The sequence below is a fragment of the Pinus tabuliformis genome, chromosome 1_2 (assembly GCF_031772625.1).
Source record: "Pinus tabuliformis cultivar Carrire ecotype Pingquan chromosome 1_2, CPIR1, whole genome shotgun sequence".
NCBI classification, from domain to species: domain Eukaryota; kingdom Viridiplantae; phylum Streptophyta; class Pinopsida; order Pinales; family Pinaceae; genus Pinus; species Pinus tabuliformis.
The window spans coordinates 139,387,458-139,675,815 of NC_142298.1; positions in this window are offsets into that span (position 1 = coordinate 139,387,458).

Consider the following 288,358-nt stretch of genomic DNA (forward strand, 5'->3'; position numbering starts at 1 on the left):
GTGTTCAGATTGTGTTCGTTAACTGCATATCTATCCCTAGATCTTGAAAACATGTCCTCATAAATGCAACTTTCTGTGTGTTTTAACGGTAATTTTTGCTTTTAATGGTCATATTTTTCTGGAAAACTTTGACGGATCCCATATTGTTGTGAATAACCCTTCTTAGATCGCAACTCCTATGTACCTCGAAATAATCTCAATTATAGCAAAGTAACTCCCTATGCTGAGGCTCTTTGTAGCATAGTTTATAGTCTAGTTCCCACTTTTAATTGCATATGGCACTAAGACTCTTCTCCTTTCTTCCTTAGAGTGAGGCTGTAGGGACATGGCTGTCCATGTACAACTTCAACCTACTTCCATTTAATCTTCCCTCAATCAATTCTCCATTTAACTTTGCTAATTGAATTATGTCTCCTTGCGTAATCTGCTTTATAATATAAGGGCCCAACCAATGCATCTTGAATTTTCCTGGATATTTTACAAACTTACTATCATAGAGGAGAAAAAGTTATCCTATTTGGAACTTCTTTTGCTTAATATGTCTATCATGCCTAGCCTTTTCTCTTGCTTTCTATACGTGCTGATGAAATCATGCTTTAAAGATGTCTTCCTCCAAAGAAATCAACTGTGACATTCTTTCCTTCATTATGTCTGGGTCTACCATATCTGTAAAAGTTACAATCCTCAAGCTAGGGACGATTTACTCCATGGGCATCACAACTTCTTTCCCATAAACTAATATGGAGGGTGTCTGACATGTCAACTTTTTTGCATGTGGTCCTATAAGCCCATAAAATTGTTGGAATTCTAAGGTACCAATCATCTTTATTCACATTGCATACCTAAGTAAGTGAATTTTCAAAAATATTATTAAATGCTTCTATTGATCCATTTCCCAAAGGATGATAAGGGGTACTTTTCTGATGATAAACTTGGAACTCCTCAGTCAATGCTTCAATATTCTTATTTAGGAAGTGTGAACCTTGGTCACTCATCAAAATATTTGGACATCCAAATCTAGACAATATATACTCAAAAATAAACTTTGCAATTGTTTCTGCGCTGCATTCCCTTACTAATTGTGCTTCGACCCACCTTTTCAAGTAATCAATTGTTGTAATTATGTACCTCGCACCGGTCCTCTTTCTAGGTGGTTTGATGGGTCCAATGAAATCAATAGCCCACTTATCAAAGGCCTGCAATGTAACTTTTGGTACCAATGGCATCTCATCTCTTCTTGAAGGTTTTCCTATTCTTTGACACATATCACATGCTCTGCAGTACTCCTTCACATCTTTATACTTTTCAGTACTCCTTCACATCTTTATGTAGCGTAGGCCAGCATAATCATGCTCTCAAAATCTTCTGCACAGTAGCTTTTCTTACATTGTGTCCACCAGCCTCGCCACCATGATCTTTTGCTCGAATCATCTGTCTTTCATGTTCAGGAACATATATGCACAATATTTCATCTGGTCCCATCTTATATAACTATCCTGCTATTAATGAAAATCTAGTTGCCTTAACCACTAATTCTTTCTTTTGTTGCGTAGTATACTTTGAAGGAGCCATCCCTGTGGTCAAAAACTGAATGATATCTGCAAAATGGTCATCTTCAATTCTAATTGCAAATAGTTGCGCATCAAGGAGATTATCCTCTATGCTGGTTGGTTCTTCCCCTGTTTCCAATCTTGATAGATGATCAGGTCTTGCATTCAATCTTCTTGGTTTAACAATGATTTCAAAGTCATATTCCTAGAATAATAGTAACCATCTGCAAATATTTCCTCCTAAGATAGGTTTATTAACCAAATACTTTAGTGCAGAATGATCTATAAACATTTTAAAGTGTGATCCCAAAAAATAGTGTCTAAACTTCTGCAAAGCATACACCATGGCCAATCCTTCCCTTTTTGTAGTGGTGTAATTCTTCTCTGCTTTATATAAATTTCTACTTGCAAAATTTATAGGATGATCAATTTCACCTGCACCAAGTTGTGCCAATACTACTCCCAAAGATATACAAGATGCATCCACATGGACATGGAATTCTTTATTCCAATCAGGGAACACTAATATAGGCATAGCTACCATTTTTTCTTTCAATATGTCGAGGTTCTTGTGACATTCTTCATTCCACTGAAAATTTACATCCTTCTTTATCAATTTCTCCATAGGCGCAGTGATCCACATATACCCCTTGATGAATTTCATGTAATACCCAGTATGTCCCAATGTAGTGTGAAGTTGTCTTACTATCTTAGGTGGAGGTAAATTCACAATGATGGCAATCTTATCAGGGTCCACCATTAGTGCTTGCTTGCAAACAATATGTCCCAACAATATGCTAACGAGTACACAAAATATGCACTTCTTTAGGTTCAAAGAGATCTGATACTGTCTACATGTGTCGAGCATAAGTCTTAAACTTCCAATATGTTTTCTCAACGATCCAAATATTGTCCATTCATCAAAGTATACTTATAAAAACTTATGGATGTATTCCTTAAAAGTTGCAACCACCACTTAGAAAATATAGCAGAGGCATTCTTTAATCCAAAAAGAATTATTGTGTATTGATATGAGCCCCATTCTATAGAAAATGTGGTCTTATGCCAATCTTCAGGTGCAATCCTAATATGATGATAACCTAAAAATCCATCTATAAATGAGTAAGCTTCCTGACCTCCTACATTGTCTATCACTTCATCTGTGAAAGGGGTAGGGAAGGGATCATGTAAATATGCATCATTAAACTTCCTTAGATCAACAGAGATCCTAATTTCTCCTCGAGTCTTCTTCTCTTACACCACCATAGGACTCACCCATTCTGATTCTTCTACTCGTTCAATAATTCCTGTTGCTATCATCTTATCAAGCTTTATCTTTAAATTCTCCTTATACTTCGGGTTCAGCCTGTAAGGTCTTTGTTTGAATGGATTTGCATCAGGCTTAAGGGGAATCTTCATGACTCCTAGATCTCCTACTATACCCTTCATCTATGAAAACTTGGTGGGAAATAGTTCTTGGTATTCATGAAGCAACTTCGTAACTTTACTGACTATTTCGTCATCCCAATAGTCTCCTATTGTTGCAAACTTAGGTTCCTTCTCTGATCCTATGTTCACATTCTTGGTCTTTAGTGGCTTCATTATATCTGGTATTTCTAGCTCAAGTCTAGTTACTTCACAGTATCCTTATGATTCTTCTATGTCAATGTTGCGAGTATCTTCTTCTTCATCTGTAGTAAGGTTATAGCATTATAGTGCATTTTCTATCTACACATCCTAATCATGTTGTCGTCATGTCAGTGGGGTTACATTCTCAAATATCTTCTTCTTAACTGTCTGAAGGGCCAAATCTATGTATGGGAAATCATCCTCAAATATAAATGTTAATATGAAGTCATCAACGATGTATTCCCAGTTTACCATGCCATGTTGAAGTTCTATTTCTAGGTACTAGTTCTTAGGGATTGTCTCTAATGTATGAATGAATCCATGTACCCATTCTTGTTGTGGAATCTCCTTCCATGTTGTAGTGCATAGATGGATATGCTTCCTAGGATTAGTTTCACCATCATATTTTATCTCTATCTCTGTATCTATCTATCCAAACCTTATCCACGTCAATCTTTGAAATTCCTTCTAGACTTCTATATTCTTCTTGTGTGCATTCCACCATCTAGCAGGGGTAGATTTCAGGGCTATATCCAAGGCTGACAACCTTTGATTTTATGGAGCTTCTTCATCTTCATCAAGAAAAGCATTTACATCACCTAAACCATGATAAGAATGTAGGTTACATACCTCAAATATCATGCATCGAGCTGATTTAGTGATTCTTGCACATCACCTTGTGGATCCTTCATGCAACCTATTCTGTCAATTTTCCAAATCTTCTTCTAAGTCTGAGCTAAAAGAACTATCATTCTCCCAAATCAAATTTCCCTCTACAGTAGGGTTAAGAAAATCATGTTCCTTTTTTGTCATTTGATAGATATTGTTTATGTCAATTGCACAGTATTCTTCTTTGATAGGTTCTGTGTATCTTTGTCCTTTTGAGGGATCCAATGGAACAATTAATCTTACATTGTTTCCTTCAAATATCATCTATCTCTTATTTATATTAATGATGGCCATATTATCAAATTCCCAGTCAATACTAAGCAATGCGGGATAAGGGTTACTGTCACCAACAATCTCTATTACTTCAAAATCAACAATAGTGCAAACTTCTTCAATATCTATTGTGACACTTGGTAGTCTTCCTAGAGGGAAGATATTTTGTTGATTTGTCATCCTTAACTAAATAGGTGACCATTATAACCTTAGCTTACCCATTAACTCCCATGTCTACTTCGTTGAGACATTAGCATCAGATCCCAGATCTAGGATAACTTAATCCATCTCATATACTCCTATTTGCGCACAAAGCTTCATCTCTCTTACGATTCTTTTTTGTCGATGCAAATTATTGACTTCGAACATCTCACTTCACAATGTTTCTTTAGATGCACAAGAATCTATCAACTCCTAAAGCCCTTTTATAGCCTTTTGATCTCTTAATAATTTCATACAAGTCTACATAAGAGACTTTAAAATACCTACTTGATTTGTTGAATCCTGGTCTTGTGTCGGAGCTCAATCATGTGCTGGAGCTCAGTCCTATGTCGAAGTTGAGGACATGTCACAGTTACTTTTATGATCGGGCTTTGGGTGTGCACTAGACGTCGAAGCTCCAACATCCTTAAAAATTCGATTTGCTTCCATAAATACCTCTTTTTCTTTCTGAATATAAAAAATGGCAACTTTCTTATCAATTTTTCTAACCCTTGTACTTTCATATTCTTTATCTCATCTTTTTTATCACATCCGATCATAGCTCCACCTCTTGTGACAATACTAATTCTAGGTTCGTGATTCCTCCTTTCAGTACTCATCATTTGACTATTTTGTGTCATCCGTTGATTTCTTTTTTCTTGCATATTTTCCATAAGTACAGGGCATTCTTCAATTACATGATCAATGGATTTACAGTACTTACATGTCATTGTAGGGCTTTGACAATCTCTCACAAAATAACCTACCTGGCCATAGTTATAGAAAATGATATGTCCACATCCTCCACCAGCTCTGGCACCTCGACCTCTTCCTTGGTAGCCTCCTTGACCACCACGTTGTCCATTTCCTTCATGTCCCTATTCTTTTGCTTTCATTCTATAAGTGTCAGCACCATGCTCCATCATTAATTCATAAGCTCAACAATTATTCTCATCATGTCCTACTAATTTACAGAATTAACAATATTGGTTCCTTGGAGTCTGCACATATTTCTATAACAGGTAACAGTCTTCTGAGCGATGTTGGCCTCTAGTCTTACATATCTCGCACCATAGGCTGGATCCTACATTTAAGGGCTTCACTACCCCACTAGCCATGTAATCCCTGAAGATAGGACACTATTCTTTAGAATGGCCCTATGATATGCACTTCGTACACCATACTTCTTCTCTAACTTCTTTTATTTTTTTGATATCTTGTATCTACAGGGTTAGGTTTTCTAGTTGACTCTAAATCTGTTTCATACCTACATTAGTATCTCCTATAGGCGAAGCTTCCAACTTCATTGCAATCTATAGAGCTTCAGCTTGACTTGTTATCTTTTGTTGTGTTAATGGTAATCTAATATGAGGTAATAGTGTGGCTATAATGCATTCTTGATGTTTCTGTAGAGCTATGTCAAATATAACTTGATCCAACAATACGTTAAATCTCAAATCAAATTCCCAAATAGATTCAGTAGGTTTTTGTTTAATTTCTTTCAACTCAGTGATGCACTGTGACTTAGATTTCGTCTTCTTAAATTCTCTTATCAGCTTTGCTTTAATATTTGCAAATGTTCTGATGTGATTATTTGAATACTAAATATACCATGTTAATGCTCTATCTCAGAATGTCGTAATGAGCTGCACTTTCTTTATATTTTCATCATTGATATGCATCGTGGTTCATACAGCTTCACATAAAAACCAAAATTGTTATGGATCCTCCAATCCAGTTCCTTTGAAAATAGGCAACTTAATATCATCAACCATATTTATTCTTAGAGGGGGAGGGGGATGAGTAAGGGGAGGGGGATGAGGGGTAGGGGGAGTAGGGGGGGAAGGGGGAGAGCCAAAAACACCTTGTCTATTACTAGATTCTAGCTTCTATGAATTCTTAGGCTAGGAAGGTGAATACTGTGAAGTTACCTAGGGTTTATCAGGGTGGCTATATTCTCTTTCACTTTCAGATTCACTCAAAAGAGGACTATACTCAGTTTCTACAAAGGTCTTCAGGTCTTGTCCATGAGCTCTCTTTCTGGTACCTACTCTATATCTCTTTCCACTTTGCATTAATACCATCTCTGGCTTAGATTTATTTTCTTTTCTTCCAAACATAAGTAAACTAGCAATCTGACTACATTCATAAAACTCTCTTTTCACATAGAAGCATCTTAATCCAAAGTTTCAAAGAGTTCAAATACTTACCTCACAGTCCTTTGAAGAATCTTTGTTCTACTTTGTTGTAGGACACAGTGAATTCTACTATGAACTTAGTAATGAATCCTCCCAAGATGCTATCAATATAGAAATCGACAGCCCTTGAAATCCTATTGGCGATGTTCTTGAGTCAATGTAGTAGTTTAGGAGTCCACACTGTAGATTCTCCACCTTTAAAACAATTCTTTATTTTGGTTAATATTGATATCCATTCGTACAACTCAATAGGAAATGATGCGAAGAAAATCGCGTATTGATCCGTAAAATTATACTTTTGTAACCAAGCTTTAGATGTCAGACGATGGTTTATGTTCTCTTGATCTGCAAACTCTCACTCTTTTATTTCTAGCTAGTGGTGAGCTCCAGTATTGCAGCAATAATGCTACAACTCCTGGGACTCCCTTCTTTACTTTTATCAACCCAGTAGTTCGTAAAAAACTTGGAAGCGATGGTGTTGTATGCACAAGTACTAGCTCTTGCCGTAGTTGTCACTTGGTCAGCTGGCACAAGTCCGCTAGGGGCTTAAGTCAACTTCTTTGAGCTCTGAGAAGAAGCTTTTTAACTGATGGACGAAAGCTAACTTAAAGAAGGTTGATCTATTTGCAGAAAGAAACTGGAAATCTAAGAGGAAACATAAACCCTAGCAAGCCCTAATTCTACCAGCTAACCCTACCGATGCAAGAAAGAGGATGTAAGCTACTGAAGGAGATTCTATTGATTTCTAGAAAGGTAAATACATGCATCTAAGCTACTTCTATAGTAACATCTGGAAAAAACATCTTTTTGTATTTTTGAATAAGTCGCCAGAGTTATTATGCATATGATTTAACTGTTTTTTGGTTGTGCAGAGGTGGATGGGCGAGAAGAAATGCTTGGAGGAGGTCAAGAAGGTTCAGAGAGGGCCTAAGGGGGTCCCTAACACCCTTCCATAGAGTTTCACCAAGTTTGGCTATCAAGAAACCTCATTCGTGAGCCTCTACAGGGAGTCTGCAAGGGTTCTATAGGATGTCTACGATTTTCTACAGGATGTCTGTAATTTTCTCCAGGATGTTCAGAAATGCGGTTTTTGGTGGATGAATGGAAAGGGAAAGGTGAAGGAGTGAGTGTGGAGGTAGGGTGAGGGTTGGAGATTGTCTAGGACTCGGTGGATGGAGTTGTGGACAAGTGTAGATGGTTGGATTTGGTTCAAAGAAGACTGAAGCAATGTTACACACAAAACTAGGGTTATGGGAGCAAATGGCGAACGAGAGGCAAGGATGCTAAGTAGAGGGTGGAGTGGATGGTGCTGATGGAGAATAAACAGATGAAGGCGTGGTATAGGTGCTCTGCAAGGCGTTTTTCCAATTGATCCAATGAAGACTTGTAAATTCAAAAACCTAATTACGTTGAACTAATATGCTAGCTGCCAGTAAAGAGAATGAACAGACATGTGACCTGCAATGAAACCATGTATTTTAACTCATGCAACTAAGCAAGCAAAAGTCTGAACTTGTAACCAACTTCTACACATGAAAATCAAACACTAGTGATTGCATGGCAAAGCAAAATCAATGTTTTTGTGGGTAGCAAGGTTATCCTGATCACAGCTCCTGATCCCACTGAGGGAGAGGTGAAACCAGAGATGGTTGATGGCCCTTTTTTGAAGCTTTTCCCTGTAAACAACCTATCAACTAAATCTGAGCATCAAAAGTCTTTCTAACCATTAACAGTGACCTAGTTAATCAGCGAACTTCAATCTACCTAACAGAAATGTTTTTGCAAATGCGAAAAGAACAACTAACAATACATAAAGGAGGCCTTAGCACTCGGGTTGGGCCCAACCCCAAGAGCTGCAGGCTCCTATAAAGAACTCAGATCTGATGCCAAGTAAATTTGCTTCTCATTATTCAAAAATAGTCATCATATGAAAGTTGTACAACAGTAGCTACAATAAAATAGGCTGAGCAAAATGACAACACTATAGTGCAAAAATAAAAATAGTTCCAAAAGTAAACTACGAAGGCTGAGGCTTTCCTATTTGTACAATACGAGGGGACTAGCAACCCTCCTAGATTCAAGGGACTCGGCTGTCCCAACTGCTAGTAAACAGTCACTCTTCCCAAAACTGCTTGGTAGCCTTTAAAACTCGTTTTGTTGGCATGTGGATCTCGGAGTTGAGGGTGGAGATTTTGAGGAAGGCCATTTAATGCATGAGACAACCTCCCTACAAATCCTCCCCTCAAGCTTGGCTGTCAGTTGACCCATAATTGCTTGTCTTTGCTCCAAAATTTGTCCAAAAATCCTGAAATGACCACGTATTAGCCTCCTAGGTATAGTGACCACCCTTATTCGTTCAAATAACACAAACATACTAAAAAACATGCATAATCTATGAGAAATGGAGGATTAAACAAGGATGATTAGGTAAAATGAGCCCAATAGGTTACCCAATTTGGGGGCTCATCATCACCCCCCTGCTGAATGGGTTGCTCATCCTCTGAGAAACTAGTCCAGCTCATCATCCTTTATGGAATTGATCGCCTCCCTCACGTCCCAAGCCTCTGATGTGATATCCTCTTCCCAGTCGTGGAATCCTGCCTTCCTTTCCACTTCCTCCCATTGTCTACCTTCTTCCTCTTCCTTCACTCCTTCTAGCAATCCCAAAAGTAAAGGAGGACTAAATTTCAAGCCAATCCAATTGGCTTGCAAATTTTTCATCAACTTTTTGTAGACGGGTAACCTTGCCAAGGCTTCCCTCATCGTGGTGGGAGAGTGGTATTCTCTTATCTTCAAGTTGTGAGGCAGTGTGTTCCACCACCTTATGCAGGCATGCATACAGTTTTCTCCCAACAGTCTCTCCATATCCTCAAAGTGGGCAATGGCTTGAGCCTGTCACTCAATGTACTCCGGTAGCTCCTAAGGACTATTGGCCAAGTGCTGGTGGGTGCTTATCACTGCTGATGGGTCATCCAGCTCTGCTCTGATCATGAGAGGCTCACTGAGCTCTTTGCCTATGATACTGCTGACCTCTGCTGCTCTCTGCTCCTCATGGCTCATCCAAGAGGCCATGGCCATAAGCTGGACATCCCCTATCACCATGTTGGGATCCCATGCGTTCATGTCCGGAAGGGCGAAGTTGTGCAAGTAGAACTCTGATAATTTGGCCCTATCCTCAGATGAACCACTGCCACATAGAGCTGCAAACTGATGATAATTTTGAAAAGGGATGATGCCCCTTTGAGCCAAGGTATTGATTTGAAACTGTAACCATTGGTCCTTGAGGTATAGGGCACAAGATTTGGTAGGCTACCTGCACTGCAGAGCTTCTATTGCACAGCTGGCCATGAAGGCCAGTTGGGCCTCCTTTTCTTGCACCTGCTGTTTCAGAGAATGTATCTGCAATTCTTGTTCCTGAAGCTGTTGGTTTAGTATCTCAACTTCAGACTGCACCCCTTCCTTTCTTTGTTGTTCATCAGGTGTATCTCTGGCTATTGTGGGCTCCTCCTGTTGCTGTTGTTCCCCCAAGATATGAGGCCCATCTTCCTTCCTCTGTCCCTGTAATTATAGCTGCTGTCTAAGCAGCTCATTTTCTTCCTGTAGCCTGACCCGCTAGCTGCTCTCCACATGCCGTACTAGAGCCAATTCCCTCCTTGCCTCTTTGAGCTGTTCCTCCAAAGGACCTATATCCACCACACCCTTAGACTTAGTGATTTTCATCCAAGTGTGGGTCCTCACTCTCTCTTCCTCTAGTGCAAGGAAAAGTGGCACTGTGAATTTCTGAGGAATGATCTTTCTAGCCTCCAAGAAGTTATAATAGGAGCCCAAGCTGGGCTGGGGGCTAGGTTCCATAATTCTTTCTACCTTTTCTTCCCTCTGAGGTGATTTAGCTGCCTCACCCTCCATTGCTTCGGTCTCCTTCAGTCTAGCCAGTGTTTCCTGTAGAATAGCCTCAGCATCCTGTAGAGAAACCTTGGTGTCCAACATTTTCACTCTCTCCCTCCAGGTGGATGTCTTCGGGCTTCCCCGTTCATAAGTGATGGATGCCTTGGAGGGGGACCTCTCCTTTTGGGTGGTAGGGATGTCTACAATTGTGATTGGTTCTTTTGACGGAGGCCGGGGTCTACCAGTCTTAATCCTTACACTCGTTATTGCCTTAAAATATAGGGGAGGCTCCCTCTTTCGCTTTTCCTTCTGCTTGGGGGATGTGCTTAGGGTGGCCAGCACAGCTACTGCCTCCCTAGCTAAAATCTCGGGCAATTTCTCCTTCTGCTGCCCTTTCCCTAGACTTCCTGTAGAAAGTCCTGTAGTGGCCATTTTCTGGCTTCCTGTAGAAGCAGTTTTCTGGCTTCCTGTAGAAACAGTCTGCTGGCTTCTTGTAGAACCAGTTTTCCCTAATTTGACTTGCTTGACTGGGGGTGCCTTCTCTTTGACTTGTGCTGTGGTTGCCTTGGGTGTGCCTTTACTTGTTTGGACTTTTTCAGTCCTCTCTTCTCGGGTTTGCAACCGCTTCTCCCTTGGCGTTTGTGTTTTTACTCCACTCACAACTTTGGCCTCAGCAGCTTGTCCTTTTTCTTGATTTTCGTCTTGCCTTTCCTGCGGCTTTTCCTGTTATGGCCTGCCATAGGTTTTCTTACCCTTAGCTTCCTTACCCTTAGTTTTCTTCTCTGCCTCAACATGCTCCTTCTCCTCACTGCTGGATGAAGTGAGTTCTTCGGCCAGAGTCTGGATATCATCATCCTTGGACATATTGCGGAAAATCTCCCAGGAGATAGGGGCAGTATAAATATGGAGGGAATCTTCTATGAGGAGCTTGATGAGCCCATGATGAGCCAGCTGGTCTAGTGTCCCCTCCTTCAGTTTTGTGCCACACTCAATCAATGACTGTAGGAGGAAGTATGGGATGCTCAATTTTTGTTCTGAGGGCAAATCCATCTTATGCCTGAGCTCAATTAACAAGCGGAAGTGATAACCATACACAATACTAAATCACCCCTCACAGGTAATATATTTCATAATTTGAAGGCTGACCTCGCTCCAAAATGGCTGAAGGCTGGCTCTTCGGACCCCATTCTTATCCTCTGAAAACTGTTCTTCTAGTAGGAAGAATTCCTTTTTGGCCTTCTCGCCCAATTTCCTTTCCTCTTTATCCCACGGTATCCCCAATGGAAACTCCGTGACCCGACTAATGAGTTGTGGAGTGAGTTTTAAGGTCAAACCTCTGAACTTTACAGTGGCCAGAGTTTTTGATTTGGGCTGCAGGGACCTTAGGAACTCCTCGGTTATCTCATCATAGTGACCTTGAATTTTATCACAGAAGGTCATCCAAGTTGCGCGGGTAAATAGGTCTACCACCTCAGTAGTTTCTTGCAACTTCTTGGAATCCGAGGGTTCTTTTCTGATAAACCCTCCTAGCATGGTGAGCTCTGGTTAGAATGGAAATTTTGATATGGTTTCCCTCCTTGACTCTCAGGACAGGGTTTCTCCACTGTTTGTATCTCCCCTTTCACCAATTCTCTGGTTATAATACTGTTGCCGCCCAAAACTCGACTTGCCAAAAGGAATTAAGCTCTCACAGATAGAGTGCAAAGCTAATTTTCACACCAACCATATAGCAGTCACAAAAATTTTATATGTGCACAGGTGAGCCTTACAATGGTTTATCGTTATAATGGGGAGAGTTTGTTAACAGGAACCATGGAGGTGAATATGACGCAGCACCATTTGAAAGAAATTATGTGTATCATATAAGCAAACCACCATTCTTGACCCACAGGCAGATTGGTTTTAATTTTCCCCACTTCAAACAAGCTAGTTCACCACCTTTCGAAAATTAAGCATGGGGATGGCGTGTTCGAGCCTACCTCTCTTCGAAATTTCCAATTCCGACGCAACAGACATGGGTTTCTCTGCTCTGGGAGCTTTCGCTGTGCTTCCTATAGAGCTCCTTCCTGTAGAGAGCTTTTGCTACTTCTAGAGGACGTCACGGTGCTGCTGAGAAAGTTGGGGATGTGGGAAGAGTTTGAACCGGGCCGAGAAACTTGGGCTAACAAACTGCAGAGGAGGAGGACGCTCACGTTGCTGAAAAACCGGTTGTAGGCGTAAATGACAGTGGTTAATGTGAGTTCTCTGGCTGAATGATTTTGAAATACGACACAATTCATGGCGTGGGGGTGAGGTGTCCAGTCCGAGCCGTTAAACAACGTCACGGTCATCATTCCTCGGCATGTCTCTGACCGCTAATATCTATCTCCGCCATTACCAGCCGTCATCCCTGTCAGTCCACCGATTTCACTGCAAATCTGTTGATTTTCCCCGACTGGACACTTCCCACGTGTCGGCTCCACGTCCTTCTGGCGGAATTGAGCGTAACCATGCTCATTCGGATCCCACGAGGCAATTATACTGGCTGTGGGTGGCCAATTGACTGGCCATTGCATTCGTTCAATCCGCCCCATTCACAGATATGCAATGTTCATAGTATAGCTTATGCAATTTGACGAAATAGGGTTAGGCACTTACCTGTGTGGCCGTGGACGTGTTTCGCAGGTTTTTGGACATGAAACAATGGATTTGCTCACTACTGCTTCGTGCACAGGCACTTGAATTCCCTCATTCATTGGTTGATGCTGGATGCAAGGCTTCAGGACCCGGTCCTTTGGTGGTGAACGTTACATGCACAGCTCTGTCTTCTCTTAGCTGTCAAGGAGGTGTTCATATTTACGCGGAGCTGGTTGCATGTCTCCTGTGTTGATTTCAACTGCTCTTGACTCCATAGTGTGTATTACAGGCGGATCAGCTGCTACAGGATTCATGTAGGACATCCTGTAGCTGCTTCTCCTCCTGGGCTGCATGCTGAAATGGGCACAGCTATGGTCACGGATGAAGGGTCCTATTGAAGCTTTTGACAAGTAGAGTGTGTGAGATTTTGAACACTTGATTTGTCCCTTAGAAAAAAAAAATTCACTCTGAGGAAAACAAGACTTTTTTCATGACTGTGCAGGAATACAGGACCAAATTGTGGTAATGGTGGTGGAAAGAGATGACACAGGTGATGGATGGGAGAGAGAGGTGGCTGCAGGCCTTATCACCAAACCTCAAGCTTTAAATCCCGTTCCAAAATCAATTTTTTCCTGCCCAAGGGTTCTACAGGATGTTTCCTATAGAAATGCATAACTTCCTGTAGAAAGCCCTGAAACTTCCTGTAGGAGGTTTAATCTTGACCCGAATGTCTCCAAACCCTGGAAAAAGTGTGTGGCCATGGAGGGAGTGTCGGTGAGGATGCCTGGTAGCTTGGGATGGACCCCTGTCCTTGATTTGCACGAACCTCTTTAACTACATTATATCCCTGCAACCTGCAATAATTTCAAAGATCAGACCTATTTTTTCTTCTTTTTCTTCTTTTCCTTTTCCTTTTTTCCTTTTTTTTGAAAGACAGCAAGGGCGCCTTTATGAGGTTTTCACCCCCACTATCTGTGTTGGGCGCCTCAGAGAGGTTTTCACCCAAGGATCTTTTTATTCAAATTCTTTATTTTCTGAGAGACAACAGGGGCGCCTCCCTGAGGTTTTCACCCTCACTACCTGCCCTGGCCGCCTCAGAGAGGTTTTTGTCCAGGGATCTTTTTATTCCTCTTTTTTTTTTTTGATGATCAAGGTGTGGCCGGAGTAGAGGCAGAACCCTGCTCTATTACCAGCACTGATTTTTCCACAGTTTCAATGAACTCCTGCCTTGAAAGGGGTTTCTTGTAGATTTTCAGTCGATGCCCATTGACAAGCATGGGGATGGCCTCTTCATCAATGGTCCTGATAAGGACTGAACCATTGTCGTTACATTTCTCCACTGTATATGGTCCTAACCATCTTGTCCTCAGCTTCCCTTTGAAATCCTTGTATCTTGAGTCATACAGCAGTGCCCAATCTCCCAGCTGGAATTGCTTTTCATTAAGGTGCCGGTCATGCCATATCTTCCTCTGGAGTCGAACTACTTCTGAGTGGAGGATGGCCTACATTATTTGTTCATCTAATCCATTCAGCTGCAATAATCTTTCACGTTGAGCATGGCTGAGATCTAGGTCCAGCTGAGCTGCCACCCTTAATGTATTGTATTCGAACTCTATGGACATCAAAGCTTTCTTCCCGTAGACCAGCTCATAAGGTGTGAAACCGGTTGTGGTCTTCCAAGTGGTGTTGTATGCCCAGGTGGCCTCAACCAGGCGATCTGCCCAATCCTTTCTGCTGCTGCTCACAACCTCAGTCAAAATCCCTTCCAATGCTCTATTAGTGACTTCCACCTGCCCATTTGCTTGAGGATGATAGGGGGTGGAAGTCTTGTGCTTGATCTTGTGATGAGCGAGCAAATCTTCAATCAGGTTGGAGGTGAACTGGCTTCCTTGATCTGTGACTAACTCTCTTGGGTAGCCATACTTGTAGAAGATATTTCACTTCAGAAACTCAGCCACCTTTTCTTCTGTTGCTACTTTGACTACCTTCGTTTCTGCCCACTTGGTCGGATAGTCGGTGCACACAATGATGTAAGACCATTGCTTTGAAGGAGGGTTGATAGGACCCACAAAATCCATGCCCCACTTCTCAAATGGCTCAAAGGTCACTTGAGGTTGGAGAGGCATTTCATCCCTTGGAGTCAGTTTCCCCATCCTCTGACATCGGTCACACTGGCTGATGTATCTTCTGAAATCTTGATGAAGAGTAGGCCAATAGTAGCCTGCCTGTCGAATTTTGAAGGCGGTCCTTTTTGCTGCAAAGTGGCCTCCACAAGGTCCATCATGACAGGTTAGGAGGATGTCAAAGACTTCCTCCTCCCTAACACAACGTCTCAAGATCTGATCTGGGCCAAGCTTAAATAGGTTGCCCCTGATCCAAGTGAACGGGACGCTCTTCCTTACGATTCTTCTCTTCTCTTTTGAGGACATATGTGGAGGGAACTGTGCTGAGACCAAGTAATTTTCTATATCAGCAAACCATGGAGAGAGTACTAAGATAGCAAATAGATGTTCATCTGGCATCTGGTCATCCATTGTTCCTTCTTCACCTGCAGGCAAGTCCAATCTAGACAAGAAGTCAGCAACAACATTTTCCTTACCTGGCTTGTCAACAATCGTCAAATCATATTGCTGTAACAAAAGTAACCATCTAATAATACGAGCATTGACATCAGGCTTATTCATTAAGTATCTAATCGCAGCATGATCAGTGTGTACAAATGTTTGATAACCAGTGATGTAGTGTCTGAACTTGTTTAGGGAATGGACTATGGCCATAAACTCTTTCTCAGTTACAATATAGTTCATTTCTGCCTTGGACAGGTTTTTGCTGACGAAGTATATGGCATATGGGAGTTTCTCCTCAACTTGTCCTAAGGCTGCCCCTATGGCTTTGTTCGAGGCATCAGTGTGGATGTGGAAAGGTAGGGCCTAGTTTGGACCTCTCAAGATTGGGGCGGACACCAGCTTATCTTTCAATTCATCCAGTGCCCCTTGATAGTTGTCAGTCCATTTAAACTCAACATCTTTCCCTAATATTCCAAACAAAGGCGAGGCTAGCTTACTGAAGTCTTCAATGAATCTTTGATAATATCCTACTAAGCCTAAGAAACTTCGGACATCCCTTACCTTCTGAGGAGGTGGAACCTTTTGGATGATAGCAATTTTGTTAGGATCCACCTGTAATCCTTGCCAAGAAATGGTATGACCTAGCACGGTCTCTTCGGTCATCAGGAATTCACATTTTTCAGGACTGAGGAACAGGTTCATCTCAATGCACTTGGTTAGAACTTTTCCCAGATTGGTCAATGCTTCTTGGAAGTTGGACCCATAAGGAGTGAAGTCATCCATATAGATTTCTACCGAATCATGGACCAACTCAGAAAAGATGCTCAATACTGCTCTCTGGAAAGTGGCAGGAGCATTGCATAGCCCAAAGGGAAGGACTCGATAGGCAAAGGTACCCCAAGGACAGGTGAAGGTGGTTTTATCTTGGTCTTCCGGGATTATTTGGATCTGGTTATACCCGTTGAACCCATCTAGGAAAGAGAAGAACTTCTTCCCTGCCAGTCTATCCAAGACTTGATCTATGAAAGGCAAAGGGAAATGGTCTTTCTTGGTGGCTTTATTAAGTTCTTGGTAATCTACATAGATTCTCCACTTCCCATTCTTCTTGGGCACAAGCACTAGAGGCGAAACCCACTCACTATCGGAGATAGGGTAGATGAACCCTGCATCCAATAACTTTTGCAATTCCTCTTTGACAATGTCTTTAAGGGCTGGATTCATTCTCCTCTGAGGCTTCCTGACTGGTTTACAATCTTCTTTAATGTAGATGTGATGGGTACAGACCAAAGGATGGACTCCTTTCATCTCCTTATAGCTCCAGGCGAAAGCATCTAAATGATTGTTCAGTAAGCTACACAGCTCCTTCTCCTAGGAAGGAGATAGGGAGGAGCTGATCTTTAAAGTTCTTATGGGACCAAACTCCACATTCTTAACTCTGGGAGAGGCTGGATTAGTCACACAGAGGTACAATGAGGTGCCGGCTTGGGTATCCTCCACCAATTCCTCTAAGAACAGTGCACTAGGAGGTGGATTTTGAATCAAGGTCTCAATCAAATCATCCTTGGTTTGAGGACCTCCGCTAGTGGTTTCTATTGTGCACAAGGGTGCAGAGTAGACCTCATCCTCATCTCCTTCTTCCAACCAGAGTGGTAAGTCATGTTCTAACAGAGGTTGGGTAGGAGGGTATAGGACTAGCTGCTTGGACATAGGACCATTCTTGATGGTCATGTTTCCAGCTCGGTAACTGATGTAAGCATCCGTAGTGGCTAAACAAGGCCTTCCCAAAATGAGGGGGTATCCAGTAAGATTTTCCTTTGGTTGAAGGACCAAGAAGTCTGCAGGATACTCCCAAGAGTCAACAGAGACCAAGACATCCTCCACAATCCCTTCGGGAGTCACGGTGGAGCGTTCTGCCAACTGCAGGACTGTCGAGGTCTTCCTTAAGGAACTCTGAAGGTTGAGTTTAAGCATGGTGTCCCTGGTAGTCACATTAATGGTAGCCCCTAAATCAATCAAGGTATGGGGGATAATGGTGCCATTGATGTGGACATCAACTATAGGACTCCCAGGGTCCAAATACTTTGGACATATTACATGCCCCAACATTAGATCAGATAGTTGTCCTATGACATTGATAGTCGAGGCATCTCTCTTTCTCCTACCTGGGTGCCTGAAACACTTCTCCTTAATCAATTTTCTGTATATCGGTACATCTTTGATGGCTTGGAGAAGGGGTATTTTCACAAACAACTGTTTCAGTTCCCCTAGAAGTTCAGTCTCCTCCGGGTTTGGTTGTGTGGTTACTGTTAGTCGCTCAGGAAAGGGTGGAATGGCTTTGGGTTCACTTTCCTATTTGTCTTCCTCGCCCTCTAGGGGAGGAGGTTGGCGATCTGGAAGGGTCTTTCCGGATTGCAGGTTGATCTCCTAGATCTCCATAGCATATATAGGACATGTTGTCTCCCCAGTGTATACCTGCTGGGCCTGTCGGTTGTTGGGGTTCGGGTTCCGTTGGGCAGGCATATGGGGTTGTCTTGGAGGAGCAGGAGGTAATGGTTGTGGTTGAGCCGGTGATTGAGGCAGAATGGCGGGAGGAGAGTTGTATTGGGGCCTCCACCCCGGTTGAGGTGCATTCCACTGAGGCTGTGGCTGGACATGTGAGTGAAACGAATGAGCAGTGGGTTGAGTATGGTATTGAGGTGGATAAGACCACGAAGGAGGTGCAGACCAGGAAGGATGAGCAGGGGGACCCCAAGAAGGCATGTGAGCAGATTGGTTGGGGCTATAATAAGTTTGGGATGTCCCTTGCATCCCCTGCTGGTAAGGTCTGGGTCCATGCGGTCTCTTTTGGTTGAGGAAGTAGAGAGGTTCATTGGGTGCCTCAGTCCCTTGGTACATGGCTTTGAATCCGGGCAAGGTTGGGCATTGGTTTGTGGGGTGGTCCTCCTCACAAATGAAACATACCTCTACTGAGTGCAATGGACACTCGTTCTTAGGGTGCTTCCTCGTACATCTGGGACAGAAAATGGCCAAAGCCCTCTCAGCTTCCCCTTTCTTTTGTTGGATTTGGAAAGTATCAAGTTGCATGGCAATGGTCTGTCTCATCTCACTTTTGAGGTCTTCCATTTGATTAGCAAACTCATTCTTGGAGAAGGTAGTATTAGCTGAAAGTGGATTCCCCCTACCTCTTTTCCAGGCTGCCCTAGTGTGGTTTCTAAACATAGTCTTTATGTCCTCATAAGGTAGTTGGTAAATGTCTCCTCCAGCTAGCATGTGAAGGGTATCTAGAAGGTCTTCAGGGACTCCTCAAAGCAGAACCAGCTTTAGAGATTCAGGGTCAAGTGTGCACCTGGCCTGTTTATAGCTGAGTTGGAACCTTTCCTCGTAGTCCTCTAAAGACTCATCATTTCCCATGGTCATCCGAAAGATTTCTCCCTTGGTTTCCTTTGACCTACAGTAATCTCGGTATTTGTTGTTAAAGGCTTGCTGCATCTGAGCCCAAGTAGTGATATTGTTTCCAGGCAACCCCATGAACCAGCGTAATGCTGCATCCTTGAGGGTAGAGGGAAAGAGTTTCAACTTTTGCTCATCTTCTGTATAGTCATAAGTTCGACAAAGGACAAAAAACTCAAACAGGAAGGTATCATGGTCTTCAGTGGTCAATCCATGGAAATGAGGTAAGGCCGAGGGACTTATGTTATTCATTTTCATGTCCCCATTCGTCTCTTGGATAGGGAAGGTACCTTCTATTCTCTCGTCATCGTCTCTACCATTTCTGTTGTCAGCCATGGTCTCAAAAGGATTGTTTTCTTGCTCTTCTTCTATTATAGGATCTTCGTATATCTCAGGAGGTTCACCTATAGGTTCTTCTAGATCACTACCACCAAAGAAGAGATAAGGGTGACTCAGTGAAGTGGTGGGGGTATTGGGTAGGAATTTTCCAGTATTATCTCTGTTCCTATGAGGCATGAAAGGATTTTGATTGTTTTTGCTTTTTTTTTTGTCTCTACTTGTACCTGCAAAACTGAAACAGATGGAATTGCAACTAACTAAAATCTATATTGCAGAAATGAAAATGTGGAATTGAAATGAAAGCAGGAAAAGACTAATCTATTTTGCTGAAATCAAATTGCAAGAAGGAAATACTAGACTACGCTTGCAAAATTGAAATTCTATTTTACACTTGCAGAATTGAAATTCTATTTTACGCTTGCAGAATTGAAAGGTTAATCTACGAAAGCAGGAAATGTCTAATTTACTTTTGCAGAAATGAAATTTCATAATGGAAATGAAATAAACTACTTAGCAGAAGGTTAGAGTAGGAAAATAGAAGAAAAGCATCAATCACAAATACTCTGACGCTTCCCCGGCAACGGCGCCAAAAAGAGTGGTGGGATCTAGTATTGCAGCAATAATGCTACAACTCCTGGGACTCCCTTCTTTACTTTTATCAACCCGGTATTTCGTAACAAACTTGGAACCGACGGTGTTGTATGCACAAGTACTAGCTCTTGTCGCAGCTATCACTTGGTCAGCTGGCACAAGTCCGCTAGGGGCTTAAGCCAACTTCTATGAGCTCTGAGAAGAATCTTTTTAACTAATGGACGAAAGCTAACTTAAAGAAGGCTGATCTATTTGCAGAAAGAAACTGGAAAGCTAAGAGGAAATGTAAACCCTAGCAAACCCTAATTCTACCAGCTAACCCTACCGATGCAAGAAAGAGGATGTAAGCTACTGAAGGAGATGCCATTGATTTCTAGAAAGGTAAATACATGCATCTAAGCTACTTCTACAGTAACATCTGGAAAAAACATCTTTTTGTATTTTTGAATAAGTTGCCAAAGTTATTATGCATATGATTTGACTGTTTTTGGATTGTGCAGAGGTGGCTGGGCGAGAAGAAATGCTTGGACGAGGTCAAGAAGGTTTAGAGAGGGCCTAAGGGGGTCCCAAACACCATTCCATAGAGTTTCACCGAGTTTGGCTATCAAGAAACCTCATTCGTGAGCCTCTACAGGAAGTCTGCAGGGGTTCTACAGGATGTCTGCGAATTTCTACAGGATGTCTGTAATTTTCTACAGGATGTTCAGAAATGCGGTTCTTAGTGGATGAATGGAGAGGGAAAGGTGAAGGAGTGAGTGTGGAGGTAGGGTGAGGGTTGGAGATGGTCTAGGACTCGGTGGATGGAGTTGTGGACAGGTGTAGATCGCTGGATTTGGTTCAAAGAAGATTGAAGCAATGTTACACACAAAACTAGGGTTATGGGAGCAAATGGCGAACGGTTGCCAGTAAAGAGAATGAACAGACATGTGACCTGCAATGAAACCATGTATTTTAACTCATGCAACTAAGCAAGCAAAAGTCTGAACTTGTGACCAACTTCTACACATGAAAATCAAACACTAGTGATTGCATGGCAAAGCAAAATCAGTGTTTTTGTGGGCAGCAAGGTTATCCTGATCAAAGCTCCTGATCCCACTGAGGGAGAGGTGAAACCAGAGATGGTTGATGGCCCTTTTTTGAATCTTTTCCCTGTAAACAACCTATCAACTAAATCTGAGCATCAAAAGTCTTTCTAACCATTAACAGTGACCTAGTTAATCAACAAACTTCAATCTACCTAACAGAAATGTTTTTGCAAATGTGAAAAGAACAACTAACAATACATAAAGGAGGCCTTAGCACTCGGGTTGGGCCCAACCCCAAGAGCTGTAGGCTCCTATAAAGAACTCAGATCTGATGCCAAGTAAATTTTCTTCTCATTATTAAAAAATAGTCATCATATGAAAGTTGTACAACAGTAGCTACAATAAAACAGGCTGAGAAAAATGACAGTACTATAGTACAAAAATAAAAATAGTTCCAAAAGTAAACTACGAAGGCTAAGGCCTTCCTATTTGTACAATACGAGGGGGCTAGCAGCCCTCCTAGATTCAAGGGACTCGGCTGTCCCAACTGCTAGTAAACAATCACTCTTCTCAAAACTGCTTGGCTGCCTTTAAAACATGTTTTGGTGGCCTGTGGAGCTCGGAGTTGAGGGTGGAGATTTTGAGGATGGCCATTTAATGCAAGAGACAACCTCCCTATGAATCCTCCCCTCAAGCTTGGCTATCAGCTGACCCATGATTGCTTGGCTTTGCTCCAAAATTTGTCCAAAAATCCTGAAATAACCACGTATTAGCCTCCTAGGTATAGTGACCACCCTTATTCGTTCAAATAACACAAACATACTAAAAAACATGCATAATCTATGAAAAATCGAGGATTGAACAAGGACAATTAGGCAAAATGAGCCCAATAGGTTACCCAATTTGGGGGCTCATTAGCTAGCCTTGAATATCTTTCTTTCATGGGTGCCACATACACATATCCCTCAAATAGATCCCAATCCCACAACGGAACCATTTTTTGGTTATGCTTTGAGCTGAGCCATGTTTTATCTATACTGCGCACCAACAAAACCCTTAATCACTGGTCCTTTCGACAACAACCTGCAAGCAGATTGTAGTCTCACCCGAAGTGACTATGGGAGGATGCACAACCAGGTTTCTGTAGCCTTGAGGGACATGGAGATGTGGTATTTTCATGCTTTCTTTATTCTTAACATTCATAAGTCACTTCATCACATTATATTAACCACTTAAACATATCATATAAAGCCATAAATCATCATTGTGTTGAAATAAAGTGCAATTGTAATAAATTGTTGTGCTACAACAGATAGTAAGCAAATATACACATGAAGACACAAAATTACCATGGTTCACCCCAATGTGTGGCTACGTCCATAAGAACTATTGCTAATATAATGATTCTTTGTACAACAAACATTTCTTGACCTGCGCACTAAGCTGTAGGTCGTCTGCGCACTCAGCTACAGACTCAAACCTCTGTGCACTCAGTTTCAAAGACTCACCACCCTCTTGGCTTGGTTCTTCATATTCGGATGATCCTTTGAATGAGACTTTCCTTATCGAAAAAATTATCATTGAAGTCATGTCCCTTGAAGAAACCCCTTCGAATGGTAATAATCTTCATTCCTCGTTTCTTCCTAGACTTTGTGTGATTCCTACGCTAGATCCTTTAGTTTCTCCTACAACAACTGCTCCTTTTTGGACACCCATCTTAGATCACAAAGTGTTTTCTGAAGGAAATGTGGGAAATATCACAACAACCATGCCCATCGATGTCTCTATGAAACCAGAGATAGTAAAAAAATTCACATTTTATGATGAAAATCATCCTTAATCTTGTGTAAATAGTTTGTGCATTATTGTGTGTTTCATTAGTGTGTAGTCTTTTGGTGTGATTGTTTGTGTTTTCCCCTGCTTAATTTGTAGTCTTTTGGTGTGATTGTTTGCGTGTTCCACTTGGTTTGAAGATATCGACGAACCCTCTTCCTTATGTCAATTTCGCTGACAGTGCTTGTTGTAGTACAAGAAATTTGTCTTCCGCTGCATGGGAACTCTTTTCTCCTAATTATGAGTTAGTGATTTTGTAGGGTATGTTTAGGTCATACAACTAATAACATAGCTAAATATAGTGCAATCACCAAACTATTGTCACAAGCTATTGCTCTTGGTATTAGAGTGTTAGTTGTTAAACTTGATTCACAACTCATTGTTCTACAATTAAACAGACATTATTTTATCTGAAACCTTAACATTTTAAGGATCTATTTGTGTGTTCATCTCTTGGAAAGAAATTTTGATTACATCACATATCAACACATGTCAAGACATCTAAATATTGACATATGCATTATCTAACTTTTGTTTAGATCGACATTTGCAGCATATGTAAAAATGGAAACTATTGCATAATAGGAACATCAGGTACATAGGGTAAAACATGTATATATATATATATATATATATATATATATATATATATCTATACATACATACATACATACATACATACATACATATATATATATATATATATGGGGTTTGAAAAATGTTTATTACATAAAAAATCAAAATCTTTGTTCTGAGACACATGGCTTCTCGAGCCTACATAAGTACAGAAAATAAAACTGGAGACATGGCTATTCACCCACATGGTTCTCATGATAGCATGAAACAACTCTAAGAACTCGACCCAATAGTTAATGTAGTCTAGCTGATACTCCTACAATATGCCTCTAATACCAAAGTGGCACCTCATCAATCATAGTATACGATGGAATGCCTCTCGTCAAGGTCTCTAGGTTGTGTTCCACCTCTACCATGGGATCAACTCCCTCCTCATAGGGTGCATCCTCAATATGTCATGCAACCCTCCTCACTATTGGCGAGGCCTTTGGAGGTCTCTCTGGTCCCACATCTACAAAATATCATAAGTTTCAATCTCAACATACATAATGATAAAACATCAAAAAAATTGAAAAACTTAAAAAATAGTTCATTACCTGAGTCAATCCATTCTACTCCAGGTGGTAGTGGGAGATTGTGATCTCCCTGGAAATTTGTATTTGCATAGGCCCAATCATCTACCATAATTAGTTGTTTCCATAGCCATCCAAAGAAATTTGGGGGAAAATACATATGTTGACCACCTCCATGACAAGGCATCAACTCACCCCACCTCAATAGACATGGATCCCTGGGTCCAGGAGCTTCCACCTCTACCCACTGATACCTGAACAATGGAACATGCTCTAGGAAGAACATCACCAAAATCAACATGTAGCCAAATTGTTTAAGTTTCTTTGTCTTGCATTTGGTGAGTTGGTCTTTCACGTTGACCAGTAATCCTTCGCACTAGTTGAACACTGTAGGACTACGACAATCTACTTCATATTGGATGTTGAAAGGTGTAACTAGGTTCAATCTTCATAATGACATGTAATTATGATTTTATGTAAAGATATGTAAATAAGAAAAATAAAAATTAGTATATTGACTTGATTCATGGGTTTCATGAGCAAGAATTTTGTTTTTGCAAGACTCTCATTGAGAGTCTTTAGGATTTATTTTTCATCTAGTCATAAAATATAAGAGTCATTTTCATGCCTACAAACATTAAAGGAGTTTCCAGAACAAGTTGGCCTACATATAGCTGTCAAGTAAGCCTAAAGACCTAAAGAAGAGGGGTATAAGTAGGGGAAATTGGTCTCCATTCTAAGCATCAAGTTTGAACTAAATTCCAGTAAAAAAGTGCAAAAAGACGTGCGAAAAAGAGGCAGTAAGAAAAGGTTTTATTTAAGGTAAAAAGGACACTCTTCTAGGGTATCGAAGGAATAATCTTCTGGGTAAATCAAAGCAGAATCTTCTGGAGAAGCAAAGTAGATTCTTCTAGGACAACAAATTAGATTCTTCTAGGGAAGCATAATCTTCTAGGGCAGCAGTATCTTCTGGGGCAGCGAAGAAGGAATCTTATGGGAGGTAGTGAATAGGTTTCTTTTGGGATAGTAAAGAAGAATCCTCTAGAATAGAAAATTAGAGACTGAGCCTCTCTAGAAGATCTAGAGGTCAAGATTCTCCAGGGAAATAGTGAAGGTGAGGCATAACAAGTAAAGACTGAGTTTCTCTAGAAGAAGAAAAGGAAGGAAGGACAAGAAAAGACAAGGTTGGTGACAAGGTTCTTGAAGAGGATACTAGAGTCAAGGGTCAATGTCATGGTTTTGGTACTTATCAATTGAAGATCTAGAAGAAGAATTTTATCAGGTTTTCCTCTCTAGAGGTGAGAAGTTTTGGCCTTGGTTGGAGAAGCATATACTTTGTGTCACTTGTATTTATTTACTTTGATAATTTTCGTTATGAAAATAACACACTAATAAGCCAACAAAGTGAAAATATCACAAGAAAAGAACAACAAGCATATCACACAAAATTATCAAGTAGAGAAATTATTAACATTGAATGCCCTAGATTTCTTAACACTAGAAGTGAGACTTTGTCTCTTTGTGCAGAGCCTGAGCCCGCACTACTTAGACAATAGTAGGTAGAATTCTTTTCAATGGAAGGTTTGTGATATTTTGATATTAATCTTCCTACTCTTTGTCTTGCAGGAACCTAGGCAATATCTAGCTATCGACGTGTCACTACTCTCTCCTCCAGTACGAGAACCAGAAAACTGAACTCGTGTCCCCTCCTAGACAAGCATTTGATGAAATAGATGTTTGCAATTTCTATTTCAAGCTCTTGGTCTCCTATGATGAACATATGGTGGTCTACGTCCCACCATCCTACCAAGTGTTGTAGTAATTCCATTTGGGTTCTGATCCTAGGGATACGAAAGAATTTGAACAATCCACATGTCCGAAGATCGCTTATGCAATTTATATCTTGTTCTTCTTGATAGTATTCCACTTCATGACCTCTTTTCTTTTACTCAATAACCATTTTATTCAACAAATAACCTATGAAGCATCCATGAACAGAGTTTTAATTAGCTACTATGGAAGAAAATTTGTAAAATAGTCAGTAATTTCAGAGATCTATTCAAAAAAATTGATTCTCAACGCCAGTGCATCTATTTATAATTTTTTTCGTGCTTCCAGCACGATGGCACCATTGAGCTAAGGGAGAGTAGCATGGGTCTGATGGGTAAAACCTACGTTGATTGTCCTTAACACAAAAAATTTCAAGCCCTCCTAACTACCTATCCCACGGTTGAAAACACTTGAAATTACAATCAAATTGTAGATGAAGGAAAGATCTCTTACTTGCAACAAATGGTTCATTGAATGATGCCCTAGATCGATCACACTCCTCACCTGAAGATCGAGGGGATTTGGGGTAAATTGTGCTCTCCAAATTAGAAATGGTAAATGGTAAATTTGTTTTTACTTTTTGAGTTTATATAAACTTTTAAAGTAATTTTTGCTATTTAGCACATATTTTTACCTATATTTTAATATTTTTATTGAAATAAGTAACGTTTGTTCACATGAGTAGTGACATTTTATGGCTTATTGGCGATGATAAATGATTTTGACTGAACTATCAAGTTTCTTTTTATCTTTTTTTCGAAGTCATGAAAAATAAATGAAAAAGGAACCCCCTGGAGTCATCTTTCAGCTCTTTTCTAACTCTCGAAATATGAAAATATTGTCGAGTACATGTCATTTCAAAATCATTAAAGTAAATTAAATGACGTCTATTAAGTATCAGTTTAACCCTTTTCTAGACTGAGAATCGAGATAGACTAATGTATGAAGAGGGAATATCTTAGTCACACGTGGTTAAGAGGTTCTCTTGAATATTGTTGTTTACCTTTTCAGATTCGAGAGACTATCTATGAAAAGGGACCTTTGGAGTTTCCTTTTTGCCTCATTTTCACACTCTCTAAACATGAAAAAGATGTCAAGTTACCTCTCCACCTGACTCGTCAAACTGAAACACCAAAGGACTTTTCACCATGATGAGACTGAGCTACTCCTTCCTAGCACTCATTAAAAACAATAGGATGGATTCATCCGAAGGATGAACTTATACGATAAGCATATTTTATCCTCTTCAAGCTTTAGATTAAAAAAATAATGAGGTACTCACTAGAAATAGTGGGGGAAAATGGAAGTAAACATGTCCTTTATTTTGTATAAAGGAAGCATGTCACTCTTGAACATGACACTTGTTTGTATCTCATGTTGGGTTTGGGTTATCCTCACTTCATCACTTTCCTCACTGGGTTTTGGGAATCCATTTTCCTCTCATCTAATCATATCTGATTGCCCTCATGACCTTTGTTCCTTTGTTGAGTCAAATGCTACCAAAGTCTAGAGTCGTGTCACCAATATGTTCAAGAGAAGTCCCATCTACAATTCAAACTACTTGTACCATGTTTGACCTTTCTACAACAACCTTGAATCACTCTTACCAACTCTGCTAAATCCTTTGTTTCATGTCGATGATGTGGGAAACATTATTTCCCTCCTTCGACGGATCAATTCTTGTCGAATCCAACTCATTATCCAAGAAGATGATATAGAAAATCCTTTTCAGTACCTTGGAGCTTGCATGCCTCAATGGTAGGTTATTCGCATTTGACGATAAGTTCACATCGTTGGCCTTTGATCAAATGATTTTGTGAGTGTTCAACTTCAGCTTCCTTGTTCACACTTGTGTATTGTGTTCTTGTACATTGAGATACATTGCCATTATTGGTGGTTTCTCTCATGAATATTAATGGTTCACATCATTAACCGATAATCAGGTGGTCTTCTACCATGTTCGACTCCGACACGTCTATTCACATGGTGGGATTCGTAATTTGGTTGGGTCAAGACAGAGATGAAGACCCTAGGTATCAAGACCCTGGGTTTTGTTTAATAAATCCAGGTTGCATGGAGTTATTAGCTATTCATGATTATACACGTGATTCCTTCTATACAGATGGTTACGTCCATGCCATCAGTCAAAACACATTATCCTTTCTATTTGGATCGCTACGTCCATGTCATGGATCTATAAACATGATCCCTTCTATTCGGATGGATGCATCCATGTCATGGATTCATGTATTTTTAGATGCCTATTCAAAGATGTATTATTAGTAATAATTACATTAGGGATTTTTTAGGTCTAAAATGGGCCTCCTAAGGAAATTATAAAATAATAGTGGAAATAATAAAATATTATTAGATTACATCATCTAATTTTAGAGGGAAAAAAGACAAAACTACTTTTTCCACTCATATTTTCAACTTATCTCTGTATGGGTTTACTCAAATTTCGAGCGGAAACACTCGCTGGATGCAGAATTTAATTCCTCATCCAAGAAGTACCCATGTTATATATTTTTGATGGACCATGGTACATGAAAAATGAGAAATACATGAAAAACGTGATTTCAATCACATTTTTTCATGTATTTCTCATTTTCCGTGTAGTAGAGTCCATACAAAATATGCAACATGAGTACTTCTTGGATGAGGAATTAAGTTTGCATCCAACGAGTACTCCCACTCGAAATTTGAGTAAAAACTTAGGGAGATAAGTTCAAAATACGAGTTGAGAAAGTATTATTATTTTATTATTTTTTAATATTTGTACCTTTTTACTCCAAAAATGGTGAATGATCCCCCATGGTTGACATCATCATCTTGAATCCTATTGGTTCTTATAAATTTTATTTGGTTGTACATTTTTCTTAGGAGGCCCATTTTAGACCTCAAAAATCCCCTAATGCATCAGAGATGTCAGATGTATGATATCATGCTTTATTTGCGGGTCTCCTGACAGTGTTTATCCGAGTCCTTGCCTTGACTTATAAAGCATTTCACCTATCACTTCTCGTTTTTCCTTCATGCTTTAGGGGCCATATGTTACACAATATTTTTTCAAACTTCCTGACTCATATCATGAAGCGTAAAAATTAATAAAGTTTTTAATGTATCCACCATGAAACATATACAGAAGCATCCCTCAAGAAAAGAAGAAAAATTGGCGTAAGTGATTTTCTAAGAAAACTTGTCAAAAACCTAGTTTTTAGGATCAATGTGTTTTCCACCACTGGTGACCCATGCTGGTAACTTGTTGCACTATGCTGACCTAGTGCTACAAGCGCAGATTTTATAAGGAAAACCCACATTGAACCTCTTCAAGTAGTATTTCCTAAAGTAGAGGAGAAGCTTCTCTTACTAGAAGTCTCGAGAACGACGAGTTGGTTATAGGTGAATAAGGATTAGGGCGAGATCTCCAATTCTTGGTCCTTGATCATACTTTCATGGATCTTTACCTTGAGTTGTGGAACCTCTCCCTCCTTTTATTGATCCTTAACTCCCTCTCCTTCCCTATAAATGAGATCCCTACTATCCACGATTGGCTGGCTATTGGTTGTTTTCCTTCCTATGCTGAAACTATTCCTGAATGTTCTCATTTATGCTAAGGAGAAAGTAGTGCTTGAATGCCTTGGCTAGGACTTCAAAACTCATCAATAAAAGGTTACCAACATTGTTGGGCATGGAATACCCCCCAAGGCATGTTTTGGGGCTTAAATCCCAAGTTTTGACCCAATCTTGTTGTAAAGCTCCGCGAATTGCGGACGCAAAGCGCGAAAAGTATGATAGAGTCATAGGGTTGTCTGCCCTAGTTTTGTAATGTAATGTCGGCTGGATAGACCTACCCATGGTCCACAGAGCATTGGATTGTATAAATAGAGTGAGGCTCTAAGTGTAAAAGGGGGAAATTAGAGAGATAGGAAAAAATACTAAGTGAAGTGTGTCTTTGGGTCATAGAGTAGGAGAAGGCTCTGCAGTTGAGTGCGCAGAGTCCTAGTAGTCCAAAACTGAGTGCACGGACCCCTACAACTGAGAGTGCAGGGCAGAGTCAAGTCTGTAACCGAGGAAGGAATTGATAAAGATAAGTTTGTTATCATTTTGTGTATTTGTTCTTGGGTTAATGAATGATTAATATAATTTGCAAATATACTGTTTATTTACTGTGCGCACCTGTATGAGTGGTTTATGTTGTTAAGTATAACTTAAATCATGCAAGTAGGCTAAAATAATCGACTAACAATGGGATACCAGTAAGATCTTAGGGAATAACACAAAGCGCAATGCTCAACCCTGGGTAGGGCTATGTGAGGCAGTATATCGGGTTGCGAAGTGTGGGAAAGTGCACAAAGCAGCCTACACGCAGGGTTAAACCGTGGACCATGTGAACTCATCAAACATCTCTAGGGTGTGGAAACCTCGTTCTAACACCCTCCCATACTACTTTGGGTGAGAACTCAGTCTGCGCTCTGTGAACTGTTGCTGAAAGGACCAGTAGTACCAGGATTTGTTTGGCTAACTTAACTTTGAACCTGGGTTAGGCCCCAATAAGCCAACAAATGATCTCGTTGCCGAGACTAGGATCTACATAAGAGATATCTGATGTCGTATCACTGGAATCCGACAAAGAAAGGAATTGAAGAGTGGTTGGACAGAAATATTCACGAGTTCGCTGCGCAAGAAAACAAGAATCTATGGTTATCAAAGGAAGAGTGGTTAGATTGCTACTTATATACAAAAATCCACGAAGTTTTCTTTGCATCCTTCCTCTCTGAGTTGTACGAGTGGATCACGAAGCTAGTAGGCAGTCAAAGGAGGTGTAGACTCGACAAACCTATTGTGTGGACTCTAGAGTTGGTGCGCAGACTGGAAGCATCAAAAGATAAGATCACGCACGTCGTGGACCATTGGCTTGATCAAATTATAGGAGGGTTTATCACTGAGTTCATGGTAGATACTTCAGTCAGCTATAGCAAGGTAGAATGACGCTTCCTCAAAGGACCACGAGGTAAGTACGTTAAATCTTTGAACACTTGGATTAAAATGCTACTATGTGAAAAGTGGGTTATGCGAATAAATTGATGTTTAGGACTACACAGAGTGGGAGGATCTATAGAAATGAAGTTAGCATGGAACTATAGTCTAGCCCCTTGATTTCACCTCCGCAGGAATGCAAGGAAGAGCTCGTGAAAGTTTCACCAAGAAGTGTGATCAGTCTGATAAAGTAGCGAATTCTGCGCATACCACCCCCACCTACACCACCACTAGTTTCACCATCTTCACCCCCGTCTTCACCCACACCACCTCCACCACCACCACAATTCAATATGGAAAGCATGATAAAGTTGTCGGTGTTCAAAGGAGTAGGGAACGAAGATCCAGACCAGTTTTGGTTTGTGGTAAAGGTTGTATGGGAAGCGCAGGGAGTCACGAATGAAAATATAAAGAAAGCAATGCTGGTTAGCGCTTTGCAGGATTGCGCACTGACGTGGTACATTAAGCATTCCAATGACAACCCAAATGCAGGGATCACGGATATCCAAGCTGTGCTAAACAGGGAATTTAGCAGGCCAAAATCAAAGACACAATCGATTATTGGATTTAAGGAAATCACGATGCTTCCAGGCGAGACCCCCTGGGAGCTAGATCAGAGACTGAAGTGTATGATTCGTGAAGCCAACATGACCTTGATGGATGGACAACATTGCACATGGTTTGTAGCATTGCTAATGCCACATCTAAGGAACGCGCTATCATAGTAGAAGCTATCCACTCACGTTGAGGCCTTGGAAATCACAATGAGACTACATGAGACCCTGATACAAGATCCTAACCTGGGAGTCCAATAGATCGACACGCAGTTGAAAAACTTGTACCTTAAGATACAGAGTTTGAAACAAGACAGGACGACTCGCCCAAAAGCGCGCGAGGAGATATGGTGCGTAAAGTGCAAAGGTCAGGGACATGACAAAAACCATTGTCTAGTATTTGCGAACTACCTGGTAGCAAGAGGACCAATGCCATTGAGACCAAAGGTGCAAGTAGGACCGAGCACAGTGCCTACATTATGGTGAGTGATTTGTCAGATAGGAGGAAAGCATGCTACAGATAACTGCCATTTATTACATAAGTATACGCAGAGTTCCCAACACTTGTTTTGTAACTTCTACAGGTCAGTAGGCCACGATGAGCGCATTTGTAGAAGTTATGAAATGATGATGGATCAGACTCCTACCTACATAGTTTAGACTGAAACACGGGCCCTCCATCAAAATGCAAGGATGGTGCACACTGGATTTCAGGGGTGCGGATGCGGTTGAGGTGGAATGGGACCAGGAAGGGGTCATAGACAACTGATCTATTACAATTGTGGAGGGCCAGGGCATTATGCCCGTGATTGTACAAATCCGATGAGACCACCATGCTTATATTGTACCCATTTTGATCATGAGATGGAGGACTATCCCACGCTAATAGCGAGGTTGCACGATAAAGGAGCACTCTAACCTTCCCTGACTCAGAACCTACAAATGATGAGGTCTGAGCCGTGCGAGGAAGACCCGAATGTAAATATTGTGCTCCGTAGTGGTATTACAACAAGTGATGACAAAGGAAAGTATCCTGAAGAAAGTGCTTGGATTCGGAAGGCTCCAACAAAGGAACCAGAATTTGATTTGGAGCACGCTAAGGAGACATTCATGGAAGCTAAGAAGAGCTTCGTAGAGGCCTCCACTTTGGGTAGTAAAGACAAAATGGAACTAGAAATGGACCCATCAATGCTCACTACCTCTTTGGAGACATGCATGAAGCTACTGCATGACAGCAAAGATGTGAAGGGACTGCAAGAACTCATCACTAGATGTGCTGGGACCGCGCCAGGAGAACCGCGTGTAGTCTAGAAGCTCGAGAAGCACACAACACGAATAAGAAGGGATATGAGATTGACTGCATAGATTGGGGAATATGAAATGGATCAAGTGATCTTGGATCTAGGATTGGATGTGAACATCCTACCAAAGTAGACATGGGAACGCATGGGCAGGCCTATGTTGCAATGGTCTCCTATTCAATTGCGAACAGGGAAAATTTTAAGAACCCCCCCTAAATTTATAAATATAATAAATGGGCGAATCTCCATGGTATATAGGAAAAATGGAAGGTGATTTTATCAATAATATAATATGTATATATAATTTTTTGGCGAATATCTCACCAGGCATGGCGAATATTTTACTCAATTATAAAATCTTGTAAGATCTTGGCGAGCCTTTCACTAAATACTAAAACTTTTTAAAGTCCTAGTGAATCTTAGCATAGGCTACATGCTCGTTTAATTCCCCCATTTAAATAGGCTACATTCCAGGTGAATACCATGGGTCAATACCATGTGCCATTTTTGTGAATACCATGGTCAATACCATGTGTCATTTTTATTTTTATTAATTCTAATATTAGGGTTAATAATGGTTTTTTGCATGGTATTAATAACAATCTAGTCCATGGTATTTGTCCCATAGTATTTTGGCCATAGGTTTCACCTAAATATAACCCATTTTTTGAGTGTTCGTAAATATAAGGTGACTTATGGAGTAAATATAAAAAATTGTTTTATTTGTTTACCATACCTCTCGTTTATTTATATTTTTATTAATTTACCATACCTCTTTTACAAATATAGTATTTGGCCCATAGGATTCACTTAAATAAAACCTCTTTCTTGAGCCTTCATAAATAGAACGAGGGTTATGGACTAAATATAAAAAGAGGTTTTGATTCACTTAAATAAAACCTCTTTCTTGAGCCTTCATAAATAGAACGAGGGTTATGGACTAAATATAAAAAGAGGTTTTATTTATTTACGATACGTCTAGTTTATTTATATTTTTATTTATTTACCATACCTTTTGAGTAAGTATAAAAAGACGTTTTATTTATTTACCATACCTCCACTTTACTTATATTTTTATTTGTTTACACCCTTACATGTATATAAGGTGACTTATGGAGTAAATATAAAAAATGTTTTATTTATTTACCATACCTCTCATTTATTTATATTTTTATTAATTTACCATACCTCTTTTATAAATATGGTATTTGGCCCATAGGATTCACTTAAATAAAACCTATTCTTGAAAATGGGCGAATGGATTCACTTAAATAAAACCTATTCTTGAAAATGGGCGAATGGAAGGTTGTAAGTCCTAATTTCAAGGGCTAAATTTACCTTTTTTACCCTCTCCCTTAAAATAAGGTGGGCTATTTGAGGTGATTTGTAAAAATGTACTATGATACAAAATATTCGCCCACTAAAAATTTAAAACCCCTTAATTTCGCCAAAGGACGAACATTCGCCCCTAAAATTATCCTTGATTGCGAATGGCAAACCAGCAAAAGATCTTACCTATGGGAATATTGCAGGGAATAATAGTGGATATCAAAGGTGCGAACACGCTTGTAGATTTTGTAGTGATAGAGATTGTTGATGACGACAATCCCTATCCTGCACTACTATGAATAGATTGGGCCACTGACATGAATGGAGTGATAAATCTAAAGAAGCGCAAGATGATTTTTGAGAAAAAGTCACTGTGCGTAGTGGTACCTTTAAACCCTACAGAAGGATCGCACTACACAGAGCCAGTGCACAACTACGAGAGCGATGACGATCTAGAATATATCTACAATATAACCGCACAGGAGTAGGACTGGGTGAATCCAATAGTGGATGGCATGATTTTGTGGAAGTGCGAAAGCTCTTGCACCTTATATTCTGATGAAGAGATAGAACGATGGCAGAACCGGTTACACGAGGTAACCACGCTCAATTGCAACATGATGACAAGGTCGCTACACTGCGTGGCAACAGAGGTAAGAGATCTGCCTATGTATGATGGGTTGACCGAGGTGGATGATTTCCTGAACAAATTTGAAATAGATGTGTTGGAACAACAGCATTTCGACGCTCTAAAATGGGCACTGCATGCTACACTGGCAAGATGGTAGGGTACGCACCAAAGAAGTTTTGAGTACTGGTGCAAATGGAGAAGGATGATTCTCATATGGTTTGGAAAGCCTTAGATACAGATGAAAGACAGGTATGATGGATGAAACAGCCTGCATGCCCACCTATCCAGATGGGTACAGGCGTATGGTGCGCAACCTACACAAACGCACACCATCCTCATGATAGGAAACATGACCAACAAGCAGGAGTGGGCAAGATGATGGCACGAATGACGAAGTATGATAAGACCAAGTACGCTGAAGATTATCCATGTGGAAGCCTTTGAAAAAGTATGTGAAGTACTGAACGCGGTCCACCATGTGAAACACACTGAATGGGACCTGTGCGTACCACCAGTCCTATGGGCTTATAGGACCATGTGTAAAAACCTGACCACACGGGCACTTCCAAAGATGAAGTATGAAGAAGATGCTACAATCCCTATGGAGCATGCAAAGCCTAGACCGCACACAGTAGCACCTATAGATACGATGCTTCGTGAAGCCCGAAAAGGAGGGATCACAAAGCCACAAGAAACAGAATGCATGGGACTTGAGGAAGAAATCCAACTGGGAAACCTTAGACTCCATGAAATTGAAGAAGAAAGGGTACGGTTAAGGAAGAAAGGCACTTTGATGGACGCATAGGTGAAGAAGATGGAGGATGAAACAACGAAAGATTTTTTTGGCAAAAAGACCAGGCTGGTAAGACAGGGTGTGTGCGATCTCGATGACAGGGTTAAGACCTATTTTCATGAATTGATCAGTTTGACGCCTTGGCTTGGACTAAATATTGCTAAGCATAGTGACCAAGGTAGCGCATTACAAATGGTGAAGTGTGCGATGCTGACCGTAACAAAACAAGATGGGGATTCTCTAGGAACCATGACAAAGGACAGGATGGAACTCAACACGGGTGGTGCAGCCACCTGACTAACCAAGGGAAGGACAACCTTAGCACTCCAGGTAGTTGGAAGGGAGCGTGGGACTATAAACTATTCTGCCCGAGAGCTGTGCGATATTGGCGATGCGCGTAGAAGCAAAGAGTCACAAGGTCCACGACCGCACACGGGGGGCTACACTGCCACGCGGGTTGGCCAAAAAGTGACCATTGAAGTCACTATTCACGATGGATGCTAAACTTGAGGCCAAATGGAGTGGGCGACAGGCATTTAAGACATGATTTATGGGCAATATTTGGGAAAATCTGCCACCAAGAAAGCATTAATGAACCAGAATTAGGGGAATGGTCGAATTCAAATTCAAAAACCGGTATAAAATACAAAGGACTGCCCAACAAACAACACTTGGTCATTTGTGAATTGAGGGATTGAGAAAAGCCCTGAGTATTGTGAGCCGAGCATTGATTAAGCCCCCGAATTCGCAATGATAGATTGTTGCACAACTACAATGACAACAACTAAGGATGGTATGGGAATAGAAGAGGTGACCACCAGTGAGGCCGCGCAGGTCCTAATAGTGGAGGATGTTCCAGAAGGTGCTAGGATTGTGGCAGAAATCTCGAAATCACTACACACGCCAAGACCCAAGAAGGATAAACAACCAATGGCTCCCATACGCATGTCCCTATGGAACCCGCTGTGCAGCAAACTATTGATGGAAGAGAAAGGGAAAGTTATCACTATAGAAACAAACGACGAAGAAGAAGATCTGCAGGTCCTTATCATCACAAAGGAAGAAGATGAAGGCATGGAGGTGGATACTCAACCTACACTCTCTGTGACAAAACTACCCGCCTATGTCCCCCCCGCAAAAAGGGAAAGCCAAGGTGCCCAAGGACCTGGACGAGACCAAGAGTTCGCTCCAGACCCCACTCCTCCTAGATGGCATTATGTTTGAAGGCACGCACCTGGGCTGTGTGTCGACCATGAAATTTGAAGATTGGGACCTTGCTGAGCATGAGAAGTTCCCTCACTATGAGATTGGAAACCTCATGAATTAGAACATCACAGGGGTGGTGACAACATTAGAGCTGTGGAAGTGGTTGCGTGGTGTGGAAAAGGTTGGGGGTGTTGCATTTCCAACGCACCCCAATAACTATTTTCATCATCAGGCAGCTGCTCTTCCTGGTGCGTGATGGGTATTTATGGCTGGAGAAGCCCATCCCCATCACGAAAAACCTGATTCATTGCATTTCCCGGCTTCCATACAAAGGAAACAACCCCATGACCATATCGGAAGGAAAGGGCAACAATTTGGCCATTGCGAAAGCCATGAAGATGAAGTACAAGTTGGAAAGGAAGAAGAGGGGCTACGCCATCTCCATCATCAAGGACAAAGAACTATGTGTAGCAACCTAAATCTTCGCAGGAAAAGTTATGCACAAGTGCTACTCCGACAAGGAACCTACGCTAGTGGTTGCACTGGACGAGCAGTGCGCAGAGGGGGTCCAGTTTAACTGGTTCGAATTCCTCTGCAATTTTTTTTAGAAAAATTCCGTGAAGCCCAGGAGCAGGGTAAAACCTTCCACTATGCATGGTTGTTGCTATCCATAATGCTCGTAGCAGGGAAATTGCAAGAGGACAGTCAATTCCCCATAATTCAGAGAGAATTACCAAAGGCTGTGAAGTACGCTTCTCTCTAGGCCACGAAGGAAGCTACAAGTATGTGCAACAACAAGATCTTCTGGGTTCTCATGGAGATGAACATCTAAATGTGGATCAACCAGAAGCTGCACTTCTCACCCACGGTGTACAACAATCTGTAGAGTTTTGTAGAATTTAAGGCAGACATGCATACCATATATATCAGGGCGCACAAGGATTCGATGAAGCAGTGGACAAACCTACCATTTGTAGCCATTGATGATGCCATTTTCAATTTCTTAGAGACATGGCCTTCGGAATGGTGCACCCCAAACATTGTAAAACTCGAGAGGTCAGCAACGCAAAATAAAGAAGACGATGCCAAGCTGCGCATCACAAAATTGGCCAAGAAAAGTCAGAAGGAAATAGCAGCAACCGAAGTGCGGGCAGCGCAGGAAGTGGCACAGAAAGCAGCCGTGCAAGAAAAGGCCACAACCACAACAGCCGCAGCACAGGAAGTAGCCGCAAAGGTGGGCAAGGGCCAAGCAACACCTTCGTAAGGGTAGGCAGCAGAGGAAGCAGAAATAGAAGAAGGAGGTGCGGACCCACGGACCGTGTAAACACTGCTGAAGTGCCAACACTCGACAGAGCGAGTCGGATCAAGGAAGAAGTGTACATTTTAACCTCGTACAAAAATTAACTGCATACGAATTCTAAAACACATAAAATAAACAATGTGAAAGCATAACACATAAAACACATATACACAGGGATTTTCCCCTAGATCCCAAAACTAGGACTACCAGCTTGATTTTTCATTATATTCGTTTTAATGTTGCAATACATAATTATACATGCCAAAGCATCCAATACATCATTAAACTGACCATTCTCTAGATGAACAGTTCCAGTCCCTACAACATTAAGAGATCTATCATCACCAATATATATATTTTTGGTGTTACAATCATTTAAAGAAGAAAGCATGGCTTGGTTTTTGTCCATGTGACAAGAGGCTCCAGAATCAATGAGCCACTCATGAGAATGAGAAGAAGAAGAAGATACATTTAATGCATAACCAGACTGAGATGATTGACAATGACATGCAGAAAGTGCCATTCCGGAAGTTGAAGTTGAAGTAGGCTCCACATGGATGTTATGTTTCTTCATTGCGGCTTCCAAGGCTTCCATCTTCTTAAAGCATTTAGATTCTAAGTGGTCGTCTCGATTACAAAAGTTACAATGTCTATCAGTCTTCTTCCATTTGTTTTTATTGGTCTTATCATTTTGCTGAAATGATCTTTCATTTTGAGGCTGAGATGGTTTAGGACCATTCTTTTGAGGATATGACTTCTTAAGATTCTTTGAATTTGGTTGCTGCTGGGCGGCTAACGCTTTCGTGGAAGAGTTTCCAAGATTAAGAAGACCAAGGTGTAAGAGTTTTTCTTGTTCTCTTATTAAGGAATCACAAAAGGAGTCAAAGGAAGGGGCCTTGTAGTCTTGTCCTTGACAAATGAAAGCTTCCCTTGTAGAATGGAAAGTGGAAACAAATACAGAGTAGGATGGTCCCAACTTAGTAAGGATGGAATAAATAAGGTTACCATCTTCTTTCTTAACTTTAACACCTTCCAAGAGATATCTAAGGGTCTTGAATTTGGACAAGAAATCTTCAATGCAAGAAAAATTATTAGGATCCAAAGTAAGCATCTCATTTTCAAGTTGATGGGCTCTAATTTCATTTTTAATCCCAAAAACTTTAGCAAGTTTTTCTAATGCTTCATGAGGAGTCTCAAGTTCTGCAATGTGGAATCTAAGATCATGAGAAATAGACATCCCTATCAAACCACGTGCTTGATATTGTCTATTTTCCCATTTTGCTGCATTGTCTTCATCTTTTGGTTTCTTCTCTTGGTCTGTGGCTATTCTGAAGAGACCTTTACTTCTAAGTAAATCTTTGATGTAGGCTACCCATTGGAAGTAGTTAGTGCTGTCAAGAATGACTTGGCATGGACTTTCCATTTTTTTAAAAAAACTGAAGCTGAAGATGCTGAAAGTAAGTGTTCCAATGGATAGATCTCGAAAAAATAGGCGGTTTTAAAAAAAAACGGCTCTGAAAAAGGCTTCCGGATGAAGAAGTTATGGCTTTTTGAAAAACAATTGTTGACGTTGCCGGCAAAGTGCGCGAATGTGCGGGAATGAAAAAAAATCCGCCCCCACAAAATGGAGACTTGAACCCAAGACCTCTACTCTCTTAAAATAGCTTTGAACCAATTGATCTATACAAAAAATTTGAGAGAGAGAGAGAGAGAGAGAGAGAGAGAGGGGGGGGGGCCTTGGTTTGCGTGCTTGCCTTGAGAAAGCTCTTTTTCCCTACAAAACACAAAACACAAAACCCAACACGAATATGCAAAGAAAAACGAACCTTGCGGCTCAAAGTTAGCTTTAGCCAAAAAACTAGAAATTTAAAAAAAAATCTCAAAGTTAGCTTTAGCCGAAATACTAAATATTTTTCTCAATGTTTCTGATTTTCCGAGATCACACTAAGGTGCAGGGAAAAGAGCATACACATGAGAAAAATCCTTCCTTTCTGTTTCTGATTTGCCCAGATCGCACAGAGTCGCAGGGCAAAGAGCATACGTAGAAATGAAAGGTATAGATCCGGTTAAAAAAAAGGCTAAATAAACTGAGACCGAAATAAGCAGAGAGAAAATAACAGTAAACTGCAAAAAACACTGTATACCTCCCGATCTGAAAAATGACGCAGCTAGGGCTACTGGAAACCTTTTCGCGTGAAACGAAAGGGGTTCCTCACTGGAACAGATGCTCCGAACGCAACAGAGCAGTCCTCTCGGCCCGAAAGCAGTCAGAAACAGCAGATCTAGGAAACGACAGCCGCATGCAGTTCTACCGGCTTCAGATTTGGATCACCAACGGACGCGGCCCTCAAATAGCTCTGATACCATGTAGGAATTTACAGGGTAAGTTCCTCAGAAGGAATACCAAAAGGACACCGCTCACAACCAGATCTCAAATCAATACACCAGTATTTTTGACGTGGTTAAAACCCTCAAAGTGCAAGGAGGGAAACAGTCCACGGCCTGTCCCAACGTGGGTACTACAGGCAATTTATTAATCAAAGAATGAAAATTTACATAAGCTTCTCTCATGCACGGATTACCTGAACAATGACCCTCCATGTGCTTTAAATAGAACTCATGGACCAATCGGATGTCAAGCCACGGATCAAGTGTCGGTAATACCGAGGTGAGAGTGAACCGTCGGATCACTACATATCGTGACCGTCGGATTGTAAGTTACAAAATGTACAACGGTAAAGAAACACACTTTACCTAACTCTAACCTAACTCTATACTAGACCAAGTTGAACTTAACTATATCCTATGTGTCAGAATATCCTAACAACTAGAGCTTCCGCTTTGCCCAATCTCTTTTAATTTCCATGCCCAAAATATAGTTTGCAGCACCAAGATCTTTCATGTTGAATTTGAAGGACAATTGGGTCTTCAAATCTTGGATAATTTCTTTGTCATTTCCAACTAGCAACATATCATCCACATACAAGACCAGATAAATAACACGGTCACCAATTAATTTAAAATACACACAATGATCTTCATTTCTTTTGGTGAAGCCAAGTCCCCGTATAAATGTATCAAATTTCTAATACCACATCCTTGGTAACTATTTTAACCGATACAGAGACTTCTTTAACTTGCATACCAGTTCTTTCTTACCCTTCACCGCAAAGCCTTCAAGTTGCTTCATGTAGATCTCCTCTTCCAGATCCCCATGAATAAATGTTGTCTTCACATCCATCTTTTCTACCTCAAAATCAAAAGCAGCAGCAACAGATAAAAGTAATCTAATAAAAGTTACCTTGGCAATAGGAGAAAAAATATCACCAAAATCAATTCACGACACCTGGGAGTAACCTTTTGCTACCAACCGAGCTTTGTATTTCTCCACCTTTCCTTCTGCATTTGTTTTCTTCTTGAACACCCATTTGCTGCCAATGGGTTTCCTTCCAGCCGGCAACTCCACTAGATCCCAAGCCTCATTTTTGTGCAAAGATGCCATTTCATCAACCATGGCCTTTTTCCAAAGTTTTCCATCCTTTGAATTTACTGCTTCCTTCACAGTTCTGGGATCATGATCAGTAATAGATAGAGAAAAATTTGAATAGAATGCAGATGGACTATACCTTTTTGGTTGCCTTCTTTCTCGAACTGATCTTCTCACACCCAGAGTTTGTGGCTCTTCATCTTTTGATTCCTCCTCTGTTGTAGTGTCTGATTCTTCCTCCTTTAGCTCAAACTCTATCTTCTCAGGTTCCTTTGGTTGGACTTCATGTTTAATAACATCTTTTACTTTTCTGAGCACCACATCTCAGTTGTACACAACCTTCCTTGTTACTGGGTTGCAAAGCTTATAACCCTTTAAACCATCCTTATACCCAATAAAGATGCACTTTTCAGATTTACTATCCAACTTGGTTCGTTTCTCCTTTGGAACATGTACGTATGCATCACATCCAAATACCCTCAGATGTGAAAGAGAGGGTTTCTTACCTATTCATACCTCTTGTGGAGTCTTATCCTCCAACGCTGATCAAGGTGATCTGTTGACCAGGTAACATGTTGTCTCCATCACCTCTGTGAAGAATTCCTATCCTAACCTGGCACCACTGAGCGTGCTTCTTGCCCTTTCCATCAACGTCTTGTTCATTCTTTTTGCAACTCCATTTTTCTCAGGTGTATATGGAGTATTCTTCTGCCGTGCTATACCACACTTCTTACAAAATTCTTCAAATTCCTTACTACAAAACTCTCCACCGTTATTTGTCCTCAACACCATTATCTTCTTCGCTGTTTGGTTTTCCACCAGAGTCTTGAATTCTTTAAACCTATCAAATACTTCAGATTTCTTCTTAAGGAAATATATCCATGTATTCCCTGAGAAGTTATCTATAAATGATACATAGTACACAGACTTACCCAGCGATGGAACCTTCACAGGTCCAAACACATCACTGTGCACAAGCTCTAATATTTTTTTCGCCCTCTTACCACCAGAGGGGAAACTCACCCGATTCTGCTTCCCATATACACAATTTTCACAAAAATCAAAATCCAGAGAGCTATTACTCATACCTTCTACCATATCTTTACCATGAAGTATTCGAAGGCCCTTCTCTCCAATATGTCCAAGCCTTTGATGCCACAACATGGTCTTCTCTCCAGAGACCACTAGTTTTTTTTCTCCACTTTCAAGGACCACAGAATTGTTGCACCCAACAACAACAATGCTACCTTGCCGTTTGTACAAAGTTCCAATCTAAACTTCCCACATCAATACCAGTTCTCCCCAAACCATCTTGCAGGTATCCTTCTCAAACACTGTTTTTACACCTGCATCATCTAGCTTACTTATAGAAATCCGATTTCTAGCCAATGTAGGAATATGTAGAACACCTGGAAGTGTTCTAACCCTTCCACCTTGCAACTTCAAATTTACCTTCCCGTGACCAATGATTCTAGCCTTCCTATCACCCCCTAAGAAGACATCACCACCATCGTATTTCTCATACTCGCAAAACCACTCTTTATGGGGAGTGAAGTGAAAGGATGCACCTGAGTCAATCAACCATGCCTTATGATCTACATGTGTACTTAAAGAAGCCATGTACACATCCCCACCTTCGTCTGAGGTGGTTTTTGCCTCTACAGAAGGAGCATCATCAGATCCCTTTTCTTTGTCAAGAGCTTTAGATTTACAATCCCTTTTGTAGTGCCCTTTCTTTCCGCATTTCCAGCACACCACCTTTATAGGTTTTCCTGGAGATTTAGATCTCCCTCTAGATTTATATCTCCCACTCGATGACTTATTTTTGTTTCTGTTCTGGGGCCGTCCTCATATAGACAAGGAATCACCATTCTGGCTCTCCATATTTTTCCGTCTCACGTCCTCTGTCAACAAGGATGATACTATTTCATCAAACTGCAAGGCAGTTGCATTGCTACGTATTGCAATAACGAGACTATCCCATGAATTTGGTAGAGAACACAACAAACTAATGCACTTATCTTCATTTGAAATTTTGATATCAACAAACGATAACTGACTTACCACAGTATTAAACGCATTCAGATGCTCTATCACCGAGTCTCCATCTTTCATCCTCATGTTATACAACTTTTTCCATAGGAACAATTTATTCACCAGAGACTTAGATTGGTACAAATTCCCTAACTTGTCCCACAAAGCCTTCACCGTAGCTTCCCCTGATACATTCAGCAATACTAAATTTGAGACACGCAATCGTATTGTGCTCTTTTCCTTCCAATCCAACTTCTTCGATTCTTCATCAGACACTCCCATTGGTTTAGTACCCGGATCTACCCTGATCCACTAATCTTTATCCACCAACAAATCCTCCATCTTGAGTTTCCACAACTCAAAACTCTAACCATTAAATTTCTCGATCTCTATCTTTCCACTGCTCGCCATCTTCTTTCACCACCAAAATCGATCTCATGATCTCCCACTGAACAGGGTCTACCACAGGCCCGAGCAAAACCCCTTCGCAACAAAGGCATCCCCTTGAAGCCAAAATAGCTTTGATACCAAATGTAGGTTTTAACCCCGTACAGAAATTACCTACGTATGAATTCTAAAACACATAAAATAAACAATGCCTAGTTTACCCCTTTTTGATTTATTTCCTTTTATTAATTTATAAAATCAATCGACCACGGAATAACATATTACCTGTGAAATGAAAACTCCTTTTGTCCTCAACATTAATGGTTAATTGTAAAATCATAATTAAGCCTGAATCATTCACCAACACAGATTAGTGATTGATTTCCTAAAAAGACATTGTGGCAGAATCACCAAGAGTTCAAAACGAGACCCCAGATACACTCACAATGGAGATGATAATGTATCTAATTCACCAAGAGTTGTAGGTTTCGATATTGTTGAGACCGAATCCCTTGAAAACCAAGGTATTGAACTTGGTATCATCCTAATTATCTAACCCCTTGCTTCCCGACCACTGCCAGAGTCGGTAGGCTCATCTCAGGACTCTCCTTCGGCTAGTCCTCAACCTACTTCAGAGTTCTTTCCTTTCCCTCCTAATCAACTCTTTGAATCAAATCCTGCAAATCTTGTGTCTTTGTCACCTCCACGTCTGTATAGTCCTTTTGATAATCCTAACATACCTTTGAGTCCTTCTCCCAAAGCGACCCGGGTTCCAAACTGATAATTGTTCCCAACCATGGCAATAGAAGGTGATAACCCACCTATAGAGTCAACACCCCAAGGTATTCCTATGGAAACTTCTGGAACTCATATTCCAAGTACAGAGGTTGATCCTCTATTACTTCTTCCTCCTGAAAACTTTCCTTATGTTTTTTCTCCCTACATATCGAGTGGGCCAAGTACTCCTCCTGCTTATAGTGCACCCTTGGTCCCATGAGGCTATAAATCTCTCAGCAATTCTTTTTTCTGACAATTCTGGTGCAACTTCACTATTTCATAACCCTATTTGGTCATCTAGTGACACTCCTACTACTCGCTCGTTTGTTCCAAACGCGCAAACCCCTACCCAACCTACATTGACTTATCAACTTGCAATGACGGTAGGTGGAACACATGTTCCTCTTATTCTTTTTTCTCCTCCTATTGTAGCCATGGTATCTTTGGTCCCCAATGTGAGTGGACAACCTACAAATTCATTTGTTCCATTATCTGGGGGGAAACTACCTTGTCCCTACGTACCACATGCTTCTAGTGGAAACTATGCACCCCCTCCTCCCACATCAAGGGTAAGTCAACCCATTGGTGTTGTTTCTAACCCAGGTTGAACATCAGTTCCACTTCTATCAGGTAATGTCACGGGGACCACTTTACAAGGTCACCAAGTCCCCTTGACTCAACCTTCCTACCAACAGCCTTATGTTCCAACTGGCTCTCAACAGTTCCAAACTCCTTATCAGCGGGTAGGTCCTCAAATGAAGTATGGTCCTCAAATGCAGTTTACTTATCGAGTTGATCCTCCTTTGTGGCCACAATTTCATATCCAACCCTAGTAGGGACCTTACCCGCAGCCGCAGGAGAAGTTTTTCTACCAATCCTAACAGGGACCTCATTAGTTGTTTTCGCCATAAGTTTCCCTGCAATCACAACAAGGACTTTACCAACAACCATCACCAGAGTTGCAACAGATGCATCAAGGACCTTATCAGTAATAGTATGGTCAGTTTGCTTTGCGAACTCCATATATCCAATATAGTTACCAAACTCTATATGGTCAGCCTCCTTATGGTCAACCTCCCTATGTTCAGCCTCCTTATGGTCAACCGCCTTATGGACAAAACCCGCAACAGTGGAGGGAAGACCCAAACTTAGCAAGGTATGAATTCTCAATTTGGTACATACTATAGACCTTACACCCCATATAATTTGCAACTTCCATTCTTGGCTTCGTTGGAATTGTCGAATGTGTCACGACTTACAAATGACCCAATACTACACTCACCATATTGGCCTCTGGTACCAACTAAAATACCTAGCAATTGCCCTAAGTTTGAAGGCAAATTTGGAGAATACCCTCAAGCACATGTTATGACTTACCACCTTTGGTGTTCCTCTAACTCTTAGGTTGATGATTCAATCTGGTTGCGTCTTTTCCAACACACTTTAATGGGTGTTGCTGCTAAATTGTACATCGAGCTCCCTCGAGGTTCCTTCCATGATTTCAACACTTTTTCCATGGCTTTCCTCACCCTTTCCAAATTCATGTCTGATCCGAAATTAAAACCCATCTCTTAACATCTTTACAGTAGACAACTTCCACTCATATCTCTGATCATATCCATGAATGGAGATGTAGACATTGTCTCATCAAACTTGACATCTTGGACCATCTTTTGATTGAATGGTTTACCAAATCATTCATCGCTCCTATCACTAAAGGCATATCCATGTGTGGTTGTGTAACTAAGGAACAAGCCATCGCTTGTGCCCAGTATTTGGATCTTGTCTATTCACAATCTGGCATGTTGTATGAACTATTACCTAGTGCCCAATGAGCTTTGACTGGTCATGCATTCTCCACACCCACAGATACACCACCCATTGATGGTATCATTAGATTGGTAGCCCAGCAGTGTAGTACCCCGACTGCTTCTACGAAACCTAAATCTACTCACGTCGTTGCGACCTCCAATACTAAATACAACTCAAGGAATCCTAGTAAAACCTCAAAGGTAAATGTTTTCCAGTCTACCACAGTAAATAAATCCTCGAAGGGGAAGAAAAAGAGTAAATGAAAAGCTAAGTAGGATACCCTCAAACAAGATTCCCAAAAACCGTAAGTTGACTATTCATCAAAGCGAAAGCCTAAATATCCTTGCCTTATTTGTGATGAAGATCATTACACTAAGGATTTCCCTAGACGTGCCAAAGTAGATCATCTTCTAAAGGGCAGCACAAGGACGCTATTTGTGTTGAAGGAACCTTTCCCATCTTATATTTCAATTGATACTTCATATTTAAGGCGTAGTCTAACTTATAGACGAAATAGCCTTTTTTCACAGCTGTTTTTTCTAGTTAATTTTAATCAAAATCTGGCAGACATTTTTAAGAACTTGAGTTTAAATTGTTTAACCTACATAATTCGAGTGCTCTGGGGGTTTTCAAGGGTGCTTAAGCCATTTATGCATTCAAAAATATATTTTAAACAACAAAAGATCTTGAAATCGTATTGTCAAATCTTGGTGAATTCCAATGAAAAGTATTGTTTCGTATATAAGTTAAACTATGCCTATATTTAATATGTCATGTTCATATATATATATATATATATTTACTTCAAATTATTACATAATTTTTCATTTTTTAATTTAAATATTTTATAAGTTAATAATTCACAATATTTATTTCATATTTTTTATATTTAAATATTTGCTATTGAATATTTAAATATTAACATTTCATAATTAATGTTTCATATTTAAATGTTAATATTTTACAAACAACATTTTATATTTAAATGGGTCTATCTTCATGTTTAAATCTCTATGTTTAAGTCTTTAAATTTTTTTAAATGTTTGAATTTTAATTAATGTTTAATAATATTAATTAATGTTTAACAATGTTTAATGTATTAATGTATTAATTTTAATTAATGTTTCATAATATTAATTAATGTTTAATATTTTTTTTTATTAATGTTTATTAATGGTTGAATACTTATTAATGTTTATGCTTAATCCCTTTTTTTATGTTTATTAATACCTTTTAATGTTTATTAATGTTTATTGTTGCTTATTAAAATTTATTAATGTCTCTTAATGTTTTACGGTTATTAGTGTATATTAAAGCTTAATGTTTATTGATGTTGTTTAATGTTTAATAATGTTTAACATTTAATGTTTAATAATTTTAATGTATTTCAATGTTTTTAATGTTGAATGTTTATTAATGTCTAATGTTTTTTAATAGTTTTTAATGTTTTATGTTAATAGAGTTAAGGCTTCTGTGATCCATATCAGTTTTAGAGAAGATTCTTCGGCGAGAATCACATGGAATCTCATTTGTCAACGCGTTTCGAACCAACTAGTGTGGTTCATCGTCAGGACAAGTTAAACATTACATTAATGTTTTATGTTTATTATTTAATGTTTAATGTTTTCAATATTTATTAATGTTTAATATTGTTTAACATTTAATGTTTAATAATTTTAATGTATTTCAATATTATTAAGGTTGAATGTTTATTAACGTTTAATTTTTTTTAATAGTTTTTAATGTTTTATGTTTTATGTTAGTTAAACATTACATTAATGTTTTATGTTTATTATTTAATGTTTAATGTTACTAATGTTATTAATGTTTAATGTCTCTTCGCACTGCTGACCTGTGTTGATGTTTAATATTTTTGTTCTTTGTGTGTCTTTACAATGCTGACGTTGTCACCTAAGACTGTCATGGGTCAAATTTATTTTTTATTTGCCCAAAATTAATTTATGGTCTTGATCGCCTCAGCCACTAATATGTGACTTAGATGAAACATATTCCATCCGAACCCAATCATGATCATCCAAATATTAAAAAAGTATAATTCAACGCGGGTTCATCCACCTTGTGGGGTGGGCGAAATAGAGATTCCTCTCGGAGAATTACATATAACCATATTTCATAATATTATTATTCTTTCTCTATAGGAACATTTAATTTTTTTCTCCAATTTGTTAGTCCTTTTATTAAGCTTTGTTATATTATTATACCTGTTATCACCCCAAGAAACTCTCCTAGGTTGTATATCAGAGATGCTCAGAAACATTACAAACTCAACAAAAATGTTGGTAAATGGTGGATGAATGGAAGAAATGATGCATATTCAAGCTAGATAACAACTTCTACTATGCTTAACCCTAGACATGGGTGAACACCCGCAGACTACAAGGCTTTAGACCACCAATTACTCATAGTTTGAGGATTAAGTGGAAATGAATAATACTAATCACACCAGCAGATGCACAAGACCCTGTGATGGCTAGCTGCAACCAGTAAAGAGTTTTGCAAATCTATTTCCTAATGCACAGACAGGATTACAGCTCTCTGGCACCTAGATAACAGAAACCTGCATACATATTCAATGAAACATACTAGATTCTAACACAAAAGTGGGATGACAACCCCTCTAATGCTAAACATCAAGAGCACATGAAAAAATGCATAACAGGCGCAACCTAGAACAAAGAAGAAGTGGAAAGTGAGAAATTAACAACAAAAGAAGCTTGCATTAGCTGAAAATGAAGACCAAAAGTTGCAGGTATCATAATAGTTACAGTCTCCAAAAGTTGAACTTTACATCAAAATAACATTCATCAACCTTGATTACATCTTGTTTCTTGGTATATATGGAGTTTGTTTACAAAATTGCTCTGTTGTTCAATGCGTGGAGGGGTCATAATGGACCACCAACCACATTACAATCTAATATGGGTTTCTGCTACAAACTGTGTTTTTTTTTAATGAACAAAATCGGCTTTTCTGGTGGTCTATTGTACTTCATGAACTAGTGGAATGTCGTATGGAACAAGTTCCATAACTGTTGAAGGCGTTTAAATGCTCGAGGTTGTACTTTCCTTCCTTGGTCATGCTGCTGGTTGAATGCGGTTGTTGCAGAGTTAATGCACCGAGTGCTAGATCATGGCCTCTTTCCTCCTTTGGGTGCACAGGACAGGCCAAAAACACGAAAGCCATATGGAAAATGAACGAGGGCCTAGGAATGAATATTAACCATTGGATGGCTCAGACGGACGGCCGAGATCTCATAGTGGGAGTCGATGGGAAGAAACGGAGGCACAATTGATTGTAAGCCGTCGGATTAGACAGATTGAATGGCGGAGATCATATTACGTCGGCTATCGGAAGGTATATACGTGGGGAGATTATAGGCCATTGGATCTCAGGCGGGGAGATCCAACAGTTATCGGGCGATGAAGGTGTGAGAAGGTTAACGAGCGGGGAATGGTCATGCGAGCGATAAGCGGTTTCCCCGCACCACTTCGGGATGGCAGGCGGTTTTCGTACGCGACCGCACGGTCCAACAAAATTGCGACGTGTGGCTAGAGGGCTTGGCAGGAAACAACTTTCCCCGCGGGCTATCGTACATTTAGGTTCACGGGGCGAGAGCTGCGAATACTGTCAGATCCATGGGAAACGATCAGATGGCCCAGGTATAAAGCATGTGCTCTTTAAAATTGATGTCACATGAAAAGTTTTGCGAAAGGGTTTGGATGGGTTATCGGGATTTATAATGTTTAAACGAAAAACGCCCGGGAGCCAGGGAAAAAGGGTTTATGCGGGGTTTACAAAGGATTATAGAGGAAAATGAAATAACGGGTTAAGGGAGAATAAGGAGAATGGAAGAGGAGGTGGAAAAGGAGGTGGCGGGAGTTATAAGGGTATAAAGCAAATGAAGGGGGAAAGATTAAATAAACTATTGTAAGCTTCCCTTTTTGCAAAAAACACATAGCCATGGTAGTCATTTGATCCTCCAAACACACAAATGCATAACAGAGCTAACACTAGCTCCTTCTGGGGATGAGATCCTCCCTGTGAGGTCTCAAGAACCTGCAAATCAATGCCTTCCTGATGAAAAAAAATTAGCAAAATTCCTATTGTTCCATTGGGCATGGAGTCTACTTTGCCTACACAAAACTAATAAAAACAAAATATTTACAACTTTTAAGGCCATAGACCTTAAACCACATAATTTTTCAAAAAACTCTCCTTAACTGGGCCATCAAAAACTACCTCTCCTCCCATACTTTTCAGTATGAAGGTGTTGTTCCCTTAAATCTATGAAATGATAAAAGGCCTTGTCCAGAAAGCATCAAACTTCCCATGATTGCATTTCTTTTCCTTCAATGCATCCCACTTTAAAACCAAGTCTCCAACCTAAAAATTATCTATCTTTGTCTTCCTGTCATAAGCATCCTTGATTTTTTTTCTGATGTGCTGCAGCCTTTTCAATCACCTATTCTCTAATCTGATGTACCTCTACTAAATTAGTGATCCTCTTTGCCATTTCTTCTTCCACATTTTGCTCTTCTTGAAGGAATTTTGCCACAGGGAGACTTAGCTGAATTGGGAATACAACATCAGTGCCATATACCAGCTTGAAAGGAGAATTCCCTGTGGATTTCTTAATGGTCACTCTGTCAGCCCACAGTGCATACTTGAGCTTAGAGGCCCAATTCTTTTTATTGTCCTCTAACAGCTTCTTAATTATCCTTATTAGGCTTTTATTAGAGGATTCTGCTAGAACATTACCTTGAGGATAATATGAGGTGGAATGAACAAGTTTAACACCCATTGCATCACACATTTCCACCAATTCCTTTGCCCTGAAGGCTACTACATTGTCTGTGACTAATTTATGTGGACAACCAAATCTGCTGAAGATATTCTCTGTCAAAAACTTCATGACCACGTTATGATCAGCCTTTCTGGTAGGAATTACTTCAATACACTTAGTGAAATAATCAGTGGCTACTAATATCCATCTGTGCTGGCCATTAAAATGTGGATTGATTTCTCCAATGAAATCCAAGCCCCACTGCTGAAAAGGACCTTTTGCATGTATTGGTTTTAAGGGCAGGAACTTTAACTACTGTTTTCCTTCAAATCTTTGGCACCTATCACAAGATTTAACAAAAGCAAATACATCAGAAAATAAAGTGGGCCAATAGTATCCAGCTCTGAGAATTTTATGGGCTGTAGTCTTCCAGTAATGGTGCCCTCCACACATGCTGGAATGAAACTGTTGCATAACTTCTATTGATTGTTCTTTGTCCAGACACCTTAAAAGCACTCCAGATGGATCCCTCCAATAGAGCAGATTTTCATTAATGCAATATTTAGCTGCCCTAAGATTTATAGTTCTGGCTTGACTTTGAGTAAAGCTTGAAGGGATTTCTAGCTTCAGCAAGAATTTAACTATTGCAGAATACCACTCACAAGAAGCTATATTTTCTGCCACTGACTGCTCTCTGTCTGGTTCAGCTGCTTCCTCTTCTTTATCTGTCTGACCAATTTCTGCAATTGTGCACAGGAAATCAATATCTAATGATCTGCAATTTTCTTCAGCTAGCAACCTGGCAAGACCCTGACCTCTGACTAGCTTGGTGGGCTTCAGTTCTATATCAAATTCAATCAATTTTGCAATCCATTTGGCCCTTCTTCCATCAGCATCAGGTTGTGTTAAGACATATTTTATTGCAGTAGAGGGTACATATGCAATTATCTTGGAATGCAAGATATAAACTCTGAAAGCTTTCAAGGATTTGATAAGGGCATTTGCTTATTTTTCAATAATGTCATACCTCAGTTCAGCATCCCTCAAGTTCTTGCTAAAAAATGCTACTGGATGTTTTGAACCTTCTTCATTTGTCTACAATAAAACTGTTGCATTGGTATCTTCAGAGGCAAATGAAAATATATGGAACTCCTTGTTGTAATCTGGACTGCTTAGAGTAGGAGCTTCCATAATGGCCGTTTTAATGGACTCAAATGATTTTCTTGCTGCATCAGTCCATTTGACCTATGACCCTTTCTTTAGCATGGAGGTAATATGCTTCACTAGTTCTGCAAAATTTGGAATAAACCTCCTCACAAAATTTATTTTACCCAGAAAGGATTGGATATCTTTCTTTGATCTAGCAACAAACAAGGTTTGTATTGCTTTCACTCTTTTGGGGTCAATCTGGATACCTGTAGCAGAAACAACATTTCCTAACATCTTACCTTCCTCCAAAGAAAATTGTGATTTTTTAGGATTGACTGAAATCCCAAACCTTCTGCACATCAGAAACACTTTTTTCAAATGTTGCAAATGATTTTGATGGCTACTGGAGTATACTATTATGTCATCAAGGTAGATAAGGACAAATTTTTCCTTCTCTCCCACAAATGTTATATCCATAGCTCTCTGAAAGGTTGCTCCAGCATTCATCAATCCAAAAGGCATCTTAGCATACATAAAAGTGCCCCAAGGAGTGGTAAATGCAATCTTCTCTTAATCATTTGGATGCACAACAATATGATTAAAGCTTGAAAAACCATCCAAGAAAGACATTACTTTGGCTCCTGAGACCTTTTGCAGCGAATGCTCCATCTTTCGTAGAGGATAGTTGTCTTTCTTAGAGCATTTGTTTAGGTTTCTGAAATCAACACACAGTCTGATTTCTCCACTTTTCTTCCTCACCACTACTAGGTTGGCTATCCATTTTGAATATCTAAGAGGGACTATAATCTTGGCAACCAACAATTTTTTAATTTCTTTTTCAATTAGAGGAAGAAGCATAGGATTTATTGGTCTCAGCTTCTATTTGAAAGGAATGGTGTCTTTCTCCAGAGGGATTTTATGATAGATTATGTTCTTATCATACGTTTTCAGATCACTATACTCCTAGGAAAATACATCAGCAAATTGCCTCATTAAATTGCAGTATTCAGCACTTTGGTCAGTAGATAGATGAGAAGGCAGATGTATGTATCTAGGCTGACCTGGACTCCCTATGTCATGCTTACAGACTGCAGATTGATCTTCTTTTTAGGCAGCCTTATAAGTCACATCATTTTGGTCAAGTAGTCTTTCAAGAAGAATTAGACCCTTAGGAATATGATTAGTGGGAAGCTGGACAATGCTCTCTTTACCAATTTTATTTCTAAGCTGGGACTGAGGTTTTTCTTCCAAGGCATCATTTTCTTGATCAATTTGCATTTCAGAAAATTCATCAATGACTTGCAGAAACCTATTTATCTCATCATCATCTTCAAAAACCTTCCAATGCTGGACATTATCAGGAAAGGATGGTCTGTACTTTATTTGGACTTCATAAACTAGTCTGGGAGGCATTGGAGGGATAAATAGACTAGCAAAAACAACAAGGGAATTAGCAAGCTGATTTTTGGCTCTAGGAATATATGAAATACTGAAATTTTCAAAGGAATCTTTGAGTCTCCATACCTCATCTCTGTATGCTTTAAGCCTCGGGTGTTTTGCCTGAAATTTTTTATTTACTTGCTGAATAATCAGATCAGCATCTCCAAACACTTTTATGTTCTTGATTCCTCTGTCTTTTGCTGCATTAAGGCCCAATATCAAAGTCTCATACTCTGCTATATTGTTTATGACTTGAAAAGCCAGCTTAAAAGACAGTTGTGTGCTTTCTCTCTCTGGAGATACTAGCACCACCCCTGCTCTTGCAGTCTCCCCGGAACATGCTCCATCAAAGAACATATCCCAAACTTGACTTCCTTTCTCTTCCATGTCCTGAACTATTGGTTTCCTTATCTACATTAAGGCCTTCTGATATTCTTCTATTTGGAGAATACATGCTCCAAAATCAGTGTCCACTGCATATATGGGATGATTAGTAGGATTCTTCTCATCACTGATGATGAATGCCAATTGTGCCTCTCTGTACAATCTCCTGCTTTCTCCTCCAAAAACTGGGACAATAGCATAAGATAGATCATTCTGTAATGTCCCACCTAGTCTCTTAATCCACCCTCTGGATAACAGCATGCCAAACTTGGGAGGCACATATGCTACCACAATATCCATCATCATACTCTTCATGGGCAGCTGAGTTAAGGTAATGGCCAGGTATTTAATCAATCCCAGACATTTCACCTTTATTGAATCAAAAGAAAACAAATCATGATATGCTCTGGTGATGTCAAGGCCTAACTCTTCCATGATAGCTTTAGGCATCAGATTGTCGCTGGCCCCTGTGTCTAGCAAGCAATTGTGAAGGATTTTGTCATGAATGGTCAAGGAGACATAAAAAGATGGAGAATTATTATCAGCAGGTTCAATCATGGGGCTAAGCACAATGGCAAGCTTGTCATCTTGCAAATTGATAGAGTCAGTGGAGGTTTGTGTGGTTTCCAGCTCAAGAGCTTCAAGGATAGGCTTTCTAAATACTTCACTCTTCACCAACTCTATCAGGGGCACAAATATTTCCAATTTCTGAACTTCTGACTCAAAGCTGAAAGAAGACGATAACTTATCATAACCTTTTACCTCTTGAACTAGAGCTTTGAGGATAACTGGATCAACTGTTGGTCTTCTCTGTTTGATATTCTATGGCTCTGTTTGGACAACAGCTCTTTGGGCAGTATTTTCCTTGACATTTTTTGCATTTGATCTCATATTATATCTTCATTACTCCTCAGCTTGTAGAAAAACCTCTCTGTCCTATTCTTGGCTATCTTGTTCTTGTAGCAATGATTCTTCATAAGTAGCCAAAGTCAAAAATGCAGCGCTGCCTTTATCTTCCATGCAGTGAATTTCATCCTCATCTTGTTCAAATTGTTCCTCCTCCGTGACTACATTTTGGAAGGGAGATTTAACCTTTTTTTCTTCTTTTGATTCTTCACCCCTCTGAATTATTTGTAACTGCTCATTTTCTCTTCTAAATGGATTGGGATTTCTGGGAGAAAATGTGTTCTACTTCCTTGTTTTTCCTGAATTTTTCTCAACCTTTAGCTTAGAAATTTCAGCAGCCAATGACTCTATCATATTGGTCATTTTATCTAATTTAGGCTCTGAAGATGAAGCAGAGGAAGTAGAAGCCTGACCTCTCTGCCTCCTTCTGTCAGCTTGACTTTTGAGCTTTTCTGCAGCCATAATATTGGATTCCACCTCTAGTGTTGCATCCTGCATATCAGCTAGAGTGGCACATCTTCTTTCTCTCAATAACAAGCAGAAATCAGAGTCAAAAGCATTGGCATAAGTGAGTTTGGCAGAGGTGGGGGTAGGATTTACCTCAGCTGGTATCTTACTATACATACGATTAAATCTTTTATTAAAATCAGGCAATGATTCCCCATTTTCCCTCTTCAGGTTACCAAACTCAGTATGGTAATACAACAAGTCCTTTTTATCTCCCCAGTGCTTCAAAAATGCATCATCTAATGCTTCAATATCTGTTATAGATCTCTGAGGTAATTCTCTAAACCACTTCCTAGCCTCTCCATCAAAGCTCTTGACAAAAACTCTCATCCACACATCATATTCACTTATATCTAAGTTATCAACATAACTGTAAAAAGCTTCAAGGTGTTCTTCTGCTGTTACTCCCTTTGTACCAATGAATTTAGGCATATATTTTTGATATTCTCCCAGAGGCATAGGATTCAAAGGAACAGGCAAGACCAAGGGTCCATATTTGGCAGCTACAATTCTTTCTATCTTCGTGGGTGCTTGCTGGCCTGCCATTATTGGGATATGAGGAAGGATACTAGCAGATTGAATGGTAGGAAGTAATGCGATGGATGGCAGAGACAGAGGGATGTTTTGGACTGTATGGGAAGTTTTCTTTGGACTAAGATTCAAAGGGGAACTAACTGAACAAGGGGTTGTATTAATCTCTGAAGGAATTTCCTTATTAATAGTGCTGGGCTCTAAATCTTCAAACTGTATATATTCAGCTATAACTTTACCTTTTAGAGATGCATGAGAATTCTTAGGCTTACCTAATCCTGATGCCCCTTTCTGTGATGCTTTCTTCGATCTGACAATCCTCTCAGGGTCAGGCACTGGTTCAGCTGGTGATTTCTGAGGTTTTCTTCGAGTATGTCTCCCAAACTGAGCCAGAACTTCAATCTGGAGTCGCAAAAGAATGGTCTTCCTCCAGTGGAGTCACCAGATAGATGATTAAAACCAGAATATGTGCCCAAACCTTGTCTATCATCAAAGCTTGGAACTGTGTCGTTTTTCCAGGGAAGCTGAGCTTCAATCTCCTTTCCCCGACAACAGTGCCAATTAATGTTATCACCCCAAGAAAATCTCATAGGCTGTATATCAGAGATGCTCAGGAACATTACAAACTCAAAAAAAATGTTGGTAAATGGTGGATGAATGGAAGAAATGATGCATATTCAAGCCAGATAACCACTTCTACTATGCTTAACCCCAGACATGGGTGAACACCCCTAGACTATAAGGCTTTAGACCACCAATTACTCACAATTTGAGGATTAAGAGGAAATGAAGAATACTGATCACACCAGCAGATGCACAAGACCCTGTGATGGCCAGTTGCAACCAGTAAAGGGTTCTACAAATCTATTTCCTAATGCACAGACAGGATGACAGCTCTTTGGCACCAAGATAACAGAAACCTGCATACATATTCAATGAAACATACTAGATTCTAACACAGAGGTGGGATGACAACCCCTCTAATGCTAAAGATCAAGGGCACATGAACAAATGCATAACAGGCATAGCCTAGAACAAAGAAGAAGTGGAAAGTGAGCAATTAACAGCAAAAGAAGCTTGCATTAGCTGAAAATGAAGACCAGAAGCTGCAGGTATCACAGTAGTTACAGTCTCCAGAAGTTGAACTCTACATCAAAATGACATTCATCAACCTTGATTACATCTTGTTTCTTGGTATATATGGAGTTTGTTTACAAAATTGCTCTTTTGTTCAATGCGTGGAGGGGTCATAATGGACCACAAATCACATTTACAATCTAATATGGGTCTCTGCTGCAAACGATGTTTTTTTTTAATGAACAAAATCGGCCTTTCTGGTGCTCTATTGTACTTCATGAACTGGTGGAATGTCGTATGGAACAAGTTCCATAACTGTTGAAGGAGTTTAATTGCTCGAGGCTGTACTTTCCTTCCTTGGTTGTGCTACTGGTTGAATGCGTTGTTGTAGATTTAATGCGCAGAGTACTGGATCATGGCCTCTTTCCTCCTTCGGGTGCACAGGACAGGCCAAAACATGAAAATCGTATGGAAAATGAACGAGATCCTAGGAATGAATATTAACCGTTGGATGGCTCAGGCGGATGGCTGAGATCTCACGGTGGGAGGCGATGGGAAGAAACAGAGGCGGAATTGATTGCAAGTTGTGAGATCAGATAGGTTGAACGGCGAAGATTGGAGTACGTGGGCTATCGGAAGGTATATGCATGGGGAGATTGTAGGCCGTTGGATCTCAAGTAGGTAGATCCAATGGTTATTGGGAGATGAAGGTGTGAGAAGGTTAATGAGCGGGGGAATGTTCGTGCGAGCGGTAAGCGGTTTCTCTGCACCACTTCAGGATGGCAGGCGGTTTCCATACGCGACCACGCGATCCAACAAAATTACGACGTGTGGCTAGAGGGCCCGGCAAGAAACAACTTTCCCCACGGGCTATCGTACATGCAAGTTCATGGGGCGAGAGCTGCGAATATCGTCAGATCTGTGGGAAATGATCGAACGGCCCAGGTATAAAGCACATGCTCTTTAAAACTGATGTGACGTGAAAAGGTTTGCGAAAGGGTTTGGACGGGTTATCAGGATTTATAATGTTTAAACAAAAAATTCCTGGGAGCCGGGGAAAAAGGGTTTATGCGGGGTTTACAAAGGATTATAGAGGAAAATGGAAATAATGGGTTAAGGGAGAATAAGGAGAATGGAAGAGGAGGTGGAAATGGAGGTGGTGGGAGTTATAAGGGTATAAATAAAATGAAGGGGGAAAGATTAAATGAACTGTTGTAAGCTTCCCTTTTTGCAAAAAACACATAGCCACGGTAGTCATTTGGTCCTCAAAACACACAAATGCATAGCAAAGCTAACAATACCTACCAACAGACCGTCTATATTGTTTTTTTTTACTTGCACAATACAACAATGTCATTTACTCTATAATCATAATGTAAATTTGGTTCAACAATTGTGTTAATTATAGAATATTAAAATTTATGGCTCCTAGTGCTTTCCACCCAACCCTTTCACTTAATTGTCATATATCTACAAGTCATTCACCTAGAAAGAGAGATTTTTTTCTTTTACATCAATTACTTTTTGCATAAGAGTGAGGTACTAAGCAACAATGTTGCATATAACCCTTGTTATTATTATTATTATTATTATTATTATTATTATTATTATTGCTTTTAATTGATTTTCTTTACAGACAATTTCACAACTCCACAAGAGAAATAAGATGGTGTAATGTCAAAGGCATCAAAATTCTTATATAAAATCAACTCTTTATACCAAATGGTTGGCTATGCCAATCTTTAGTCGTTCAAACTTGTCCAAGCTTCCTCACAATTCCACCTAATCTATAGTCATTACATACATTGTAGATTGGATATTAGGGCTGGCTATGTTGATATTTAGTCCATCTCACAACTCCATAAGAGCAATGAACATGGTGCCATGTCAAAGGCATCAAAATTCTTATATAAAATCAACCCTTTGTAGTGAGGGGTTGGCTATGCCAATCTTTAGTTGTTCAAACTAGTCCAAGCTTCCTCACAATTCAACCTTATCTATAGTCTTTATACACTATAGATTGGATATTGCGGTTGGCTATGTCAATATTTAGTCATTCAAATTAGTACAAGATTGCTCACTATTCAACCTTATCTATAATCATTACATACAATGTAGATTGGATATTTGATAGGAACAAGCATATTATGCATGAGCTCTAGATTTTTATTTTTTTGTATATGGATTTGAATCAAATGCAGATTTTATATGTGTGCATTTTTTCCCTCAAATGTATATGGATCCTTTGAGCCCTTCATGATTAATATTCTAGTTTATTGCAAGAAAAAAACATGATTTTCTTACAATCATGAGTCTTAGAGGTTAAATTTGACGAGTATTTACTAGTACTTTCATTCTTTAACTATCATACACTAACCATTTTAAAATCTACACATCATTGAGAATGGTCACTTAATTTCTCAAACCTTCATGTTGATTAATGACATATATATTGTTATAGACATTTTTGGGCACTGCAATCCCAATCATATATGTCCATAAACCAAGGGCTCCAGAGTCCCTAAAAGTGTTGTTTCATGCCCTAAAGGAACAAGGTCAGCTGATTACATCATCTCCCAGAAGTTCTCCATAGGAAACTGCTCAGAACTGGTCAAAAATGGACCATACAGGTTGCTTAGTGCTAAGGGTGCAATGCATCTCACCTGCCAGTGTAAAAGGTGTGATGCATACTAGAAAGCCCTTCTGTAGGGTGCGATGGGCAATAATGGACAAATGGCAGAGACAGTTTGCGAGGTGGATGATCATGGAATCTTCTAGAAACTTTTCCTATGACACTTGCCTCTCTGAATTCGCCTAGGGATGAGTAAGAGATCATCAATCTCCAAGTGGAATCAAGAACTATCAAAGAGAAGACACTAATCAAAATCCCAGAAGCTGACTCACCTCCCCGCAATCATCTATATATGGATCCCTCATCCCAGAGATCTAGAGGCTGGAATTTTGAATCTTGTAAGGAAGTGTTGTTGGTTTCCTGGTGGAATATCATAGTGTTTGGTGATCTAAGCTTTTCATGAGGTGAAGAAGGGCTTTCATGCTGGGAGGATGACGCTGGGTCAGATCAATGGGTTGTAATCCTCTCTTATAATCTTTATATGAATAAAGCTATTCAAGTTTTCCTCCACATTATTGTATGTATGATAGTATATACATTTGTGTGGTCAATATATATCTGGTCCTATATTGCTTACGATTGTAGATCTCTGCACTTTGAAGGTATTATGTTGCTTTGACTTTACAGGTACTCTTTGAAGCATAGTGGTCAAGGGAGAAGCGGCAAAGACCTATCGGTGAGGAGAAGGAACAAGCAAAGAACCAAGCAAAAGATCGAGGTTGGTATTCTTTGATCCTCTCCTATCTACTTCTCATAAAGGAAAACGAAAGTAGCTTTAATCTGTTTGTTTCTAAGATAGCTACCCATCTTAGTGGGACTAGCATCTCTGCATAGACGGTAGATTTCCCAATAACAAAATGGCGACTCCGCTGGGGAGCGAATAGCTTGTTTGCTTGTTTATACATGTTTGCTTTATATACTTATAGATGGAGCCTAAAGTTAAGCCAGCTAGTCTTCAAACTGCATTTGCTATGCAAGTGCATAGAAGATCAATGTTGCTTCAGTCTATCTCCGGGTTTTGTTTATAAACTGAACAATCGATTTGCGAACATCCTAATTGCCCTAGTGGTGGCTCTAGTAACCTCATTAGATCAACCCTTGTGATTTCTATTTACTGACTATCATTAGCTCGGCCTAAATCCCTGAACTAAGCTACAAACTATGACCAAGAACCAAGTTGAAGTCTCATCCCTGGACCATCGCACTTTCTCCTCTTGGGAATCTAGATGCATCGCACCTCCCGTGTGCAGTAGGTGCGCTACATCGCACTTTCGCTGTGTTGCAGATGCACTGATCAGATAAGACCTCTTCTGCTTTCAGATTTTGGTTTCTTTGTTCACTCTTTTTAGCTTTACTCAGGAGTTTTACTGTCTATGATCAGTATACCACTGTGGAAACTCCCTTCCTTTTCATGATTCCACCTCCACAGTACAAAGAATTGTGAATGTTTTTGTGTATTGTGCGCCATTTACAATTCTCTTTTACAAAAGTAGCGTAATCAAACTGTCGTCTTTTGATTTGGAAGTGTCGCAAGTGTCGTTTTTAGTCAAAGAAAAGAACTCTATTGTTCTTGATGGTCAATTATACAGTTACTATTGTATTTGATTTGAATTAGTAGTTTTTCAAGTGTCGAAAGCAATTTTCAATTCAAAGCCGCAAAGTGTTGTCATTATCTTCCTTTTGTTTTTGAAGAGAAATTTGTTAGTACTGTCGCTTTGAAAAGATAATTCAGATTTGTACTCAGCATTCCTTATGTCATTCACACATTAAGAAAGCAAAAAACAAATACATGCATGTGTATTTGCATTTAGACTGCTTGTTGGTTTGATTTAGGACAGTGCATCTAGTGTGTGTTCTCTGCTCTATGTTGAATGAATATCATCTCTCTTTTTTTAGTAGCTAGGATTTTCATTGCAAAAAGAAGATTAAACGATTGTTTATCATCTTAGACTGCATTTTAGGAATTGTATATCTACATCACGCGGTGAACCTGAAAGGAAAATTTCTTAAGAAAGATCAACTGTAAAATAAATTCAATGAACATAAAAATGCTTTGGAACCTAATGCACAACATTTAGAAGTCTAGGCTAGAGACGTATTCCAACGTCGTAAAGCCTGGTAACTATCATTTTCATTGTTGGTTGGGTGATTCCTCCTCTTTGAGACGACAAGTGCCAGTATGGACTTGTGCTCCCACATACCGTCAAGTATATATTGGGAGACCATTGTAAGCTATATCCTTTATCCATAGGAAGCTGTGTCTGCTGCCCTATCGATCGCAATGCACTGAACACAGCATTCGGGAAGATTGACTGTCATACCGTAAAAAGTATTCTGCAGTTTTGCAATTGGTTTGGTAATCCCTCTGTCTAGATTTCCAGAGTAGTCTCTTTCGTTCCTTTTTAGACTCCTTAAAGGAAAAGGTCCATCTGAGCACTTGTCACTTCAAGCTCATTAAAAATCAAAGGCGACTAGAGTCATCTTTTGTTTTCTCTCGACTCTAAAAAATTGAAAAAGAAAGTTGTGTCAAAGCGTCTAAAATTCATTTAATTCGGGAACATTTTCCCTTTTATTTTTAGTTGATCGAGTAATCCGCAATCGTGGAGGAAAGTCAATCAAAACCCCATCGTTCGTGGAGACTTACGAGTCAACTGTCTTTGTCCCCAGAAACAAGACTATTCTGAACAAAGCGAACTCGTTTAACTGGATCAAAGTCCCCTAGTTTGGTTGGAACAAGTGTTCTGACACCTTCAGAGACTCTGGTTACTCCAAACATTTCTGGTATCCCTACCTCTACAAAAGAAGTTTTGCAGCCACAAGAGGATAGTAGAACTGATCCCAGTGTGACGATAAACACTTATATTTCTGAACTGGACCCATCTACAGCTGATTTAGAAGGTGTTATTCCCCAAACAACTGTCGTTGCAGAATCAATACCTTCTTCAGCACTGGAAATATTTTACGGACCTGACGGTCTACCTCTTCCACCTGGATTGATTGCTATAGAAGAGATTATGGAGGATCCCCCATCTAGTACTCCATCACATTTTGGAGTTGGGATCACCCTATATCCTTCTTCGTCAAAAATTAGTCTACCATCATCGGAAGTTCCTGTAGAATTGCTACGAAATATTTTGGATAGACTAGATATGTCTGAACAACTGTCGACATCTAGGACTGTGTCATTTGACACAGTAGCGGCAGAACTTCCTACTGTCACTCCAAAAATGTTCGTCAGCATACTATCTATCCCAACTAGCTCTCAATCACTGGGTGGAATCCATCCAGGGGCTGTTTCGACAGTATGGTCTGTTCACGTTTGTTTGTCCGGAATTTATATTGAGTCTCAGCAAATTGATCCTTCGTAGTGCCAATTTGGGCAGTCTGGTCCTCAAACGAAAATCATTCCTTTGAGTACTGGATTACCACTGTATGGCGGGAAATATACCCTTTCATTGTCTCCTCCAGGAGGACAAACATACGAGAGTTCAAAACAGAATTCAGGTTATGCTGGAATTACATGCAGCGGTTGGGTGTCGATATTGCCTCAACAACTAAGAGTTGTATACTCAATGCAACAAAGTCTGCCTATGTCAAATATCCCCACTACACCAGCTATTGTGACGGTATCGCAAGTACAAGGGTTGCCTTTTGTATGCCAACCTCAAGTCTCTCAGGTCGCAATTCAATAACCTCTTGTCTCTACGACGCCACCACAATCATTGATTAGTGGCTCCTTAACTAGAGTGACCCAGGCTCAAACGGGTACCATCACCTCTCATCTTGGTCAAACAGCCAGTATTGGACAATAGCAAATGGTTTCACAACCATGGCTGGTGCAATATCAACAACCGAAATTCCAACAAGTTTACCAAGGATCTGAGCACCAAATCTTTGCAAGTAATGGGCAGCCGTATTTTCATAATGGTTATGCCCATCAAACTTACCAAAGTTATCAGCATCAAATGCACTATGCTGGTATGCAAAGACCCATTGCTCAGGAAATCCCATCTTATCCTGGGTATGCTTCGCCGAACCTGAATCAATAGTTGCCCTTCATGGCAACTTTAGAGTTACCAAATCTAAATCAGCTGACAAACGATCCAATTGCTTATGCCCCTTGGTGGCCAGCTATTCCACATAAACTTCCATCAGATATTTCTAAATTTAATGGAAATCCGGGTGAAGACCCGTCGAATCATGTGATGACCTTTCATCTGTGGTGTTCATCTAACACTCTAAACGATGATTCAATTAGGCTTTGCCTTTTTCAGCGAACGTTAACTGGTCCGGTAGCAAAATGGTATATCGAATTGCCTAGAGCTTCGTTTGATAACTTCAGCACCCTAGCCACAACCTTTTTAACCCATTTTCAGTTACCCATAAGGTACGAAACGGGAATAGAGCTTCTTACCAATTTCAAATAGACAACGGCCACTCACATATCTGATCATATTCATGAGTGGCGACGCCATCATAGAATGGTGAAAACACATGTTCCTGATCAACTACTAGCTGAATGGTTTATAAAGTCATTATTACCTTCTATTACGGAAGATGTGGCAAAGGGAGGAGTCATCACTGAAGAGCAGGTAATTTCTAGTGCGCAATATCTAGACTTCATATATATTCAGTCTGGCACGCTCTACAATAAAATCCCCGATTCTCCTAGATCGGAATTCTCCATTCCTCCCCCTCCTAAATCAAGCAAAGACTCTCATGCTGGTGATGGCGTGATAGGTGCGACTAGCACGAAAACCGTAAAAGCTACATCAAAGAAGGCTTGTATGGTTCCAAGTCAAAATGCAACTGAAGAACTTCTTGCCTCAGAGGTAAATCTCGTTTCAACTGACAAAGGCAAAGAACCAAAGCAACTAGGGGGCAAGAAGAAAAAGAAAGGGAAGAAGAAAAAATAGGAGGAGTCGTCTCTTGAAAAATCTTCTGCAAACCCTTCTCGAGATAGGAAACCAAGTCATCCATGCTTCATATGCGATGAGGATCATTGGATGAAATATTATCCACATAAAGCTAAGCTTAGAAAATTCTTTAAGAATTCAAAAACCTCAGTGGTATTGATTGATCCGTTTCCAAATCCAAGAACAAATCTGGTTGCTAGTGACAATGCTTCCCCGTCCCAAGTGCTAATGTTTTCTATTTCAAAGCAGCAAAATGATGCTTTGATATCGACAAGGAATAAATATTACGGGAATCCACAATTGTCAAACAACAAGGCTAATGATCAACCTAGTAGTTCGACAACAACTTCGACTGAAGTTGTGCCACCCATCATTCCTGAACTAATGATAAAGCCGCTGAAGGGAGTAGTACACAAATCGACATTTAATCCTCGTGCCAGAGTAGCACAACATTATAATATAGTGGAGGATCTGGCCCAATCGCCATCCTCTATGTCGACACTTGAGGTACTACAAAATTGCCCCTCCCAAAAGCAGGCTTTATTATCAGCAATAGGTGGGATTGACCCAACGGATTCCAATCTTGTGGCCTTTAATCATAAAGGATATGACCCTCAGTTACCAGCTCAACTAACTTTCCTTATTCAAGTGAAAGCCCTCAACAAAACTGTTCATCGAACAATTATTGATGAGGGGGCATCTACATGTATTATGTCGATGAGTTGTTGGAAAACCTTAGGATCTCCACCCTTGTTGCGATCTTCGATGACATTAAAAGCATTTGAAGGATGAACATACACCCCATATGGGATTTTAAGTAACTTGCAAGTCGAACTGGGGGGAAAATGGTAGAAATTGATGTTGAAGTGATCGACATAAACCTCAATTTTAACATCCTACTGGGAAGGCCCTAGATATATGCTATGGTTGCCATTGTGTTGACTAGCAAACATTTCTCCCCAACAGTTCACAAGTTACGGGAAGCATTCCGATGATCCATGGAAGCCCTCATTCGCTTCAAAATATCAGAGTAGGCCTACTAAAAGACCCTATATTAATGGGGACTTTTGCCCTACTGCCTCCAATCAATCTAGCGGAAGTGGCAACTGTGGGAACCTGCAATATGATATCTTCTATTCAAAAGATGTCTAAAGACGATATTAACATGGATCATCTACAGGTATTTCCTCCAAGCCCAATAGAAATATTGTAGCAATCAATGTTTTCGGCACGGGAGGCAAACCCAAATCAGTGCTCATCAAGCGTTTGGATAGATAGGTCTAAGGAATATGACACCCCTTCAGATCCTTGGTCGCAAGTAAATTCTACAGACGAAGGAATTGTTTAGTCAATGATGATTGACAAGGCACCATGGGAAGATTACCACCATCATTCCCATCTTCCGAATTACAAGGAAGATAGTTCTAGTGATCTTCATCATCCCTCAGTTTTTGATTTTCTATCAAATACAATAAACACGGTGGATTTCGAATGAAACTTTTCCAATATTGGAGAGACTATCTCCATAAATATCTCCACCAAAACAGATGTTGTAGAGAATATTCATGTCGGAAAATCTTCTTCTTCTTCAGAACTGGAAATATATTACGCTCTTTTTCGCGAGTTCAGAGATGTCTTTGCTTGGTCATATGATGAAATACTAGGCATCGACTCGAGCATAGTTGAACACAAAATTAAGATGTATCCAGATGTAAAAATGGTATGACAACGGCTACAACAGGTGCACCCCAAGAGAGTCGCTGCCATCAAAGCAGAAGTTGAAAAACTTCTCCATGTTGGTTTTATTTACCCGGTTCCTCTAACCAATTGGATATCGAATATTGTTCTTGTAATGAAAAAACAAGGAACTATTAGAGTGTGCATCGATTATAGGGATGTAAATCAAGCTTGTCCTAAAGACAACTACCCTACACCCTTCATTGACCAGATAATTGATGAATGTGCCAAATGTGAAATCTTTTCATTTATGGATGGATTTTCTGGGTATAATAAAATTAACATCCGCCCACAGGACCAGTCAAAGATTGCATTTATTTGTCTGTGGGGCACATTTGCATATCGCAAGCTACCCTTTGGTTTAAAGAACGCAGGGGCAACATTTCAGAGGGCAATGAATTATGCCATCCATGACATAAAGGACATCGTTCAACCATATCTCAACAATCTTCCGGCTCATTCGCGAAAATGGATGGATCATCCGCAGCATTTGAGAGCGATATTTCTATGTTGCCGACACTACAAGATACGACTTAATCCACACAAATGTGTGTTTTGTGTCAATTCTGGTCGTTTACTTGGCTTTGTGGTCTCAAAGGACGGGATTCGTCTCCACCCATGTAAGGTTCAGGCAATCATTAATTTTCCTCCACCTTCAAATTTGCTTCAGATTCAGAAACTCCAAGGAAAAGAAAACTTTCTGAGGAGGTTCATTCCAAATTACACCAAACTTGCAAAAGGTTATACTCGTCTACTGAAAAAAGAAGTACTCTTCATCTAGGATCAGGTCGTGCAAGCTTCCTTTGATGCTTTAAAGGAATCCCTAATCAAAGCATCATTAATGTATGCTCTTGATTATCAAAAAGACTTTAACCTGTATTTGGCTGCAGTAGATACAACCATCGCAATGGTATTAGTTCAAGAAGAAAATGGAATTGAGCATCCTATATATTATTTGAGTAGAAACTTAAGTGATATGGAAAGAAAATACTCCTATGTTGAAAAGCTAGCTCTCGTAGCTGTTCAAGTGATACAGAGATTTCGACACTATGTCCTCTTTCGAAAAACTACCATTTTGTCAAATTGCAACCCCATGACTTATATATTGTCGCGACAGTTGCTGGGGGGAAAATATTCAAAATGGATATTAATTTTACAAGATTTCAATATGGAATTCATAAAATCCAAATCGAAGAAAGCCCTTGTTTTCACGGAGTTACTATGCGATCTCCCATCGTCGTGCAACGATGCAACATCAAAAGAAGTGATCGTGGACGAATCTTTGTTTCTAATATCTTCAACCAATCTGTGGTATAGAGACATAATAATATATCTCCAAACCCAAACATATAGGTCCAATACCTCCCGCTCGGAACAACAACGCATTCGATACCAAGCAAAAGACTACATGATCGTCGGTGATACGCTTTACCGTCGTGGTGTCGATACAATTCTGAGGAGGTGCCTCACTCATGAAGAGACCGAAAAAGTCTTGAATGATTTCCATTCAGGCGCGTTTGGGGAGCATCAATCTGGTTAGGCTATGGCACAAAAGATTTTATGAGCAGGATACTTCTAGCCAACAATGTTCAAAGATTACATAACCACAGTCATAAGTTGCCATGCCTATCAAATCTTCGACCGCAAAACCAGAATACCACCCGCACCTCTGCAACCAGTAGTTGTTGTTGGGCCATTCGCTAAATGGGGCATAGATTTCATGACATGTAACCCCACCTCGACTAGGGGGCATGGGTATATAATAGTCGCAGTAGACTATTTTACCAAATGGGTCGAGGCGATGCCTACATTAAACAACAATGGCGAAACGGCTGCCCTCTTCTTTTTTAATCATGTAGTCTCCAGATTCGGCGTTCCACAGGCCATAGTCACAGATCATGGATCGCATTTTCGCAATCACATGATGGTTGAGTTGGCTGCCAAATTAGGGTTGTCCCACGATAGCTCTACTCCATATTATCCGCAAGCTAACGGACAAGTTGAGGCAATCAACAAGGTCCTGAAGCGGATGCTACAAAGGATGATTGGAGTCCATAAAAGGAGTTGGCACCTGATCCTGTACTCAGCCTTGTGGGCATACCGAACATCGGTGAGGAATGCAACTGGGTTTACACCCTTTCAACTGGTGTATGGCCTGGAAGCAATCCTACCGTTTAGTGCGAAATCTCGTCCCTCAAACTCGCGGTCGACCTTCTCCCCAGAACTTCAGAAGAGAAGGCTCGTTTCTTGGAACTAATCCAATTAGATGAAACCCATTGTGATGCTACTCTGGCTAATGATGCCCATAAGAAATGAGTCAAGGCACAGTTCGACAAGAATGTCAAACCCCGTGTCTTCTCAGAAGGAGACCTGGTCTTACTTTACGACCAGGAGTCCAATAAATTGGGAGCAGGTAAGTTCAAGTCTTTATGGATGGGTCCCTATATTATTAAGCGTGTATTAGCAAAAGGAGCCTACGATTTAGTGGATTATGATGGGATTCCACTGGTGCAACCCCGCAACGGGTTGTACCTTAAGCGTTATTATGCTTGACTTAAGATAGTAACCCCTATGGCTTTTGTTACATTTTTGTTTTCGCTAAGAGTAATTATTTTGGTTAAGTGATCCACTTTTTCATTTGTTGCAGATGTCAAACCTATTGGAATCATTTGTTGGATATGCCAACGGAGCGAGTCGTATTTCGAGGAACCTATCTTCTGTGGCCTGGGCCATCTTCGATCCAAGCGGCGAGTTAGTGAGTTTCATAGGGGTATGTATCGGTCGGTCAACGAACAACATTGCTGAATACAGCGCGTTGATAGAACTCCTCTCTGATGCCATCACACATGGAATACGCCGACTTGTCGTCAGGCTAGACTCACAACTCATCATTCTACAGCTCACCAGTATCTACTTTGTACAGAATCCAGCTATCTATCGCATGTTCCTAAGGGTCAAGATTTTGGAAAGGCAGTTTGATTCTATTCAATATCAGCATATTTCCAGAAACTTAAACACATTAACAAACTCATTGGAAAATTATGTGTTAGATAGGTATTTGCAACATTTATAAAAGAAGCATTTCATCAATATTTGCATCAAGATCATGTAACTTAACCAAAATAAAGCTCTAAAAATAAAAAATATATATATATAATTGTTTATGTTTTATACATAATGTTCTGTAACCAAGACAAAATCGGTCAAATGACCCAAAACTCAAGATGCTAGGAGGCACCCTAGTCTAATGATGTTGGTGATAACAAGTCACCACCTATGCAATCATGCGTAAAAGCCTAGTCCATCGACTTAGCACGCTAGTAGTATGTCGCTGCAACCTCAGAGGCAGCTCATCGGTCCTCACGTCTGGAATACCAAGAGTGAGACCCTCGACCTGATCCTGCAATGTTGAAAGAGTCTCGGCCACATCAAGGTCGTGAAGGATAGCCCTCCCCACAGCCTCTCCTGCTGGAACGATAGCTGGTGCTCTCAGATGTACTGCTGGCTGAACTGGTCCAATATCTGCATGAGCACATGAGTTTTGATTAGTCTTGATAGAAGAAAGCACGAGAACATTATAAAAAATGATAAACAGAGATATGGTCAGAGAATTTACCTATAGCACCCCACTGCTCACCAGCTGGCAGCACCAAATCTGGGTCACCTCGGAAATCCATACCAACATATGGACACTCGGCATAAACCATCTCCTGACGGTTAAATCACTCGAAGAAGGTATCAAAGAAAGAAACCTGGAACTGACCAGCATGTCGAGCCATGAGGTCAACCCATCTCTGCATCCGTGGCTCATTCGGTGGAGGTAAACCAAGTGATATTTCGCTTTTTACCTTAGTCAGTTGTTCTTTCATCACAGGGAGTACTGTGTCACACTAGTTGAACACCTTTGGTTCAAGGCATTCTAAGGCATACTGCATGTAGGACCTGTTAGCCATGTGAAGAGCCGCACTACCAGCCAGTCTAGCAAAAGTGAACAGAATGGTCCTCAAGGACCGGTCAGTGACATCTCGGATGTTGATCTTGCCATCCCTACTCGGCTGAGATCCCTCTCTGCAGTACCGACGAATGTAATCTCTCACGGATTCACCCCCACGGGCAGAACCTGATAATGAGAGAGGGGCACCACGCCTCGATAAACCGGTCAAAAAATAGATGTCCATGACAGTCAAGGGGATGGATTTGCCTCTAATCTAGAACACCTGGTTGGTAGGATCCCATGCATCAAGGAAATATTGCAACAAGTTGATTTGTTGCCTCATGCTAGAGATGCGGAAAAACTTGAGCAGGCCACAATTTTGCAGTGCAGTTACCGTACCCGGATCATGTAAAGAAACCATGTCCTCTTCTTCATGCTCACGTTCTCGCCATGTAACAACCATTTTGCTCTGATGAATCTCTGCAAAACAAACAAGAGAAGAGTCAGGGTCCTGATTTGGCAAAAAACAGGCAAAAATTCCATGAGAAAACAGTGCAAAAGTTTCCCTTCTTGTGCCCATCGCACCCCCAGCAATGTACTGGGTGAGATGCATACTAACTAGCCAATGGCCAAGCCAGTATGCATCGCACCTTTCGATATAGGAAGGGTGCGATGGAGCCAGGGTGAATTTTTCAAACCCCAGGGGCTCAGAAAAACAGGGAAACATGCTCAGAATTCAAAAAGGAAGGAATGCAACTGAAGAGCTCAGGTTTAGCTCTTACCTAGTCTAAACGGCACCGAGAATTGTCCACAGAATCTCCTGGAATCAGCTAGTGAAAATCAAGGGCGAAAGGCACCTCCAATGCTCCAACAAACCAAAGTTCAAATGAAATGGTAAAATGAGGGGTAAAAACCACTTTTAAATTACTTTTCACGTAATTCGAGTAAGGTATTAGTGTTTTAACTCATTTTTCAAGCATGTATTGTTCATTTCTAATCAGTTTGATGAAGCAATTGAATAGGCAATATGACCGTCGAAGGAACAAAGTGTTAGCGGTGAAATCAAATAATCAATGACCATTATCACGAGTAGTTTTTATGTGAAGTTCAAGCTCATTAAAAATTAAACCTAAGCAATGAGCAAATGTTTCCCCCAGAGTTTAAGCTCATTAAAAAATGAACCAATTTCTGGTAAATAACCATTGTGAATGCATTATCATTAGCTCTTGAGTCTTGGTCATATTCTCATCATCACCTCTACTCTGTTTTATCCAATCATTCACCTCCATTTGATTGTTTACCCCTTTTTGAGGAACAGCTGCGAAGAGTGATTCTGTTAGCCATCCTTGTGACACTGCCATGATTGGAAAATTCCAAACCTTACCTGGAATCAACTGCTACCTGAAATTATCACTCGTTCCTCAAAAAACGAGTCTCCTTTAAGCTCTTTTCATCTGACTCGTAAAATATGAAACGATTGTCGACCAGTTGGCCTCTCCAGCTCGTTAAAGCTATCAGGAGTGCTATCCCTCCTCTATATTTTAATCTTTTGGGACCTGAGGGATTATTACACAAAAAGATCGAGTGCTTGTCATGTTCGGCTCATTAAAATTATCGAAAATTCATCCCTTTCGTATTGTTTTATACCTTTTCGGACTTAAGGGATTATATAATGAAAAAGGATTATTGGAGTTTCCTTTACGTCCATTTTTAGACTCTCTAAAATTGAAAAATGACCGAGTTATCTTTGTCGTTAAACTCGTTAAAACCAATAGCGACAAACTTGTCCATATAGACAAGAACGAGTTTCACTGTTGCTAGGCTCATAAACATAGCACCGGGTTTTCCCAAAGGGAAAATTATAGAACAAGCATATGTTATCCTCCTCAAGCTTGATAAAAATAAAGAGGTACTGGTCAGCAATCACTGGGGAAAAATTGGGAAGAAAACTTGAAGAAACTTTATTGGTAGCAAGTCGCTCTTGAACATGACACTTTCACTCCATGTCTGAGTCGGGTTGGGTTATTCCATTCACCGGTCATATTACCATTGGTCCACCGTACCATCCATCTTTGGGGTTAATGCTACCAATCCATTTCAAACGTCACCGGTATGTTCAAGAGAAGTCGATCAGAGAATTCACCAACCCATATTGTGTCTCATCCACTGCAATACCTTTATGCTTCATTCTTTCATGACTGCCACCTTGAACCCTGTATCATCAGATCATTTTCACCTCCAAAAGTCATTTTCTCCGTTTTGTGTCATAGATGTGGGATTCATTAAGGCCCTCCTACTATGGGTCACTTCTTATCGACATCAGCTCATTATCCAAGAAGTCGACCTAGGAACAACCCTTTCAGTACTTTGAAGCTTGCATACCTCAATGGCAAGTTTCTCACTTTCGGCAATAGGTTTACATCAATGACCTTCGACCGAGAGATTTTACGTGGTGTTCGACGCCAAGTCCCATTTTCACACCACAAATTGTACTGGCATACCTTGAGGGTCATCATCATTATCGGTGATTCCTCTCGCGCCTGTTAACAGCTTACATCATTGGCTGGTAATCAGGCGATGTCTTTCCATGTTCGACTCCAGAGCATTTTTTCACATGGATCGACTTGTACTTCGGGTGAAGATTGGATGAGTTTGAAGACCCCGGATCTCGTTTCATCCATCCGAGCTGCAATATATTTAGGAAAATAAATACATCAAATTTACATCATTTCCGCACAGATGATCATCTGAATCGAAGGATGATGGCTCTATCAGAATCATCAGTCTGCCACACAGACGGTTGTCTATCCTATGTACATGAAAATGAATTTATAAAGCTGAGCATGGGAATGCCCGCCTCAGCTAGATCATGAAAATGTTATCAAGATAATATATATTATAGTATCTTATTACAACTCGCCTTCCAGTTCGAAAAACCTCAGATCCTCATGATAAAGCATTTCACCCGACATCAAAAGATTAACGACCTCATGCTTTAGGGGGAAATTGTTATAGACATTTTTGGGCACTGCAACCCCAATCACATATGTCCATAAACCAAGGTCTTCTGAGTCCCTAAAAGTGTTGTTTCATGCCCTAAAGGAACAAGGTCAGCTGATTACATCATCTCCCAGAAGTTCTCCACAGGAAACTGCTCAGAACTGGTCAAAATTGGACTATACAGGTTGCTCAGTGCTAAGGGTGCGATGCATCTCACCTACCCAGTGTAAAAGGTGTGATGCATACTAGAAAGCCCTTCTGTAGGGTGCGATGGGTGAGAATGGACAAATGTCAGAGACAGTTTGCGAGGTGGATGATCATGGAATCTTCCAGAAACTTCTCCTGTGACACTTGCCTCTCTGAATTCGCCTAGGGATGAGTAAGAGATCATCAATCTCCAAGTGGAATCAAGAACTATCAGAGACAAGACACTAATCAAAATCCCAGAAGCTGATTCACCTCCCCGCAATCATCTATATATGGATCCCTCATCCCAGAGATCCAGAGGCTGGAATTTTAAATCTTGTAAGGAAGTGTTGTTGGTTTCCTAGTGGAATATCATAGTGTTGGGTGATCTAAGATTTTCATGAGGTGAAGAAGGGCTTTCACACTGGGAGGATGACGTTGGGTCAGATCAATGGGTAGTAATCCTCTCTTATAATCTTTATATCAATAAAGCTATTCAAGTTTTCCTCCACATTCTTATATGTCTGATAGTATATGCATTTGTGTGGTCAATATATATCTGGTCCTATATTTCTTATGATTGTATATCTCTGCACTTTGAAGGTATTATGCTGCTTTGACTTTACAAGTACTCTTTGAAGCGGAGTGGTCAAGGGAGAAGCGGCAAAGACCTGTCGGTGAGGAGAAGGAACAAGCAAAGAACCAAGCGAAAGATCGAGGTTGGTATTCTTTGATCCTCTCCTATCTACTTCTCATAAAGGAAAACGAAAGTAACTTTAATCTGTTTGTTTCTAAGATAGCTACCCATCTTAGTGGGACTAGTAGCTCTGCATAGACACTAGATTTCCCGATAACATATATACATACTTGGAATGAAAGAACAAAAAACTCTTAGAGTACTTATGGGCCTTTCACGAATAGAATCCAAGAGAGTCAAACCAACAACTAGCAACAAATCAAAGAACTTCACGTTGGGCTCTAGACTAGCTGAGCTAACCTTTAGGGAATATATACCAATTTCAAATAAAAAGTCATTTCAAATAAAATTACAAAAAACAAAGGAAGTTAATGACTCACCCAAGATAAGTATTGCACCATGCCACACCCACAATATTAAGGCTTTAATATGAGACTTCAAGATAAGTGTATACTGCCCCAATAGTATTGAGAAGTGAAGATAAATAGACTCACACATAGTGGATCTTTAGACTTACGAGAAAAAAACTAGTCTCTGGGTTCGCTCACACCATGAAATATTACATTGTACAAACTTAAGCCTAATGCATGAACATTGAAGCCTAAATCTTAAAGGGCTCACACAATACAATCCTACAATGTAGGCACGTAAGCCTAAAACACAGACATTAAAGCCTAAAGCTTAAAGGTTGAGACTCACACTCACATGTCCACACCCATGGGTCATTGGTATTCTATATATAACACTAACTTTTATTGTTTGTCTAGTAGGTGAAATAGTGAGTTTTCCTTTGATTTGGAGATCTTTATGTAGTTTCTTTAGCTTCGACATGGTGGTGACATATGCCAATTTTTATTGAATAGGTTTATTTATTAGTTTGATTAGAACATAAATATATTTTGTGATTGGATATAGAAATGTCAAATGTGTGGTTACATTCATACTAGGACAAACCAAAAACTTATATAACAAAAAAAATCATTTTTATACCTTAAAAAACATAATACATAATATTTGAATGACAGATTAAAAAAAACAAATCAAGGCAATCTTGACTCTTTCCATTCTTTTAACAAATAAAACAAGTCAATCTTGTTGGAATATTAATCCAGCAAACATTATATCGTTTTGAGCTTATGTTGCTTATAACATCCTTCATCTCCCTCTCCATCATTACCACCTTCCATTTCATTTATAACCTCCTCATTCTCCTCTGATTGAGTTTCAGTTTGAGAATCCATAAATTCACTAAACTGAATTTGTCGAACTGGATTTTCATGTTGACGACGAATGGTTTCATTAAACTCAACGTTTGGTACACAATTTAACAAACTCTCAAAATTGTTTTCCACTCCTGAGTTGAGGATGCACTCCAAAGGAATAGTAAACTAGAAAAATCAACATATCCACGACCAAGGTACTAAGTCAACAACCATGACTCCAACCACAATGCTCTACCTCCCTGAACCTATGCCCAAGCGACACACCCCTGATGGTGTCCACCTCTCAAGATGCCTTACATCCAACAATGAATGTCTCAACTTTGGGCTTTTAGGAGCTCATGTTGTTCTATGGCTTCCATACACTCTTTCTGGCCATAAACCCAAACAACTACTAGTTGGTCTAGAACCCAAGCTTAGGGCTCATGAGTTGGTTGCACAAAATTGAAATCACCAGAACCATCTTCATAAATCCTCATCATCATAACCAAAAATATGGATGATCATCATTGTCGCTGCTTGTAGACTGACATCCAATATCATGACCACCCTAATGGCCCCACCCTCCAATGCATTAGATCCACACCACTAGTGTGCTAAGTTCTCCAATTATAAATCATGTCAAGGTGGCTTGGACCATAAATAATCACCCAGAGGAAGTATACTTATCATAAAGTAACTATCGACCTCTGTCGATATCCCTAAATATATCCCCTAGACATCGAATACCTCCCAATGAGGTCTCCACAAAATAATTAGAAATAGAAAGAGCTCCCCCTATGAGCAGATTTATGGGTTGGGAAAGTATTTCAAAAACCACCACCTAGCCATATCAACAGAAGCATGTGGGCTCATTGCAACTGCATCACATAGTGCCACTCTCTCACCAATGTGTCATTTGGAAGATCAATCCAAGTGCAAAAAAATCTTCTTTAATTTTCAACCACGAGACTTCACTAGGGGAGCAATATCAGACCACGTGCATTCATATTGGGGGATATGAAAATTATAAAGGGGTATAAAAAATGTTAATGAAAAATGGATACCTTCAGTATCTAGTAAAAGTAAGGGTTTTTTTTAAATTGCGAAGGTCTATTGGGTTCATATTGCTAGGGGATTAAATAAAGTGATTTTTAGAGGTATTTTCCAATATGTGGTCAAATTGAGGGTACAATTTATTTAGTATGCCATGGATGCACTTGTTATGTCATAGGCTCATTGAGTAAAGCCCTAGTATTTTCAATAGTGTTGCATCACTATGACTATTTCAGAAACAATCATAGTGATTTTGTGTATGTTTGGCTAAAAAGCGCATAGACGACACTACATTGTTGTGCTTGTATGAACCTTTAGCACACACATACCACCACGTAAGTGTGGGTAACATATTAATTATAAAATAATTATAAAACTAGTCAAATAAAAATGCTTGATTGAATATTTATGTGGTGAAAATCTTAAGAATAACTATTCAGAATATTAACCACAATACTCATTTTTATGTCGAGGTTTCAAGTCTACAACAAGACTCATCGTCAGAACAAATCCATAGAGAAGAGAGAGGAAAAAGAGAATATATAGTGGAAGGTTGAGCAGAAGAAAAATGGCCGACCAAAAAACCCTAATTTAATAAAATTAAATTAAATTAAAAAACAAAAAACAAATAATTTTTTATTTTTTTAGGAAATGATTAGTAAGGGGATAACTAATGATAATAATAATTATTAATAAATATTATATCTAGGATAATGGTGAATTGATAAAGACAAGTATATATTAGTATGAGAATTAATTATTCTCATTATTATAATAATTATTAGCAATAATGAAATTTAATTAAAAAATATAATTATTATATTATTAAGTGGGTTAATAAATATTTTACTAAAACAATCCACTATTAATAATAGTTAATAAATATTATACTAATATAAGCCCCTATTAATAATAGTAAGGATGGAATATAACTATTAATACTAAAGATATGGTTTAAATGATATGGTTTAATAATAATTATAGGGATTAAATAAGGATGTTAAATACAAAGCTAAATTTTATAATTATTTAATGTTTATATGTATATGTTTTAAATATTTATATAATATAAATTAAGATTTATTTTTACCATTTAGATTTAAAATAATAGACAATTTATATTTATAAGATACAAATAGTATGAATAAAATTTTATCATCTAAATTAAATATCTAAAAATACAAATCTTTCTTTAAATTTTATATTTAAGAAACATAACCAAAAGAAATTATATATGAAAAGATTTAATCTTTTAAATTTGAGATTGCGGACGTGAAAAGATTTAATCTATTTACAAACTTTTTTTTTTTTTTGTAAGCTAAGGTGGAACCATTTCTATTAGATCGGGTTAAAACCAGTGCATACATACGATGGCCTCAACCCACCCCGAAGGGAAACCGGGTTGTTGGCCATCTAAAGTTCTTAATGGCCATCCAAAAACAAAATTTAACTAGTCTGTTTGTCCATGCTATATAAACTATCCATTCAAAAAAACTACCGTTGTTTACTAGCTGCATTATGAAAATTAACAGAGGGTGGCATGCTATTCTACTTCCTAGCTAAAGAAGAGATAGACATATCTTGACAGGGTCATTCTTCCATTGCGCTCGGCTGATGCTCCTCCTCTTTAACCTCCTGAGTGAGCTTCTTTAGCTGCTGCTGTATCTCGTCGAGCTTGCCATCTTGCATCATGATGGTTATTTGAAGGTTGTTTATCTCTTTCTTTAAATTGGGAATGCCTTGGGCTAGTTCAGCCATCTCCATGGCTACCTGCTCCATAGCCTTAGCTAACAGTCGCTTCATGACCCAATACACATGTAAGGCCTGTTTATACAAGGACATTCGACCTCTGGTATTGCCAGGGTCTAGTAACAGGTATTCCCAGTCCTCCATCTCAGACTCTGGCTGCTCCTGTATTGCTTCCTCTTCCAGATGCTGAATTATTCTCCTAATGTCTGCATGTGTGTCTTTGCAATATTCCATCTCGGGCATACTGCACCTCGCGATTTATTGTTTTCCTTCCGCATTTGGTTCCTGCCGTTCTTGTGTGTCCCTGATCCTGTCGACCGGCTTGCCATCGTATTTACAGTATTTGGAGCTGAAGCCCGACTGGTAGGCGTACCTCCGAACTCATGAAGAGAAGCCCCGCACTGCGAAATTATGTGATTCGTATGAAGAAGTGCCTGCAGCTGACCCATTCTGATTTCGGTATCACCATAATGAACAGTAGCATGATTATTATTGGGATCGCGCTTCACTGAATGTTGCAGAGGGGTTATTGGCGTAGATACTCTCATTCCTACTGCCTGCCCAACGATATTGCTACCCACACTCTTCTGAAATTGAACATTCTCTGCACTTTCTTGTTGCGATTTTCCCAAGCAGTTGCTAATTTGGGATTGCGGAGGTGGGAATCCCTGCACATTCGTTCGAATCGGATTATACATGCCTGGCCAGTCAAATTGACCATATCCTTCTATTTGGGACCGGTCCACAGTGCCACAAGGAAATCCATTAAAATAAGCACGATGGGTCGTCACAAGCCCTGTGTCGCTTTGAACCGTTGTGGGTGTGAAAGCTGGAGCATAAATATTTGAAGAGTCCGATGCACTACTGCCTATTCCTTCACCTGTAAAAGTAAATGATGTGACCCCTTGAGGGTTCTGTGAAAACTGTGGAGTACGGGATGGAGGGGCGTGCATTGGTGGCGCTGCTGAGTAGCCTGTCATAACGGTAGATGCATCTTGTCTTCCAACTCTTGCAGCGATGGCGGGCTCTGCCTGTTGCAATAACCAATCAATGGTCTTCCCGCCAGTGTCATGGCCAAGGTATCTACTGAGCTCGGCGATTTCTTTGGCTCCCTGTGTTGTGGGTAATAAAAGATCGACAGTGGATCCTAAGGTTTTGCAGTCCAAGACTCTAGTAAGCTCGTCCAACTTTTCTTTGCAGTCACGGGATACCTGAACTCTGGGGACCCATATTGTTCTTGCCGCCTCCTTCTCGTGCTTAATTTCTATTTCTGCATCGAGTTTTGCGTTTGTCATCTGAGCTCTTTTGTTGGAGAGACGGACAGAGCTTCTGGTTGGAGCTGAAGCAGCAGTTGCTTTCCTTTTAGAGGGCGCCACCTGATTGAGACCCTTCAGGTGCGCCTCACATTTTTCGGTTGTCATCTTCTCTCCTTTGTTGGAGAGACGGACAGATCTTCTAGTTGAAACTGGAGAATCGGATGCTTTTCTTTTAGCGGGCGCCATGTGATACACTTCAAATAACCTCGTTTTGTTGCAGTGATCTTTGCGGGTGAACGCCAGAAAGAGATAGTTGATCGTTTCGTTGTAGAGTTCCTTGGACTAAATATTTGATAAAGCCGTCGCTGAGAGAGTATTAATACCATTTATTTAATGCAATTCGCCTTCTGCTTGCTAAGTATCGTCGGCCCCACCATTTGGATAATGATATTTACTGATTGTCGTCGGCCCCACCCCATAACTGTAAATTGGTTATGACGATCACAATTGTAAATTGCTTATGATAATGTTCAAGGCCATGAGTTGGATTCTTATGGTTGTAGAACTTGCATAATTTTGTACTTCACATATGAAATTATACATGGTTATAATGAGAATTATTTGTTTACAATTTCTTTAGCATTCTTGTGTTTATATATATATATACATTATTTTATAACATATTGGTTAAAGTAGCATCATTTCAGGGATATTTATGTATTAGATTACGTCCATAACATTGAAGGAGTTACAGTCTCCACACTTTTAGTTGGTTTAGGGTTGGGGTGGTTTAGCATTAAAAAATTTCATTGTGCGAAGATTATATGTGTATTTTAGATTTTTTTTAAGTGATATATTTTTAATATTTTTAATTTATATAAAAAAAAAAGTAAAAAAAGAGGATGGTGTGATTTGTAATTATGTTAAAGATGTATTATGTGATATTCTGATGAAGGTTAAACTTTGATTTTCAATATAAATGGTTAATTTTCTTAATATCAATTATTAAGATTTAAGTATAATTAATGTTCAAGCCATTCCAAGATAAGTATGTTTTATTGACCAATGTTATGAGTGAAATTGGTTTTTTTTATTTTTTGGTTTAGTCTCATTAAGTGTTAATGTAAGTATCTAATGTCACAACAACATATGTTGGCAACTTCACAAGGTGTTACATATGTGTATGCAGTCTACATGGCCACACACAAAAATCCATGTACTAATCCTACTTGCACCGTCAATTTGCAAGACAAAATAATTTGTTTCCCTATACATATTAATATTTGGTTTCCAATTAGTGGTGGCCTCAGGAATTCAATTATATTGCATCTAATTTGCATATTCAATGATAAGAACATTCTATTATTACGATTGTAGTTAAAGAGCTAAAAAAGATGAAGAGCATATTGAAGGGAAACTTGTCCTTAATTGAGGACAAACATGTCATTTGGGGTGATATAATTCAGTAGGTGAATTCCACATTGAGGTATTTCCAAGATGTTGCTGAATAGAGAGTTGTAATCACCAACATTACTAAAGTTGTCACTTCATGCAAGAAGGAGATGCAGAAAGAGGCTCAAAAACCGAGAAAGATCCTTAAATTTTTTAATGAAAAATCTCTAGCAGAATTGAAGGAAATGCATATAGTTCACAGGGTTGCAGTTATTATGGAAATCAATAGAAGCATTGAGAAAAATAATATGTGCATTCAAACTAAGGGTAGGCTCGAAGTGGTCAAAATTTATTTTGCTTCTTTTGACTCCAAGTTTGATCAGAGACAAAAAGTTAGGTTGTCAAGATGTTAGGGTATCGATGGGAACTTTCTCTCTTGGGATGCTTATGAGCATCAATTAATAGTTGCAAAGTGTAGATTAGAGTCATCACTTGAGACTACAATAGTCGTGAAAGGAAAAACAATGGTCAAGTTCCTACAAAGAGACTTTTAGTTGTTGTGGCTAATAAAGAACTTTTTTTAATCAGCGCCTGATTATACCAGATTGTTCAAGTTGTAGGTTCTCTTTCAAAGGATGATCCAATGCCTAGCTCCATATAAAATCCTTTAGGAGAGATGTGAAAATATACTCTAGTAGGCTATAGTTGAAGTTGAGGAACCGAGTGTTGAGCCCAAAGGGAAAAGTTCCACTGCACATGTGAATATTTAAACATGAGGGTTTTATTTTATAATAATTTATAAGTTTTAAGTTTTAGTTAGAAGATAGTTAGACAACTAGGACAGTTGGATAGCAAAACATTGGGGTAATTAGACAGTTGGATACTCTAACATTTACTTATAATTCTTCCTAAGTGTGATCTTTTCTTTAAAAGGAGATTGAAGGACCAAGAGAATCAGCATCTAATGAAATGGGAGTCGAAAGGTCCCCACTAGGACATCTCATCCCGACGCCAAGACCCTAACATTTTTACAAAGGAAAACAAACAAATGTGCCGAGAGGAAAGGCACAATTATCTAAGCTTCCGCAGAAGGTCCTGTGTAGTGTTTGGAGGACCAGGGGAGTGAAAAAATAAAAGAGCCATGAAGGCTCTTGGAAACTGTAGCTAATAAATGTTTGTTGTTCCTTGCTTGTTTCGCGTAGAAACAAAGGAGTGCTAAGCACTAACCCCTTTGCTCATTTCGCATAGAAAAGTGACATATGAGAAGAGCCATTTATAAAAGAAAATTGGCCCACATAGGGCTCAAAATGGCTCAACACATAATTGGTTGGCTAATGGTCACAAGACCCAGTCTTATGGCAAAAAAGTAGAAAGGGCCCAAGCAAAAAGTGACTTAAGGCCAATTCAAAAATACGGTAGACTTTTTGGATTTAAATTAGGAAGGTCATGAAGGGCTTTTGGCCTATAGAGAAGTATTATGCATGGAAGCACAACAAAGGCGTGATCCTGATAGAAGAATAATTAGAAGCATAGAAATCCGTGAAGACTGTGGGATGAAATTGGCAATGGTGAGTGACAGTGGTAGAAACATTTCTTTGGTTTACCAATTTCAAGCTTTGACAAGCAAGTTGAAATGGATTTCTACCCCCTAAATTTTCTCCCGAAGGTGCTACATATCCTTCAAGGCTACAAATTCAGCTTCTTTGATAACATATGATCCATAAATTCTTTTGGTTTGTTTATCTCATCAACATGGATCATTGTGAAAATAAATATAAAAGAAAACAATGATGTCTCTAAAACTCAATGATTGTTTCCAATGCAATTCATTAATCAGTTTTCAATGTAATTCATTTACAAAACCAGAACTTTTTCAAGTCGAGTTCAAGGATATTTTGTTAGTCCAAGTGAGTTAAAGGATCCTACCCATGATGCATTATTGTAATTCACGTAACCAATGCTCAACCTTCAACTTGTATACAATTGACCAAAAGAAACATTTGTTGGGATCAATGCTCTTGATCAACAAAGGGCATAATCAACTATGTTTGCATTAGGTTTCAAGCCTAATTCCAAATGGATTCCAACATTATAATTCACTAATAAGAGGTCATTTCATAGGGAAGTTTGATTTAATTAGTTGAAAATTCTTGCAACATCTAAAATCCATAGGTTCACCAATGAATAGAGGTTCATCATGCGCAATCTGTGAAGTGACCGATGCCAATTTATAGATTCCATGGATTATCTTGATTTTTACTTTGACCCCTAATTACTATCCCTCGAAAAATATACCCTGAATATGTTCTCAAACTATTAGGCAAGCACAAATAATTTGCAACAATCATTGATATAAAAAGTGTTTACCCTGTAGAAGTTGCAATGAACAATCAACTTATAGTTTTAGTGCAAACCTATATCAGCCCTTTAGGATATCCCTAGGTCACCTCTAAGTCACCTTTCTTTCCTTAATTCTTAGACTAAAGTCAATTTATTTCATCGTCCCATAAATCATTGACTTGTTTTGACCTCTAAGCCTAAGCCTAGGGTGGAACGATCCCTTTATCTCCTAGTTATTCTACCTGTGAGCTTCAAACATAACCATTTTTCCAAGAAGTGACATAGACAAAGGGAAGCTCCCTTTCACCACTTCTTGCAACTAGAGAGTCAACGCTACCAGTTGCAATTGCACTTGTGCAATTCTTGCTAATCCTTCTGTACCACCTAGAGTTTTCTCTAGTCTCATTCCCCATAACCATTTCATCTTCAACACCTTTACTACATCTGGCTAATCAACATTAAAATTAAACATTGGCCATCCCTTCACTTAAGTGTGGAAATGTAGTGTATATATAGCCCAAAATTTTACTAAAGCTTGGATCAAAGAGTCCCTATGTCTCCCTTTTATTTTTGTGTATCTATCTATATATATATTTTTTTGAAATTTTTTTTTTTGAAAGACAATGATAAAATAGCTACAACACCATGTTTTAAGAAAGACTTCTTCAAATTGCTCAAAAGTGGTGATACTACCAGCTTGAAGGGATCAAAATTGGTGTTACAACATTAGTTGTTATAACATTTTTAGCAGATTTAACATTTACATTTTTTATGGCATATATTGTTACACCATTCATTGTAATGGTGATTTTTTCAGTAGTTTCAATAGTAGCAGTTATTATAGCATCAAATTTTACGACAATTTCGGCATTTTCAACAGTAATGAGTGTTACAGCGTCAGTTGTTACAATGTTTTCATCATATTTGACATTGACAGTTGTTATGGTATTTGTTGTTATAACATCTACTATTACAACATCCTGTGACAGCCCCACCCATGTTTCTATCCTAAAATGCATTGTAAATATTTTTTACAAATATGTGAAATTAAAAAAAGGGGTTGAGTCAAAGGGACATTGAGTCCAGCGATGGGGAGGAGGATTTCTTGCTTGGGAGGTTGAGTTTTCCTTGTGGAGCAAATATGAAGTGTTTGGGATAACCATTAAAATTTGGTTGGTGCATGAACTAATGAATTGATTCTTAAAATTGAATGAACTGCAACGAAGGTACACAGGCCCATGCACTTGGGAACCTTAACAAGGAAAAGGTAAAAGAAACCAAGAGGGGAACTGTGTAATAAAACAAAGCAAGGACTAAGTAGGAAATACGAGGCAGGAAAAGAAAGTAATCCATGGTATTCAAATTCATGCTGAATGAGAGAGGAGAGACAATTCGAGCAATAGAAAAACAAAGAAATCTAATCTGATTAGTAGGCAGTGCAGAACAGGAGAGAAGAGAAGGGGATTTTCTCTCATTTTTGTTACACGGTATTTTTTCAAACTTCCCATATTGTATCCTGAAGCGTCGAAATGAAGAAATTTATTAGTTTATTCACCATGAAACATATAAAAAAGCATCCCTGAAGAGAAGAAGAAACATTGCCCTGAGAGAGTTTATGAGAAAACTTGTTAAAGACCTAGTTTTTAGGATTAGCGCCTTTTGCGCCACTGGTGACCAGTGCTGGTAACTTGTTGCAATATGATGACCTAGCATTTCTAGTGCGTATTTTATAAGGAAAAATCACGTTGAACCTCTTCAGGAAGTTTTTCCTAAAGTGGAGGAGAAGCTTCTCTCACTAGATGTCTCGAGAGTGTCATGCTAGTTATAGGTGAATAAGGATTAGGGCGAGATCTCCCATTCTTGGTCCTTGATCCTACTTTCATGGATCGTTCCCTTGAGTTGTGGAAACTCTCCCTCCTTTTATGGATGCTTAACTCCCTCTCCTTCCCTATGAATGAGATCCCTCCTATCCACAACTGGTTGGCTATTGCTTGTTTTCCTTCCTATGCTGAAACTATGCCTGAATGTTGCCCTTTTTGCTAAGGAAAAAGAAGTGCTTGAAGGTCTTGGCTACAATTGGAAACTCATCCAAAGGATGATTCCAACGTAGTTGTATGCTTCCCTTATTTTATATTAATAATACATTATGTGTTTACTTTCCATAAGTGTGTAAATCATTACTCATTGAGTGTGATACTCCTTGATCTGTCACATAGTTTATGTTAGATAGAATTATGATAAGTATGCTTTTGTCACCTCTATTTGATCTTCCTTTCAGGGATTCATCCACAACGGCATATAGAGGATTGAACTTGGAAGCGACAAGATCAAGGAAGAAATCAATGGGTGTTAGCATCAAAGTGAGGTAGGCCATCTATCCTCTGTATTCTCTGATATAAACTAGGAAAGTTTGCACATGTTTTTCTAGTTTGTTGCTAGACCCTCCCACAGGACTAGAGGGATCGCTTATATCCGCAAAAAGGATTGCCTACAGGAAAAAATGGCGACTCCGTCGGGGACCTTATAGCCCTTCAAACCTCCTTTTTAAGTTTGGTTCTTATGGTTAGTTTGGCCAACCTCCTAGTAATCTATAATTTAGATTCATTATGGGTTTGCATTATGAGTAGTTTTTTCTTTAGAATGTCAAGTTTGGATCTCTCTTTGAAATTATTTTTATTTCTCCAAGTCTTTCTTTCCCAGCATATTTTATTCAGGAACATTTGTGCTTCCAGTGCATTTTTTGCCTTTACAGTAGCGTTGAAACCGCTGTCGACAACGGTTTTGACTGTTACAGTCGCGTTGATCCTTAAAACTTGAAAATTTTTAGGGTTTCTCCCAGAAAGGTCAAGTGTGTCTTGATCTCTAAAGTGTCTCATTGCTCTGTGTGCTTTGGATTTGTCATAATTTTTGTTGGTTTCTGATTGGTTTGCAAAATCCATCCCATTGCTTTGAAGTAGTAAAAGTGAATTCTCATTGAGCTTTTAGGTCTTTAGGTCAATTGGATTTATTGTTTGATGCTTGCGTGTGTGGAAGGAATATTGGTTTGTTGTTGATTAAAGAATTATTAGTTCTTTTTGAAATCATAAAAGAAATGACATTTTCATTTTCTTGGCTTTCATCTCAAAGTTTAGTTTTCGGATTGCATTAGGTCAAATTGCATTGAAAAGTCATTTTTGGGATCATAATTGAGCATAGATTACATTGCTTAGTCTTGAAATATGAAAAGAAATGCATTCTCACTCATTGAAAAGAAAAAGTGAAAATTTCTTGTAGTTGCATTTGAATTGAATTTCATTTTACTTTTGGTGAGTGCATTGAAAAAGAAAAGTTAAAAATTCCTGTAGTTGCATGTTAGCGAATCGAAGTTCATTTTACTTTTGTTGGGTGTATTGGAATAGAGAGAGTGAAAGATTTAGTTAGGAATTTGATCCAAATTTAAATAGGAATGCAACAAATTAAATATATAACCATAAATACAAAGACGCAGTAGAAATAACACTTCATTTCATTAATATCAAATACTGAAATATGCTTACAAACATAATGGAAATAAGGCTTGCTTGGGCAATGGTAGCTTATCTCTGAGAAGAGATGTGGTGGCTACATGATTCTAAATTTTGTTACAATGAGGCCCCAATGCCTATTTATTACTGAGAAACAACGGAAAATGCTAAACATCCAGAAACCTAGCCCTAGGAGATGAAGCGCCAAAACTGTGGGCCCCGTTTGGGTAAATTGGTACATCAATTTCCTGAGGTCGTAACTTTTGCATACAACCTTTGTTTGGCTATCATAATACATTGTTTCAAAGATCTTGAAAAGTAGGCTAAACACAAAAAGGTCGCCTAGTTTTGGACACTTTTGGTCTCTTCATTTTCCCTAAAAACGTTGTTTAAAGCCTCAAAACGGCTCCAGAAGTTCAGGACTCGAAAAAACTACCAAAAATAGTAAATTGCGTTAAAATTAAGGAAACTAAAAAACTAAAAGAGACAATGTTATGGGTCTAAGTGGAATAGGAGGGTGACCACCAATATCCACCTGGATCAATCCTACCCCCTTAGGAAGCAATGGTCCCAATTACATTGAGTGCATCCATGAGATGGGGAAACTTCTGGTTAACTAGGTCCCTGGTGAGCCATTTTCCTTGGTGCAGGATTTGGCAAGCTTTGACAACCCGATAAAGTTGGATCTTTTGTTAGTGAGTGTTCTTGCCTTGTGTCTACATAATCCGATCAGTTTTGGCATGTTCCATGCAATTTGGATTTAACTATGTTGGTTTGATTTGTTCTGCAATGTATGATGTGTCCAACAATGGTGGGAAGTATGGTTGAAGGTGGTCCACATTGAACGTTGGGTGCACGCCAAGGATTGGGGGAATTTTGAACTCAAAATCATTGTCTCCCATAGCCTTGGTAATGGTGTAAGGACCATGTCGGAGTGGTATGAGTTTCCGATTGGCTCCAGTAAGGCATTCTTTCTACAAATGAAACCAAACTTTGTCACCCACCTCAAACTTGTGTGGCACCTGATGTTGATCATGTCATTGCTTGTACTTGGAATTTGACTTCTCCAGGTTGTCATGAACATGTTGGTGGATGTGTTGGATGCATTCAATAAATCTGGTCTCTTTATCAGCCTCAAACAGTACATGTCTAGATTCTGTCTATGTAGTCGCATGAGGCATGGCAACATCAATCATACACAATGGTTGAAATCCTAGACCCACTTGAAAGGGATTGCGACCAGTAGAGCAATGGAAAACTCTAATATAATTATGTTGCACATATGGAAGACTCTCGTCCCAGGTTCGAGGATGCTTGGAGTTTCACATGCGTAGTATGTGCACTATCATCTTATTGATGACCTCCGTCTGGCCATCAGTCTAGGGATGGAAGGTAGTTGATTTGGTGAGCTTGGTGTCTAAAAGTGTCCAGAGGCTTGACCAAAATGTGCTTAGGAACCTACTATCCTGATCTAATATAATGGTCTGAGGGATCCCAAAATGTACCCATACCCACTCAAAGAAGAGTTTGGCAGTGTCTGTTGTGATACTCTTCTTCCAGGCTGCTAATATAGCCATCTTAGAAAATTTGTCCATGACCACAAATACACAGTCATTACCATGCTCGGTAGAATGGAGGCTAGACATATAGTCCATGGAGATGGATTCCCACGACTGGTTGGGAGTAGGCAGAGGAGTTTACAAGCCTTGCTTCTCTATAGTTGGCTTCGCAATGGCATAGGAAGTTCAGGATATGATATATTTCCCAACATCCAGTCAGAGTTTGAGCCAATAAAATTACTTTTGTAGTATAGCCACAGTTTTCTCCACACCAAAGTGTCTTGCAACCCTACTGTAGTGTGCCTCTGAAATCATCTTGGCACGCTCGCTTGAAGGAACACAAAGGTGGCCAAGGTAGCATAATAATGTGTATTAGAGGTGGAAATGAGGAACTTTCTTGCCAGATACTAGAATCTGGTATGTTGAGGTGAACGCTGGATCATTTTTGTATAGTTGGGGCCAACCAGAGGTCTTGTGACCACAATAGTTGAGAACAAAATTCAGTGTTGCAACTGGGGGCTGGCTAAGGCTGTCTACAACATGATTGGTGCTACCCTTTTTGTATTTAATGTTCAAGTGGAATTTTTGCATATATGTAGACCACTTCTTATGACAATCATTCTACAACTTCCCTTGTGTTTGTGTAAACTGAAGGGGTTAGTGATCGGTGTGGATGACCGTCTCCTTCCCCAAAATGTAGTGCCTCCATTGTCAGCATGCTTGCATGGTGGAATACATATCTTTATCATAGGTGGCGTACTTTCAAATTGTATCAGGAAGTGTCTCACTATGATAGGCCACTCGATGCTTGTTTTGGATGAGGATTGGACCAATAGCATAGTCTGAGGTGTGTGTCTCAATTTCAAATCATTGTTGCGCGTATGGCAGTGTGAGTATGGGAGCAGAGCAGGGGTTGTGATTCAACTCAACGAATGCCTTATGTTGGGAATCTGACCAGGAAAACTTTGTTTTTCCCCACCCTTAGTAATCTGACTCAAAAGCCAAGTGATATGGGAGAATCCTAACATGAACCTCCATTAGAAATTTGCAAGGCCAAAAAAGTTGCGAAGCTCCATTAGAGTGGTTAGGGCTGGTCAATCCAGAATGACTTGGATATTGGTTGGGTCCACATGCACACCACACTCATATATGATGTAACCCAAGTATTGGACCTAGCTCATGGAAAAGGTGCATTTCTCCAAGTTGGCACACAGTTTGTGTTGTCGAAGGGTTTGAAGGACCTACCGAATGTGTTCCAAGTGTTCTTCCGAACTCTTGTTGAAGATGAGGATGTTGTCTAGATAAACCACCATGAACGAGTTAGTGAAGGGCCACAATATGTCATCCATTAGCCTCATAAAAGTATCAGGGGCATTTGTCAACCCGAAGGGCATAACCAACCATTCAAAAAGGCCTTCCTTGGATTTAAAGATGGTCTTCCATATGTCTGTGGGATCTATTGGAACCTGGTTATGAACAAACTTCAAATCAATTTTGTTGAAATACTCGGCACCCTTGAGCTGGTTTAGTAGGTCATCAATCTATGGGAATGGGTACCTGTTCTTGACAGTGATTTTGTTTAGTGCCCGATAATCAATGTAGAGCCTCCAAGCCCCATCTTTCTTCAATACAAGTACAATCAAGCTCCCACAAGTCGAGGAACTTGGTAGGATGTGACCTTTTTGCAGCAACTCCTGGATTTTCCTCTTTATCTCTTCATTTTCCAAAATGGAGTAGCGATATATCGGCTTGATGGGTAGAGGTGCTCTAGGAGTCATATTGATTAAATGTTTAACGTAACAATGCAAGGGTACCCTTGTGGGTGAAGAGAAGATGTCCCTATGTTCTTCCATGACCGTATCCACCTACTTTTGCTGATGGGAGGAACCTTTCCCGGGGACCATGGATTTGGCTATGACCTTCCCCTTACTTTGAGAGAGAATTAGAAAGAAAACAAATTTCCAAGTCTGGGAGATGACCTTACTGCATTTCTTAGCAGAGATCAAAGAGATGGTGGTAAGAGGGGCTACCTCCGGTATCATGTATGACTTAGTACCCAAACAAATAATAACATATCAAGGTTTACAATGATATACAACATGTTGCTTCTATAAGTATGGTTTTCCTAATAATACATCACAAACTTCAAGAGGAGCAACGTCACACAGTACCTCATCTGTGAAGGGCTTGATGTTGTAGGAAAGGTGATGTTGTTGGCTGATGCAGAGATCTCATCCTTGGTGAAGCCACCCGATGGTATACGGTTGAAGATGTGTTGTGGTTAGTAGGACTAGCCGCTTCACGACCTATACTGAAATTAGGTTCTTTTGTCTCCCACTGTCAACAATGAATTGTAGTGAATAACCCTTCAACCACATCTATGAGTGGAATAGGCGCTCCCCCTCTTCTGGATCTTCAGGCTCAATCTTCTAAATCTTGGTGGTGGCCATAGTGGCACTGCGCTCTGTGTCAATGATATGCTTCACTTTTTTATTCCCCTTGTTAGGTTCTGACTCAGAGTCGGAACATGTGCAGACTCAGAAGCCTTCATCTCAGCCACCAGTGATGGCTTGGACCAACACTCGCTTGTGTTGTTAGTGGAGCTCTTATGGAACTCACACCACTTTCACATATCCTTCTTTGTCTTTGTGGTGTTGTTCTTTGCCTACAGCTTCGACAGGTTCTTTTGAGTCACCCCGCCTTGGCCTTTCCCTTTGCTCTGTGGTTTGGGGGCACCTTTCCCTTTCTTTGGATTCATAGATCCAAAGTCTTGATTTTTAGGTTTAAGCTTATGCTCGATATTGACAGTGTATTGGTATGTCGTGTCGAGCGAGGAGATGTCCAAGAACTCCATCTCATCCTGGATGTACCTGTGTAGGCAGCCCTTGAGTACCAAATGTTTCTCAGAATCCTTGATACCCAACTTCATTCGAAGGGTATGAAAAACATTAGTAAACACTAACATGTCTTGATCCCTTCCCTGTCACAGTGTGGTCCACTTTATGTATTTATCCTCATTGCTCTTGACATGGTAGTACTATTCCTTGATGGCATCCCAGAATGAATCCCAAGTGGGTGCAACTAAAAATAGTGAGGGCATACTTTCATCCTTCTACTCACAGTAGATTTCCCACCAATCCTTAACGTGGGGGGTGGCTTTGAAAAAGAAAAAGTAATATTTTCTCGGTTGGGAAAATCATGAACAAAATAATATCCTTCTAGTAGATTTAACAATTTATCTAGGACGTCTGCATCTATCTGGCCCTCAAATATGGGAATGTCAAAGTTAACTTGTACCTTAAAGGGTGTGGCACTTCTAGAGTAGATGTTGCAAGTAGATGCATCACCCTTGGATATCTGCTAAAGGACTTGGGAAAAGTTGTCCATCATCATGTTCCTCTATCACTCGAGGGTGTATTCGAGCAATATTTTGAAAGGATCTCCTACCCCCTCATCTTTCTTTTCTTCCCCCATGGGACGCCATCAGTATTTGCAAGGTTGGTCTTGCAAAGGTTCAACTAGTTCAAGCCCCAACTCCTTATATGTCGACCTTGTTGGGGTCATGCAAAGAAAAATAGAGAAATAGTAGACTGCTCTGATACCACTGGTCTGAATTTAAATAGGAACACAACAAATTACATATATGACCATAAATACAAAGGTGCAACATAAATAACACTTCATTTCATTAATATCAAATACTGAAATATGCTTACAATTAGAATGGAAATAAGACTAGCTCAGACGATGGTAGCTTATCTTTGAGAAGAGATGTGGTGGCTACATGCCTTTGAACTATGTTAGAATAAGGCTCCAAGGCCTTTATATTTTTGAGAAACAATGGAAAACCCTAAACATCCATAAATCTAACCCTAGGAGATGAAGTGCCAAAACTGTAGGCCCCATTTGGGTAAATTGGTACATCAATTTCTTGGGGTCGTAACTTTGGCATACGATCTCCATTTGGCTATCATAATACCTCGCTTCGAATATCTGAAATAAAAAGTTGAAAACGAAACAATTAGCCCTTTCGGGACTCTTTTAGTGTCATTTTCTTCCCTAAAAATGTTTTTTAGGGCCTCAAAATGCCTTCGAAAGTTCAGGACCCGAAAAAACTTCCAAAAATAGTAAACTGTGCTACAATTAAGGAAACTGAAAAATTGAAAGAGACAATGTTGGGGGTCCAAGTGGAGTAGGAGGCTGGCCACCAATATCCACTTAGATCAGAAGCTTTGTTTGTTACATACTTGATTGTTGTATTAATGCTTAAACCTCTTCCCTATGATAATTTTCTTTCATTGAATTGAAAAGAATCATTTTCATATACGAGTTACATCACAGGTGTTCAAGTGACATTTTTCTTTTAGCCTTAAAACCGAAACTTAATTGAATATCAGCTTAAAATTTATCTCAATTAACCTAAGGAACATTTGGAACATTAACAAAAACATTTAGAGGTCTAGGCTAGAGATGTGTTCTCACATCATTAAACATAGGAGTTGTCGTTATTTTCCAACGTTTTATCCTAGGGGTGAAATCTCATTCCACTTACAAAAGTGTATAGGACCGTTCTCCAGTACTTTTGGGTATATCATAGGCGTTCTATGCATGGTAAGTATATGGGAACACTCTCATCAAAAGGTTACGCATTAGACAACACTACCATGGACTGCACTCCCACGTGTCGTCACATATATTTTGGGAGTCCCCAATAGGTTGCTATCCATCCACAAGTAACCGAGTATGCCACCTTGTATACCATGATACACCGAAAAGAACATTTGGGGAGATTTGCTGTCGTACGTTAAGTCCTTTGTTTGCTCAGGTGTATATTTCAGTTCATGGTTTCTTGGTACACCCTCATGCCTAGTTTACCCCTTTTTCATTTATTTCTTTTTGTTAATTTATAAAATAAATCGACCATGGAATAACATCTTATCCATGAAATGAAAAATCCTTTTGTCATAAACATTAATGGTTAATTGAAAATTAGAATTAATCTTGAATCATTCACCAACAAACATTAGTGATTGATTTCCTAAAAAGACATCATGGGAGAATTAGTAGGATTTCAAAACGAGACCCTGGATATGCACAAAATGGAGATTGTAATGTACCAGATTCACCTAGAGTTGTAGGTTTCTATAATGTTGAGCCTAAATCCTTTGAAAACCAAGGTGTTGAACTTGGTCTCATCCTAAGTATCCAAACCCTTTCTTCCTAACCACTATTAGAGTCGGTAGGCTCATCTCAGGACTATCCTCCAGCTAGTCCTCAACCTACTTTGGAGTTCTTGTTTTTCCCTCCTAATCCACTCTTTGAATCAGATCCTGTAGATCCTGCATATTTGTGGCATCCACATCCGCATATTCCTTTTTATACTCCCAACATACCTTTGATTCCTTCTCCCAGAGTGACTCGGGTTCCAAACCGAGAACTATTCCCAACCATGGTAATAGAAGGTGATAACCCACCTATAGAGTCACACCCCAAGGTATTCCTGTGGAAACTTTTGGGACTCATATTCCAAGTACAGAGATTGATCCTCTATTACTTCTTCCTCCTAAAAACTTTCCTTATGTTTTTGCTTCCTACACGATGAGTGGTCCAAGTACTCCTCCTGGTTACAGTGCACCCTTAGTCCCATAGGGTTATAACTCTCTTGGTGATGCTTTTTCCAACAATTATGGTGCAAATTCACTATTTCATAACCCTATTTGGTCATCTAGTGTCACTCCTACTACTAGCTCATTTGTTCCAAATACACAAACCCCTACCCAACCTACATTGACTTCTCAACCTGCAGTGACAGTAGGTGGAACACATTTTCCTCTTAATTTTTCTGCTCCTCCTACTGTAGCCATAGTAACTGCAGTCCCCAATGTGAGTGGACAACCTACAAACTCATATGTTCCACTATCTGGGGGAAACTACCTCCGCACTACATACCTCATGCTTCTAGCGGAAACTATGCACCCCATCCTCCAACATCGGGGGTAAGTCAACCCATTGGATGTGTTTCTAACCCAGGTGAAACACCAGTTCCACCTGTATAAGGTAATGCCACGGGGGCCCCTTTACAAGGTCACTAAGTCCCCTTGATTCAACCTTCCTACCAACAACATTATGTTCCTACTGGCTGTCAACAATTCCAAGCTCCTTATCAGCAGGAAAGTCCTCAAATGCAATATGGTCCCCAAATGTAGTATGTTTATGGGGCTGGTAATCCTCCTCTATGACCACACATTCATATTCAACCCCAGCAAGGACCTTAACCGCAGCCTCAGGAGTAGGTTTCCTACCAATCCCAACAGGGACCTTACTAGTGACTGTTGCCACAGGTTCCCCTACAATCACAACAGGGACCTTACCAATAACTGTCACCACAGTTGCAGGAGATGCAATAGGGTTCTTAACAGCAACAATATGGTCTGTTTGCTTCACAGACTCCATACGTCCAATATAGTTACCGGAATTCATATGGTAAACCTGCTTATGTTCAACCTCCATATGGACAACCTCCCTATGGTTAACCTCCTTATGGTCAATCACTTTATGGAAAAAACCCACCACAGTGTAGGGTAGACCCAAACTTAGAACAGTTGGAATACTCAATTTGGTACATACCAGATAACTTACACCCCATATAATGCACAACTTCCATTCTTGGCAACGTTGGAATTGTTAGATGTGTCACGGCTTACAAATGACCCAATAATTCACTCACCATATTGGTGTGTGGTACCAACTAAAATACCTAGAAATTGTCCTAAGTTTGAAGGTAAATCTAGAGAAGACCCTCAAGCACATGTTATGACTTACCAACCTTGGTGTTCCTCTAACTCTTGTATTGATGATTCAATCTAGTTGCGTCTTTTCCAACACACTTTAATGGGTGTTACCACTAAATGGTAGATCAATCTCCCTCGAGGTGCCTTCTAAGATTTCAACACTTTTTCCATGGCTTTCATCACCCATTTTGAATTTCATGTCCGATATGAAACTGGAACCCATCTCTTAACATCTTTGTAGCAGACAACTTCTACTCATATCTCTGATCATATCCATGAATGGAGATGCAGATGTTGTCTCATCAAATTTGATATCCCGAACCAGCTTTTGAATGAATGGTTTACCAAATCATTCATCCCTCCTATCACTAAATACATAGCCATAGGTGGTTACGTAACTGAGGAACAAGCTATCGCTCATGCCTAGTATTTGGATCTTATCTATTCACAATCTGACACTTTGTACGAATTGTTACCTAGTGCCCAACGACCTTCGACTAGTCCTGCATCCTCCACACCTGCAGATACACCACCCATTGATGGTATCATTAGATCAGTGGCCCAGCGTTCTAGTAGTACCTCGGCTACTTCTATGAAACCTAAATCTGCTCAGGCCACTGCGACCCCCAATACTGGATACAACTCAAAGAATGTTGGTAAAACCTCAGAGGTAAATATTGTCCAATCTACCACAGCAAATGAATCCTCGAAAGGGAAGAAAAAGGGTAAAGGAAAAACTAAGTAGGATACCCCCAAACAGGATTCCCAAAAACAGTCAGTTGATAATTCATCAACGTGAAAGCCTAAATATCCTTGCGTTATTTGTGATTAATGTCATTACACTAAGGATTTCCCCCTGACGTGCCGAAGTAAATCTTCTTCTGAAAGGCACCACAAGGATGCTAGTCATGCTGAAGGAACCTTTCCCATCTTAGCAAATGAAAATGGTAAACCAACCCCATGCTCAAACATCTAGAAGCTCTGAAGTGTTCATGAGTGGCTTGGAACCTATTTTTGTAGCCACTAGATCAAAATATTATCCACCTCTTGAAAGACATGTGACAGAGAAATATGCCACCGGTATACCCATTTCGTCCACTCCACCCAATTTCGATCCTCTCCATATCGAGAAACCAAGCACTAATTCTATAATCTGACCACCCCCAAAGGTGTGTTGGTTATGATTTGGTCTGACCCAAGTTCAATCTATATTACGCATCAACAAAACCCTTAACCACTAGCCTTTTCGACAACGACCTGCAAGAAAATCGCAGTCTCACCCGAAGTGACCATGGGAGGATGCACAACCAAGTTTCTGCAGCCTTGAGGGACATGAAGATGTGGTATTTTTATGTTTTCTTTATTCTTAACATTATACGTCACTTCGCCACATTACATTAACCACTTAAACATATCATATAAAGACATAAATCATCATTGTGTTGAAAATAAAGTGCAATTGTAAAAAACTACTACGCTACAACAGATAATAAGAAAATATACAAATGAAGACACCAAATTACCATGGTTCACCCCAATGTGGGGCTACATCCACAAGAAATATGGATAATAAAATGATTTTTTATACAACAAATAGTTCTTGACCTATGCACTAAGCTATAAGCCGTCTACACACTCAACTGCAAACTTAGGCCTCTACGCACTAAACTGCAAAACCTCACCTCTTCTTCCAACTACAGATCACCATAATTCGACCATAACACACATTTGGAACATAATATTGATTTTTCTTCTTATTATTTGACCTTATATATACTATTACATCAAAGGGTACATCATTACAATACCATGGACTCCCTAATACAAGCAGCTTTGGTCCCAAAACCCATTGATATTTTACATTATTACAAAAATAAGGGGCTTCCCCCTATTCTGAAGCCCTTATACTATGCGGTATATTCAAACTGCCCCATTGTGCACTCCACTTTGCACTCCACTATGCGCTCCGCTCCACAAAACACAGAAATCTTTGCCAAAAACTAGGTCAAGTCAGGTTGCACCCAGCAGGCCCCCAACCCTCACATGTGACTCGTCCCGAATCACTCAGCTACTTTGTCTTTGGTTTTTGCTGAAATATTGTTGTAGGTATTGTTGAACTATTACAGAGTCTCTGTGAACTGCTTCTCTTCACTACGCACCTCTTCCAATAGTGCTTTTGTCATAGATTCTGTAGCTTTTTGCATCACTGATGTTTCCCTCAATGAAAGCTCTTGAATCTTCTCATCTACTACTTGGGAAAGTTAGAGAGCCTCATATTTCCATGGCTATGTTCTCTCTGTCAAAACCTATTATTCCTTCCTTAGTTCTTCTATTTTCTTTTGGAAGGAATTTCCCTCATTGAACTTGGTGAGCTTCTACGAGATTGGTAAGGTCTTTGCAATTGCCAGAATCTCTTCCAAATGTTGTTGCTTCTATTAAATGTCTTCCTACAGTTTCTACACATTTGAATCTTCCTGCAGCGAAGTCCAAACTTTTAAGCTCTCATCTAGAATCTTCCCACTATCTGCCACTGCTACAGCCTTTACATTAGCCTCCCTCTGTTCTCTTACTTCCTGCAACGTGGTTGACTATAGCTCACTTATCTGCATTTCATATTTAAATTGTAGTGCAAAAATTTTCTCCTTGTATCCTTTAACTACAAGGCTGATCTTCAAGACCTTGTCCTCCACTGGCTCTTCTTCTTAGAAATCAAGGTCCAGAATCTCTCTGCATGTTTCTTCAACCACCTCCTTGGTCTTCTACTATTTTTGAACTACTTGGTCCCTCTCCTAGATCATCTAGTCGAGCTTCTATTATAATGAAGCCTGCTCTCTTTCTACCTGAATGTTTAGCTGCAAGGTGTGTTGATCGCATAGCCTCAGTTCCTCTATTATTTACAAGTGAAACTTATGTAATCTCCACAATGGTACTGTTGTGATGTTCATGTTGACATTCCTCCATTCTTTAGCCTATTGTTGAACCTCGATGGATTCAAACTGTAGGGCTTTGAAAAGTATCGATGCTAACCATGCTGCAAGTTTAGGCTCTGTTTTCCTTTATTCTCAAATCTTCTCCATGACTTGCGTTGGTTGTCTAACTATCTGTGCTAGTATGTTTAGTTCTGCAATCTTATCTATGACACCTGTTATAAGTGTGTCATAGTGATATTCTAACTTTCTCCATGATTTTGTCATTGCTACCTATATCCTACCCCTGATTTGGTCTAATTCCCCTTTAGTGAAGACCACTAGTGTTATACCCTTTGTCTTATCTGCCTTCTACTTCTTTTTGGTTCTTGAGGCAACTTCAGTACTTTCCTTCCTATTTTTTGTTACAATGGGGTTTGTCTCTATCTTTTTCAACTCCTTATTCTGTTCATATCCTTCAGGAGGATCCTAGTGACCCTCATCATGTTTCTCTTCTTCCTCTGAGTCATGCTCATTCTTATCTTTGTCCTTTCCACTCACTTCTCCATGTTTCATTTTTTCCTCCTCTATCACAATATCTTCTTCCTATTTTTCCAGCGTAGTCATCCATTCTGTGGGCCACTGTTGAACCTATGCTAAGAGATCATATTTTGTTACCAAGTATGGTAGGGGATGCCATTTCTTCTTTGTGTCCCTACGAGCCTGTATATATACTTTATGGAAATCGGCCTTAAACTTCGCAACAACACTGTACTGCTCATATAAGCTTAGCGAAAGGTGAGGGATGTTGCTTCACTAACATATGTAAGTCCATTTGATATAATACGAAAAACATCTTATTCTCCAATGCTCGCGATGGTTGAGTGGTATACCACAACGAGGCATACCACGCAGCTTCACAAACATCTGAAGCTACCAGAGGGAACTGGAGTCCTCCGACTCTCTCCATGATAACATTACAACCATCAATATCAACCATCCATAATGGAATGTGGTACTTTTCCTTTGTACCTCGCAACTGTAATCCATAAATTCTTTGCAAAGATATTTGGCCTAGTTGGATTGAACCCCATTGGCGCACTACACAGCTAATGAAACTGTTGTTGCAGGGACTTCATTAGCCTGACACTTTCTCATGATCTTCCCAGCCAATATGTGTCCTGCAAAGCGAACCCCTTTGTCACTGGTTGATTTTATGTGATATCCTCACTTCCCTTTCGTGAGTCAAAACTTCTTCTTCATGATTTCCGCTATGGTGCGATCTTGATATTTTCCAACAAATTATTTTTCAGGGTTCCGCCCTTGATACGGTAGTCTTGTGATTATCTATATCAACATTAGTTTATTGGGATCCTCTTCCCCATCCACACGCATCCATCAAGCACCAACATGAGCAGTTGTCGCACACAAGCTATGCTCCCCAGACTTCTACCGAAGTGTGGCACATTTAACATGTTCATCAATCCTCACTGTGCCAATCCATTCACCCACTATTGCGGCTCTAACCTCATCACACCACTTTCTGGGTAGTGTACTCGTTTTAGATATCTATCTAGTTTGAAGTGTGGGAATTTATTCATGTCGTTGAAGTTGTAGTCTGTGAACTTCAAATGCGGTATTTTCCCAAGTAATTCCCCAATAAATGGTATTGACTCTGGCAATAGGGTGTGAAGGTTACAAACTTCACATCCTTTGAGTCTTTCACTAGTTTAGCATTTTTTTTCTCGATGGAATGTATGGTGGTATAGGTGATGGAAATGTGCCGCCATCGGTTTCCATCTTCTCTACTTGCTTCGCTTCTTCCTCACTATCCCTAACTTGCTCAGGTTCTTGTTGAGGTTCGACAGGTTTCTTATCTTTCTTCTTTTTCTTTATTCCTTGGTTGGTTTCTTCCATGGATATATTCATTATTTTTGTGATGATGTTGTTGCAAGCGTACCATATTTTGCTTTAGTTGCTACTTCCATAACTTCGGCAAAGCCCTTCTCATTGAATATATGAATGAATTCTTAAATTGACGGTATGTTCATGCAGAAATTCTCTGAAATTTCTTCACAATAGCGACACTCAAATTTTCAATTCAGCAAAATGTTAAATCTTAGCAGAACGCGGATTTTTATAGAAATTTTGAGTTTCTAACCTCATCATTAGCTAAGATTGTGTTTAGATTGTGTTCGTTAACTGCATATCTATCCCTAGATCTTGCCAAAATGTCCTCAGAAATGCAACTTTATCTGTGTTTTAATGTTAACTTTCGCTTTTAATAGTCATATTTTTTTGGAAAACTTTGACGGATCCCATATTGTAGAGAATAACCCTTCTTAGATTGCAACTCCTATGTACCTTGAAATAATCTCAATTATAGCAAAGTAACTCCCTACGTCGAGGCTCTTTGCAGTGTAGTTTATAGTATAGTTCCCACTTTTAATTGCATATGGCACTAAGACTCTTCTCCTTTCTTCCTTAGAGTGAGGCTGTAGGGACATGGTTGTCCCTGTACAACTTCAACCTGCTTCCATTTAATCTTCCATGAATCAATTCTCCATTTAACTTTTCTAATTAAATTGTGCCTCCTTGAGTAATCTACTTGATAATATAAGGGCCCAACTAATGCATCTTGAATTTTCCTGGAAATTTTACAAAATTACTGTCATAGAGGAGAAAAATGTATCCTATTTGGAATTTCTTTTGCTTAATATGTCTATCATGCCTGGCCTTTTCTCTTGCTTTCTATATGTGCTGATGAAATCATGCTTTAAAGATGTCTTCCTCCAAAGCAATCAACTGTGACATTCTTTCCTTCATTATGTCTGGGTCTACCATATCTGTAAAAGTTACAATCCTCAAGCTAGGGACGATTTACTCCATGGCAATCACAACTTCTTTCCCATAAACTAATCTGAAGGGTGTCTGACATGTCAATTTTTTGCATGTGGTCCTATAAGCCCATAAAACTGTTGGAATTCTAAGGTCCCAATCATATTTATTCACATTGCATACCTAAGTAAGTGAATTTTCAAAAATATTATTAAATGCTTATATTGATCCATTTCCCCAAGGATGATAAGGAGTACTTTTCTGATGATAAACTTGGAACTCCTCAGTCAATGTTTTGATATTCTTATTTAGGAAGTGTGAACCTTGGTCACTCATCAAAATATTTGGACATCCAAATCTAGACAATATATACTCAAAAATAAACTTCGCAATTGTTTTTGCGCTACAGTCCCTTACTAGTTGTGCTTCGACCCACCTTTTCAAGTAATCAATTGTTGTAATTATGTACCTCACACCAGTCCTCTTTCTAGGTGGTTTGATGGGTCCAACGAAATCAATAGCCCACTTATCAAAGGCCTACAATGTAACTTTTGGTACCAATGGCATCTCATCTCTTCTTGAAGGTTTTCCTATTCTTTGACACATATCACATGCTCTGCAGTACTCCTTCACATCTTTATACTCTGTAGTACTCCTTCACATCTTTATGTAGTGTAGGCCACCATAATCATGCTCTCAAAATCTTCTGCACAATAGCTTTTCTTGCATAGTGTCCACTAGCTACGCCACCATGAGCTTTTTCTTGAATCATCTATCTTTCATGTTCAGGAACATATATGCACAATATTTCATCTATTCCCATCTTATATAACTATCTTGCTATTAATGAAAATATAGTTGCCTTAACCACTAATTCTTTCTTTTCTTGCGTAGTATACTCTGAAGGAGCCATCCCTGTGGTCAAAAACTGAATGATATCTACAAAATGGTCATCTTCAATTCTAATTGCAAATAACTGCGCATCAGGGAGATTATCCTCTATGCTGGTTGGTTCTTCCCCTATTTCCAATCTTGATAGATGATCAAGTCTTGCATTCAATCTTCTTGGTTTAACAATGATTTCAAAGTCATATCCCTAGAATAATAGTGACCATCTGCAAATATTTCCTCCAAAGATAGGTTTATTAACCAAACACTTTAGTGCAGAATGATCTATAAACATTTTAAAGTGTGATCCCAAAAAATAGTGTCTAAACTTCTGCAAAGCATACACCATGGCCAGTCCTTCCCTTTTTGTAGTGGTGTAATTCTTATTGGCTTTATATAAATTTCTACTTGCAAAATTTATAGGATGATCAATTTCCCCTACACCAAGTTGTGCCAATACTACTCCCAAAGCTATACAAGATGCATCCACATGGACATGGAATTCTTTATTCCAATCAGGGAACACTAATATAGGTGCAGCTACCTTTTTTTCTTTCAATATGTCGAGGTTCTTATGACATTCTTCATTCCACTAAAAATTTACATCCTTCTTTAACAATTTCTCCATAGGCACAGTGATCTACGCATACCCCTTGATGAATTTCTTGTAATACCCAGTATGTCCCAATGTAGTGTGAAGTTGTCTTACTATCTTAGGTGGAGGCAAATTCACAATGATAGAAATCTTAGCAGGGTCCACCATTAGTCCTTGCTTGCAAACAATATGTCCCAACAATATGCCAAAGGGTACACAAAATATGCACTTCTTTAGGTTCAAAGAGATCTGATACTGTCTACATGTGTCGAGCATAAGTCTTAAACTTCCAATATGTTTTCTCAACAATCCAAATACTGTCCAATCATCAAAGTATACTTCTAAAAATTTATGGATGTATTCCTTAAAATATGCAACCACCACTCTAGAAAATATAGCAGGGGCATTCTTTAATCCAAAAGGAATTATTATGTATTGATATGAGCCCCATTCTATAGAAAATGTGGTCTTATGTCAATCTTCAGGTGCAATCCTAATATGATGATAACCTAAAAATCCATCTATAAATGAGTAAGCTTCCTGACCTCCTACATTGTCTATCACTTCATCTGTGAAAGGGGTAGGGAAGGGATCATGTAAACATGCATCATTCAACTTCCTCAGATCAACACAGATCCTAATTTCTCCTTGAGTCTTCTTCTCTTGCACCACCATAGGACTCACCCATTCTGATTCTTCTACTGGTTCAATAATTCCTGTTGCTATCATCTTATCAAGCTCTATCTTTAATTTCTCCTTATACTTTGAGTTCAGCTTGTAAGGTCTTTGTTTGACTGGATTCGCATTAGGCTTAATGGGAATCTTCATGACTCCTAGATCTCCTATTATACCCTTCATCTATGAAAACTTGGTGGGAAACAGTTCTTGGTATTCATGAAGTAACTTTGTAACTTTACTGACTGTCTCTTCATCCCAATAGTCTCCTATTGTTGCAAACTTAGGTTCCTTCTCTAATCCTATGTTCACCTTCTTGGTCTTCAGTGGCTTCATTATATCTGGTATTTCTGGCTCAAGTCTAGTTACTTCACAGTATCCTTATGATTCTTCTATGTCAATGTTGCAAGGATCTTCTTCTTCATCTGCAGTAAGGTTATAGCATTATAGTGCATTTTCTATCTACACATCCTAATCATGTTGTTGTCATGTCAGTGGGGTTACATTCTCAAAGATCTTCTTCTTAACTGTCTGAAGGGCCAAATATATGTATGGGAAATAATCCTCAAATCTAAATGTTAATATGAAGTCATCAACCATGTCTTCCCATTTTACTGTACCATGTTGAAGCTCTGTTTCTAGGTACCAGTTCTTAGGGATTGTCTTTAACGTATGAATGAATCCATGTACCCATTCTTGTTTTGGAATCTCCTTCCATGTTGTAGTGCATAGATGGATATGCTTCCTAGGATTAGTTTCACCATCATATTTTATCTCTATCTCTATATTTATCTGTCCAAACCTTATCCACATCAATCTTTGAAATTCCTTCTAGCCTTCTATATTGTTCTTGTGTGCATTCCACCATCTAGTAGGGGTAGATTTCAAGGCTATATCCAAGGCTGACAACCTTTGATTTTATGGAACTTCTTCATATTCATCAATAAAAGTATTTACATCACCTAAACCATCATAAGAATGTAGGTTACATACCTCAAATATCATGCATCGAACTGATTTAGTGATTCTTGCACATCACCTTGTGGATCCTTCATGCAACCTATTTTGTCAATTTTCCAACTATTCTTCTAAGTTTGAGGTACAAGAACTATCATGCTCCCAACTCAAATTTCCCTCTGCAGTAGGGTTAAGAAAATCATGTTCCTTTGTTTTCATTTGATAGATATTGTTTATATTAGTTGCACAGTATTCTTCTTTGACAGGTTCTGTGTATCTTTCTCCTTTTGAGGGATCCAATGGAACAATTAATATTACATTGTTTCCTTCAAATATCACCTATCTCTTATTTATATTAATGATGGCCATATTATCAAATTCCCATTCAATACTAAGCAATGCGGGATAAGGGCTACTGTCATCGATGATCTCTATTACTTCAAAATCAACAATAGTGCAAACTTCTTCAATATCTATTGTGACACTTGGTAGTCTTCCTAGAAGGAAGATATTTTGTTGATTTGACATCCTTAACTAAATAGGTGACCATTATAACTTTATCTTACCCATTAACTCCCATGTCTACTTCGTCGAGACATTAACATCAGATCCTAGATCTAGGATAACTTGATCCATCTCATATACTCATATTTGCACACTAAGCTTCATCTCTCTTTTGATTCTTTTTTGTCGATGCAAATTATTGACTTCAAACATCTCACTTCACAATGTTTCTTTAGATGCACAAGAATCTATCAACTCCTGAAGCCCTTCTGTAGCCTTTTGATCTCTTAATAATTTCATACAAGTCTACATAAAGGACTTTAAAATACCTGCTTGATTTTTTGAATCCTGGTCTTGTGTCGGAGCTCAATCATGTGCGGGAGCTCAGTCCTATGTCGAAGTTGATGACATGTCACAATTACTTTTCTGATCGAGCCTTGGGTGTGCACTAGATGTCGAACCTCCAACATCCTTAAAACTTCAATTTGCTTCCATAAATACCTCTTTTTCTTTCTGAATATAAAAAATGGGAACTTTCTTATCAATTTTTCTAACCCTTGTACTTTCATATTATTTTTGTTAGAGTCGGTCTGGTCAGTGCTCCGTCAGAGATCAAAACTCTTTATGCATTTAATTTTTAGGAGTCCCGCTCCATTCACCCAGTTGCATTCCGCTAGGAGCATGCCATAATCTAATGGAAAAGTTCATGCTAGTCATTTCCCCTCATGTCTGGCTCCTCCTGGCTTAGGTATTTTGTCAATGATCACTAAAGTCCATGACAGTCAAGGTCTGGTCCTTTAATGGACAAAAGTCATTTTCGATAATTAGGTCTAAGGATTAATCAATTTGGTCTTCAACCATGTCCAATAAAGCCATGCAAGCTAGAGGGAGGCCCTTAAAAAGTTATGATTCAGAGAGTTTCATCGACATGTGGACAAATTTCGACTGTTCTTCAAAACTCTATTTTGAAGAAAAGTCAAACAGTGTCATTTGTGATAAAATTTTCAAAAAAGTCATCAGTTGATTTCTTCAGGTGTAGTCATGGTTTCTATGGCCAAATACCCTGTCATGCAATCCCAGCAAAGAGTGTCGAAAACTTCATCATTTGACCTAAAAATCCAAAGGGAAAAGAGAAATTCAAGTGTTGCTTTAAGTCAGTGAAAAAAGCCAAAATGAAACATTAGCAAAGTGGGTTTTTGGAGAATAAAAAATTAAACCCATGACTTCGAAGCCTTTAAATAGAGGTTTCCACAAGCAAACAAGGTCATTGTGCAAATCAAGGTCATAGAGAAACGTTGCAAAGTGATTAGGAGAGAAAAGTGCGTGTTTAAGAGTGAGTGGGAGTCGTTTTCCAGAGCGCGGTGCACACACAGAGGAGCGCGGCGCACACACAGAGGGGCATAGTGCACATAGGGAGCGTCGCACACAGAGTGTGACCCCGCAGTGTAAAATTAAAATGGGCGCGACGCATATACCAAGCGCGGTGCACTGGGTTTGTCACGCGGCGCACACCCACAAAGGCCCGAAACCGTGCCAAATTTCCTCAAGTTGCCTATGAAACCCCTCAAATCAATATATATCACAACAACACCTAGTTTCACACCATCATCAAAGGGCAGCCCAAGTACAGTACACACAGTAGTCATGGCATCTGAGCATTCATCAGAGTATGAGATGGAGACACAAAGTGATTCATCCTCGGAAGAACAAGCTCCCAGGAGACATCACAAGAGTGGCAAACATGTTAGGGATGAGCCAACTACCCTCACTGAATTGCAGGCCTGCCCTCTTGCCATGTCATGCCTCCAACATCTATCATGTTTTGAATTTTTTCAAAGGGTGGCTAATGTTCAAGTTCATCATGAGTTGGCCCATCTTTTTGTGCTTCACCTACATGGAGATCACTCTATCTTGGCCGGTGTCACCTTCACACTAACACCTAAAACTGTCTCATTAGCAACCGGCATACCAAATGTTGGAGAACCATGGCACAAGAAACAGAAGGTTGATTAGCAGCATTATGAGCCTTACATTAAGGCCAGTTTCTTGAGGCAGCTCACAAGAGTCTTTCCATTCTGATATTTGAAAGATGAATATGCTCCACTCACGAAGTTGATCATGAAGTACTTCAGTTGTGAGGGGAGGTTCTCTTCTCTATATGCCTATCACATCAGGTTGCTCATGCGCTTTACCAGGGTACGGTGATGAACATCCCATTTTTCATTTGCAGGAACATAGAGAGGATGAACACCTTCATGCAGCACAAGACCCCTCAGCAGCAACTTAACAATGTTTATCACTTTTCTCTTATTAAGATTTTGGGGGTTCATCAGTTGGGATTGTAGGGAATTACTTGGGATGATTTTATCTCCTGTGACTTCTTCAGCACTTCACAGGTATTATTAGAGGTTAAGCAAGAGGGTGAACCTGCTCGTCAGTATGAGTGCCATGAGACTGCTAGTGTGCCGGTTTTCATCACATATTAGAAAGGCACCAGACGTTTGTTTGCAGTGGCAAAGCGAGTGTTATCTCCACTCGGGGTGGAAGGGGCCTCGCTTCCTCCATCGGTATCATAGGAACAGGACAAAGGCAAGGAGCCAATGTAGAATGAGGGGCCTTCAGGTGAGCCATCAGGTGAACGAGAGACCGAATTCGTTCTCCTTCATGATGATGAGACAGATACAGAACCGACAAGTGCACAGCTCAAAGAGATCATCCAGGGGCAGCAATTAGAGATCGAAGCCTTATCCCTTGACTTGGAGAGGGCTAAGTGGAACATGAAATATCTGGAGCAGAGGAACAAATAGCTTGAGGATCAGCAAGTGATCATGGAGCTACAAAACATTCGTGAGCTTTGCCAAGCTGCACAAGGGAGAAGAGTTGAGATCACGTCATTGAAGCAAGAGATTAATGAGGATCGGGAGGCAAACCTCGAGAGAGTTAACATGCACTTAGAGAGGCTGCTGGACAAGGCTAACAAGGACCATGCATTGCTGAGACACATGGCTTTCCACTACATGGCGTGAAACAAAGTGTGCAAGGCTCGAATCAGGAATTTGAAGACGAAATTGAGGAAGGCAATCAAGAAGCAAAAGAGGCAAAGGGAGCTTGATCGGCTTCAAATATTGGCTGAAGCCTCTTTGGCCCAACATAACAATTGATAAGGCAGATCCAGCCCAACTTTCAAGAAATTTGGGGCAATTTTAGTCACATGGCAAATTTTTGGTCACAATATAGGTTTTTTCTCCCTGTGGCGCGACGCTTAGGATTGGGAGCTCCAAATCACAAATGGTTTGCATTTTTGGATTCAGCATGAAAAATCACGACTACTGGTGCTTGGACAAGAATTTTGGGCATGATTTGTGTCTCCAGGAGGTCAAAAACACTCAAAAAATGACCTCTCTGCCCTATTTTGACACACAAGAAGCAGTCTTGGGAGAATGAAGATTTGGAGGGGCAAATGAGCACCAAATTCAGAAATTCCACTTGGGTTGGAAAGTATACAGGCCAGGATTTCCAACAAGAACACTTGGGCACATTTTGGACTCCTGCAGGTGCCTCAAAACAGCCTCCAAAGTGGCACGGTGCATATAGAGAAAAGGGCCAAATTCACCTCTGTTTTGCGACATTTTGATTCGTGACTTTCTCCAAGTGGGCCCGCTCATCTACACTACACTTTTTTCGGCACCTAAAGCAAAATTTAAAGTATTTCCACTAAAGGTTGGCTTCTATCCAAGTGGCAAAGGAAGGCGAGTAGTCACCCAAGCCATTTGTCATTTTTGTAACGCTGCACCTGTAACTAATGGTTGGCTTTCCACTTCCACTTTGTAATGATTCAAGAAACTCCCCAACTCTTGGTCATTATATTTCCTCATGACATAGTCTATTTATTGTATGCAAACCATTTGCAAAGGGTTGGTTGGTTATAATTTCTGGGAGACTGTGGGAGAGAAACTCAGTTCTTCATTGTATATTTTGACAGAGAATTAATGAAAGGCAGCGGCTCTGGTTCATGAGATTCATGTGGTTGTGAGTGTAGCAAATGTGTCTCTTATGTTTCATATGTATTTCGTAATGTTTCACAGTTCATTTCGTATTCATTTCCAATGAAATTTTCTAAGTTAGATAAGGGAGAATTCATTTTTATTGCTCTTCCTGTGGGAAAATTTCATGTTCAGTGTTCTTCTTCTGTTGAAAAGGATTCATGTACTTATGCCCTTTTCACCCTCCTAAGCAATTCCTCCATTCCACGTTATTCCAAACTAAATTGCTAGACTTTCCGCCTATCTTGCCTCACGAAGTAATCTGTGCCTTTATATTAAATTCTCTGCTTATTGCTGTCCGTTGGTCCCATACTATCCCAGAAACTCAGTCATTCATAAAAAATTGCTTCTTGTATCCATATTTACTTACTAGCCTAAGATCAATATTTCACTGTTAGTCATCTCAGACCATTCCATTTACTTATTCTCTGAGCGTGACTCGGAGAGATCCCTCTCCTGTTCTGGTAGGGCTAGCTACCAGAATGAGCATGGTTTGTGGTTACCCTGAATTTTGCCTTCCTTCAGCCTAAGGAAAATTTAGGTGCTAACATAGTGGCGACTCAACTGGGGATGAAAATGGTTTGCTTGTAGATTGTCTTTCCCCAGTACATCTATCAAGTTCAGATCTGATGGTTGATGGTGAACAACGATCAGACATAAGACGGCTGAAATCATTCACCTGGCGACTCCTTTTCACTGAAGAATCCAGCAACTGGTGCTTCATGGTGACTCCACTGCAGCGGGATCAGTAGCTTTGAGATTTTTTTTAAAATGGAGCGGATTGCAAGAAGATACGCTCCCATGAGCCGAAATCACATCCTAGGTTTTCCAAATAAAATTCCGAAGGTAGATTGGTCAAGGAATCTACCTACGTTTAAAGATGATGGTAAGAAGGACGTTGCTTTACATCTAGTTCGATTTCACATGCATATTCGCAAGTTGAAGGTTGATTTTTCTGACGATTGATTAATGAATATATTCCTGGCCACTCTAGAAGGTGAAGCCCAATCTTGGTATGAAAGTTTGTTGCCTACTTGTATTTACTATTTAAAGGATTTTCATGCCATGTTCTTTGAGAAGTATGAAGACTCTTATCCAGCATTAAATTTAGTTCATGACTGTTGCAAATACGCTGACGGTTTTATTGAAAGCCTTGAAAAATATTATGAAGATGATAATTTCATGGATGAAGAGATAATGGAAGGCCTGTGTGAAAACCCATTTCAGCAGCATGAAGATGATCATGAAAATTTGCAGCAGAATCAAGATTGTAGTACGGTAAGATGAAGGAATTTTGCATCTTGACAGTCAACAGGAATTACATGAAATGGATCAGCAGTCTGCGGAAAATTTGTACACTCCTCCACTTGAAAATATTGAAGAAAATCATTGTTTGTGCATGAGAAAACGAAAAGCCATATCGCCTTTGTCTGAAGATGAAATAGATCAACTCTTGAAAAGTCATGTTCCAGCTCAAGTTAACACAGATCTGCAGTGTGCACCCGGTCAAGAAGGTGATGGTGGAAATTTTTCCTCTTCTGAAAAGGACGACGGTCCTGTGGGTAGCTTTATAGATCAGCAGGCTGAAGATTTCCATATGGCTGGAAATGATGAAAGAAGAAGTTTTGTTTCAGATCTGGTGGAAATAAAAGATGATATGCAAGAAAATGATGTTCCAATCTCAGATAACGGGGATGATAAATCAGATCAAGAGATAGATGGTGAGGAGGAAAAAGAGAGTTGCATGGTTGAGGCTGCCTCAAATGGAGAAAACAGAGGTACAGACCTAAATGACCTTATCTCACCAAAACTAGACCTTCATGAGGAGGTAGCTCATTCCCTCTATGAACAACGAGATGAGATCTTTGGTCAAGTAAGTGAAAAAGCTCTGGGTGAATTTATGGTAGATGATATAAATGATTGTGTTGGGTTTCAAGAATCATTTGAGGTTTTTTTTCTCATGATTGATGAATGCAAAGACAATCTGGCTGTCATATCATATGAAGATGACCTACAATATATTCAGACTTCAGCAGACCAGACCATTCAAGATTCCCTTTCAGACTCTTCCTCATATGTCTCATGTTTTGAAATTTTCTTTGAAGAGGAAATCTGCTCATCTATTTGTTCAAAATTTTTTGAAGACCAGGAGCATACTCTTATTTATGAAGAAAGACCAGAATCAAGAGAAAAAGATACCTTGTTTTTTCAACAGGAGGAAAGACTTCATGTTTTTCAGGATCCAATGGCAGATTTGTTGCAATCAGCAGTGAAGGTGATTATTGCAGTATTTAGTGATGAAGGGAATCATAGTCAATTATGTTTTTGGAGGCCCAGTTACCGGTATCTTTTGTTGACCAGAAGATTTGATCCAGAGAATCAATCAAGGAGGCATCTACTTGATTGGTTACATTGGAAGACACATTACACATGATTGTAGATATTTCATTAGTACACAGGTGGCTGTCATCATGATTTGAAACCCTCGAATCTTGATGGACTGCTTCCATTGGATAAGTTTTGTCAGTTCTTGTTTTAGTTAAGTCAGTGATGAGTCATTTCCTTTTGCATTGAGTCGGTTTTTTCAGTCATGTTGGCTTCATAATTAAGTCAGTTTAAGTCAAGTTTCAGTCAATAAATGAGTCGAAGTCTTGTGTTGTTTGTTGAAATAATGAATCCATAGCCCAATGGACGAAGGCACTGTCTAGCTCTCCCAAAGATATGCAGTTCTTGGCACCTCCAAGGAGCTACCATCCCCCATTGGAGCCAATGTTAGAGTCGGTCTGGTCAGTCCTCCGTCAGAGATCAAAACCCTTTATGCATTTCAGTTTTAGGAGTCCCACTCCATTCATCCAGCTACATTCCCCTAGGAGCATGACATAATCTGACGGAAAAGGTCATGCTAGTCATTTCCCCTCATGTCTGGCTCCTGCTGGCTTAGGTCTCTTGTCAATGATCACTAAAGTCCATGACAGTCAAGGTCTGGTCCTTTAATGGACAAAAGTCATTTTCGACAATTAGGTCAAGGGATTAATCAATTTGGTCTTCAACCATGTCCAATAAATCCATGCAAGCCAGAGTGAGGCCCTTACAAAGTTATGATTCAGAGAGTTTCATCGTCATGTGGACAAATTTCGACTGTTCTTCAAAACTCTGTTTTGAAGAAAAGTCAAACAGTGTCATTTGTGATAAAATTTTCAAAAAAGTCGTCAGTTGATTTCTTCAGGTGCAGTCATGGTTTCCATGGCCAAATGCCCTGTCATGCAATCCCTGCAAAGAGTGCCGAAAACTTCATCATTTGACCTAAAATTCCAAAGGGAAAAGAGAAATTCAAGTGTTGCTTTAAGTCAGTGAAAAAAGCCAAAATGAAACATTAGCAAAGTGAGTTTTTGGAGAAGAAAAAATTAAACCCATGACTTCAAAGCCTTTAAATAGAGGTTTCCACAAGAAAAAAAGGTCATTGTGCAAATCAAGGTCATACAGAAACGTTGCAAAGTGATTAGGAGAGCAAAGTGTGTGTTTAAGAGTGAGTGGGAGTCGTTTTCCAGAGTGTGGCACACACACAGAGGAGTGCGGCACACACACAGAGGGGCGCGGCGCACATAGGGAGCGCAACGCACAGAGTGCGACACCGCAGTGTAAAATTACAACGGGCGCGACGCATATACCGAGCGCAGCGCACTGGGTTTGGTGCACGGCGCACACCAACAAAGGCTCTATACCGTGCCAAATTGCCTCAAGTTGCCTGTGAAACCCCTCAAATCAACAGATATCACAACAACACCTAGTTTCACACCATCATCAAAGGGCAGCCCAAGTACAGTACACACAGTAGTCATGGCATCTGAGCATTCATCAGAGTATGAGATGGAGACACAAAGTGATTAATCCTCGAAAGAACAAGCTCCCAGGAGACATCACAAGAGTGGCAAACATGTTAGGGATGAGCCAACCACCCTCACTGAATTGCAGGCCTGCCCTCTTGCATGTCATGCTTCCAGCATCTATCATGTTTTGAATTTTTTCAAAGGATGGCTAATGTCCGAGTTCATCATGAGTTGGCCCGTCTTTTTGTGCTTCACCCACATGGAGATCACTCTATCTTGGCTGGTGTCACCTTCACACTGACACCTAAAACTGTCTCATTAGCAACCGGCATACCAAATGTTGGAGAACCATGGCACAAGAAATAGAAGGTTGATCGGCAGCATTATGAGCCTTACATTAAGGCCAGTTTCTTGAGGCGGCTCACAAGAGTCTTTCCATTCCGATATTTGAAAGATGAATATGCTCCACTCACGAAGTTGATCATGAAGTACTTCAGCTGTGAGGGGAGGTTCTCTTGTCTATATGCCTATCACATCAGGTTGCTCATGCACTTTACCAGGGTATGGATGATGAACATCCCATTTTTCATTTGCAAGAACATATAGAGGATGAACACCTTCATGCAACACAAGACCCCTCAGCAGCAACTTAACAGTGTTTATCACTTTGCTCTTATTAAGATTTTAGTGGTTCATCAGCTGGGATTGCAGGGCATTACCTGGGATGATTTTATCTCCTATGACTTCTTCAACACTTTACAGGTATTATCAGAGGTTAAGCAAGAGGGTGAACCTGCTCATCAGCATGAGTGCCATGAGACTGCTAGTGTGCTAGTTTTCATCACATATCAAAAAGTCACCAAACGTTTGTTTGCAGTGGCAAAGCGAGTGTTATCTCCACCCGGGGTGGAAGGGGCCTCGCTTCCTCCGTCAGTATCATAGGAATAGGACAAAGGAAAGGAGCCAATGCAGAATGAGCGGCCTTCAGGTGAGCCATCAGGTGAACGAGAGACCGAATTCGTTCTCCTTCATGATGATGAGACAGATACAGAACCGACAAGTGCACAGCTCAAAGAGATCATCCAGGAGCAGCAATCAGAGATCGAAGCCTTATCCCTTGACTTGGAGAGGGCTAAGTGGAACATGAAATATCTGGAGTAGAGGAACAAATAGCTTGAGGATCAGCAAGTGATCATGGAGCTACAAAACATTCGTGAGCATCGCCAAGCTGCACAAAGGAGAAGAGTTGAGCTCACGTCATTGGAGCAAGAGATTAATGAGGATCGGGAGGCTAACCTCGAGAGAGTTAACATGCACTTAGAGAGGCTGCTGGACAAGGGCGACAAGGACCATGCATTGCTGAGACACATGGCTTTCCACTACATGGCGCGAAACAAAGTGTGCAAGGCCCGAATCAGGAATTTGAAGATGAAATTAAGGAAGGCAATCAAGAAGCAAAAGAGGCAAAGGAAGCTCGATTGACTTCAGATATTGGCTAAAGCATATTTGGCACAACATAACACTTCATAAGGAAGCTCCAGCCCAAATTTCAAGAAATTTGGGGCAATTTTGGTCACAACACAGGTTTTTTCTCCCTGTGCGCTGCGACACTGGCGCGGCGCTTAGGATTGGGAGCTCCAAATCACAAATGATTTGCATTTTTGGATTCAGCATGAAATATCACGACTACTGGTGCTTGGAAAAGAAATTTGGGCATGATTTGAGTCTCCAGGAGGTCAAAAGCACTCAAAAAATGACCTCTCTGCCCCTATTTTGACACACAGGAAGCAGTCTTGAGAGAATGAAGATTTGGAGGGGAAAATGAGCACCAAATTCAGAAATTCCACTTGGGTGGGAAAGTAGACAGGCCAAGCCTTCCAACAAGCACACTTGGGCACATTTTGGACTCCTTCAGGTGCCTCAAAACAACCTCCAAATTGGCACGGTGCATATAGAATTAGGCATGGCGCATATAGAGAAAAGGGCCAAATTCACCTCCGTTTCGCGACATTTCGATTCGCGAATTTCTCCAAGTGGGCCCGTTCATCTACACTACACCTTTTTCAACACCTAAGGCAAAATTTAAATTATTTCCACTAAAGGCTAGCTTCTATCCAAGTGGCAAAGGAAGGCGAGGAGTCACCCAAGCCATTTGTCATTTTTGTAACGCTGCACCTGTAACTAATGGTTGGCTTTCCACTTCCACTTTGTAATGATTCGAAAAACTCCCCAACTCTTGGTCGTTCTATTTCCTCATGACATAGTCTATTTATTGTATGCAAACCATTTGCAAAGGGTTGGTTGGTTGTAATTTCTGGGAGACTGTGGGAGAGAAACTCAGTTCTTCATTGTATATTTTGACAGAGAATTAATGAAAGGCAGAAACTCTAGTTCATGAGATTCATGTGGTTGTGAGTGTAGAAAATGTGTCTCTTATGTTTCATATGTATTTCGTAATGTTTCACAGTTCATTTCATATTCATTTCCAATGAAATTTTCTAAGTTAGATAAGGTAGAATTCATTTTTATTGCTCTGCCTGTGGGAAAATTTCATGTTCAGTGTTCTTCTTCTGTTGAAAAGGATTCATGTAATTATGCCCTTTTCACCCTCCTAAGCAATTCCTCCATTCCACGTTACTCCAAACTAAATTGCTAGAATTTCCGCCTGCCTTGCCTCACGAAGTAATTTGTGCCTTTGTATTAAATTCTCTGCTCATTGCTGTCCGTTGGTCCCATACCATCCCAGAATCTCAGTCATTCATAAAAAATTGCTTCTTGTATCCATATTTACTTACTAGCCTAAGATCAATATTTCACTGTTAGTCATCTTAGACCATTCCGTTTACTTATTCGCTGAGCGTGACTCGGAGAGAGCCCTCTCCTGTTTTGGTAGGGCTAGCTACCAGACTGAGCGTGGTTTGTGGTTACCCTGAATTTTTCCTTCCTTCAACCTAAGGCAAATTTAGGTGCTAACACTTTCTTCTCGTATTTTTTATCACTTCCGATCATAGCTCCACTTATAGTGACAATACTAATTCGAGGTTCGCCATTCCTCCTTTCAGCAGTCATCATTTGACTATTTTGTGTCGACCGTTGACTTCTTTTTTCTTGCATATTTTCCATAAGTATAGGGCATTCTTCAATTACATGGTCAATGGATTTATAGTACTTACATGTCATTGTAGGGCTTTGACAATCTCTCACAAAATAACCTACATGGCCACAGTTATAGAAAATGATATGTCCACATCCTATACCAGCTCTAGCACCTTGACCTCTTCCTTGGTAGCCTCCTTGATCAACACGTTGTCCACTACCTTCATGTCCCTATTCTTTTTCTTTCATTCTATAAGTGTCAGCACCATGCTCCATCATTAATTCATAAGCTCAACAATTATTCTCATCATGTCCTACCAATTTACAGAATTAGCAATATAGGTTCCTTGGAGTCTGCACATATTTCTGTAATAGGTAACAGTCTTTTGAGCGATGTTGGCCTCTAGTCTTACATATCTCGCACCACAGGCTGGATCCTACATTTAAGGGATTCAGTGCCCCACTAGCCATGTAATCCGTGAAGATAGGACACTGTTCTTTAGAATGGCCCTATGATCTGCACTTCGTACACCATACTTCTTCTCTGAATTCTTTTATTTTCTTGATATCTTGTATCTGTAGGGTTAGGTTTTCCAGCTGACTCTGAATCTGTTTCATACCTACATTAGTATCTCCTATAGGTGAAGCTTCCAACTTCATCGCAATCTATAGATCTTCAGCTTGACTTGTTATCTTTTGTTGCATCAATGGTAATCTAATATGAGGTAACAATGTGGCTATAATGGATTCTTGATGTTGTTGCGGAACTATGTCAAAGCTAACTTGATCCAACAATACCTTAAATCTCTAATCAAATTCCCAAATAGACTCAGTAGGTTTTTGTTTAATTTCTTTCAACTCAGTGATGCACTATGACTTAGATTTTGTCTTCTTAAATTCTCTTATCAACGTTGCTTTAATATCTACAAATGTTCTGATGTGATTATTTGAATACTTCATATACCATGTCAATTCTCTATCTTGGAATGTCGTAATGAGCTGCACTTTCTTTATATTTTCATCATTGATTTGCTTCGTGGTCCATATAGCTTCACATAAAAACAAAAACTGTTATGGATCCTCCAATCCAATTCCTTTGAAAATAGAAAACTTAATATCATCAACCATATTTCTTCTTGGAGGGGGAGGGGGGTGAGTAAGGGGAGGGGGACGGGGGGTAGGGGGAGTAGGGGGGTGAGGGGGAGAGCCAAAGAGACCCTGGCTATTACTGGATTCTAGCTTCTACGAATTCTCAGGCTAGGAAGGTGAAGACTGTGAAGTTACCTAGGGTTTATCAGTGTGGCTATATTCTCTTTCACTTTCAGATTCACTCAAAAGAGGACTATACTCGGTTTCTACAAAGGTCTTTAGGTCTTGTCCATGAGCTCTCTTTCTGGTATCTACTCTATATCTCTTTCCACTTTGTATTACTACCATCTCTAGCTCAGATTTATTTTCTTTTCTTCCAAACATAAGTAAAGTAGCAATCTGATTGCATCAGTAAAAATCTCTTTTCACACAGAAGCATCTTAATCCAAAGTTTCAAAGACTTCAAATACTTACCTCATAGTCCTTTGAAGAATCGTTGTTCTACTTTGTTGTAGGACACAGTCAATTCTACTGTGAACTTAGTAATGAATCCTCCCAAGATGCTATCAATATAGAAATCGATAGCCCTTGAAATCCTATTGGCGATGCTCTTGAGTCAATGTGGTAGTTCAGGGGTCCACACCGTAGATTCTCCACCTTTAGAACAATTCTTTATTTTGGTCAATATTGATATCCTTTCGTACAACTCAATAGGAAATGATGCGAAGAAAATCGCATATCGATCCGTAAAATTATACTTTTGTAACCAAGCTTTAGATGTCAAACGAGGATTTATGTTCTCTTGATTTGCAAACTCTCGCTCTTTTATTTCTAGCCAGCCTTGAATCTCTTTCTTTCATGGGTGCCACATATACATATCCCTCAAATACATCCCATTCCCACAACGGAACCATTTTTTGGTTATGCTTTGAGCCGAGCCATGTTCGATTTATACTGTGCACCAACAAAACCCTTAATCACTGGTCCTTTCAACAACGACCTGCAAGCAGATTGTAGTCTCACCCGAAGTGACTATGGGAGGATGCACAACTAGGTTCTGAAGCCTTGAGGGACATGGAGATGTGGTATTTTCATGCTTTCTTTATTCTTAACATTCATAAGTCACTTCATCACATTATATTAACCACTTAAACATATTATATAAACCCATAAATCATCATTGTGTTGAAATAAAGAGCAATTGTAATAAATTGTTGTGCCACAATAGATAGTAAGCAAATATACACATGATGACACAAAATTACCATGGTTCACCCCAATGTGTAGCTACGTCCATAAGAACTATTTCTAATATAATGATTCTTTGTACAACAAACATTTCTTGACCTGCGCACTAAGTTGTAGGTTGTCTGTGCACTTAGCTGCAGACTCAGGCCTCTGTGCACTCAGTTTCAGAGACTCACCACCCTATTGGCTTGGTTCTTCGTATTCTGACAATCCTTTGAATGAGAATTTCATTACCGACAAAAGCATCATTGAAGTCATGTCCCTTGAAGAAACCCCTTCAAATGGTAATAATCTTCATTCCTCGTTTCTTCCTAGACTTGGTGTGATTCCTACTCTAGATCCTTTAGTTTCTCCTGCAACGACTGCTCCTCTTTGGACACCCATCTTAGAACACAAAGTATTTTTTGAAGGAAATTTGGGAAATATCACAACAACCATGCCCATCGATGTCTCTATGAAACTAGAGATAGTAAAAAAATTCACATTTTATGACGAAAATCATCCTTAATCTTGTGTAAATAGTTTGTGCATTATTGTGTGTTTCATTAGTGTGCAGTCTTTTGGTGTGATTGTTTGTGTTTTCCCCTGCTTAATTTGTAGTCTTTTGGTGTGATTGTTTTCGTGTTCCACTTGGTTTGACGATATCGACGAACCCTCTTCCTTATGTCAATTTCGCTGACAGTGCTTGTTGTTGATCAGGTGCTCATGTCCTAAGTGTCGTAAAATGCTCAAAATTTAAAATACTTAGAACTGGTTCAAAGTTGAATGAATAGAAAGTGCTCGTCCTCCTGATTCTAACGCCGCAAACAGTTCGAAAAACGGTCGCCGTATGAGGAAGTTATGGCAAAAAGAAGAATTTGTCAATAACATTGAAAATTTTAATTTTTCAAAAAAAGATTAAAAAAGGAATATTCCGTAGAATATTCCTTAGAATATTCTAGGGAAGATTCCCTTTGCACAGCCAATAGAAATCTGCCACGTGGCAAGCCCGGAGGCTGCCACGTGGACCCCAGATGACGTCAACAAGCTTTATGGGTGCATATTCAAAATTTTTGGGAGTTCAAAGTTTTGAACCCACGACCTATGGAACAACACTCGAGTGCCTTACCGTTAGGCCACGGTAGTAGTTCTTGTTAGAAGGGTGAAAAGAATGTTATTTAAAGTTTAACTTTCTATTGCCCGAATGGGGCCAGCCCCCCAATTCCATATGACCGCGGGCCCAAAACCAAGGGCTTAAGCCCCAACCGCTAGCACTAACCACCAGCATGCAATCCGAGGTAAATGGTCACATGCACTATTAATGTAACTGCAGTCATACTGGCGGTGGAATTGGCGGAGCGCAAAAATTGGTGGGCCCGCCATATTTGGCGGGCCTAACTGGACTCCAACTAAAGTTAGCTGGAGTGTTTCTAGGCATAACTGGAGGAAAACTTTAATTGGCCATAACTTTGGCTAGGAAAGGCGGTTTTGGACGAATGTTTTTTTGATTTTGGGTATTTTCGACCTTCTGAAGCCATTGATGTAGGTCTTACAACCATCTAAGGTCATTTGCAAAGTTTTTGGAGCCGTGAAAGTTCTAGGAGCCACTAGGGCCCAGGATTGTGAAGACTGTATAGGGTTGTAGGTATCCATTGGAGGTGAACCAGTAGTCAATCCTGAAGGATTCAAGTGTTCTGAATCCATTTTTACCATCTATTCCACCTGTAGATGCTTCTATTCAGCTGTATATTGAATTTGAGCATTTAATGTAAACAAGGACAAGCCCATTTGGGAGCTTTGGACCCAGCAGACGTAGCCCAAGAGGGGTGAACTACTTTATCAACTTCTTTTGCATCTGTGGTTGATTTATTTTGCAGAACAAATTCGTTTTAGTGTGTTAAACAGTAAAAGGAAATAAATATGCTATGCTTAAATGGGTCATGAACAGCTGAAATTTTCATTTGTTTTCTTTCTGCAAGACATGGAAATCTTTTAAACATGTATATTTCTGAATTGAATACCTTGCCAACAATTTACAAGTAGTTTCAAATTCAGATCAAGTTGGTATCAGAGAAGGGTTTTGTGCAAAGATCTTCTAACTTTCTTGCAAGTATTGATGCTTACCAGGTTGAAACTTAAAAGAGGGGAAGGGCAGTTGACTAGAGAACGAGAGAATCATCAGTCAAGGAAGGCCAGAGAGCCATCACCTCCACCTTCAATTTCACCCTCAAGAGTCTCAGCAGAAGCTTCAAGAATGTCTGCACATGAAGGAGAAATTCCTGCAGACATGGATCCAAAAGAAGAAGAAAGAGTCTTCAGAAAGGTTTTCTTGGACCTCACTGAAATGGTGAGGATATTGTACCAAGAAAGAAATGAGAAATTGGCTGGAGAAGGGTCCAAACATCCACATGAAGGAGAGGGCTCTTCAGGAGGTAAGAAGGATGATGATCATTCCAAGAAAGGACATGGAGAAAATGGTGATCCACCACCCCATCATCACCTTCTTCCTCTTCATCCTCGTCTTCTTCTTCTGTGCATAAGCATAGATCCTCTGGAAAAAGTCCTTTTTTGAAGCTTGATGTAAAATTCGAATTACCTATGTTTAATGGTGAAGTGAATGCAGAAAATCTTGAAAACTGGATTAGGCAGTTGGAAGTTTACTCGAGGATCCAGAATATGCATGATGATGCCACAAAGATTCAATTGGCTTCTTTGAGAATGGATGGAGAAGCATTGGTCTGGTGGGAGGCCAAGACTAAAGAGGAGATCAAGAAATTTGGTAAGGTTACCTTAACATGGCCTGAATTTCTGTTAGCCATTAAAAAATAGTTTTATCCTCTTGCTCACATGCAGAAAGCCATTATGAATTGGCAAAATTTCAGACAACTTAAGGGTCAGAGTGTCCAAGACTACACCCAAGAATTCAGGAGAAGAGCTCTCTTGTTAGGGGTAGATTTACAGACCTAGGAAACCTTGCTAAAATACGTTGGTGGCTTGCATAGCTACCTTAGACACACCATCTTGATGTTTAACCCTACTAGCCTGGACGAGGTTTGTGTCCAAGCTACCCATTTAGAGGCAAGGGGAAAAAACACATTTGAAGAGGGTAGAAACAAGCCCCCCAAGGGGAAAAACAAAGAGAAAACCTCCAAGGGAAAGGGAAAAAAGAATGCATCTATCAAACAGGAGAGTGAGAAAGTGATCTGTAAACACTGTTCTAAACCAGGCCATGAGGAGAAAAACTGTTGGAAATTGCATCCTGAAAAAAGACCTCAATCTAACAAATCCAAAGGGAAACAGAAAGCTGTGGCTACTACATCTACACCATAGGATTTAGGGGATGATTAAGGTGATGAAACCAAAATTGCAGCCATGGGTTTGAAAAACTTGAAGGGAAAAGAAATTGAAACTCAAGCCAGCACTAGTACCTCAAACTGCCATGTACAAGCTCCTAATGAGGAAGAAAGAATTGAACTGTTTCATGTGAGGGTGATTTCAAAACATACTAAAATTGACACACTTTTTGATAGTGGGTCACAAGCAAACCTTATATCAGAGGACTTGGTCAAGTAGCTTAAACTTGAGACCGTTCCACATCCGAAGCCATATCCACTTGGATGGATTTGCAAGGATGTAAATTTGCAAGTTTCAAGAAAGTGCACATTGCGCTTTGCAATTACTGCACATTTTATTGACACAGTTGAACTTGATGTGGTACCTTTTGATATAGCAGGAATTGTTTTGGGAAGTCCTTACTTGTTTGACAGGAAAGCTATCTTTCATCACCATGAAAACAAATATCATCTTTTCAAAGATGGCAAGGAGTTCATTGTTAGAGCTCATCGCAAGAAGACAAATATAGCGATGGTGAATGCAGGACAGGTAAAAAGGCTGGTCAATTCAAGTAAGAATTTTGTTCTTCTTATGATTAAGCCCAAGGTTGATGTGAATCATGAGTCATTTGACAATTGTGATCCAAAACTTAAATCAGATCTATATGATGTAGTTGATGCATATCATGAGATGTTTCAGGAGCCAACAGGTTTGCCTCCTAAGAGGGAGATTCAGCATGAAATCCATTTGCATCTAGATTGTCCTCTTCCAAACATAGGCATGTACCGCATGTCTATTATGGAGAATGCTGAAATAAAGAAGCAAATCAAGGACTTGTTGGACAAGGGTTTCATAAGGCCAAGTACTTCGCCATGTGGGTCACCGATTGTATTGATTCCAAAGAAATATGGCACTTGGCGTATGTGTGTTGATTTCAGGGTCTTGAACAAGATAACGGTAAAGAATCGTTACCCACTCCCAAGGATAGATGATTTGCTAGACTAGCTGAAAGATGCTCGATATTTCACTAAGTTAGACTTGCGCAGTGGATATCATCAAGTAAGAATTGAAGAAAGTGACATTTGGAAGACAACCTTTAAAACCAAACAAGGACTCTTTGAGTGGCTTGTGATGCCGTTTGGTTTGTGCAATGCACCTGCAACTTTCATGTGGGTAATGGATGATGTCTTGCGTCCTTTTCTTGATGATTTCGTTATTGTCTACTTAGATGACATCTTAATTTTCAGCAAGTCTAGAGAATATCATGTCATGCATGTTAGGAAAGTACTTGATGTTTTGAAGAAGAATCAGTTATTCCTTAAAATGTCAAAGTGTGAATTTGGAAAGACTTCTTTGGTTTATTTGGGACACATAGTAGGAGGAGGTGCTTTAAGAATTGATCCTACTAAGATTGAGGCTATTGTGAAGTGGCCTACTCCCAAATCCATAACAGAGGTAAGAAGTTTTTTGGGTGCAGCTCAATATTGGAGGAAGTTTATCTCTAACTTCTCTTCTATAGCAGCTCCTATGCATGCAGTGACAAGTGTGAAGCATGCTTTCCAATGGGGAGGCAAGCAGCAAAAAGCTTTCGAATCTTTGAAAGAGAAGATTAGTTCAGCTCCAGTCATTGCATTACCGAATTTGAGACAACCATTTGAGATACAAACCGATGCTAGTGATTATGCCATGGGTGCAGTTCTTCTACAGCATGGTAAGCCTATTGCTTTTCATTCTGAAACTTTTAATGGTGCTGTTGTAAATTATCCTACATATGATAAGGAGTTGTATGCATTGGTGCAAAGCATCAAAAAGTGGAAACACTATTTGATGGGCAAAGAAGCTGTTATACATACCGACCATCAGCCCTTACAGTACTTGCAATCACAAAGCAAGTTACAACAGTCACGACACTTCAGATGGATGGGCTTCTTGCAACAGTTCCATTTGGTAATAAGGTACAAGAAAGGTACTTTGAATAAGGTTGTTGATATTCTTTCAAGGCCTATTATTGGTGTTGTTACTTTACTTAAGAATGATTCCATTGTACATGATAGTTACATAGAACAATATGCATCTGATGATGACTTTAAAGATGTGTATGCTAACTTGAGTAAAGGGAATCATGTAGAGGAAAATGACTATCACATGCATAACAATTTGTTGTTTCATTTGGGCAAGTTGTGTATACCACAGGGGGAGAGGATAAATGTCATAAGAGAAGCTCATTCTTCTCTTATTGCTAGCCATTTTGGTGTGAGCAAAACAGTTGCACATCTACAGAGGTATTGCTATTGGCCTCGCATGGTAGATTATGTTTCAAGGTTCATAAGAGGATGTTCATTATGCGCTACAAGAAAGCCTAGCAATAAGAAGCTTGGTTTGTATACTCCTTTGCCAGTACCTTCTAGACCATGGGAGAGCATCTCTATGGATTTTGTAGGAGGTTTGCCAAAATCTAGAAAGCAGCATGATTATTTATATGTAGTAGTTGATCGTTTCAGCAAAATGTGTATACTTATGCCTTGTAAGAAAACTATAACTGCTGAAAAAACTGATGAATTATTTTTTCATCATGTATGGATTCACTTTGGTTTTCCTACTTCCATTATTAGTGACAGGGATTCTAGATTTGTGGGGAATTTTTGGTCCAACCTATGGGAGATGATGGACACAAAGTTGAAGAAAAGTACTGCTTTCCATCCGCAAACAGATGGACAAACCAAAGTTGTGAACAGAAACATTGTGCACCTCTTGAGAGGATATTGCAGCAAGCATCCCAAGCTGTGGGATGAACATTTTCACTACATACAGCATGCTTACAATCGTGCCAAGCACTCTTCCACAAACACCTCACCGTTTGAAGCTTGTTTTAGTTACTTGCCAAAATCACCTATTGATTTCATTCTTGAGAAAGATGTTGCCATTGAGGGACATAGTGATATTAACAAAGCTCATTCATTCATTGAAAGAATTCAGCAAATACATCAGCAAATTCAAGAACAGCTTGAGAAGAGTCAAGGCAAGTACAAGGAAAGACACGATAAGCATAGAGTCGATGACAAGTTTCAAGAAGGGGATGAGGTATGGCTGTACATTAGTAAGGAAAGGATGCAAGGAGAAGTAAAAAGCTGAAGCCTATTCGTTATGGTCCATTCAAAATCCTCAGGAAGGTTGGAAATAATGCTTTTCAATTAGATTTGCCTTCCTACATGCAATGTATTCTGTTGTCAATGTGGAGAACTTACGTTTGTATGAACCTCCTTTGATTGCTGATCATGAAAGTGCTGTTCAGCTGCCATCTATAGAAGATTTCTCGCCAGAATTCTTAGATGAGCTGAAAGAAGATACAATCCTTGACAGAAGGACACACACTTCAAGAAGGGGCAGTGTAGATTATGTTCGCATTGATTTCAAAGGCAACAAACCGAACAAGACAAAGTGGATGGAGGTGGATAGAGTGAGGGAGCTGTACCCTCACCTATTTAACAGGTAGTTGAAGGCTTTTGGTGTCCAAAAGCTTCCCAATGGGGAGACGTGATCAGGTGCTCATGTCCTAAGTGTCGTAAAATGCTCAAAATTTAAAATGCTCAAAACTGGTTCAAAGTTTGATGACTATAAAGTGCTCTTCCTCCTGATTCTGGTGCTGCAAACGGTTCGAAAAATGGTCGTCGTATGAGGAAGTTATGGCAAAAAGAAGAATTTGTCAATAACATTGAAAATTTTAATTTTTCAATAAAAAATTAAAAAGGAATATTCCGCAGAATATTCCTTGGAATATTCTAGGGAATATTTCCTTCGCACAGCCAATAGAAATCTACCATGTGGCAAGCCCGGAGGCCGCCACGTGGCCCCTAGATGATGTCAGCAAGCTTTATTGGCGCATATTCAAAATTTTTGGGAGTTCAAAGTTTTGAACCCACGACCTATGGAACAACACTCAAGCGCCTTACCGTTAGGCCACGGTATTAGTTCTTGTTAGAAGGGTGAAAAGAATGTTATTTAAAGTTTAACTTTCTATTGGGCGGGCCCCGAAGGGGGCCAGCCCCCCAATTCCATATGACCGCGGGCCCAGAACCAAGGGCTTAAGCCCCAACCGCCAGCACTAACCACCAGCGCGCAATCCGAGGTAAACGGTCACATGCGCTGTTAATGTAACTGTAGTCAGACTGGCGGCGGAATCGGCGGAGCGCCAAAATTGGTGGGCCAACTGGACTCCAACTAAAGTTAGCTGGAGTGTTTCTAGGCATAACGGGAGGAAAACTTTAATTGGCCATAACTTTGGCTAGGAAAGGCGGTTTTGGACGATTTTGTTTTTGATTTTGGGTATTTTCGACCTTTTGAAGCCATTGGTGCAGGTCTTACAGCCATATGAGGTCATTTGCAGAGGTTTTGGAGCCGTGAAAGTTCTAGTAGCCATTAGGGCCCAGGATTGTGAAGACTGTATAGGGTTGCAAGTATCCATTGGAAGTGAACCAGTAGTCAATCCTGAAGGATTCAAGTGTTCTGAATCCATTTTTTCCATCTATTCCACCTGTAGATTCTTCTATTCAGCTGTAAATTCAATTTGAGCATTTAATGAAAACAAGGACAAGCCCATTTGGGAGCTTTCGACCCAGCAGACGTAGCCCAGGAGGGGTGAACTGCTTTATCAACTTCTTTTGCATCTGTGGTTGATTTATTTTGCAGAACAAATTCATTTTAGTGTGTTAAACAGTAAAAAGAAATAAATCTGCTATTCTTAAATGGGTCATGAACAACTGAAATTTTCATTTGTTTTCTTTCTGCAAGACATGGAAATCTTTTAAACATGTATATTTCTGAATTGAATACCTTGCAAACAATTTACAAGTAGTTTCAAATTCAGATCAGTTGTAGTACACAAAATTTGTCTTCCGCTGCATGGGCACTCTTTTCTCCTAATGATGAGTTAGGGATTTTATAGGGTATGTTTAGGTCATACAACTAATAACATATCTGAATATAGTGCAATCAACAAACTATTGTCACAAGCTATTGCTCTTGGTATTAGAGTGTTAGTTGTTAAACTTGATTCACAACTCATTGTTCTAAAATTAAACATACATTATTCTATCAGAAACCTTAACATTTTAAGGATCTATTTGTGTGTTCATCTCTTGGAAAGAAATTTTGATTACATTACATATCAACACATTCCAAGACATCTAAATACATTGACATATGCATTATCTAACTATTGTTTAGATCGACATTTGCAGCATATGTAAAAATGGAAACTATTGCATAATAGGAACATCAGGTACATAGGGTAAAACATGTATATATATATATATATATATATATATATATATATATATATATAGGGTTTGCAAAATGTTTGTTACATAAAAAATAAAAATCTTTGTTCTGAGACACATGGCTTCTCGAGCCTACATAAGTACAGAAAATAAAACTGGAGACATGGCTATTCACCAACATGGTTCTCATGATAGCATGAAAAAACACTAATAACTTAGCCCAATAGTCAATGTAGTCTAGCTGATACTCCTACAATATGCCTCTGATACCAAAGTGGCACCTCATCAATCATAGTATACGATGGAATGCCTCTCGTCAAGGTCTCTAGGTTGTGTTCCACCTCTACCATGGGATCAACTCCCTCCTCATAGGGTGCATCCTCAATATGTCATGCCACCCGCCTCACTATTGGCGAAGCCTTTGGAGGTCTCTCTGGTCCCACATCTACAAAATATCATAAGTTTCAATCTCAGCATACATAATGAAAAAACATCAAAAAAATTGAAAAAACTTAAAAATAGTTCTCTACTTGAGTCAATCCATTCTGCTCCAGGTGGTAGTGGGAGATTGGGATCTCCCTTTAAATTTTTATTTTCATAGGCCCAATCATCTACCATAATGAGTTGTTTCCATAGCCATCCAAAGAAAGTTGGGGGAAAAATACATATGTTGACCACCTCCATGATGAGGCATCAACTCACCCCACCTCAATAGACATGGATCCATGGGTCCAGGAGCTTCCATCTCTACCCACTGATACCTAAACAATGGGACATGCTCTAGGAAGAACATCACCAAAATCAACATGTAGCCAAATTGTTTAAGTCTCTCTGTCTTGCATTTGGTGAGTTGGCCTTTCACATTGACCAGTAATCCTTCGCACTAGTTGAACAATGTAGGACTAAGACAATCTACTTCATATTGGATGTTGAAAGGCGTAACTAGGTTCAGTCTTCATAATGACATGTAATTATGATTTTATGTAAAGATATGTAAATAAGAAAAATAAAAATTAGTATATTGACTTGCTTCATGGGTTTCATGAGCAAGGATTTTGTTTTTGAAAGACTCTCATTGAGAGTCTTTAGGATTTATTTTTCATCTAGTCATAAAATATAAGAGTCATTTTCATGCCTACAAACATTGAAGGAGTTTCCAGAACAAGTCGGCCTACATCTAGCTATCAAGTAAGCCTAAAGACCCAGAGAAGAGGGGTATAAGTAAGGGAAATTGGCCTCCATTCTAAGCATCAAGTTTGAACTAAATTCCAGCGAAAAAGTGTGAAAAGACGTGAAAAAAAGAGGCAGTAAGAAAAGGTTTTATTTAAGGTAAAAAGGACACTCTTCTAGGGTATCGAAGGAAGAATCTTCTGGGTAAATCAAAGCAGAATCTTCTGGAGAAGCGAACTAGATTCTTCTGGGAAAACAGATTAGATTCTTTTGGGGAAGCATAATCTTCTAGGGCAACAGTATCTTCTAGGGCAGCGAAGAAGGAATCTTATGGGAGGCAGTGAATAGGTTTCTTTTGGGATAACAAAGAAGAATCCTCTAGAATAGAAAATTAGAGACCGAGTCTCTCTAGAAGACCTAGAGGTCAAGATTTTCTAGGGAAATAGTGAAGGTGAGGCATAACAAGTAAAGACTGAGTTTCTCTAGAAGAAGAAAAGGAAGGACAAACAAGAAAAGACAAGGTTGGTGACAAGGTTCTTGAAGAGTATACTAGAGTCAAGGGTCAATGTCATGATTTTGGTACTTATCAATTGAAGATCTAGAAGAAGAATTTTATCGGGTTTTCCTCTCTAGAGGTGAGAAGTTTTGGCCTTGGCTGGAGAAGCATATATTTTGTGTCACTTGTCTTTATTTACTTTGATAATTGTCTTTATGAAAAGAACACACTAATAAGCCAAAAAAGTGAAAAGATCACAAGAAAAGAACAACAAGCATATCACAAGAAATTATCAAGCAGAGAAATTATTAACGTTGAATGCCCTATATTTCTTAACACTAGAAGTGAGACTTTCTCTCTTTGTGCAGAGCCTGAGCCCAAGCTACTCAAACTATAGTAGGTAGAATTCTTCTCAATGGAAGTTTTGTGATAGTTTTGATATCAATCTTCCTGCTCTTTGTCTTGCAAGAACCTAGGAAATATCTAGCTATCGACATGTCACTACTCTCTCCTCCAGTACGAGAACCAGAAAACTGAACTCGTGTCCCTTCCTAGACAAGCATGTGATGAAATAGATGTCTGAAATTTCTATTTCAAGCTCTTGGTCTCCTATGATGAACATATGGTGGTCTATGTCCCACCATCTTGCCAAGTGTTGTAGTAATTCCATTTGGGTTCTGATCCTAGGGATACTAAAGAATTTGAGCAATCCACATGCCCGAAGATCCCTTATGCAATTTATATCTTGTTCTTCTTGATGGTATTCCACTTCATGACCTCTTTTCTTTTACTCAATAACCATTTTCTCCAGCAAATAACCTGTGAAGCATCCATGGACAGAGTTTTAATTAGCTGCTATGGAAGAAAATTTGTAAAATAGTCAGTAATTTTGGAGATCTATTGAAAAAAATTAATTCACAATGCCAGTGCATATATTTATAATTTTTTTCATGCTTCCAGCATGATGGCACCATTGAGCTTAGGGAGAGCAACATGGGTTTGATGGGTAAAACCTACGTTGATTTTCCTCAACACAAAACTTTTCAAGCCCTCCTAACTACCTATCCCACGGTTGAAATCACTTGAAATTACAATCAAATTGTAGATGAAGGAAAGATCTCTTACTTTCAAAAAACGGTTCATTGAACGATGCCCTGGATCGATCACACTCCTCGCCTAAAGATCGAGGGGATTTGGGGTAAATTGTGCTCTCCAAATTAGAAATGGTAAATGATAAATTTGTTTTTACTTTTTGAGTTTATATAAACTTTTAAAGTAATTTTTACTATTTAGCACATATTTTTACCTATATTTTAATATTTTTATCGAAATAAGTAACGTTTGTTCACATGTGTAGTGATAGTTTATGGCTTATTGGCGATGATAAATGATTTTTACTGAAGTATCTAATTTCTTTTTATCTCTTTTTCAAAGTCATGAAAAATAAATGAAAAGGAACCCCCTGGAGTCATCTTTCAGCTCTTTTCTAATTCTCGAAATATGAAAATATTGTCGAGTACTTGTCATTTCAAACTCATTAAAGTAAATGAAATGACGTCTACTAAGTATCAGTTTAACCCTTTTCCAGACTAAGATAGACTAATGTATGAAAAAGGAATATCTTAGTCACACGTGGCTAAGAGGTTCTCTTGAATATTGTTTTTTTGATTTTTGGATTCAAGAGACTATCTATGAAAAGGGACCTTTGGAGTTTCCTTTTTTCCTCTTTTTCACACCCTCTAAACATGAAAAAGATGTCAAGTTACCCCTCCGTTGGACTCGTCAAACTGAAATGCCAAAGGACTTGTCACCATGATGAGACTGAGCTACTCCTTCCCACTGCTCGTTAAAAATACTTGGATGGATTCATCTGAAGGATGAACTTATACGACAAGCATATTTTATCCACGTCAAGCTTTAGATAAAAAAAATAATGAGGTACTCACTAGAAATAGTGGGGAAAAATGGAAGTAAGCATGTCCTTTATTTTGTATAAAGGAAGCATGTCACTCTTGAACATGACACTTGTTTGTATCTCATGTTGGGTTTGGGTTATCCTCACTTCATCACTTTCCTCACTAGGTTTTGGGAATCCATTTTCCTCTCATCTAATCATATCTGATTGCCCTCATGACCTTTGTTCCTTTGTTGAGTCAAATGCTACCAAAGTCTAGAGTAAATGCTACCAAAGTCTAGAGTTGTGTCACTGATATGTTCAAGAGAATTCCCATCTACAATTAAAACTACTTGTACCATGTTTGACCTTTCTACAACAATCTTGAATCACTCTAACCAACTCTACTAAATCCTTTGTTTCATGTTGATGATGTGGGAAACATTATTTCCCTCCTTCGATGGATCAATTCCTGTCAAATCCAACTCATTATCCAAGAAGATGATATAGAAAATCCTTTTCAATACCTTGGAGCTTGCATGCCTCAATGGTAGGTTCTTCGCATTCAACGATAAGCTCACATCATTGGCCTTTGATCGAATGATTATGTGAGTGTTTGACTCCAACTTCCTTGTTCACACTTGTGGATTGTGATGTTGTACATTGAGAGACATTGTCATTATTGGTGGTTTCTCTCATCCATGTTAATGGTTCACATCATTAACCGATAATCAGGTGGTCTTCTACCATGTTCGACTCCGACACGTTTATTCACATGGTGGGATTCGAAATTTGGTTGGGTCAAGATAGAGATGAAGACCCTGGGTATCAAGACCCTGGGTTTCATTTAATAAATCCAAGTTGCATGGAGTTATTAGTTATTCATGATTATACACATGATTCCTTCTATACAGATGGTTGCGTCCATGCCATCAGTCAATACACATGATCCTTTCTATTTGGATCGCTACGTCCATCTCATGGATCTATAAACATGATCCCTTCTATTCGGATGGATGCATCCATGTCGTGGATTCATGTATTGTTAGATGCCTATTCAAAGATGTATTATTAGTAATAATTACATTAGGGGATTTTTTAGGTCTAAAATGGGCCTCCTAAGGAAATTATAAAATAATAGTGGAAATAGTAAAATAATATTAGATTACATCATCAAATTTTAGAGGGAAAAAAGACAACTATTTTTTCAACTTGTATTTTCAACTTATCTCCGTATGGGTTTACTCAAATTTTGAGCGGAAACACTCTTTGGATGCAAAATTTGATTCCTCATCCAAGAAGTACCCATGTTTCATATTTTTGGTGGAACATGGTCTCTGTGTCCTTTGCTTCTGTCTTTCCTACTGCTACCTGTGTCTTTGTCTTTGTTGTTCGATCGAGAACTATACACGAAAAATGAGAAATACATTAAAAATGTGATTGCAATCACGTTTTTTCGTGTATTTCTCATTTTTCATGTAGTAGAGTCCATAAAAAGTATGCAACATGAGTACTTCTTGGATGAGGAATTAAAGTTTGCATCCAACGAGTACTCCCTCTTGAAATTTGAGTAAAAACTTAGGGGGATAAGTTCAAAATACGAGTTGAAAAGGTATTATTATTTTATTATTTTTTAATATTTGTACTTTTTTACTCCAAAAATGGTGAATGATCCCCCATGGTTGACATCATCACCTTGAATCCTATTGGGTCTTATAAATTTTATTTGGTTGTACATTTTTCTTAGGAGGCCCATTTTGGACCTCAAAAAAAACCTAATGCATCAGAGATGTCAGATATATCATATCATGCTTTATTTGTGGGTCTCCTGACGGTGTTTATCTGGGTCCTTACCTTGAGTTACAAAGCATTTCACCCATCACTTCTCATTTTTCCTTCATGCTTTAGGGGTCATATGTTACACAATATTCTTTTAAACTTCCCAACTCATATTGGGAAGTGTAAAAATGACTAAATTTGTTAGTGTATTCACCATGAAACATATATAGAAGCATCCCTCAAGAAAAGAAGAAAAATTGGCCTAAGTGATTTTCTGAGAAAACTTGTCAAAAACCTAGTTTTTAGGATCAACGTGTTTTGCACCACTAGTGACCCATGCCGGTAACTTGTTGCACTATGCTGACCTAGTGCTACAAGTGCGGATTTTATAAGGACAACCCACATTGAACCTCTTCAGGTAGTATTTCCTAAAGTGGAGGAGAAGCTTCTCTTACTAGAAGTCTCGAGAATAACGAGTTGGTTACAGGTGAATAAGGATTAGGGCGAGATCTCCAATTCTTGGTCCTTGATCATACTTTCATGGATTTTTACCTTGAGTTGTGGAACCTATCCCTCCTTTTATGGATCCTTAGCTCCCTCTCCTTCCCTATAAATGAGATCCCTATTATCCACGATTGGCTGGCTATTGGTTGTTTTACTTCCTACGCTAAAACTATTCCTAAATGTTCTCATTTATGCTAAGGAGAAAGTAGTGCTTGAATGTCTTGGCTAGGACTTGGAAACTCATCCAAAAAGGTTTCCAACATTTTTGGGCATGGAATCCCCCCCAAGGCATGTTTTGGGGCTTAAAGCCCAAGTTTTGACCCAATCTTGTTGTAAAGCTCCACGAATTGTGGACACGAAGAGCGAAACGTATGATAGAGTCATAGGGTTGTTCGCCCTAGTTTTGTAATTTAATGTTGGCTGGATAGACCTACCCATGGTCCATAGACCATGGGATTGTATAAATAGAATGAGGCTCTAAGTGTAAAAGGGGAAAATTAGAGAGATAGGAAAAAATACTAAGTGAAGTGTGTCTTTGGGTTATAGAGTAGGAGAAGGCTCTGCAGCTGAGTACGCAGAGGCCTAGTAGTCCGCAACTAAGTGCACAGACCCCTGCAACTGAGTGTGCAGGGCAGGGTCGAGTTTGTAACCAAGGAAGGAATTAATAAAGATAAGTTTGTTATCATTTTGTGTATTTGTTCTTGGGTTAATGAATGATTAATATAATTTGCAAATATACTGTTTATTTACTGTGCACACCTGTATGAGTGGTTTATGTTGTGAAGTATAACTTAAATCACACAAGTAGGCTAAAATAATCGACTAATAGTGGGATACCAATAAGATCTTGGGGAATAACACAGAGCGCAACGCTCAGCCCTGGGTAGGGCTACGTGAGGCAGTATATCGGGTTGTGAAGTGCGGGAAAGTGTGCAAAGCAACCTGCATGCAGGGTTAAATCGCGGACCATGTGAACTCATCAAACATATCTAGCATGTGGAAACCTCATTCTAGCACCCTCCCATACTACTTCGGGTGAGACCTCAGTCCGCGCTCCTGTTACAGAAAGGACCAGTAGTACCGGGATTTGTTTGCCTAACTTAACTCTAAACCTGGGTTAGGCCCCAATAAGCCAACAAATGGTCCCATTGCCGGGATTGGGATCTACATAAGAGATATCTGATGTCGTATCACTAGAATCTGACAAAGAAAGGAATTTAAGAGTGGTTGGATAGAAATATTCATGAGTTTGTGGCATAAGAAAACAAGAATCTACGATTATCAAAGGAAGAGTGGTTAGATTGCTACTTATATACAGAAATCCATGAAGTTTTCTTTGCATCCTTCCCCTCTAAGTTGTACAAGTGGATTGTGAAGCTAGCATATAATCAAGGGAGGTGTAGACTCGACAAACCTATTGTGTGGACTCCAAAGTTGGTGCGCAGACTGGAAGCATCAGAAGATAAGATCACGCACGTCGTGGACCATTGGCTCGATCAAATTATAGGAGGGTTTATCACTGAGTTCACGGTAGATACTTTAGTGAGCTATAGCGAGGTAGAATGACACTTCCTCAAAGGACCACGAGGTAAGTACATTAAATCTTTGAACACGTGGATTAAAATGCTACTGTGTGAAAAGTGGGTTATGTGAATAAAATGATGTTTGGGACTACGCGGAGTGGGAGGATCTATAGAAATGAAGGTAGTGTGGAACTATAGTCTAGCCCCTTGATTTCACCTCCACGAGAAAGCGAGGAAGAGCTCGTGAAAGTTTCACCAAGAAGTGCGATCAGTCTGATAAAGCAACGAATTCCGCGCATACCACCCCCACCTACACCACCACCAGTTTCACCATCTTCATCCCCGTCTTCACCCACACCACCTCCACCACCACCACAGTTCAATATGGAAAGCATGATACAGTTGTCAGTGTTCAAAGGAGTAGTGAACGAAGATCCAGACTAGTTTTGGTTCATGGTAAAGGTTGTCTGGGAAGCGAAAGGAGTCACAAATGACAATATAAAGAAAGCAATGCTAGTCAGCACTTTGCAGGATTGCGCACTGACGTGGTACATTAAGAATTCCAATGACAACCCAAATGCAGGGATCACAAATATCCAAGCTGCACTAAACAGGGAATTTACTGGGCTAAAATCAAAGACACAGTCGATTATTAGATTTAAGGAAATCACGATGCTTCTAAGCGAGACCCCTTGGGAGCTAGATAAGAGACTGAAGTGTTGACAGATGGACAGCACTGCACATGGTTTGTAGCATCGCTAACGCCACATATAAGGAACGTGCTATCATAGCAGAAGCTATCCACTTAGGTCAAGGCCTTGGAAATCACAATGAGACTACACGAGACCCCGATACAAGATCCTAACCTGGGAGTCAAATAGATCCACGCGTAGTTGAAAAACTTGTGCCTTGAGATACAGAGTTTGAAACAAGACAGAATGGCTCGCTCAAAAGCGCACGAAGAGGTATGGTACATAAAGTGAGAAGGTCAGGGACATGACAAAGACCATTGTCTAGTATTTGTGAACTACCTGGCGGCAAGAGGACCAATGACATTGAGACCAAAGGTGTAAGCAGGACCGAGCACGGTGCCTACATTATGGTGAGTGATTTTTCAGATAGGAGGAAAGCATGCTGCAGATAATTGCCATCTATTACATAAGTATACGCAGAGTTCCCAACACTCGTTCTGTAACTTCTGCAGGCCAATAGGCCATGATGAGCGCACTTGTAGAAGTTATGAACTGATGATGGATCAGGCTCCTACCTACAGAGTTTAGACTGAAACATAGGCCCTCGATCAAAATGTAGGGATGGCGCGCACTGGATTTCAAGGGCGTGAATGCGGTCGAGGTGGAATGGGACCAAGAAAGGGTTGCGGACAACTGATCTGTTACAATTGCAGAGGGCCAGGGCATTATGCTTGCGATTGTATAAATTCAATGAGACCATCATGCTTATATTGTACCCAGTTTGATCATGAGACGGAGGACTATCCCACGCTGATAGCAAGGTTGCACGATAAAGGAGTACTCTAACCTCCCCTGACTCAGAACGTGCAAACGATGAGGTCTGAGCCATGCAAGGAAGACCTGAATGTAAATATCGTGCTCCGAAGTGGTATTACAACAAGAGATGACAAAGGAAAGTATCCCAAAGAAAGTGCCCGGATTTGGAAGGCTCCAACAAAGGAACCAAAATTTGATTTGGAGCACACTAAGGAGACATTCATCAAAGCTAAGAAGAGATTCGTAGAGGCCTCCACTTTAGGTAGTAAAGACAAACTAGAACCAGAAATGGACCCATCAATGCTCACTACCTTTTTGGAGACATGCATGAAGCTACTGCGAGAAATCATCACTAGATGTGTTGGGACCGCACCAGGAGAACCGCGCATAGTCCGAAAGCTCGGGAAGCACAAAACACGAATAGGAAGGGATATGAGATTGACTGCGTAGATTTGGGAATATGAAATGGATCAAGTGATCTTGGATCTAGGATTGGACATGAGCGTCCTGCCAAAGTAGACATGGGAATGCATGGGAACTCCTATGCTACAATGGTCTCCTATTCAATTACGAATGGCGAACCAGCAAAAGATCCTACCTATGGAAATATTGCAGGGAATAACAGTGGATATCGAAGGTGTGAGCACGCTTGCAGATTTTGTAGTGATAGAGATTGTTGATGATGACAATCCCTATCTTGTGCTAATGGGATTAAATTGGGCCACTGACATGAATGGAGTGATAAATCTAAAGAATCACAAGATTATTTTGAGAAAAAGTCACTGCTCGTAGTGGTACCTTTAGACCCTATGGAATAATTGCACTACAGAGAGCCAATGCACGACTACGAGAGCGATGATGATCTATACTATATCTACAATATAACCATGAAGGAGTAGGACTGGGTGAATCCAAGAGTGGATGGTAGGATTTTGTGGAAGTGGAAAGCTCCTGCACCTCAGATTTTGACGAAGAGATAGAGTGATGGCAGAACCAGTTACACGAGGTAACCACACTCAACTGCAACATGATGACAAGGTCACTACACTGAGTGGCAACAGAGGTAAGAGATCTACCTATATATGATGGATTGACCTAGGTGGATGATTTCCTGAACAAATTTGAAATAGAAGTGTCGGAACAATAGCGTCTTGATGCTCTAAAATGGGCACTGCATGCTACGCTCGCAAGATGGTGGGGTGTGCACCAAAGAAGTTTTGAGGACTGGAGCGAATGTAGAAGGATGATGCTCATATGGTTTGGAAAGCCTCAGATATGGATGAAAGATGGGTATGATGGACGAAACAGCCTACATGCCCACCCATCCAGATGGGTACAGGCGTATGGTGCACAACCTACACAAATGCACACCATCCTCGCAATAGGAAACACGACCAACAAGCAGGAGCGGACAAAATGATGGCACGAATGATGAAGTATGATAAGACCAAGCACGCTGAAGATTATCCGCGTGGAAGCCTTTGACAAAGTATGAGAAGTACTGAATGTGGTCCACCATGTGAAACGCACTGACTGGGACCTGTGCATACCAGCGGTCCTATGGGCTTATAGGACCATGTGCAAAACCCTAACTGCATGGGCACTTCCAAAGATGAAGTATGAAGAAGATGCTATAATCCCTATGGAGCATGCAAAGCCTAGACCGTGCACAATAGCACCTGTAGATACGATGCTTCGTGAAGCCAGGAAAGGAGGGATCATAAAGCCATAAGAAACAGAAAGAATGGGACTTGAGGAAGAAATCCAACTGGGAAACCTTAGACTCCACGAACTTGAAGAAGAAGGGTACGGTTAAGGAAGAAAGGCACTTTGATGGACACGGAGGTCAAGAAGATGGAGGATGAAATAACGAAAGATTTTTTTGGCAAAAATACCAGGCTGGTAAGACAGGGTGCGTGCGATCTCGATGACAGGGTTAAGACCTATTGTCATGAATTGATCAGTCTGATGCCTTGGCTTGGACCGAATATTTCTAAGCATAGTGACCAGGGTAGTGCATTGAAAATGGTGAAGTGTGCGATGCCGACCGTAACAATACAAGGTGGGGATTCTCTAGGAACTGTTATCACCCCAAGAAACTCACCTAGGTTGTATATCAGTGATGCTCTGGAACATTATAAACTCAACAAAAGTTGGATAAATTGGTGGATGAATGAAACAAATGCTGCATATTCTAGCCAGATAACCACTTCTACTATGCTTAACCCCAGACATGGGTGAACACCCCCAGAGAACAAGACTTTAGACCACCAATTACTCACAGTTTGAGGATAAGGTGATAATGGAGAAGACTAACCACACCAAAAAATGCACAGGACCCTATGATGGTTGGCTACAACTAGTTAAGAGGTCTGTAAATCTGTTTTCTAATACACAGACAGGATGACAGCTCTCTAGCATTAAAACAAGATAAACCTGCAAACAAATTCAATGATACATGCTAAATCCTAACACAGAGGTGGGATGACAGCCCCTCAAATGCTAAAATTAACAGCACATGAAATAATGCAAAACAGGCATAGCTTGGAACAAGAAGAAGAAGTGGACAGTGAGAAATTAACAACAAAAGAAGCTTGCATTAGCTGAAAATGAAGACCAGACGCTGCAAATATCACAGCAGTTACAATCTCGAGAAGTTGAACCTTACAGCAAGATAACACTCATCCAACACTCATCAACCTATTACATCTTGCCTCTGGATATATATAGAGGTTGGTTTACAAACAGTCTGCTAAACTATGCGTGGAGGAGTCAATAAATGATCACCAACCACATTTACAATATGGAATGGGCCTCTACTACAATTCTGAGTGATTTAATGAACAAAATCGGCCTTTGCTGATGCTCTGCAGTCCTCCTTAGAACAGGTGGCGTACTGACTGCTACAAGGCTCCATCACTGATAAATGGTTGAACTGCTCGAGGGCGTACTGTTTGTCCTCGACCATGCTGCTCTTTAATTGTAGTTGTTGGAGTCTTAATGCGTAGAGAGCAGGTAGACGACCCTCTTCATCCTTCGGGTGAATAACACAGGTTACATGTGAGAACAGAGTGGCGGAAGCGAGCATGGAAGGAGAACAAACCTTAGCCGTTAGATTAAACTATCGGACAGTGGAGATCGGCGTATGGAGGCTATCAGAAGATAGGGGAGCGGGGAGAGCACCGTGAGCCGTTGGATCATATAAATCAATGGCTACGACCACATTGGGAGGAGCTATCGGGAGCAATTGCGGGTGAATGAATTTGGTCCGTCGGATCATGGGCGGGAATGATCGGACGGCAATCACACAAAGAAGATGCACGGTCATTAACGGGTGAGAGGATGGTTTTGGGAGGCAGGCAGTATTCCCCACACCGCCTTTCGGGGCTCGGCGGTTTCCGTAATTAACAACACAATCCAACCAAAACACGCCTCATGGCATAATAAAACCACCGCCCCCGCAAGTTAACAAGCACACAGGTCACGCGATCGGGGAGAGCGTCCACCGTTGAATCTCTGATCGACAATCAGATGACAGGGAAGTTGCGAGAAGTTTAATGCGTGGGCAAAAGAACAATGATCGTTAGATCGTAGGCGATTGACGGTTGAGATTTAGCAAACGATGAAAGACTACATGGGCGCGATCATATGCATTAAGCGCCAGGGACTAAGGAACAGGGGCTACAAGGCAGTATGGTCTTGACACCAAGGAGTTAGATGAAGAACAGGTTTAAACAGAGTCCAAACAGGTTAATGGGGTTTATAAGGAAATTTGGCGGAAAACAGAGGTTAAGGGGTTATAAGGGAGAATAAGGATAATGAAGGGGAGGAAAAAAAACCCACTGCTACGAACGTTTTAAAAGCACAACTAGCACTGCCAAACCTGCCTTGATCCATTAAGCATTGAAGTTTGTAGCAGAGCTAACATTGGCTCCTTCTGGGGATGAGATCCTCCCTGTGAGGTCTCAAGAACTGTAGACCAATGCCTTCATGTAAAAATAGCTATAAAAACACTTGCCTAGTATCCATTGGGCATGGAGTCAACTAAGCATACAACAAGAAACTGTAAAAGAATTTGATTACAATCATTAAAGCTTGAAAACTTAAACTTCAAAAACTGCCCATCTACTGGGCCATCAAAATTGTTGCCTGTCATCCGGTTCATCATATATCAGCAAGAAAAGATTTATTTGATCCTATACCTCAAAAAATTTAGGAGGTTTGACTTTGATAGGCAGGTAGGGATCAAATTTCATTTCCCTTCTATGTATTTTCCTCTTTGGATGTTCTTTAGAGGAGCCTTTGTACACCTGCTGAATAATCATGGCTACTGTGTACCTGTTCTTGTCTTCTGTGGCCTGCAAAATAAATATGAAAGATGCATCATTGTTTTCTTGTGTATGGGACACAAAGATATTTTATGCTTCCTTATCTAAGGAGGAGTCCCAAAACTGTACATCCTCTTCCTCTGTCATCTATGCAACTACCCTTTCATTCGGTGTGGAAGCCATCTGAGAAAATTTCAGGAGATCAAAACTGAGTTGATCAGTCTCAATCTTGATCATTGAATTTCATTCTACCTCATTGTTCAAGAGGAAACTGTGAGGGATTGTTATTTGATCAGACAGAGAAGAAAAAGATGATGGAGAGCTGACCCTTTTTAATCACTGGACTAGGGACAAAAGCAGGCTAGAAAATTGGCAGATCTGCATAGCCATGCGAAGATGTGCTGGCCTCAAGCTCATATTCTTGGAGGAAGGGATCTGTTGCTGGCTGCCCCTATTGGTCAACTTGTTGTTCTGCAACTACAACAAATTGGTCAGCAGTGCCTCTTGATAATGCTTTTCATATGCAGCCCTGGTTAAGAAGGGGAAATCCTCCAAACCATGGACCTCCTCCTCTTCTTCAAACAACTCTTCTTCCATGACTATATTTTGACAAAGGGTCTTCAGCCTTTGATCTTCGTTTGTAACTTTATTTCTTTGCAAAATCTGTAAATTCTCCTGTGCTCCATTACATGGATTTGGATCTGGAAGAGAAATGGAACAAGTAGCTCCTGCTTCCTCAAAATGCTACTTAACCTTTAGCTTGGAAACTTCAGAGGTCAAAAACTCAATCATCCTAGCTAATTCATCTATTTCAGAATCATAGGATGAAGAAGATTCACCTCCTTGTCTTCTCCTTTCATCATCACCTTCAAATCTTTCTGCAGCAATGGTATTTTCTTTTACTTCAAAGGTTGCAGCTTGCATATCAACCAAAGAAGTGCATCTCCTCTCTCTCAACAACAAGCAAAACTGAGAACTGAAAGCATTGGCATAAGTAATCGTAGCAGAAGAAGGGGTAGGTCTTATTTTAGCTGGCCTTCTATTGTACATATGATTAAATCTGAGGTTAAATTCAAACAACAGCTCACCATCTTCTCTCTGCAAGTTCCCAAATTCATCATGATAAAAGAGTAGATCTTTTATTGTTCCCTTAGTGTTATAAGAACACATCATCTAAAGCATCAATGTCTGCAATAAACCTAGCGGGTAAATTTCTAAACCATTTTCTAGCCTCCCCATTTAGGCTTTGGACAAAAACTCTCATCCTGACATATTCTTCATTGATATCCAGGTTATCAGCATAGCTGTAAAAGGACTCTAAATGCTCTTCAACTGTTACTCCTTCTACACCAGTAAACTTTGGCATGAATTCTTGATAATCTCCTGCAGGCATGGCATTCAAAGGGGTAGGCAAGACCAAGGGTCCATACCTAGCAGCGACTATTCGTTCTATCTTTGTGAGGGCTTGCTAGCCAGCCATGACTGAGGTAAGGAAGGATACTGGTAGACTGAGTGGAATGGATCAATGAAAAGGATGACAGAAATAGAGGAATATTATGGATAGGATGGATGCTTCTTTCAACTGAGGTCCGAAAGGGAAATGAATAACAAGGAGCTGAATGAATCTCTGAAGGTGACATTCACTGACAGAGATACATGGAACTTTAAAGGCTTACCTGACCTTGATGCTCCTTACTGCAATATTTTCTTCTGCTGAACAATCTTCTCAGGATCAGGCATTGGTTCAGTTGATGGTTTCTAAGTATTTCAATGAACATGCTTCACCGGCTGTGCCAGAACTTCAATGTGGAGTCACCAAAGGATGATCTTCCTCCAATGGAGTCGCCAGATAGATGATTACAACCAAAAACTGTGTTCAAACCTTGTCTGTCATCAAAGCTTGAAGCTGTGTCGTTCTCCCAGGGAAGCCGAGCTTTGATTCTCCTCTCCCCAGCAATGGCACCAATTAATGTTATCACCCTAAGAAACTCACCTAGGTTGTATATCAGTGATGCTCAGGAACATTACAAACTCAACAAAAGTTGGATAAATTGGTGGATGAATGAAACAAATGCAGCATATTCAAGCCAGATAACCACTCCTACTATGCTTAACCCCAGACATGGGTGAACACCCCCAGACTACAAGGCTTTAGACCACCAATTACTCATAGTTTGAGGATAAGGTGATAATAGAGAAGACTGACCACACCAGCAGATGCACAGGACCCTGTGATGGCTGGCTACATCCAGTTAAGAGGTCTGTAAATTTGTTTTCTAATACACAGCCAGGATGATAGCTCTTTGGCATTAAAACAACAAAAACCTGCAAACAAATTCAATGATACATGCTAAAGTCTAACATAGAGGTGGGATGACAGCCCCTCAAATGCTAAAATTAACAGCACATGAAATAATGCAAAACAGGCACAGCCTGGAACAAGAAGAAGTGGACAATGAGCAATTAACAGCAAAAGAAGCTTGCACTAGCTGAAAATGAAGACCAGACGCTGCAGGTATCACAGCAGTTACAATCTCCAGAAGTTGAAACTTACAGCAAGATAACACTCATCCAACACTCATCAACCTATTACATCTTGTCTCTGGATATATATAGAGGTTAGTTTATAAACAGTCTGCTAAACTATGCGTGGAGGAGTCAATAAATGATCACCAACCACATTTACAATATGGAATGGGCCTCTGTTGTAATTCTGAGTGATTTAATGAACAAAATCAGCCTTTGTTGATGCTCTGTAGTCCTCCTTAGAATAGGTGGTGTACTGACTGCTACAAGGCTCCATCACTGATAAATGGTTGAACTACTCGAGGGCGTACTGTTTGTCCTTGACCATGCTTCTCTTTAATTGCAGTGGTTGGAGTCTTAATGCGCATTGAGCAGGTAGGCGATCATTTTCATCCTTCGGTTGAATAACACAGGTTACGGGTGATAACAGAGCGACAGAAGCGGGCATGGAAGGAGAACAAACCTTAGCCGTTAGATTAAACAATCGGACAGCAGAGATCGGCGTATGGAGGCTATCAGAAGACAAGGGAGTGGGGAGAGCGTCGTGAGCCGTCGGATCATATAAATCAACGACTATGATCACATTGGGAGGAGCTATCGAGAGCAATTGTGGGTGAATGAATTTGGGCCGTGGGATCATGGGTGAGAATGATCAGATGGTGATCACACAGAGAAGATGCACAGTCGTTAATGGGCAAGAGGACAGTTTTGGGAGGTGGGCAGTATTCCCCGCACCGCCTTCTGGGGCTTGGCGGTTTCTATAATTAACAGCACGATCCGACCAAAACACGTCATGTGGCACAATAAAACCATTTCCCCCATGGGTTAACAAGTGCACAGGTCACGCGATCAAGGAGAGAATCCACCGTCAGATCTCTGATGGACGATTAGATGACAGGGAAGTTGCGAGAAGTTTAATGCAGGGGCAAAAGAACAATAACTATTAGATCGTAGGTGATCGACAATTGAGATTTAGCAAATGATGAAAGGCTACATGGGCGCGATCATATGCATTAAGTGCTGGAGACTAAGGAACAGGGGCTGCGTAAACAAAGTGGAAGTGCCAACACTCGACAAAGGGAGCAGGATCAAGGAAGAAGTGTAGGTTTTAACCCCGTACAGAAATTAACTGCATATGAGGTGCACCAACATCTCCCCAAGAGGAGAAAGGACTAGGATTTCCCCCAAGGGGAAATCCTTGATTGGTGGACTCCATTTTCCTCAACCTAAGACCAATGCGGGAATGGTGATATTATTCCAATTAAAATAAATTTTAGACACTTTGACACAACTTTTTTTTTCAATTTTTAAGAGTCGAGAAAAAACAAAAGATGATTCTAGTCGCCTTCGATTTTTAATGAGCCTGAAGTGACAAGTTCTCAGATGGAACTTTTCCTTTAAGGAGTCTGAAAAGGAATGAAAGAGACTACTCTGGAAATCTAGATAGAGGGATTACCAAACCAATCGCAAAACTGCAGAATGCCTTTTATGGTACGGCAGTCATTCTTCTCGAATGATGTGTTCAGTGCATTGCGATCGATAGGGTGGCAGACACGGCTTCCTATGGATAAAGGATATAGCCTATTGTGGTCTCCCAATATATAATCGATGGTACGTGGGAGCACAAGTCCGTACTGGCACTTGTCATCTCAAAGAGGGGGAATCACCCAACCAACAGTGAAAGCGACAGTTACCAGGCTTTACGACGCTGGAATATGTCTCTAGCCTAGACTTCTAGATGTTGTGCGTTAAGTTCCAAAGAATTTTTAGGTTCAGTAAATTTATTTCACAGTTGATCTTTCTTAAGAAATTTTTCTTTCAGGTTCACTGCGTGATGTAGATGTACAATTCCTAAAATGCAATCTAAGATGATAAACAATCATTTAATCTTTTTTCTGAAATGAAAATCCTAGCTACTAAAGAAAGAGAGATGATATTCTTTCAACATAGAGCAGAGAGCACACACTAGATGCACTGTCCTAAATCAAACAAACAAGCAGTCTAAATGCAAATGCACATGCATGTATTTTTTTCAGCTTTCTTAATGTGTGAATGACAAGAAGAATCCTAAGTACAAATCTAAATTATCTTTTGAAAGCAACAGTACTAACAAATTTCTCCTCAAAAATGAAAGGAAGATAAAAACGACACTTTACTATTTTGAATTGAAAATTGCTTTAGACACTTGAAAAACTACTAATCCAAATCAAATACAAGATTAACTGTATAATCGACCATAAAGAACAATAGAATTCTTTTCTTTGATTGAAAACGACACTTGTGACACTTTCAAATCAAAAGACGACAGTTCGTCTATGCTACTACTTTGTAAAAGAGAACTGAAAATGGCGGAAAATACATAAAAACATACACAGTTCTTTGCACAATGGAGGCAGAATGATGGAAAGGAAGGGGGTTTCGACAGTGGTATACTAATCATAGATAGCAAAACTCCTGAATAGAGCTGAAGAGAGTGAACACAGAAGCCAAAATCTAAGAGCAGAAGAGGTCCTGTCTGATCAGCGCACCTGTAACATAGGGAAAGTGCGATGCAGTGCACCTACTACACACGGGAAGTGCGATACATCCAGATTCCCAAGAGTAAAAGGTGCCATGGTCTAGGGATGAGCCTTCAACTGGGTTCCAGGTCACAGTTTGCAGCTCAATTTGGGGATTTAGGCCGGGTAAGTGATGTACAGTAAATAGAGATCACAGGGGCTGATCTAATGAGGTTACTAGAACCACCACTAGGGCAATTAGAAATTTTGCAAATCGATTATTCATTTTATAAACAAAACCCAGAGATAGACTGAAGCAGCATTGATCTACTTTTCACTTGCATAGCAAATGCAGTTCGAACGCTAGCTGGCTTGACTTCAGGCTCCGTCTGTAAGTTTATAAAACAAACAAATATAGACAAACAAACAATCTATTCGCTCCCCAGTGGAGTCGCCATTTTGTTAACGAGAAATCTAATGTCCACTCGGAGCTGCTAGTCCCACTAAGACTGGTAGTTATCTTAGAAACAAACAAACTAAAACTACTTTCATTTTCCTTTATGAGAAGTAGATAAGAGTGGAATGAAGGACACCAACCTCAGTCTTGCACTTGGTTCCTTGCTCGATTCCTCTCCCTTCTGACAGATCCTTGCCGCTTCTCCTTCGTCTACCTAGCTTCAAAGAGCACCTGTGGAATCAAAGCAGCATAATACTATCGAAGAACAGAGATCTACAATCATAAACAATATAGGACCAGATGTATATTGACCACACAAATGCATATATCATCAAACATACAAGAATGTGGAGGGAAACTTGAATAGCTTTATTAATATCAAGAATAGCAAAGAGGATTACAACCAATTGTTCTGACCCAGCGTCATCCTCCAGCATGAAAGCCCTTCTTTCACCTCATGAAAAGCTTAGATCACCCAACACTATGATATTCCAACAAGAAACCAACAACACTTCCTTACAAGATACAAAATTCCAGCCTCTGGATCTCTGAGATGAGGGATCCATATATAGATGATTGCAGGGGGGTGAGTCAGCTTCTAGGATTTTGATTAGTGTCCTCTCTTCGATAATTCTTGATTCCACTTAGAGATTGATGATCTCTTACTCATCCCTGGGTGAATTCAGAGAGACAAGTGTCACAGAAGAAGTTTCTAGAAGATTCCATGATCATCCACCTCGCAATCTGTCTCTGCCATTTGTCCACTCTTTCCCATCGCACCCTGCAAAAGGGATTTTCAGTATGCATCACACCCTTTTCACTGGGCAGGTGGGATGCATTGCACCCTTAGCACTGAGCAACCTGTATGGTCCAGTTTTGACCAGTTCTGAGCAGTTTCCTGTGGAGAACTTATGGGAGATGATGTAATCAGCTGACCTTGTTCCTTTAGGGTATGAAACAACACTTTTAGGGACTTAGGAGCCCTTGGTTTATGGACATGTTTGATTGGGGGTTGCAGTGCCGAAAAATGTCTATAAGAGTTGCCCCCTAAAGCATGAGGTCGTTAATCTTTTGATGTTGGGTGAAATGCTTTATCATGAGGATCTGAAGTTTTTTCGAGTTGGAAGGCGACCTGTAATAAGATACAATACAATACATTATCTTCATGATCTAGCTAAGGCGGGCATTCCCATGCTCAGCTTTATAAATTCATTTTTATGTACATAATACAGACAACCATCTGTGCGGGAGACTGATGATTCTAATAGAGTCATCATCCTTTGATTCAGATGATCATCTATGCAGCAACAATGTACATTTGATGTCTTTATTTTCCTAAATATATCATAACCTGGATGGATGAAACTAGATCCGGGGTCTTCAAACTCATTCAATCTTCACTCGGAGTACAAGTCAATCCATGTGAAAGATGTTCTGGAGTCGAATACGGAAAGGCATCGCCTGATTACCAGCCAATGATGTAAGCTGTTAACAGGCACGAGAGGAATCATCGATAATTATGATGACCCTCAAGGTACTACAGTACAATTCATGTGGTGTGAATAAGGGACTTGGCTTCGAACACCACGCAAAATCTTTCGGTCGAAGGTCATTGATGTAAACCTGTCGCAGGAAGTGAGAAACTTGCCATTGAGGCATGCAAGCTTCAAAGTACTGAAAGGGTTGTTCCTAAGTCGACTTCTTGGATAATGAGATAATGTCGACAAGAAGCGAACCACCGTAGGAGGGCCTTAATGAATCCCACATCTACGACACGGAACGGAGTAAATGATTTTGGAGGTGAAAACAATCTGATGATACAGGGTTCAGGGTGGTGGTCATGAAAGAATGGAGCGTGAACGTATTGCAGCGGATGAGACACGGGTGAATTCTTTGAGCGAATTCTCTTAAACATACTGATGACACTGAAATGGATTGGTAGCTTTAACCCCAAATATGGATGGTGTGATGGACCAATGGTGATATGACCAGTGACGGAACAACCCAACCTGACTCGAATGGGAGTTAACGTGTCATGTTCAAGAGTGACTTGCTACCGATAAAGTTTCTTCAAGTTTTCTTCCCAATTTTTCCCCAGTCATTGCTAACCAGTACCTCTTTATTTTTGTCAACATTGAGGAGGATAGCATGTGCTTGTTCTATAATTTTCCCTTCGGGCAAACTCGTCATTATATTTTAACGAGCCTAGCGACAGTGAAACTCGTTCTTGTCTGTATGGACAAGTTTGTCGCTATTCGGTTTTAACGAGTTTAACGACAAAGATAACTCGGTCCTTTTCAATTTTAGAGAGTCTGAAAAGGACTTAAAGGAAACTCCAATAATCCTTTTTCGTCATATAATCCCTTAAGTCCAAAAAAGTATAAAATAAAATGAAAGGGATGAATTTTCGATAATTTTAACGAGCTGAACAAGACAAGTGCTCGATCTTTTTATGTAATAATCCCTCAAGTCCAAAAAGATTAAAATCTAGAGGAGGGATATCACTTTCGGGTCGCATTAACGAGCTGGAGAGGCCAATCACTCGGCAATGTTTTCATATTTTACGAGTCAAGTGAAAAGAGCTTAAAGGAGACTCATTTTTGAGGAACGAGTGATAATTTCAGGTGGCAGTTGGTTCCAGGTAAGGTTTGGAATTTTCCAGTCACGGCAGTGTCACAAGGATGGCTAACAGGATCACTCTTTGTAGCTGTTCCTCAAAAAGGGGTAAACAATCAAATGGAGGTCAATGATCGGCTAAAACAGAGTGGAGGTGATGATGAGAACACGACTAGGGCTCAAAAGCTGATGATAATGCATTCACAATGGTTATTTACCGGAAATTGGTTCATTTTTTAATGAGCTTAAACTCTGGGGGAACGTTTTCTCATTGCTTATGTTTAATTTTTAACGAGCTTGAACTCCACATAAAAACTACTCGTTGCAGTTGTATAATAAGGATATCTCATCTAAGATGCCATTTTTTATGGAGCTTGCACCTTTCAAAGCTTTGCCCTGGATCCTTTCTTTATGCAAGTTAGGAATGACCAATTCCACGAGTTTAAAGGGTTGAGAAACTACAAACTATGAAAATAAATTGTCACTCTTCGCTTGCATGCAAAAAGGTTTTCATACGCCTAGGTATAGTGAAAAGTTTCTAGGTTATGATATGAAAGCTCCCCATCCACGTTGCAGACAAAATGCTTCCTTGGCGATGTCTACCGAAATAGACAAAGGTGAGTGGCGCGGTCGCCTCCACTCACATAACTTTGATGAGGGAATCTTATTCCAGTCTAATCCCATTTTCCTAAACGGACGGGTGTGTTAGACTAGTCATATATCCTCCGTGGAAACCTACCCTATACCCAAGGTTTTCCTGCCGAAGCAGACCAGGGTGCATGGCCCCTGGGTTTCAGTCATGTCTTCCTGAATGACTCGTGCTCTTCAGGTGGACGGACTGGAGATTGATGAGATATTCCTTTCTTGAAAAGACCATTTAGGGATGGAATTTGACTATTTTCTATGTGCGAGCTGGGGAACGAAAGCTGGTCTACAAGCTTGACCACTCAGCCTTCATGTGGAAAACACATTACTCTAAAGAGTGAGGAGACAATGGCTCCAATGTAATAAATATAGTCACGCCCAAGGAGTAGATTATAATCTAGAGGTCCTCGGACTACCATTACGTTCATGTAAATGGTTTTCCTTCTCAACGTTATGGGCACATTGGGAAGGATCCCTAATGGTCGACTGGTTCCTTTGTCGAAGCCTGTCAGATTTCTCATCTCAGGCAGAAGCGATGGTGAACCAAGAGCTTCCCAAGAAATTGAGTAAAGGATACTCACAGAAGCCCCTTCATCTATGATGGTGCTGACCATGATCATTTTGTAAGCTTGTACAATGATTTGGAATGGTACATTGGCCAGTACCAGGGTCTGCCTAGTAGATTCCAATCAAAAGAAATGACTAGGTTACTTGGAGGTGGGACTGAATAGATGGCCGGATATGACTTTGACGAACTTCCTTCCTACGGTAAAGGAAGGGGTAGACTGCCCCCATGTTCTTTGGAGTATGTGTTTATGAAAATAATTTGGACGGTGTCGTTCTCTTTCTCTTCGGTGATTGTGTCATCTGAAGATAGACCTTTCGAAGACAAGACTGGGTCGACTACCACCTCAACCTTTTGACTTTCGTCTGGTATGGATTCAGTGGGTTTATCTTCAATGATAGATGCTTTGACCGACCACAATGGCATGTCGGTCCGATTTTCAACTAGCGATGGACTCGGCAAGAGTTTCTTGTATCCAGGAGGAAGCCGTAGCGGTGAAGCCGGATGGTTATGCAAAACTCTTTTAGCTTCATCTAGGAAGGGACAATGGTGGATGGCATGATCGCCTTCACATAATTTACAAGGAAATTTACATTTCATTTTTTGTCCAAATGCTTCGTTTTCACCAGTTTATGGTGTACTTTCAACATGGTTTTCATAGGTTGATGACACCGGGTTGTGCAAACGAGGAGACCAGTCCCTTAAGATCTAAGGGATACAAGGACAATCTCGATTATAGTGGTCTCCTTTGCAAATGACACATGGAGATTTAGGCTTGGATGGTGCAATGTGTGGATTTTTCACTAGATGATGCCTGGTTACCCCTTTTCACCTTTGGCTCCTTCTTCTTCTTCTCTTTCTTCTCCTTCCCCTTCTTCTCCTTCTTAGTTACTTGATTTTTGGCCTTACCAGCTTTATCAAGCGAATAGGAAGGAGGAGAGGGAGAATCAGATGAAGTAGAAGGTTTGGGGGTAACTTTAGTATCATCCAATTGCTGACTTGATTTCTCAGGAATCACGATGTTCTGAACGACGGAGGTCGAGAAGAGCCATATTGGCAAGCCAATCGTCAATCCTGGAAGTGACAGTGTGGCCATATGAGGTGCACCAACATCTCCCCAAGAGGAGAAAGGACTAGGATTTTCCCCAAGGGTAAATCCTTGTTGGTGGACTCCATTTTCCTCAACCTAAGACCAATGCATGAATGGTGATATTATTCCGATTAAAATAAATTTTAGACGCTTTGACACAACTTGTTTTTTCAATTTTTAAGAGTCGAGAAAAAACAAAAGATGACTCTAGTTGCCTTCGATTTTTAATGAGATTGAAGTGACAAGTGCTCAAATGGACCTTTTCCTTTAAGGAGTCTGAAAAGGAACTAAAGAGACTACTCTAGAAATCTATATAGAGGGATTACCAAACCAATCGCAAAACTACAGAATACTTTTTACGATACGGCAGTCAATCTTCCTGAATGTTGTGTTCAGTCATTGCGATCGATAGGGCGGCAAACACGACTTCCTATGGATAAAGGATAGCCTATTGTGGTCTCCCAATATATACTTGACGGTACGTGGGAGCACAAGTCCGTACTGGCACTTGTCGTCTTAAAGAGGAGGAATCACCCAACCAACAATGAAAGCGATAATTACCAGGCTTTACGACGCCGGAATATGTCTCTAGCCTAGACTTCTAGATGTTATGCGTTAGGTTCCAAAGCATTTTTAGGTTCATTAAATTTATTTTACAGTTGATCTTTCTTAAGAAATTTTCCTTTCAGGTTCACCGCATGATGTAGATGTACAATTCCTAAAATGCAATATAAGATGATAAACAATCGTTTAATCTTCTTTTTGCAATGAAAATCCTAGCTAAAAAAGAAAGAGAGATGATATTCTTTCAACATAGAGCAGAGAGCACAAACTTGATGCACTGTCCTAAATCAAACCAACAAGAAGTCTAAATGTAAATGCACATGCATGTATTTGTTTTCAGCTTTCTTAATGTGTGAATGACAAGAAGAATTCTAAGTACAAATCTGAATTATCTTTTCAAAGCGACAGCACTAACAAATTTCTCCTCAAAAACGAAAGCAAGATAATAACAACACTTTACTATTTTGAATTGAAAACTACTTTCGACACTTGAAAAACTACTAATTCAAATCAAATACAAGAGTAACTGTATAATCGACCATCAAGAACAATAGAATTCTTTTCTTTGACTGAAAATGACACTTGCGACACTTTCAAATCAAAAGACGACAGTTCGACTATGCTACTACTTTGTAAAAGAGAACTAAAAATGGCAGAAAATACATAAAAACATTCATAGTTATTTGCACAATGGAGGTGGAATGATGGAAAGGAAGGGGGTTTCGACAGTGGTATACTTATCATAGACAGCAAAACTCCTGAATAGAGCTGAAGAGAGTGAACACAGAAGCCAAAATTTGAGAACAGAAAAGGTCCTGTCTAATCAGCGCACCTATAACACAGGGAAAGTGCGATGCAGCGCACCTACTACACACGGGAAGTGTGATTCATCTAGATTCCCAAGAGTAAAAGGTGCGATGGTCGAGGTACAAGACTTCAACTGGGTCCCGGGTTACAGTTTGCAGCTCAGTTCAAGATTTAGGCCAGGCAAGTGATGTAAAGTAAATAGAGATCACAGGGGCTGATCTAATGAGGTTACTAGAGCTACCACTAGGGCAATTAGAAATTTTGCAAATCAATTGTTCAGTTTATAAACAAAACCCAGAGATAGACTGAATCAGCATTGATCTACTTTGCACTTGCATAGAAAATGCGGTTCGAAGGCTAGCTAGAATGACTTCAGGCTCCATATGTAAGTTTATAAAACAAACAAATATAGACAAACAAACAATCTATTCGCTCCCTAGCGGAGTCGCCATTTTCTTATCGGGAAATCTAGTGTCCACTCAGAGCTGCTAGTCCCACTAAGACTGGTAGCTATCTTAGAAACAAACAAACTAAAACTACTTTCGTTTTCCTTTATGAGAAGTAGATAAGAGTGGAATGAAGGACACCAACCTCAGTCTTGCACTTGGTTCCTTGCTCGATTCCTCTCCCTTCTGACAGATCCTTGCCGCTTCTCCTTCGTCTACCCAGCTTCAAAGAGCACCTGTGGAATCAAAGTAGCATAATACTATCGAAGAACAGAGATCTACAATCATAAACAATATAGGACTAGATATATATTGACCACACAAATGCATATATCATCAAACATACAAGAATGTGGAGGAAAACTTGAATAGATTTATTAATATCAAGAATAGCAAAGAGGATTACAACCAATTGTTCCGGCCCAGCGTCATCCTCCAGCATGAAAGCCCTTCTTTCACCTCATGAAAAGCTTAGATCACCCAACACTATGATATTCCAACAAGAAACCAACAACACTTCCTTACAAGATACAAAATTCCAGCCTCTCAATCTCTGAGATGAGGGATCCATATATAGATGACTGCAGGGGGGTGAGTCAGCTTCTGGGATTTTGATTAGTGTCCTCTCTTTGATAGTTCTTGATTCCACATGGAGATTGATGATCTCTTACTCATCCCTGGGCGAATTCAGAGAGGCAAGTGTCACAGGAGAAGTTTCTAGAAGATTCCATGATCATCCACCTAGAAAACTGTCTCTGCCATTTGTCCACTCTCTCCCATCGCACCCTGTAGAAGGGCTTTTCAGTATGAATCACACCCTTTTCACTGGGCAGGTGGGATGCATTGCACCCTTAGCACTGAGCAACCTGTATGGTCCAGTTTTGACCAGTTCTGAGCAGTTTCCTGTGGAGAACTTCTGGGAGATGATGTAATCAGCTGACCTTGTTCCTTTAGGGTATGAAACAACACTTTTAGGGACTTAGGAGCCCTTGGTTTATGGACATGTTTGATTGGGGTTGCAGTGCCCAAAAATGTCTATAACAGTTGCCCCCTAAAGCATGAGGTCATTAATCTTTTGATGTCGGGTGAAATGCTTTATCATGAGGATCCAAAGTTTTTTCGAGTTGGAAGGCGACTGTAATAAGATACAATACAATACATTATCTTCATGATCTAGCTGAGGTGGGAATTCCCATGCTTAGCTTTATAAATTCATTTTCATGTACATAATATAGACAACCGTCTGTGCGGGAGACTGATAATTCTAATAGAGTCATCATCCTTTGATTTGGATGATCATTTGTGCAGCAAAAATGTACATTTGATGTCTTTATTTTCCAGAATCTATCGTAGCCTGGATGGATGAAACTAGATCCGGGGTCTTCAAACTCATTCAATCTTCACTCGGAGTACAAGTCGATCCATGTGAAAGATGTTCTGGAGTCGAACATGGAAAGACATCGCCTGATTACCAGCCAATGATGTAAGCTGTTAACAGGTGTGAGAGGAATCACCGATAATGACGATGACCCTCAAGGTACTACAATACAATTCACGTGGTGTGAATAAGGGACTTGGCTTTGAACACCGCGCAAAATCTTTCGGTCGAAGGTCATTGATGTAAACCTGTCGCCAGAAGTGAGAAACTTGCCATTGAGGCATGAAAGCTTCAAAGTACTGAAAGGGTTGTTCCTAAGTCGACTTCTTGGATAATGAGATAATGTCGACAAGAAGTGACCCACCGTAGGAGGGCCTTAATGAATCCCACATCTACAACACAGAATGAAGTAAATGATTCTGGAGGTGAAAAGGATCTAATGATACAGGGTTCAGGGTGGCGGTCATGACAGAATGGAGCGTGAATGTATTGCAGCAGATGAGACACGGGTGAATTCTCTAAGCGACTTCTCTTGAACATACCGACAACACTGAAATGGATTGGTAGCTTTAACCCAAAATATGGATGGTGTGATGGACCAATGGTGATATGACCAGTGACGGAACAACCCAACCTGACTCGGATGCGAAGTGAAAGTGTCATGTTCAAGTGCGACTTGCTACCAATAAAGTTTCTTCAAGTTTTCTTCCAAAATTTTCCCCAGTCATTGCTGACCAGTACCTCTTTATTTTTGTCAATCTTGAGGAGGATAACATGTGCTTGTTCTATAATTTTCCCTTCGGGCAAACCCGTCGCTATATTTTAACGAGCCTAGCGATAGTGAAACTCATTCTTGTCTGTATGGACAAGTTTGTCGCTATTCGGTTTAACGAGTTTAACGACAAAGATAACTCGGTCCTTTTCAATTTTAGAGAGTCTGAAAGGGACGTAAAGGAAACTCCAATAATCCTTTTTTGTCATATAATCCCTTAAGTCCGAAAAAGTATAAAATAAAATGGAAGGGATGAATTTTCGGTAATTTTAATGAGCCGAACAAGACAAGCGCTCGATCTTTTTGTGTAATAATCCCTCAGGTCCAAAAAGATTAAAATCTAGAGGAGGGATATCACTTTCGGGTCGCTTTAACGAGCTGGAGAGGCCAATCGCTCAACAATCTTTTCATATTTTACGAGTCAGGTGAAAAGAGCTTAAAGGAGACTCGTTTTGGAGCAACAAGTGATAATTTCAGGTAGCAGTTGGTTCCAGGTAAGGTTTGGAATTTTCCAGTCACGGCAGTGTCACAAGGATGGCTAACAGGATCACTCTTCGTAGCTGTTCCTCAAAAAGGGGTAAAAAATCAAATGGAGGTGAATCATCGGCTAAAACAGAGTGGAGGTGATGATGAGAACACGACTAGGGCTCAAAAGCTGATGATAATGCATTCACAATGGTTATTTACTGGAAGTTGGTTCATTTTTAATGAGCTTAAACTCTGGGGGAACGTTTGCTCATTGCTTATGTTTAATTTTTGACGAGCTTGAACTCCACATAAAAACTACTCGTTGCAGTTGTATAATAAGGATATCTCATCTAAGATGCCATTTTTTATGGAGCTTGCACCTTTCAAAGCTTTTCCCCGGATCCTTTCTTTATGCAAGTTAGGAACGACCAATCCTATGAGTTTAAAGGGTTGAGAAACTACAAACTATGAAAATAAATTGTCACTCTTCACTTGCATACAAAAAGGTTTTCATGCCCCTAGGTATAGCGAAAAGTTTCTAGGTTACCATATGAAAGCTCCCCATCCACGTTGTAGACAAAATGCTTCCTTGGCGATGTCTACCGAAATAGACAAAGGTGAGTGGCGCAGTCACCTCCACTCACATAACTTTGACGAGGGAATCTTATTCCAGTCTAATCCCATTTTCATAAATGGACAGGTGTGTCAGACTAGTCATATATCGTCCGCGGAAACCTACCCTATACCCAAGGTTTTCCTGCCGAAGCAGACCAGGGTGCATGCCCCCTGGGTTTCAGTCATGTCTTCCTGAATGACTCGTGCTCTTCAGGTGGACGGACTGGAGATTGATGAGATATTCCTTTCTCGAAAAGACCATTTAGGGATGGAATTTGACTATTTTCTATGTGTGAGCTGGGGAACGAAAGCTGGTCTACAAGCTTGACCACTCGACCTTCATGCAGAAAACACATTACTCTAAAGAGTGAGGAGACAATGGCTCCAATGCAATAAATATAGTCATGCCCAAGGAGTAGATTATAATCTAGAGGTCCTCAGACTACCATTACGTTCATGTAAATGGTTTTCCTTCTCAACTTTATGGCCACGTTGGGAAGGATCCCTAATGGTTGACTGGTTCCTTTGTCGAAGCCTATCAGATTTCTCATCTCAGGCAGAAGCGATGGTGAACCAAGCACTTCCCAAGCAATTGAGGAAAGGATACTCACATAAGCCCCTTCATCTATGATGGTGCTGACCATGATCATTTTGTAAGCTTGTACAATGATTCCGAATGGTACATTGGCCGGTACCCGGGGTCTGCCTAGTAGATTCCAATCAAAAGAAACGACTAGGTTTCTGGGAGGTGGGACCGAATAGATGGCAGGATATGACTTTGACGAACTTCCTTCCTACGGTAAAGGAAGGGGTAGACTGCCCCCATGTTCGTCGGAGTCTGTGTTTATGAAAAGAATTTGGACGGTGTCATTCTCTTTCTCTTCGGTGATTGTGTCATCTAAAGATAGACCTTTCGAAGACAAGACCGGGTCGACTGCCGCCTCAACCTTTTGACTTTCGTCTGGTATGGATTCACCGGGTTTATCTTCAATGATAGATGCTTCGACTGACCACAATGGCATGTCGATCCAATTTTCAACTAGCGATGGACTAGGCAAGAGTTTCTTGTATCTAGGAGGAAGCCGTAGCGGCGAAACCAGACGGTTATCTAAAACTCTTTTAGCTTCTTCTAGGAAGGGAGAACTTTGGACGGTGTGATCGCCTTCACATAATTTACAAGGAAATTTACATTTCCTTTTTTGTCCAAATGCTTCGTTTTCACTAGTTGATGGTGTACTTTCAACATGGTTTTCAGAGGTTGATGACACCGGGTTGTGCAAACAAGGAGACCAATCCCTTAAGATCCGAGGGATACAAGGACAATATCGATGATAGTGGTCTCCTTTGCAAATGACACATGGAGATTTAGGCTTGGATGGTGCAATGTGTGGATTTTCACTAGACAATGCCTGGTTACCCGTTTTCGCCTTTGGCTCCTTCTTCTTCTTCTCTTTCTTCTCCTTCCCCTTCTTCTCCTTCTTAGTTACTTGATTTTTGGCCTTACCAGCTTTATCAAGCGAAGAGGAAGGAGGAGAGGGAGAATCGGATGAAGTAGAAGGTTTGGGGGTAACTTTAGTATCATCCAATTGCTGACTTGATTGCTCAGGAATCACGATGTTCTGAACGACGGAGGTCGAGAAGAGCCATATTGGCAAGCCAATCGTCAATCCTAGAAGTGACAACGTGGCCATATGAGGTGCACCAACATCTCCCCAAGAGGAGAAAGGACTAGGATTTCCCCCAAGGGGAAATCCTTGGTTGGTGTACTTCATTTTCCTCAACCTAAGACCAACGCGGGAATGGTGATATTATTTCGATTAAAATAAATTTTAGACGCTTTGACACAACTTGTTTTTCAATTTTTAAGAGTCGAGAAAAAACAAAAGATGATTCTAGTCGCCTTCGATTTTTAATGAGCCTGAAGTGACAAGTGCTCAGATGGACCTTTTCCTTTAAGGAGTCTGAAAAGGAACGAAAGAGACTACTCTGGAAATCTAGACAGAGGGATTACCAAACCAATCGCAAAACTGCAGAATACTTTTTATGGTACGACAGTCAATCTTCTCAAATGCTGTGTTCAGTGCATTGCGATTGATAGGGTGGCAAACACGGCTTCCTATGGATAAAGGATATAGCCTATTGTGGTCTCCCAATATATACTCGACGGCATATGGGAGCACAAGTCCGTACTGGCACTTGTCATCTCAAAGAGGAGGAATCACCCAACCAACAGTGAAAGCGACAGTTACCAGGCTTTACGACGCCGGAATATGTCTCTAGCCTAGACTTCTAGATGTTGTGCGTTAAGTTCCAAAGAATTTTTAGGTTCATTAAATTTATTTTACAGTTGATCTTTCTTAAGAAATTTTCCTTTTAGGTTCACCGTGTGATGTAGATGTACAATTCCTAAAATGCAATCTAAGATGATAAACAATCGTTTAATCTTTTTTTTGCAATGAAAATCCTAGCTGCTAAAGAAAGAGAGATGATATTCTTTCAACATAGAGCAGAGAGCACACACTAGATGTACTGTCCTAAATCAAACAAACAAGTAGTCTAAATGCAAATGCACATGCATGTATTCTTTTTCAGCTTTCTTAATGTGTGAATGAAAAGAAGAATGCTAAGTACAAATCTGAATTATCTTTTCAAAGTGACAGTACTAACAAATTTCTCCTCAAAAATGAAAGGAAGATAAAAACGACACTTTACTATTTTGAATTGAAAACTGCTTTCGACACTTGAAAAACTACTAATTCAAATCAAATACAAGAGTAACTATATAATGGACCATCAAGAACAATAGAATTCTTTTCTTTGATTGAAAACGACACTTGCGACACTTTCAAATCAAAAGACAACAGTTTGACTATGCTACTACTTTGTAAAAGAGAACTGAAAATGGCGAAAAATACATAAAAACATTCACAGTTCTTTGCACAATGGAGGCAGAATGATGGAAAGGAAGGGGGTTTCGACAGTGGTATACTAATCACAGACAGCAAAACTCCTAAATAGAGCTGAAGAGAGTGAACACAGAAGCCAAAATCTAAGAGTAGAAGAGGTCTTGTCTGATCAGCACACCTATAACACAGGGAAAGTGTGATGCAGCGCACCTATAACACAGGGAAAGTGTGATGCAGTGCACCTATTGCACATGGGAAGTGCGATGCATCCAGATTCCCAAGAGTAAAAGGTACAATGGTCTAGGAACGAGCCTTCAACTGGGTTCCGGGTCACAGTTTGTAGCTCAGTTTGGGGATTTAGGCCAAGCAAGTGATGTACAGTAAATCGATTGTTCATTTTATAAACAAAACCCGGAGATAGACTAAAGAAGCATTGATCTACTTTGCACATGCATAGCAAATGCAGTTCGAATGCTAGCTGGCTTGACTTCAGGCTCCATCCATAAGTTTATAAAACAAACAAATATAGAAAAACAAACAATCTATTCACTCCCCAGCGGAGTCACCATTTTGTTATCGGGAAATCTAGTGTCCACTTGGAGCTACTAGTCCCACTAAGACTGGTAGCTATCTTAGAAACAAACAAACTAAAACTACTTTCGTTTTCCTTTATGAGAAGTAGATAAGAGTGGAATGAAGGACACCAACCTCAGTCTTGCGCTTGGTTCCTTGCTTGGCTCCTCTCCCTTCTGACAGATCCTTGCCGCTTATCCTTGGTCTACCCAGCTTCAACGAGCACCTGTGTAATCAAAGCAGCATAATACTATCGAAGAACAGAGATCTTCAATCATAAACAATATAGGACCAGATGTATATTGACCACACAAATGCATATATCATCAAACATACAAGAATGTGGAGGAAAACTTGAATAACTTTATTAATATCAAGAATAGCAAAGAGGATTACAATCAATTTTTTTGACCCAGTGTCATCCTCCAGCATGAAAGCCCTTCTTTCACCTCATGAAAAGCTTAGATCACCCAACACTATGATATTCCAACAATAAACCAACAACACTTCCTTACAAGATACAAAATTCCAGCCTCTCGATCTCTGAGATGAGGGATCCATATATAGATGATTGCAGGGGGGTGAGTCAGCTTCTGGGATTTTGATTAGTGTCCTCTCTTCGATAGTTCTTGATTCCACTTGGAGATTGATGATCTCTTACTCATCCCTGGGCGAATTCAGAGAGGCAAGTGTCACAGGAGAAGTTTCTAGAAGATTCCATGATCATCCACCTCGCAAATTGTCTCTGCCATTTGTCCACTCTCTCCCATCGCACCCTACAGAAGGGCTTTTCAGTATGCATCACACCCTTTTCACTGGGCAGGTGGGATGCATTGCACCCTTAGCACTGAGCAACCTGTATGGTCCAGTTTTGCCCAGTTCTGAGCAGTTTCCTGTGGAGAACTTTTGGGAGATGATGTAATTAGCTGACCTTGTTCCTTTAGGGTATGAAACAACACTTTTAGGGACTTAGGAGCCCTTGGTTTATGGACATGTTTGATTGGGGTTGCAGTGCCCAAAAATGTCTATAACAAAAACTCTGTCCAATCCTGGTCTTCCTTGGTAGCACAAACCATAATCACTAGTGCCACACAAATACCCAAAAACCCACTTCACTGTTGTCCAATGCTCCTTCCCTGGTTTTGACATAAACCTGTTCAATATTCCCACTTTATGTGCATTGGCTGGTCTAGTATAGAACATCGCATACATCAGGCTATCAACTGCACTTGCATATGGAACATGGGACATATCCTCTTCCTCTTTTTGTGTCTTGGGACAATGTTCAACAGATAACTTTACACCTACAAGAATAGGAACCTTCACCGGTTTACTATCCTGCATATTAAACGTCTGCAATATTGTCTTGACATACTTCCTCTAGTTTAACCAGAGCTTCCTCTTTGCCCAGTCTCTTTTAATTTCCATGCCCAAAATATAGTTTGCAGCACCAAGATCTTTCATGTCGAATTTGGAGGAAATTTGGGTCTTCAAATCTTGGATAATTTCTTTGTCATTTCCAACCAGCAACATATCATCCACATACAAGACCAGATAAATAACATAGTCACCAATTAATTTAAAATACACACAATGATCTGCTTTGATTTTGGTGAAGCCAAGTCCCCATATAAATGTATCAAATTTCTAATACCACATCCTTGGTGACTGTTTTAACCCATACAAAGACTTTTTTAACTTGCATACCAGTTCTTTCTTACCCTTCACCGCAAAGCCTTCAGGTTGCTTCATGTAGATATCCTCTTCAAGATCCCCATGAAGAAATGTTGTCTTCACATCCATCTATTCTACCTCAAAATCAAATGCAGCAGCAACAGATAAAAGTAATCTAATAGAAGTTACCTTTGCAACAGGAGAAAAAATATCACCAAAATCAATTCCCGACACCTGGGAGTAACCTTTTGCTACCAACCGAGCTTTGTATTTCTCCACCTTTCCTTCTGCATTTGTCTTCTTCTTGAACACCCATTTGTTGCCAATGGGTTTCCTTCCAGACGGCAACTCCACCAGATCCCAAGCCTCATTTTTGTGTAAAGATGCCATTTCATCAACCACAGCCTCTTTCCAAAGTTTTCCATCCTCTGAATCTACTGCTTCCTTCACAGTTCTGGGATCATCATTAGTAATAGATAGAGCAAAATTTGAACAGAATGCAGATGGACTATACCATTCTGGCTGCCTTCTTTCTTGAACTAATCTTCTCACACCCAGACTTTGTGGCTCTTCATCTTTTGATTCCTCCTCCGTTGTAGAGTCTGATTCTTCCTCCTTTAGCTCAAACTCTATCTTCTCAGGTTCCTTTGGTTGGACTTCATGTTTAATAACATCTTTTACCTCTCTGAGCACCATCTCAGTTGTACACAACCTTCCTTGTTACTGGGTTCGAAAGCTTATAACCCTTTAAACCATCCTTATACCCAATAAAGATGCACTTTTCAGATTTACCATCCAACTTGGTTCATTTCTCCTTTGGAACATGTACGTATGCATCATATCCAAATACCCTCAGATGTGAAAGAGAGGGTTTCTTACCTATCCATACCTCTTGTGGAGTTTTATCCTCCAACATTGATGAAGGTGATCTGTTGACCAGGTAACATGTTGTCTCCATCGCCTTTGCCCAAAATTCCTGTCCTAACCCAGCACCACTAAGCGTGCTTCTTGCCCCTTCCATCAACGTCTTGTTCATTCTTTCTGCAACTCCATTTTTCTCAGGTGTATATGGAGTAGTCTTTTGCCGTGCTATACCACACTTCTTACAGAATTCTTCAAATTCCTTACTGCAAAACTCTCCATCATTATCTGTCCTCAACACCATTATCTTCTTCGCTGTCTGGTTTTCCACTAGAGTCTTGAATTCTTTAAACCTATCAAAGACTTCAGATTTCTTCTTAAGGAAATATATCCATGTATTCCTTGAGAAGTCATCTATAAATGATACATAGTACATAGACTTACCTAGTGATGGAACCTTCACAGGTCTAAACACATCACTGTGCACAAGCTCTAATATTTGTTTCGCCCTCTTACCTCCAGAGGGGAAACTCACCCGATTCTGCTTCCCATATACACAATTTTCACAGAAATCAAAATCCAGAGAGCTATTTCTCATACCTTATACCATATCTCTACTATGAAGTATTGGAAAGCCATTCTCTCCAATATGTCCAAGCCTTTGATGCCACAGCATGGTCTTCTCTCCAAAGACCACTAGATTTTTTGCTCCACTTTCAGGGAACACAGAATTATTGCACTCGTCAACAATAATGCTACCTTGCAGCTTGTACAAAGTTCCAATCTGAACTCCCCGCATCAATACCAGTGCTCCCCAAACCATTGTGCAGGTATCCTTCTCGAACACTGTTTTTACACAACAATGCAAGAATATGTAGAAGACCTAGAAGTGTTCTAACCCTTCCACCTTGCAACTTCAACTTTACTTTTCCCTGACCAACGATTCTAGCCTTCCTATCATCCCCTAAGAAGATATCACCACCATCGTATTTCTCATACTTGCAGAACCACTCCTTATGGGGAGTGAAGTGAAAGGATGCACCTAAATCAATCAACCATGCCTCATTATCTACATGTGTACTTAAAGAAGCCATGTACACATCCCCACCTTCGCCTAAGGTGGTTTTTTCCTCTACAGAAGGAGCATCATCAGATCCTTTTCCTTTATCAAGAGCTTTAGATTTACAGTCCATTTTGTAGTGCGCTTCCTTTTCGCATTTCTAGCTCACCACCTTTACAAGTTTTCCTAGAGATTTAGATCTCCCACTCAATGACTTATTTTTGTTTCTATTCTAGGACCATCCTCATACAAACAAGGCATCACCATTCTGGCTCTCCATATTTTTCCATCTCATCTCCTCTGTCAACAAGGATGAGACTATTTCATCAAACTGCAAAGCAGTTGCATTGCTACCTATTGCAATAACCAGACTATCCCATGAATCTGGTACAGAACACACCAAACTAGTGCACTTATCTTCATCTAAAGTTTTGATATCAATAGACGATAACTGACTTACCACAGTATTAAAAACATTCAGATGCTCTGTCACCGAGTCTCCATCTTTCATCCTCAGGTTATACAGCTTTTTCTGTAGGAACAATTTATTCACCAGAGACTTAGATTGGTACAAAGTCCCTAACTTGTCCCACAAAGCCTTTGCCATAGCTTCCCCTGGTACATTCATCAATACTGAATTGGAGACACACAATTGTATTGTGCTCTTTGCCTTCCAATCTAACTTCTTCCATTCTTCATCAGACACTCCCGTTGGTATAGTACCTAGATCTACCACAATCCACTGATATTTATCCACCAACAGATCCTCCATCTTGAGTTTCCACAACTCAAAACTCTAACTATTAAATTTCTCGATCTCTATCTTTCCACTGCTCACCATCTTCTTTCACCACCAGAATCGATCTCGCAGATCTCCCACTGAACAGGGTCTACCACAGGCCCGAGCGAAACCCCTCCTCAACAAAGGCATCCCCTTGAAGCCAAAACAGCTCTGATACCAAATGTAGGTTTTAACTTCGTACAGAAATTACCTACGTACGAATTCTAAAACACATAAAATAAAAAATGCCAAGTTTACCCCTTTTTTATTTATTTCTTTTTGTTAATTTATAAAATTAATCGACCACGGAATAACATATTACCCATGAAATGAAAACTCCTTTTGTCCTAAACATTAATGGTTAATTGTAAAATCATAATTAAGCCTAAATCATTCACCAACTCACATTAGTGATTGATTTCCTAAAAATACATCGTGGCAAAATCACTGGGAGTTCAAAACGAGACCCCAAATACACACACAATGGAGATGATAATGTATCTAACTCACCAAGAGTTATAGGTTTCGATATTCTTGAGCCTGAATCCCTTGAAAACCAAGGTATTGAAATTGGTATCATCCTAATTATCTAACCCCTTGCTTCCCGACCACTGCCAGAGTTAGTAGGCTTATCTTAGGACTCTCCTTCGGCTAGTCTTCAACCTACTTCAGAGTTCTTGCTTTTCCCTCCTAATCAACTCTTTGAATCAAATCCAGTAGATCCTATGTCTTTGTCACCTCCACGTCCATATAGTCCTTTTGATACTCCTAACATACCTTTGAGTCCTTCTCCCAGAGCGACCCGGGTTCCAAACCGAGAATTGTTCCCAACCATGGAAATAGAAGGTGATAACCCACCTATAGAGTCAACACGCCAAGGTATTCCTATGGAAACTTTTGGAACTCATATTCCAAGTACAGAGATTGATCCTTTATTACTTCTTCCTCCTGAAAACTTTCCTTATGTTTCTGCTCCCTACATATTGAGTGGGCCAAGTACTCATCCTACTTATAGTGCACCCTTGGTCCCACAAGGTTATAACTCTCTCACCAAAGCTTTTTTTCGACAATTCTGGTGCAACTTCACTATTTCATAACCCTATTTGGTCATCTAGTGACACTCCTACTACTAGCTCGTTTGTTCCAGACACGCAAACCCCTACCCAACTTGCATTGACGATAGGTAGAACACATGTTCTTCTTATTCTTTTTTCTACTCCTATTGTAACCACGGTATCTGTGGTCCCCAATGTGAGTGGACAACCTACAAATTCATCTATTCCATTATCTGGGGGGAAACTACCTCTGCCCTATGTACCGCATGCTTCTAGTGGAAACTATGCACCCCCTCCTCCCACATCAGGGATAAGTCAACCCATTGGTGTTGTTTCTAACCCAGGTTGAACATTAGTTCCACTTGTATCAGGTAACATCACAGGGACCACTTTACAAGGTCACCAAATCCCCTTGACTCAACCTTCCTACCAATAGCCTTATGTTCATACTGGCTCTCAACAGTTCCAAACTTCTTATCAGCAGGCAGGTCCTCAAATGAAGTATGGTCCTCAAATGCAGTTTTCTTATCGAATTGATCCTCCTTTGTAGGAGAAGGTTTTCTACCAATCCCAACAGGGACCTCATCAGTTGTTTTCGCCGTAGGTTTCCCTGCAATCACAACATGGGCTTTACCAACAACCATCGCCACAGTTGCAACATATGCATCAGGGACCATACCAGCAATAGTATGGTCAATTTTCTTTGCAAACTCCATATGTCCAATATAGTTACCAAACTCTGTATGGTCAACCTCCTTATGGTCAACATCCCTATGTTCAACCTCCTTATGGTCAACCACCTTATGGACAAAACCCACCATAGTGGGGGAAGACCCAAACTCAGCAAGGTCGGAATTCTCAGTTTAGTACATACCATAGACCTTACACCCCATATAATTTGCAACTTCCATTCTTGGCGGCATTGGAATTATCGGATGTGTCACGACTTACAAATGACCCATTACTGCACTCACCATACTAGCCTCTGGTACCAACTAAAATACCTAGCAATTGCCCTAAGTTTGAAGGCAAATTTGGAGAAGACCCTCAAGCACATGTTATGACTTACCAGTCTAGTACCCCGACTGCTTCTGCAAAACCTAAATCTACTTAGGCTATTGCGACCTCCAATACTAGAGACAACTCAAATAATCCTGGAAAAAACCTCGGAGGTAAATGTTTTCTAGTCTACTGCAGCAAATAAATCCTCGAAAGGGAAGAAAAAGGGTAAATGAAAAGCTAAGCAGGATACCCCAAATAGGATTCCCAAAAACCGTAAGTTTACCATTCATCAAAGCGAAAGCCTAAATATCGTTGCCTTATTTGTGATGAAGATCATTACACTAAGGATTTCTGAAGGGAAACACAAGGATGCTAGTTGTGCTGAAGGAACCTTTCCCATCTTATATTTCAATTGATACTTCATATTTAAGGCGTAGTCTAACTTATAGACGAAATAGCCTTTTTTCACAACTGTTTTTTCTAGTTAATTTTAATCAAAATCCGACAGACATTTTTAAGAACTTGAGTTTAAATCGTTTAACTTGCATAATTCGAGTGCTCCAGGGGTTTTCAAGGGTGCTAAAGCCATTTATGCATTCAAAAATATATTTTAAACAACAAAAGATCTTGAAATCGTATTGTCAGATCTTGGTGAATTCCAATGAAAAATCTTGATAAATTCCAATGAAAGTTATTGTTTCGTATATAAGTTAAACTATACCTATATTTAATATGTCATGTTCATATTTTTACAATATATATATATATATATATATATAGATATTACATAATTTTTCATTTTTTAATTTAAATATTTTATAAGTTAATATTTCACAATATTTATTTCATATTTTTTATATTTAAATATTTCCTATTGAATATTTAAATATTAACATTTCATATTCAAATGTTAATATTTTACAAACAACCTTTTATATTTAAATGTGTATATCTTCATGTTTAAATCTCTATGTTTAAGTCTTTAATTTTTTTTAAATGTTTAAATTTTAATTAATGTTTAATAATATTAATTAATGTTTAACATTGTTTAATGTATTAATTTTATTAATGTTAATTAATGTTTCATAATATTAATTAATGTTTAATAAAAAAAAATTATAGATTTTTTTTTTTATTAATGTTTATTAATGTTTGAATACTTATTAATGTTTTATGTTTATTATTTAATGTTAATATTGTTATTAATGTTTAATGTCTCTTCGCACCGCTAACGTGTGTTGAAGTTTAATTTTTTTGTTCTCTATGTGTCTTCACAATGCTGACGTTGTCACCTAAGACTATCACGGGGTCAAATTTATTTTTTATTTGCCCAAAATTAATTTATGCTCCTGATCGCCTCAGCCACTGATATGTGACTTAGATGAAGCATATTACCTCTGAACCCAATTGTGATCATCCAAATACTAAAAAAGTGGGTTCATCCACCTTGTGGGGTGGGAGAAATAGAGATTCCTCTTAGCGAATTACATATAACCATATTTCATAATATTATTATTCTTTCGCCATAGGAACGTTTAATTTTTTCTCCAATTTGTTAGTCCTTTTATTAAGCTTTGTTATATTATTATTCCTACCAACAGGCCGTTTATATTGTTTTTTTTTACTTGCACAATACAACAATGTCATTTACTCTATAATCATAATGTAAATTTGGTTCGACAATTGTGTTAATCATAGAATATTAAAATTTATGGTTCCTAGTGCTTTCCATCCAACCCTTTCACTTAATTGTCATATATCTACAAGTCATTCACCTAGAAAGAGAGATTTGTTTCTTTTACATCAATTACTTTTTGCATAAGAGAGAGGTACCAATTTCAAATAAAATGTCGTTTCAAATAAAATTACAGAAAACAAAGGAAGTTAATGACACACCCAAGATAAGTATTGCACCATGCCATACCCACAATATTAAGACTTTAAGATGAGACTTCAAGATAAGTTTATAATGCCCCAATAGTGTTGATAAGTCAAGATAAATAGACTCACTCATAGTGGATCTTTAGACTTACGAGAAAAAACTATTCTCTTGGTTCACTCACACCATGCAATCTTACATTGTACAAACTTAAGCCTAATGCATGAACATTGAAGCCTAAATCTTAAAGGGCTCACACAATACAATCCTACAATGTAGGCACGTAAGCCTAAAACACAAACATTAAAGCCTAAAGCTTAAAGGTTGATAATCACACTCACATGTATGCACCCATGGGCCATTGGTATTCTATATATAACACTAACTTTTCTTGTTTTTCTAGTAGGTGAAATAGTGAGTTTTCCTTTGATTTGGAAAGATTTATGTAGTTTCTTTAGCATTGGCATGGTGATGACATATCTCAGTTTTTATTAAATAGGTTTATTTATTAGCTTGATTAGAAAAGAAATATATTTTGTGATTGGATATAGAAATGCCAAATGTGTGGTTACATTCATACTAAGACAAATCAAAAACTTATATTAACAAAAAAAATCATTTATCTACCTTAAAAAAACATAATACATAATATTTGAATGACAGATAATAATAAAAAAAACAAGTCAATCCTCACTCTTTCCGTTATTTCCATGTTAATCATGACTCTTTCCATTCTTTTAACAAAAAAAACAAGTCAATCTTGGTGGAGTATTAATCCATCAAACATTATATCATTTTTAGCTTATGTTGCTTCTAAAATCCTTCATTTCCCCCTACATCATTACCACCTTCCATTTCATTTATAACCTCCTCATTCTCCTACGTCAAAAATGTCTAATTTAAATGCGGAAGTGAAAATCTCTAACCATGCCATGGTTGTTCTAGAACCTAGCAATTTTTTTGTTGAAATGAATGTCATGTAAATGTCCAAAATACAACATATGTAACGTATAAACCTTGATTACTTAATAACATAATGGAATTAATAGTTAATTATCCAAGTTTTAACACATTAACGGCAAACCCTAACTAGGGTTCACATACATATTCATATAAATTGATGCATAACATTGTATTCAATAAATATAACCAATACCCAAATTAGAGCTTCTCATCAGAACAGACAAAGACATATGAGATTACACACAAACTCATAAATATATACAAATGCATATAGTTTCAACATAATTTCAATAATCAATATGGCATATAAAATTGAATACTTATCTTGCCAAAAGAAAAACTGCTTGGTTATGGGCTCCCCACATTCCACCCCACCATTGACGACATGGTTCATGAATTTCAACCATGGGTCACCCCTGAGTCGGGGATGTACTCCAAAGGAGTAGTAAACTAGAAACATCAACATATCCATGACCAAGGTACTAAGTGAACAACCATGACTCCAACCACAATGCTCTACCTCCTCGAATCTACGCCCAAGTGACACACCGTAGATGGTGTCCACCTCTCAGGATGCCTTACATCAAACAATGAATGTCTCAACTTTGGTCTTTTAGGAGCTCATGTTGTTCTAAGGCTTCCATACACTCTTTCAAGCCATGAACCCAAACAACTATTAGTTGGTCTAGAACCCAAGCTTAGGGCTCATGAGTTGGTTACACAAAATCGAAATCACCAGAACCATCTTCATAAATCCTCATCATCATAACAAAAAATATGGATGATCATCATTGTCGCTGCTTACAAGTCTATTATGTACCATCCCAATTATAAGGACAATCATATCGTAAAATTACGTAATCCTAAAATTAGGTAATTTTCTAAGTAAATTACTTTACAACCTTGACCTTACACAAGTTACTTTAAGACCTTGACCATCAAAACACTCAAGCCTGTGAATATTAACTCAAAACACTAAATCCCTTAAATTAGAACACAAAAAAAAAAAATATTCTATAAAATGAAAACCAAAATTTTTAATATGCAAACAATACACAGATTTTATATAGCATCACTAAGCTGGTTGTTCTGCACTCCAACACTGTTTGTTCCTGGTAGCCCTGTTGTGTGGGCCTCAGGAGCATTTGGATTAGGAGTCCCGGAGCTCATCTGATTTGCAGTATTTGGAGCTGAAGCCCGACTGGTAGGCGTACCTCCGAACTCATGAAGAGAAGCCCCGCACTGCGAAATTATGTGATTCGTATGAGGTGCCTGGACCTGATCCATTCTGTTTTCGGTATCACCATAATGAACAGTAGCAGGATTATGATTGGGATCGCGCTTTACTGAATGTGGCACAGGGGTTATTGGCGTAGATAATCCCACTCCTGCTGCCAGCCCAACGATATTGCGACCCACCCTCTTGTGAAATTGAACATTCTCTGCAGTTTCTTGTTGCGATTTTCCCAGGCAGGTGCTAATTTGGGATTGCGGAGGTGGGAATCCCTGCATATTCGTTCGAATCGGATTATACATGCTTCGCCCCTGAAATTGAGTATATCCCTCTATTTGGGACTGGTCGACAGTGCCACCAGAAAATCCATTAAAATAAGCACGATGGGTTGTCACAAGCCCTGTGTCGCTTTGAACCGTTGTGGGTGTGAAAGCTGGAGCATAAATATTTGAAGAGTACCATGCACTACTGCCTATTCCTAGTTCACCTGTGGATGTAAAAGTAAATGATGTGACCCCTTGAGGGTTCTGTGAAAACTGTGGAGTACGGAATGGAGGGGCGTGCATTGGTGGCGCTGCTGAGTACCCTGTCATAACGGTAGATGCATCTTGTCTTCCAACTCTTGCAGCGATGGCGGGCTCTGCCTGTTGCAATAACCAATCAATGGTCTTCCCGCCAGTGTCGTGGCCAAGGTCTCTACTGAGCTCGGCGATTTCTTTGGCTCCCTGTGTTGTGGGTAATAAAAGATCGACAGTGGATCCTAAGGTTTTGCAGTCCAAGACTCTAGTAAGCTCGTCCAACTTTTCTTTGCAGTCACGGGATACCTGAACTCTGGGGACCCATATTGTTCTTGCCGCCTCCTTCTCGTGCTTAATTTCTATTTCTGCATCGAGTTTTGCGTTTGTCATCTTGGCTCTTTTGTTGGAGAGACGGACAGAGCTTCTGGTTGGAGCTGAAGCAGCAGTTGCTTTCCTTTTAGAGGGCGCCACCTGATTGAGACCCTTCAGGTGCGCCTCACATTTTTCGGTTGTCATCTTCTCTCCTTTGTTGGAGAGACGGACAGATCTTCTAGTTGAAACTGGAGAATCAGATGCTTTTCTTTTAGCGGGCGCCATGTGATACACTTCAAATAACCTCGTTTTGTTGCAGTGATCTTTGCGGGTGAACGCCAGAAAGAGATAGTTGATCGTTTCGTTGTAGAGTTCCTTGGACTAAATATTTGATAAAGCCGTCGCTGAGAGAGTATTAATACCATTTATTTAATGCAATTCGCCTTCTGCTTGCTAAGTATCGTCGGCCCCACCATTTGGATAATGATATTTACTGATTGTCGTCGGCCCCACCCCATAACTGTAAATTGGTTATGACGATCACAACTGTAAATTGCTTATGATAATGTTCAAGGCCATGAGTTGGATTCTTATGGTTGTAGAACTTGCATAATTTTGTACTTCACATATAAAATTATACATGGTTATAATGAGAATTATTTGTTTACAATTTCTTTAGCATTCTTGTGTTTATATATATATATACATTATTTTATAACATATTGGTTAAAGTAGTATAATTTCAGTGATTTTTATGTATTAGACTACGTCCATAATATTGAAGAAGTCACACTCTCCACACTTTTAGTTGGCTTAGGGTTGGGGTGGTTTAGCATTAAAAGAATTTCATTGTGCGAAGATTATATGTGTATTTTAGATTTTTTTTAAGTGATATATTTTTAATATTTTTAATTTATATAAAAAAAAAGTAAAAAAAGAGGATGGTGTGATTTGTAATTATGTTAAAGATGTATTATGTGACATTCTGATGAAGGTTAAACTTTGATTTTCAATGTTTTATATATAAATGGTTAATTTTCTTAATATCAATTATTAAGATTTAACTATAATTAATGTTCAAGCCATTCCAAGAGGAGTATGTTTTATTGACCAATTTTATGAGTGAAATTGGTTTTTTTTATTTTTTGGTTTAGTCTCATTAAGTGTTAATGTAAGTTTCTAATGTCACAACAACATATGTTGCCAACTTCGCAAGGTGTTGCATATGTGTGTGCAATCTACATGGCCACACACAAAAATCCATGTACTAATCCTACTTGCACCGTCAATTTGCAAGACAAAATAATTTGTTTCCCTATACATATTAATATTTGGTTTCCAATTAGTGGTGGCCTCAGGAATTCAATTATATTGCATCTAATTTGCATATTCAATGATAAGAACATTCTATTATTACGATTGTAGTTAAAGAGCTAAAAAAGATGAAGAGCATATTGAAGGGAAACTTGTCCTTAATTGAGGACAAACATGTCATTTGGGGTGATATAATTCAGTAGGTGAATTCCACATTGAGGTATTTCCAAGATGTTGCTGAATAGAGAGTTGTAATCACCAACATTACTAAAGTTGTCACTTCATGCAAGAAGGAGATGCAGAAAGAGGCTCAAAAACCGAGAAAGATCCTTAAATTTTTTAATGAAAAATCTCTAGCAGAATTGAAGGAAATGCATATAGTTCACAAGATGTGAAAATCTCTATCTAAAATCCTTTAGGAGAGATGTGAAAATCTACTCTAGTAGGCTACAGTTGAAGTTGAGGAACCGAGTGTTGAGCCCAAGGGGAAAAGTTCCACTACACATGCGAATATTTAAACATGAGGGCTTTATTTTATAATAATTTATAAGTTTTAAGTTTTAGTTAGAAGATAGTTAGACAACTAGGACAGTTGGAGAGAAAAAAATATGGGTAATTAGACAGTTGGATACTCTGACATTTACTTATAATTATTCCTAAGTGTGATCTTTTCTTTAAAAGGAGATAGAAGGACCAACAGAAGCAGCAGCTAATGAAATGGGAGTCGAAAGGTCCCCACCAGGACATCTCATCCCGGTGGCAAGAACCTGACATTTTTACAAAGGAAAACAAACAAATGTGCCAAGAGGAAAGGCACAATTATCTAAGCTTCTGCAGAAGGTCCTGTGTAGTGTTTGGAGGACTAGGGGAGTGAAAAAATAAAAGACCCATGAAGGCTCTTGGAAACTATAGCTAATAAATGTTCGTTGTTCCCTGCTTGTTTCGCATAGAAACAAAGGAGTGCTAAGAGCTGACCCCTTTGCTCATTTCGCGTAGAAAAGAGACATATGAGAAGAGCCATTTATAAAAGAAAATTGGCCCACATAGGGCTCAAAATGGCTCAACACCTAATTGGTTGGCTAATGGTCATAGGACCCAGTCTTATGGCAGAAAAGTAGAAAGGGTCGCAGAAAAAAGGGACTTAAGGCCAATTCGAAAATACAACAGACTTTTTGGATTTAAATTAGGAAGGTTGTGAGGGCCTTTTGGCCTATAGAGAAGTATTATGCATGGAAGCACAACAAAGGCGTGAGCCTGATAGAAGAATAATTAGAAGCATAGAAATCCGTGAAGTCTGTGGGATGAAAGTGGTAATGGTCAGTGACAGTGGCAGAAACATTTCTTTGGCTTGCCAATTTCAAGCTTTGACAAGCAAGTTGAAATGGATTTCTACCCCCTAAATTTTCTCCTGAAGGTGCCACATATCCTTCAAGGCTACAAATTCAACTTCTTTGATAACATATGATCCATAAATTCCTATGGTTTGTTTATCTCGTCAACATGGATCATTGTGAAAATAAATATAAAAGAAAACAATGATGTCTCTAAAACTCAATGATTGTTTCCAATGCAATTCATTAATCACTTTTCAATTTAATTCATTTACAAAACTAGAACTTTGTCAAGTCGAGTTCAAGGATATTTTGTTAGTCCAAGTGAGTTAAAGGATCCTACCCATGATGCATTATTGTAATTCGCGTAACCAATGCTCAACCTTCAACTTGTATACAATCGACCAAAAGAAACGTTTGTTGGGATCAATGCTCTTGATGAACAAAAGGCATAATCAACTATGTTTGTATTAGGTTTCAAGCCTAATTCCAAATGGATTCCAACATTATAATTCATTAATAAGAGGTCATTTCATAGGGAAGTTTGATTTAATTAGTTGAAAAGTCTTGCAACATCTAAAATCCATAGGTTCACCAGTGAATAGAGGTTCATCATGCGCACTCTGTGAAGTGACTGATGCCAATTTATAGATTCCTTGGATTATCTTGATTTTGACTTTGACCCCTAATTACTATCCCTCGAAAAATCTACCTTGAATATGTTCTCAACTATTAGGCAAGCACAAATAATTTTCAATAATCATTGATATAAGAAGTGTTTACCTTGTGGAAGTTGCAATGAACAATCAACTTATAGTTTTAGTGCAGACCTATATCAGCCCTTTAGGATATCCCTAGGTCACCTCTAAGTCACCTTTCTTTCCTTAATTCTTAGACTAAAGTCAATTTATTTCATCGTCCCACAAGTCGTTGACTTGTTTTGACCTCTAAGGCTAAGCCTAGGGTGGAACGATCCCTTTATTTCCTAGTTATTCTACTTGTGAGCTTCAAACACAACCATTTTTCCAAGAAGTGACATAGACAAAGGGAAGCTCCCTTTCACCACTTCTCGCAACTAGAGAGTCAATGCTACCATTTCATCTTCAAGACCTTTACTACATCTAGCTAATCAACATTGAAGGAAAACATTGGCCATCCCTTCACTTGAGTGTGGAAATGTAGTGTATATATAGCACAAAATTTTACTAAAGCTTGGCTAAAAGAGTCCTTATATCTCCCTTTTATTTTTTTGTATCTATATATATATATATATATATATATATATATATATATATATATATATATATATATATTGATCCTTTTTTTGAAAGACAATGATAAAATAGCTACAACACCATATTTTAAGAAAGACTTCTTCAAGTTGCTGAAAAGTGGTGATATTACCAGCTTGAAGGGATCTGAATGGGTGTTATAGCATTTTCAACAGATTTAACATTGACATTTGTTATGTCATCTATTGTTACAACATTCATTGTAATGGTCACTATTTCGGTAGTTTCAATAGTAGCTGTTGTTATAGCATCAAATTTTACGACAATTTTGGCATTTTCAACAGTAATGAGTGTTACAACGTTTTCAACATATTTAACATTGACAATTGTTATGGCATTTGTTGTTATAGCATCTACTATTACAATGTCTTGTGATAGCCCCACCCATGTTTCTATCATAAAATGCATTGTAAATATTTTTTAAAAATATTTGAAATTACAAAAAAAGGGATTGAGTCAAAGGGACATTGGTTCTAGAGCTGGGGAGGAGGATTTCTTGCTTGGGAGGTTTAGGTTTCCTTGTGGAGAAAATATGAAATGTTTGGGATAACCATTAAAAGTTGGTTGGTACATGAATTAATGAACTGATTCTTAAAATTGAATGAACTTCAATGAAGGTACATAGGCCTATGCACTTGGGAACCTTAACAAGGATTAGGTACAAGAAACCAAGAGGGGAACTGTGTAGTGAAAGAAAGCAAGGACGAAGTAGTAAATGAGAGACGGAAAAAGAAAGCAAGCCATGGTATTCAAATTCATGTTGAATGACAGAGGAGAGACAATTCGAGCAACATAAAAACAAAGAAATCTAGTTTGATCTATAGGCAGTGCAAAACAAGAGAGAAGAGAAGGGGGTTTGCTCTCATTTTCGTTACACGGTATTTTTTCAAACTTCCTATCTTGTATACTGAAGCATCAAAATGAAGAAATTTATCAGTGTATTCACCATGAAACATATAAAAAAGTGTGCCTAAAGAAAAGAAGAAAAATTTCCCTGAAAGAGTTTCTCAGAAAATTTGTCAAAGACCTAGTTTTTAGGATTAGCGTGTTTTGCACCACTAGTGACCCATGCTGGTAACTTGTTGCACTATGATGACCTACCATTGCTAGTGCATCTTTTATAAGGAAAAATCATGATGAACCTCTTCAAGCAGTTTTTCCTAAAGTGGAGGAGAAGCTTCTCTTAGTAGAAGTCTCGAGAACAGCAAGTTGGTTACAGGTGAATAAGGATTAGGGCAAGATATCCCATTCTTGGTCCTTGATCCTACCTTCATGGATCTTTCCCTTGAGTTGTGGAACCTCTCCCTCCTTTTATGGATCCTTAACTCCCTCTCCTTCCTTATAAATGAGATCCCTAATATCCACAACTGGTTGGCTATTGCTTGTTTTCCTTCTTATGCTGAAACTATGCCTGAATGTTGCCCTTTTTTCTAAGGAGAAAGGAGTGCTTGAAGGTCTTGGCTACGACTTGGAAACTCATCCAAAGGATGATTCCAACATCAAGGTTTACGTAGTTGTATGCTTCCATTATTTTATATTAATAATACATTATGTGTTTACTTTCCATAATTGTGTAAATCATTACTCATTTAGTGTGATACTCCTTGATTTGTCGCATGGTTTATGTTAGAATGAATTATGCTATGCTTGCTTTTGTCACCTTTGTTTGATCTTCCTTGCAAGGATTCATCCACAATGGTGTAGAGATGATTGGACTTGGAAGCAAGAAGATCAAGGACAAAATCAACGGGCGTTAGCATCAGAGTGAGGTAGGTCATCTATCCTCCTTTGTATTTTCTGATATAAACTAGGAAAGTTTGCACATATTTGTCTAGTTTGTTGCTAGACCCTCCCATAGGACTAGAGGGATCACTTATGTCCGCATAAAGGACTTCCTGCACACAAAAATGGTGACTCCATTAGGGACCTTATAGCCCTTCAAACCTCCCTTTTAAGTTTGGTCGTTGTGATTAGTTTGGCCAACCTCCTAGTAATCTGTAATTTAGATTCATTATGGGTCTGGATTATGAGTAGTTTGTTTTTTAGAATGTCAATTTTGGATCTCTCTTTGAAATTATTTTTATTTTTCCAAGTCTTTCTCGCCCAGCATGTTTTATTTAGGAACAATCGTGTTGCCAATGCATTTTTTGCCTTTACAGTAGCGTTGAAACCCATGTCAGCACAGGTTTTGACTGTTATGGTCGCGCTAATCCTTAAAACTTGAAAATTTTTAGGGTTTCTCCCAGAAAGGTCCAGTGTGTCTTGATCTCTAGTGTCTCGCTGCTCTGTTTTCTTTGGATTTGTCATAATTTTTGTTGGTTTATGATTGGTTTACAAAATCTATCCCATTGCTTTGAAGTAATAAAAGTGAATTCCGGTTGGGTTTTTAGGTCTTTAGGTCAATTGGATTTATTGTTTGATGCTTGTGTTTGTGGAAGGAATATTTATTTGTTGTTGATTAAAGCATTATTAGTTCTTTTTTAAATCATAAAAGAAATGGAATTTGCATTTCCTTGGCTTTCATCTCAAAGTTTACTTTTTGGATTGCATTAGGTCAAATTTCATTGAAAAATCATTTTTGGGATATTGAGCATAGATTACATTGCTTAGTTATGAAAGTTGAAAATAAATGCATTCTCATTCATTGAAAAAAAAAAGTGAAAATTTCCTATAGATGCATTTGAATTGAATTTCATTTTACTTTTGGTGAGTGCATTGAAAAAGAAAAGTGAAAAATTCATGTAGCTACATGTTCGCGAATCAATGTTTGGTTTACCTTTGTTGGGTGCAATGGAATAGAGAAAGTGAAAGATCTAGTTAGAAAGTTGATTTGAATATAAACAAGAACTCAAAAAATTACAGATATAACCATAAATACAAAGATGCAATAGAAATAACACTTCATTTCATTAATATCAAATATTGAAATATGCTTACAAACTGAATCGAAATAAGGTTAGCTTAGGCGATGGTATCTTATCTCTGAGAAGAGATGTGGCGGCTACATGTCTCTAAAATGTGTTACAATGAGGCCCCAATTCCTATTTATTATTGAGAACTAATGGAAAACCCTAAACATCCAGAAACCTAACCCTAGGAGATGAAGCACCAAAACTATAGGCCTTATTTGGGTAAATTGGTACATCAATTTCCCGAGGTCATAAATTTTTCATACGATCTTCGTTTGGCTATCATAATACCTTGTTTCGAATATCTTGAATAGTAGGCTAAAAACCAATGAGTTTCCTAATTTTGGAGTTTTCTAGTCTATCCGTTTTCCCTAAAAACATCATTTAAGGCCTCAAAATGGCTCCAAAAGTTCAGGACCCAAAAAAACTACCAAAACTAGTAAATTGTGTTAAAATTAAGGAAACTGAAAAAATGAAAGAGACAGTGTTGGGGGTCCAAGTGGAATAGGAGGGTGACCACCAATATCCACCTGGATCAATCCTCCCCCCTTAGGAAGCAATGGTCCCAATTGCGTTGAGTGCCTCCATGAGATAGGGAAACTTCTGGTTAACTAGGTCCCTGGTGAGCCATTTTCCCATGTGTAAGAGTTGGCAATCTTTTACAACCCAATACAATTGGATATTTTGCTAGTGAGTGTTCTTTCCCTATGTCTCCATAATCCGATCAGTTGTGTCATGGTCCATGCAGTCTGGGTTTAACTATGTTGGTGTGAGATGTTATGCAATGTCTGATGTGTCTGACAATGGTGGGAAGTATGGTCAAAGGTGGTCCACACTAAAAACTGGGTGCAGGCCAAGGAATGGGTGAATGCTACAATCCACTTCCTACCCTGCGCACACAACTGTAGGGGTCCACACACACAACTGCAGACTCTACTAGGCCTATGCGCACACAGCTGCAGAGCCTCTTCTACTACCACGACCCATGACTTGGACATACAGACTCAGAACAAATATTACTTTTAGAAACCCATACACTTAAGATCTGAACAAAAGCTTACCAAAAACTGACCTCTACACTTAGAGCCTTACTCTATTTATACATTCCCATGGTCCGTGCACCATGGGCAGGCCGACTCACTTTCTATTATTTTTGGGTGGACAACCCTTTGACTTCACTCATTACAACTCGCGCTCCACACACTTTGCGGAGCCTTTACAATACCATTACCCAAAATTGTGTCCTTTAAGCCCCAAAACCGTTGTTGGCTTATTGGGGCTTGAGCCAGATTCAAAAGCGTTTAAGCCAAACAAATCCCGAAACTACCGGCCCTTTCGGTAACAGTTCACGGGGCGCGGACTGAGGTCTCACCCGAGGTAGTATGGGAGGGTGCTGAAACTAGGTTATAACACCCTAGGGATGTCTTGATGAAGTCTGGAAAGTTCACAAACCAGTCCTATGCGCAGGGCTACTTCCGCGCAGCTGCCTGTTCAGTGCAACTACCTTCGTGCAGCTTGGATGACGAGCGCGACTGTTCTTTACCCTTTACAATGCTTATTAGTATTATAGATCTTGAATTAAATTAAGTGGGCCCAATGCTTTCCTTTACCATTCAACATAAATAGACATGCGCGCAATCATAAACTGTAAACAGATGTATAAACAGAAACAAAGCAACAGATATGTGATATTCCAAAACCAACTTATCTTTATTAATGCTTTTTCTAGTTACAATCCACTTCCTACCCTGCTCACACAACTGTAGGGGTCTGCGCACACAGCTATGGACTCTACTAGGCCTCTGTGCACATAGTTGTAGAGCCTCTTCTACTACCATGACCCGTGACTCGGACTTACAGACTCAGAGTGAATATTACTTTCAGAAACCCATACACTTAAGATCTGAACAAAAGCTTACCAAAACTGACCTCTACACTTAGGCTGACTCACTTTCTATTATTTTTGGGCAGACAACCCTTTGACTTGACTCATTACAACTCGCGCTTCGCACACTTCACGGAGCTTTTACAATACAATTACCCAAAATTGTGGGCTTTAAGCCCCAAAACAGTTACGCGGGGGATCCACTGCCCAACAGGCCCCCAACACAAACATCATGATTCGTCTCGAGTCACTTGGCCGGTGTGGTGATCTTCACGCAAAGTTCATCCAACAATCTTTGTGCTTCACTTACGTCCACAACACATTCTTCTGTTGTCTACTGTAACTGTTGTGCACGTATCTCCGATGTTTTGTTGTCAGGTGCAAGTCCTTGCCTAAGTGCATATACACCTTGCATGTGTGCCAGCTTTCGCTCGATCTTGGCGGTGACTGTGAATGATTCCTCGAGCCAAGGCTGAATACATTCTTTAAGCACTACTTCTTTTTGACGCGCAACGTCCACCTGGGCCTTGAGATCCTGGGCCTCCCTCATCTTGGCTAGCTGCTGAGTAAGAGCGTCCATCTGCACGGTCCCTTGGACATTGTCGTAAGCTTGCTACAACTTCCGCACTTCTGTCTCTAACTGTTGGAGCATTGGGTCTTCTTGCAGTGATGTGAGGGTGACGAGTGATTAATATAGCAAGCCAGTGTAATCATGTATGGCATGCTCTATTGCTTCCAACCCTGCTTGAATGGCATGGTGTCACTGCTCTCTAACCTTCGGGGGTGTAGAGGACTGCACCATCAGTCGCAGCTCCGCAATCTGTAGGTTCAGCTCCAACTAAACCTTCGCAGCCTCCTCCTGGGTCCTGCGAACTCCAGCTGCCAGTTGATGAATTTTTTTCGTAGTGGGGAGTGCCATCGACACGGCCAACTCTGGAATGCTACTATAGGCCTCCTCCACTGACTGTTCTAATCCCTTGTTTTGGGCAACCAGGTTGTCACGCTACAAGCTGATCTATTCTAAGTTTACCTTTCGCTCACTCAAGACTTGGAGAGCACGACCCTCCTTTGTGCGAAGCTCACCAGTTACCCCATCCTGCAAGTGGTAGAGGGTTTTTCTGGGAAGGGCAGCCAAATTCAATCCCCAGCCCCTCATGTCACCTTCGGCTTCTGTGAAGACGACGCCTTCTGGTAACACCAAGGTGTTCATTATGCGTGCGCGCACCATCTGCTCAACTTCAGCTATATCTTCCGCAAGGTGCGGTGTCATCACTCCTAGGGGTCGCACCTGTAATGCCTGCAACTGCTCTCTAAGCGCCCCCAACATAGTTGTTTGCTCCATCATCAACTCTTCCAAAGCATCCTTAGTGACATTGCGAACTAGTTTGCTACTATCAACAAGGTCTCCCTCCACAGTCTTCATTGTCTTTGTCTTTTTGTGTGCGGGTGGCTGCTCTTGGTTGCGCGGCCTCTTGAGTTGGGTCACTTTTGTTGTAAGGTCCGTGCATTCCTGTGTCTCTACCTCCCCCTGTATGTCCTACTCTGTGGACATTTCCTGACCTTCCTCGGTCTCCTCAGTGGGCGTGGTTGTGGTTTGTACCATTTGTTCTATTTTTGCTACCTCAGCCGCCTTACGATGTGTGGCTGCTTCCTGTTCCTGATGCTTTCGCTCTACCAGCTTCGCGATGCATAGCTTGGTCTCCCTCTTCCTCTGCTATGCTACAATATTTTCCAGTTTCTCCAAGTCCAGGGTGCACCACTCCGGAGACCATGGCTCCATTACTTCGAATATTGCATCATCTGTGGCAATGAACGACAGCTTTACCCACTCTCGGGCTGGATCCTTATGTGCCCGGATATACAAGTTATGCATATCTTCCTTGAATTCTATTGTGCTTTGTAAACTGTTATATACTATCGGGGACAAGCGTGGCCTGCAGTTGATCCATGTTCATAAGCTCACCTCTACGAATTCCCAAAACACTTTTATCTCCCGAATCCTCGTCGCGTCTTTCGTTGCCCAGAGCGAGGTGTACCTCACAACCTCGGGTAGGTTCCTCTCAATGGTGGGAAATTGGCTGTCCACCGGTAGCTCCCCAGCAACTAGTAGGATGGATAAGAGCAACCACGCATAGTGGAAGGTCTTACCCTGCTCCTGGGCTTCCCTACAATTTGTCAAAAATTCATCACAAAGAAACTACGCCCAGTTGAACTGGACCCCTTCTACACACTGCTCCGCCAACGCAATTACAAATGCTAGCACTTCATCTGCACGACATTTCCTCATGAGCTTGCCAGCCAGCAGCTGGGTGGTGATGCACACCCCTCGGTCCTTGATGCTTGCTATTACATACCCTCGCTTCCTTTTCTCTAGCTTATATTTGGCCTTCATAGCTTTTGTGAGGCCCAAGTCACTGCTCTTTCCTACGATGTCTATGAGATTGCTTCCTTTAATAGGCATCCATGAAATTCGGTGAATTAGATCAATTTTGATGGGAATCGGCTCCTCCAGCCAAAGATACCCATCATGTACTAGACACAGTAGCTACCGGATGACAAAAATTGTGATGGGCGCATGGTGGTAGTGGGGTATCCACTGCAGATGGAGTAATCCAGCCTTCTCCACACCGCACAACCATTTCTGCTGCAATAATTTCTCCGCAGCCAACTGTGGGAACTTCTCACTATCCACGAGGTCCTAGTCTTCAAATTTTATATTCGGTACCCATCCTAGTGGCGGACCATCAAACCTTATGTCATTCAGAAGAAGCAAGGTCTGGAGCACACTCTTCGTGGCCTCCAGGTCCTTCGGTATCTTCGCTACCCCTTTCCATGGGGGAATGTAGGGGGGTAACTCTATCGCTAAAGGTACGTGGGAGACATTCTCCACCTCATCGTCTTGTGCCTCAATTTGGGCTATCAGGGCTTGCAAATCTTCCTCCTCCTCCTCTATTTCAATGGTGACAACTTTTCCCTTCTCTGTCATTGACAATTTACTAACTCTTGGGTTTTGTGGTGATACCGAGACTGGCCCCATTGGCTGTTTGTTTTTCTATGGTTGCGGCATGCGTGGGGACTTCGATACCTCTGGTGTGCCTGCTGCCTCTCCAGGCTCCTCTTGGGTCACCCGGGGCTCTGGGGTAACTTCCATGAATCACACTCTGGTTCTCGACATTGTGTCTATACTGGATTTGTTTGGTCTTGTACTCACGGGTGGTAAGGTAGCTTGGTGCTCACTGCTCTATACTAGCTCAAATCTTAGGCAACCCAGTGTTACTTCACAACTATCTCACGGAATTTTATAGTAACTTTTGAATTTGAACTCAGCAATTCCTTCCATATCTGAGTTAGCAGTACCTTCTTGGCGGCAGATCATCCTTAGTCTAGCTCTTAATTCCTATCTTAATGACCTGCTGCCCACTCCTTTCTGCCTTAAATTAGACCTCTTGTCATGAACAGTGACATCAATGGTCACCTCCCAGCCTACCCGCGCAGCAGCGCAGCTCCTTATGTGCGACCGCGATCCTTGTGACAAATTGGCCCTGCGCAGAACCCCCTTTATAGTCCCGCACCTTCTTTCAACTGCTTGGAGTGCTAAGATTGTGCTTCCTATAGATATTCAGGTGGTCGCACCCCTGGTGCGAGGCTTCGATTTTCCTGCTAGCCCGGGCTGTAGGCACCCTTCAAATACCCTTACGTCCGGTAGTGTGTCGCGTTCTTCTTTGTGTGGTACGCTCCCTTGTTCAGTAAGGTATGGTTGCAGCCATGATAGCAGTGTCGTAACTCTTTCTAATGCAGTAGTAGATCCTAGAATGCTTAGTTTCTTGCGGTACGCTTTTGTGACTTTGGTTTTCAGTTCAATGATTTCTTCATCCAATGTCACACTTCTCTTCCTCAGTCATGCCCACTCGTCATCGAGTTCACGAAGTTTCATGCTCCCTTACTAAAGGTATTCTTGCAACTGCCTAATTCCTTTACCCAGGTCCTCGCATCTTGTCTCTATTGTGGTCTGGGGATTCTTCTCTATCCTCCTAGTTTCCTCTCTTCTTGACACTGTTGAGGTCATTTCCACACTCTAGTTTTTGCTTGTGGTCTTATAGGCCCATCGAAATGCTGGTACGCGTAGGTCCCAATCCATTCATCTCTCTTGGTAAACTTTATTCATGGATAACAGTGGGGTATTTGTGGTGTGTGTCACTTTTCCTGCCACTACGTCAGGTTCTGATTTTTAATCCTTAGCCTATGATGTTCTTGCCTAGCACTCGTCTGCACCCATCGACATATGTGGGCACGGAAATTGCTTCGCCCTAGCTGCCCGACTTGCATTCAATGCTAGGGACTTCCAAACCGTAAGTGCATCTATCTTCTGCATTCATGCCAGCTCCCAATATTCTTCTAGTGCGTCTGCCACCATCGTGCAGGTGTCGCGTGCAACGCTTGTTCCATCACAGTGTATTGCTGTTGTTTTGGTATTGACCTTTTGAATGTGTCTAAGAATTCATCTGCGCCTATCTCCCCATCATCTGTTGGAAATTCCCTTGCTTCGGTCCTCACGCACAACAATGATCTAATCATCATGTTGCAATTTAGCATTGTTAGTTCGTGCAACCGGTTCTGCCAGCATTCTATTTCTTCGTCCAAATCCAAACTACAGGAATTGTCGCACTCCCATGAGATTCTTCCATCTTCAGTCGGGTTCACCTGATCCTAGTCTTACACTGTTATTTGATAGATGCAATCCATCTCATCGTCATTGTCATCCTTGCACACAAGTTTAGTGTAGCGCACCCCTTTGGCCAAATGGAGTGGAACTACTATGCATAGGGACTTTTTCTCGAAAATCATTTTTCACTTCTTCAAGTTGATGACTCCATTCATATCCATGGCCCAGTCTATCCCTAACAATGTGGGGTAAGGGTTACTATCATCCACAATCTCTATTACCTCAAATTCCATCTACGTGCTTGCACCCTTGATATCCACTGTTACCCCTTGCAATCTTCCCATGGGCACAATCTTTTGTTGGTTCGCCATCCAGAATTGGATAGGAGACCATTGTAACATGGGCCTGCCCATGTATACCCATGTCTTCTTTGGTAATAAATTCACATCGGAGCCCAGGTCTAGGATGACCTAATCCATCTCATATTCGCCAATTTGCGTTGTCAACCGCATTTCCCTCCCGGTGTGCAATGCATGCTTTCCTAGCTTCCGGACTACGCATGGTTCCCCTGACCCTGCACACATAGTTATCAACTCCTGTAATCCTTTAACCACTTTATTGTCACGTAGCAGCTTCATGCATGTCTCTAAAAAGGTAGTAAGCATAGAAGGATCCATTCCCAGCTCTGGTTGATCCTTACTACTTGAAGTAGAGGCCTCTATGAAGCTCTTCTCAACTTCCATAAACATTTCCCTTGCGCGCTCCATGTCAAAGTCAAGTTCCTTCGTAGGAGCCTTACGAACCCATGTATCATCCTTAGGTTGCTTTCCCTTATCTTCCCCTGTGGTTGCACTGCTTCTGAGCACCATGTTCACGTTGGGGTCTTCTTCGCGCAGTTTAGACCTCATCATTTGGATATTCTGAGTCGAAGTAGGCTGTAGTACCCCTTTCTCGCACATCTGTGAAATCAACATCAGACAATCTACTGCTTCATGATCAAACTGATAATAGTACAGACAACATGTTCTGGTCGAGTTTAGACAGTCACGCGTGTAGTGCCCAGGTCCTCCACAATTATAGTAGATTAACTGTCTGCGCCCTCGTCCATGTCCCATTCCTCCTTGTCCTCGTCAGCATCCTTGGAATCCACCGCGCGCTATTGCTGCAGCTGGATCCTAACCTCGTGCCTCGATCTGCATCCTGTAGGCAGGTGTTTGATCCATCAACAACTCATAACTCTGACAATTTCACTCATCGTGGCCCACTGATCTACAGAAATTACAAAATAGTTGTTGCGGAGTCTGTGTATACTTTTGCAACAAGTGACAGTTGTCTATAGTGTGCTTTCCCCCCACCTAACAGATCGTGCACCAGAGCATGGGTGCCGCACTTGGCCCTACCTGAGCCTCTAGTCTCAATGGCATTAGTCCCCCTCCCACCAAATAGCTCGCGAATACTGGATAGTGATCCTTATCGTGACCCTAGCCTTTACATTTTATGCACCACACTCCTTCACGCACTTCTGGCCTGGGCACCCTATGTTGTTTCAAACTCTGCATCTCCAAGCAGAGGTTTTGTAGCTACGCATGGATTTGTTTGACTCCCAACCTCGAATACTGTATCAGTGTTTCATGCAACCTCATCGCCATTTCCAAAGTTTCTGCCTAGGTTGAGAGCTTCTGTTGTGATAGCATTGTCCTCAGGTGTGGTGTCAAAGACACCACAAACCACGCATGGTGTTGTGCATATGTCAGTGTCATATTAGCCTTGCAGATCATACTTTTCAGCCTCTGATCCAGATCCCAAGGGGTTTCACCTAGAAGCATCCCGATATCCTTAAATCCGATGATTGACTGCGTCTCTGACTTCAGCTAGCTAAACTCTTTGTTCAACGCAATCTGGATCTCCGCTATTCATACATTTGGGTGATAATTCAAGTGCTTGATATACCATGTCAGTGAGCGATCCTGCAGCACACTTACCAATGCGGCCTTATTAATGTTTTCATCCATAACCCAATGTGCTTCCCACACTACTCTTACTACGAACTAAAATTGATCTGGATCTTTGTTCCCTACTCCTCTGAATGCACGTAGCTTGATCACGCTCGCCATGCTGAACGTCAAGTTTGGTGGAGGTGGTGTGGGCGAACATGAAGGTGAAGGAGGTGGCGTGAGTGGTGGCATAAGTGGGGATGGTAACTGTGGAATGCATTGCCTTATCAAACTAACTGTACTCCTTGGAGAAACCTAAGCACACTCTTCCTCACTCGCTCACGGAGGTGAAATTAAAGGATTGTTTCCTAACCCTTGGATACCTTTGTAGATCTTTCCACTCCACATCGTTCCACTCATTAATGTATTCGCATCACCCATTTTTCACATAACAACATCTTAATCAAAGTATTCAAAGATTTGATGTACTTACCTCGCGGTCCCTTGAGAAAACGTCTTTCTTCTTTGTCGTAGCTTACAATCGTGTCTATCGCAAATTCGGTGATAAACCCTCCTATTATCCGATTGAGCCAATTGTCTACGGCCCGAATGATCTTATCTTTTGATGCCTCTAGCCTGTACACCAACTCCGAAGTCCACACTATTGGTTTATCAAGCTTATACCTTCCCTGGCTATCGACTAACCTCACGATCCAATCATACAGCTCTAAAGAGAAGGACGCAAAGAAGATCTCGTGGATTTCTGTATATACGTAGCAATCCAGACACCTCTTCTCAGATATCTACGGGGTTTTGTTTTCCTGTATCACGAACTCGTGAAGCTTCTAATCCAACCAATCTTCAATTTCCTTCTTCATAGGGTTATAGTGTTCCGACATCAGACATCTTTTAGGCAGATCCCGGCCCTGGCAATGGAACCATTTGTTGGCTTATTGGGGCCTGACCCAGGTTCAAAAGTTCTTTAGCCAAACAAATCTCGAAACTACCGACCCTTTCGGCAATAGTCCGTGGGACGCGGACTGAGGTCTCACCCGAGGTAGTATGGGAGGGTGCTGGAACCAGATTTCCACACCCTAGGGATGTCTTCATGAAGTCTGGAAAGTTCACGAACCAGTCCTATGCGCAGCTGTCTGTTCAGTTCAACTACCTTCACGCAGCTTGGATGACGAGCGTGACTATTCTTTATCCTTTACAGTGCTTATTAGTATTATAGATCTTGAATTAAATTAAGTGGGCCCAATGCTTTCCTTTACCATTCAACATAAATAGACATGCGCGCAATCATAAACTGTAAACAGATGCATAAATAGAAATAGAGCAACAGATATGTGATATTCCAAAACCAACTTATCTTTATTAATGTTTTTTCCAGTTACAATCCACTTCCTACCCTGCGCACACAACTGCAGGGGTCCGCACATAGCTGCGGACTCTACTAGGCCTCTTCATACATAGCTGCAGAGCCTCTTCTACTACCACGACCCATGACTTGGACTTACAGACTCAGAGCGAATATTACTTTCAGAAACCCATACACTTAAGATCTAAACAAAAGCTTACCAAAACTGACCTCTACACTTAGAGCCTTGCTCTGTTTATACATTCCCATGGTCCGCGGATCATGGGCAAGCCAACTCACTTTCTATTATTTTTGAGCGGACAACCCTTTGACTTGACTCATTACAACTCACGCTTTTCACACTTAGCAGAGCCTTTACAATACCATTACCCAAAATTGTGGGCTTTAAGCTCCAAAACCATTACGCGAGGGATCCACTGCCCAACAGGAATGCTGAACTCAAAATCAGTGTCTCCCATAGCCTTGGTAATGGTGTAAGGACCATATCGGAGTGGTCTGAGCTTCCAATTGGCTCTGGTAAGGAATTATTTCTACAAATGCAACCAGACTTTGTCGCCCACCTAAAACTTGTGTGGCACCTGATGTTGATCATTTCATTGCTTGTACTTGGCATTTGACTTCTCCAGGATGTCGTGAACCTGTTGGTAGATGTGTTCAATGCATTCAATAAATCTGGTCACTTTATCATCCTCGGACAATACATGTGTGGATTACGTCTATGTAGTCGCATGAGGCATGGAAACATCAATCAAACACAATGGTTGAAATCCTAGACCCACTTGAAAGGGACTACAACCAGTCAAGCTATGCAGAGATCTAATATAACTATGTTGCGCATATGGAAGACTCTCATCCCAGGTTCGAGGATGCTTGGAGTTGTACATGCGGAGTATGTGCACTGTCATTCTATTGACGACCTCCAGCTGGCCATCAATATGGGGATGGAAGGCAGTCAATTTGGTGAGCTTGGCATCCGATAGTGTCCAGAGGCTTGACCAAAATGTGCTTAGGATCTTGTTATCCTGATCTAATATAATGGTCTGCGGGATCCAAAAATGTAACCATACTCGCTCAAAGAAGAGTTTAGCAGTGTCTGTTGTGATACTCTTCTTGCAAGCCGCCAATATAGCCATCTTAGAAAATTTGTCCACGACCACAAATACACAATCATTACCATTCTTAGTAGAAGGGAGTCAAAACATATAGTCCATGGAGATGGATTCCCATAGCTAGTTGGGAGTAGGTAGAGGAGTGTATGGGCCTTGCTTCTTGATGGTTGGCTTGGCGATGGCATAGGTAGTGCAATATATGATATATTTCCCAGCATCCAAATGTAATTTGGGCCAATAAAAGTACTTTTGTAGTACAACCACAGTTTTCTCCACACCAAAGTGTCTTGTGACCTGACTGTAGTGTGCCTTTGAAATCATCTTGGCACGCTCGCTTAATGGAACACAAAGGTGGCCCAGGTAGCATAATAATGCATCTTAGAGGTGGAAATCATGAACTTTCTTGATAGCTACTAGCATATTGTATGTCGAGGTGAACTCTGGATCATGTTTACATAGTTGGGGCCATTAAGTGGTCTTGTGACCACAAAAGTTGAGAACAGAATTCAGTGTTGTAACTGGGGGCCGACTGAGGCAATTTGCAACATGATTGGTACTACCCTTTTTGTATTTAATGTTCAAGTGGAATTGTTGCATATATGTAGACCACTTCTGATGACGCTTGTTCTACAACTTCCCTTATGTTTGTATAAACTAAAGAGGTGAGTGATCGGTGTGGATGATCGTCTCCTTCCCCAAAATGTAGTGCTTCCATTGTCGACAAGCCTGCACGATGGAATATATCTCTTTATCATAAGTGGTTTACTTCCAAATTGTATTAAGAAGTGTCTCACTATGATAGGCCATTGGATGCCTACGCTAGGTGAGGACTGCACCAAAGCATAGTCTAAGGCATTTGTCTTGATTCCAAATCATTGTTCCAAGTATGACATTGTGAGTGCCAGAGTAGAGCAGAGGCGGTGCTTCAACTCAACGAATGCCTTATGTTCGGACTTAGACCAGAAAAAATTTGCTTTTTTCCCACCCTTAGTAATTTGACTCAAAGTCCAAGTGATATGGGAGAATCCCAACATGAACTTCTAATAGAAATTTGCAGGGCCCAAAAAGTTGTGAAGCTTCGTTAGAGTGGTTGGGGCTGGCCAATCTGAAATTACTTAGATCTTGGTAAGGTCCACATGCATGCCACACTCATCTATGATGTAACCCAAGTATTGGACTTGGCTCATGCAAAAGGTGCATTTCTCCAAGTTGGTAGACAGTTTGTGTTGCCAAAGGGTTTGAAGGACCTATCAAATGTGTTGCAAGCGTTCTTCCCAACTCTTGTTGAGGATGAGGATGTCATCCAAATAAGCCACCATGAACGAGTTAGTGAAGGGCCACTAGATGTCATCCATTATCCTCATAAAAGTAGCAGGGCCATTTGTGAACCCAAAGGGCATAGCTAACCATTCAAAAAGGCATTCCTTGGATTTAAAGGTAGTCTTCCATACGTCTGTGGGCTCTATTGGAACCTGGTGATAACCAGACTTTAGATCGGTCTTGTTGAAATACTTAGCTCCCTTGAGTTGGTTTATTAGGTCATCAATCTATGGGATTGGATACCTATTCCTGACAATGATTTTTTTTAGCGTCCAATAATCAATGCAGAGCTTCCAAGCCCCATCCTTCTTCTATACAAGTACAATTTGGCTCCCACAAGGTGAGAAACTTGGTCAAATGTGCCATTTTTGCCGAAAATCCTAGATTTCCCACTTTATCTCTTCATTTTCTAGAATGGAGCAGCGATATATCGTCTCGTTGGGTAGAGGTTCTCTGGGAGTCAGATCGATTGAATACTTGACCTGACAATGCAAGGGTACCCCTGTGGGTGAGGAGAAGATGTCCCTATATTCTTCCATGACCGTATCCACCTACTTTTGCTGCTTGGAGGAACCCTTCCTGGGGGCCATGGATGTGGCTACGACCTTCCCCTTACTTTGAGATCAAATCAGAAAGAAAACAAATTTCCCATTCTGGGAGATGACCTTACTACATTGCTTAGTAGAGATCAAAGAGATGGCGGTAGGTGGGGCTACCTCTGGTATCTTGTATAACTTAGTACCCAAAGAAATAATAGCAGATCGAGGTTTAGACTGATATACAACATGTTGCTTCCATAAGTATGGTTTTCCTACTAATACATCACAAACTTCAAGAGGAGCAAAATCACCCAGTACCTCATTCATGAAGGGCTTGATGTTGTAGGAAAAGTGATGCTAGTGGCTAATGCAAAGATCTCGTCCTTAGTGAATCCACCCGATGGTATACGGCTGTAGATGTGTTGTATTTTGTAGGCCTATCTTCTTCATGAGCTCTACTAAAATGAGGTTCTTTTGGCTCCCGCTGTCGACAATGAACTACAGTGGAGAACCCTTCACCCACATCTGTGAGTGGAATAGGTGCTCCCCCTCTTCTAGATCTTCAGGCTCAATCTTCTAGATCTTGGTGGTGGCCACAGTGGCATTGGGATCCTCATTAATGATCTGATTCACTTTTTCATTCCCCTTGTCGAGTTTTTACTCAGAGTCGAACATGCGTCAGACTCAAAAGCCTTCATCTCGGACACTACTGATGGCTTGGCCCAACGCTCACTTGTGTTTTTAGTGGAGATCTTATGGAACTCACACCACTTTCACGTATCCTTCTTTTTCTTCATGGTGTTGTTATTTTCTTACGGCTTTGGCAGGTTCTCTTGGGTCACCCTGCCTTGGCCTTTCCATTTTCTCTTTGGTTTGAGGGCACCTTTCCCTTGCTTTGGATTCATAGATCCAAAGTCTCACTTTTTTTGTTTAAGCTTATGCTCTATCTTGACAACATATTGGTACGTCGTGCATAGCGAGGAGATTTCCAGGAACTCTATCTCATCCTGGATGTACCTATGTAGGTAGTCATGGTACTTGAGTACCAAATTTTTCTCAGAATCCTTGATACCCAAATTTGTTCAAAGGTATGAAAAACGTTGGTAAACACTAGCACGTCTTGGTCCCTTCCCTATCGCAGTGTGGTCCACTTTATGTATTTATCCTCATTGCTCTCGACAGAGTAGTACTTCTCCTTGATGGCATCTCAGAATGAATCCTAAGTGGGTGCGGCCAAAAATAGTGAGGGCGTACTTTCATCCTTCTTCTCACAGTAGGTTTCCCACCAATCCTTGACATGGGGGGAAGATTTGAGAAGAGAAAAAGTAATCTTTTCCCCGCTAGAAAAATCATGAACAAAAAAATATCCTTCTAGGATATTTAACCATTTATCTATGGCGTCTTCATCTATCTAGCCCTCAAAAATGGGAATGTCAAAGTTAACTTGTACCTTAAAGGGTGTGGCACTTCCAGAGTAGCTGATGGAAATAGATGTGTCACCCTTGGGTAGCCCCTGAAGGATCTGGGAAAACTTGTCCATCATCGCATTCCTATGTCGCTCGAGGGTGTCTTTGATCAATATTTTGAAAGCATCTCCTGCCCCCTCATCATAATTTTCTTCCCGCATGGGAGTTCATTGGGATTTGCAAGGTTTGTCTTGCAAAGGTTCGACTAGTTCAAGCCCTAACTCCTTATATATCGACCTCATTGGGGACATGCAAATAAAAACAGAGAAACAACAGACCACTTTGATACCACTAATCCGAATTTAAAAAGGAATGCAACAAATTACAGATATAACTATAAATACAAAGACACAGTATAAATAACACTTCATTTCATTAATATCAAATATTGAAATATGCTTACAAATAAAATGGAAATAAGACTAGCTCAGATGATGGTAGCTTATCTTTGAGAAGAGATGTAGTGGCTACATGCCTCTGAACTGTGTTACAATGAGGCTCCAAGGCCTATATATTTTTTAAAAACAATGGAAAACCCTAAACATCTAGAAACCTAACCCTAGGAGATGAAGCACCAAAACTGTAGGCCTTGTTTGGGTAAATTGGTACATCAATTTCCCTGGGTTGTGACTTTGGTATACAATCTCCATTTGGCTATCATAATACCTTGTTTTGAATATCTCAAAGAGTAGGCTGAAAAAAAAACTAGTTACCTCTTTAGGTACTTTTTCAGTCTCTCTATTTTCCCTAAAAACGTCGTTTAGGACCTCAAAACGTCTTCGAAATTTTAGGACTGGAAAAAACTTCCAAAAATAGTAAATTGTGCTACAATTAAGGAAATTGAAAAATTGAAAGAGACAGTGTTGGGGATCCAAGTGGAATAGGAGGGTGGCCACCAATATCCAATTAGATCAAAAGCTTTGTTTGTTGCATGCTTGATTGTTGTATCAATGCTTAAACCTCTTCCCTATGTTAAATAGCTTTTATTGAATTGAAAAAAAAATCATTTTTTCATACTAGTTGCATCATAGGTGTTCAAGTGACATTGATATTCTTGCCTTAAAACCGAAACTTAATTGAAGATCAACTTAAAATTTATCTCAATTAACCTAAGGAGCATTTGGAACATTAACAAAAAAATTTAGAGGTCTAGGCTAGAGACTGTTCTGGCATCATTAAACATAGGAGTTGTCATTATTTGCCAGTGTTGTATCCTAGGGGTGAAATCTCATTCAACGTACACAAGTGTATAGGACATTCTCTAGTACTTTTGGGTATATCGGAGGTGCTCCACGCATGGTAAGCATATGGTAATGCTCTCATCGAGAGGTTACACATTAGACAACACTACTACAGACTACACTCCCACGTACCATCATGTATATTTTGGGAGTCCCCAATAGATTGCTATCCATCCACAAGTAACTAAGTACGCTACCTTGTATACCATGATACACCGAACAGAACATTTGGGGAGGTTGGTTTTCGTACATTAAGTACTTTGTTCGCTAAGGTGTATATTGCAGTTCATGGTTTCTTGGTAAACCCTCATGCCTAGTTTACCCCTTTTTGATTTATTTCCTTTTGTTAATTTATAAAATCAATCAACCACAGAATAACATCTTACCCGTGAAATGAAAAATCCTTTTATCCTCAACATTAATGGTTAATTGAAAAATTAGAATTAATCCCGAACCATTCACCAACACACATTAGTGATTTATTTCCTAAAAAGACATCATGGAAAAATCACCAGGAGTTCAAAACGAGACCCCAGATACACACACAATGGAGATGCTAATGTACCTGATTCACCTAGAGTTGTAGGTTTCGATACTGTTGAGCCTGAATCCCTTGAAAACCAAGGTGTTGAACTTGGTCTCGTCCTAAGTATCCAACCCCTTGCTTCCCGACCACTACCAGAGTCAGTAGGCTCATCTTAGGACTCTCCTCTAGCTAGTCCTCAACCTACTTTAGAGTTCTTGCTTTTCCCTCCTAATCCACTCTTTGAATCAGATGCTGCAGATCATGTGTATTTGTGACCTCCACATCTGTATATTCCTTTTGATACTCCAACATACCTCTGAGTCCTTCTCCCAGAGTGACTCGGGTTCCAAACCTACCCACCTATAGAGCCAACACCCCAAGGTATTCCTGTGGAAACTTCTGGAACTCATATTCCAAATACAGAGGTTGATCCTCTTTACTTCTTCCTCCCTAAAAAATTTCCTTATGTTTATGCTCCCTACATGATGAGTGGGCCAAGTACTCCTCCTACTTATAGTGCACCCTAAGTCCCACCAAGTTATAACTATCTCGACAATGATTTTTTCGAAAATTCTGGTGCAACTTCACTATTTCATAACACTATTTGGTCATCTAGTGTCACTCCTACTACTAGCTCATTTTTTCCAAATGCACAGACCCCTACCCAAAATGCATTGACTTATCAACCTGTAGTGACAGTAGGTAGAACACATGTTCCTCTTAATTTTTCTTCTCCTCCTCCTATAGCCATGGTAACTGTGGTCCCCAATGTGAGTGGACAGTCTACAAAGTCTTATGTTCCACTATATGGGGGGAAACTACCTCTGCCATACGTACCTCATGCTTCTAGTGGAAAATATGCACCCCCTCCTCCCACATTGGGGGTAAGTCAACCCATTGGGTTTGTTCCTAACCCAGGTGGAACACTAGTTCCATCTATATCAGGTAATGTCATAGGGACCTCTTTACAAGGTCACCAAGTCCCCTTGTGTTATAGACATTTCTGGGCCCTACAACCCCAAGCATGAAATGTCCATAAACCAAGGGCTCCTAAGTCCCTAAAATTTTTGTTCTAACCCCTAAAGGAACAAGGTCAACAGATTACAGCTTCTCCCAGAAGTTCTCCATGAGAAACTGCTCAGAATTGGTCAAAACAGGATCATTGCAGTTGCTCCACTGGCTAAGTGCATTGCATCCCACCTAAATACACTGTGTGGGTGCGTTGCATTTCAAAAATCCCTTCTGTGGGGTGCGATGGGTGAGAAATGACAAATGGTAGTGTCATTCCGCGAGGTGGAGAGGCAATGGAAGCTTCCAGAATCTTCTCCTGTGACACTTGCCTCACTGAATTCGACCAAGGATGAGTAAGAGACCATCAATCTCCAAGTGGAAGCAAGAGCTATCAAAGGGAGGACACTAATCAAATCACAAGATGACTCATCCCCCTTACAGATATCTATATATGGATCCCTCATCCCAGAGATCCAGAGGCTGGAATTTTGCATATTGTAAGGAATTGCTGTTGGTTTCTTGAGACAAACATCAGATTGTTGGGTGATCTAAGCTTTGTTTGAGGTGAAGAGGGGTTTCTTTGCTGGGAGGTTGATGCTGGGTCAGAACAACTGGTTGTAACTCCTCTTGGCTCTTTTCTTGTTTATCAATAAAAGCTATTTGAGTTTTCCTCCATGCTTTTGTGTAATTGATGCTTGCTACATTTGTATGGTCAATTTACATCTGATCCTAGATTGTTTATGATTATAGATCCATGTCTTTGTATAGTGCTATGCTTCTGTGATCTTACAGGTACTTTACGAAGCTGGTCGTGCAAGGGAGCAGGTAGCTGAGGACTATCAAAGAAGAGAGGGATCAAATCAGGAGATTAGCGCAAGACAGAGGTTGGTCTTTCTGTTCCCCTCTATCTATAATTCATAAAGGAAAAACGAAAGTAGCTTTTCTCTGTTTGTTTCTAAGGCAGTTGTCACACCTTAGTGGGATAGAGCAGTTCTATATAGACACTTTTCCCTGTAACAAAATGGGGACTCCGCTGGGGAGATAATTAGTTTGTTTGTTTATCATTCTTTGTTGTCTATTTCATAAACTTACAAGTAGCATTCGAACTGCATTTGCCATAACAAATGCAAAGTAGACAACTACTACTTCAATCCATCTATTGGATCTATTCATGATTTAAACAATTGATTCACAAACTATCTGATTGCCCTTGTGATAGCTCTTAGATCCTCCTTAGATCTACCCCTGATTGTTGCATTAATGATTGCTTTTTTCTCGGCCAAAACCCAAGAACTGAACTGCAAACTGTGACCTGGAACTCGAACAGAGTCTCGTTTCTGGCCCAGCGCAGGTACTGTTCAGAGATTCTGAATTTCAGCGCACTTCCCGAGTGGACAACCTGCGCTGCATTTCATATTCTCTGTGTTACAGGTGCGCTGATCAGACTAGCTCTGTGCAGTTGTTGTTTCTGTGGTTCATTCTTTCCAGTTCTATTCCTGAATTTTGCTGCTTGTGATCAGTATATGTCTATTTGAAACCCCTTTTCCTTGCTTTTATTCCGCCTCCTTTGTACAAAAGAACTGTAGATGTTTTTGTGTGTTTGTTGAGTCATTTACAGTTCTCCTTTGCAAAAGTAACGTAATCGTACTGTCATCCTTTGATTTGAAACTGTCGCAAGTGTCAATTTCAATCGTAGGAAAGAGTTTGATTGCTGTTGATGGTCGATTATCCTGTTACTATTGCTTTTGGTCTGAATTTGTAACTTTCTAGTGTCGAAAACAAGTATTCAGTTCAAAATTGTAAAGTGTTGTGATCATCTCCATTTTTTGATTTCGAAAAGAAACTTGTTGATATTTGTCGCTTGAAAAGAAATTCAGATTTGTGCATCAAATTTCCTTTTAGCATTCATATACTAAGAAAGTCGAAAACAAATACATGCATGTGCATTTGCATATAGACAGTCTGATTGGATTGATTTAGGAAAGTGCATTTAGAGTGTGCTCTTTGCTCTTTGTGAAAAGATTCTGTCTTTCTTTTCCCTAGTAGCTAGAATTTTTATTGCATAAAGGAGATAAAAAGTTTGTTTATCATCTTAGATTGCATTTTAGGAATTACATCTACATCTCGTGGTGAACCCGAAAGGCAAACTTCATAAACAAGATCAACTTAAAACAAATCCAATGAATCTAACAACACTTTGGAACTTAACGCAAAACATTTAGAAGTCTAGGCTAGAGACATATTCCGGCGTCGTAAAGCCTGGTAACTGTTGTTCTCACTGATGGTTGGGTGATTCCTCCACTTTGAGATGATAAGTGCCAGTACGGACTTGTGCTCCCACCTACCGTTGAGTATATTTTGGGAGAACCCAATAGGCTTAATCCTTTATCCATAGGAAGTCGTGTCTACCGCCCTATCGATCACAATGCACTAAACACATCATTCAGGAAGATTGACTGCCGTACCGTAAAAAGTATTCTGCAGTTTTGCGATTGATTTGGTAATCCCTCTACCTAGATTTCCAGAGCAGTCCCTTTCGTTCCTTTTCAGACTCCTTAACGGAAAAGGTCCATCTGATCACTTGTCACTTCAGGCTCATTAAAAATCGAAGGATACTAGAGTCATCTTTTGTTTTTTCTCGACTCTTAAAAACTGAAAAAACAAGTTGTGTCAAAGCGTCTAAAATTTATTTTAAATGGAATATTCATTACCCTTTCCTACGTTGATCTTGGGTTGAGAAAATGGAATCCACCAACCAAGGAATTCCCCTTGGAGGAAATCCCAGTCACTTCTCCTCTTGGGGAGATGTTGGTGCACCCCATATGGCCACATTGTCGCTTCCAGGACTGACGATTGGTTTGCCTGTATGGCTCTTCTCAACCTCTGTCATTCAGAACACCACAATTCCTGAACAATCAAACCAGCAACTAGACGAGTCCAGAGTTACCCACCAACCTTCTACTTCCTCTAATTCTTCCTCTCCTCCTTCCTCTTCTCTTGATGGGGCTGGTAAGGCCAAAAGTCAAGTACCTAAGGAGAAGAAGGAAAAGAAGAAGAAAGAGAAGAATAAGAATGAGCCAAAAGCGACTAGGGGCAAACGAGTGTCGTCTAGCGAAAATCCACACACTGCACCGACCAGGCCTAAATCGCCATGTGTCATTTGCAAAGGAGACCACTATCACAGAGATTGTCCTTGCATCCCTTAGATATTAAGGGACTGGTCTCCTCGTTTGCACAACCCGGTGTCGTCAACCTCTGATGATCATGTTGAAAACACACCGTCAACTAGTGAAAGTGAAGCCCTAGGACAAAAAGGTAAATATAGATTTCCTTGTAAACTGTGCGAAGGCGATCATGCCGTCCACCGTTGTCCCTTCTTAGACGAAGCTAAAAGAGTTTTGGACGATCGTCCGGTTTCACCGTTACAACTTCCTCCTGGATATAAAAAACTCTTGCCGAGTCCGTCACTAGTTGAAAATCCAGCTGGCCCGCTCAGGTGGTCAGCTGAAGCATTTGTCATTGAAGATAAACCATCTGAACCCATACCAGACGAAAGTCAAAAGGTCGAGGCAGCAGTTGACCTGGTCTTGCCTTCAGAGGTTCCATCTTCAGATGATACAGTCACTGAAGAGAACAAGGATGACATTGTCCAAATTCTTTTCATAAGCACAGACTCCAACGAACATGGGGGCAATTTACCCATTCCTTTACCGCAGGAAGGAAGTTCGTCAGAGTCGTACCCGGCCATCTATTCGGTCCCACCTCCAAGCAACCTAGTTGTCTCCTTCGACTGGAATCAACTAGGCAGACCCCGTTTACCAGCTAGTGTACCATTCCGAATCATTGTTCAAATATATAGAATGGTTATGGCTAGTACCATCATAGATGAGGGGGCTCCTGTGAGTATCCTTTCCTCAACTGCTTGGAAAACCATTCACATGAACGTAATGGTAGTCCAAGGACCCCTGGATTACAATCTACTCCTTGGACGAGACTATATTTATAGCATGGGAGCAATTGTCTCCTCATGCTTTAGAGTAATGTGTTTTCCGCACGAAGGAAGAGTGGTCAAGCTCATAGACCAGCTTTCATTTCCCGGATCATACAGAGAAAATAGTCATATACCATCCCTAAATGGTCTTTTCACGCAAGAAATGTCTCAATCTTCAGTCCGTCCTCCCGATGAGCGCGAGTGATTTGGGGGGACATGACTGAAACCCAGGGGGCATGCACCCTGGTCTGCTTCGGCAGGAAAACTTCGAGTATAGGGTAGGTTTCCGCGAGAGAATATGACTAGTCTGTACCCCCATCCGTGATTGGAAGAGGGGGTTATTCTAGAACAAGATTCTCTTCTCAAATTTATGTGAGTGGAGTAGCCTCCTTCACTCACCTTTGTCTATTTCGGTAGACATCGCCGAAGAAGTGTTTTGTTTGCGCTGTAAATGGAACAATCTTTGGTAACCTGTAAGAGGTAGGCCTCTCTCGGTAAAACAAATGTTTTAACAGACTAAAGAAGGGGTAACCTTGAAACTCTGTTTTATACCTGGGGGCATGCAAGCCTTTTGGCGTGCAAGTGAAGAGTGACTATTTATTTTTTTAAATTTGTAGGACCTCTAACCCTTTAAACTCGTAGGATTGGTCATCTCCTAACTTGCATAAAGAAATTATGTGGGGCAAAACTCTAAAAGTTGTCGTTTTATATGAGATATTCTTATCACACGATTGGATTAATCGAGCAGTTTTAGCACATAGTTCAAGCTCGTTAAAAAATAAACATAAGCCATGAGCAAATGTTTCCCCCCGCGTTTAAGCTCGTTAAAAAATGAACTATTCCCCGGTAAATAACCATCGTGAATGTAGTACTTCAGCCATTAAATCCTTGGTCGTGTTTGCACCGTCACCTCCACTTTTTCATTGGCCGATCATTCACCCCCATTTGATTGTTTACCCATTTTGAGGAATAGCTGCGAAGAGTGATTTGAATAGCCATCTTGTAACACTACCGTGATTGGAAAATTCCAAACCTTACCTGGAATCAGCTGCTACCCATTTTATCACTCGTTCCTCAAAAGACGAGTCTCCTTTAAGCTCTTTTCAACTGACTCGTAAAATATGAAAAGATTGCCAAGCCATTGGCCTCTCCAGCTCGTTAAAGGGACAAGAAGTGCTATCCCTCCTCTAGATTTTAATCTTTTTGGACCTGAGGGATTATTACACAAAAAGATCGAGTGCTTGTTTTGTTCGGCTCGTTAAAAGTATTGAAAATTCATCCCTTCTGTATTGTTTTATACTTTTTCGGACTTAAGGGATTAGATGACGAAAAAGAAATTTTGGATTTACCTTTACGTTCCTTTTCAGACTCTCTAAAATTGAAAAGGACCGAGTTATCTTTGTCGTTAAACTCGTTAAAAGTGTAATAGCGACAAACTTGTCTATAGACGAGAACGAGTTTCACTATCGCTAGGCTCGCTAAAACATAGCGATGGGTTTGCCCGAAGGGAAAATTGTAGAACAAGCATATATTGTCCTCCTCAAGCTTGACAAAAATAAAGAGGTACTGGTCAGCAATGACTGGGGAAAATTGGGAAGAAAACTTGAAGAAACTTTGTTGGTAGCAAGTCGCTCTTGAACATGACACTTCCACTCCATGTCCGAGTCGGCTTGGGTTGTTTCATTCACCGGTCACATCACCATGGTCACGCCATACCATCCACATTTGGGGTTAATGCTACCAATCCATCACATCGGTGTCGCCGATATGTTCAAGAGAAGTCATTCAGAGAATACACCTGTGTCTCACCCACTACCATACATTTATGCTCCATTCTTTCATGACCGCCACCCTGAACCTTATATCACCAGATCGTTTTCACCTCCATTAAAATGATTTGCTCCGTTCCGTGTCATTGATGTGGGATTCATTAAGGCCCTCCTGTGACGGATCACTTCTTGTCGACATCAGCTCATTATCTAAGAAGTTGATCTAGGAACACCCCATTAAGTACTTTGAAGCTTGGATACCTCAATGGCAAGTTTCTCACTTTCGGCGACAGGTTTACATCAATGGCCTTCGACCGAAAGATTTTGCATGGTGTTTGACACCAAGTCCTTTATTCACACCACGTGAATTGTACTGCAGTACCTTGAGGGTCATTATCATTATTGGTGATTCCTCTCGTGCTTGTTAACAGTTTACATCATTGGTTGGTAATCAAGAGATGTCTTTCCATGTTCGACTTCAAAACATTTCTCACATGGATCGACTTGTACTTTGAGTGAAGATCGGATGAGATTGAAGACCCCGGATCTAGTTTCATCCATCCGGGCTGCGAAATATATTCAGGGAAATAAAGACATTAAATGTACATCATCGCTGCACAGATAATCATCCACTCAAAAGGATGATGGCTCCATCAGAATCATCAGTCTACACTCAGACGATTGTCTGTCCTATGTACATGAAAATGAATTTATAAAGCTGAGCATGGGAATGCCCGCCTCAGCTAGATCATGAAAATATTATGAAGATAATGTATTGTATTGTATCTTATTACAGGTCTCCTCCCAGCATTGAAAGAACTTCGGATCCTCATAATAAAGAATTTCACCCGACATGAAAAGATTAACGGCCTCATGCTTTAGGGGTTGTTCTAACCCCTAAAGGAACAAGGTCAACAGATTACAGCTTCTCCCAGAAGTTCTCCATGAGAAACTGCTCAGAATTGGTCAAAACAGGATCATTGCAGCTGCTCCACTGGCTAAGTGTGTTTCATCCCACCTAAATACACTGTGTGGGTGCGCTGCATTTCAAAAATCCCTTCTGTGGGGTGCGATGGGCGAGAAATGACAAATGGTAGTGTCATTCCGCGAGGTGGAGAGGCAATGGAAGCTTCCAGAATCTTCTCATGTGACACTTGCCTCACTGAATTCGACCAAGGATGAGTAAGAGACCATCAATCTCCAAGTGGAAGCAAGAACTATCAGAGGGAGGACACTAATCAAATCACAAGCTGACTCATCCCCCTTACAGATATCTATATATGGATCCCTCATCCCAGAGATCCAGAGGCTGGAATTTTGCATATTGTAAGGAATTGCTGTTGGTTTCTTGAGACAAACATCAGATTGTTGGGTGATCTAAGCTTTGTTTGAGGTGAAGAGGGGTTTCTTTGCTAGGAGGTTAATGCTGGGTCAGAACAACTGGTTGTAACTCCTCTTGGCTCTTTTCTTGTTTATCAATAAAAGCTATTTGAGTTTTCCTCCATGCTTTTGTGTAATTGATGCTTGCTACATTTGTATGGTCAATTTACATCTGATCCTAGATTGTTTATGATTATAGATCCATGTCTTTGTATAGTGCTATGCTTCTGTGATCTTACAGGTACTTTGTGAAGCTGGGCGTGCAAGGGAGCAGGTAGCTGAGGACTATCAAAGAAGAGAGGGATCAAATCACGAGATTAGCGCAAGACAGAGGTTGGTCTTTCTGTTCCTCTCTATCTATAATTCATAAAGGAAAAACGAAAGTAGCTTTTCTCTGTTTGTTTCTAAGGCAGCTGTCACACCTTAGTGGGATAGAGCAGTTCTATATAGACACTTTTCCCTGTAACACCTTGACTCAACCTTCCTTCCAGCAACCTTATGTTCCTATTGGCTCTCAATAGTTCCAAACTCCTTATCAGCATGCAAGTCCTCAAATGCAATATGGTAATCATCCTTTGTGGCCACACATTCCTATTCAACCCTAGCAGGGACCTTACCCTCAACCTCAGGAGCATTTTTCCTAACAATCCCAAGTGGAACCTTACCAGCATCTATTGCCGCAGGTTCCCCTACAATCACAATAGGGACCTTATCAACAACTGTCGCCACAGTTGCAACAGATGCAACAGGGTCCTTACCAGCAACAATATAGTCAGTTTGCTTTGCAGACTCCATATTTCAAATATAGTTACCAAATTTTGTATGGTCAACCTCCTTATGGTCAACCTCCATATGGTCAACCTCCCTATGGTCAAACTCCTTATGGTCAACTACCTTATGGACAAAACCCACCACAGTGGGGGCCAGGCCCAAACTCAGCAAGGTTGGAATGCTCATTTTGGTACATACCAGATACCTTACACCCCATATAATCCGCAACTTCCATTCTTGGTGACGTTGGAATTGTTAGATGTGTCACAGCTTACAAACGACCCAATATTGCACTCACCATATTGGCCTCTAGTACCAACTAAAATGCCTAGCAATTATCTTATGTTCGAAGGTAAATCTGGAGAAAATGCTCAAGCGCATGTTATGACTTACCACCTTTGGTGTTCCTCTAACTCTTGGATTGATGATTCCATTTGATTGCATATTTTCTAGCGCACTTTAATGGGTGTTTCCACTAAATGGTACATTGAGGTGCCTTCCAAGATTTCAACACTTTTTCCATGGCTTTCCTCACCCATTTCCAATTTCCTATCCAATATGAAACTAGAACCCTTCTCTTAACATCTTTACAGCAGACAACTTCCACTCATATCTCCAATCATATCCATGAATGGAGATGTAGGAATTGTCTCAGCAAAGTTTACATCTCGGACCAGTTTTTGATTGAATGGTTTACCAAATCATTCATCCCTCTTATCACTAAAGACATAGCCATGGGTGGTTGTGTAACTGAGGCACAAGCCATCGCTCATGCCCAATAGTTGGATCTTATCTATTCACAATCTGAAACTTTGTATGAACTATTACCTGGTGCCCAACGACCTTTGACTGGTCCTGCATCCTCCACACACATAGATACACCACCCTTTGATGGTATCATTAGATCAGTGGCCCATTGGTCTAGTAGTACCCTAGTTGCTTCTGCGAAACCTAAATCTGCTCAGGCCATTGTGGCCATTAATACTGGAGAGAACTCAAAGAATGTTGGTAAAACCTTAGAGGTAAATGTTTTCCAGTCTACTGCAATAGATAAATCCTCGAAAGGGAAGAAAAAGGGTAAAGGAAAAGCTAACCAGGATACCCCCAAACAGGATTCCCAAAAATCGTCAGTTGATGATTTATCAAAGCGAAAGCCTAAATATCCTTGCCTTATTTGTGATGAAGATCATTACACTAAGGGTTTCCCTTGACGCACCGAAGTAAATATTCTTCTGAAAGGCACCACAAGGACACTAGTTGTGCTGAAGGAACCCTTCCCATCTCAACAGATGCAAATGGTAAACCAACCCCACACTCAAACCTCTTGGATCTCTCAGGCATTCATGAGTGACTCAGAACCTATTTTTGTAGCCACTAGATCAAAATATTATCCACCTCTTGAAAGACCTGTGGTAGAGAAATATGCCACTGGTATACCCTTTTCCTCCACTCCACCCAATTTTGGTCCTTTCCATATCGAGAAACCTAGCACTAATTCTATAATTTGACCAGCCCCCAAAGGTGTGTTTGTTATGATTTGGTATTACCCATGTTTGATCTATACTGCACACCAACAAAACCCTTAATCACTAGCTCTTTCGACAACAACCTGCAAGCAAATCACAGTCTCACCCAAAGTGACTATGGGAGAATGCACAACCAGGTTTTTGTAGTCTTGAGGGACATGAAGATGTGGTATTTTTATGTTTTCTTTATTCTTAACATTCATAAGTCACTTCACCACATTACGTTAACCACCTAAGCATATCATATAAATCCATAAATCATTATTGTGCCGAAAATAAAGTGCAACTATAATAAACTACTATGATACAATAGATAGTAAGAAAATATATACATGAAGACACCAAATTACCATGGTTCACCCCAATGTGGGGCTACATCCACAAGAACTATGGCTAATATAATGATTTTTTGTAGAACAAATAGTTATTTACCTGTGCATTAAGCTACAGGTCGTCTACGCACTCAACTGCAAAATCAGGTCTCTACACACAGCTGCAGAACCTCACCTCTTCTTCCAACTAAGATCACCATAATTCGACCATAACACACATCTGGATCATAATATTTATTTTTCTTCTTATTATTTGACCCTATATATACTATTACATCAAAGGGTGCATCATTACAATATCATCATCCAAATACCATGGAATCCCTAATACAAGCAGCTTTGGTCCCAAAACCCATTGATATTTTACATTATTACCAAAAGAAGGGGCTTCGCCCCATCTCGAAGCTCTTATACTATGCGATATATTCAAACGGCTCCGTTGTGCACTCCACTTCACACTCCATTGTGCACTCCACTCCAAAAAATGCGAAAGGCTTTGCCAAAAACAAGGCCAAGTCGGGTTGTGCCCAATAGGCCCCCAACACTCACATGTGACTTGTCCCAAGTCACTTAGTTGCTTTGCCTCTGATTTTTTCTACAATATTGTTGTAGGTATTGTTGAACTGTTGCAGAGTCTATATGAACTTCTTCTCTTCACTACGCACCTCTTCTAATAGTGTTTTTGTCATAGATTTTGTAGCCTTTTGCATCACTGATTTTTCTCTTTGTCAAAGCTCTTGAATCTTCTCATTTACTACCTAGGAAAATTGAAGAGCCTCATCCTTCCATGGCTGAGTTCTCTCTATCAAAACCTATTCTTCCTTCCTCAATTCTTCTATTTTCTTCTAGAGGGAATTTCCCTCATTGAACTTGACGAGCTTCTGCGAGATTGGTAAGGTCTTCGCAGTTGCCTGAACATCTTCCAACGGTTTTTGCTTCTGTTAAATGTCTTCCTGCAGTTTCTGCACATTTGGATCTTCCTATAGCGAAGTCCAAATTTATATGCTCTCATCTAGAATCTTCCCATTGTCTACCACTACTGCGGAGATATCAGCCACTACAGCCTTTAGGTCAGTCTCCCTCTATTCTCTTACTTCCTATGGCGTGGTTGACTATAGCTTCATCTGTAGCTCACTGATCTCCATTTCAAATTTAAATTGTACTGCAAAAATTTTCTCCATATATCCTTTAATTGCAAGGCTGATCTTCATGACCTTGTCCTCCATTGGGTCTTCTTCTCAAACATCAATGTCTAGAATCTCTCTGCATGTTGCTTCAACCACCTTCTCGATCTTATACTATTTTTGAAATGCTTGGTCCCTCTCCTGTATCATCTGGTCAAGCTTCTGTTGTAGCAAAGCCCGCTCGCTTTCTACCTAAATGTTCAATTGCGAGGTGTGTTGTTTGCGCAACTTCGGCTCTTCTATTATTTCCAAGTGCAACTTATGTAATCTCCACAATGTTACTGCTGTGATGTTCATGTTGATATTCCTCCATTCTTTAGCCTACTACTAAACCTCGGCAGAGTCAAACAACAGGGCTTCGACAGGTATCAATGCTAACCACGCTGTAAGTGTAGGCTCTATTTGCCGTTCTTATCAAATCTTCTCCATGACCTGCATTGGTTGTCTAACTGCCTATGCCAGTATTTTTAGTTATGCAATCTAATCTACGACACCTATTATAAGTGTGTCGTAGCGATCTTCTAACTTTCTCCATGATTTTATCGTTTCTACTTGTATCCTACCCCTGATTTGGTCTAATTCCCCTTCAGTGAGGACCACTAGTGTTATACCCTTCATCTTATCTACCTTCTACTTCTTTTTGGTTCTTGAGGTAGCTTCGATACTTTCCTTCCTCTTTTCTATGACAAGGAGGTATGTCTTTGTCTTTTTCGACTCCTTATTCTGCTCATCTCCTTCAGGAGGATCCTGGTGACCCTCGTCATGTTTCTTTTATTCCTCTGAGTCATGCTCATACTTGTCTTTATCCTTTCCACTTGCTTCTCCATGTTGCATTTTTTCCTTCTCTGTCACACTATCTTCTTCCTATGTTTCCAGCATATTCATCCATTCTGCGAGCTACTGTTGCACCTACGATAAGAGATCATATTTTGTTACCAAGTATGACAAGGGATGCCATTTCTTTATTATGTCCCTACGAGACTGTATATATACTTTGTGGAAATCAGCCTTAAACTTCACAACAACGCTATACTGCTTGTATTAGCTCTGTGAAAGCTGAGTATGTTGGCTCACTAACATATGAAAGTCCATATGATATAATACGAAAAACATATTGTTCTCCATTGCTCATGACGATTGAGTGGTATACCACAACAAGGCATACCGCGTAGCTTCACAAACATCTGAAGCTACCGGAGGGAACTACGAATCCTCCGACTCTCTCCATGTTAGCATTGAAATTATAAATATAAATCATGCATAATGGAATGTGGTACTTTTCCTCTGGACCTCGCGGCAGTCATCTAGAAATTCTTTGCAAAGGCATTCAGCCTAGTTGTATTGAACCCCATTGGTGCACTATGCAGCTAATGAAACTACCGTTCAGGGACTCCATGAGCCCGAAACTTTCTCATGATATTCCTAACCAATATGTTTCCTATGAAGGGAACCCCTTGGTTACTGATTGAGTTTATGTCATATCCTCGCTTCAGTTTTATGAGTCTAAACTTCTTCTTCATGCTTTCGGCTATGGTACGATCCTGATATTTTCCAGCAAATCATTTTGTGGGGTTCTGCCCTTGATACGGTAGTCTTGTGATTATCTAGATCAACATAGGGTCTATAGGTATCCTCTTCCCCATCTAAGGAATCCATCATGCACCAACACGAGAAGTTGTCACACACAAGTCGTGCTCCTCGGACTTCTATCGAAGTGCAACACATTTAACATGTTCATCAATCCTAATTGTGCCAATCCATTTTTCCACTATTACGGCTCTAACCTCGTCACATCACTCTCAGGGTAGTGTACTTGTTTTATATATCTATCTGGTGTGAACTATGGGTATTTATTCCCATCATTGAAGTCATAGTCTGTGAACTTTAGTTGCAGTATTTTCCCAAGTAATTCCACAGTAAATGGTACTGACCCTAGAAATAGGAGTGTGAAGGTGTCAAACTTCGCATCCTTCGATTCTTTCACTGGTTTAGAATTTGGTTTTCTTAGTGGAATGTATGGTGGTAGAGGCAATGGAAATGTGTCACCATCTATTTCCATCCACTCTACTTACTTCGCTTCTTCCTCACTGTCCCTGACTTGATCAGGTTCTTGTTGAGGTTCAATAGTTTTCTTATCTCGTTTCTTCTTTGTTCTTTGCTCCTTGGTTGGTTTCTTCCATGGAGATCTTCACTATTTTGGTGATGATGTTGTGCAAGCATACCAACTATTGCTTCAATTGCTACTTCCATAACTCCAGATAATCCCTTCTCATTGAATATACGAATGAATTCTTCAATTGATGGGATGTTCATGCAAAATTTCTCTACAATTTCTTCACAATAGCAACACTCGAATTTTCAATTCAGAAAAATGTTAAATCTTGGCAGAAAGTAGATTTTTATAGAAATTTTGAATTTCTAACCTCATCATTAGCTAAGATTGTGTTCATTAACTGCATATCTATACCTAGATCTTGCCAATTTGTCCTCATAAATGAAACTTTCCACGTGTTTTAATGTTAATTTTCCATTTTAATGGTCATATTTTCGGCAAACTTCGACGAACCCCATATATTAGTGAAAAAACCTTCTTACATTGTAGCTCCTATGTACTTCGAAATAATCCCGACTATAGCGAAGTAACTCGCTACATCAAAGCTCTTTGCAGTGTAGTTTATAGTCTAGTGCCCACTTTCAACTGCAGATGGCACTAAGACTCTTCTCCTTTCTTCCTTAGAGTGAGGTTGTAGGGATAGGGTTGTCCCCGTACAGCTTCAACTTGTTGCCATTTACTCTTCCCTGAATCAATTCTCCATTTAACTTTTCTAATTGAATTGTGCCTCCATCAGTAATATGCTTGATAATATAAGGGCCCAACCAATGCATCTTGAATTTTCCTAGAAATTTTACAAACTTACTATCATAGAGGAGAAAAAGGTATCCTACTTGGAACTTCTTTTTCTTAATATCTCTATCACACCTGGCCTTTTCCCTTGCTTTATGTACCTGTTGATGAAATACTATTATAAATATGTCTTCCTCTAAAGAAATCAACTGCGACATTCTTTCCTTCATTATGTCAGGGTCTACCATATCTGTAAAAGTTACAATCCTCAAGCTAGGGATGATTTACTCCATGGGCATCATAGCTTCTTGCCCATAAACTAATTTGAAGGGTGTCTGACCTGTCAACTTTTTGCATGTGGTCCTATAAGCCCATAAAACTGCTGGAATTCTAAGGTCCCAATCATCTCTATTCACATTGCATACCTTAGTAAGTGCATTTTCCAAAATATTATTAAATGCTTCTACTATTCCATTTTTCTGAGGATGATAAGGGGTACTTTTCTGATGATAAAATTGGAACTCCTCAGTCAATGCTTCAATAGTCTTATTTAGAAAGTGTGAACCTTGGTCACTCATAAAAATCTTTGGACATCCAAATCCAGACAATATATACTCAAAAATAAATTTTGTAATAGTCTTTTCGATGCAGTCCCTTACTGGTTGTGCTTCAACCCATCTTTTCAAGTAATCAATAATTATCTACATCGCACTAGTTCTCTTTCTAGGTGGGTTGATGGGTCCAACAAAATCAATAGCCCACGTATCAAAGGTCTGCAATGTAACTTGTGGTACCAATGGAATCTCATCTCTTCTTGAAGGTTTTCCTATTCTTTGACACATATCACATGATCTACAATACTCCTTCGTATATTTATGCTCTGTAGTACTCCTTCCCATCTTTATGTAGTGTAGGCCACCACAATCCTTCTCTAAAAATACTTTGCGCAGTAGATTTTATTGCATAGTGTCCACCAGCTACGCCACTATGAGCTTCTTCTAGAATAATCGCTCTTTCATGTTCAGGAACATATCTACGCAATATTTCATCTGGTCCCATATTATATAATTGTCCAGCTATTAATGAAAATTTAGTTGCCTTAACCACTAATTCTTTATTTTATTGCGTAGTATACTATGAAGGAGCCATCCGTGTGGTCAAAAACTGAATGATATCTGCAAAATGGTCATATGAAACTATGATTTCAAATAACTGCACATTAGGGAGATTATCTTCTATGCTTGCTGGTTCTACCCCTGTTTCCAATCTTTATAGATGATCAGGTCCTGCATTCAATCTTCTTGGTTTAACAATGATTTCAAAGTCATATCCGTAGAATAATAGTAACCATCTGCAAACCTTTCCTCCTAATACGGGTTTATTAACTAAACACTTTAGTGCAGAATGATCCATAAACATTTTAAAGTGTGATCCCAACAAATAGTGTCTAAACTTCTGCAAAGCATACACCATGGCCAGTTCTTCCCTTTTTGTAGTGGTGTAATTATTCTCTTCTTTATATAAATTTATACTTGCAAAAGTTATAGGATGATCAATTTATCCTGCACCAGGTTGTGCCAATACTACTCCAAAATCTATACAAGATGCATCCACATGGACATGGAATTATTTATTCCAATCAGGGAACACTAATATAGGCACAACTACCATTTTTTCTTTCAATATGTCAAGGTTCTTATGACATTCTTCATTCCACTAAAAAGTTACATCCTTCTTTAACAATTTCTCCATAAGCACAATGATCCACGCATACCCCTTGATGAATTTCATGTAATACCTAGTATGTCCCAATGTAGTGCAAAGTTGTCTTACTGTCTTAGGTGGAGGAAAATTCACAATGATGGAAATCTTAGCGGGGTCCACCATTAGTCCTTGCTTGCAAACAATATGCTAAATGGTACACAAAATATGCACTTCTTTAGGTTCAAAGAGATCTGATACTGTCTACATGTGTCGAGCATAAGCCTTAAACTTCCAATATGTTTTCTCAACAATCCAAATATTGTCCAATAATCAAAGTATACTTCTAAAAACTTATGGATGTATTCCTTAAAAGTTGCAACCACCACTCTAGAAAATATAGCACAAGAATTCTTTAATCCAAAAAGAATTACTGTGTATTGATATGAGCCCCATTCAATAGAAAATGTGGTCTTATGCCAATCTTCAAGTGCAATCCTAATCTGATGATAACCTAAAAATCCATCTATAAATGAGTAAGCTTCCTAACCTCATACATTGTCGATCACTTCATCTGTGAAAGGGGTAGGGAAGGGATCATGTAAACATGCATCATTCAAATTCCTCATATCAACACAGATCCTAATTTCTCCTTGAGTCTTCTTCTCTTGCACCACCATAGGACTCACCCATTATTATTCTTCTACTAGTTCAATAATTCCTATTGATATCATCTTATCAAGCTCTATCTTTACTTTCTCCTTATACTTCGGTTTCAGCTTATAAGGTCTTTGTTTGACTCGCTTCACACTAGGCTTAAAGGGAATCTTCATGAATCCTAGATCTCTTTCTATACCCTTCATCTATGAAAACTTGGTAGGAAATATTTCTTGGTATTCATGAAGCAACTTTGTAACTTTATTGGCTATCTCTTCATCCAAATAGTCTCCTATTGTTGCAAGCTTAGGTTCCTTCTCTTATCCTATGTTCATATTCTTGGTCTTCAGTGGCTTCGTTATATCTAGAATTTCTGGCTCAAGTCTAGTTACTTCAAGGTATCCTTCTAATTCTTCTATGTCGATGTTGCGAGGATCTTCTTCTTCATATGCAGTAAGGTTATAGCATTCTAGTGTATTTTCTATCTACGCATCCTAATCAAGTTGTTGTCATGTCAGTGGGGTTACATTCTCAAAGATATTCTTCTTAACTATCTGAAGGGCCAAATCTATGTATGGGAAATCATCCTCAAATCTAAATGTTAATATGAAGCCATCAACCATGTCTGCCCAGTTTACCGTACCATGTCGAAGCTCTGTTTATAGGTACTAATTCTTAGGGATTGTCTCTAATGTATGAATGAATCCATGTACCCATTCTTGTTGTGGAATCTCCTTCCATGTTGTAGTGCATAGATGGATATTTGATCAGGTGCTCAGTATTTAAAAGGAAAGTTCTCAAAATCACTCAAAACATGAATGACCGTGTCTATCTCAGCGGTATGATCCCAACACAACTCGTTTCACTCAAAACCGAGTTCGTATGGGGAATATATTGCGTTATGTCTTCTTTGCCAAAGAGAAGAATATTTGAAAAAAAAGTAAAGACACTACACAGTCAATAGTCTGTACTACTGACGTGGTAGATGACTGGGCAGGTCAACGAATTGGTCAATGTTCAATCAGGTTTCGCCAAGTGGCATACTGTGGTTGGTTTGCAGGTTGGTGATGTGGAATGTTTCTATTGCTTGGAGGTGGACCAATAAGGAGGGGACATGTGGCAAGCCCAGAGGCCGCCACGTGTCCCTCCTCAATGTTCAAGTTATCGGCGTGCAATAATATTTTACAGCAGGCTGGGGAGTCGAACCTGGGACCTGCACCGAACAAACCACATAGCTTACCTCTTCACCGCACTGTTTTGATTTAACATGTAATAGTCATAAGTTATATTTAAAGTTTATAATGTTTGCGGTTGAGAGGAGGAGAGAGCCATCCCATAGGCTAGCACCCTCCCATGTGAACACAACCTCTAACCCCGACGGCTATGATTAATGGTTAACAAAAAACCACAAAACTTATCATCACTGTTGGCATTCAATGCCATCACATGTGACCACTAATACCTAACCGTCAGCTAATGGTTTATCATAAACGCGTGGTATTAGCACTAATCACCAATTAACGCGTAATTAATCTCCACTTAACATTTAATTAATCTGTAGTTAACTTGGCAGATAAATTGGTGGTCTGATAAATTCGGATATTCCTCAACCTTTAGTGGGACTAACTAGAGTTCTCCAATTTTAGAGGACTTTTACTAGGAGAAATAGTTTTTGCTATACCTTTGGAAAAATTCGACGAAATTGGGATCAGGAAGAGGTGTTCCTAAATTATTTTGATGTTCTGAGCACATTGAAGCAGGTTTCAGAAGAAGTAGAGCATTGTAAACAACACTTTTTCCATTTTGATCTAATACAGAGGCCCAATCCATGGAAGTTGGACCAAGGAGATGTAGCCCAGGAGGGGTGAACTCCTTCATCAAAACACTGTGTTAAGTGTTGATTTTGATGGTTTGTTGTACATTTGATTGCTTCTGTTAAGCACTTTACTTTTATGTTATTTTTCTCATGAATTTGACATAAAACTTGACATAAATTTACATGTTCATTCACAAACACCATAAAGAAAACCTATGCACATGAAGCAAATGATAAACAATTGTTTTTAATTCTAAAGTTGAAAGTAGCACAACAAAACTAACTTTCAACAACAGATCAAGTTGGTATCATAGTAAAGGTTATTTTCTTGATTTCTTGAGTTTTTTGAATGTAGGGTTTTAATGGTTGCAAATTTGTGATTCTTACAAGATTAAAGTTGCATAGAGGAGAAGGGAAACTATTGGTTACAACTCTTGAGGTAATTCCCGGAAGAAGGAGAGCCACAAGGCCACAATCTCCACCCAAAGTTCAAATCCTAGATGCACTTGAAACACTTCAATTTTTACCTTCAATTGAGATTGAGGAGGTAAAAGCAGTATCAGAAGCTGAGATTGAATCCAAAGCCATCATGTTTAGAGCAAGAGAGACTAAAGGTCTTTCAGAAGAGGAAGCATTCAAGAAATCTTTCTATGACTTAATGGACATGGTTAGAGTCCTCTATGAAGAGAGGAATACTAGACTGGTTGTAGAGAGTTCTAAGCCCCCACATGGAGAGGGAAGCTTGGGAGATAAAAAAGATGAAAATAAGGATTCAAAGGGTAATGGATGAAAGACTCATCCATCTCCACCATCTTCATCTTCCTAATCATCTTCATCATCCTCGTCATCTCAAACAGCATCATCTTCCACTTCCACCACAAAAACTGTTCATACTCATTCAAAAACCCCAAAGGAAAAAACTCCCTTACTCAAATTGGACATTGGGTTTGAAATTCCCATGTATAATGGTGAGGTGAATGTAGAAAAGTTAGACAATTGGAGGTTTATTACGAAATTCAGAACCTTCAAGAAGATGACATAAAAATCTAGTTGGCTTTATTGAGGCTAGAAGCAACAGCACTAGTTTGGTCAGAAGCAAAGACTCAAGAGGAAATTTGAATTCATGGTAAGATATCCATTTCTTGGGTTGAATTTGTTTTTGAAATTAAAAGGCAGTTTTATCCTTTAGCCTATATGCAAAAATCCATTATGAGTTGGGAAAATTTTAGGCAACTCAAGGGCCAAACAATTCAAGACTATACCCAGGAGTTTAGGAAAAGGGCTTTGTTGTTAGGAGTAAACTTGAATTCCCAAGATACATAGTTGAAATATATTGGGGGTTTACTTTCCTACTTAAAAAATACTATCCTTATGTTCAATCCAAGAAATTTGGATGAGGTATGTGTGCAAGCCACATGCATTGAAGCAAGAGGAAAGCACATTTAGGAAGAGGGTAGTAAGAAGAAGCCATTCAAGGGTAAGGAGAAAGAGAAGTGTGGAAAATGGAAAGGAAATAAGAATGCAAGTGTGAAGAAAGAAGGGGAGAAAACTATATGCCAACATTGTTTCAAAGCGAGGCATGATGAAACCCACTGTTTTAAATTACATGCCGAACTAAGGCATAAGAAACCAAACAATAGGGGAAAACAAAAGACGGCTGCTACCACACAACATGATCTTGGATCAGATTCTAGTGATGAGACCAAGATTTCAGCCATGGTCAAAAAGTAAAAGAAGCTATTGCAAGCACTAGTTCCTCACATAGTCACAACAACACTTCAAATGAAGAATCAAAGATAGAGTTGTTCCATGTAAGGGTAATTTCAGATCATACAAATATTGATGCATTATTTGATAGTGGGTTACAATCAAACTTAATTTCAAAAGACTTGGTCAAAAATATTAACCTTGAAACTGTACCTCATCACAAGCCATATCCCTTGGGTTGGATAGTAAATAATGCAAATTTACAAGTTACAAGGAAATGCTTATTCAAGTTTTCCATTACTGAAAAAATCATTGATGAAGTTGAGTTAGATGTAGTTCCACTTGACATCTCAGGAATCATTTTGGGAAGTCCTTATTTGTATGATAGGAAAGTAGTATTTTGACGCAGGGCAACCCCTGCTTTACCCACCGTTTGCATGGATTGCGCACATTTCTGATCTGTCCCAGGAATTTTAACTCACTAAGGAGTCAAATCTTCGATTCTTAAGGTTTAAGGCCCATACATCAATTCCTATGTTGAATGGTTTATTAACACTCAACATAGTCTAACCCTTCTCTTAATATGCATGTATCGAAACTTTTAATCGCCCCTTATCCTTCACTTATTACTCTCTTAAAACCTTTCTTTTAAACCTCCCTATCAGGACTATCAAGACTTTATAAACCCTTATAAACTTCATCCATTTATAATCGAGACTATTTCAAAGCCCTCTAAGCCTTCATTAAATTTATGTGCATATGTATAGCCTTCCCCTTTTTAACATTGGCTATATACAATTAACCCTTAAACCCTTTATCCTTTGTGATAATAATGGACTTATATATGAAATCCCTTATATCTGTGCTAAATCCTTTAATAACCGTTTACAAAGGAATTTAACTCAATACATACCTTTCCACCTTTGGTACGGCCTCTGCATGTTTCCCGATGCAGGGCTTTATCACAATCAAGGTTCGATCCTCCACAAATCACATTACACATATGTTCCCTCATCTACTCCGATATGCGATAACACATAACTTTTTGGATTTCAAATATCATTAGCCCGCACTTAATAACTCTGTCGGGTCCACTCCTTTAGACCTTTCTTTCAGTGCTCCGCCGATCTCTGTCCACCTCCGATCATTGATCAAACCTTTATCGCTATCGGTGCATCGGCATTTCACAGTCACCAGCCTTTGACCTCTGTCTAATGCGATTGTGATTGGATCACGACTATTGATTAGGTTCTCGATCCAACGGTCGATATCTCTTCCTGATGCAAAGTCGCCTTGCATTCCTCTACCGTTGATCTGCGCTTAGTAGATCCAATGTTCCACAATTATTTTGGGACAACAACAAGCCCAACAATTAACATTGTTTCGAAACCGATGAGATTTATCAACTCCCAACTTAATAAAGTTCGGGTCTGCACCTCTTGGTTATCATTCCGTCAACTTCCACCCGATGACCGTAGATGTTATATCATCAACGGCTACGACACTATGCTGCACAATTTAATCCTAGCCATTGATCACCAAGATCCAACAACTATGGACCGTCGACACTCCATTTCTTTTTCCCTTCTAGTTACTTGGTTTCTCGCCATTTCTTTAAGGTTTCTATGTTTTTCCGGGTTTCCTAAAGGCTTTCTTTTCGCCCTCATTTCACTTCCACTTGAGCTCTACTTCATGATTTCTTTTATCACTGTCCTTTTCGGCCTCTAATTGGTCCTTCGAATGGTTCAAAGATCCATATGATCGTCTGTCACGTGCTCCTATTCTCTTTGTGTTTCACCATGGCTCCACCTACATATAATTATTACACAGGATTCTGATTCATATTGAATTTATCATTCAATCACTCGAACACACATTTATACAGGTTCTAATCACTCTCTGTATATATAAATACAAACAAATAATTACAGATAGAGACTCTGTCTCTTGGGCTTGATTTTCTAATATCAGTGGCCTCTGTTTACATTCTGCCCGTAGGCTCAAAACCACACTCTAGCTTAACCAGCTAATTATCTGACTTTCTAACCTATCTAACCCCTGTCTCTACCTTTTAGGCTTACATTTATACCCAGGGATTCTAAAACCAATTCTGGTTTAGATCCATGAATTCCTTAACAAAATTCCTAAATCTCTTCCTTGTTCCTAAAACTCCTCTATAATCCCTAAATTCATGAACTGACTCCTAATCTAATATTTACAATAAATTCACAAATCCCTCTATCTCTCAACTATCCTAAATCTCTCATGTTCTCCTATATTCGAGAACATTTACAAATATGCCTCACAATATTCAATTAATTCCCTACTCTAGCTTCTCTCTTTAAAATCACTCAAAACATTAATAATTACATTTAATTCACTCTTAGGAAACCAACTTCCTTGAAAACACAATACCCCTATGTCTACTAAAATACAATGATTTTTCTTGGCTTGAATGCTCCTACATCAGACTCCCAAAGTAGAAAATTTCCATGATCTCCTGATCATGTGTCTTCATAAGTTGATTGAAAAAAACCTCTAGGGTCCCAAACTTTAGTTTGTAGCTGCCCAAATGCTTTGCTCCTTCGCTGCTGCTGTACTTCTGTTGTCTTCTGCTTTATTTTCTTGTCCTTGTCAATCAAGTTCATACTCTGATTGATCATTCTCCCTACTGCTGTTAATTTCATCCATATGGATTGTTTATTATCCGCTACCACATTTCTTCAATCTCTGTGTCCAGCACATCCTTGGACTGGTCTATACTTTGCCTCTTACTTCTATTTCTTTCTCTCTGCTTCAGGTTGTTGCTACTGTCCACTAACTCTTCAAACTAATGTAGGTTACTTTTACTTACTTTTACTCTGATGTTGACTACCTCCCTTTCATCCTTACCCTCTTTCATGATTATCTCTTTCTGCATTGAATCATGACTATCCAACATTCTCTCCAGCAATTGAACATCTCTGTTCCATGGATTAAATTCTTCCATAGAATCTTCTTCTTCCATTTTTGTTTGGTTGTCCATCTCTACCAAATTTCCTCCAGCAACTGCAACGAAACTTACATTCACAAAACACTTGTTAAAATAAAAATCATAAGGCTTTTGTGCCTTATCTCCCTTTGGCAAAACATCAGTATGCTGCTTTGATTTTTCCTCCACTATCAGCACATCAGTATGCTGATTTGAATTCCCAACAGAATTCATGAGACTGTCAGCTAGTCTCTCCTCCATACCATCTACTTCTATGATGTCTTTCTATCCTTGTCCACTGTAATGAACTCTTTCCTCTGCAATCACGCTGTCATACTCTGAATTTCCCAGCAAATACTCCAGCAATTCAAGTTCTTTGTGACACTTCATAAGTACTTCATCATTACTTATGTTTCCTACATTTATACATAAATTATCAATCTAAAAATCACAAGTTTCAACAGTCTCAACTGTTACTTCCCATATCAACTCTTCAGATTGAATTTCATCTTCTTTCACAAGAAATTTTTCGTGTTTTGTCACAATTTCAAATATCAATGCATTAATCAGTTCTTTCTACTACAATAAATCACTGCTTCTTTCGTTTAAGAGATATTCTCCATCCTCCTTTAGAGTTTTTATTTTCTAAAATATTCTCTTCCATACTTCTGATTATTAGATTCAACAATACAAGGTTGTACCTTTTCCTGTTGTCCTGCATTTGTCCAACAGTTCAGAAAGTCATCAATAATTCCTTCTTCTTCACACAAAACTTCACCCTGCTCTGGTTCACAAATGGAGACTTCCATTTCCAATTCAGCTTCTTTGAGTTTTTCAGATCTCAATTGAACACCAAGTACTTGTTCAAGCTTCATCAGCTCTTCTGTTAATTGCATATTCACCTGTTGACTTCTCTTCTTTTGTAGCCTTCTCTGTAATTTATGCCACCTCACTGGCTTTTTCCTCAAGACCCAACCTTGTCACTAGTTTTCCTCAAGTATCATCATCAATACATTGAGTTGTTCTTTCATTTCTGCAATCTCTTTGTCAAGCTCCTCTTGACTCATCCTCATGCCATTTGCCTTGACATCCTCTTCCTTCACCTCCATTCTGCCGTGGTATTCTTCAGAACCTCTACTATGACTATCAATAGCCATATTCTTCTCTATCTTTGTGAGCTCCTTACTCACTTACTATGAGTTGCATTAAAGCCTCTACAACAGAAATTCTTCCCTGCTACCACTTACCTCACTAAGCTCTCCTCACTCAGTATTTTGGCAAGCAAGTGGTTCTCTATCTCTGGAACCTCCTTTGAGCACTCTTCTTTGCTCCTTTAGGCTTCAACTCATCTGCACCTTCTCAAGAACACAACTATCCTCTTGTATTTCAATCACCATGAAATACTTGGTTCTAACCACTTTTTCTTTCACTTAGAAAGTCTTACCAGTTTCCTTCATTACCTTGGCAATTCTACCCACATCCTTTGTGGAATTACCTTTGCGATCTGTAACAATACCTCTGCATGGATTGCGCACATTTCTGATCTGTCCCAGGAATTTTAACTCACTAAGGAGTCAAATCTTCGATTCTTAAGGTTTAAGGCCCATACATCAATTCCTATGCTGAATGGTTTATTAACACTCAACATAGTCTAACCCTTCTCTTAATATGCATGTATCGGAACTTTTAATCACCCCTTATCCTTCACTTATTACTTTATTAAAACCTTTCTTTTAAACCTTCCTATCGGGACTATCAGGACTTTATAAACCCTTATAACCTTCATCCATTTATAATCGGGACTATTTCAAAGCCCTCTAAGCCCTCATTAACTTTATGCGCATATGTATAGCCTTCCCCTTTTTAACATTGGCTATATATGATTAACCCATAAACCCTTTATCCTTTGTGATAATAATGGACTTATATATGAAATCCCTTATATCTATGCTAAATCCTTTAATAACTGTTTACAAAGGAATTTAACTCAATACATACCTTTCCACCTTTGGTACGACCTCTACACGTTTCCTAATGCATGCCTTTATCACAATCAGGGTTCGCTCCTCTACGAGTCACATTACACATATGTTCCCCCATCTACTTCAATATGCGATAATGCATAACTTTTCAGATTTCAAATATCATTAGCCCGCACTTAATAACTCTATCAGATCCGCTCCTTTAGACCTTTCTTTCAGCGCTCCGTCGATCTCCATCCACCTCCGATTTCCAATCAAACCTTTATTGTTATTGGCACATCGGCATTTCACGGTCACCAGCCTTTGACCTCTGTCTAATGCGATTACGATTGGATCGCGACCATTGATCAGGTTCTTGATCCAATGGTCGATATCTCTTCCCAATGCAAAGTCGCCTTGTGTTCCTTTGTCGTTGATTTTCGCTTGGTAGATCCAATGCTCCACAATTATTTCGAGATGACAACAAGCCCGACAATTAACACCGTTTTGGACCCGATGAGATTTATTAACTCCCAACTTAATAAATTTTGGGTCTGTGCCTCTTGGTTATCATTCCGTCAACTTCCGCCCAATGACCGTAGATGTTATATCATTGATGGCTACGACGCTATGTTGCACGATTTAATGCTGGCTGTTGATCACCAAGATCCAATGGCTACGGATTGCCGACACTCCATTTCTTCTGCCCTTCTATTTACTTGGTTTTTCGCCATTTCTTCAAGGTTTCTGTGGTTTTCTAGGTTTTCTAAAGGTTTTCCTTTCGCCCTCAATTCACTTCCGCTTGAGCTCTACTTCATGATTTCTTTTATCACTATCCTTTTTGGCCTCTAATTGGTCCTTCGAATGGTTCAAAGATCCATAAAATCCTCTGTCATGCACTGCTCTTCTCTCTGTGTTTTGCCACGGCTCCACCTGCATATAATCATTACACAGGATTCTGATTCATATTGAATTTATCATTCAATCACTTAAACAAACATTTATACAGGTTCTAATCACTCTCTATATATATAAATACAAATAGATAATTACAAATTGAGACTTTGTCTCTTAGGCCTGATTTTCTAATATCAGTGGCCTCTATTTACATTCTACCTGTAGGCTCAAAACCACACTCTAGCTTAACCAGCTAATTATCTAAATTTCTAACCTATCTAATCCCTGTCTCCGCCTTTTAGGCTTACATTTATACCCAGGGATTCTAAAACCAATTCTGGTTTAGATCCATGAATTCCTTGACAAAATTCCTAAATCTCTTCCTTGTTCCTAAAACTCCTCTCTAATCCCTAAATTCATGAACTGACTCCTATTCTAAGATTTACAATCAATTCTCAAATCCCTCAATCTGTCAACTATCCTAAATCTCTCATGTTCTCCTATATTCGAGAAAATTTACAAATATGCCTCACAATATTCAATTAATTCCCTACTCTAGCTTCTCTCATTAAAATCACTCAAAACATTAATAATTACATTTAATTCACTCTTAGGAAACCAACTTCCTTGAAAACACAATACCCCTATGTCTACTAAAATACAATGAGTTTTCTTGGCCTGAATTCTCCTGCATCATATTTTATCACCATGAGAATAAATACCTATTTCTCAAGGATGTAGTGGAGTATATTGTGAGAGCCCATTGCAAAACGTTAAACATTTCTTTGGTTAATGCAGGGCAGATGAAGAGACTAGTAAATGCAAGTAAAATTTTTGTGTTTCTCATGATCAAGAAAAATAATGATATTGATTATGAATCTTTTGAAGGTTATGATGACAAATTAAAATCTGATTTGTCTAATGTGATAAGAAAGCATGGCGAGATGTTTCAGGAACCAAAGGGGTTACCTCGCAAGAGGGGAATTCAACATGAGATACAACTGCAGCAGGATGTTCAACTTCTAAACATTGGCATGTATCACATGTCGATTATTGAGAGTATGGAAATCAAGAAGAAAATTCAAGAATTTTAAACAAAGGTATCATATTCCCATCTACTTCACCATGTAGTTCACCCATTGTCTTGGTGCCAAAGAAGGACAGGACTTGCTGCATGTGTGTGGATTTCCGTGCACTGAACAAAATAATGGTTAAGAATCGTTATCCACTCCCAAGAATTGATGATTGTCTTGATCAATTGAGGTATGCAAATTATTTCACTAAGTTAGATTTATGAAGTGGTTATCATCAAGTTAGAATAGCTGAATAGGACATTTGGAAAACCATATTTAAAACTAAAGAAAGATTTTTTGAGTGGCTTGTTATGCCTTTCGGTCTTACAAATGCTCCAGCTACTTTCATGAGAGTTATGAATGATGTATTGAGACCATTTCTAGATGAATTTTTCATTGTTTACTTAGATGATATTCTCATATTCGGCAAGTCCAGAGATGAACATGTCATGCATGTGAACAAATTACTTGATGTCTTGAGAAAAGAATAGTTGTTTTTAAAGATGTCATAGTGTGAATTTGGCAAGACTTATTTAGTGTATTTGGGACACATTATTGGAGGAGGTGAGATGAAGATAGACCCCTCTAAGGTTGAGGTCATTTTGAATTGGCCCAAGCCCAATACAGTTACAGAGGTAAGAAGCTTTCTAGGGGCAGCACAATATTGGGGGAAATTTATTGCTAAATTTTCTACCATTGCAGCTCCATTACATATATTGACTAGTGTCAAGAAAGTATTCCATTAGGGAGATGTACAACAAAAATAATTTGATGCTTTAAAACAAAATATTAGTTTAGCACCAGCATTGGCTCTTCCAGATCTTAGACAGCCATTTGAGATTCAAATGGATGCTAGTGATTACGCCATGGGAGTAGTTCTTATGCAACATGGTAAGCCCATTTCATTTCATTGTGAAAATTTTAATGGTGTTGTGACTAACTATCCCACTTATGAAAAAGAACTTTATGCATTGGTATAAAGTGTCAAAAAATGGAAATATTACTTGATGGGGAAGGAGACCATTATCCATACCGACCATCAACCATTGCAGTACTTACAGTCACAGTCAAAGTTGAAACAATCACAACACTTTGGATGGATGGGTTTTCTACAATGGTTTCATTTGGTTATCAAGTACAAAAAGGGAATCTACAATAAGGTAGTTGATATGCTTTCTAGACCTATTGTAAATTCATCTATTATACTTGAGCACAATTCTGTTTTACATGAAAGTTACATTGAGCAATATGCATATGATAATGAATTTCAAGATGTGTATGCAAGCTTGAGGCAAGGAAACCAAATTGAGGAGTTAGATTACCATGCACATAATATTTTGTTGTATCATTTGGGTAAGTTATGTATTCCATAGGGAGAAAGAAACAATATCATAAGGGAGGCACACACTTCATTGATTGCTGGAGATTTTAGTGTAGGCAAGACAGTAGCGAATCTCCAAAGGTATTATTATTGGCCATGCATGTTTGATAATGTATCTCGTTTCATTAGAGGATGTTATTTGTGTGCAAAAAGTAAGCCTAGTAATAGGAAACTAGGATTGTACACTCCACTTCCAGTACCTTCATGTCCATGGGAGAGTATCTCAATGTATTTTGTAGGAGGTCTTCCATTGTCAAGGAAAGGTCATGATTACTTGTATGTAGTTGTGGGCAGGTTCAGAAAGATGTGTTTACTAACACCATGCAAAGAAAAAATTACAGCTAAACAAATAGCTCATCTTTTATTTCAAAATATTTGGGTTCATTTTGGTCTTCCTGCATCAATTGTAAGTGATCAAGATTCTCTATTTGTTGGAAATTTTTGGTCAAATTTGTGGGACATGTTGGACACTAAGTTGAAGAAGAGTACATCCTTTCATCTGCAAATAGATGAAAAAACCAAGGTGGTTAGTAGGACAGTCATTCATCTTCTTAGAGGATATTGCAACAAACATCCCAAGTTGTGGGATGAAGAGTTGCATTACATACAACATGCATACAACAGGGCAAAGCATTCTTCCACAAACACATCGCCATTTGAGGCATGTTTTGGGTACTTGCAAGATCACCAGTGGACATCATCTTTGAGAAAGATGTCGCCATCTATGGTAATAGAGACATCGATATGGAAAGGAAGTTCAATGAGAAAAATTAGTTGATACATCACATAATGCAAGAACAGCTGGAAAAGAGTCAAAGCAGCGATAAGGCAAGGCATGAAAAACACTATGTCAATCATAAATTTCAAGTGGGCGATGAATTTTGGTTATATATTAGAAAAGAGAGACTTAAAGGGGAAGGTAAAAATAGTAAGCCAATCTGTTATGATCCTTTTAAAATTCTGGAAAAGATTGGTAACAATGCATTTAAGCTAGATTTGCCTCCTTATATGCAAATATACTCTGTTGTTAATGTTGAGAATTTGAGATTGTTTGAGCCTCCTTTGATTGATGATCAAGGAGAGCATGTTTAGCTACCATCAATAGATGATTTCTCACCAGAATATCTTGATGAGCTACAACAAGATATCATACTTGACAGAAGAACTAGAACTTCAAAGAGAGGGAATGTCGAATACCTTTGAGTGGGACTGAAGTGACAAAATCCTTCTAAGGAAAAATGGTTACAGATCGAGAAGGTAAGGTAGTTGTGCCCTCAATTGCTAAAAAATTGATAGTATCTTTTGGGGTCCAAAAGGCTTCCAGTGGGGAGGAATGATTAGGTGCTCAGTATTTAGGTCAAAAATCAAAGTTCTTAGAATTGCTCGAAACTTGAACGGCCATGTCCGTGTCAATGATACGATCCCAATGCAACTCGTTTCACTAAAAACCAAGTTCGTATGGGGAGGATATCTTGTTCTGTCCTCTTTGCAAAATAAAAGAATTTTTGAAAAAAAGGTACAGTCACTACACAATCAACAGTATGTACTACTGACGTGGTAGGTGACTAGGCAAGTCAACAAATTGGTCAATGTCCAATCAGGTTTCGCCAAGTGGCATACTATGGTTGGTTTGCAGGTTGGTGATGTGGCTTGTTTGTATTGCTCGGAGGTGGACCAATTAGGACGAGACATGTGGCAAGCCCAAAGGAAGCCACGTGTCCCTCCCCAAAGTTCAGGTTATCGGCGTGCAGTAATATTTTACAACAGGCCAGGGAGTCAAACCTGGGACCTACACCAAACAAACCACATATTTTACCACTTCACCGCACCATTCTGACATAACATGTAATGGTCATAAGTTATATTTAAAGTTTATAATGTTTGCGGTTGGGGGGAGGAGGGAGCCAGCCTGCAGGCCAACCTCCTCCCATGTGAACACAACATTTAACCCTGACGGCTATGGTTAATGGTTAACCAAAAAACACAACACTTAACATCACCCTTGACATTCAATCCCATCACATGTGAGCACTAATACCTAACCTCCAGTTAACGACTTATCATAAATGTGCGGTATTAGCGCTAACCACCAATTAACATGTAATTAATCTCCACTTAGAATTTAATTAATCCACATTTAACTTGGTGGTGAAGTTGGCGGTCCAATAAATTCAAAGATTCCTCCATCTTTGGTGGGACTAACTGGAGTTCTCCAGTTTTAGAGGAGTTTTACTAGGAGAAACAGTTTTTGTCATAACTTTGGCAAAATTCGACCAAATTAGGATCAGGAAAAGGTGTTCCTAGATGATTTCGATGTTATGAGCACATCGAAGCAGGTTTCAAGAGAAATAGAGCATTGTAAACACCACTTTTTATATTTTTAGCTAATATAGAGGCCTAAGCCATCGAAGCTGAACCAAGGAGACTTAGCCCAAGAGGGGTGAACGCCTTCATCAAAACATTGTGTTAAGTGTTCATTTTGATGGTTTGTTGTACATTTGATTGTTGTTGTTCAAAACTTTACTTTTATGCTATTTCGATCATGAATTTGACATAAAAAATTACATAAATTTACTTGTTCATTCACAAACACCATAAAGGAAACCTATGCGCATGAAGTAAATGATAAGCAGTTGTTTTTTGTTTTGAAGTTGAAATTAGCACAACAAAACTAACTTTCAACAACATATCAATACGATTCCTAGGCTTAGTTTCACCATCATATTTTATCTCTATCTCTGTGTCTATCTGTCCAAACCTTATCCACATCGATCTTCAACATTCCTGCCAGCCTTTTATATTCTTCTTGTGTGCATTCCACCATCTAGTAGGGGAAGATTTCAGGGCTATATCTAAGGCTGACAAACTATGATTTTCTGGAACTTGTTCTTCATATTCATCAAGAAAAGTATTTACATAACCTAAACCATCATAAGAAGGTAGGTTACATACCTCAAATATCATACAACGAACTGATTTAGTAATTCTTACACATTTCCTTGTGGATACTTCATGCAACCTATTCTGTGAGTTTTCATTGACGACCTCTATTACTTCAAAATAAAAAATAATGCAAACTTCTTCAATATCTATTGTGACACCTAGTAGTCTTCCTAGAGGGAAGATCTTTTGTTGGTTTTCCATCCTTAACTAAATAGGTGATTACCCATTAATTCCCATTTCTACTTCATCAATACATTAGCAACAAATCTGAAATCTAGGATAATTTGATCCATCTCATATACTCCTATGTGTGCACTAAGCCCCATCTCTCTTTAGGTTCTTTTTTGTCAATGCAAATTATTGACTGCGCGCATCTCACTTCACAGTGTTTCTTTGGATGCACATGAATCTATCAACTCTTGAAGCCCTTCTACAACCTTTTGATCTCTTAATAATTTCATACAAATCTGCAGAAAAGGCTTTAAAATACCTACTTGATTTGTTGAATCCTAGTCTTGTGTCGGAGCTCGATCTTGTGCCGAAGCTCAATCCCATGTCAGATTTGATGACATGTCGTGATTACTTTTATGATCAGGATTTGGTTGTGCACTATGTTAGGGTCCTATAATATATAGGATCTTGAGGTGATTGAGTATTTTATCTCAAAAATCTCATATTGTAAATAATTGTCAATCTGTAAATGATTTCCAAATAAAATAAAAATAGAATAAAAATGAAAAGAGGGTATAAATAAAATAAAATAAAAAAAGATGAAAACAAAAACATTGAAAAATAATGAAAGATAGAACCCCATCAAAAGAAAGAAAAACAAAAAAAAAATAATACTAAAAGTGTTGCAAATCTAAATGCCACTACTGATAGATAGTTCTCTTATCATTGATAAATAAAGGTTGTGTGCAGCTTGTTTAAAATGCCACAATGACTAGTTATTTGTTTAATCATACAGTATAATCATGGTTAAACATGTTTAAATTTCTGTAAATTAGACTAGAGAATAAATATTTTCCAAACAGTTTAATCTTGGTAAATTAATAGTTAGGTAGAAAATGACATTGATTCAACTGTTTAATCTAAATCAATAGGAGAAATAAGTGATAGGATTTAGATAGTTTTTCATTTTTCATAAAAGAAAATAATATGGGTTTGCTAGTCTAAATGCACCCCCTTTAGAATTAAAATGTTAGCTTAGTTAAAGGGTAGGTAGAAATAGTTGATTTTATAAATATGCTTATGTGCCCTTTACCCTAAGTTTTAGTGACATTGTAAAAAGAAAAAAGGCACGATGTGGATAAAGTATTTGACATATTTTATATCACAAATACTATCCTAAGTTCAAAAGCAAAAAATCAAAAAGCGCATATGGGCAAGTTGGTTTTGTCATATACAGTTAAAGGAGGTTGCATTCAAAGTTTTTGGATTCCCCACTCATCATGATTCATGGCCCTCATTCATTTTCGGCGCCCCTTCTCCATCCTACCTTTACCGCTAGGGGGGTCCAAAAAGGTAGTATTCCCCGCCGGGCCCCATCCTAACGTGGCGCCTCCTCATTTCGCATCCCCCCCCGATACTATTTACCACCTCTTGGCCCCTTAGAAACCACCTTCTCCTCATCCACTTTACCATGTCCCTACTTTTTCACCTCCACTACTCATGTTGTGCCATGTTGCATAGTCGTTGCCCAATTTAATGCATTCCCGACGGAATTACCGTTGGGAATTTAATTTGTTTTCCTAGGTAATCATTCAACCTTTAATGGTCCTAGACCACCTCCAACGGAACTTCCCATCTTTGCTTAAAAGCCTTGAACAATCTTCACTTGTCTTTTTCACTCCTTATTCTCCATAATTCCCAAGCTTTCTATAAAGCGACCATTTTTCAAAGCATTCGCTAAACCAGACCAGATTGAAATTGTCATCGCTCTATCCATTTCCCCTGACAGATGATAACCTCAAATATTTTTCCTAGTAATCTTTTCCTTCCCTCACTATAATTATTCACTGATCTAAGCATGCCTCCAAAGAGAAAAACCCAGGAGAACCCTATTAACCATTAACCCCCCCATCCATAGACTTAGATCATATTCCTTTAGCCGAAAGGGATTATCGGATCAGTGAAACAAAGTGCTACAGTGAGTTTTTAGAGCTCTACTATTGGCCGTAGGACAAACATGCTGATAAAACAGATGAAATTGGACTCTGGGAGTCCAATCTTCCTCATTACATTTTCCCTCTAACCTTCCATGCCCCTGAATTCACCAAGAAATGTCAAGCCTGTTATGTCCCTGGCCAAAGACCCATTATGGCCCCATCTGGTGACATCATGTTTACCATTACTGCCCAATCCATAAACCAAATGATGCTAACTCCCCCTGTGGAAAATAAAGCCCCATTCTCCTTAGAAGCCCTCACCCAACTTTATCAGAAACTTGATTTCGCTACAAGAGCCAAAATCTTTGAAATATTCTTACCATAAAATGCCTAATTACCAAAGAAGAACCCTCCATACCCGTCCTCAATCTTCCCTGATCAGGCTAAACATCTTACAACCATAGTTTCATACATTTTGGGTTATTATTCTGATCAGTGGGTAGATGAACCCATTTTAGGCTTCCTTTTTATCTTTTCCACAGACAACAAAACATCCATTTTATTTAATTTAAGTCAATTTTTGGCTGATAACATCCATGAGCAGTTTCTGAAATTTCCAATAGATCACTTGTTTAATTACACTTCAATTTTAATATACATGTTTCTTTAATATCAAGCAGGCAAGTTCAATTTTGCTATGCAAAAGCTAGATGATGAGGGAAACCAACAGCCTGTGATATTTTGGACTTCATTGGTCATGAAAGAGAAGCAAGAATTCTCATACAAGCGGTTCATTGAGAAGTTTGTTCACCCAGCTATAAACACCTTAAACAATTCTACACAACCCAGAATCAATGAAGATATCAAAAGTATTTTACATTTGATAGATCGGGCCAAGATTGGAGATTGGTATTTATACCAAAACTATACAAAAATCAGAGTTCATGGATGCGAATTAGCACCATATAATATCCCAAAATACCTCCCCATGAGGATTGTTTCCCTAGAATACATCATACAAATGTTAAATTCATGATATTCACTTTGTGGTGGCAAATAAGAAGTCTCAGTTTCACATAAAGACACAAGTGGGAACATTCATATGCAATACCAGTTCAACAGTAGAAGAAGCAGACAAAATGCTTAAAGAGATGAAATTCAACCTGAGTTTCACATGGTATTATGACCCTTGGGGTATCATTTCCAAGCTAAGAGTAGAAAAAAAAACTACTCCATACATTCATACCTCAAGGCCTGAGATAGAGAAGTATGCAAATCAATTAGAATGGGAAAAAAATACATTACATGAAGCTGAAGAACAACTGTTTTCTACCTCAAATCTGTAGACTCCACTCCTCAAGAGAAAATGAGTAAAAGACAGAGAAGAGGGATCATTATCAACAATAGGAAGTGAGGCCAAGGAGTTTAGGATCAGTTACAAGAAAAGGGAAAAAGTGACTCCTAGGACAGATGTAGAAAAGGAGACAAAAGAGCATGATGCCATCATAATTGGAGACTCACCACCTTCAAGTAGCAAGTTTTTTACATCTTCTACTAGACCTTCAATTTCACATGGTCAAAAGGATACAGAGATGGATTCACAGAATGTCTAAGAAGAGAAGTAAACGAGTGTTTTTGATAGGTATCGAGAAATCAAACTTAAGAATGAAATTCTAAGAACAATACCTATATTCAGTTTGGAAGCAGACTTCCAACTCACAAAGCATATTACTATCAGTTTTTTACATAGAGCAGGGAAAGATGCAGATGGACTTCCTTAAGGTTCAAATTACACACCCATTTAAGTTCAGCACAAAAGATATCCATCCCATTGATCAAATGGAGATGCATAAGTAGACTGGTGAGATGATTTCTTCTACATTAACTAATACTACCATGTCATTGTCTATGTTCCAGGTTTCATATGCCAATATTTAGTCCCAATTGAAAATGGAAAAGGTGTCCTTCTTAGAAAAGGATAATAGGATCAAATCTTTAGAAGATTTGGTAGTCAAGATAGGATATGATCCTAAATATATAAATGTTGCAGAGGAGATCATCAAGAAGAAAAATCTGGATATTGCAGCATTGAGAAAGCATCTGAAGATTCTAGCCACAGAGGATCCCTTGACTAAAGATATTGAAGAAAATGAGACACAGAAGGCTGACATGATGAAGCTAATCATAGAGCAGAATATATAGATCATACAAATGGAGGCAGAAATGGAAAAGATGATAAAAGAGAAAGAACAGAGTCAGAATATGGCCATAGTCCCCCTGGATGCCATACCCATCACTCAACTCCTAGCAATAGGAAAAACAACTGAAAACACCTCTTCAACTCAAAATACAAGTGCTGAACAGGTGACAAAGACACTAGAGAACATGTTAATCCATTCAAAAGAAATCAAGACATTTCATGAGCAGCTCAAAGCTCTGGAAGAACAGAAAGCCAGAACCGAATCTTCTCGTCTAGATGAAGTACAGAAGTCACAGAGATTGTTGGAAACATTACAGAAGGTGGATAAGGATACATCAATTGGTCAGACCTTGGCCCAAGCCAAGGAAACCATTTTGATGGGTATTCTGGACCCTATGAATGAGATTTTACCATGTATCCAAATAATTTTTGAATAGAAAGAATTGATAGAAAAGGCCACAAAAACCATTGTTCAGGTAAGGGAAAAGCTGGGAGATGTGCCCACAAAAACCTCAAACATTATCAAATTCCTAAATTCAAAGAACAAGTATGAACTTGAAGAATTAGGAATTACTGACAGGACTACCACCATTTTGGAAGTCAAGAAGGTTTTGACAAAAAGAAACCTCATTCATTAATTGGAAGAAAGGTGTGAGACACTAGAGCTGGGAATGAATAGGTTTTGCAACAGAATTGAAGCATTAATCCAGAAAGGGTTGCCCAACATATATGTAATTAATGATAAATTGATCACTCAAGAAGATTATATTCTGAAGATGAAGGAAGTGGCTAGAAGAAGTGTCAAATTCAGTGGTATAAAAGGCAGTATGACAGCAAGAGCACTCTTAGAGACAATGGAAAATGATTTCTATATCTAGAATGAAGTGAAACATGTTTTCATAGTAAAACCAACTTTTTCCAAGTAAATTGAGGTTTATGAGATTTATCAAAGGGTAATTAAATTAACCATTCCAAATGAAAAAAGGTGGGAGGAGTTATGTGATCTATTGGATTAAAGTAACTCAAAAGGCAATAAGAATTAACAGCCAGCGCAATAGCCATCGCAACCGCCATTGCAACATCCTTTTAGGCCGATTCATCAACCGAATCCATAGAAACAGAGCCACCTCTTCATGTAGCTATCCACCTTGCCTATCATTCTGAAAATATTAATTTTATTGTTTAGAATATTGCTAATAATACATTGTCAGTTGAAACATTGATTTTGTAATTATTTTGTAATTATTTGTATAAATACTTCACTGTTTGAAGTATTAAGGTTGATTTTTTTATTATAATTTCCTCTATGAATTGTAATTTTTGAAGTTTATGGAAGCATCAATAATACAGGGACATTTTCACAGGATTCATGCAGTGTACAAAATGGTGATGTGTTTCTTCAGTTTATGTGTTTAAACATTGTTTTATTTTCTCTGTTATGTTTGAAAGGCCTAATTACATAACAGAAAATGTGATGAATAGGATATGTTAAAAGAACACCCTATTCTGGCTATTAGTAATTTATATGTTTTTCGTTGGAATCAAATTGAGGAATCCTTCATTGCTCCTTAGTTTCCACTAAATCTTACTGTTCTTCGGTTTCATAATTCCTTTAAATTATGAAAGATCCACTAGTGCAACCTATCTTGCCCTGTGAAATCCTTCAAAGTTTGATGCAAATCCAATTAATATTTAGACTCCATAGCCCAATGGAATTATAAAAATTTAATCAACCAAACAATCAAATCAAAACAATCAGTTCATTAAAAACTAGCCTAAGTTTTACATAAAACAAAACTAAATTTTACTGAGATATCCCTCTCTAAAGTTGGCAGGACTAGATCCCAGCTTCCAAACTTGTTTTGATGATGTCCTATGTGTTTACTCCCTCAACCTCAAAAATACAGAACAACAACATAGTGGCAACCATACTAGGGAAGAATACTTTTTAGATTGAAAATAATTATTCCTTGGTTTTCAATCAGTATTTCAATAAATTAAAGTTCTTATATCACAATGAAATACATGATCTGAGGTTGTAATCTTGTATATATTTGAGTGTGTTATTAATTTTTATTTTATTAGTTGTGTGATAAGTTTTTAATAGATATGGCTCCTAAAATAATTTTCAGCGAAGCTCACCCAGATCCCAACCCTACTGAAATTTTAGATAATCCAGAGAAATTAGTGAGAATTAAAATTCTTACAAAGATTTAGGGTAGTAATATTCCTTTATCTAGGTACAACACTCTTCCTAAGAATAGTTCGTTGTCAAGGTCTAATTCTCTTCCCGAGAAGTTTGAAACTATTCAAGATATAGAGTTTGATTTGCCTTTCCAGCATAGTTTGTTTAGATCAAAATCTAAGAGTTTTGTAGATCAGATTGTCAATGATAAAGCCATACTATGACCATATATGCCCCAAACCCAGCCTCCTAAATTAGATCTTGATCTAGAATACCTACAACAATTTAATAAATTACAGGGTCTAGGCTCAGTTTTGACCAAGCCATTGAAGAAGCTTATATCCAACAATCTGTTGAATTTTCATCTTTAACAATTGCAGCAGCTTCTTTGTCTACCCAATCCTCCTAGTTTGTTAATGTGTAGCCCCCTAGTCCTACTCATTCCATTGTCTCTACTTTCTCACCTATAATATCTCAAACTCTTATTATTACTCTCCCTGTAGTTATTACAACTACACCTTCCACAGGGTCATATTCTAGTCAATTTTTCACACCATCTATGGCATCTAGGTATGCACCTTTGGTGTTACCAAGCTAGCTAAATGTTATGCCTGTAGATTATTAATCCAAAATTCTAACATTTGATAACATTGGATATCATACTTCTCAGCAACATGGGGATAAAATGAATGATGTTTTTGACCTTCAAGAAGTAGATGACACTGATGTAAAAATGAGATTGTTTGCTCAAAGTTTAGGAGGTGATGTCAAAAAATGGTTTAGGATTTTACCTGCGGGAAGTATAGCCAACCTTGATGCATCACATCAAACTTTATTAGCGAGATTGGAAATCAAGAAAAATCCACTTCAACTCCTAAATGAATACAAAAGGCTGAAAATAAAGCCCAATGAAACTGTGGAGGAATACTGTGAATGGTTTAATATTGTTTATAATGAAATTCCCCTGGTCTAGATTTAATTGATTTTCCTGATGGTTTTGATGTAGACATGGAATATCAACTTAGAGAGAGAGACCCTGTAACTTTGGAAAAAATGCAAGCCAATGCTATAAAAGTTGAAGCTAACATCTTAGCCAAGAAGGCCAAAGTAAAATCTAAACACAGGGTTACCATTAAAGAAGAGTCATCCACTTCTACTTCTGATCAAAAAATTTATAACCCAGTGAGAGTAGTGGAAAAGATGATGTAAAGAGTAAACATAAATGATCAAGCTCAAATGAGAGAAAATCAAACTTCTCCTCAAAGTAGGAAAAACTTCATAAGGAATGTTCCCCAAATCAAACAACAAGAACAAAAGGGTCCAAACCAACAAGCCTAACCTCCTTTTTAGGAAAATTATACTGATGATGAGGGTAACATAATTGAAGATTTCTCAAACAAGTCCACCCATTATGGCTTCACCAAGGCCGTCAATCACAAAAGATAGCATAAAAAACATTCCTCCGGAAAAAATCCCCAGCAGGACGCTGCCTCCATTCCCTCCACTAGCAACAGCTTTGAGGTTCTTGCTAAAACTTCAGAAGACCCACCTCTGATCTCTCTTCCCATCCCACTGCTGATCATCTCGTCCTCTCCCCCCCCCGCTTTCTGGCTCCTCTCCCACTCCCTTGCCCCTAAAAGACATCATTGGAGTCCCTGAGGTAGCTCAAAAGGACCCTGATTGGAAACCTAATGAAATGGATGTTGACGGTTTCCCCGGCCAAAACCTGCACCTAGCAATCACCTTAGCAGAAAGTAGTCAGACGCAACACATGGAAGAAGAACCAGAAAGCATTGATTTGGGAGGACTTGACATTTTCGAGCTTAAGCAAGCATGCAGAAAGAAAGACTACGACAAGGTTCAAGAGCATCAGCTCAGTACATTGGAAGTCATCATCTCCAAGGCTTACCAACAACAAAAACTGGGCATACAGTTGGGTAGTCAATGGGATGGAAACTTCCTTCCTAAAGACTCCAAAAAACGTGGAAGAAAGACGAATCTTCAAAGAACTATTGCAATAGGGAAAATCCTGGTAAACTCAGGCAGATATGCTAAGCTGACTAAGTATTACAAGTCCACCACTAATAGTGAATCATGAAGCTCACCTCATGGAATCTAATAGGGCTTAATAGCCCCGGGAAACTCAAGATGATAAAAAGCATGATAAAGCAGGAGCAGCCCCAGATCTTCTTTTTGCAGGAAATGAAATGTAATAGTAACACACTTGGAAACATCCTCTCCAAAGCATGGTCGGGCTATCATTCGGTTGCAGTGGATGCTTCAGGTGCCTCTGGGGGACTGGCAATTGCTTGGAACATGCAAGCTATTATGCTTTCAGACTTTCATGCTTCCCATCACATTATACAGGCTACTTTTCATATAATCGACACCAACATTCATGGCCATCTCACCAATGTTTACTTCCCACAGGAGGCAGGTAACAAAATTGCTCTTCTAGACACAATACAAATGCTTAACTTCAATAGAGTCCATCCCCTTTGGATCATCGGAGGTGACTTCAATATGATCACCAAGCTGGAGGAAAAGCAGGGAGGTCGCGCTAAGTTGGAACTGGAAAATGGCCACTTTAAAGAATTTATCCAAAATAATCTGCTAATTGATCTGCAATTCTACAATGGAATTCACACTTAGAGCAACCGCAGGGCTGGGTGGCAACAAATTGCTTCCAAACTAGACAGATACCTCATTTCTGATAAAGAAGTGCATCTTGGAGGCGACATCTTGAAATCAATTCTTCCATTCTCAGGCTCTGATCATCAGCCTATCTCTCTCCAATGGCAAAGACTAGGAAACTCTACCAAGCGTCCATTCTGTTTTGAAGCTTTTTAGCTCACACATCCTGCTTTCAATGACTTCATCAAATCCACCTGGAACAACTTCCCTTCGCCAGAAGGCTCAAAAATGTTTCAGTTTCAATAGAAACTCAAATTCCTGAAATCCCAAATCAAACGTTGGAATCAAGAGACTTTTGGCAACATCTTCCAGGTTCAACAAGATCTTAACAAAGAAATGAGAGAACTCCAGCAACAGATAATCATAGAGGGATACAAGGAAGGGACTTTGGAATAGGAAAAGCACATTCACAATCAATTGGAGGAAAGAAGAAAGCAGGAAGAAATCCTTTGGAAGCAGAAATCAAGGATTATATGGCTGAAAGAAGAAGGAACACTAAATTCTTCCACAGAACAACAATACAGAGAAGAATGCACAATACCATCTCTTTCATACAAAAGCAAGGAGGGGAAAGAGTGGAAAACCATGTAGAGATCAAACAGGAGTTCAACAGTCACTTCCAGGAGGTCCATCAAGAACCCCAAATTGATAGACGGCCTGCTATAGAAAGGATCACTCAAAATGTGCCAAAAATCATCACAAAAGAACACAACCAACTCCTTATGCGAACAGTTATGCCTCAGGAGGTGGATTTGGCTATGAACTAGCTCAAGGAGGGCAAAGCTCCTGGTCCGAATAGCTTCACTACTACGTTCTTCCACACTTTCTGGGACCTTATAAAAGAAGAGGTGTGGCAAGTGGTGGAGGAATCACGTACTCTTCATTGGTTTCTGCCCTCCCTACATTCAACTTTCATCGCCCTCATCCCAAAATAAGAGAACACCATTACTCCAGACAAATTTCATCCAATCGCACTTTGCAATGTCATTTACAAGGTGATATCTAAAGTCATTGCCAACAGGTTGAAGCCGCTCTTGCCCTTGCTCATATCGCCTGAACAATCTGGATACGTAGAAGGAAGAGAAATATTGGACGGCATCATCCTCACTCATGAAATCATACACTCCCTCAAGCACTCCAAACAGGCAGGTATGATTCTCAAGATTGACCTCTCTAAAGCCTTTGATAAGTTGAGCTAGACCTATATTCAAAAAATGTTAACAGCCTTTGGTTTTTCCCCAATGTGGGTTCGTTGGATTCTGAGTTTAATTTCTACAACATTCTTCTCTATCCTCATAAATGGCATACCCTCTCGACCTTTCAGTCCTTCCAGAGGTATCAGACAAGGAGATCCCCTCTCCCCTTTCCTTTTTGTTCTAATGGCGGAAGGTTTGGGACACCATATCAAGGAAGCCCTCCTCTCCCAGCATCTTAAAGGTTTATCCATTCACATTTCTCCAGCCATTACACATCAATAGTTCGTTGATGACAACATGCTTTTTGGGTACCCCTCTATTCAGGAAGCCTCTCTTTTTAAATCCCCTTTGAATGACTTCTCTGACGCTTCAAGAATGAGTATAAACATGGCTAAATCGCGGATATTCTTTTTTCACACCCCCTTGTCATACAACATGCTATTGCCTGCATTCTGGGCTTCTCCATAGCCTCCTTACCTTCCAAATACCTTGGAGCCCCCCTTATAGACTCTGCCATCAAGCACGCCTCATGGTGTATGCTCCTTGAGAAACTTGAATCTCGTCTCACTTTATGGACGCACAGAACTCTGAAGATAGCTAGTAGATTAGTGCTAATCAAAGCTGTGCTATAGGCAATGCCTCTCTACCTGTTCTCAATCCTAGTAGTGCCTAAATGGGTCCTTTAAAAAATAAAATCTCTACAGTGCTATTTTCTTTGGGGTGCAACAGGCACACATCGCAAGTGGGCCTTGGCAAAATGGACCACAGCGTGTAAGCCAAAAGAAAAAGGGGGTATAGGTCTGCGAGATCCAAGTCACAAAAATGCAATCATTGGTGCAAAAATATGGTGGCAATGGCTCTCTATTCCCAATAAGCCATGGGAAGCCATATGGACAGCCAAATATGCCAATCACAAACCAACGGAGGAGCTTATTAGATTCATTCCTACTGAAAAAGGATCACTTATATGGAACGCCGCTAGACAACACTTTTTGCTGATCCAACAACACAATTTTTTGGAAATAAGAAACGGCAACACTGCTAGGTTCTGGACAGATGCCTGGAACCAACTACCAAATCTTAACAGAATCCTTAGTTTGCCTCCTTGCCAAGAGTGGGAGGAGCAACAAAAAGAATCCGTCCAGCAACAGTGGACTCCGGAGACAGAACAAGGGTACAGACAATGGAAGCAGATCGACAGGTTGATTAGGAATGCAGATAACCAGACTAAGGAGGTCTTGGAGAGGGAGCTCCAAAATCGGTGCATTAGATCTTCAGAAGGTAGGGATATATTAAGATGGGGATATACCCCCAAAGGATCCTTCAACACCAAAGAGGCTTATAACATTGTATGTAAAGATGCAATGTCCCTAGATCCTATCTGGGGCAGAATCTGATCACCGGGTACTTGGCCCAAAGTCTCTCTCTTCCTCTGGCTTGTTGGGCATCAGAAAATCCTCACCTGGGACAATCTCAGGAAAAGAAACTTTCATGGGCCCTCCATGTATCCCAATTGTAACTCTTAGGAGGAAACGCTCCAACATCTCTTGGACTCTTGCACTCTTGCCAACCAACTGTGGGAGAAGGCTAGCTTTCGTTGCCAAAATCATTGCAGAGGGTCCGAAGACATTATCAACTCCATTTGTCTTGGCTCCAGAACCCTTATAAAAGCAAGCTTCTTAACCAATTATGGAGATTGATTCTCGACCTCCTCCTCTGGACAATCTGGAAAGAAAGGAATAAACTCATATTCAAAGATCAAAGCACTCCTTTAGAAATCATTTGGAGCAATTTTTGTCTCAGTCTTAAAGAGACCTTGGCACTTCAAACCTAGCTCCCGGACGACTTCCCCACTCTTGCAAATGAGAAAGCCATATGGAAAAACTGGAACATTCAACTCCCACAAGGTACTCACAATCTCAAACCTTCAGAAGGCAACAGCATCAGAAAGCACTCATGGACCCCCCCCTCCAAAGCACACTTTCAAACTCAACTTTGATGGAGCTTCAAAGGGAAACCCCGGTAAAGCAGGATTTGGTGGCATATTCAGAGATCATGAGGGCTCGCCTCTCCTAATATACTTTGGAAACATTGGCTGGGACATTAACAATTCGGCTGAACTGGAGGGTCTCTGGCAAGGATTACCCAGCGACATGGCTTCCAACCTCTGGATATTGAAGGTGACTCCCTACTTCTCATCAACCTGGTCAATCAACTCCTCAATGGGGCACATGCGCATAAAATTGCCAACAGTTGGAGACTCAAAGCCAGATTGGATGCAATAGAACAATCGATTCACAACAATCGTGCCATTATATTCAATCATGTTAAACAGGAAGGAAACAAGGTCGCTGATCTACTTGCTAACTTGGGGGTGGAAAATGGGCACACTTTGCTCTCTGGATCTCTGGACATAATTCAGAATCATGATCAAGAACAGGAGTACAAAATTCTGGTCCAAAGGGATGCAGCTCCCCCGGATGCAGGTGTATAGACAGGATTCAATTATGATGGGACAGGGGTGGCGCGAGATGGGACGACACCTGCCTACCTAGTACAGAATGGATACACGGTTTATGAATGGAGGCCCTCGGTATTTGGAAAGTGCAGCGTTCATTTTTTTTATGTCAAGCGGCTCTGGATCTCCCATCCTGTCAGATGCTCTAGTTAATGCCTTCGCATGCTCTGGATCGTCTCAGACCTCAACTCTATTCATTGCAATAGTAATGGCGGATGCTTCTCAATGCGTGAAGGAGGCAGATACTTTAAGGCTCAGCTATGAGCTTGCTGTGGAGCCGCTTTCATCGATTCATCCATAGTACTATCCCGCTTCTAGTCTCAGCAATGGTTTCTATCTGTATAATGTTGGATCCGTCATCTCTGCTACCTCTTGCAGCTTGAAAGGGGAGGATGCTCTGAAGCTTTGCTCTGGTCTTTCTACGGAGCCACCTCCATCAATCCCTTGGCTTTTCTTTTGGGCCTCTGGCCATTGCTTTGTCGTTCTTCTGATTTGCTCTGGCCCTGTCATTGTTGCTGCCCCGCCTCACTTTTCTCCTGCTGCCTCTGTCTCCCCAATGCCTTGTTGGTGCCATAGAATGCAATCCCGTAGTGGCCATCCTCGGTGCCCGCCTTCTAGCCCTTCCTCTGATTCACCTTCCCTTTCTAGTGATTTCTCTGTCGGCCACTACCCTCGCACCCAAAGTGGGAGAGGGCATCTTCTTGCTCCCAGCCACTATCCTGTGCCTTCTCCCTCATCTGGCTCTGCGCTCTTCACCTTCAATTGCTCTCTAAACCGCCCAAGGATTACCGCTCACATTTCGGTGGTATTCCATGAGGAAACCCAAGAGGGGGAGTCTAGCTCTCATCCGGAGGGCCCTGGCTCTGTCACAGTTCCGACTTCAAACCTCCGGTTGGGAATTGGCAGCGCGTCTTTGCAGGCTCCAAATGCTCAAGCTCGCAAAGCTCAAGTGGTTGTGATGGCGCCAGCTGATCCTGGTCCTTCCAATTCTAAAGCTGCTCTTGCAGGGGATATGCCTAATACAAGTTGGTGTTGTATAGTTGAAGAGCCTCCAGATGCTTAGTTTGCTCACTGTTGCCTTGTTAACGTGCCATGCGGCCAATACTATTGGGCAAGTTTTTGTTAAAATTTGTATGTGGAATTTTAGTTCATTTTTGAATTTTTGTGAAAACTGCAATATCAAGAAGATCATAACTTGTTCCCTTGCGTGGGTTCTGATAACTGGTTTAAGACTGAGCTCCCTAACATGGGGCAGTCTCCTTCTATGCTTATCTTGACAACTATGCCTCTCTTCAGGGCAGTGTTTTTGACTTCGGTCATGTTGTAATTTTACTCCTTTATGTTAATATATTAATCTTATTTAGAAAAAAAAACATAATTGAAGATTTAGGTGACAAACAAATAAATCTGATGGGAATAAATGATGATGATATTGTTTTTCTCACTCAAGAGGAGCAAGAACTTTTCCTCCTAACTCAAACTAAACTTGACTTTGAGGAATTAGATGAATATAAACAAGGTTTTGAGAATGCTATTGGAATTTCATAGGTAGTATAACCTTAGGAGAAAAAATAATTCATACACACTCAACAGTAAAATCCCTGAGAATTCTACTAAGAAATCCCTTGACATTGATTCTAGGAAAACCACAGACAATTCTCCTAAGAAAATTGTTGATAATTTTGGCAAAACGAAAGTAGAAAATCCTGTCAAAAAGATAGTTGATAACGTTTCCATAGCTACTCAAATCGATATCCCAACCATAAGTCAGTGAAAAGAGCCTATATCTAAAGAAATTATTGATCAACCTGGTCTTCCCAACCTGATTAAGATTCAAACATCATTCAACATTGAGAATGAATTAGAAAAACTAAAAATTCCTATTCCCCTAACTGAGTTAATGAACAAGAATATGTACAGACCTCAAGGGATGAAAGCTCTAAACATAGGGGAAAACACAGACTCTGTTAATTTGAATGATGACTAGCCTAAACTCTTATTTGGTCTAGAAGTTGAGGGCAAACCAAGAAAACCACAGGAAGGGGGTGTTCCTCCATTCTATGTTAGCCTTAATATTCATGATAAGATCCTCTATAATGCTATGTTAGATTCAGGTGCTTCCCACAACTTAATGCCAAAAGCAGTTATGGAAAAACTAGGACTTGACATTACCAGACCTTCTAAAGACTTATATTCCTTTGATTCTAGCAAAGTAATATGTCTAGGTCTCATCAAAGACTTGTGCGGTACTTTAGCTCAAATCCTAGCCAAAAGCATAATAATGGGCATAGTGGTTGCAGATATTCCCCCTAAGTATGGCATGTTGTTTTCACGCTCATGACGAGAAAAACTACAAGGCACCCTATAGATGGATATGACTTTTGCCACCATACCTATTTTTGGTCAGCAAAGAAGATTATATAGGGAAACTTTGATGAAATTCATGGTGATTAGTTAAGAGAAGCCTCATAACTATCCTCTTTATTTTGTTCACTCAAATTTAGACTCTTTCATTCTTTATAATAATGGAGACATCAATATTTAGGTGATTAAAGCAGAAAATGAGATTTCTAAAATAGATCCAAACAAACACAAGCAGTAGAACAAAACACTCTTCCTAAACCTCTTTGGAACATGAGATTTGATGGCTCTTGTAGAAAAGATGGTTCTGGAGCAGGAGTGTGGGTGGAAAATACAGGAAATAATCATGCTAAAGGTCATTCATACAAGCTCAATTTTCAATGCAAAAACAACATAGCTCAGTATGAAGCCCTTATATTAGGATTGTAGTTGTTGAAAAAATTAGGTGCTAGGAGAATCTCCATTGAAGGGGATGCTGAGTTAATCATAAAACAAATCAAAGGAGAGTATTTATCCAAACACCCTAGATTGAGAGCATACAGAAATGTTGTGCTTGATTTTCTAGAGAATTTTGTGGAATATGACCTTTCTGTAATTCCTAGAAATCGAAATATCTTGGCAAATAATCTGGTTTTTTCAGCCAGTTCCTATAAAATGTCTTACCCTAATCGACAATACACAGTGGAAGTGAAACATCAACCAACTTTACTAGATAATATGAGGTATTGGTAGGTGTTTGGCAGTGATAAAAAAATTGAAAGTTTTCTGCAATCTAAGGATGAATTTGAAGATGATTGTATAGACTTAAAGTGTGAATTAGAAAATCAAATAGTTGTACATTCTAATGTAGAAATGCAGTTAGAAAACTCAGATGTAAATATACATATAAATAAAGTTGTAAATAAATTAGAATTGCATGAGATAGATCCAGAGAAAGAAGAGTTTGAAACACTTCAATTAAAGGATAATGTTTTACCTAGAGGTCTAGTTCCACTGGAAGAATTATTTTATTTCAATGATGTGGCTAAGAAGCCTAAGATTGAGCCCATAGGGGCAACAGTGGAAGATTGCAACATAGGTAGTGAAAAAGATCCTAAAATCATAAAACTATCCAAATCACTCCCAACTGCTGAAAAACAAAAATACATTGCTTTATTCAAGGAATTCAGTGATGTTTTTGCCTGGAGCTATGAAGATCTAAAAACTTATGATACAGATATTATACAACATAAAATTCCAATTAAAGAGGATCATAAACCATTTAAACAAAAACTTCGAAGAATAAATCCAGTGTTGATGCCTTTAATTGAGAAAGAAATTAAAAGAATGTATGACTCTAAAATCATAGTCCCTCTTAGGTACTCTAAATGGGTTTCCAATATAGTGCCAACTAGGAAGAAAACAGGTGAAATCAGATTGTGCATAGATTTTAGAAACCTTAACAAAGTTTCCCTAAAGGACAAGTACCCTTTACGAAAAATGGATCACTATTATCGGGAAAACTAGTGTCTATGCAGAACTGCTAGTCCCACTAAGGTTGGTAGCTACCTTAGGAAAAACAAACTAAAACCACTCTAGTTTTCCTTTATGAGAAATAGATGAGAGAAGAATAAAGGAGACCAACCTCAGTCTTGTGCTTGGTTCCTTGTTTGATTCCTCTCCCTTCTGATATTCCTTTGCTGCTTGCCTTCTTGTATACCCAGCTTCAAAGAGCACTTGTAGAATCAAAGCAGCATAACACTATACGAGAACATATATCTATTATCATAAGTAATACAGGATCAGATGTATATTAACCACACAAATGCATAAAACATCAATCACACAAGTATGTGGAGGAAAACTTGAATAACTTTATTGATAATCAAGAAAGAGCAAAGAGGATTACAACCAATTGTTCTGACCCAGCATCATCCTCTCAGCAAGTAAGCCCTTCTTCACCTCATGAAAAGCTTAGATCACCCAACACTATGATATTGCACCAAGAAACCAACAACACTTCCTTACAAGAAACAAAATTCCAGCCTCTGGATCTCTGGGATGAGGGATCCATATATAGATGTTTGCAAAGGGGGGTGATTCAGCTTTTGAGATTTGATTAGTGTCTTCTCTATGATAGTTCTTGATTCCACTTGGAGATTGATGATCTCTTACTCATCCCTGGTCGAATTCAGGGAGGCAAGTGTCACAGGAGAAGTTTCTGGAAGATTCCATGCTCCTCCACCTTGCGGATTGACCCTGCCATTTGTCCACTCTCGCCCATTGCACCCCATAGAAGGGCTTTTTGACATGCATCACATCTACTGTGTGTATTCAGGTGGGATGCAATGCACTTTGCCTATGGAGCAGGTGAAATGGTCCAGATTTGACCAGTTCTGAGTAGTTTTTTATGGAGAACTTCTAGGAGAAGATGTAATCAGTTGACCTTGTTCTTTTAGGGGTCGGAACAACACTTTTAGGGACTTAAGAGCCCTTGGTTTATTGAAATTTATGATTGGGGTTGCAGTGCCCAAAAGTGTCTATAATAGTTGCCCCCTAAAGCATGAGGTCGTTAATTTGTCGATGTCGGGTGAAATGCTTTATCATGAGGATCTGAAGTTCTTTCAAGCTGGAAGGAGACCTGTGATAAGATACAATACAATACATTATATTCATAATATTTTCATGATCTAGCTGAGGTAGGAATTCCCATGCTCAGCTTTATAAATTCATTTTTCATGTACATGAGACAGACAATCGTCTGAGGGTAGACCGATGATTCTGGTAGAGCCATCATCCCTTAGATTGGATGATTATCTGTGCAGCGATGATGTACATTTGATGTCTTTATTTTCCTGAATATATATGGTAGCCCGGATGGATGGAACTAGATCCGGGGTCTTCAATCTCATTTGATCTTCACTCAAAGTACAAGTCGATCCATGTGAGAGATGTTTTGGAGTCGAACATGGAAAGACATCGCCTGATTACCAGCCAATGATGTAAGCTATTAACAAGCACGAGAGAAATCACCGATAATGATGATGACCCTCAAGGTACTACAGTACAATTCACGTGGTGTGAATAAAGGACTTGGCGTCGAACACCATGCAAAATCTTTCGGTCGCATGCCATTGATGTAAACCTGTCGCCGGAAGTGAGAAACTTGCCATTGAGGCATGCAAGCTTCAAAGTACTGAAAGGGTTGTTCCTAGATCGACTTCTTGGATAATGAGTTGATGTCGACAAGAAGAGATCCGTCATAGGAGGGCCTTAATGAATCCCACATCAATGACACGGAACGGAGCAAATGATTTTAATGGAGGTGAAAACGATCTGGTGATATAAGGTTCAGGGTGGCGGTCATGAAAGAATGGAGCGTAAATGTATTGCAGTGGGTGAGACATAGGTGAATTCTCTGAGCGACTTCTCTTGAACATATCAGCGACACTAGCATGATGGATTGGTAGCATTACCCCAAATGTTGATGGTGTGATGGAACCATGGTGATGTGACCGGTGAATGGAACAACCCAACCTGACTCGGATGCAGAGTGAAAGTGTCATGTTCAAGAGCGACTTGCTACCAACAAAGTTTCTACAAGTTTTCTTCCCAATTTGTCCCTAGTCATTTCTGACCAGTACCTCTTTATTTTTGTCAAGCTTGAGGAGGATAACATATGTTTTTTCTATAATTCGCCCTTCGGGCAAACCCATCGCTATGTTTTAACGAGCCTAGCGATAGTGAAACTCGTTCTTATCTGTTATGGACAAGTTTGTCGCTATTAGGTTTTAACGAGTTTAACGACAAAGATAACTCAGTCCTTTTCAATTTTAGAGAGTTTGAAAAGGGACGTAAAGGAAACTCCAAAAAATCCTTTTTTTTCATCTAATCCCTTAAGTCCAAAAAAGTATAAAACAATACAAAAGGGATGAATTTTCGGTACTTTTAACGAGTCGAACAAAACAAGCGCTCGATCTTTTTGTGTAATAATCCCTCAAGTCCAAAAAGATTAAAATCTAAAGGAGGGATAGCACTTCCGGTCACTTTAACGAGTTGGAGAGGCCAATGGCTCGACAATCTTTTCATATTTTACGAGTCAGTTGAAAAGAGCTTAAAGGAGACTCGTCTTTGAGGAACGAGTGATAAATTCGGGTAGCAACTGATTCTAGGTAAGGTTTGGAATTTTCCAATAACAGCAGCGTTACAAGGATGGCTAACAGAATTACTCTTCACAGCTGTTCCTCAAAAGGGGTAAAAAATCAAATGGAGGTGAATGATCGGCCAATACAGAGTGGAGGTGATGTTGAAAGCACGACCAAGGCTTTAAAGGCTGAAGTACTACATTCACGATGGTTATTTACCGGAAATTGGTTCATTTTTTATTTTAAAATGAGCTTAAACACTGGTGAAACATTTGCTCATTGCTTATGTTTATTTTTTAACGAGCTTGAAGTCCGCGTTAAAACTGCTCGATATAACAGTCATTTCTTGACTTTACCATTAATAACTTTGTTCCTTCAAAGATTATACTACATGCTCAATCGCTTCATCAAACTAGTTAGAAATGAACAATATATGTTTGAAAAATGAGTTAAGACACTAATATTTTACCGGAAATTGGTTCATTTTTTATTTTAAAATGAGCTTAAACACTGGTGAAACAATTGCTCATTGCTTATGTTTAGTTTTTAACGAGATTGAAGTTCGCGTTAAAACTGCTCGATATAACAGTCATTTCTTGACTTTACCATTAATAACTTTGTTCCTTCAAAGATTATACTACATGCTCAATCGCTTCATCAAACTAGTTAGAAATGAACAATATATGTTTGAATTACGTAAAAAGTAATTTAAAAGTGCTTTTACCCCTCAGTTTACCATTTCATTTTTCCATGCTCAATCTGCATGAGTTCTGATTAGTTTGAACTTTGGCTTGTTGGAGCTTTGGAGGTGCTTTCCCCCTTGATTTTCACCAGCTGATTCCGGGAGATTCTGTGGACGATTTTCGGCATCGTCTGGACCAGGCAGGAGCTAAACCTGAGTTCTTTCATTTCATCTTTTCTATTTTGCATTCTGAGCCTTATTTCTGGTTTTTCTGAGCCTCTAGGTTTTGAAAAACTCGCCCTGGCTCCATTGCACCCTTTCTATATCGAAAGGTGCATTGCATGTTGGCCTACCCACTGGACAGTTAGCATGCAACGCACCCAGAACACTGCTGGGGGTGCGATGGGCGCAAGGAGGGAAATTTGTGCACAGTTTTCAATGGAAATTTTGCCTGTTTTTCCCCAAATCAAGATCTAACTCTTCTCTTGTTTGTTTTCAAAGATTCATTGGAGAAAAATGCCTATTACATGGCGAGAACGTGAGAATGAAGAAGAGGACATGCTTGCTTTACATGATCTGGTTACGGTAAATGCACTGCGGAACTGTGGCTTGCTCAAGTTTTTCCACATTTCTAGCATGAGGCAACAAGTCAACTTGTTGCAATATTTTCTCGATGCATGGGATCCTACCAGCCAGGTGTTCCAGATTAGGGGCAAATCCATCCCCTTCACTGTCGTGGACATCTATTTTTTGACTGGTTTTTCGAGGCGAGGTGCCCCTATCTCCTTATCAGGTTCGACCCGTGGGGGTGAATCTGTGAGAGATTACATTCGCAGGTATTGTAGAGAGGGATCTCAGCCGAGTAAAGATGGCAAGATCAACATCCAAGACGTCATTGACAGGTCCCTGAGGACCATTCTTTACAATTTTGGTAGGATGGCTGGTAGTGCGGCTCTTCATGTGGCCAACCGGTCTTATATGCAGTATGCCTTAGAATGCCTTGAACAGAAGGTGTTTAACAGGTGTGATGCAGTACTCTTTGTGATGAAAGAATAATTGACCAAGGTGAAAAATGAAAGATTGAAGAACTTTGGATATGGTTCTATTTTGACTGCTTTTGCCTTGGAAAAGATCCCGCTGATGCAGCTGCAGTATATTTCACTTGGTTTACCTCCACCGATTGAGCCACGGATGCAAAGATGGGTTGACCATATGTCCAGACATGCTGGTCAATCTCAGATTTCCTTTTCTGATACCTTCTTCGGGTGGTTCGATCGTCAGGAGATGGTTTATTCCGAGTATCCATATGTTGGTACAGATTTCCGGGATGACCTGGATTTAGTACTGCCGGCTAGCGAGCAGTGGGGCGCCATTGGTAAGTTCTCTGACCATATTTATGTTTATCATTTCTCTTCATAATGTCCTTGTGCTTTATTCTGTCAATACTAATCAGAACTCATGTGCTCATGCAGATGATGGTCCCGTTCGGCCAGTAGTATGCCTGAGAGTGCCAGCTACCGCTCCAGCAGGAGAGGCTGTGGGAAGGGCTATCCTTCGTGACCTCGATGTGGCCAAGACTCTTTCAGCATTAAAGGATTAGGTTGAGGGCCTCACTCTCAGTATTCCAGATGTGAGGACTGACGAGCTGCCTCTGAGGTTGCAACGACATACTACCGGCGTGCCAAGTCGACGGACTAGGCTTTTACGCATGATTGCACAGGCGGTGACTTGTTATCACCAGCATCATTAGACTAGGGTGCCCCCTAGCGTTTTGAGTTTTGGGTCATTTGACCAATTTTTGTCTTGGTTACAGAACATTATGTGTAAACCATAAACAGTTATATATATATTTTTGATTTTTGGAGTTTTATTTTGGTTAAGTTACATGATCCTGATGCAAATATTGATGAAATGCTTCTTTTTATAAATGTTGCAAATGTCTATCTAACACATAATTTGCCAATGAGTCAGTTAATGTGTTTAAGCTTCTGGAAATATGCTGATATTGAATAAAATCAAATTTCCTTTCCAAAATCTTGACCCTTAGGAACATGCGATAGATAGCTGGATTTCGAATGGAGTAGATACCAGTGAGCTGTAGTATGATGAGCTGTGAGTCTAGCCTGACGACCAGTCGGCGTATGCCATGTGTGATGGCATCAGAGAGGAGTTCTATCAACGCGCTATATTCAGTGATGTTATTCGTTGATCGACCAATACATACCCCTCTAAAACTTACTAACTCGCCGCTTGGATCAAAAATGGCCCAGGCCACAGAAGATAGGTTCTGCGAACTACGACTTGCTTCGTCGGCATATCTAACAAAAGATTCCAATAGGTTTGACATCTGTGACAAATGTAAAAAGTGGATTACTTAACCAAAACAAATACTTTTAGCGAAAACAAAAATGTAACAAAAGCATATGGGTTACCACACTGAATCATGCGTAGTAACTCTTAAGGTACAACCCGTTACGAGGTTGCGCCAGTGGGATCCGGTCATAATCCATTAACTCGTAGGCTCCTTTTGCTAACACTTGCTTAACAATATAGGGGCCCATCCATAAAGACTTGAATTTACCTGCTCCCAATTTATCGGATTCCTAGTCATAAAGCAAGACCAAGTCACCTTCTGAGAAGACACGAGGTTTGACATTCTCGTCAAACTACGCCTTGACTTGTTTCTTATGGGCTTCGTTAGCCAAAGCGGCATCATGACGGGTTTCATCCAATTGGATTAGTTCTAAGAAATGAGCCTCCTCTTCTGAAGTTCCGAGGAGAAGGTCGATTGCGAGTTTGAGGGACGAGATTTCACACTGAACTGGTAAGATTGCTTCTAGTCCATACACCAGTCGGAAAGGTTTAAACCTAGTTTCATTCCTTACCGATGTTTGGTATGCCCACAAGGCCGAGTACAGGATCAGGTGCCAACCCCTTTTGTGGACTCCAATCATCCTTTGCAGCATGCACTTCAAGACCTTGTTGATTGCTTCAACTTGTCCGTTGGCCTGCGGGTAATATGGAGTAGAGCTGTCGTGAGACAACCCTAATTTGGCAGCTAATTCGGCCATCATGTCATTGCGAAAATGCGATCCATGATCTGTGACTATAGCCTATGGAACACAGAATCTAGCGATTACATGATTGAAAAAGAAAAGGGTAGCTGTTTCACCAGTGTTATCTAATGTAGGCATCGCCTCGGCCGATTTGGTAAAATAGTCCACTGTGACTATGATATACCCATGCCCCCCTATCAAGATGGGGTTACATGTCATGAAATCAATGCCCCATTTGGCGAATGGCCCAACAGCAAATATCGGCTGCAGAGGTGCGGGTGGTCTTCTGGTTTTGCTATCAAAAATTTGACAGGCATGGCAACATCTGACTGCGGTTATGCAATCTTTGAACATTGTTGGCCAGAAGTATCCTGCTCGTAAAATGTTTGTGCCGTAGCGTAACCGGATTGATGCCCCCCACACGTGCCTAAATGGCAATCATTCAGGACTTTTTCGGCTTCCTCATGGGCGAGACACCTCCTCAGAACTGTATCGACACCACGACGGTAAAGTGTGTCACCGACGATCATGTAGTCTTTTGATTGGTATCGAATACGTTTTTGTTCAGAGCGGGAGGTATTAGGCCTATATTTTTGGGTTTGGAGATAGATGATTATATCTCCATACCACGGATTGCTTGAAGATATCAGAAACAAAGATTCATCCACGATTATTTCTTCGGATGTTTCATTGTTGGACGACGATGGGAGATCGCATAATAATTCTGCGAAAACCAGGGCTTTCTTTGACTTGGATTTTACAAATTCCAGATCATACTCTTGTAGAATTTCTATCCATTTTGAATATTTCCCCCCTAACAACTATCGCGACAATATATAAGTCATGGGGTTGCAATATGATAGAATGGTAATTTTTCGAAAGAGGAGATAGTGTCGAAATCTCTGTATCGCTTGAAGAGCTACGAGCGCTAGCTTTTCAACATAAGAATATTTTCTTTCTATATCATTTAAGTTCTTACTTAAATAATATATAGGATGTTCAATTCCGTTGTCTTCTTGAACTAAAACCATTGCGATGGTTGTATCCGCTGCAACCAGATACAGGTTAAAGTCTTTTTGATAATCAGGAGCATACATTAATGATGCTTTCATTAGGGATTCTTTTACAGCATCAAAGGAAGCTTGTGCGACCTGATCCCAGACGAAGGGCACTTCCTTTTTCAATAGATGTGTATAACCTTTAGCAAGTTTGGCGTAATTTGGAATGAACCTCCTCAAAAAGTTTGCTTTCCCTTGGAGTTTCTGAATCTAAAGCAAATTTGAAGGTGGAGGCAAATTTATGGTTGCCTTAACCTTACATGGGTCGAGACGAATCCCGTCCTTTGAGACTACAAAGCCAAGTGAACGACTAGAACTAACACAGAACACACATTTGTGTGGATTGAGTCATATCTTGTAGTGTCGGCAACGTAGAAATATCGCTCTCAAATGCTGCGGATGATCGGTCCGCTTTCACGAATGAGCTGGAAGGTCGTCGAGATATGGTTGAACGATGTTTTTGATGTCATGGAAGGCATAATTCATTGCCCTCTGAAATGTTTCCCCTACGTTTTTTAAACCAAAGGGTAATTTGTGATATGCGAATGTGCCCCACGACAAATAAATGCAGTCTTTGATTGGTCCTGTGGGTGGATATTTATTTGATTATACCCGGAGAATCCATCCATGAATGAAAAGATTTTGCATCCGGCGCATTCATCAAATATCTGGTCAATAAAGGGCGTAGGGTAGTTGTCTTTTGGACAAGCTTGATTTACATCCCTATAATCGACGCACACTCTAATCGTTCCTTGTTTTTTCATCACAGGAACAATGTTTGATACCCAATCGGTTAGAGGAACTGGGTAAATGAAACCAGCATGGAGAAGCTTTTCAACTTCTACCTTGATGGCAGCGACTTTCTTGGGGTGCACCTGCCGTAGCCATTGTCGTACTGGTTTGACATCTGGATACATCTTAATTTCATGTTCAACTATACTCGAGTCAATTCCTGGCATTTCACAATATGACCAAGCATAGACATCTCTGAATTCGTGAAAAAGAGCATTATATATTTCCAATTCTGAAGGAGAACAACATTTTCCAACATAAATATTCTCTACAACATCTGTTTTGGTCAAGATATTTATGGTGATAGTCTCTTCAATGTTGGACAAGTTTCGCTCGGAATCCACCGTGTTTACAGTATTTGATAGGAAATAAAAAACTGAAGGATGATGAAGATCATCAGGAGTATCTTCTTTACAATCCGGAAGATGGGAACGATGGTGGTAATCTTCCCATGGCGTTCCTTCAATTACCATTGATTGAACAATTCCTTCGTCGGTGTAATGCAATTGCGACCAAGGATCTGAAGGGGTACCATATTCCTTAGACCTATCTATCCAAACGCTTGATGAGAGTTGATTTGGGTTTGCCTCCCATGCTAGAAACATTGATTGCTACAATATTTCCATTGGGCTTGGAGGCAACACTGATAGATGATCCATGTTAATATCATTTTCTGAGATCTTTTTAATAGAAGATATCATATTGCAGGTTCCTATCATTGCCACTTCCTCTAGGTTGATTGGAGGTGGGAGGGCAAAAGTACCCATTAATATAGGGTCTTTTAGTAGGCCTACTCCGATATTTTGAAGCGAATGGGGGCTTCCATGGATCATCGGAATGCTTCCCGTAACTTGGGAACCATTGGGGAGGAAAGTTTGTTGATCGAAGATTGTAATCCTCCTTGAAAGGAAATGCAATCTTCCTAAAGTAGGTCGACACAACAGCAGCCATAGCATATATCCATGGTCTTCCCAGTAGGATGTTGTAATCGAGGTTTCTGCCGATTACTTCGACATCTATTTCTATTGTTTTCCCCCCTAGTTCAACTTGCAAGTTACTTAGAATACCATACGGGGTATACATTCGTCCGTCAAATGCTTTTAATGTTGTCGAAGAACGCGACAAGGTTGGAGATCCTAAATTTTTCCAGCAACTCATCGACATAATACATGTAGATTCCCCCTCATCAATAATTGTTTGATGAACAGTTTTGTTGAGGGCTTTCACTTGAATGAGGAAAGCTAATTGAGCTGGTAACTGAGGATCGTATCCTTTATGATTAAAGGACACAAGATTAGAATCCTTTGGGTCTATCCCACCGATAGCTGATAATAAATCCTGCTTTTGGGATGGGCAATTTTGCAGTACCTCAAGTGTCGACATAGCAGATGGTGATTGGGACAGATCTTCCACTATATTATAATGCTGTGCTACTCTGGCATGAGGATTAAATGTCGACTTGTGTACTACTCCCTTTGGTGGTTTTATTATCAGCTCAGGAATGATGGGCGGCGCAACTTCTGTCGAAGTTGTTGTCGAACTACTAGGTTGATCTTTATCCTTGTTGTTCGACAACTGTGGATTCCCGTAATCTTTGTTCCTTGTTGATATCAAAGCATCATTTTGCTGTTTGGAAACCGACAACATCAGCACTTGGGATGGGGAAGCATTTTCACTGTCAACCAGATTTGTTCCTGGATTTGGAAACAGATCAGTCAGTACTGCTGAGGTTTTTGAATTCTTGCATAATTTTTTAAGCTCAAGTTTAAATGGACAGTCTCTTGTCCAATGATCCTCATCACACATTATGCATGGATTTTTTGGTTTCCTATTTCCAGTAGGGTTTGCAGAAGATTTTTCAGGTGATGATTCCTCCTATTTCTTCTTCTTCCCTTTGTTTTTCTTCTTGCCTCCTGGTTGCTTGGTTTCTTTGCCTTTATCAGTCGAAATGGCATTTACTTCCGAGGCGAGAAGTTCTTCTTTCGCATTTTGACTAGAAATCTTACGGGCCTTTTTAGATGTAGCCTTTGTCGATTTCGTGTCTGTCGCGCCAATCATGCCATCACTGGCATGAGAGTCATTGTTCGATTTAGGAGGAGGGGGGACCGAAAATTCCGGTCTGGGACCGTCAGGTAGTTTATTGTAGAGCATGCCAAACTGAGTATAAATCAAGTCTAAATACTGTGCACGAGCAATAACTTGCTCTTCGGGGATGACTCCTCCTTTTGCCACATCTTCTGTAATGGAAGGAAATAATGACTTAATAAACCATTCAGCTAAAAGCTGATAAGGAACATATGTTTTTACCATTCTACGACGACGTCACCACTCATGAATATGATCGGATATGTGAGTGGCCGTTGTTTGTTTGAAATTGGTAAGAAGTTTCGTTCCTGTTTCGTACCTTATTGGTAACTGAAAATAGGTTAAAAAGGTTGTGGCTAGGGTACTGAAGTTGTCAAACGAAGCTCTGGGTAATTCGATATACCATTTTGGTGCCGGACCTGTTAACGTCCTCTGAGAAAGGCAAAGCCTAATTGAATCATCGTTTAGGGTGTTTGATGAACACCACAGATGAAAGGTCATCACATGATTCGACGGATCTTCACCTGAATTTCCATTAAATTTAGGAATATCTTATGGATGTTTATGCAGAATCGCTGGCCACCAAGAGGCGTAAGCAATTGGATCGTTTGTCAACCAATTTAGATCCAGTAACTCTAAAGTCGCCACGAAGGGTAACTGTTGATTCAGGTTAGGAGAGGCATACCCAGGATAAGATGGAATTGCCTGAGCGGTTGGTCTTTGCATACTAGCATAATGCATTTGATGCTGGTAAATTTGGTAAGGTTGATGGGAATAACCATTGTAGAATGGTTGATTTTGACCATTTTGAATGTACGACTGCCCACTATTTGCAAAGATTTGTTGCTCAGACCCTTGGTATACCTGTTGGAATTGCGGTTGTTGGTATTGCACCAGCCACGGTTGCGAAGCCATGTGTTGTTGTCCAATACTAACTGTTTGACCAAGATGAGGGGTAATTGTACCCGTTTGGGGCTGTGTCATTCCACTAGTTGGCAATTGTGGTTGAATCGTAGGGCCAAGAGGCTGTTGCATTACAACCTGAGAAACCTGAGGTTGGCATACAACAGGCAGTTCTTGTACTTGCTACACTGTCACAATAGCCGGCGTAGTTGGTATATTTGACATAGGTAAACATTGTTGCATCGAAGATACAACTCTTGGTTGTTGAGGCAGTATCGACACCCAACCGCTAGATGTAATTCCAGCATAACCTGAATTTTGTTGTGAACTCCCGTATGGCTGTCCTCTCGGAGGAGACAATGAAAGGGTATATTGCCCCCCATATGGCAGTAATCTAGTACTTAAAGGAATTTTTTTCCTTTGAGGACCTGACTGCCCAAATTGACACCCTGAAGGATCAATTTGCTAAGACTCAACATAAGAGTTTCCGGGTACTATTCCGGATGAACAAACAGGAATGGACCATACTATCGAAATAGCCCCTGAGTGGGCCCCTTCTAGCGATTGAGAGCTAGTTGGGACAGATGGTATACCAGCGAACATTGTTGGAGTGACAGCAGGAAGTTCTGTTGTCGCTTTGTCGGACGACACATTCCTAGATGTCGACGGTTGTTCAGACATTTCTAGTCTATCCAAAAGATTTTCTAGCGATTCTACAAGAGCTTTCGATGATGGTAGACTAATTTCTGATGAAGAAGGATACAGAGTGATCCTGACTCCAAATTGTGATGGAGTACTAGACGGAGGATCCTCCACAATCTCTTCTATAGCAATCATACCAGGTGGAAGAGGTAAACCGTCAGGTCCGTAAAATATTTCTGGTGCCGAAGAAGGTATAGAACCTGAAGCAACAGATGTCTGGGGAATAACACCTTCTAAATCAGCTGTAGATGGAACTGGTTCAGTAATACAAGTGTTTACCCTCATACTATAATCAGTGCTACTGTCCTTCGGTGGCTGCTGAACTTCTTCTGTAAAGGCAGGGATACCAGAAATGTTTGGAGTAACCAGAGTCTCCGATGGAGTTGGAACACTTGTTCTAACTTTACTAAGGGATTTGGAACTGGTTAAATGAGTTTGCTTTGTCTGTAACAATTTCGATTCTAGAGACAAAGACGGTTGACTCGTAAGCCTTCGCGAACGATGGGGTTTCAATTGACTTTCTTCCACGATTGCGGATTACTCGTTCAACTAAAAATCAAGGGGAAGTATGTTTCTGAATTAGATGAATATTAGAGGATTTGACACAACTTGTTTTTTCAATTTTTAAGAGTCGAGAAAAAACAAAAGATGACTCTAGTCGCCTTTGATTTTTAATGAACCTGAAGTGACAAGTGCTCAGATGGACCTTTTTCGTTAAGGAGTCTAAAAAGGAATGAAAGGGACTGCTCTGGAAATCTAGACATAGGGATTACCAAACCAATCGCAAAACTGCAGAATACTTTTTACGGTACAGCAGTCAATCTTCCCGAATGTTGTGTTCAGTGCATTGTGATCGATAGGGCAGCAAACACGGCTTCCTATGGATAAAGGATTAAGCCTATTGTGTTCTCCCAAAATATACTCGACGGTACGTGGGAGCACAAGTCCATACTGGCACTTATCGTCTCAAAGTGGAGGAATCACCCAACCAACAGTGAAAACAATAGTTACCAGGCTTTACGACGCCATAATACGTCTCTAGCCTAGACTTCTAAATGTTGTGCGTTAGGTTCCAAAGCGTTTTTAGATTCATTAAATTTATTTTATAGTTGATCTTGCTTAAGAAATTTTCCTTTCAGGTTCACTATGTGATGTAGATGTACAATTCCTAAAATGCAATCTAAGATGATAAACAGTTGTTTAATCTTCTTTTTGAAAATGAAAATCCTAGCTACTAAGGAAAGAGAGATTGTGTTCTTTCAACAAAGAGCAAAGAGCACACACTATATGCACTGTCCTAAATCAAACCGACAAACAGTCTAAATGCAAATGCACATGCATGTATTTGTTTTCAACCTTCTTAATGTGTAAATGATAAAAAGAAAGCTAAGTGCAAATTTGAATTATTTTTCAAAGAGACAATTACTAACAAGTTTCTTTTCAAGACAAAATGAGGACAATGACAACACTTTGCGATTTGGAATTAAAAACTTGCTTCTGACACTAGAAAAACTACTAATTCAGATCAAATACAAGAGTAACAGGGTAATCGACTGTCACGAACAATTAGATTCTTTCTATGACTAAAAACGACACTTGCGACACTTTCAAATCAAGAAACGACAGTACAACTACGCTACTTCTTTGTAAAGGAGAACTGAAAATGACTCAAAAAATACATAAAAACATTTACAGTTCTTTGCACAATGGAGGCGGAATAATAGCAAGGAAAGGGGTTTCAACAGAGGTGTATTGACTACAGGCAGCAAAACTCCTAAGTAGAACTGAAAAGAATGAACATAGAAACCAAAAGTTAGGAACAAGGCCTTGTCTGATCAGCGCACCTGTAACACAGTGAAACTGAAATGCAACACACCTACTACACTCGGGAAATGTGATGCATTTGAAGTTCACAGAACAGACAGTGCGCTGGACCAGGGACAAGACTTTGATTGGGTTCCAGGTCACAGTTTGTAGTTCAGTTCAGGGATTTAGGCCAAGCAAGTGGTAATCAGTAAATCAATCACAGGGGTAAATCTAAAGAGGTTACTAGAGCCACCACAAGGGAAATTAGAGAGCTTGTAAATCGATTGTTTAATTCATAAACAAAACCCGGAGATAGACTGAAGCAACGTTGATCTACTTTGCACTTGCATAGCAAATGCAGTTCAAAGGCTAGCTGGCTTGACTTCAGGCTCCGTCTGTAAGTTTATAAAGTAAACAAATGTAGATGAACAAACAATCTATTCACTCCCTAGTGGAGTCGCCATTTTGTTATCGGGAAAACAAGTGTCTATGCAGAACTGCTAGTCCCACTAAGGCTGGTAGCTACCTTAGAAACAAACAAACTAAAACCACTCTAGTTTTCCTTTATGAGAAATAGATGAGAGAAGAATAAAGCATACCAACCTCAGTCTTGCGCTTGGTTCCTTGTTTGATTGCTCTCCCTTCTGATAGTCCTTTGCTGCTTTCCGTCTTGTATACCCAACTTCAAAGAGCACCTGTAGAATCAAAGCAGCATAACACTATACGAGAACATAGATCTATTATCATAAGCAATATAGGATCAGATGTATATTAACCACACAAATGCATAAAACATAAATCACACAAGTATGTGGAGGAAAACTTGAATGGCTTTATTGATAATCAAGAAAGAGCAAAGAGGATTACAACCAATTGTTTTGACCCAGCATCATCTTCTCAGCAAGTAAGCCCTTTTTCACCTCATGAAAAGCTTAGATCACCCAACACTATGACATTGCACCAAGAAACCAGTAGCACTTCCTTACAAGATACAAAATTCCAGCCTCTGGATCTCTGGGATGAGGGATCCATATATAGATGTTTGCAAAGGGGCATGAGTCAGCTTTTGAGATTTGATTAGTGTCTTCTCTCTGATAGTTCTTGATTCCACTTGGAGATCGATGATCTCTTACTCATCCCTGGTCGAATTCAGAGAGGCAAGTGTCACAGGAAAAGTTTCTGGAAGATTCCATGCTCCTCCACCTTGCGGATTGACCCTACCATTTGTCCACTCTCGCCCATCGCACCCCATAGAAGGGATTTTTGACATGCATCACACCTACTGTGTGTATTCAAGTGGGATGCAATGCACTTTGCCTATGGAGCAGGTGAAATGGTCCAAATTTGACCAGTTTTGAGTAGTTTTTTATGGAGAACTTCTGGGAGAAGATGTAATCAGTTGACCTTGTTCTTTTAGGGGTCGGAACCATTATCACCCCAAGAAACTCACCTAGGTTGTAAATCAGTGATGCTCAGGAACATTACAAATTCAACAATTATGGTTGGATAAGATGATGGATAAATGGAGATATGCTGCACATTTAAGCCAGATAACCACTCCAACTATGATTATCCCCAGAAATGGGTGAATACCCCCAAACTACAAGGCTTTCAACTACCAACTACTCACAGTTTAAGGTAAAAGTGATGATGGAGAAGACTAATTACACCAGCAGATGCACAGGACCCTGTGATGGCCAGCTGCAACCAGTTAGAAGATCTGTAAAACTATTGTTTAATACACAGACAGGATGACAGCTCCCTGATATTAAAACAACAGCAATCTGCAAGCAATTTCAATGAACCACTAAATTATAACATAGAGGTGGGATGACAGCCCCTCTGATGTTAAACATTTACAACACATCAAATAAATGCAAGCAGGCACAGCCTGGAACAAGAGAGAGAAGTGTAAAGTGTGAAAATGACAACAAAAGAAGCTTGTATTAGTTAGAAATCAAGACCAGAAGCTACAGGTCTCATAGTATTTACAGTCTCCAGAAGTTAAAGTCTACAACAAAACTATCATTCATCAAACACTCATCAACCCCATTACATCTGTTTTTTCAGTATATATGGTGTCTCATTACACAATATCTCTGTTAGCCATGCGTGGAGGAGCCCATAAATGGCCACCAACCACATTTACATTCAGAAATGGGCCTCTGATACAAATCTGGCTGTGTTGTAAATGGATTTGACCCCTTTGGTGCTCTGCAGTCCTCCTTTGAGCAGGTGGCATGAAATACCAATGGAACCATAACCATTGAATGCTCTGATCAGATAAACGGTGTCCTGCTTCCTCCTCGGCCATACTTTTGATTAATGGCAGCTGCTAAATCATTAAAAATGACTCCATTATGAATGTTTGGCTTTAAAACAGTGAAACGCTGCCACACTGTTCATTCCCGCCCATCACTGTTTCAATTTGGACTTTAAAGGTTCAGGCATGGTTCAATCCTCTATCGGGTCTGCCTTTCGGGTCGCAATTCATATTAAAACAGGCCAATCCTTTGTTTTTTAATATTTGAGAAATACACGCAAAACTGTTGCAAAACCATGAAAAATGGCTTTGGCGGATTTGAATCATATATATATTTTGTTTCTGAACCCTTTCGGATCCGAAACCCATCGCAATCGGCACCCGCCAGGCATCCTTTGTATTTCTTTATATTTCATTATACACAGAAAATGCGCCCAAAACCATTGAAAATGGCTTAAGCGTGGATTTGAAATTTTATGAGAAATGATTCATAAACCATCGGGTCCAAACTCCATCGCAATCGGCACCTACCCAAGGCTTCCCTTTGTATTTTCTTTATACAAAGAAAATACACAAAAACATTAAAAATGCGAAGGGCGTGGACCTGAAATATTATAAAATGGAGTGTTGTATGGCTGTCGGGTTCGGCCCATTGCATCGCAACATAACTCATGGTAAAGCCCCGCCCCTTTGTAATCGCTGATAGCGATACACCGATAGCGATATCGGCAATCGCAAATATATATACGAAAGGCCCATGCTCCCTTTGAAAGTGTCGATGCGACTGCCAATAGCGATACGCCGATAGTGATATCAGCGATCACTCATCGCAAAACACAAAAGCCTCGATTTCTTTGTAAGTCCTCTATTGCGATACGCCGATGCGATATCAACAATCACTCATCAGTGATATTCCACTTCGCTGCCGCTCCCTGCCTCCTCCGACTTGCGATATGCCGACGCGATCTGGACCGTTGATCGACCGGATCCGACGGCTGATATTAATTTGGTATTGTATGCCTGCACTTTTAGTTTTTGTATGGTTTTTGGAGTATTTTCGTCTCCCGATAGTGTATTTCCGCCCTCCAAAGGGCTTTCCTCTTGCAATTTTTTCAATCGATGGAAGGCTTTTAGACAAAGTTTGAAATTTCAACAGCAACTATGGGTCCTTTGGCATGATTATAAGTGTATTTGCAGCCTTTGAGAGTGTTTGAATCCATTTTTTATCCTTTTGCATAGCAAAGCTAACACTGGCTCCTTCTAGGGATGAGATCCTCCCTGTGAGGTCTCAAGAACCTGCAGATCAATGCCTTTCCAGCAACAAACAAATTAGCCAAAATTCCTAGTGTTCCATTGGGCATGCAGTCTACTACAGCTATACTAAAAACTAAATAAAGCACAATATTTACAGCTTTTAAGGCCAAAAGACCTTAAATCACATAGTTTTTCAAAAACTGCCCATTAACTGGGCCATCAAAGACTGGTTCTCCTCCCATACTTTTCAGTATGAAGGTGTTGTTTCCTTGAATCTGTGAAATGATGAAAGGGCCTGTCCAGAGAGCATCAAACTTCCCATGATTTCCTTTCTTTTCTTTAAATGCATCCCATTTTAGAACCAAATCCCCAACCTACAAATTATTTCTTTTTGCCTTCTTGTCAAAGGCTTCCTTGATCTTTTGCTGATGTGCTGTAACTTTTTCAATCAGCTGCTCTCTGATCTGATACAATTCTGTTAAATCAATGATTCTATTAGCCATATCATCTTCTTCATTCTGCGCTGTTTGGAGCAACTTTCCCACAGGGAGGGTAAGTTGAATTGGAAAATAGCATCAGTACCATATACCAGCTTGAAAGGAGAGCAGCCTGTAGATCTTTTGATGGTCACTCTGTCTGTCCAAAGCGCATATTTGAGCTTGGCATCCCAATTCTTCTTATTATCCTCTAACAGCTTCTTAATAATCCTGATCAGACTTTTATTAGAGGATTCTGCTAGACCATTCCGTTGGGGGTAATAGGAGGTGGAACGAACAAGTTTAATACCCATTGAATCACACATTTCCACCAACTTTTTTTCCTTAAAGGCTGCTGCATTATTTGTTATAAGCTTATGTGGGCAACCAAATCTGCTAAAAATGTTTTCTGATAAGAATTTCATGACCACATTATGATCAGCCTTCCTTGTTGGGGTTGCAGTGCTCAAAAATGTCTATAACAATCAAATATTACAGAAAGTAGTTGGGTCTTCTAGGATTTCTTTATTATATGGTTTCTCAGGCTATAATCAGGTTTTAGTTCACCCTGAGGATGAAGATAAAACAACCTTTACTACTCCATGGGGTACCTTCATGTATGTGAAGATGACTTTTGGGTTAATGAATGTTGGAGCCACATTTCAAAGAGCAATGGATATTGCTTTTGCTGATGAAATTGGCAGGTTTATTATGATATATCTAGATGATATTACTGTTTATTCCAAAACTGATGAAGAAAATTTGTTACATTTGAGAAGAGTATTTGAGAAATGCAGAAGGTTTGGGATTTCACTAAATCCTAAGAAAACACTTTTTGGCCTTGAAGAGGGAAAATTTCTAGGTCATATCATCTCTAAGGAAGGTATTAAGATTGATCCCAAAAGGATTGAAGCCATTTTGAAAATAAATCATCCTAGAAACATTAAAGAACTTCAATCATTTGTTGGTAGGATAAACTTCCCAAGGAGATTCATCCCTAACCTTGCAGAACCCTCAGAAAATAACAAATATGCTGAAAAGAGATTCAGTAATAAGATGGAACATTGAGGCTAGGCAATCATTTGATCAAGTTAAACAAGCATTGAAAAATGCACTAGTATTAATCAGTCCATATTTCATTAAGGATTTTATAATCTTTTCATTTTCTTCCGAACACATTGTTGCAGTTGTTCTTTTACAAAAAAACGATGATGGATTTGAACAATCCATTTCTTCCTTCAACAAGGCTTTAAGGGATGATGCGTTAAAATATAACATAATGGAAAAACAAGCCTTTGCATTAATAAAAGCAATCAAGGATTTCATGGTCTATATCCTCCATTATCACATAATTTCTTATGTACCAAATGTTGTTGTCAAGGATATTTTAACCCAAAATGGACCAAATGGTAAAAGAGGCAAATGGATTGCCATCATTCTTGAGTATGACATAGAAATCAAGCCCACCAAGCTTATCAAAGGACAAGGGTTAGCCAAATTGATGGCTGAGTCTAAATTTAAAGCATTGGATATCAACTTTGTAGCTGCATTAGATGATCAAGAGGAGCAGGCAACTCCACAATTAGATGAGTATTTTATGACCTCACCCTGGTATGCAGACCTCATTTTTATTTTATTCAATTTGAATGTCATCGTTGGTCGAGCATGATGCAACATATATAATAGTGGTATTGCCCTCTCCTAGTGGTTGAGAAAACGGGATTGGTACATTATCTCCCTACCGAGCCTACTGGGCCTTGAAGATTGAACCAAGCGATGGCGGCCTGTTGTCGAGAGTTCGGCAGGCTCACCCTCAGAACCAAGCAAGAGCCTAGCCAGAATCCGGGAAGCTCCCCCTAGTTTAACTAAGACAAAAGATATATTTCTAAAATTGAAAGTAGTAAAATTTTGCATCATAAATAATTTTTTATATTGGAAAGATGTTGGTGGTATTTTTCTAAAGTGTCTATTGAAAGATGATGCAGAAAGAACAATGTAGGAATTCCATGAAGGAAATTATGGTGGAAGTCCATACTGGAAAACTACTACTAGCAATATCCTTAGAGTTGGTTTCTACTAGCCTACTCTTTTCCTTGATGTTCATAAGAAGGTAACCTCTTGCCACAAATGCCAAATATTTGAGGGGAAAAGAAAACTATTGCCTTTGCCTTTAAAACCCATATCTATTGAAAGTCCTTTCCAACAATGGGGATTGGATTTCATTGGAGAAACCCATCCACCATCCTCTACCCAACATAAATGGATCGTCACAGCTACCTACTTCTTAACCAAATGGATTGAGGCCACACCTACCAAACTGGCTACTAATGTTGTTATTATCAAATTTCTAGAAACCAATATCCTGTCTAGATTTGGTTGTCCCAAAAAGATCATTACAGACAATGTTGCAGCTTTTAAATCCAAGAAAATTATAGACCTCTGTAATAAGTATCATATTACTTTGGTACATTCAACTTCTTACTACCCACAAGGTAATGGGTTAGTTGAATCCTCAAATAAGAGTCTAGTAAACATTATTAAAAAGATGTTAGAAGAGAACAAAAATCCATGGCACAACAAGTTGATAAATGCACTTTGGGTTGATAGACTCACAACAAAGAAATCAATTGGCATGTCACCATACCAATTGGTTTATGGGATGGATGTTGTTTTTCCATCCTCTTTGGGAGTTCCAGTTATGAAGATAATCTAGGAATTGCAGGTTGAGCCTAATGACATCCAGAGGAGGATTAATCAGACTATTCAATTGTAGCAATCTAGGGAAGAAGTTTATAATAAAGCTCAGGTCATCCAGGAGAATATCAAAAAGATTTTCAATAGAAGAACTAAAGCAGATGACTTCAATTTGGGTGACAAAGTTTTAAAATGGGATTTTAGAAGAGAGGACAAAGGAAAGAATGGAAAATTTGATAATCTATGGATGAGTCATTATATCATTGATACTTTCAGAGGACATAATGCATTTTCATCAAACATCTTGATGCAACAGAAATTCCTAGTGGACCTGTGAATGGTAGAATGTTGAAGCACTATTTCTCTTAGCAATAGAGATTTTCTTACATTAAACTATTTTAAATATCATTGTTTTTATTATTTTGATTGGGTGACCTATTGACAGAAGTTGAAGCCCTCAAAGAAGGCCCTAAGCTTCCATTGATATGTTTCCATAATTACTCCTACAACAAATGAAATCAGGTGTATATATTGCTGAAGTAGAACACTCAAGACTACTGATCAAATGTTCTTGGCACCTCACATGGAGAGTGCCATCCCCATCTGGAGCCACTATTATGGTCCTATAATTTATAGGATCTCAAGGTGATTGAGTATTTTATCTCAGAAATCTCATATTGTAAATAATTGTCAATTTGCAAATGATTTCCAAATAAAATAAAAATATAATAAAAATGAAAAGAGGGTATAAATAAAAAAAAATAGGAAGACAAAAACATTGAAAAAGAATGAAAGATATTACCCCATCAAAAGAAAGAAAGAAAAAAAAGAAATAATACTGAAAGTGTTGCAAATATAAATGCCACTATTGATAGATAGTTCTCTTATCATTGATAAATAAAGGTTGTGTTCAGCTTGTTTAAAATGCCACAATGGCTAGTTATTTGTTTAATCATATAGTATAATCATGGTTAAACATGTTTAAATTTCTGTAAATTAGACTAGAGAATAAGATTTTCTAAACAATTTAATCTTGGTAAATCAGTAGTTAGGTAGAAAATGACATTGATTCAACTATTTAATCTGAATCAATAGGAGAAATAAGTGATAGGATTTAGAGAGTTTTTCATTTTTTCATAAAATAAAATAATATGGGTTTGCTAGTCTAAATTCACCCCCCTTTAGAATTAAAATGTTAGGTTATTTAAAGGGTAGGTAGAAATATTTGGTTTTATAAATATGCTTATGTGCCCTTTACCCTAATTTTTAGTGACATTATAAAAAGAAAAAAGGCACAATGTGGATAAAGTATTTGACATATTTTATATCACAAATACTATCCTAAGTTCAAAAGAAAAAAATCAAAAAGCCCATATGGACAAGTTGGTTTTGTCATATACAGTTAAAGGAGGTTGCACTCAAAGTTTCGAGATTCCCCACTCATCACGATCCATGACCCTCATTCATTTTTTGCCCCCCCTCTCCATCCTACCTTTACCACAAGGGGGTTCGAAATGCAGTATTCCCCATCGGGCCCCATCCTAACGTGGCGCTTCCTCCTCATTTCGCACCCCCCCAGTCAATACTAATTACCATCTCTTACCCCCTTCAAAACCACCTTCTCCTCATCCACTTTATCGTGTCCCTACTTCATCACCTCCGCCACTCATGTTATGCCTCATTGCATAGTCGTTGCCCAATTGAATGTGTTCCTGACAGAATTACCATTAGGCATTTAATTTGTTTTCCCAAGTAATAGTTTAGCCTTTAATAGTCCCGTGCCACCTCCAACAGAACTTCCCATCTTTACTTAAAAGCCTTCAACAACCTTCACTTGTATTTTTCACTCCTTATTCTCCATAATTCCAAGGCTTTCTACAAAGCATTTTTCAAAGCATTCATTGAACCAGACTAGATTGAAATTATCATCACTCTGTCAATTTCCCCTGACGTCACATAACCTCAAATATTATTCCTAGTAATCTTTTCCTTCTCTCATTATAATTATTCACTAATCCAAGGATGCCTCCAAAGAGAAAAAATGAGGAGAACCCTATTAATCCATTAATCCCCCATCCATAGACTTAGATCATATTCCTTTAGCCGACAGGGATTATCGGATCAGTGAAACAAAGTGCGATTGTGAATTTTTAGAGCTCTAATGTTGGCTGGAGGAAAAACATGTTGACAAACAGATGAAATTAGACTCTGGGAGTCCAATCTTCCTCATTACGTTTTCCCTCTAACCTTCCATGCCCCTGAATTCACTAGGAAATGTAAAGCATGTTATATCCCTGGCCAAAGAGCCATTATGGCCCCATCTGGTGACATCATGTTTACCATTACTACCCAATCCATAAACCAGATGATCCTAGCTCCCCCTGTGGAAAATAGTGCCCCATTCTCCTTATAGAATCACTCACCCAACTTTATCAAAAACATGATTTCACTACAAGAGCCAAAATCTTTGAAATATTCTTACCAGAAAATGCGCAATTACCAAAGAAGAACCCCCCATACCCTTCCTCAATCTTCCCTAATCAGGCTAAATATGTTATAACCATAATTTCATACATTTTGGGTTATAATTCTAATCAATGGGTAGATGAACCCATTTTAGGCTTCCTTTCTATCTTTTTCATAGACAGCAAACCATCCATTTTATTTAATTTTAGTCAATTTTTGGTTGATAACATCCATGAGCAGTTTCTGAAATTTCCAACAGAGAAAGTTTTTAATTACACTTCAATTTTAATCTACATGTTTCTTTATTATCAAGCAGATAGATTTAGTTTTGTTATGCAGAAGCTAGGTGATGAGGGAAATTAGCAACCTGTGATATTTTGGACTTCATTGGTCATGAAAGAGCAGCAAGAATTCTCATACAAGCAATTCATTGAGGAGTTTTTTCACCTAGCTATAAACACCTTAAATAGTTCTACACAGCCTAGAATCAATGAAGGTATCAAAGGGATTTTACATCTAACAAATCAGGCCAAGACTAGAGATTGGTTTGTATACCAAAACTATACAGAAATCAAAGTTTATGGATGTGAATTAGCACCATATAAACTCCCAAAAAATACCTCCCCATGAGGAATTTTTCCCTGGAATACATCAGCCAAATGTTAAATTCATATGATATTCACTTTGTGGTGGCAAAGAAGAAGTCTCAGTTTCGCATAAAGACACAGGTGGGTCCATTCATATGCAATACTACATCAGCAGGAGAAGAAGCAGACAAAAATCTTAAAGAGATGAATTTCAGCCTGAGTTTCACACAGTCTTATGACCCTTAGGGTATCATTTCCAAGCTAAGATTATAAAGAAAAACTACTCCATACATTCATACCTCAAGGCCTGAGATAAAGAAGTATGAAAATCAATTAGAATGGGCAAAAAATACATTGCAGGAAGTTGAAGAACAATTGTTTTCTAACTCAAATTTGTCGACTTCCACTCCTCAAGAGAAAATGAGTAAAAGGCAGAGAGAAGAGGTATCATCATCAACAAGAAGAAGTGAGGCCAAGGAGTTTAGGATCAGTTACCAGAAAAGGGTGAAAGTGACTCCTATGACAGATGTAGAAAAGGAGACAGAAGAGCATGCTACCATCATAATTGGAGAATCACCACCTTCAAGTAGCAAGTTCATTACATCTTCTATTAGGGCATCAATTTCACATGGTCAAAAGGATACAAAGATGGATCCACAGAATATCCAAAGAGAGAAGGAAAAGAGTGTTTTTGATAGGTACCGAGAAATCAAACTTAAGAATAAATATCTTAAGAGGAGTACCTACAATCAGTTTTGGAAGTAGACTTCCGACTCACCAAGTAGATTATTATCAGTTTTTGACACATAGCAAGGAAAGATGCAAATGGCCTTCCTTGAGGCTCAAATTCCACACCCAAAAACACATGTAGACTACAAGAGTACTGCATTTGAGTTAGTGCAAAAGATATCCATCCCATTTATCAAATGGAGATGCATAAGCAGAATGGTGAGATGATTTCTTCTATAGTAACTAACATTGCCATGTCATTGTCTAAGTTGCAGGTTTCATATGCCAACAATAAATGGAAAAGGTATCCTCCTTACAAAGGATAATAGGATCAAATATTTGGAATATTTGGTAGTCAATATAGGATATGATCCTAAAGATATAAATGTTACAGAGAAGATCATCAAGAAGAAAAATATGGATATTGCAGCATTGAGAAAGTAGCTGAAGCTGCCAGCCACAGAGGATCCCTTCACTAAATACATTGAAGAAAATGAGACACAAAAGGCTGAAATGATGAAGCTAATCATAGATCACACAGATGGAGGAAGAAATGGAAAAGATGATAAAAGAGAAGGAATAGAGTCAGAAGATGGCCATTGTCCCCCTGGATGCCATATCCATCACTCAACTCCTAGCAACAAGAACAACAACTATAGCCACCTCTTCAAATCAAACTAAACGTGTTGAACAGGTGACAAAGACACTGGAGAACATGTCAATCCAGTCAAAAGAAATCAAGACATTTCATGGGTAGCTCAAAGCTCCAAAATAACAGAAAGCCAAAACTGAATCTTCTCATCTAGCTGGAGTACAGAAGTCACAGAGATTGTTGGAAATATTACAGAAGGTGGAGAAAGATACACCAATTGGTCAAACCTTGGCCCAAGCCAAGGAGACCATTTTGATGGGTATTCTAGACTCTATGAATGAGATTTGGCCATGTATCCAAATCATTTTTGAACAAAAAGAATAGATAGAAAAGGCCACAAAAACCATTGTTATGGTAAGGGAAAAGCTGGGAGATATGCCCACAAAAGCCTCCAACATTATCAAATTCCTAAATTCAAAGAACAAGTATGAACTTAAAGAATTAGGAATTAGTGACAAGACTGCTACCATTTTGGAAGTCAAGAAAGTTTTGACTAAAAGAAACCTCATTGATCAATTGGAAGAATGGTGTGAGACACTAGAGCTGGGAGTGAACAAGTTTTGCAACAAAATTGAAGCATTGATCCAGAAAGGGTTGCCCAACATATATGTAATAAATGATAAATTGATCACTCAAGAAGATTATGTTCTGAAGATGAAGGAAGTGGCCAGAAGCAGTGTCAAATTCAATGGTATAAAAGGTAGTACGACAGCAAGAACATTCTTAGAGACTATGGAAAATGATTTCTATATCTAGAATGAAGTGAAACATGTTTTCACAATAAAAACAACTTTTTCCAAGTATACTGAGGTTTATGAGATTTATCGAAGGGTAATTAAATTAACCATTCCAGACAAAGAAAGGTGGGAGGAGTTATGTGATCTATTAGATTAAAGTAACTCAGAAGGTAGTAAGAATTAACAGCCAACACAACAGCTAGCACAACATACTTTTAGGCTGATTCATCAATCAAATCCATCAAAATAGAGCCACCTCTTCATGTAGTTGTCCACCTTGCCTATCATTCTACAAAGATTGATTTTATTGTTTAGAATATTTCTAATAATACACTGTCGACTGAGACAATTATTTTGTAATTATTTTTATAAATACTTCACTATTTGAAGTATTAAGGGTTGATTTCTTAATATAATTTCCTCTGCAAATTGTAATTTTTGAAGTTGATGGAAGCATCAATAATATAGGGACATTTTCACAAGATTCATGTGGTGTAAAAAACGCTGATGTGTTTCTTCAGTTTATGTGTTTAAACATTGTTTTCTTTTCTCTGTTATGTCTGAAAAGCCTAATTACTTAACAAAATTGTTATGAATATGATATGTTAAAAGAACACCCTATTCTAGTTGTTAGTAATTTAGATGTTTTATGTTGAAGTCAAATTAAGAAATCCTTCGTTGCTCCTTAGTTTCCATTGAATCTTACTATTCTTCTGTTTCATAATTCATTTAAATTCTGAAAGATCCACAAGTGTAACCTATCTTGCCCTGTGAAACTCCCTCAAAGTTTGATGCACATCCAGTTAATCTTTAGAATCCATAGCCCAATGGAATTATAAAAATTTAATCAACCAAACAATTAGTTCATTAAAAACTAGACTAAAATTTACCTAAAACAAAGCTAACGTTTTAAGAGAGATTCCTCTCTAAAGCTGGTAGGGCTAGATCCCAGCTTCCAAAGTGGTTTTGATGATGTCCTATGTGTTTACTCCCTCAACCTCAAAAATATAGAATGACAAAACACTAGATTTTGAAGCTCTAACATCTTTAAAACTTCACTTTTCTTCTATAAATTCCTCTTTTTCTTCCTAAATATCAAAAACAGGAACTTTCTTAACGATTTTTCTAACCTGTGTACTGTCATATAATTTCTTCTCATTTGCTTTATCACTTCCTGTCATAGCTCCACTTCTAGTGACAATACTAATTCAAGGTTCTCCAGTCCTCATTTCAGCGGTCATCATTTGAATATTATGTGTCAGTTGTTGATTTCTTTTTTCTTGCATCTTTGCCATAACTACAAGGCATCCTTCAATCACATGGTCAAAGGATTAATAGTACTTACATTTCATTGTAGGGTTTTGACAATCTCTTGGAAAATAACCTACCTAGCCGCAGTTATATCAAATGATATGTCCACATCCTCCACCAGCTCCAGCACCTCGACCTCTTCCTTGGTAGCCTCCTCAACCACCACGTTGTCCACTGCCTTCGTGTCCCTATTCTTCTGCTTGCAATATATAAGTGTCAGCACCGCACTCCATCATTACTTCATAAGCTTGACAATTATTCTCATCATGTCCTACTGATTTACAGAATTAACAATATAGGCTCCTTGGAGTCTGCACATATTCTTGTAACAGGTAACATTCTTCTAAGTGATGTTGGCCTCTGGTCTTACATATCTCACACCATAGGCTAGATCCTACATTTAAGGGATTCGGTGCCCCACTAGCCATGTAATCCCTGAAGATAGGACATTGTTCTTTAGAATGGCCCTCCGATCTACACTTCATACACCATACTTCTTCTCTGACTTCTTTTCGTTACTTAATATATTGTATCTGCAGGGTTAAGTTCGCCAGCTAACTTCAAAACTGTTGCATACCTGCATTAGTATCTCTTATAGGCGAAGCTTCCAACTTCATCGCAATCTATAGAGCTTCAGCTTAACTTGTTATCTCTTTTTGTGTTAATGGTAATCTAATATGTGGTAACAATGCAGTTATAAATCATTCATGATGTTCTTGAGGAGCTATGTCTAAGCTCACTTAATCCAACAATACCTTAAATCTCTGATCAAATTCCCAAACACACACCATAGGTTTCTATTTAATTTCTTTCAACTTAGTGATGCACTGCGACTTAGATTATGGCTTCTTAAATTCTCTTATTAGTGTTGCTTTAATATCTGCAAATGATCTGATCTGACTATTTGAATACTTCATATAACATGTCAATGCTCTATCTTGGAACGTCGTAATGAGTTGTGCTTTCTTTATATTTTCATCGTTGATCTTCTTCGTGCTTCATACAGCTTCACATAAAAACCAAAACTGTTTTGGATCCTCCAATCAAGTTCCTTTGAAAACAGACATCTGAATATCATTAGCCATATTTCTTCTTGGAGGGGTAGGGGGAGGGAGGGTAGGGGGAGTAGGGGGAGGGGGAGAGCCATTAACACCTTGGCTATTACTGAATTCTGGCTTCTATGAATTCTCATGCTGGGAAGGTGAATACTGTGAAGTTACTTGGGGTTTATCAGTGTGGCTTTCTTCTCTTTCACTTTTAGATTCACTCAAAAGAGTACTATACTCAATCTCTACAAAGGTCTTTAGGTCTTGTTCACAAGCTCTCCTTTTGGTATCTACTTTATATCTCTTTCCACTTTGCATTACTGCCATAGATGGCTCATATTTATTTTATTTTCTTCCAAACATAAGTAAACTAGAAATCTAACTGCATCTGTAAAACTATCTTTTCACATAGAAGCATCTTAATCCAAAGTTTCAAAGACTTCAAATACTTACCTCGCAGTCCTTTGAAGAATTATTGTTCTTCTTTATTGTAGGACATAGTCAAGTCTACTATGAACTTAGTAATGAATCCTCCCAAGATGTTATCAATCTAGAAATCGCCAGCCCTTGCAATATTATTGTCGGTGCTCTTGAGTCAATGTACTAGTTCAGGAGTCCACACTATAGGTTCTCCACCTTTAAAACAATTATTTCTTTTAGTCAACATTGATATCCATTTGTACAACTCATCAGGAAACGATGTGAAGAAAATATTGTATTGATCCGTAAAAATATACTTTCTTAACCAAGCTTTATATGTTAGATGAGGGTTTATGTTCTCTTGATCTGCAAACTCTCACTCTTTTATTTTTAGTATTCTTGAATCTCTTTCTTTAATGAGTGCCACATCCACATATCCCTCAAATAGATCCCAGTCCTGGTAATGGAACCATTTGTTAGTTATGATTTAAGTTGAGCAAGGTTCGACCTATACTACACACCAACAAAACCCTTAATCACTGGCCCTTTCGACAATGGCCTGCAAGCAGATCGTAGTCTCACCCAAAGTGACTATGGGAGGATGCACAACTAGGTTTCTGTAGCCTTGAGGGACATGGAGATGTGGTATTTTCATGTTTTCTTTATTCTTAACATTCATAAGTCACTTTGTCACATTACATTAACCACTTAAACATATCATATAAAGCCATAAATCATCATTGTGCTAAAAATAAAGTGCAATTGTAATAAACTAATATGCTACAATAGATAGTAAGCAAATATACACATGAATGCACTAAATTACTGTGGTTCACCCCAATGCGGGGCTACATCCACAAGAATTATTTCTAATATAATTATTCTTTGTACAATAAACAGTTCTTGACCTACACACTAAGTTTTAGGTCATCTACGCACTCCTCTACAGACTCAAGTCTCTGCGCACTCAGTTGTAGAGCCTCGCCTCTTCTTCCAACTACAAATCACCAAATTTCGACCATAACACAGATCTGGATCCAAGATTGATTTTTCTTTTTATTATTTGACCCTATATATACTAGTACATCAAAGGGTACATCATTACAATACCATGGTCCAATTACCATGGAATCCCTAATACAAGCAATTATGGTCCCAAAACCCATTGATATTTTATATTATTACAAAAATAAGGGGCTTTTCCCTATCCCGAAACCCTTATACTGCATGGTATATTCAAACTGCTACGTTACACGCTCCACTGTGCACTCTACTCCACAAAACGCAAAGTATTTGCGAAAAACTAGGCCAAGTTGGGTTGTGCCCAACAAGGTACTCTTCGGAAATTGTCTTACAATCCAAATGCACAAACTGGCCAACACTACAATATTGTAGAAGATCTAGCTCAAGAACCCTAGGCAATGTCGTCTTTAGAAGTCCTTCAAACATGCCCATCACAAAGGAAGGCTTTGTTATCCACCATTGGAGGAATTGATCCCACGGATTCCAAATTGATCACTTTTGATCTTGAAAACCATGGGGCCTCGCTTACCACCTCAACTCTCTTTTCTCATACAAGTTGTTGTCATCGGAAAAACCATTCACTGAACTGTTGTTGATGAAGGAACCTCTACATGCATTATTTCCTTATCATGTTGGAAAGCCAATAGTTCCCCTCCTCTCAACCAATCCCCAAATACTTTGGAAGATTTCGATGGTACAACTTTCTGATGGTATGGTATTCTCAACTCTTTAACCATTCAATTGGAAGGAAAAACTATTAATTTGGAAGTAGAGGTTGTTGACACAAATCTCAATTATAACCTTCTATTTGGCCAAAGTTGGACTTATGAAATGTTTTGTGTGGTTTCTTCTCTTTTCCCTGTACTTCACTTTCCTCATCGAGGGAAAATTGTCAAGGTAGACCAATTGACCTTCTTTTCCTCTGACTCTTAAACCAGTAATGTACCTTATGTTGGGAAAAATAGCATTCCTTATAAAAATGTCGGAGAGGGTCTTTTTAAAGACTCTACCTTAATGGGAACTCTTTCCCTTCCTCCTCCTACCCATGTTGCCTCAGTTAACATGATTGACAACTTTGGTGACACCATGCCACTCAGCCCCGTTGAACAAGCTTACCAAGTTGTCCTTATGGCTTATGCAGCTACATCTGAAATCAATGATCGATTGAGTATGGCTCTAGACTCATATTCGCCACCCTCTTGGCTTGGTTCTTCATATTTTGATGATTCTTTGAATGAGACATCCTTACCAACGAAAGAATCACTAAAGTCATGTCCCTTGAAGAAACCCTTTGGAATAGTAATAATCATCGTTCCTCGTTTCTTCCTAGACTTGGTGTGATTCCTACGTGTCTAGATCCTTTAGTTTCTCCTGCAACAATTGCTCCTTTTCAAAAACCCATCTTAGATCACAAAGTGTTTTCTAAAGGAAATTTGGGAAACATCTCAACAAGCATGCCCTTCGACGTCTTTGTGAAACTGAAGATAGTCAAAAAATTCATATTTTATGACAAAAATCATCCTTAATCTTGTGTAAATAGTTTGTGCATTAGTGTGTGTTTCATTAGTGTGTAGTATTTTGGTGTAATTTTTTGTGTTTTCCCTTTCTTAGTGTGTAGTATTTTGGTGTGATTCTTTGCATGTTCCACTTGGTTTGAAGATGTCGACAAACCCTCTTCCTTATGTTAGTTTCGCTGACAGTTTTTGTCGTAGTACACGAAATTTGTCTTTTGCTATGTGGGCACTCTTTACTCCCAATGATGAGTTAGTGAGTTTACAGGGTATATGTTTAGTTCATACAACTAATAACATAGTTGAATATAGTGCAATCATTGAAATGTTGTCAGAAGCTATTGCTCTTGGTATTATAGCATTAGTTGTTAAACTTGATTCACAACTCATTTTTCTACAATTAAACAGGAACTATTCCGTCAAAAACCCTAGCATTTTAAGGATCTATTTGTGTGTTCATCTCTTGGAAAGAGATTTTGATTACATCACATATCAACACATTCCAAGACATCTAAATACATTGACAAATGCATTAGCTAACTATGTTTTAGATCGACATTTGCAGCATATGTAAAAATGGTAACTATAGAATAATTAGAACATCAGGTACATAGGGTAAAACATGTATATGTGTGTCTATATATATATATATATATATATATATATATATATATATATATATATATATATATATATATATATATATATATATATATATATATATATATATATATATATATATATATATATATATATATATATATATATATATATATATATAGAGAGAGAGAGAGAGAGAGAGAGAGAGAGAGAGAGAGAGAGAGAGATAAGGTTTGCAAAATGTTTATTACATCAAAAATCAAAATCTGTGTTCTGAGACACATGGCTTCTCGAGCCTACATAAGTGCAGAAAATAAAACTGGAGACATGGCTATCTGCCAACATGGTGCTCATGATAGCATGAAACAACTCTAATAACTTAGACCAATAATCGATGCAGTCTAGCTAATACTCCTATGATAGTCCTCTAATACCAAAGTGGGACCTCGTAAATCATAACATACTCTGGAATGCCTCTCGTCAAGGCCTCCAGGTTGTGTTCCACCTCTACCATGGCATTAACTCCCTCCTCATTGTGTGCACCTTCAATCTGTCATGCCACCCTCCTCACTATTGGTGAAGCCTTTGGAGGTCTCTCTAGTCCCACATCTACAAAATATCATAAGTTTCAATCTCAGCACACATAATGAAAAAACATCAAAAAATTTTAAAAACTTAAAAAATAGTTCTCTACCTGAGTCAATCCATTGTGCTATAGGTGGTAGTGGGAGATCGAGATATCCCTAAAAATTTGTATCGGCATAGGCCCAATCATCTACAATAATGAGTTATTTCCATAGCCGTCCAAAGAGCGTTGGGGGAAAATACATATGTTGGCCACCTCCATGACGAGGCATCAACTCACCCCACCTCAATAGACATGGATCCCTGGGTCCAGGAGCTTCCACCTATACCCACTGATAACTGAACAATGGGACATGCTCTAGGAAGAATGTCACCAAAATCAACCCATAGCAAAACTGTTTAAGTCTCTCTATCTTACATTTGATGAGTTGGTCTTTCATGTTGACCAGTATCCTTCACACCACTGTAAGACTAAGACAATCTACTGCATATTGGATGTTGAAAGGTGTAACTCGGTTCGGACTTCATAATGACATGTAATTATGATTTTATGTAAAGAGATGTAAATAAGAAAAATAAAAATTAGTATATTGACTTGCTTCATGGGTTTCATGCGCAAGGATTTTGTTTTTGAGTCAAGAATCTCATTAAGAGTCTTTAGTATTTATTTGTCATCTAGTCATAAAATATAAGAGTCATTGTCATGTAAATGAAGTCATGTTACACTTTGTAAAAGTTCATCTTGTCTATGTAAAGTATCCTCCAAATAACTTGTCACCAAACCTCTTCAAGTTGGCCTACAAACATTGAAGGAGTTTCCAGAACAGGTCGACCTACATCTAGCTGTCAAGTCAGCCTAAAGACCCAGAGAAGACGACTTTAAGTAGGGGAAATCGACCTTCATTCTAAGCATCAAGTTTGAACTAAATTCCAGCGAAGAAGTGAAAAAAGAAGTGTGAAAAATAGGCAGTAGGAAATGGTTTTCTTTAAGGTAAAAATGACACTCTTCTAGGGTATCGAAGGAAGAATCTTCTAGGTAAATAGAAGAAGAATCTTCTAGAGCAGCGAAGCAGATTCTTTTGGGATAGCAAAGTAGATTATTTTGGGGCAACAGAATCTTCTAGGGCAATAGTATCTTTTGGGGCAGTGAAGAAGGAATCTTCTAGGAGGCACTGAATAGGTTTCTTCTGGGATAACAAAGGAAGGAATCCTCTAGAATAGAAAATTAGAGACCGACTTTGTTACTGGGAATAGTGTTTATGCAGAGCTGCTAATCCCACTAAGGCTAGTGGCTACCTTAGAAACAAACAAAGTAAAACTACTTTCGTTTTCCTTTATGAAAAATAGATGAGAGAAGAATAAAGGAGACCAACCTCTGTCTTGCACTTGGTTCCTTGCTCGATTCCTCTCTCTTCTGATAACCCTTTGCTACTTGCTTCCTTGTATACCCAGCTTCATAGAGTACCTATAGAATCAAAGCAGAATAACACTATACGAGAACATAGATCTATTATCATAAACAATATAGGCTCAGATATAAATTGACCATACAAATGCATAAAACATAAATCATACAAGAGTATGGAGGAAAACTTGAATAGCTTTATTGATAATCAAGAAAGATCCAAGAGAGTTACAACCAATTGTTCTGACCCAGCATCATCCTCTCAGCAAGAAGCCCTTATTCACCTCATGACAAGCTTAGATCACCCAACACTATGATATTGCACCAAGAAACCAGTAGCACTTCCTCACAAGATACAACATTCCAGCCTCTGGATCTCTGAGATGAGGGATCCATATATAGATGTCTGCAAGGGAGGTGAGTCAGCTTTTGAGAGTTGATTAGTGTCTTCTCTCTGATAGTTCTTGATTCCACTTAGAGATTGATGATCTCTTACTCATCCCTGGTCGAATTCAGAGAGGCAAGTGTCATAGGAGAAGTTTCTGGAAGATTCCATGCTCCTCCACCTTGCGGATTGACCCTGCCATTTGTCCCTTCTCTCCCATCGCACCCCATAGAAGGGATTTTTGAAATGCATCGCACCTATTGTGTGTATTTAGGTGGGATGCAGCGCACTTTTCCTATGGAGCAGGTGAAATGGTCCAGTTTTGACCAGTTCTGTGTAGTTTTTCATGGAGAACTTCTAGGAGAAGATGTAATCAGTTGACCTTGTTCCTTTAGGGGTCGGAACAACACTTTTAGGGACTTAAAAGCCCTTGGTTTATTGACATTTATGATTGGGGTTACAGTGCCCAAAAATGTCTATAACAGTTGCCCCCTAAAGCATGAGGTCGTTAATTTGTTGATGTCGGGTGAAATGCTTTATCATGAGGATTTGAAGTTCTTTCAAGCTGGAAGGAGACCTGTAATAAGATACAATACAATACATTATCTTCATAATATTTTCATGATCTAGCTGAGGCGGGCATTCCCATGATTAGCTTTATAAATTCATTTTCATGTACATGAGACAGACAATCGTTTGAGTGTAGACTGATGATTCTGGTAGAGTCATCATCCCTTAGATTGGATGATTATCTGTGCAGCAATGATGTACATTTGATGTCTTTATTTTCCTGAATATATATCATAGCCCGGATGGATGAAACTAGGTCCGGGGTCTTCAATCTCGTTCGATCTTCACTCAAAGTAAAAGTCGATCCATGTGAGAGATGTTCTGGAGTCGAACATGGAAAGCCAACGCCTGATTACCAGCCAATGATGTAAGCCGTTAACAGGCGCGAGAGGAATCACTGATAATGATGATGACCCTCAAGGTACTACAGTACAATTCACGTGGTGTGAATAAAGGACCTGGCGTCGAACACCATGTAAAATCTTTCAGTCGAAGGCCATTGATGTAAACCTGTCGCCGGAAGTGAGAAACTTGCCATTGAGGCATGCAAGCTTCAAAGTACTGAAAGGGTTGCTCCTAGATCAAATTCTTGGATAATGAGCTGATGTCGACAAGAAGCGATCCATCATAGGAGGGCCTTAGTGAATCCGACATCAATGACACGGAATGGAGCAAATGATTTTAATGGAGGTGAAAACGATCTGGTGATATACGGTTCAGGGTGGCGGCCATGAAAGAATGGAGCGAAGATGTATTATAGTGGGTGAGACACAAGTGAATTCTCTGAGTGACTTCTCTTGAACATATCGGCGACACTGACATGATGGATTGGTAGCATTAACCCCAAATGTGGATGGTGTGATGGAACCATGGTGATGTGACCAGTGAATGGAACAACCCAACCCGACTTGGATGCGGAGTGAAAGTGTCATGTTCAAGAGCGACTTGCTACCAACAAAGTTTCTTCAAGTTTTCTTCCCAATTTTTCCCCAGTAATTTCTGACTAGTACCTCTTTATTTTTGTCAAGCTTGAGGAGGATAACATATGCTTGTTCTATAATTTGCCCTTCGGGCAAACCCATCGCTATGTTTTAACGAGCCTAGCGATAGTGAAACTCGTTCTTGTCTGTTATGGACAAGTTTGTCGCTATTAGGTTTTAACGAGTTTAACGACAAAGATAACTCAGTCCTCTTCAATTTTAGAGAGTCTGAAAAGGGACGTAAAGGAAACTCCAAAAATCCTTTTTCGTCGTCTAATCCCTTAAGTCAAAAAAAGTATAAAATAATACAGAAGGGATGAATTTTCGGTACTTTTAACGAGCCGACAAAAACAAGCGCTCGATCTTTTTGTGTAATAATCCCTCAGGTCCAAAAAGATTAAAATCTAAAGGAGGGATAGCACTTCCGGTCACTTTAACGAGCTGAAGAGGCCAATGGCTCGGCAATCTTTTCATATTTTATGAGTCAGTTGAAAAGAGCTTAAAGGAGACTCATCTTTGAGGAACGAGTGATAAATTCGGGTAGCAGCTGATTCCAGGTAAGGTTTGAAATTTTCCAATCATGGTAGTGTTACAAGGATGGCTAACGGGATCACTCTTCATAGCTGTTCCTCAGAAGGGGTAAACAATCAAGTGTAGGTGATGATGAGAACACGACCAAGGCTTTAAAGGCTGAAGTACTACATTCACGATGGTTATTTACCTGTTCATTTTTTAATGAGCTTAAACACGGGAAGAAACACTTGCTTATGACTTACATTTATTTTTTAACGAGCTTGAACTATGTGCTAAAACTGCTCGATATAACGGTCATTTCTTGACTTTACCATTAATAGCTTTGTTCCTTCACAGTAATCCTTGTGATGAAAGAACAGTTGACCAAGGTGAAAAACGGAAGATTGAAGAACTTTGGATATGGTTCTATTTTGACTGCCTTCAACTTGGAAAAGATACCACTGATGCAGCCGCAGTATATTTCACTTGGTTTACCTCCACCGACTGAACCACGAATGCAGAGATGGGTCGACCATATGTCCAGACATGCTGGTCAGTCTCAGATTTCTTTTTTTGATACCTTCTTTGAGTGGTTTGATCGTCAGGAGATGGTTTTTCCCGAGTATCCATATGCTGGTATGGACTTCCGGGGTGACCCGGATTTGGTAATGCCGGTTGGCGAGCAGTGGGGTGCCATTGGTAAATTCTTGACCATTTTTCTATTTATCGTTTCTCTTTTATAATGTCCTTGTGATTTATTCTGTCAAGACTAATCAGAACTCATGTGATCATGCAGATGTTGGTCCCGTCCAGCCAGTAGTACCCCTGAGAGTGCCAGCTGTCGCTCCAGCAGGAGAGGCTGTGGGAAGGGTTATCCTTCGCGACCTTGATGTGGCCGAGACTCTTTCAGCATTAAAGGATTAGGTCGAGGCCCTCACTCTCAGTATTCCAGATGTGAGGACTGACGAGCTACCTCTGAGGTTGCAGCGACATACTACTGGCGTGCCAAGTCGATGGACTAGGCTTTTACGCATGATTGCACAGGCGGTGACTTGTTATCACCAGCATCATTAGACTAGGGTGCCCCCTAGCGTTTTGAGTTTTGGGTCATTTGACCAATTTTGTCTTGGTTACAGAACATTATGTGTAAACCATAAACAGTTATATATATATATATATATATATATATATATATATATATATATATTGATTTTCGGAGTTTTATTTTGGTTAAGTTACATGATCCGAATGCAAATATTGATGAAATGCTTCTTTTTATAAATGTTGCAAATGTCTATCTAACACATAATTTTCCAATGAGTCAGTTAATGTGTTTAAGTTTCTGGAAATAAGCTGATATTGAATAAAATCAAATTTCCTTTCCAAAATCTTGACCCATAGGAACATGCGATAGATAGCTGGATTTCGGACGGAGTATATATCAGTGAGCTGTAGTATGATGAGCTGTGAGTCTAGCCTGACGACCAGTCGGCGTATGCCATGTGTGATGGCATTAGAGAGAAGTTCTATCAACGTGCTATATTCAACGATGTTATTCGTTGATCGACCAATACATACCCCTCTGAAACTTACTAACTTACCGCTTGGATGAAAAATGGCCCAGGCCGCAGAAAATAGGTTCCGCGAACTACGACTCGCTCTGTCACCATACTGAATCATGCATAGTAACGCTTAAGGTACAACCCGTTACGGGGTTGCGCCAGTGGAATTCCGTCGTGATCCATTAACTCATAGGCTCCTTTTGCTAACACTCAACAATATAGGGGCCCATCCATAAAGACTTGAATTTACCTGCTCCCAATTTATCGGATTCCTGGTCATAAAGTAAGACCAAGTCACCTTCCGAGAAGACATGGGGTTTGACATTCTTGTCGAACTGCACCTTGACTCGTTTCTTATGGGCTTCATTAGCCAAAGCGGCATCACGATGGGTTTCATCCAATTGGATTAGTTCCAAGAAATGAGCCTCCTCTTCTCAAGTTCCAGGGAGAAGGTCGATTGCAAGTTTGAGGGACGAGATTTCACACTGAACTGGTAAGATTGCTTCTAGGCCATACACCAGTTGGAACGGTGTAAACCCGGTTGCATTTCTTACCGATGTTTGGTATGCCCACAAGGCTGAGTACAGGATCAGGTGCCAACTCCTTTTGTGGACTCCAATCATCCTTTGCAGCATGCGCTTCAGGACCTTGTTGATTGCTTCAACTTGTCCGTTGGCCTGCGGGTAATATGGAGTAGAGCTGTCATGAGACAAACCTAATTTGGCAGCTAATTCGGCCATCATGTGATTGCAAAAATGCAATCCATGATCCGTGACTATAGCCTGTGGAACGCCGAATCTGGTGACTACATGATTGAAAAATAAAAGGGCAGTTGTTTCACCAGTGTTATCTAATGTAGGCATCGCCTCGGCCCATTTGATGTACCCATGCCCCCCAGTCGAGGTGGGGTTACATGTCATGAAATCAATGCCCCATTTGGCGAACGACCCAACAGCAACTATTGGCTGCAGAGGTGCGGGCAGTCTTCTGGTTTTGTTATCGAAAATTTGACAGGCATGGCAACTTCTGACTGTGGTTATGCAATCTTTGAACATTGTTGGTCAGAAGTATCCTGCTCGTAATTTTTTCTGCACTGTAGCGTAACCAGATTGATGCCCCACACACGCGCCCAAATGGAAATCATTCAGGACTCTTTCGGCTTCCTCATGAGTGAGGCACCTCCTCAGAACTGTATCGACACCACGACGGTAAAGCGTGTCACCGACGATCATGTAGTCTTTTGACTGGTATCAAATACATTTTTGTTTGGAGCGGGAGGTATTGGGCCTATATTTTTGGGTTTGGAGATAGATGATTATATCTCCATACCACAGATTGCTTGAAGATATTAGAAACAAATATTCATCCACGATTGTTTCTTTGGATGTTTCATCGTTGGATGACGATGGGAGATCGCATAATAATTCTTCGAAAACTAGTGCTTTCTTTGACTTGGATTTTACAAATTCCAGATCAAAATCTTGTAGAATTGCTATCCATTTTGAATATTTGCCCCCCAGCAACTCTTGCGACAATATATAAGTCATGGGGTTGCAATATGATAGAATGGTAGTTTTTGAAAGAGGACATAGTGTCGAAATCTCTGTTCCACTTGAACAGCTGCGAGCGCTAGATTTTCAACATAAGAATATTTGCTTTCTGTATCATTTAAGTCCTTACTCAAATAATATATAGGATGTTCTATTATGTTGTCTTCTTGAACTAAAACCGTTGTGATGGTTGTATCCGCTGCAGCCAGATACAGGTTAAAGTCTTTCTGTTAATCAGGAGCGTACATTAATGATGCTTTCATTAGGGATTCCTTTAAAGCATCAAAGGAAGCTTGCGCAACCTAATCCCAGATGAAGGGCACTTCCTTTTTCAATAGATGTGTATAACCTTTAGCAAGCTCGGCGTAATTTGGAATGAACCTCCTCAGAAAGTTTTCTTTCCCTTGGAGTTTCTGAATCTGAAGCAAATTTGAAGGTGGAGGCAAATTTATGATTGCTTGAACCTTACATGGGTCAAGACGAATCCCATCTTTTGAGACTACAAAACCAAGTAAACGACTAGAACTAACACAAAACACACATTTGTGTGGATTGAGTCATATCTTGTAGTGTCGTCAACGTAGAAATATCGCTCTTAAATGTTGTGGATGATCAGTCCACTTTCGCGAATGAGCCGGAAGGTCGTCGAGATATGGTTCAACGATGTTTTTGAAGTCATGGAAGGCATAATTCATAGCCCTCTGAAACGTTGCCCATGCGTTCTTTAAACCAAAGGGTAATTTGCGATATGCAAATGTGCCCCACGGACAAATAAATGCAGTCTTTGACTGGTCCTGTGGGCGGATATTTATTTGATTATACCTGGAGAATCCATACATGAATGAAAAGATTTCGCATCCAGCGCATTCATCAATTATCTGGTCAATAAAGGGTGTAGGGTAGTTGTCTTTTGGACAAGCTTGATTTACATCCCTATAATCGACGCACACTCTAATCGTTCCTTGTTTTTTCATAATAGGAACAATGTTCGATACCCAATCAATTAGAGGAACCGGGTAAATGAAACCAGCATGGAGAAGCTTTTCAACTTTTGCCTTGATGGCAGCGGCTTTCTTGGGGTGCACCTGTCGTAGCCATTGTCGTACTGGTTTGACGTCTAGATACATCTTAATTTCGTGTTCAACTATACTCGAGTCAATGCCTAGCATTTCATCATATGACCAAGCAAATACATCTCTGAATTCGCGGAAAAGAGAATTATATATTTCTAGTTCTGATGGAGAACAACATTTGCCAACATGAATATTCTCTACAACATCTGTTTTGGTCGAGATATTTATGGCGATAGTCTCTTCAATGTTGGACAAGTTTCGCTCGGAATCCACCGTGTTTACAGTATTTGATAGGAAATAAAAAACTGACGGATGATGAAGGTCATCAGGAGTATCTTCTTTACAAGTCGGAAGATGGGAACGATGGTGGTAATCTTCCCATGGTGCACCTTCAATTACTGTTGATTGAATAATTCCTTCGTTAGTGTAATGCACTTGCGACCAAGGATCTGAAGGGGTGCCATATTCCTTAGACCTATCTATCCAAACGCTTGATGAGCGTTGATTTGGGTTTTCCTCCCATGCTAGAAACATTGATTGCTACAATATTTCTATTGGACTTAGAGGCAATACCTTCGTATGATCCATGTCTATATCATTTTCTGAGATCTTTTGAATCAAAGATATCATATTCCAGGTTCCTACCAATGCTACTTCTACCAGATTGATTGAAGGCGGAAGGGCAAAAGTCCCCATTAATATAGGGTCTTTTAGTAGGCCTACTCCGATATTTTGAAGCGAATGGGGGCTTCCATGGATCATCGAAATGCTTCTCGTAACTTGGGAACCATTGGGGAGGAAATTTTGTTGATCGATGATTGTAATCCCTCCTTGAAAGGGAAATTAAATCTTCCTAAAGTAGGTCGACACAACAGCAGCCATAGCATATATCCATGGTCTTCCCAGTAGGATGTTTTAATTGAGGTTTCCGTTATTACTTCGACATCTATTTCTATTGTTTTCCCCCCTAGTTCAACTTGCAAGTTACTTAGAATACCGTATGGGGTATATGTTCGTCCATCAAATGCTTTTAATGTTGTTGAGGATCGTGACAAGGTTGGAGATCCTAATGTTTTCCAGCAACTCATCGACATAATACATGTAGGTGCCCCCTCATCAATAATTGTTCGATGAACATTTTTGTTGAGGGCTTTCACTTGAACGAGGAAAGCTAGTTGAGCTGGTAACTAAGGATCGTATCCTTTATGATTAAAGGACACAAGATTAGAATCCTTTGGGTCTATCCCACCGATAGATGATAATAAAGCCTGCTTTTGGGATGGGCAATTTTGCAGTACCTCAAGTGTCAACATAGCGGATGGCGATTGGGCCAGATCTTCCACTATATTGTAATGCTGTGCTGCTCTGGCACGAGGATTAAATGTCGATTTGTGTACTACTCCCTTTGGCGGTTTTATTGTCAATTCTGGAATGATGGGCGGCGCAACTTCTGTCGAAGTCGTTGTCGAACTACTAGGTTGATATTTGTCCTTGTTGTTCGATAGCTGTGGATTCCCGTAATATTTGTTCCTTGTCGATATCAAAGCATCATTTTGCTGTTTCAAAACCGATAACATTAGTACTTGGGATGGGGAAGCATTTTCACTAGCAACCAGATTTGTCCCTGGATTTGGAAATGGATCAGTCAATACTGTCGAGGTTTTTGAATTCTTGATGAATCTTTTAAGCTCAGCCTTATGTGGACAATCTGATGTCCAATGATCCTCATCGCATATAAAGCATGGATTTTTTGGTTTCCTATTTCCAGTAGGGTTTGCAGAATATTTTTCAGGTGATGATTCCTCCTGTTTCTTCTTCTTCCCTTTGTTTTTCTGCTTGCCTCCTGGTTGCTTGCTTTCTTTGCCTTTTATCAGTCGAGATGGCATTTACTTCCGAGGCGAGAAGTTCTTCTTTTGCATTTTGACCAGAAATCTTACGGGCCTTTTTAGATGTAGCCTTTGTTGATTTCGTGTCTGTGGTACCAATCACGCCATCGCCGGCATGAGAGTCATTGTTCGATTTAGGAGGCGGGGGGACCAAAAATTCCAGTCCGGGAGCGTCAGGTATTTTATCGTAGAGCGTGCCAGCCTGAGTATAAATCAAGTCTAAATATTGTGCACAAGCAATAACTTTCTCTTCGGTGACGACTCCTCCTTTTGCCACATCTTCTATGATGGAAGGCAATAATGACTTAATAAACCATTCAGCTAAAAGCTGATCAGGAACATACGTTTTTACCATTTTGCGATGACGTCGCCACTCATGAATATGATCGGATATGTGAGTGGCCGTTGTTTGCTTGAAATTGGTAAGAAGTTTCGTTCCCGTTTCGTACCTTATCGATAACTGAAAATGGGTTAAAAAGGTTGTGGCTAAGGTATTGAAGTTGTCAAATGAAGCTCTGGGCAATTCGATATACCATTTTGCTGTCGGACCAATTAACATCCTCTAAAAAAGGCGAAGCCTAATCGAATCATCATTTAGGGTATTTGATCAACACCACAGATGAAAGGTCATCACATGATTCGACGGATCTTCACCCAGATTTCCATTAAACTTAGGAATATCTGACGGAAGTTTATGCGCAATCGCTGGCCACCAAGCAGCGTAAGCAATTGGATCGTTCATTAATTGCTTTAGATCCGATAACTCTAAAGTCGCCACGAAGGGTAACTATTGATTCAGGTTAGGCGAAGCATACCTAGGATAAGATGGAATCGCCTGAGCAGTTGGTCTCTGCATACCATCATAATGCATTTGATGCTGGTAACTTTGGTAAGGTTGATGGGCATAACCATTATAGAATGGTTGATTTTGATCATTTTGAATATACGGTTGCCCACTATTTGCAAAGATTTGTTGCTTGGATCCTTGGTATACCTGTTGGAATTGCAGTTGTTCGTATTGCACCAGCCATGGTTGCGAAGCCATGTGTTGTTGTCCGATACTAACTGTTTGCCCAAGATGAGGGGTAATTGTACCCGTTTGGGCCTGTGTCATTCCACTTGTTGGCGATTGTGGTTGAGTTGCAAGGTCAAGAGGTTGTTGCATTACAACCTGAGAAACCTGAGGTTGGCATACAACAGGCAGCGCTTGTACTTGCGACACTGTCACAATAGCTTGCGTAGTTGGTATGTTTGACATAGGTAAACATTGTTGCATTGAATATACAACTCTTGGTTGTTGAGGTAGTATCGGCACCCAACCGCTAGATGTAATTCCAGCATAACCTGAATTTTGTTGTGAACTCCCGTATGGTTGTCCTCTCGGAGGAGAAAATGAAAGGGTATATTGCCCCCCATATGGTGGTAATCCGGTACTTAAAGGAATTGTTTTCCCTTGAGGACCGGACTGCCAAAATTGACACCCTGAATGATCAATTTGCCGAGATTCAACATAAGAGTTTCCGGATACTATTCTGGATGAACAAACAGGAACGGACCATACTGTCGAAATAGCCCTTGAGTGGGCCCCTTCTAGAGATTGAGAGCTAGTTGGGACAGATGGTATACTGACGAACATTATCAGAGTGACAACAGGAAGTTTTGTCATCGCTGTGTCAGACGACACAGTCCTAGATGTCGACGGTTGTTCAGACATTTCTAGTCTATCCAAAAGATTGCCTAGCGATTCTATAGGAGCTTCCGATGGCGGTAGACTAATTTCTGATGAAGAAGGATACAGAGTGATCCCGACTCCAAATTGCGATGGAGTACTAGATGGAGGATCCTCCACAATCTCTTCTATAGCAATCAGACCAGGTGGAAGAGGTAGACCATCTGGTCCGTAAAATATTTCTGGTGCCGAAGAAGGTATGGAATCTGCAGCGACAGATGCTTGGGGAAGAACACCCCCTGAATCAGTTGTAGATGGAACTGGTTCAGTAACACAAGTGTTTACCCTCACACTAGGATCAGTGCTACTGTCCTTTGGTGGCTGTTGAACTTCTTCTGTAAAGGCAGGGATACCAGAAATGTTTGGAGTAACCGGAGTCTCTGATGGTGTTGGAACACTTGTTCTAACTTTACCAGGGAATTTGGAACCGGTTAAACGAGTTCGCTTTGTCTGTAACAGTTTTGATTCTGGAGACAAAGACAGTTGACTCGTAAGCTTCCGCAAACGACAAGGTTTCAATTGACTTTCTTCCACGATTGCGGATTACTGGATCAACTAAAAATCAAGGGGAAGTATGTTTCCGAATTAGATGAATTTTAGACACTTTGACACAACTTGTTTTTTCAATTTTTAAGAGTCGAGAAAAAAAAAGATGACTCCTGAATAGATCTGAAAAGAATGAGCACAGAAACCAAAGTTTAGGAACAAGGCCTTGTTTGATCAGCGCACCTGTAACACAGTGAAACTAAAATGTAGTGCACCTACTACACTTTGGAAGTGCAATGCATTTGAAGTTCACAGAACAGACAGTGCGCTGGACCAGGGACAAGACTTTGATTGGGTTCTGGGTCACAGTTTGCAGTTCAGTTCAGGTATTTTGGCCGAGCAAGTGGTAATCAGTAAATCAATCACAGGGGTAGATCTAAGGAGATTACTAGAGCCACCACAAGGGCAATTAGATAGCTTGTAAATCAATTGTTTAATTCATAAACAAAACCCGGAGATTGACTGAAGCGGCATTTATCTACTTTGCATTTGAATATCAAATGCAATTCAAAGGCTACCTGGCTCAACTTCAGGCTCCGTCTGTAAGTTTATAAAGTAAACAAATGTAGATAAATAAACAATCTACTCACTCCCCAATGGAGTCGCCATTTTGTTACCGGGAATAGTGTCTATGCAGAGCTGCTAATCCCACTAAGGCTAGTGGCTACCTTAGAAACAAACAAAGTAAAACTACTTTCATTTTCCTTTATGAAAAATAGATGAGAGAAGAATAAAGGAGACCAACCTCTGTCTTGCGCTTGGTTCCTTGCTCGATTCCTCTCTCTTCTAATAGCCCTTTGCTACTTGCTTCCTTGTATACCTAGCTTCAAAGAGTACCTGTAGAATTAAAGCAACATAAAACTATACGAGAACATAGATCTATTATCATAAACAATATAGGATCAGATATAAATTGACCATACAAATGCATAAAACATAAATCATACAAGAGTATGGAGGAAAAATTGAATAGCTTTATTGATAATCAAGAAAGAGCCAAGAGAGTTACAACCAATTGTTCTGACCCAGCATCATCCTCTCAGCAAGAAGCCCTTCTTCACCTCATGACAAGCTTAGATCACCCAACACTATGATATTGCACCAAGAAACCAGCAGCACTTCCTCACAAGATACAAAATTCCAGCCTCTGGATCTCTGGGATGAGGGATCCATATATAGATGTCTGAAAGGGAGGTGAGTCAGCTTTTGAGAGTTGATTAGCGTCTTCTCTCTGATATTTCTTGATTCCACTTGGAGATTGATGATCTCTTACTCATCCCTGGTCGAATTCAGAGAGGCAAGTGTCATAGGAGAAGTTTCTGGAAGATTCCATGCTCCTCCACCTTGCAGATTGACCCTGCCATTTGTTCCTTCTCGCCCATTGCACCCCATAGAAGGGCTTTTTGAAATGCATCGCACCTACTGTGTGTATTTAGGTGGGATGCAGCGCACTTTGCCTATGGAGCAGGTGAAATGGTCCAGTTTTGACCAGTTCTGAGTAGTTTTTCATGGAGAACTTCTGGGAGAAGATGTAATCAGTGGACCTTGTTCCTTTAGGGGTCGGAACAACACTTTTAGGGACTTAAGAGCCCTTGTTTTATTGAAATTTATGATTGGGGTTGCAGTGCCCAAAAATGTCTATAACAGACTTTCTCTAGAAGACCTAGAGGCCAAGATTCTCTAGGGAAATAGTGAAGGTGCAACATAAGATGTAGAGATTGAGTTTCTCTAGAAGAATAAAAGGAAGGAAGGACAAGAAAATACAAGGTTCTTGAAGAGGATACTAGAGTTAAGGGTCAATGTCATGGTTTTGGTACTTATCAATTGAAGATCTAGAAGAAGAATTTTATCGCGTTTTCCTCTCTAAAGGTGAGAAGTTTTGGCCTTGGCTGGAGAATCCTATATTTTGTGTCACTTGTCTTTATTTACTTTGATAATTGTCGTTATGAAAAGAACACACTAATAAGATAAAAAAGTGAAAAGATCATAAGAAAAGAACAACAAGAATATCATAAGAAATTATCAAGAAAAGAAGTTATTAACATTGAATGCCCTAGATTTCTCAATGTTGGAAGTGAGACTTTTTCTCTTCATGCAAAGCCTGAGCCCCAACTAGTAAAACTATAGTAAGTAGAATTGTTCTCAATGGAATATTTGTGATAGTTTTGATATCAATCTTCCTGCTCTTTGTCTTATGGGAACCTAGGCAATGTCTAGCTATCAACATGTCACTACTTTGTCCTCCAGTATAAGAACCAGACAACTAAACTCATTGTCCCCTACTAGACAAACCTATGATGAAATAGATGTTTGCTTTTTCTATTTCAAGATCTTGGTCTCCTATGATGAACATATGGTGGTCTACATCCCACCATCCTACCAAGTGTTGCATTAATTCCATTTGGGTTCTGAACCCAGGGATATAGAAGAATTTGAGAAATCCACATGCCCGAAGATCGCTTATGCAATTTATAGCTTGTTATTCTTGATGGTATTCCACTTCATGACCTATTTCCTTCCACTCAATAACCATTTTCTCCAACAAATAATTTGTGAAACATCCATGAACATAGTTTTAATAGCTTCTA